General features: G+C 52.5%; 4 protein-coding genes and 1 long non-coding RNA gene across 29 annotated transcripts; 2 read left to right on the plus strand and 3 right to left on the minus strand.

The window, feature by feature from the left end:
- Positions 1–18813: 18813 nt before the first annotated feature.
- Positions 18814–140863, minus strand: LOC115638716. 7 transcript variants are annotated; one of them, XR_003997511.1, is made up of 4 exons: positions 140350–140863; positions 64187–64746; positions 22176–22337; positions 18814–19498 (listed from the first exon to the last, which is right to left on the minus strand). It is a non-coding gene; the product is annotated as an uncharacterized LOC115638716 (long non-coding RNA). The 7 variants fall into 7 exon arrangements; XR_003997508.1 differs by lacking the exon at positions 140350–140863 and adding an exon at positions 119853–119933; XR_003997507.1 differs by lacking the exon at positions 140350–140863 and adding an exon at positions 119047–119533.
- Positions 140864–147469: 6606 nt separating this feature from the next.
- Positions 147470–225576, minus strand: BORCS8 (BLOC-1 related complex subunit 8). Of its 8 annotated transcripts, none has more exons than XM_030540289.1 (9): positions 212046–212128; positions 159263–159342; positions 156583–156786; positions 155926–156054; positions 155574–155754; positions 151977–152122; positions 150838–150949; positions 150435–150543; positions 147470–148737 (listed from the first exon to the last, which is right to left on the minus strand). In XM_030540289.1, the coding sequence occupies exons 2-9, from the start codon at positions 159314–159316 to the stop codon at positions 148434–148436; spliced, it is 1239 nt and encodes a 412-aa protein (XP_030396149.1). In that variant the 5' UTR covers positions 159317–159342; positions 212046–212128; the 3' UTR covers positions 147470–148433. The 8 variants fall into 8 exon arrangements, with proteins under 8 accessions (XP_030396149.1, XP_030396147.1, XP_030396148.1 ...); XM_030540287.1 differs by having other exon boundaries at positions 150838–150952; XM_030540288.1 differs by lacking the exon at positions 212046–212128 and adding an exon at positions 181587–181648 and having other exon boundaries at positions 150838–150952.
- On the plus strand, positions 197605–211038 carry TMEM221 (transmembrane protein 221). The gene is made up of 3 exons (XM_030540296.1): positions 197605–197891; positions 206551–206636; positions 208774–211038. The coding sequence occupies exons 1-3, from the start codon at positions 197605–197607 to the stop codon at positions 209292–209294; spliced, it is 894 nt and encodes a 297-aa protein (XP_030396156.1). The 3' UTR covers positions 209295–211038.
- Positions 225577–228035: 2459 nt separating the features above from the next.
- RFXANK (regulatory factor X associated ankyrin containing protein) lies at positions 228036–242184 on the plus strand. Of its 10 annotated transcripts, none has more exons than XM_030540382.1 (10): positions 228036–228226; positions 229789–230060; positions 231043–231126; positions 233089–233169; positions 234746–234811; positions 235954–236054; positions 237709–237906; positions 238642–238708; positions 239169–239249; positions 239677–242184. In XM_030540382.1, exons 2-10 carry the CDS (start codon positions 229919–229921, stop codon positions 239733–239735), a joined length of 879 nt encoding a protein of 292 aa, XP_030396242.1. In that variant the 5' UTR covers positions 228036–228226; positions 229789–229918; the 3' UTR covers positions 239736–242184. The 10 variants fall into 10 exon arrangements, with proteins under 10 accessions (XP_030396242.1, XP_030396244.1, XP_030396245.1 ...); XM_030540384.1 differs by having other exon boundaries at positions 229813–230060; XM_030540385.1 differs by having other exon boundaries at positions 229816–230060.
- Positions 242185–242723: 539 nt separating this feature from the next.
- Positions 242724–248425, minus strand: NR2C2AP (nuclear receptor 2C2 associated protein). Of its 3 annotated transcripts, none has more exons than XM_030540391.1 (6): positions 248375–248425; positions 246428–246631; positions 245646–245736; positions 245085–245190; positions 244197–244264; positions 242724–243354 (listed from the first exon to the last, which is right to left on the minus strand). In XM_030540391.1, exons 2-6 carry the CDS (start codon positions 246466–246468, stop codon positions 243238–243240), a joined length of 423 nt encoding a protein of 140 aa, XP_030396251.1. In that variant the 5' UTR covers positions 246469–246631; positions 248375–248425; the 3' UTR covers positions 242724–243237. The 3 variants fall into 3 exon arrangements, with proteins under 3 accessions (XP_030396251.1, XP_030396253.1, XP_030396254.1); XM_030540393.1 differs by lacking the exon at positions 248375–248425 and adding an exon at positions 248202–248326; XM_030540394.1 differs by having other exon boundaries at positions 243230–243352; positions 244158–244264.
- Between the last annotated feature and the right edge of the window lie 35575 nt (positions 248426–284000).

Here is a 284000-nt window from a genome sequence, read left to right on the forward strand (position 1 = left end):
GGATCCCAACGCATCTTGGAAACATCAGTGAAGTAACTCTCCCATTCACCCTTGTGAGACAGGAATGGGTTATTTATTCTATGATGAGTTGTTAGTATTTCCATTGTACGGAGGGACAGAGAGATGGAATGACTGACTTCAGTGCCCCTTGCTCCAGCCACTAGTCAGCACGGACAAGGGATATGAACCACCGGAGGTGCAGAACATGGGATGGTAAAGCCGGGGTCAGGTGGAGGAAGAGAGGCAAACTAGCACTCCCCCCCCGTGTGCATTTTCACAAGGAAAATGGGGCATTTGGCCACCCTTGTTTCAGTGACTGGGGGATGGTCTGTCAGACGGGTGCTCCCAGCTGCTCTAGGCAGACTGCTCTCCCCAGGCAGCACAGGGATAATTGGATGTTGAGTCTTTTGCTCTTCAGCATCATAAGCCTCTTCAGGGTCATGCACTAGGGTCAGTCAGTGTATTGGCTAGTGGAGCCCCTTCCTTGTGGCCAGACTGCATCGGGGTACCCGATTAGTGCATGGGCAGCAGATCTATCAGCGGAGCCAAAAGGGAACTCCCCCAGCCCTAGGCTGAGTTGGTCAATACTGGGAATCTTCTATGCCTGGCCAGGCTGGCTGCTACTCTGTTTCTGGTATGGAATCCTCTGACCTTGGGCTGAGCTGGCAGGAGCTGTGCTGAGCTGGTCTTGCCTGCGGGGTTGCTCCCCTCCAAGGCTAAGCTTGGGGACGGCTCAGCTGGCAAGCATTTCTCCAGGCTGAGCTGGTAGTCCAGGGGTCAGCAACCTTTCGGAAGTGGTGTGCCAAGTCTTCAGTTATTCACTCTGATTTAAGGTTTTGCGTGCCAGTAGTAGATTTTAACGTTTTTAGAAGGTATCTTTCTATAAGTCTATAATATGTAACTAAACTATAGTTGTATGTAAAGTAAATAAGGTTTTTAAAATGTTTAAGAAGCTTCATTTAAAATTAAATTAAAATGCAGAGCTCCTCAGACTGGTGGCCAGGCCCCGGGTAGTGTGAGTGCCACTGAAAATCAGCTCGCCTGCCGCCTTCGGTACCCATGCCATAGGTTGCCTACCCCTGTGGTAGATGCTGCAGTGAGTCTGTGTAGCTGGAAGCAGACTGGACACGAGGCAGCATGCCTTGAGACATGCGTCTCTACCTAATTAACAGTAAAGGAATTCCGGGCCCTGGGCTATTCAGCTGGCCTAGCCTGGAGCAAATCCACCATGGGTCGTGAGAGCTCTGGGCGCAAACCAAAGAGACTCCTTACGCTTGAGACGAAATCCTGAAAATGCCTTTCATCAGCTGGGCCAGCCCACTCTGCTGATGGACTCTAAGAAGACGGTGCTAAAAAAAGAGCAGTGGGTGCATAGGGCAGACAAGTGCACATACGCACTACCTTGCCACAGACACACCCCGTGCAAAGACGCAGCCACAGCTACACTCCTGCCCATCCGCCTCTCCACTCCAGCCTTCCAGGGCACAAATGGGTGCATGTACACCCCCATAGGGCACACGCATACGCACACATACACACGGACACACACACACTCTCCCGTTATTTGCAGGCATCTGTACTTCTCACACCCCATTGTGTCCCCACCCCTGAGCATCCCAGTATAAATACTGCAGCTGGAAGCCACATTTAGGGATCAGAGAAAGCACAGAGTTCCTGGCCTTCCATAGAGACAGCAGGATGGTGACTTGGACTCTGGCCGGGGAGCAGCAGGGGATTTAGCAGAGGGATTACAAGCTATGATTCTGTCCATGTGCTTTGGAAATGGCCAAACCACCCCCGTTCCCCCACCCCCTGTAAAGGACTAGAGAGACTCAGAGATTCATGTCCCCTGCTCCCTCCAGATTCCCTTCTCACCCTCAAAATGTTACCAAAAATGCTTTAAAGACAAAGGGTTAACTGCATCTCTGTGCTGGGCGACTGAGGCCGGAGCAGGGTGCAGGGCCAGTCGCAGGGTCAATCCTAGACCAGGTGGGCAGTGCTGGCTCTTTGTGTCATGAGTTTGTTTGGTCTCAGTCCCGTTCTAGGGGCAGGTGTCCCTGAGTTGAGCTGGGGGCAGAGACTGAACTCCTCTCTCACCTCCAACCTCTCTGGTTTAGGGGTGAATCAGACTGGTAGGGCAGTGTGCAGGGTGCGGGAGCTTCTGCCTGTGCCATACCCAGAGAGGGGCTTGATTGTTCATTGCATTGCACCTTGTGGAGTCATTAACACTCGTGCACAGCGGGTGTGAAACACTTGTGGTTTACATCCCCAATGCAAAGGACTGCCAAAGGTGCGGGACAATGGAGAATCCAGTCTCTGGGGCTGCCAGGTTGGGCCCTTTCCCTGGCACTAGCAAAAATCAATTAACTCCTTGGGTGGTGGGTGCTGGATTTGCAGCCTGCTGTCCCGGCTGTCTGGGGCACTGCACTGCATAGTCCTTTCTCCCTCTGCTCAGGACTCTGGGCCATTTAATGGGGAGCGGCAGCCATATGTCATTTTTAAATATGCGAATTTCTGTAATATTTTATGCCTCCTTCTCCTGTGTTACCTTGAGATGGGAGCGACAGTGCTTCAGAACGGATGATAACAATCTCACCCGCACGCTGTGTCCTTTTGCCCAAGTCTTCCTTGTAAGATAAATGGGTTCCCTCCCTGGATTTATCCCTCCATTACAGCATGACAGCATTTATGTCTCCCAGGAAGAGCATGAAAAGGGTTGTGAGGACGATGGGGTGTGTGAAAACACATCAGAGAGCCCTTTGGGCTGTACAGAGGGCCCTCCGTGTAGTCAGACTTACCCCAGAACTGATTCCCTGACCTCCCCAGCGAAGCACCTTCTGCTGGGCAAGGGAAGAAATTGGTGTTTACAGTGCAGGACTCCGGGGTTCCATTCCCAGCTAAGGGAGACGAGTGCAGCTGGAGAGGCAAATGTGGCGTTTGGACTCCTGGACCAGGAGGGGAGTGAGGCTAGACTGTGTTAGAGCAGGGGAGGCTGGGAATCAGGACTCCTGGGTTCTATTCCCAGTTCTGGGAGGGGAGTGGGGTCCAGTAGTTAGAGCAGGGAAGGCTGGGAATCAAGGCTCCTGGGTCCCAGTTTAAAACACTTTGAAAGGGCCTGATTTTCAGAGATGCTGGGCACCTGTACAGCCCCCACTTACTTCAGCTGAGACCTTAGTCCTAGAAAGCTTGATTGAATTGGCTCTGCCATCGCACCAGCTCTCGTGAATTTGGCGCTTTCCCTAAAGCTTCAGATTCTGGAGTCAGGGGGTGAGGGGAAACTCTGGGCTTTCGTTAAAAAGAAGGAAGTGTCTTGCCTGCCTGACTGCAGAGGCAGGCTTGCTAACGTGACTCCGAAGAACCGCAATGTTGTTGTTTTCCCCCAGAATCTTGTGATTTTTAAGCCAATCTCATGATTGTCTTGAGGCCTGACTCAGGGTTCCCGGCTGAACGGGGCTGGCAATATTACTCTGGGATGCTGGGGCTCCTTGTGTCATCAGGCTACAGCCACTGGGCACAGGGGGTCTGGCCGGGGCTGCTGCTTGCCTGGCCTGTGCCATGAGTATTGTCATGAGGCAGGGGAGCGGAGTCGTCCTGAATACGCCTCACTCAGAGTCCTCCTTAGAGGCCGACAAGATGCTCCTTTCCCACTAGGTGTCGCTTCTAACCTTCCCTACCGCGCCTGGGCCAGGGTGGGCAGGATGCCCTTCTCCAGAGCCTGTCTGCAGCACGCAGGCCGTGAAACTGCCCCCTGGGATGGAGCTGCCCCAGGAGTGGATGTGCAGCAAGTGGGGGCTCCCGGGTTATTCCCCGGCTTCATTATTTTATTTTCCTAAATTCCATCCCAATAGACAATGGCTGCTGGGAAATGGCTCTGGATCAGCTGCCCCAGCCCCATGTGGGGGGGGGGGGGTGTTCTCAAGGAGGAGAGCACTTTCCTAAGGTGGGGAGGGGATTGGATGTGCACAGCATCATTTCATTTGTTCTGCAGTATGGAGAGGGGGTCACTTTATGGTGCACCAGGAGGCGGGGGTACCCAGTCCACCAAGTGGGAGAAAGGTGGCCAGCATGGTGGTGGTGAGAGGCAGGGTGTGAATGCACCGGGGGGTGGAGGGGTCTGAGCAAACCAGACCAATGGGGAGGATGCACAGGTCTGTGCCTGGAGCTGCTGGGAGAGCACGATACCTGCACCCTTCTCTGGGCCGGAACGGGCAGCGGGGCAGGCTCCCAGCCTTCCCTGGTCTGACATCCTGACATCTTGCTGAGCCGGCCGGCCAGGAGTCCCCCAGGGGCTCCCACGGAGTGTGCCAGGACTGAGCCCCTTCCCGTCTTGGTACTGACTAGCGAGGCCTTTGGCCCAGCAGCGTCTCCTTTGCTGCCTGCTCCTGCCACTCTGGGTGTGTTCAGAGAGCAGGCTGTGCAGCCCATGCAGGGTGACCAGATGTCCCGATTTTGTAGGGGCTGTGCTGATTTTTGGGTCTTTTTCTTATATAGACTCCTATTACCTCCCACCCCCGTCCTGGTTTTTCACATTTGCTATCTGGTCACCCTAAGCCCATGCTCCCTGAGCAGGCCGCCTGAGATCTACCCCCAGCCCTGGAAGGGATTGGAGCAGGGGAACAGGCCTGGGAGCCAGGATGCCTGGTTCTATTCCTTTCTTTCCAGTTTGGGACAATTGTTCTTACAGCATTTAATCTCTTTAGGTATTTCAATGGCGCCGATCACGGTGGTATCGAGGTGCTGCCCGTAAATGTGCCATTAGCTGCCTGGGAGGCGTTCTGCAGAGGAGCTCTGACATCGCTCCTCCATGTGCTGTCTCTGGGAAGGGAGGGGCCCCGGGGGAGGGGCCCCGGAGCAGGGGGTGTTCCTGCAGAGCCCGCTGAAGTTGGCTGTGCTGGGTATAGCCCAATAGTGAATTCTTGGTGGGTGTGAGAGAGGAAGTTAGATCAAAAGCAGTTAAGCAATTTTTGAGTGACGTGAAAGTGGGAAATCCTACACTGCTGCATGCGTCCCAGTCCGAATGGTTGTGCTTGAATCACTCCAAGAAAACTGTGGACATGTCAGCCTTGGCTTGTTGGCATCATGCGCTTCGGGGGGGAATCAAGCCATGTTTGAAGGCAATCAGTTCAGCTGCTGCACTGTACGTGTTAAGCAGACAAACCAGCTCTTCTGTGCACACCCCTACAGACGTTTCAATAGGGATTTTTTTTTTACCCATGTGTTTTAAAGGATGACAATCGTAAGGTAAGGACATATCTGTCAGCCTCTCCAGCCCCAGTCCCGTGGAGAATCTGAGTGCTGCAGGCTGGGTTCATTGGTGACATTGTCACCCACACTGTCTCACATCCACCAGATTCCTTCATGTCTTAAATACCCCCACACACACACAGACCCCGGAAATGTAATGCAAAACCACAGCCTGAATGTAACAGTGGCGCTGACAAATCAAGCAATCGAACACCAAGACAGTTAAAATGTCTCCTGCAACATCAACCTGCCCTGTAGCATGGTCTGCCTCCTTGTTAAATATAATCCTTAATATACAGCTGGGAACTGAAGCACAGAGGTTACGTGATTTGCCCAAGGTTACACAGGGAGTCTGTGGCAGAGTAGAGAACAGGACCTGAGCTGGGTGCCTAACACCCTTTAAACTCCTTTCACACACACCCCACCCCACCCAGCCTTTGCCATTAGTTCTTGCAAATCGTAAAGTCCAGACTGGCTAAGTGACAGGGCTGGGTTAACCTGATGGGAGAGGCAGCCTGTCCAGAACCACTCGACTTTCAGACAGGCTATTCCTCCACCTTAGCGTTGCCTTGACACTAGTTTTTGTAGTCCAGCTATGATCCCGGGCAGACGGAAGCTAAAGGCAGAGGGACTCTAAGCCCTGGATAACTGACGCCTGCAAATCACTAAATAAGTCGACCTAGTGACTAATATCTTAACGGTAGCTTTGGCATGCAAATGACTGTCACGGGCAGAGCTTAAGCTGCCTTTAATTATTTCATTTTGTAAGTGAGCTGCTGCGGGAAAAACTTCAAAGGTGGGTTTTGAAGTTTTTGATGCAAAAGAAAGTGATCCTAGCCAGCTACCTGGCTGTCACTCCCCTCTCCCATACAGCCTTTGTGCAGAGCTGGGCTTAGCGAGAGACGAACACTCTCCCTTGCTACCTGGCTGTTTGCCATCAGAGTTCTCACCTGGGCTGCTCCAGGTTCCCCCCGGCGCCTCAGTCTATAAACAAGCTGTTCCCCTCCAGCCCCGCCACCTAGGCCCTTCCTGTGTCTGCTCTTGGGGGCGGAGGGACGCTCATCCTAGGCAGCAGGATGGATACAGAAGGGCCTGGAATTCCCTCCTTCCTGCGCATAGGTGCCTTTTACCTCTAACTTCTTTTAGGGGCTTTAGCGCCAGGGAAAGATGGTGACAGCTCCTCCTTTGGCCTGCAAAGCAGGCAGTGGCAAGGTGAGTATCCCACCCCCCATGCTGCCCTCCTGCCAAAGGAGGGGCCTAGCCGAGGCATGAGAGGGGCCCTCACTCTCAGTGTGCTGGGAATGTGATGCTGGTTTTGTGATGTGGCCCCACTAGGATTGGGACTGGGACCCAGGCTGCCCTTTTCCTAGAGGGGGCTGGGGCGAGGGGGTGCAGGCAAAGTGGCTGCAGGGAGAGGGCATGCGTTCAGCCATCCCTGGCAGCCTGCTAGGGCTGCTTTGAGTTGCATCCTGTGAATTTCAGTCTAGGAAGCACAAATGCTGAGGCCTGAGCTGCTTATGTGCTCTGGGAAAAGGAACTAACCAGAATGAAGAGGGAGGTAGAGCTGCAGCCATGACCGAACGAGAAGAACCACTTGCCAAAGCATGACGTAGTCTGTTCGTCACCTCCTGTGCTTTGCCAGACCTTTCTAGACCCCTATTCTGACCTCGCTGGGTATTTATCTGGTGCTTAGAATCAGAGTAGCTGAGCACCTCTCTATAGCCACTTGAGCAGGGGATATGTACTCCCAGCAAGCAGCCAAGGGGGTGGAGTCCATGGCGTGAGCATGGTGGCATGTTGAATTCAGAGCGTAGCTGCCAGGGGCTGTCTCTGGAGTAAAGGAGAGCAGTCCCCTGGGCAGTATTTTGCCATTGGGAGTTTCTGATGCTTCTCTATCGAGCTCTGCTTCTTATTCTTATTTTCCAGTTCAGGTGCTGCAGAACATTCCAGGTGGAAACCCATCGCGTGACCAGATGCATGGGGTACATCAAGGCAGAACCCACCTTCCTGCTATGCTGCTAAGGTAGAAGGCACCTGCTGTATGTACCAGGTACATCGAGGCAGAGCCCCTGCCAAGCTGCTGGCTATCCCAGGGGCATCTGGTGGAACACACCTGCTGTGCTGCTAAATGAAATAGGTACGTCCAGCTAGAAGGTGCCGGGGCTGATGCTGAGTGTGCCAGAGTGTGTCCCGCTTATGAACCCTTACCTTGGGGCGGGGAGCCCTACACACAGGAACCTTAACCCTAGCTCCAATTGCCCTACCCATAGGAACACTAACCCTAGGGCAGGGTGCCCTACCCATAGGAACCCTAACCCTAGCTCCACGTTCCCTACCCTTAGGAACCCTAATCCTAGGGTGGGTCGTCCTACCCATAGGATACCTAACCATAGCTCCAAGTGCCCTATCCATAGGAACCCTAAACCTGGGGCTCGAAGTCCTACCCATAGGAACCCTAAAGCTAGCTCCAAGTGCCCTACCCATAGGAAACCTAACCCTAGCTCCAGGTGCCCTACCCTTAGGAACCCTAACCCTAGGGCGGGAAGCTCTACCCATGGGAACCTTAACCCTAGCTCCAAGTGCCCTACCCTTACAGCAATGGAATATTAACATCTGATGATTGCACAGCTGGTCTTCGGAGGACCAGCGGAGGAAGGGTTAACCTCCATACCTCTCTAAAAGCACTTGGTGCTGACAGAGGAGAGGAGCGACTGACAATGCAGCCCTCTGTTGCCAGGGAAATCAGTTCCTTGGCATCCACATGTTCCGCACATCTGTCTCCCTTTGTCTCTTCTCCTTGCAGGGGCTGCAGCCCTGTGGAGTGCAGATGAGGAGGGCGGGAATCCTGTTTAGAGCACTTATGGAAGAGGAAGTGCCTGGAGAGAGGGACATTTGGAAGCCTGCCCTTGCCCTAGGATCACATCTGGGGTCTGTGCTAACCCAGCACTCTGAGCCCAGGGACTCGCACATTGTCAAGTTGCCCGGAGGGGTGAGTCAGCTAGTCCCTGTCCCTCTCTCTGGATAAAGTTGGGTCAGTGAAGAATATTAGTTATTTCTTTCTGTGTAAATAATCCCGAGCAGATGCCTAGCTGAAGTGCTCAGTGCCTGAATACACTATGAACAGTGCAGCTGAATCTCAGCAGCATCCACACAACCAATCACCAGTAACTCAGCCAGCCAGTCACCTACAAGAATTCCCCTCTGCCTCTTCCTCGCTCCCCCACAGCATTCTGGCAGCCTGCCTGGAAGGTCACCACATGTGGATTGCCTCTTCTGGACCCCGGGGTAAAGCCCAGGCCAGATCCTCAGCTGATGTGACTCGGTGGCGCACCTTTCAGCCAGCTAAAGGACTAGCCCATAAATTTAACTTTAACAACTGCACCTGTGCAACCAGTAGCACTGCCCCCCAGGCCCCGATCCAGCATGCACATACTTTACTCCTGTAGGAATGACTTTCAGTGGGATTGCTCACATGATATAGCTTTCCACAGGCTCGTGTGTTTGCAGGCTTGGGCGCTGCAGGGCTATGCTTTGCTGGGAGCCTTGAACAGTAGCTGCTGATGGTAAAGAGTTATTTACACTAATGTTAATCTGCAGAATAGTGCAGGCCATGAAGCAAAGCCAATTCCTGAGCAGGAGAGATGAGCTGAGACGCGGTCTCACTACCCAGCTCACATGCCGCACTCCAAAGCGAGGAAAAGGCCCAGGGTGGATTGAACTGATTCCTTTCTTGCAGCAATGTATCCAGTCTTGAGACAAATTCAAGCAGCTACAGATGAGTATCCTCGTCAACCAGCAGCGCAGCTCCTTGGGTAGCGCTTGATATTCCCAGACCTGGCCCAACCCAGAATCTCTGCTGCCCGAGATAGGGAAAAGTTCCCAGACCTTTCCTCTATGCACTTGGCCAGAGTTTGGGGGTCTGTAGCAACAGTCAAGGGTAACATCTCAATGTCACATTTCGGCTCAGCTCCCTTTGCCAGCAAATTCCCCTGCAGCTCTGGTGCCATTAACACGTTCAGCCTCATGTCTGGCTTGTGAGCTCGGGAAGTGTCCCCAGTACCCCCGGGTTCCAGCCCCCTGCAGCTGCTCCTGGAAGCAGGAGCTCGCCAAGTTCGTGGTCCTCTGGCTACATCATGCAGCTGTCACAGTGAGCACTCGGGGCCAGGCTTGCCAAGGCATTGACATTTGTAATCGGTTCAGCAGCTTTGGAAAACCCCTCTTAGGCACCTACTTGCATTTTTAGACACCTAAATACCTTTGAAAAATCTGTCCCCAAATATCCTTCCTACCATTGCAAAGGTTGTCCCTAGCAGACCTGGGCCTCAAACCCAGCCCTCCTGACCTCTGACAGGAATGATGGGTTTGTGGTTAAGGCACTGGACTTTGAAGAAGGAAAAAGTTACATCTCCAGCCAGGGAACACAGTGTAAATTATGGTCTAGTGGCCTGAATTAGAGGCTGCCCTTCATAAAACCAACCTTATAGTAACAGCAACCGCTAACAGCCAGACACTCGTGTTTTGAGTGATTACAGTACAATACAGCAGTATATTTGTCTTGGGGGTCAGGACTCTCGGGTTCCATCCTTGACTGTGGCACATCATCTTGGGCAGCTCCCATCCCCATTGTGTGCCTCGGTTTCCTCATCTGTGAAATGGGATGGCATGATACTGGCACACGGTTTGAAAGCACTTTGGGACCCTGAGAGGCACAATGTGTTTGTGTTGTTATTGGAGGGGGAGCATGGGCTGGGACTCAGGAGAGCCGGCATCAATTCCCAGCTCAGCCACAGCCTCCCTGTGTGACCTTCATTTATAGCTTCCCAGGTGAGAAGGGACTGCTGTGACCATCTAGTCTGACCTGTGGTATAACACAGGCCAGAGACCTGCCCCTGATTCCTAGTGCAGATCTGTTAGGAAAACAGCCCTTCTTGATTTAAACATGGTCAGTGATGGAGAAGCCATCACGTGCCTGGGGAAATTGTTCCAAGGTTTAATTATTCACACCGGGCCTTAGTTCCATTTGTTCCCCACATAGCTACTTACAGCCTGTGATCAAGCCGCCCCTTTAATCTTCTCTTTGTTAAACTATTAGATTGAGCTCCTTGAGTCTCTATATTTTCTAACCAGTCCTGTGGTTCTGCTCTGACCCTGGCCATCGTACCAACAACCTTCAGACCCAGACACAGGATTCCAGCAGCGGCCACACATACAGAGGTCAAAGAAATGCTCCATGCCTACGCGAGATTCCCGTTTGTCCAGCCCGGGATCTCACTGCCTCTTTTGGCCCCTGTGTTGCCCCGGGAGCTCGTGTGGGCTGAATGTGTTCAGTGGGGAACATTGCGTGGTCTCTGTGCCTCGGGCCTCCAGCTGTAAAATGGGGATAAGAATTGAGCTGTGTCTCTGGGGCATGTTAATGCACCAGGCCAGGAGCGGGCACAATGACCAGCACAGCAGGGCCCAGTCTAACGAGAGCATCACCCAGAGTCGGGCCACCGCCCAGCTGTGAGTGCTCCTGTGCCCAAGCCCCTCCCCTCAGGGTCTGCAGCGCACGGCAGCTCTAAGTACACAATATACACAAAAGGTTAGTTGTGTGTCCCTGGAACTAATTCAAGGGCCTTGAGAACCCAGCGGCTCCTAGACGGTGTCGAATTTCATTTCATATGAGATACAAGAAATAAGAAAAAGAAAAGAAAAAGATGGATGCTTAGGCTCACCCTCCTCCCTGGTCGTCCCCCCCATGACACAAAAACCCCTTTTAGAATTGATTTTACAGCCCCCCCACCCTCCTCCCACCATAAATTAGCATCAGCAAATGGAAGGTCCACAATGGCCCGTTGTTGGCGCCCTCATACATTACTAGCTTAATGAGGGATCCCCCCACCCCGCCATGGCCCTCCCGGCACGGCCCTCTGAGAAGGTGTTTAAGGGCTGGAGCACCCTGGAAAGCAAGGTGTCCATGTGGGTGTGGGGAGGATGGAGGGTGGGGGGGGTTGCAGTCTCTGTTCCAGGGAGCTCCGAGCTCTGTTTCAGCATGGAGCAGAGATTGTCCAAGTTCCCTTCCAGCACCCAGGCACTGTGTTATCGCGGGTTTCATCTGGTGGCAATAAAGACAGTACGGAAAGCTCCCTGCGTGAAAGGAACATGCAGGGGCATTTCCCCCAATGGCCTGCATGGGAGGTGCCCCCCTAAGAAATCTCGAGCCCTCTCTGTGTTCAGACATTCCTCTGCGTGCTTAGGAGAGAGGGGTTAGCGACTGGGTAGCCCTGGTGCTCCCACTGCACTCATGGCTCGGTGGCTGGCTGGAATGGGCTATGGCTGGCCCCGGGAGGGAGCCAGATGATGAGCTGAGCTGAGCTGAGCTGTGCTTAGCATGGTGTGCAGCCTGGCCCGGGGCAGCAGTGACTGAGCGTCACTGGCACCTGACCCACTTGGTGGCCTACGTGACATGAGTTTGGTGAGTCCAATCCAGTTCCTGGGGGACATTGTTCACCGTCCCAACTGATCCCCTGCGGGCAGCTGTATCAGAGAACAAGAACTGAATGGGTCACAAAGCCTGAACTCCCTCTTACCTCGTAGCCAGGTGGTCCCTGCCAGGGATGCCATGGGTACAGGGCAGGGGTGTAGCTTGCTTGGCCACTGCCCGTTCTGTCCCTGCCCTGCAGAGAAGCAGAGTCCTCCCCACCTCTCCCCCGGACTGTCCCACGATGGAATAAGAGCCCCTATCCCTGGAGAGGAGACAAGCCTGATGCACGGGAGCTTTGGACACTTAGCTGAACAAAAAGTGCCAGGAATCCTCCCTGACTTCCAGGGCTTTACATAAGCTCACACCTGGGCCCGTGTTCTTCAGCTGCCTAGCCCGCCCCCACCCATCCCAGCAGACTTTTCCCAGCTCCTTCTCCACCCCAGCTCTCGCTTTGCCCCTGCACCTGGCAGGCTGAGAGCCGGCCTGGCCCACAAGCCCATTCACCCAAATAAGTTTTCCATTTTGCACAAAGGCTTGGTTGGGGCGGCGCCTGGCATTGTCTGGCCTTGCATTACATTACCCAAGGCTCCCTCAGAAATCACTTGGCGTTCATGCTCCATTGAGCAGCTGGCTGTATATATTTTCTGGGTTGCACTTTTAGCATGACAAAGGGAGAGGGCCTGTGAACTCCTTGCTCTTCAGACCTCTCCGCCATGTCCCCTGGATGGACCCCCCTCCCTTGGTTAGCATAACAAATTGACACACTCCGTCAAAGCCAGTGTGGACTCCCTCCCAACCCGTCAGCAGGCTAATTTAATAGCTAGCTCAATATTTGGGCGTCTGGGCTGCTTTCCCCTCCCACCCATGGGGGCTTTTCAGAATTCTCAGACAGGGCCTTGTGTGGGAGGAGTGGGGTGTGGTGGAGGGGACACCAGCAGCCATGAACTGGGCTCTGACTCAGTGATGTTCTGCTGCTGTCTGGAACGAGTCCCTCCCCCCAACCCCCCTGGGCTGGACCCCCTGTCCCAGGGGCACATGCGTCCTGTCTGTCCCTGGCTTTGCTGGCTCCCTGCACTGAACACTCGCCCTCATCACTGTCTGTAGCCTCATGAGCACCCTGGGAGGTGGGCAGTGCTGGCACGTCATTGTACAGGCGAGACCCAGAGGGACAGCAGGGAGCAGGGGCTAGCTCCCACGCGAGCCCTCTGGCCAGCGGGCAACCTGCCCTCGGCTTGCAGACACAGGGCATCAGGGTGTGTGAGTGTGTGTGGAAGGAGGCCCTCGCCCTTCATTTTATCATCAGCATAATGCAGGGAGGGTGCAGCAGCCACACTGGGCCAGTGATCTCCTGGGCCGAACTAGCACTCAGCGCCGGGTGCTGGGACCGTTCGGCTCACATAGTCACACAGAGGAGGAGACCACCCAGGGAGCCTGGCTGTAGCCTCCCAAGGGCCCGCTGGGAACACCCCTGCCATGTGGGGCTTTCCAGTCCATTCCAAGCACAGAGCACCTGCCCCATGGGATCAATTTACCCCCACTGTAGGGGCTGGTTTATCAGGAGTCAGAAGGGAGCAGGGGGTTAACTATCAGACACGGGGGAAAACACAGCAAACTGCCCTGCTGTTTGGTGGCTGGATCTTAGCACGGGGTTCTTGGGCTGGCGTGCCAATGGAGCCTGCTGCAGCCCTTGGCGTTCATAAGGAACTGGGCACTGGAGGCACCAGGGGAGGAGTCTGTCCTCCCTCACCCTTTCCCCATCTAGAGAGGCCAGTGTCAGAATTTCTGGTGTCCCAAATGAGATGACCTTGTCCAGTGGCATGTCAGTCCTGGGGTGTGTTAATAGCAGCGTCTGTAAGACACAGGAGGTCATTATCTCGCTGCATTGAGCACCGGTGAGTAGCAGGCTGTTCATCTTCTTTTAAACCGGGCAGTCCTGCTTTTCTAACATTTGCCCCCCATCCGGTACTGAGACGGACCCCGTATCAGATGGGGGACACGTAGGCCCCCACCGGCGTCACCTCACACAATGCTGGCAGGGGCAGGATGGCATGCTCCTCAGAACGGTGCCTCCCCGTGAGGCGACCTCGCACGGACTGTGCACGTGAAGCCACACTGAGGCGGACAGAGTCACACCAATGGTCCCAGAATGTCCAGTAATCCAGGAAGGTGTGAATGACCACCCTGAAGGTGAGGCCTCAGCCTGTCCTTTGTCCACTTCCGGGTGATACATTCTCGGAAAGATGTGGACGAACTGGAAAGAGTCCAGAGGAGAGCAACCAAAATGATCCAAGGGTTAGAAAGCTGCGCTCCCCCGCCCACCATCACGAAGAAAGGCTAAAAATGGGGCTGTTTAGTCTGGAGAAAAGAAGCCTGAGCAGAGAGCTGAGAACAGGCATCAAATCTGTTAAGGGCTGTTCTACAATTGTTCTCCACAGCCGCTGAAGATACGCCGGTTACTGCTTGGCCTAATCTGCAGCAAGGGAGAGTCAGGTTAGATGGTAGGGAAAATATTCTAACGCTCACATTAGCTAAGCTCTGGAACAGGCGTCCCAGGGTGGTTGTGTTAGTCTTTGAGAACAGGCTTTTCCCCCCATGCCCCCGAGTGACATAAATTATAACGACAAAAGTGCTCGTGTAGAGGGAGCCTTTGAGAAGAGGCTGGACAGCTGCCTGTCTGGGATGGCTGATGTTACTTGGTCCTGTCTCAGCGCAGGGGTCGGACTAGCTGACCTCCTGAGGTCCCTTCCAGCCCTACATTGCTGTGATGGGGAGGACACCTTTATCCCTCCCTGCTGCATTTCTAGCAGTATAAAACCAATCCCGTGGCCTGGCACACTCTGGCTATGAGCCAGTGACAGACAACTACAAGAGAGGACTGGGCATTGGGACTCCTCCACTCAATGTCTGAAAATCAGGCCCTAAATTAAGAGACTTAATTCATGCAAATTTGCAAATCTGTCATCCCACCTCCTCGGTTTCTCTCAAAAGTTGCTAGCTGCTCAGCAGGAGTGACTGATTTGTCTTTCAGCTAGAGGTGCCGAATTTTCACCTGTACATCCCCAAATGGCTCAGGGGCTGCCTTCTCCTCACCCCGGACCATAGTGCCAGAGCGGTGAGCAGCAGCTGGTGCCCGGCTGATATAAGGTGGAGGTGGCTGCTGACTGGGCATTCTCAGGAGGAGGCCTCACTGCTTTTGAATTCACTCTCTCTTTGTCTGAACTAGCCGGGATCCAGCGATGACACTTGGCATGGTTTATGTCCCAGCCCACCCCTCGAGGATTTGACAACGGGGGGTGGGGAGAGAGATTGAAACTGTGTGTGTGTGTGTGTGTGTGTGTGTGTGTAATAGCTTCAATTGCTGCACTTCAGATGTATTTTTAAGTGACGTGACCAGGCCTGTTTTATGGTATTCCTGGAAATCACAATAAGAAAAATAGTCACAAATGACACATTGCAGAATTAGTGCAGGTGGGGCAAGAGTACATCCGCAAAGAGAGAAACCAAAATCCAGGGAGTTTTCCAAGGGAGGGGCGTCAGGTCTTTCATCCCAGCACCCTCAGAGCAGCTGCTGCATTCCCAGCTCCAGCCCTGCTGAGATTTCAGGCAGGGGAATGGATCTCAAAGGCTGACAGGCAAAGGAAAAGAAACCCCTCAGCTTCTGGCTTTCAAAATGCCCCTCACCTGAGCGCAGCCGAGCTCTGGAGCAGGAGGCCTGGCCACAGCACAGGTGAGCCACAGGTGTTGTGCTGGAGCAGATGGAACCATATGGCTTCAGGCTTCACTTCCTGGGTTATAAAGGGGAAAGGCGGGGGAAGGCCAATTTCATCCCCTCATTCCACGGTGGCCTTGGCTTCATTCATTGCCAGCTGGGGACTTAACATGTTTCTGAACACTCCCACAATGAACAAACTTTTGTAGTACAAAGTTGTGTGGTGTGGCCCCACTAGCCTTCACAACCGTGTTAAGTACCTAATGAACAACATTTAACTCAAGGTATGAAGTCTTCTCAACCCTGAGTGTTCAAAATCATGAAGCCTAAAAGAATCACAAGCTTAGTTTAAAAAAAAGGTATGATTTTTTTTTAAATATACCATTTGGGGTTCTTTATATTGTGCCAAGCCTTTAGGGGGTCACATTTTCCAGCTTTTCTCTGCAACCACAAGGGATGGAAACTTTCCTCTTTTTCAAAAAACCAAAAGCTGATATTCTCACATAAACCCATGACTCCAGGAGCTGGGCTTTAAGAAAAAACACCAAGTAGTCTCCTGATTAAATTGTGAGCATTGGCTACATGGCTGAATACTGGCTATGCCAATTTCTTTCCTTTTAAAAAGCTTTCTTGGGATGCAGGGCAAGGGTTCTAAATATGGTTCCCTTCTCAATCACTTGGATCCATTCTCTTGTGATGTCATAATCCCCCAAGTTCTCCTGTTGCCATAGAGTCTTTCAGGGTAGACACGGACAGGGATTGATTTTTCTAACACAAAACACAAGCAAGATTTTCTTTTTTTAAAAACCAAACCTCCAGGCGCCTTTATCCTGCATAAACAAACAAAGACGACATGAGTTGTAGACCACTGGCTTCTCCATCTTTGCAGGTGGTCATTTGGGCACAGGGCTTATTTGGAATGGCTCCATCCTGCCCTACGTAATAGGACATATCATAAAGCTTTCAAAGGGGGACAGAATTTGATGTTGATTGAAACACAGCAGCCTGGGGTGTCTGTAAAGTTCACAGCAGCTCCTCTCTGTGAATTAGTATGTCTTGATTGATGTTATGGCACTCACCTTACCAAAGCCCAAACATGGAGAGGGAAGCTGGCATCTCCATAGTTCAGATAGCAGCTGAGGTTCCATTGTAGGGCTGATTTCAATGATTCCCAGCACACTTCTAAAAGCTACTAAAAAAAAAGTCAGGTCAGCCCCAATGTTGGTAGGTTAGGTGTGAGGCCAAGTTAGAATTTGTCATGATTGGGGAAAGAGGTTCCCGACCTGGCATGCTAAGAATAGCGAGTCTTTTGTGTGTATGTTTGAAAGCCTGGTTCTCCTCCCAGGTTCAACAGTGTAAATCTGGAGTGACTCCAACCACAGCAATAGCGTTAGTCTGGCTGTGCACTGGGGTAACACAGCAGAATCTGGCCCTATGTATCTTTTCATTCCTGGATTATTATTGGTGCCTTTCAGTGGCAAGTCAGGCCCTTGCTGAGGGCAGGTCCTTTGGGAGGTGGGTGCTGCTCTAGCTGCTGGGAAAGTCTGGCTGCTGGAATTCAGTGGATCTGCTCAAGCAAAATGGAAACAAATCTAATCTCCAAGGTTGGGGAAGGGTGGGGGGATGGAAGAGACTTTTTGTCCCCCTGCCTCCCAGCCGAAGTCTGGCTAAGCCCTAAGTCTCTTGTAAACTCTCTATGTGTTTTATACTATATCAAGGATATATTATGGCTGAGTGCTCCCTCAGTGGGTGGTCTGTGGCCTAAAGCTGGATTAACATGAGGAATGGTCAGACCTTTCATGCCTCCACACAGCCAAAAAAAAAAAAAAAAAGGTATTTTCTTCCTGGGCTGGAACATTTCCCTTCCTGGACACTGTCTCCTAAAATATTTTTTGTAACCACTTCGTCTATTATTGTAGTTTAAAAAGCTTGTTTCCTTGAGCATGGGAAAAACTATCCATTCTACAGGGACCTCTTCTGGGGCAGAGACGGGCTGTCATGAAAATACCAGAGCCAGGCGGCACAGCGAGACGCAGGAGAAAAGAATATGTACAGCTGGCCCAAAGCTCCCCAGCCCTTCCCTCAGAGATCCTGCTGCATCTTCTTTAGAGGGAACAAAACTCTTAAGGCAGCAAAGGTACGAAGGGCTTGTCAGGTTGGGAAGGCTGGAGTTTGCTACTGCTTAAGGGCTGGATGCCCTCGGAATCGCTGACATGGGAAAGTGACTCTGTCAGAAGACCAGGCGACCAGTTTCTCAAAACAGCTTGGGCACAAATTTCACAGGCTGAGCAGCCAGCTTCTCCAGGGCTCAGCACCCCATATGCAGCTGAGGTGCTGAGCTTTTTATTTTGCTGCCTAGATGGGAACTGTGCTCCTTGGAAAGCCTGAACCCAGTTGAGGGCATTGATCACTTTTCAAAGTCTGGCCCGTGGTGGGGCAAGTTCATGCTCTCTCAGCAGCTTCTAGAACAAAGTATCTGAACTGTACAAGTCAAGGGAAGGTGTTTCTAACAGCTGGCACCTTGAACTCCACTTGCTAAGCAGAGCTGGGGTCTGTCTGCCTCTCCCTTCATTAATAAAGATCCTCCGTGGGAATCTGGCCAGTGCTCAGATATTACAGTGCCATAGAAGAGCCTAGAAAAGTGGATTCTGGGGCTGGTGCAGGAGGCAGAATGGACTACGTTTCACACTCCCATAGCTGTGTTGTCTCTGCAGGGGTGAAAACGCGTCTGTGTCAGTGCACGTGGCTAGCACTCACACTGCTGGTCCATCGGGATTCTTAGCAGCGCCCCAGCACACTAACAACAAGAGTAATTCATCACAACGTAAAGAGGGGCTGAAACAACAAAAGCCAAAATCTGAATTTTGAACACTCGGAAGGCTGGGAGCAGGGGTTGGCTGGGTGGCTTCCTAAAGGGAGGGGCCATTTGCAACTTTTATGTTCGGTTGGGACTGTGAATGCCCCAAAGTCTGTGTGTGTAACAAGCCCATCTCCCCACCCCGTTACAATTAAATCTCAGACTTTTGTTACAAAAGAAACCCTCCCCCCCACTTTTACTCCAGTGGAACATTCCTCCTTAATCAGCCAATCAGAATTTCACCTGCGAGATCAGCCACTGAGCAAGGTGAGCACCCCTTGGAACCTTGGGGAATCCTGGCTGCCCATTGGCTGGTGAGGTAATCCCCTGGCTTATAATGAGAGGACTATTTGCAAAGACCCATCCAATCTGAGAAGGCAAAGGCACGCTTAATATGGCGCATGTGATGGAGGATGTGTGTGAGCTGTAGCTCCGGCTGGGAGCTCGGAGGCATTCTTGGTTATCTCAGCAAGAAAATGGGAACATGGATGCTACAAGCTTCAGCAAAGTAAATCAATAAAGAGAAGTCCAGACTATGAGTCAAATTCATATTTTTAATACACATCTCACCCAGCAGCAGCCAGGACAGTAAGAACTTACTCAGCCAATAGAGTCTTTCATTCCATAGGGTCCCAGGACACATGGCAAACGGATACACAAATTAGACACAGGCTCTGTGTAGCAGCATGCCGCAATGCTACGTAACCCATGCTTGTAGGCTGCGGGGCTTTTGTCACCCTCCAGTGACTAGTCCACATAAAAGACTCAGTCTGCCCCAGCTTCCAGCTGTTGGATTTAGTATTTGCACTTAAGCATTAATGCTGTTTATGGTTTGAAATCCCACCAGTGACCCAAGTGGGATTCATGACAACTATACAACCCCAGAGAACAGGAAGGGAAAACTAATCCTATAGCCAGTGGAAATCACAGGGGGGATTTTAAGAGGCAGAATGCAACCCCCCCCCAATGGATTTGGCTCTGTTTACCTTGGTGCTTTCTGCTCAGAGGGGAGATGCACAGCTTGTCTTACTACTGGCCAAGCGTTTGTTTGGTTTTGGGCCATTTACCAAAAAATGACCCTCCCCTCCCATCAACGCTCTCCACACGCTAGTCACTGTTTTTATTTTGGAAAGGAAACAAATCTTCAAATGGAACCTCTTGCAAATACTGGGCCCTTCTTGTGGCTTTTGTGCTCATCCAACATCACATCTTCTGATCACGCCACCTGTCAGTCAGAGAGAGCTGTTTCAGTGATAGGACATCACATACATTTCCCGCCTCCCTGCCTGGCTAGGAGTAAGGACTCCCCAAGGGCCTGATTTGCAGACACGACTGGCACCCACAACTCCAGCGTTAGTCAGTGCGGGAAAACTTGCCTCACTGATGTCAGTGGGCATTTTGCTACTGATGTCATTTGGGCCAGGATTCCCCCAATGGGAACTGCAGGTGCTCAGCACCTCTGAGAATCCAGCCCGAAGAGGCATGTACTTGTTGGCCAGAATGTTTCAATCAGGGTGAAACTTAGACTCTTACATGTAAAATAATAATAATAATAATAAAAAAATCCGCAGATTCAGAGTGATCAAACTGTGTATGAATTTGGGTAGATTTTTCAGTTAAAACAAACTAATAAATAAATAAATAAAAAAGAATTAGAAATTCAGAAATAGTTTGGCCTTTTCATTTTGGAAAGCTGTTTCATTTCAGAATTTCCCTAAAAGTTATTTAAAAAAATATATCAAAAAAAGATCATAGAACCCCGTGCAATGAAACAAAATGTTTAGTTAGATTTCATGTGATTTTTTTTTTACTTTCTTTCTTCACTGAGAAATTAAAAAAAAAGTTTCAGTTCTATCCAAAACAATTTTTTCACCCCCAATTTTTGTATTCAGCCATTGAACCAAAACTTCAATTATTCACCCAGCTCAACTCTTCAATCCATATTTAGCTATTTAAAAAAAAGGTGCTATGGAGCTGCAGATCCCATAGAAGTCCCTGGGAGAGAGAAGTTCTCAGCGCCTATGGAAATCAGACCTCTTTTCCTTGGGGATCTCAAGGCAGGTTTAGGAACCTCACCCTAAGCCCCCAGGTTTGACAATTATAGCCTTTATTTTGATAATACAGCAGTGCCCTCCATCGCGTGATTATTGACATTTAACCATTTATCTAGCTTAGTGGGGAAGGAAGGTCCTGTGGTTAAAGCACTGGACTGTGACTTATGAGACTGCCGTTCTATCCCTGGCTCTGCCCCTGGCTCCCTGTGTGAAACAGCCCAGTCACGTCAGCCCTCTGTTCCCCATCTGTGAAATGGGGATAAGGGTCTTTCCTTTCTCTGACCTTTTGACTGGTTGGTCTCTGGTGTCTGTAGTAGCTTTGGGCCACAGACTCTCTCTCACTACATGCCTGTGCAGTGACTGGAGTCTAGGGTGACCAGATGTTCCAATTTTATAGGGACAGTCCTGATTTTGGGGTCTTTTTCTTATATAGGCTCCTATTCCCCCCCACCCCTGTCCTGATTTTTCACATTTGCTGTCTGGTCACCCTAGTATCACTGTGACACACACGCCAACAGGCGAACCTAGATGTTCAGAAAGCAGCGAGAGAATCTAATGAGAGTGAATAGAAGAGGGAAGAAAGTTTACTGGTTATTCTCCACTGCACACATTCTACTGCAGGGAGCAGTCTGGCCCTGGCTGTGCGCGGTGTGCATGAGATAACCTAACAGAGGTTTTTCCCCATCTCGGATTTCAACTACTCTCTGATTCACACTGTGGGCCTGGCCTGCCTATTCTGCTCTCTTTGCTCACAGACAGGAGATAAACCAGTGTATCGGGGAACTTCCATGAAATGTTCTGTGCAGCTCGTCCCCTGGATCCTGTTTCTTTTTAATTATCAGGAAGTTTGGTAGATCCTTTTGTTCTCCTCCTGTTAACCTTCATCCCCATGACCTAAATTACACAGTAATAAACACAACATCCTCTGCCCCTGCGGAAAGCAGCTACTGCAATCACAGGTTCCTCCAAGCCATCGGAAGAGAAGGAGATGATAATGAGAGGTTTTATGCTTTATCTTGAACTTGTGGGCCAGTTATGGAAATCCCCCTTATTAATTTGACTGATGGGAAGTCGTCATTTACAAATGCCCCGTTCATCGGACACAGGTGGCCGCCGGTCAGGTGTCAACAGGGAGTGGGAAGAGAAGATGCACTAAGAGGGATTCTGCTGAGACTGTATTAACTGCTTGGCTGCTGGGAGACAGAGCTGTGTAAGGCACCGGAGGAGCGAGACTACCTTGCACATGCAACGTGGCTCGGACATTGCATCGACTTCGATGGCCGCCAGTGGCCACAAGCCCTGCAGCTTGCAGGAGAGTCCCTGCAGTATCAAGGACCCAATCTAGAGCCTAGTGCCCTTGCAATGGGATTTGAACCTGGCCCTTTATTGTTTTTAGAAGGGGTATTACTGGGCTAGCAGATGTCATGGATATCTGGCTGGGGTGAGGGGCCATGTGTTTGGGGGACAGGGCGCACCCCAGGTCTCTCCAGGGAATCTTGAAAGAACAGAAAACAAATGATAACAGGGGCCTCAAGTCATGGCTGTGTCAATGCTTAACAGGGAGAAGAGGAGCGACCTTGTGGGTAAAGCACAGGCCTGGTACCCAGGAGCCCTGGACTCAGGACTCACAGACTCTCTGGGTGACCCTGGGCAAGTCACTCAGGGCAAGATTTTAAAAAGCAACTAGCAATTTTGAGTGTCCTAATTTTGGGGGGCCCCACTTGAAGGGGTCTCATTTTCAGGAAACATGGAGCCCCTGCATGCTTCCCCCCCTCCCAGTTGGGTGCCTAACTCCCATAAGCTGCTCTGGAAATCCCACCCCAGAGCAGTTCTTTTCCATGGCCTTACTTCGCCCCTGGAGAAGCACAGTTGTGGTGGCGTGAGATGCGTAGCATGAATCTCTGTTGTTTAGTGAGTCGCCTTCCAGGGCTGCCTGACCCCCAGAAGTGGATGGAATCAGTTGGTGGAGCCCTCTGGGATGGGGTCAGGCCAGCGGAATGGCACAATTTCCTGAAAATGAATGCGTACATCATATTAGCATCTGGGCAGGATGATTCCTTCGTACTTTCTCTCTTGTTCTTAGTTAATAACTTCTTCGTAGAACGTTGATTTCTGCCTGGATTCCCCCCTTGTCCCCAATAGTATGCAGTGTGACCCTCCCCCCCACTACGGACACTGTCCCCTCCTCTATAAGGCACTACATGCAGCTTCCCAGGGCTAAGGCCACATTGATTAATTGGCAGATTGGCAGAGGCCCTGGAGGTTTTTCGCCTTCCTCTGCAGCATGGGGCATTGATCACTTGCTGGTGGATTCTCTGCAGCTTGAAGTCTTCAAACCACAATTTGAAGACTTTAATAACTCGGACATAGGTTAGGGGTTTGTTATAGAAGTGGATGGGTAGGGTTCTGTGGCCTGCTTTGTGCAGGAGGTCAGACTAGATGATCATATTGGTCCCTTCTGACCCTAAAGTCTATGAATCTATGAATCTATGAAATGAACTGTCTTCAAATCGAGACTGGCTGCCTTTCTGGGAGATCTGCTTTAGTCAAACACAAGTTATTGGGCTCGGTGCAGGGATAACTGGGGAGTGTCTCTGACCTGTGCTATGATCTAATGGCATCTTCTGGCCTGAAAATCTATGAACCTATGAAAAGTTTAGATCAACATTTTAACAAAATATTTCAATATCAAAATTCAACACCTGCACCCCCCAAACCCAACCATTTTGAACCTTGCAAATAAAAACAAATTTGAAATTTCAAAACTTTTCACCAATTTAAAAAAATTTCAGCCAGCTCTACTGCTTAAGTGGTTTACCATATCCCTCTCTGAGCCCTTTCCCTGCCTCTATTCTATAATCCTCTGTACATCGCATCACATCCACAGGTCTTCCTGCTGAGGAGGACAGGCTGGGCTCTACCTTGGTTGTTCGTTAGAGCCACTTTCCTTACGCAGCCAGAATCTGGGCTCATTGTCTCGTCTGCATGCCCAGCCCTGGGGTAGGAACCCAACACTCCTGTCCTGCAGTGCAGAGCTGGCCCAGAGCAAGAATCACACGCTCACTCACTCGTCCTCAGAAGCCAAACCATTGCTAACACTCTGTACTGTCTATAGTCCTGGCTGGCTTGTCTTCTGAAGCTTCCAGTCTTTCATTTCCCCACTGGACAACAACACAACTGTGACCAATATTAAAAGGGGCCTAGTCTGGAGCTGACGGTAATTGAGTCTATGCAGGTTCCGGCAGAGGATTTGCCTTGTGAAGGGTGATGTGCACTGGGCCAATGATTATTTATATTGTGGCAGTACCCAGTGGCCCCAAGGACCAGGATCGGGCCACATGCGCTTGGTGATGTACAGACTTTCAGGAAGTCCCATTTGCTGAAGAGCTCCCAGCCTATACAGCAGGGCATGGGCACCATGGCTGCTATATCCATGAACAAAGCCGCTCAGCCCAATGAGCTTCTGGCCTGACCATGAGATTCCCAAGCGTGTCCACTCAGCCCAGCAGGCCAGCTTCCTGCAAATCTCCCCAAGCAGTATGCCTCACGATCTCCTTGGACTTCCCACCGTCATCTCTTAAAGCGGGCAGGACACAAAGGAGGATGATTAGCGCTGGTGGGAAATCCTGGCACTCCCATCCCCGGGCAAAGTTTCGTGATTTCAGGAATTCTTCCTGTCACGAATGGGGACGAAAAGTCGAAATGCTAAACACAGCTGAGAACTGAAAAGCCCGAGAAACCTTTTGACTTGGGTTAGTCAGAACATGGAGTTTATATCATTTCAAAGATGTTTCATTTACACTTTGAACGTTGTTATTTGAAATGATTTTTACCATAACGCGATTATATTTCTAAACAGAAAAGTTCTTTGAACCGGAAACGCAGAATTTTCATTTGGAAAATGTCACAGTGAAGAGGGTTGACAATCTCTAATCTTCTTTTTTCTCTCTCTAAAATTATTCAAGTCAAGAACTTTGTCAGACCCAACCTGTCCCCGCGAGAAGGTTTGATTTTGACAAGTGGATATTTTCCACTCCCCTGCACCCCCCATCAGATCTCATCAAAAAATGCCCAACTGTCTCTGGTGACGATCAGTTAATGGACACGTTTATTTGGCATGGCAGCTAAAGCTCCAGAACCTGCCAGCAGCTGCTCTACACTAGGGCTCCCAGTGGGAATTGCTGGCTAGCAGAGCTGAGGCCTGGCTGGGTAGCTGAATGCAGACCGGAGCTCCCGAGGAGGGTGCTGGCGGAGGCTGGCTCTTCCCACTCACATGGCTCAGCATGTGTGGGGGTGGCAGAGAAAGCACCTTGGGGCATTAGCCCCCCAAGAGTGGCCGGTGGAGCTGGATGAAGGGGACGGGGATGTTGGCATTTCAGGCTGGGATTCAGGAACGTTGAGGCATCTGGAGATGAAGGGAATAGGGGAGTTAACTCTCCACTTCCTCCATGCCCCCATGTCTCCTTCCTTCTTCTGCTCACCCCCTGCCCCTCCCCTCGCAGCTCCCCCTGCCATTGCCTCCCACCCCCCGGCACGCAGGGAAAAGCTGTATCAGGGAACCAGCTGGTGATTCCAGTCACGGAACTGATTTACATACATTTCCATATGGATTAATTTCTTCCCCCTCCCCATCCTGGCAGTGGGAATTGGAGTCTGCTACCAAGGTGTGTTGGGGGGAGTCTCCTGTGGGCCTGGGCGGGCATTACGGCTGGGTCTGGTGCTTTGCATGAAAAAGGCTGAGAGGGTTTTGCTGGGGACACAGGTGGGCCCCCCGCTTCCACCCTCCCACTTTATTAATCTCGTGCTCCCAAGGGAATAGATTTGCTGAGTGAACTGTCCTCCCCCCGCCCCATGCATCGCAGTAAAACCCCCAACAATAAAAGGGAATTTGTACCCAGAATCTTTAGCAAGCGAGAAGGATTTCAGGCACCCTTTATACACAGCGGTTTGTGGGTAGGGGGCAATTGAGGGAAACTAGGAGTGGGATTGGGGCCGTTCATCTCTAGGTTGCTGCTAGCCCTGGTCAGGAGGGTGCTGGATGGCTGGGTGGGGGAGGGGGATGGAGTGTTTAACCCTTTACCTCCTGGCAGTTGGCTCCCGCCTGCAGTGAGTTTGCCTGTTGTAAAAGCCTTTAAAATGAAACCCCACAAAATTTTGCTGGGTTTGAGTTCAAGTCAGGTAACAAAACGTAATGAGTTCCAATCAGGCTCTGGACTGAATCCATCTGGGCCATCGCTGGGGAGTCTTGGGTCCCCTTGGACAGAGATGGTTTTGTAACAGGGCTCCAAAACCTCATGACTACACTGAGAGACATGGCTATGGGTTGGAGCCTCAGCTTTACTGTATGGAAACAAACGGCACAGGACCCAGTGGGTGCAAAACTGTCTGAAGAGACACCAATGAGAAAGAACCAACCTTTGCTCTTTTCTGGCACCTCCTATGCCAGGACCCCTCAAAACGCGTCATGGACTTAAAGGTATTTAGCCTCACAGGTAGGTCGGTTTTATTGTCTTCATTTTACAGATGGAGAAACTGAGGCACAAGGAGGGAAGTGACTTGCCCAAAGTAACATACCTGGAGGCTAAGGCAGAACCCAGGCTGGAACCCAGGTGTTCTGGCCCCTGTACATATTCTTTAACCATCCACACTCTTCAGCCCATATTCTCAAAAAAAAAGACTAGTGATTTTGGGTTGCCTTAAAGGGGCCAGATGGTCAGAAAGTGCTGGACATGCACCCTTTGAAAATGAGTATGGGGAGGCAGTATGGCCTAGATCAGTGTTTCCCAAACTTGAGACAGCCGCGATCGGCCGGACCTGCGGACATGGCAGGTAAACAAACCGGCCTGGCCCACCACGGGCTTTCCCTAAACAAGCAACGCGCCAAGTTTGGGAAACACTGGCCTAAAGATAGAGCACTAGACTAGGACTCAGGAGACCTGGCTTCTATTCCTGAGTGACCATGAGCAAGTTACTTCATGGCTCCATGCCTCAGTTTCCCCATCTATACATTGGGGATAATGTACTCTGACCTCCTTTGTAAAGCATTTTGCGATTAACTGATGAAAAGTACTATATAAGCCCTGGGTATTTAGATTATTATTGGGTCTGCAAGCATGGAAGCCGCCAACATTACTGGCCCCTTTGAAAGTCTGGCACTTCCCTTCCTCTCCGGGCTATGGGGTGGGGAGGATAAAACCTCACCCACTGTGAAGGGCTCAGATACTACAACAATGGGGCCCAGAGACAGAAAGATTCACCCTATGCTGGCCTCTGCACAGGGAGAAATGTGCCCTACATGAGTAAAACAGCCACCAGGGCCGGGTAGATGGTCACTATGATGCCATGGGGTTCTTTAAACCTGCTTTGGTTTTACCCAGGCGTCTCTGTCAGGAGGCAGTGGTGAAGACTGAGTGGGCCCTTCAAGGAGAAGAGGGATGAGGGGAATGCCAGAAGGAGAACCACCCATGGTAAAATACCCCGGGGAGCCCCACTGTGCACGGCCCCTGTTGTTATTTAGGCAGTTTCAGTGAAGTCCGCCTGGGCCAGGCAGCTAGCAAAGTGCTGCTGGACTCCGATGTCATTGGTTCTGTGGACTAACCCTCAACCCAAGAACAACATGTGTTACAGGGGATGCTCACTGAGGTAAACACATGGAAGTGCAGTCTGGTCATCAGCATGGGGGCTGGGGGAAGTGAGAGCCCGGACTCCTGGGTTCTAGCCCCAACGGGATCTACAGCAAGGAGAGAGGCAGAGCATCAGGAAGCCTGGGCTCTAATTCGCATCTCTGCCACTGGTTCACTCTGTGACCTTGGGGCAGTTGCTTCACCTCTGAATTGAGCAAGGACCTTTTAAAATCTTGCCTTTAGTGACTTGCCTGGTCTGTGGTGGAGACACGAACTGAGTCCCAGGTCAATACCCGCTGGCAGAAGGTTATTATCACTCCTTTTCTCTGCTCTTACTTTGGGGACTGATTTAATTTCAAACAGCTAGAGTTTATTGCCAGGCTCAAGAGGGTCAGGTGGGTGCTTCCCCTCCCTGCCAGTCCTGGAGGGCTCTGCACCCAGCCCTATCCTACAGTTTCCTCTCACTGCCATTCTCTCATTTACCTGGGAACGTTGCTGGCTGGAGGCTGCTTTCCTTTGTCAGTGGGAACACGGGGGTCTAGGCCTCTCTCCTCTGTCGCTGCCAGACTCTGTGCTCAAGGCCCTTTTGGCTCCTCCAGCCCAAGCTCGCCGCGGGGGCTAAGGACGCACTAGAGCTGTCGTGAGTAGGTGACAGCAGAACAGGCCCCGTCTGAGGCCTGCTGTGAGGTGACAAAGTAGCTCAAGGCTTACGAACGAGTGAGCCCAAACCGCCAGCCTGCTGGGAGCAGGTGCGTCTGCAAAGGAACAGTCAAGCCAGGTCCACCCTGACGAGACCAATCAGTATAAGCGAGGCAGGGTAATGCCCGTGCGCTGAGCTGATCTGTGCAAGTGTCCGGTGAGGGTGGGCATGGCAGAGGGAAGATGCACATAAAATTAACTCTTTGCACCACCCCCCTCCACCTTTGGAACGATTTCGGGGATGAGGCGGGACCCTCTGATGGAAGAAACTCCAGTGAGAAGAATTAAATAGCAAAGGATCTCATAGAATCCTACTGAAAAGATCCCAGGGGTCCTTTCTAGCCCAGTCTCACTGGCCAGGAGGGCTTTGCTCCCTCCAGGGCTTTGTCCAGCCTTGTTTGTGCATGCAGACTCCCTACGTAATGGGACGGGCCTGATCTCGATGCGTCCTTTCACCAGGCTGGCCCTTGGGATGTGGCATCAGGATACGGGGTCAGGGCTCAGCGAGGACCAGCAAGCATTGAGGGGCCAGAGAGGTGGAGATTTTAACCACCAAACTTTCTTTCAAGGCCTTAATTCCAGGCTCAGGAAAAGATCTGGGGGTCAGCCTTATCCTCAAGCAAGCTGGTCAGTAGCAACAGGTTTGCTCGATGCAGAGAGGGCTGTACCAGCTCCAAAGAGGGAGAGGGAGGGGGAAGAGAGGGGGGTTGTTTCTTGGCACACACACCCCCACCCCCGAAAATTTGTGACGTGTTTCAGTTTGAAATTAAATCTCCTTTGAGCTTGTTTCCTTGTGCACTAAGGAACAGAGATCTCCTGAGCCCCAGGCCACCTCCTTTGTGACGGGCCCATCCAAACGCTCTTTGGTCTTTATTTCATGTTCCCGCCGCGCTTGCTTGAGGGAATTTTCCTTCCTTTTTCTGCAGTGATTCTCCAGGAAGAGTTACATGGTGACCAGAAACTGCTCCAAGCCAATCGTGTGTGTGTATGCGGGGGGGGAGGGGGGGGGGAGGTATTTTGTTGGCATCGAGAAGGGATTCTCCCCCCCGCCCCACACATTCAGTGATGTTCCTAAGCTACAATTCACCACAGTCCAAGCAACACATTGGGCCCCAACCAACCAAACCTCAGAGGGTCTTGACCTGAATTCACATTAGGGGGAACACGAGGGGACCTTTTCCCCTTGAGCCAAGGAAGCTCAAGAGCAGAGGAATAAGGCCACGCAGCAGAGGTAAGAACCTGATGCCCACTGGGCTATAATCAGGACCTTTCTCTGCTAAATGCTCCACGGCTGCTGAGTAATTTAGTCCAGCGAGGGGGAGGAGAACCACCTCGTACAGCACCACTCCTGCTAACTGTCTATTCCACCCTCACGACGCCTCAGTGTGGCAAGCAAAGGGTGGTTTTGCTATTGGGCTGGGGAGCGTCAGGTCTGCCCCATAACTCTGGAGCTGCAGACCCAGAGAATGCCGTTCCTCAGGTCTGCCCCATAACTCTGGAGCTGCAGACCCAGAGAATGCCGTTCCTCAGGTCTTTCCCTTGGAAATCTCATAGGCTGATGCTTTAAGACTGGGAGCTCCCAGGGCTTTCTCTTCCCTTTATCCCCCGTGTGCTGGGTGAGCCTGCTCTTGTCATCTTTCACTCCTCCGACTAGGACGGTCATGAGCTACAGCAGAGTGGAATGTTAATTCTTATTTAGTATCTGTATTGCAGTAGCATCTACAAGGCTCAGACATGGACCGGTACCTCATCGTGCTAGGCTCTGTGCAAACACACTGACCCAGCACCGCCCTGCAGGACGCAGGGAGCAGGCTGCTCCTGGGTTGGGAGCGAAGGGAGTGGCGTGCTCCTGTGTTGTTCACCTTGGGAGCAGGGTTTGGAGTGCAGCAGGAGAGCACATGCTGTGTCAACATCATGCAGCATCTGACTGGTGCGCAAGACGGGATAAAGCCCTGAAAATACTATAAATGCCATTTGGGGCAAGTTCGAGAGGCTGAAGCCTGTTCTGAAGCAAAATACTCTAATGCCATCGAAATTTAAGACCATAAGAATGGCCAGACTGGGTCAAACTAAAGGTCCATCTATCCCAGTATCCTATCTGCTGACAGTGGCCAATGCCAGGTGCCCCAGAGGGCATGAACAGAACAGGTAATCATCAAGTGATCCATCCTCTGTCGCCTATTCCCAGCCTCTGGCAAACAGAGGCTCGGGACATCATCCCTGCCCAGCCTGGCTAATAGACATTGATGGACCTGTCCCCCATGAATTTATCTAGTTCTTTTTTTTATCCATGTCTATAGTTCTCCTCTCAAGGGAGTTTTGCCCTAGACACGTACACCGGGGGGGGGGGGTGTGTGGAGCAGATACCCCAGGCTGGCTAAGGAGACTTGAGAAATGGAATGGGGGGCTCAGGAGCACTAGAATACTAGTTCCAATCCAGGATTTGCCCCGATTCCGGCCCCTGGTGACCAGCTATCAATGTAGCTGCACCAGTACAAATGCCTCCATGTAAACCATGATTTGCACTGGTGCAGCTGTGGTTCATGCAGGAGTGAGCTGGTGCAAATCACAGCTTTGCTTGTCTATGCTAGGGCTTTGCCCTAGTGCCTGGTTGCCAAGGACTAGAATGGGGGCAGATCCCCAAGGCAGAGAGGGCTGAGATGAAGGGACAGGGAGAGGTGGCAACTGCTAGATGCACATGGCCTAGTAGACAGGGCACTGGCCTAGAACTCAGGAGACCTGGGCTCTATTCCTGACTTTGCCACAGTCACAGGTGTCTCTGTTTCTCCTCCCAGCCTGTGCCTGTCCTGTGAGAGGTGGAGGCAGGGACTGTTTCTCCGCCTGTGAGCTGCTTAGCACGTGGGGGCTGGATTTCAGCTGAGGTTACTATAACACAACCAAACAATATCACCACAGATAAAGGGAGGCAGCAGGGAGAGGAGGATAGATAAGAAGTCGGGTCACCTTAAAGTCAGTGGGAGCCGAGGATGCTTATTGGCATTAGTTTTATCAGCTGGACCTAGCCCAGGATGGATTTTAAAAACAAAAACAAAGCTGGGAAAAAATAAAAGCTCTTTTTCTAAATTAAAAATGAAGGCATTGTCCAATCTACTCAAGATTTTGGACTCAAAGCCCACAGTGCTCCCTCAAACCAATGCAAAGAGATTTTTCAAAAAAAAAGATTTAGTGAAAAATTGAAGCTGCAAAGCAAGGGAAACACCCCCCTCCCCTCATTGTTAGCTTTAAAGAGTGTGTGTGTGTGTGTGTGTGTGTGTGTGTGTGTGAGAGTGAAGGTTCCTTCAGAGTCACCATCGCTGTAGGAATTAGTTAGATTCATAGATTCCCAGGCCAGAAGGGATCCCTGTGACCAACCAATCTGCCTCCTACCTCCCCCGTATAACACAGGACAGAGAATTCCCCCAGAGTAAGCCCTAGAGCAGATCTTTTAGCAAAACATTCCAGCTTGATTTCAAAATAGTCAGTGACGGAGAATCCCCCACGACTGTTGGTCAGTCCATTATTCTCACTGTTAAAAACATGCACCTTATTTCCAGTCTGAATGTGTTTAGCTTCAGCTTCCAGCCTTGAATTGTGTCCAACCTTTCATTAGTATGAATTCAATAAACGTTGTACTGGGAGGAAGGAGGTCTCAGTTTTTCTACTACGTGAGATTAAATAGGATAAATAAAGATTCCTTTGCAGCCCCGAACCTGACCAGTTGCCCCTGGGGGCTGGGATCTAACGGGCTTCCCGTAAACAGCAGTAGGAGGCCGAGGGGAGGGAGATTTATTTCGCATTCTTGCTCTCGGAAGAAGAAAAGCGAGAGGCTGCAATAACACCCTTCAGTTCAGTGCTGCCAGTGCTTCATTATGAAACCTGTGACCAGAGACATCTATTCAACTCCCCGATGAAGGACAAGGCTCCTTTTAGAGTCGCTTAGGCTCCTTTTCTATGTGCTGTGAAGGCAAATTGCTCAGGATGGCAAATATTTTGATTATGAACTGAAAGAAAGAGCCATTCTCCCCCCGTCGCTTTAAACCAAGTACAAAAGTTTGGAGAGGAGGGGGACTCAAACTGGAATCACATTGAATTCTGCTTGTCCTTGAACTGTTGGAAAGGGACAAAGGTTTCATTCTCTGTCTCTTTCTTCGAATTGCATTTGTGGCTCAGGTGTGTTGAGAACAGAGTGCTGAAGTAGCACCCAGACCCTGAATGCAGCTCATGGAGGCAGAATCCCATCAGAGATGCCATTGGGTTTATCTGCAAATGGGGACCCACCGGTTTATAATAAATACTGGGGCTGGTTGGCAAATGGAATTTTGTCTGGCAGGAAACGTCATCATGTCAGAATTAGTTCCCTGTGCTGAGTCAGAATGGAGAGTCAAAATATGAAAAATTTCCCAAAGCGTTTGAACTGGAAATCACCCAAAACAAATGGTTGGGCTTTTTTGACACTTTTGATCAAAAGGAAAAAGCTATTTTAAGGTGGCGTTTTTAATTTAGAATCAGTGTTTCACAATGAAAAAACGAGGATTGTTTCAGAATGTCTACAAGAAAGAAAAAATATCACCTGGATCTTCTCAAATTGGAAATGTGTTAAAATGTTAAAACTGACATTTTCTTGCAGAAAGTTTCAGTTCTGATTAAATTACATTTTCCGACAGGAAAGCTGCTTCTATGAAAAATATTGACCAGCTCCATAAAACACAAGACTGCTGGAAAGATGCTGGTTTGAAGGGCTGTGACCAGGCCAAAAATCATACATGTGTTTGTAGTAAAATTTCCTGCCACCTTTCTCTATGTTTGTATGACGTCTAGCAGAATGGGGTCCCAGCCTGGTTGTGGCCCTTAGGAACACCACAGGATAAAGCTTAAATAACAACACAATCATTCAAACTAGGATCCTGATCCTGCAAAGACTTATGTACATGAGTTGGCTTGTTGATTCACACAGCACTGGATGGGACCTCCTGGATCATTCAGTCCAATCCCTGCTAGTACAGATAACCTTGTCACATAATTCTGTTCAGAAATTTATCAAGCTCCATCTTCAGACTAGTGAGGCTGACTCACATGCTTAAAGTTAAGCGTATGTCCAGCCTTTGTGAGATCAAGGGGCATAGAAGCTTCTCAATATTGGGGTGTGGGCGCGGGGGGGGGACAGATGACATAGTTTCATCATATGGTGATGATAATACCTTTTCCATATCACTAGTATCTTTGGAGACGGTTAAACAGAGGCTACTAAAGTTGGACATTTTAAAATCAGCAGGTCCAGATAACTTGCATGCAAGAGTTTTAAAAGAGCTGGCTGAGGAGCTCGCTGGACTGTTAATGTTGATTTTCAGTAGATTGTGGAGCATGCGGTAAGTTCCAGAGGACTGGAAGAAAACTAAGGTTGTACCAATTTTTAAAGAGGGTAAACAGGATGATCCAAGTAATTATAGGCCTGTTGGCCTGACATCAATCCTGGGCAAGATAACGGAGTGGCTGATACGGCCCTCGATTAATAAAAAATTAAAGGAGGGCAACGTAATTAATGCTATTGAACATGGATTTATGGATCCTATCAAACTAACTTGATATCTTTTTTTGATGAGATTACAAGTCTGGTTGATAAAGGTAATGGTGTTGGCATAATATACTTAGACATCTATAAAGTGTTTGACTTGGTACTGCAAGGCATTTTGATCCGAAACTAGAACAATATAAAATGAATGTGGCACACATTAAATGGATTAAAAACTGGCTAACTGATAGGTCTCAAAATGTAACTGTAAACAGGGAACCATCATATAGCGGGTGCGTTTCCAGTGGGATTTTGCAGGGATAAGTACTTGAACCTATAATATTTGATGTTTTTATCAATGACCTAGAAGAAAACTGTTAAAGTTGGCAGATGACAATAACATTGGAGGAGTGTTAAATAGTGAAGAGGGCTGGTCACCAATTCAGAGTGCTCGGGATTGTTTGGTAACCTGGGCACAAGCAAACAGAATACCTTTTAATATGGCTAAATGAACATGTCTGCATCTAGGACCAAAAACCGTGGGCCTCACTTACAGGGTGGGGGACTCTATTTGGGGACGCAGGGAATCTGTAAAAGACTTGGGGGTTTTGGTGGCTAATCAGCTGGATACGAGCTCCCAGTGTGACACTGAAGGCAAAAGAGCAAATGTGATACTGGGAGGTATAAACAGGGGCATCTTGAGTAGGAGCAGAGAGGTTGCTTTGCCTCTGTATTTGGCATTGGTGCGACTGGCTGGAATCCTGTGTCCAGTTCTGGTGCCCACAATTCACGAAGGATGTTGATAAATTGGAGGCGGCTCAGAGAAGAACCATGAGAATAATTAGAAAACCTGCCTTATAGTGATCGATTCAAAAAGGTCAATTTATTTAGCTTAACAAAGAGAAGGTTCAGGGGTGACTTGGTTACAGTCTGTAAGTATCTACACAGGGAACAAATATTTAATAGTGGGCTTTACAATCTGCCAGAGACAGGTCTAACAGAATCCAATGACTGAAAGTTGATGCCAGACAAATTTAGACTTGAAATAAGGTATACATTTTTGACAGGGAGGGTAATTAACCACTAGAACAATTTACCAAGGGTCGAGGTGAATTCTCCATCACTGACAATTTTAAAATCACGATTGGAGGTTTTTCTAAAATATCTGTTTCTCAGAATTACTTGGGGGGAATTCTCTGGCCTGGGTTATACAGGGGAGGGGTCAGACTAGGTGGTCCTTTCTATCCCTGGAATCTAGGAGTTTCTTAGCCTGATCCTTCAGTCCTGCGGGTTGTCCTTATTATTCCTGTGGATATTCCCATTGAAGTCAAGGGGAGTAAGGAGTTTGTGGGATCATGGCCAAATGAAATGCCGGTTGAATATTTGATACATCGGTGGCTAGATACCAAGATGACTGGTGCTCTGTCAATAGACAGGCTAAACATCCTCCTTTGGGAGACCATGGACCTCACCCCGTGCTACTGAAGTCAGTGTGAGCCTGGCTGCTAAGATCAGCAGAATGAGAACGGAGCCCTGTCTCCCTGCAATTGTGGCAGGATGTGGGTAGATGCTCAGCTGTTGTCAATTTCACTGAGCTTTGCTGATTCCCACCAGAAGAGGATCTGGCCTCTGAATTTCTACCACTCAGGGGAAAGCTGAAATGAAAGGATTCACTCAGCCTGGACAGCAGCTTGTCAATTGCAATTCTGCTCCTTGTCATTCTCTAAGCAATTTCAGTTGCTGGGTCTGCTGCATTAAGACCCCAATTCAGGGAAACACTTAAGCATTTGTTTAACTTGAAGGATGTGCTTTTGTCCCATTGACTTAAGTACATGCTTAAAATTAAAGCACTCACTTAAGAGCTTTCCTGAACTTAGCCTAACACAGAGCTGTTGTGTTTCAGGGCCAGATCCTCAGCTGGTGGAAATCAGCATGGTTCACTGACTCTGATGATACTAGAGCGATTTAGATCAGCTGAGAATCTGGCCCTGGGATTCCCAGAATGAGGAAAGTTGAAATTAAGAGATACAAACAGAAATAATTTCCACTGTAGTTTTTTAAACAATGCATTTCCTAATATCAATTATTATTATTATTGATGTGTATTGCGGTTTTGCCTAGAAACCCCAAGCAGAGAGCAGGACCCCATTGTGTTAGGTGCTGTACAAATACAGAATAAAAAGACAGCCCTTAGCCCCAAGGAGCTTACAGTTGCAGAATGTAAGCCTGAAACCTAGGCACCTGATTCCCTTAGACGCCTGTGCAAACCCCACCACCCTAAATCGTCCCACCACCACACTTACTTTTCAAAGTGAACATGAGCTGCCGTGTTGTGGCCAAAGCAAAATGGCCAGATTCCCTTTAAGGGGCAGCTTTTATCTACTTTATTTTGGTATTTAGGGGATGATGATGATGATGCCTGGGAAGAAAAGATCATTATCTGAGTTGGTTGGGTTTCCTATATTTTTTTGTCTTTCCACCCCTCACCACTTTGATCTTTATTATTAATTAGTAGCACTAGTAGTACTAGTAAGCACCAGTTAACGCTATGCCTGCAAGAGCCGTTTCTCCTGGGAATTAGCTCACACTGCAAACCTTGGCGATGCTTAAAGACACAAATAATCTTTGCTTCTTTTCTCCTCCCCGGGGACTCAAGCCAGCCGCCTAACTCTCCTCTTCATGCACTGCTGGTGAGCGGGCACTCAATGGCTCACTGCGCGGGGACGGCTGATAGAACCCCCACATTGTCCTGTTAAGGATACTCCTCCCTCACCTAAATGACCCTGTTTTCTTTTAATAAACTAATCAATAAGTGTCACCAGCGTAGTGCTCCCAAGGCACCTTCTACTAATATGATGCACCCCCCCGTATTCCTAAGCAATGCTACAGTAATAATGCAATATAATGTGGGATACATAAGCAACCTTACCATAACAAACGGGTGGGTACAGTCCCAACCTCACGAACATCCTTATATTTAAAAACAAAACCCAACCACCTGCTAAAGGAGGGAGGAAAGAATACTTTCCACTTTGCGTTTTAGCTGAAGCGCTCAAAATATTTTAAAATCAGTCTTCACCATCCTTCCTGTAGGCAGTGTTATGTCCATTGTACAGACGGGTCAACCAAAAAAGAAGTGAGGTCATTTAATGAACCTGTGCCCAGAGGGCTGCGAAGAGCACGCAGGAGTCCTGACTACCAGCCCTCTGCTACTAGACCACAGTTTCTTCCACACAGTAACAGTTTTCAAACTGGATAAGGAATACATTGATGGTGTTCCCTGGCTCTAGCTGGACCCTATAGGGAGCTGGACCAAAGATCCCACCTACTATCTTTTGGTGGCCCGATGGACAGAAGAGAAAGACCTCATAGACCAGACAGCCCTGTGAGAGCAGGTCTTCCCTCGGCCCTCCTCACCACAGATACGTTGCAAGAAGTGGATCTGCTGATCAGAGCAGGACAGACTGGTAGGCCGCATTCCTGGGCTCTAATCCGAGTTTCGGGAGAGGAGTGTGTGGAACAGGAGAGTAGGAGTCAGGACTCCTGGGTTCAAAGATGAGCTCTGCCACTGACTTTCTGTATGTCCTTAGGGCATTTCACCCTCGGTGCCTCGGGCTTCCCAATGCAAAATGGGGCTACCCCCAGGTACCTAACTCACAGGGAACCCTGAGTCTGAATTCCTTTCTGATTGAGAGCTTGGGCTGACCGGTGCATTGCAAGAGCTGAGCATCACCGCTTCTTTACCCAGCCCTGCTTGCCATCCTGAGTCACAAGGCTCATTTCAGACCTGCTGCAGTCGCTTGTCCATGGCTTGCCAGGAGCTGTTACATTAAACTAAAACTGGACACAGCCCTGGCTCTAAATCCTGTGAACTACACAGTAATGCCAAGGTTGTGAATGAGCCAGGTTGGTCCCAGAAGAGACCCTGACTGGCTTAAAGGCTGAAGCGGGACAGCAACCTTGAGAGAGAAAACAAACTTTCTACTTGTCTGGGAAGGAGGAACCTCACGTTAGGGATTTCTTTAGAAATATGGAGGGAAATCTCCCCTTCCCTTCTCTCTCCTGGTGCCTCTGGGACACCTGGGGTATTTCCCCAGATCTGTGTTTTAAAACCCCAACCAAGGGCAAATTCTACAAGACAGACTAGATTTTAACCCCCCTGATTACTGCCTGCTGGCATTTCAAGGCTGGATTCTGGAGCAGAATGGAGCTAGGGCAGCGCTGATACTGACAATGAAATTAACAGAATTACAGTTTAAAGCTAAGCTCAGCATCAGCACAAAGGTTCTTTGCCATGGAAACAAGGGTTGCTAAGAGATTGACTAATATGTAGTAAAATATTCTAAAAGACAAGTTCTCGTGGTGCTGTGATTACAATCTGTGAGCTCAGGGGCTAGGGAATAGGGAGGGCGGTGGTGGTAGGCGTACCTGCACCTTTGGCTGGGCATTTCCAATCACATGTGTGTGAGTGCTGCATCATCCAGGTACACGCTTTTTCACTAACTGTCTTATTGCTTGACTTCCTGCAAGTGTCCAGTCACTTACACACACGCACAACACGCTGGATACCAATGATCTGGAAAGCTGTCCATACACTCCTGAGGGCATCATTTTGGCAAGCGTGGCACGTAGGCAAAGAAAAGCAATAACCCCATCACACAGCAAAACAGAAGCTGGCTGCCCCTGCTGGGTATGCTCTCTGCAGATAGGAGCCAGAAGGGAATGCAGGGTCCAACTGTTTATACCCATAGGGAGAAAATCACCACAGTGCAGAGAGGGCCAGCAGCACACAGCCTGTGAGCCATTAAATCCTAAAAATAAGGCTGAAGTAGGTCAGAAGAGGTGCACAGGCAGTGGATATCGGCTGGTCACCCCCAGACCAGGTCGCAGCCCCACGCACAGCCCTGGGAGCAGACTGGACAGACTCTAGGCAGAAATAACGTGTGCCTGGGCAGCTGCGCACGAGGCTTGCTCCAGGCACCCCGATGGAGCTTCTGAAGCATTGGTACCCCCAGTCCGTGGCCCACTGCACTGTGCCTAGAATTCCATCGCTTTCAAATGCAGCGATAGACACGCATGCACAAAGCATTTATGTAGATTTAAAATACTAAAAAGAAGCCTATCCAAAGCTCTAGGTTCCCTTCTGTCATGAACACAGGCACATCTCAGAAGCAGTAAGTACCCACTGCAATAGGAACTCAGACAGAAAGACACCAACAGAGACTCCCTTCCACTGCCCCATGGGAAGGAAACCCACAGTCCACTCCAAACCCCTTGCAAACAAGTGTCTTTTGCTTATATGCTTCCCTATTATATCATCTGGGGCTTCGGTGACACCAATCACACCCACTTCCCCCTCCCCTTGGTGGGCTTTGCTAGCCCTGACGTTCAGAGACGCTGGACACTGGAAGGTCCCATTGGCATTAGCTGGGTTTGCGTGTGCTCAGTGGCTTTGAATCCCAGGCCCCCACGTTGAGATCAGTTTGAATAACCTCCCAGGCACTTCTTTTCGACTCCAGACCCCTGAATCTTAGAGCCAGCTGCAGAACGGAGCCATGCAGGGCCTGGCCAGAGCATTGGAGCCTGTTCCTGCCGTTTTCCCCTAGTTTTCTGGGTGCAGAAGATATAAAAAATCTAAAACTTTTCCTATTTTTTTCCATAAGCAAAAATTTTCCAACTAAAGTCGCAGGTTTCAGGGCAGTGTGTGTAGAATCACAGCGACCCTAAAGTCCCACTTCTGAGCAGCATGAGATGGCTCCAGGCCCAGAGGAGCTAGGCCAGAGCTCGGCTAAAGCAATTCAGATCTGCCTGTCAATTGCCCATTCTACACCCCGCCATGATGAGCACAGCGTGAACATGTGGACAGACAGAAAGACCTAACCTGGGAGGTTGGAATCAGAGCAGTTTGCATAGAGAAGTCCTGCTAAGACCAGTCCTGCCCATCTCCCAGTGACAGGACAGGATCAGCTCCCTAGCTACATTCTCTGTTGTTTTGCCCAGTCTGGTCCCAAGCTTCCCTGGGAAGATGATTCCCCAGGTAGATCCTTTTCATGGCAGGGAGCGATGGGGCTGTCTCCCCTCCCCTTGGGGAGCTGATGCCTCAGCCAGATCCATCTCACCAGCAGGAAGTTTTATGTCTATTCAGCCTACAGGACAGATTCTCAGCTTGGTGTGATTTCCATGGAGCAGTGCCAAGGATCGGGCCCTAAGCGTCTCTTTTCTTAACACAGCCTCGTTCCTTCTAGTTGTACACTTGTGCACAACACTCGAGCAATCAGGGAGACTTGGGCGCTGAACCCCAGTCTAAAGAACTGTGCTCCCTCTTTGGCATCGACCTCCTTGATACACCCAAAGAGCATCATCCCTCCCCTCTGCCCCCTCGCATCTTTCATTAACCTCCCAGCAAAGGCACGGGGGGGGGGGTGGTTCTGAGCCACCAGCACATGCACGTGTGTTCACGTGGACACATGCGTTGGGGGGGTGAGGTGGGAGCTATGTCTTTGTCAGCCCCTGAGCAGGTCGCTCTCAGGGCCCCCGGATCAGGGGTGCTGGAACAATGTGTATAGTTAGGGTGACCAGACAGCAACTGTGAAAAAACGGGACAGAGGGTGGTGGGTATAAGAAAAAGTCCCAAAAAATGGAACTGTCCTTATAAAAATGGGACATCTGCTCACCCTACACATAGTGGGGGTGCTGAGAGTCACTGAACCAAATTGCAAACCCTGCATATGATGGACACCACTTTGAGCCAGGGGGTGCGGCAGCCCCCCTAGTTCCAGCCCCTATTCTCCCGACTGGCACTGGCAGCCAGTTGGTATGTTCGGCATGTAACGGCCAGTTAATTTTATTAGTTTTATGGACAAAAATAAAGGGGCTTGGCTGAATAATACACATGGGGCTACCTCTGACCTTGAACCCCTGGGTCCTTTTTCACCCGCTGCGCAGCCCGTTCACAACAGCTGGGCTGTCTAGCCAGTGCCTGACACTTCAATGCAGGCATTGTCTGGCCCAACTATCACCCAGCCCAGTCGAAAATGCAAAGGAGTTCCAATATAATATTTATGGAGCACACAGTCACCTTCTCTGCCCCACTCCCCTTTCTACTTCTCTTCTCCCCCTGCTGCCGCCTGGCACAGAATAAAAGAAGAATTCACCCGACACCCCCAGCAAGACTGGGAGAATTCATTAATTTATTGCCAGGAGAGTTGCTGGTATTTAGCCAGTTGACCTGCAATGTTTGGGAGTAGCTAATTCTAGTTTAAATCCTCTCCAGCATCATTCATGTGTGTGAGTAACGTGCCTGCCTCCGTTAAATTCTTCCCCTCTTCACAGCTCTCTAAGTTTTCTCCATAAAGAGAGGATTTTTAATGTGCCTATGCACACATATGCACCCACACATGGACTCATCTCCTCCCCTCCAGCAGACAGACAGACAAACAGACATATATTTTCCTTGCTTTTCCCAAATACTGCAAGCCTCTTCTAATAAACTTTGGAACAATGAGATTATATTCACAAGAATACCTTTGGGAAAAGATTCTCCTGCTTTATCTCACTGCATTTCTGTTCACTGCATAACTCCTCCATCAATTAAAACAAAAAATAAAGGCAAGAAAAACTTTTCTCAAAAGGAAAATGCCAACAAGGAATATTTTGGATTATTCTGCACAAGCTAATGGGGACATGCTAGGTTTGCTGGCGTGGTTCTCTTTCAGACATGTGAGAATTTCAGATCCAATCCAAAGCCTGTTGAAGAATCAATGGAAAGACTCCCGTTGACTTCAGTGGGCCTTGGATCAGCCTCTTCACACTGGAAATGAGATCAACTAGGAGTGTCTGGCACTAAAGAAAACATGAGGGGGAGATTTTTAAAGGCACAAAAGACAAAGACCCTCAATTTCCACAGGTCTTTGAAAATGTTCCCCTTAAAGTCTGTGCAAAATTACTAGATGAAATTCTCCCCGGTGATACAACTGGATACATGGAAATTTTATCCATGTAAGGAAGAGGAGGATTTAGCCCCAAATTATAATTTTGGGCAATTTATAGAAATGGAATTGACACAATTCCATGTTGCCTCTAAGTTGTTTCCACTTCTGAAGAAAACGGCTGAACTTCTGAATCTCTGCAGTGTTTGTAATTGGGCCGAGGGGCTGGAATGATTGTATCCTCTATGCATATCACAGCGCTACCTTTCATTGAATGTACAGGAACATACAGAGCCACACAATCAACTATAACTCGGGTGAGTGGCCTTTAGGTTAAACGCAATAAAAACCCAACTGGAGCCAAGTTCTGAGGCTAGAGTTGTTATAAATATACACAGAAAACACCGTGAATTGACAATTTCTGCAGAGTTGAAAATTGTGGCAGGGGCTGTTCATCACTAAAGATTCCCCCCAGCTGCACGGGCACACTGGGAGAAAGAGGCAATTTTTGATATAATTTAAGTTAAACCATTTTCTTTTAAGCACCAATAAAATTCGAGTTTTACTCCTACCAGAGAGCCACAATCTGTCAAAAAATTAATTTTATCAGAAAAATTGCCACCACAAACCAGAAACTGAATCTGCATCATCACATAGCAGAACCTGGGAATGGGAACAGTTTTTAAATGGTTCCTCCTATCTGAAGTGGCTTCCAACTGCTATGTAGGTTTGACTTACTTTCTGTTGTCTCTGTCTAGGACTGTCTCAGTGACCAGTCGCTTTCTGTCTTAGCTCCCATTGATACTTGTGGTTGTCGAATATGTATTTTCACTAGTGTGATATTTACAATTCTAGAGAATCTCTCAGTTAAAACATTCTGTTAAAAAGACATATACTCGCGACACCAGAAATGACGATTGGTACGTGAGTCAACTTAAATTTTGAGGGCTGATTGTGCTCTCACTAATGCTGGTGTAAATGGGGAGTAACATCTTTGACATTTTAAGTGGGAGAAGAATCAGGCCTTTTAGCATCTCCTTAAAATGAGAGCAGCAGATGCTCAGTCTGCCGTTGTCAGCTTTGGTGCATGAAAGCTAGAATTCATTACCAGGTTACAGCCATCGAGTAACCTCGATTATTATTTCCACTGAAGAGCATTTGTGCTTTATTTTACAAAACAGAAGGCCTCAAATGTTTTCTTCACAGGAATAACGGAAGTGGTGCATGCCGATGCCAAGCAGAGACATCCAGACTCTTTAAGAAATAGAAGATCCATTTTTAACACACAAATGCTCCCAGTGCTGCAAAACCCCGTAAATGTACAACACTGCTCCAAACACAGGGGTCGTTAGACATGAAGTGAAGTCACTCTACAAATGCCGCCTGTGAGTACCAGTGAGAGCCACCCCAGTGAATTCAATACGGCTGCAGCACATGGTGGTTCGCACGTGCCCCGTTCAGTGGTGCGCATTTGACGGATCAGGCCCGCAGGGAAGTCAGTTCTCCCCATGATTCCACTGCTAGCAGGATGGGCACATTTGTTCAGTATGTAGTAACGAGGATGACCCTCCACATAACAGCTCGTGTCACTCTAGCCGAATTTACCACATGCGAGTTCCGGCTGAGCAACTGACTTTGGGCAGATCTCCAGCTCGTGTGCATCATCACAGCTCCATTGACTTCAGCACAGATACGACAGTTTGTACCAGCTGAGGACCTGGTTTGAGACGGCACTGAAATGAAAAATCACAGCTCACCCTGATACTTCATGTTCACAATGAGGAAGAAGGCACCAGTGGACTGCCAGAGAAATCCACCAGAGCCTCAAAGATGCCTGCTCCCAAGCAAAGCAGGCACAGTGGTAGTGAAAATACAGCCCCCAAAGCAACTCCTTATACATTCTGCTAACTACTATGGCATCATAATCCATAGAGGAAAGCAACACAGACATCCAGAAAAATATATTTCCAATGTCTGTTCCCTGTCCTTTTTTTAAAATGACATGGGGTCTGCTGCAAAGCCAAGGGAAAGATTCCCACCAACTTGAAGGGGATTTGGCTGGATAATTCGGTTCTTTGTCAATGTTATTCAAGTGCAGAGAAAATCTTGCAGTGGATAGTTCATTTACAATTCTAGCCTGTTTTCCTGTTTCCATCCCTCCCAGCTATTTCCTCACCTCTATTTACTGGATTTTGTTTAAAAGGAAGAATTGGTGGTAAATAGTCAGCCTTCAGACTAAGGACTGGTCAGTTGAGTCAGATGATATTTGGCTCTGTTCTCCAGCAGTTCAAGTGAATACTTGTACCTGCGAATTAGACATTCAGGTTTTGGGAATGTGGCATTGATGTTCACTTCCTGCCAAACTTCCTTTTTGTTTGTTTTTTGGCCAGCAAACACTGGTGCTGGTGGAAAGCAAACATGCCCAGATAGAATCCATTACAAAACTCAAAGAGATCTTAGTTCTGGTCCTTCTCTGACTTCCATTTGTTCTTATAAGGAGGCAAGTATGTAGACAAATAGACATCAGCTGATATACATCCCTGAACTGGATAATGGACTGAAAACGCAAGCAGGTATTTTTGCATCTATAGAACATTCCTTTGTGCTAAGCTAGACATCAGAAGTGGACAGAGACATTTCTGTAACGCTGGGTATTGAAGTGCTACTCGTGCAGTGCTACAAAGAAAAAAAGGTCCATTTGACCCACTTCATACCCTTGCTAAGGGCATCTCTGTCCTAGGGCCAGGATTTTAGGGAAGAGGCTGCACCTTGGCTTCTGGAGGTGGAATTATTTCCCTGAAAGGATCATAACAGTTGCCTTTTCAGATTACTGCTTAGTTGCAAAACACAGCGGGGGTTGGCAGGCAGGCGGGCGGTAGGCAGGGGGTGGATGCAGAACCTAGCTGTGACTTTTGCATAGGTGCAAAGCTCCTCTTAGCTGACTTGCCTCTGTGGCTGCCATGCAGTGTGGCGGGATCTGCAGGCTAATGACACAGCACAAAGGCTAATCAAATAATCAACTGCTAGCCGGAGAGCTGACTGCCTCCTGGATTGCACAGGGCAACCTACCGGATCGGCGGCCAAGCAGGAGTGAAACAAGTGAGGGGGGCCAATTAACCCCTTTGCCATATGTAGCAAGGCAAAGAGATTGTTTTAAAATCAGAGGTGCAGTTTGACCAAAGATGCTGTTTCGGGGGATCATGTTGTTCCCTAAAGGAATCAGGACTTGGAACCAGTGAACCCAAACTAACCGGGCGTGACTCTTCGATGAAGACCAGAGGAAAGGAGAACTTTGGTACTTCCTCTCCTGTTACTGGTCCCTCCCTCACCACGGTACCTGGGCACCTCGGAAACAGAGCAAAAATGTACCCTCACAGCAGCACCAAGCACAAAGGGGTCCTGGTTTCAGACTAGGGGTCTTAGGCCCCATAGTAACACAAATAAATAACAACAATAACAACTAAGATGCTAACCCTGATGGGTCTGAATGTCGGTGGGAATGTTTCAGTACTCCAAGCATGTCGGAAAAGCAGCAGGGAAAGTTATTTGAAAAGAGAGAAACAAATCTGTTACCATCCTCTTCAGGTGCGCGCATTGTGAAACACACAGAATAGCTTCCTGCGTACATGTTTGCTTGGCACTAGGCTGCATTTGCACAACAAACTGTAAACCCCCATGGCAAGAGGCAGTGAACACTAGTGACAAAACTAGCGAACACTAATGCTTCCCTCCAAAACACATGGCCAGTGAGCACACCTTTTTCTCCCTTATTTCGCCAGTGCAGTGTTCTCATATAGATGCACACGTGTATTTGGACGTTACTGTGGAGACATGTGCCGAAGACAGTGCTCTATTAGCATTCCCGTTCCCGCAGGGCTCATTCAGAGAAATGCTGCGTGACATTAGCCCCCGAGCATCGGAGTCCGCAGATGAATTTAAACTGTCAGCTCCATTCCCACCCCCCCATAACAGGAGACAGGCACAACAACCCTTGCTGCATTGAGAGGGAGTGGACACCCCCCACACACACACATGCTCTTGAAGAGACCCATGGAAATAATACAATCTCACAAGAAGTGGGGAAGATAGGCAAGATGCGGGGAGTGGGTGGGAAAGACATGATCCTGGAGGGGGATATCTGAAGCTGGGTGTGTGTATCCAGAGTCACAGTACGAATCCCTCCTGTAAAAGCTTCAGTCCACAATCCATGCTGGGGTAAAGGCAGGGCATTGTTAACTCGGATTGTGGGGTGACATTTCATTGAGATGGCTCTTATTCTCTGGGGTTTTGAAGGGGGAGGTCTTACTCCTCCCCCTTCTTCCGGTTATCTCACACCGAGTGTGCACGAGTTATTGGTGGAGTTCCTAGAGAGGAGGGAACCACCTAAAAGAAGCCAAAGCTGCCAGGAAATAACATGGCGTAATAATACTTAGCAAACACTAATGCAAACCACAGTAACCGTGCTTAGGGGCACGGGGTGGGTGGGCATATGGTAAGGCTATGAAGTTATCAGTGAATGCTTAAAGCTGGGGAACAGAGAGTTTGTGGGCAGCCAAGCCAGCCTCTGCCACCCAGTGATCATTTGCTGTTTGCAGAACACCCGGAAGCTGGGACGTTCTTTGGGGTCAGAAAAGCATTGGGACCCTGCGGACCAGCCATGCTCCCTCCTTGGGAGCCTGCTTGCTCTCTTTAAGAAGGGAACTTCATGGAGGAAACACGATGGCACCTTGCATCTAGCACATCCCTCTGGGGAACAAACTCCCGTGTGTGGGTGGGAGGAGGGAGGGGAGATTGAGGATTGTTGTAACAAGCATCATTCCCAACTTGCTGAGCAAGGCATAATTGTTGCAAAACCACTGTGCACATGCTCGGTTTCATAATTATCCAGCTCGTTCACCAGCCCTTCCGTTCCCCCAGCATAAATGCACATTTGATTATGATTATAGAGGCTAATTTTGTCTGGTGCATTTTAGACATTTGGGCCTCCACCTGCTCTGAATATGCAAACGCCGGCTGATTGCTTCCCCCCTCCTTCTCCGGCCTGTCTGAGGCAGGTCTGTGCCCTATGGATGGGCCAGGGTGAACCTGGCTGCCATTCCACCAACAAAGAAATTCTGAACAGCAGGGTGGGCACAAAAAGGGGCCAGTAATTGTCACCTGCATCTGTAAGTGCACAAACGCCCCCAGCGTGCCAGTGAGTTCGAGCCCTGAGCTGCAGGCAGCCCCCACCCCCTTGAACCCAAACTCCACTTGACACAGATGCATGAAAGGGACTGTGGACACAGCACATCTACCCATTGTAACACACACACACACACACACACACACACACACACACACACACACACACACACACACACACACACACACACACAAAGCCATAGGAGAGTACAGCACATGGAGATATTGATAGATGCCTGCAGTACATCTATCTGCACACCGTACCCAGAAGCCGTTACATCAACAGACCCACACAGCATTGTACATTATATGTATCTCACGCTCCCGCTACAGCTGGGCTTCTCTATATCTTTCTGCCCTGCAAAATTCCACTTGTCTGCTGTCTATTTTTTGGGAAAGTATGAATCTAGTTTTGTTAGTAAATGAATGACACTTGTCAAAATGAACGGGGGAAGGGCTGGGAGACACGGAGTGGCAAAACATCTGTCATTGGTCATTTTTTTCTTCTTCATGTTGTGGTGCCCATTTGCGGGTGTGCCAGGGGTGGTCAGGCTGGGGCAGTGAGGTTCAGTTGGGGCCCCCACCCCGGGAACAGCATTAACAATTATTTGTATATTTATGGCACTGCCCACATCATAGTGGGCTCCTTCCAAACACGCAAGGAGGGCAGGCCCTGCTCCCAGGAGCTAACAATGTTAGGGCAAGCAGACAACATTTAGTCATCAGTTTTAAGGCCAGAAGGATGGTGATCATCTCGTCTGGTCACAGGCCAGAGACCCCACCTAGGGACCCCCGGGGGACTGGGGATAGGAAAGACACCACCTCTGGATGCCTTGCACCTCTAACTATGTCCGTCCCTGCATGAGGGCGAATCCTCACCTGTTCTAGTTTGGGCTACACCACTGCACCACTGGGATCAATGAGAGACGTGGCATAGATGACCTGGGGTGCTAGGCTGGGCTCCTTTGTTTAGTGGTCCACAGCGACGGGAGGGGGCAGCAGCCACAACCCCCGTCACATTTATGTTAAAGTTGAAATTGCTTTTTACAGTTTTTTATCCCTCATCTTCCACCGTCAGGAGGAGAAGAAAATTATGAATGGGGTTGGCGGGAGGTGGGGGGGCAAGATGGATCAGGGAGGAGAGAGACGCAAACAGGCCGACAACAGAGACAAAGGAGAGTGTTTCTTCCTGCGGGAGACATGGGGAATTCACATGGCGTATAAAGTCGGGAGGAGAAAGCGTGGTGAAGGCCATGACAAAAAATAATCTCACTGTTGGTTTATTATGTCTCCCTCCTTCTTTGCTGGATTTACAGCCCTGTAATTCCAGCGCCCAAGCGCACATCGGTATTGCTGCACTGCCTCACAGGGGTGCTGGGTGGATTAATTAGCTAGTGGGCCTGATTAATGAGCTAATCTATTCCTGCAGTGGGAACATAAGAACGCTCATGCTGGATCAGACCAGTGGGTCCATCCAGCCCAGTATACCGTCTCCACTGCTGCCCAATACTAAATGGTTCAGGAGAAGGTGCAAGAGAACTTGCAGTAAACTGTTGTGGAATAATCTGCCCACATTCTTGGTCCCTTAATCCTGCATTTCCAACCACCTGATCCCTTTTTTTTTTTTTAATAAAGTCCAGGACAGTTTTGGCCAGGCAGGATCGGGGTCTGGTGCTTTTAGTACCAGTGCTGAAAGCCCTGGTGTCAGTTCCAAGCATTGTTATTGTGTCTCTCTACGCTGCATAGTGATATATATGCTCACGTTCGCAAAGTACATACTCTCCCTAGACTGTATATACATGTGTGTGCCAGGGAAATTGCATATGAAATTACAGACGGAGACTATGAGAAACACTTAATTAGCATCATTCACAGACAAGATAATAACAGTGCTCGAGAATGATCTGCTAGCGTTTCATATCATAGAAGCATTTGTTGGCTGGAGCTCTGTGCCTGCGACTAAACTCCCACGCTTCAGCTCCTTTGAACCGGAGCTCACAAGACTCTCCTGCGTACCCCACCCAGTCCCGAGACGTCAGCAGTGGTCAATCTCTCAAACTGCTACCCATTCCATTTCATTTCATGTAAGTTCTTAGACCGTGCTCATCACCCTAGTGTCTGAGCACCTGTCAGTCGTCCATTAACCAACAGGACACATCTGACACTGTTCTTTGTCTTGGTGCTCTCTGTCCATCACCAGAGTCTGGGTGCCTTGCACAAAGGAATAGTGAAGTCACTAGTGAACTCCACAGTCTCTGGCTCTTCTGTCTTTTTGGGGTGAAAATACTACGTGGGGGGGATTTGGAGTTCTCTACATTTTATTCATTGACATTTTTAGGTTGATTTGACTCCAAGACAAGCCAAGGGAAGCTAATGCACAGAACCCGGGCACCCGGTGGGAATCGCTCCATCTCGGACCAAGTGCCGCTCAGGTCCATGCACAGCACTATAGGCTCCTGCTAATACCTGCCCCCTCCCTAGCTACAGCGTTTATCTCCCCATCTCTCTCTCTAGCATCTCTCTTCCCCTCTCTTTGTCGATCACTCAACCAACCTCTCGATTATCTTCACTCTCGCTTGCTCTGTCTCTTTTTATCTCCCCTGCCCGTGTTCTCTATTATCTTTCCCAGAGATATCGCTCTCTCATCTTGCCTTCTCTAGAACTTCCCTCCCTCCCGCTTTGTGTATCTATCAGCTACAGTATTTGAGCTCTCTGTTTCCTTTCCCCAGAGCTCTCTCTCTAATTCATTTCCTCTCTTCCTTCACCTGACTGGGGACGGGGCTTGGAGGGAAGCTGCTAGGGCTTGCACTTCTACAGAGCAGATACCAGGCCAGGAACAGAAAATCTGTTCCCTGTATAAGCATACAAGGCCAGATTTTCCAGGGAAGCCAGGGTCAGATTTTCAGATGCTCAGCTCCTACCAGGCTGATGATGATGGGCCTGTTTTTCAAAATAGATTCATAGGGTTAAAGGCCAGATGGGCCCATGATGATCCTATAGCACGTCACCCTGCAATCCCTGCTTCAGGCACAGATCTTGTGGCTGAGCTTGCCTTTTAGAAAGCAATGCCCAGTCTTGCTCAGTACCCCAGGTGCCAACTTCTTTGGAAAACCTAGTCTGTGCCGCCCGTAAAGTCCTACTGCTTTCAGGCCCTCCTGTGGCTCCTCTTGCTCGCACACAGCTGGGGCTTTGGTATGAAACCCAGCCAGCCTCTTCATTATTCCCGCAAGAGTCCCTCCAGGGCATCACCATTAACTTCAGGACAGAACATTTCAGGTCCACTTCTCCATCACCCTGTACGTGCTGCAGTCGTTCACACCAGCACCACGTGAGCGCACACCAGGAATCAGGGCTGTTTGTTTTAACTAGAACCCACAATAATATTTACATTTTTTAAAGATGCAATTTTCTCAAAACATTCAAGTTTGGGGGGAAAAACAACCCCGATTTGCCCCAAATCATCATCACCCCAAAGGCAAGAGCTTCTCTAAATGCCAGTGAGCCTGGACTTTATTCTGCACTTTATTCTGTTCATTTGGATTTACTCCCGCAAGTGGTGGCTTGTCCTGAAATTCAATGTGCTCCCTCCTTCCAGGAACCACAAAACAAAGCCCCCCTCCCGTGCACGGACCTGCAGTAATCTCTGCTGCCCAGTGAAAGTGACCCCATGCAGGGGCCAGCGCAGACCCATAGGGTGATGTATAGGCCTCTGCAGGATGCAAATTCCACCCCCACCCCTCCACTGGGCCCGTCTGCAGTCACAGAATAGCTCCACCCACTCCCCTCGTGGAACTCAGCACCTGGCAAAGCACATCATCGAATTGAACAATTTGCATAAAATGTCACACATGGAGCAGAAGAGAACTCAGCAGATCAGTGCATGCTGTAACCCAGAAGATTCTCGGGGCCCATCACAGGTTATTGGCTGGATCCCTCTGCTCAGTGCAAACACATGCTGCTAATGCTGCTCTGAAGGCCTGGGGGAAGGTGGGCAGAGGTTGGGGAGGGGATGCAGGGCAAGGCAGGGCTCAAAGGGAGCAGGACTCATTGGGCCTTTCCCCCCTTTCCCAGCAGCAGGAGCTGAGCTCCAGCCCTTCCCTGGAATTAAAGGAAAAAGAAAAACATTTCTTGCTTATTTCACTTGAGCAGGAAAATACAATGTGGTGATTGAGAGAGAGAAGGGGATATCGGAGGGGGAGAGCGGCTCAGGTCAGGGACAGATTAGCTGAGCTCTGCAGGGCTGAGTTCATTCCAGCTGGGATCTGCTCCCCGACTTGGCTCTGTGCTGATGCCATGCAGCATCCCGCCCCCAAGTCCTGATTCCTAGGCTCCCCTTTGCCCTGCAGCATTATGGGGTTCCCTCATCTCTGCTGCCGCTTGCTCCCCATCTCCAACCTGCCCTGCAGCATCACAGGAACCCTGTTCTCCGACATCTCCACGGCTTTACTTCTGGGGTTCCTCTACTCAGCCCTACCCAGTAAGAGCCACCCTGTTCTTTGGTGGCCCCCCCTTCCCTGCTTAACTCTTGGAGCCCAGGTCTGAGGTGCCATTTGGGACTAACACCTAATTCGTTAATCTCCTAATGAAGTGGGCAAACTAAAGAGCAGCTGGATCTCACTGGCTCGTCACCACGGAGAAGCTTTCCCTTCCTCGTTCCCTGATGGGTTTTGGCTCTGTGGGGCGGGGGATGGAATTCCAAGGCCCTTTCTAAATTCCCAATTTCCAGGAGGTTCCCATTGGTATCCACCAGGCCCCTACCCGATGACTGACATCCCTGCATGTCTGCCCAGGGTCCCCCCCAGCTCCTGTGAGCAGGGATTCCAACTGGTCCCTGGCCTCTCCCAGCACACGCTGGCAAACCAGGCCTCGCAGACGGCAGCGTGTTGTCTCTTTAAGTGGGTGTCGGAGGCAGCTCAGGCAGTCTTATCTGGAGCCCAGCTATGTAGGTCACATCCATCGCTCGGAGGGAATGTCGGGGCTTTCGTCCCTGGAGATTAGTCAGAAGATAACCCCCTCCCTTGGGTGCAGATGCCAGTTTGTATTAAATTGCTGGATGCCTTTTACAGAGGCTGCCACGTGTGTCCCTCTGCAGCAGTATGCACGGTGGAGCAGGGGCTGCAGACATCCAGAGGCAGAAGGGGCATTCTGGGGAAGGATCAGCTGGTTGCATCCCAGTCTATTCCTCACTTGATTTTTAAGGATCCGTAATGTGGTGGGGAAGTCTTTAACGATCCTGGTTGCTAAACACCATGAAAAACACCCAGGTTTCATTCTGTCAATGTGGTGACGCAAACCAACCCCTTTGGCAGACTGTTTTACTGCAACATGAGAGTTCCTGGTGGAGCAGCCTCATGGGAATAAGAACAGTTCCTCCCTCCCCCTCCACACACACCAAGAGATTTCCATCAGAGCCTGTCTGTCTCAGTGGGTTTTTCTCCCTGGGGTTTTGGGCAAATGTAGAAACAAGCTGCCATCAGCTCCATGTTGGCAGTTGTCACTGTGGTGTTACTGTGGCCTTCAGAGCCCCATTCCTACCATTAGAGATCGTACTCCATCGTTCGGTTACAGATAAGATCGTTACTGCAGTCCTCTATCTAGCACAATAATTCTTTTGCTACAAACTCGACTGATATTTATACTTACGCCTTTCCTTATATCCTTCTGGAAAAAACCTAGGTAATCTGTTTATGTTTTCCATTCCATAACAACTGTGCAGGTCATAAACTTTGTTGTAATGGGCGATATTCTACAATTTAATAATGTCAAATATAAATCAGTAGTCGTTTCTTCAGGTTTTGTTAGAAACCTTTTCATTATTTTAACACCATTTGCAGCAGATTGTGAATAACCTGGACTAGGTGTGATGTGCCTGAAAACACGTGCTATGGTTAACTATGTATCTAATAGTATGTTGTTAAATTACTAGCCATGAATTATTATTAAGTCTAGCAGATTACTTGAATATAAGACAACAGAGTCTGCTGCACACAAAGAACACTCAGAGCTGCAAAATGACACCAGGCTAACCTCAGAGCTCCAAAAGCATGGACCTCTGTTACTTGAAGAAAAGGAGAATCCCCATCAGATGTTAGCACTATAGGGCCTATGACACACACATATCCAGATCTGATTCCATCCAGGCAGCGGGGTTCACTTGCACGTGCGCATGCGCACACACATATACATGGCTCATTGCATTATTTTCTTTAGTTCCAAAGGTGAACTATCCCCATTTCTCGAGTCTGATTTCAACTAGACTTCTGCATCCAACCCCCCCTGAACTTTGGGATCTTCACTTTGCAGATTGGGCCCATTGCACAGACAGGGGAAATGAAGCGGAAAGGGAGAGAGATGTACAATGATCTGGGCTGGAACTGGGGACCCTCAATCTGGGCTGTAAGCTCGACCTGTCATTGCTTAACCGAATTGCTCCTAAGGAATAGTAGTAATGGGCACAACCCACCTTGCCAGGTCCTGGGGAAGTATCGCGGCAGCAGATCACAATGGTGGAGATGAATAACTAGACGGTCAAGTTGTCAGACCAGCTCCTGTTTTTAGTAACCCGCCAGGCCCCTTAACTGGCCTCCCTGCAGCCAGGGGGACTCACAGGACCAGCAGGTTCAAGGCCCAAGTGGGAACACAGGATCCACTCTGAATACATCCCATTCAGCTGGCAGACCTCAGCCAACCCCCCGCCCTGACACCTAAACTACAACAACTCATCCCATCTCCCTCCGGGGAGCACAGTCCCATCAGTCTGTCTTTGGGCAGAGGCCTCAAGCTTTTTCCATAGCAAGGGAGATCTTACCGGAGAGCTCATCTGCAGAGACATCCCCTCCTGTTTGCAATGATGTGGATCCCAGCTCCCCTGCCAGTGCCTGGAAACGGACCCCACCCCCAAGCACTAAGCCAGAGTGAGAAGGGACAAAGTGCCATGGCCGTTGCAGTTTAAAGGCATTAGGCTGGTCTGTCCTGGGCTGCGGACAGCTTGTTAGTAACGTATTGCACTCCGGCTCTTTCCCTAGTGTTCTTCCACCTTTCCGCTCCCTATAACAAACCATGGCAGATCTTTCCCTAACATATCCCCAGTGCCTGTTTGCATCTCTCTCCCTCTTTACCCACATTGTGGCTACCTCCTCTATGGCACAGTATTGTAGGTTCCTGACATATCTGAGTGCTTCTGAAAAACAGTAGGAGCATTTTCTCTCTGGTTGCACCTAGAGGCCGCACCCAAGGTCAGGGCTCCATTGTGCCAGGGCCTCTACAGACATAGTAAGAGACAATCCCTGCACCAAGAGTCTCATAGTCTAAATAGACAAAATGAACAAATAGTGGAAGGGGAAACTGAGGCACAGAGAAGGGAAGTGACCAGGGAGAGAGATGATGACAGAGCTAAGAATAGAACCCACATATTCCAGGCTAGTGGCCTAGTCATCAGGCCACTCTCTGTTCTCCTCTTCCACCCTATAGCCTGCTGGTTTTGAGATGGGCCATCTCCTCCCCTTTAAGCTCTATTCTGACCTATCCTTCACAGGAAAAGCATCAGTGCTTGCCTTGTCAGTTTTGCTGCAGTGCACAGGTTCCTAAACAGCAGCAGTGAAAACTGATGAGCTCCTAGCCAGGTTTCACTCCACTGCAGCTCAGCAAAGCTTTGAGCAGCCGTGGAGGTGCTGGAACAAACTTTCTGCAGATTCAGGAAAACTGCACTGCACTTCTTGCACTTGGTTCATGTTTAGAAGGTTTCCTCCCCAAGAATAATGGCTAAGAGCCTACATTTTGGGGGTTTCTGCAGAAGTTGCTTGCACTCACCCAGGCAAGATTCTCCTTCACCACAGGTGAGCGCATGAGTGGATTTTTCAAGCCCTATCCCTCTCATTCACAATCACATAACATCCCCTGTGGCAGAGACAACAACTGCATACATGGCGCAGTAACATTAGGAAAAGCATTTCGTGGACTCTTTGCTTCCTTTAATACAATCTGCCAGGCGGGAACAAGGAAAAGGATCCATCACCATGTCACTAGCCAGCAATCTGCAGAGCACCATTGACCCACAGAGTGTGCTGGGGAGCTGGGAACATCCCAGGGGATTTAGGGCACTGCAGACCTTTCCCAAACCTCAATGGGGGGGTGGGGCGGAAACTGTGGGGAAAGCTCCTGGGTCTTTGTAGGGCAGGTCAGAGCAGGGGCCCATTGTGCAGCTGGACAGCTCCTGACACTGCAGGCAGGGCTTTGCCAGGGTATCAGGAGACGCAGGAGTGGGACAGCCCCTGTATGTTACAGGGCAGGGCTGAGATGGGGAGCAGAGCCCAGGCGAGATGGGGAGCAAGGGGCCCCCCATGACACTGCAGGGCAGGGCAGGGCTGTGCTCCCAAACATTTTGCCCTGGGCATCTCCACCCTTCCAAGTCCATCTGGTGACCAGAGCTTCGCTTGGGCCTTCCATCACCAGCCCTGCATCAGCTGGGCTCTGACAAACAAGTTCATCAGTGCAACCGCTCAGCCTGGCACTGCTGAATGGATGCTTCCACGTTAATTGGTGAGAAATATATGACTCAACCTCCCTTCCTCCTCCAAGCAGCTGCAGCTAAGGGGGTGGGAGAGGAGGGTGAGCAAGACGGAGCCTCACCCCAGCGCTTCCCAAAATAACACTTGAACCCAGGCTGCCTGCGACACTCAGTCCCTTCGTTAACATCGGACAATGCTCACCTATGCCAGTCGCTTTAAGATGGGGCTGAAGGCAGGAGGGGTTCACCGGGTCTCCCACTGCTTCCCACAATCGCAGAGGATCCACAATGAGAGGATTTGCAAACCGCTGGGGGTGAATCCACATGGGGCGGATTCACCCTCGCGCACAGGTGCCCATTGAGGGCGTCAAAGGTGCCTTGGCTTTGCACTTGCCCCCAGTCACACCCCAACAGAAAAAAGCAATGCTGCCAAGATTGTTGAACGAAGTGATTTGCTCAGCGGCATCCCCAGGCGAGCCTCATTCCTCAGCAATAAGGCCCGTCCCGCGGGCAGAAAGCTGTCATTTCACCACAGTGAAGCCCTTTACCTCCGCAGTTAATTATAAATGTCAGTTTGTCTTCCCTCACTTCCCTCCACACTGAGATGATAAAAGTTGCAGCACTGACAGCCCTGGGAGCTGGCACCGTCTCTCTCAGAGCGAAATCCTCCAGCCCTGTACAGAGGACACAGCACAAGGCCCATGCACGACTTAACCCTGGATTGAGGCCTAAGACTCATTGAGGATAACACAACTTTATCCTCAGACCAGGCAGTGGCACGGCAACTCCTCCTCCATCACCTGCTGTTCACCAGTGTGTCTCAGCCCCAACCCAGAGCAAGGGGAGCTGAGCCTCCCTGCTGAGTCTGGCCTGGTGCGATTCACCAACAGGACTCCATACGGGGAAAATTGGGCCAGGTTCTCTGGTCTAGTGTGCAGTAGGCCAGAGACTTGATAATCTGATGGTCTCTTCTGAGTTTTAAAAAACCAGACTACTCTCTGTGACCTGCATAGAGAGAGTCAAAACATTTGATGTCTAAACGGTTGGGTTTTTTTTAAATGGAAAACGGCTTGTTGAGAAAAACGGGAATTTTCTCAAAAATAAATACACAAAAAGCCTGTTTTGTTAAAAAAAATCAAGCCCTTTGTTCAACAACTGAAGGTTATTCGGGTTTTCAGCAACTGAACCCCCAAGTTATCAATTTTAGGGTTTTCAGTGAAAATCTGAAAAATGCCAAACCCCATTTTTTTCCAGCAAAATGAAAAAGAAAACTTTAGATGAAAACAAAATTTTCATGTGGAAAAAAGATTCCCTGCAGGCTGCTGATTTGTAAAGGTGTATTAAAGTGTCCGGCCACGTGCTCTTTCTGGTACATACCCAAAACATACAGCAACCAGGCAGACTACAGGGTCAGAGCAGCTGAATCAATCAAATATAAGCAGTTAGAAAATTTAGGAAAAGGAAAAAAACAGAATTCCTGGTTAAAATCTTTCCCTGGGGGGGACGGAGGGAGGAAAGTGCAATCAAACACCATTCTTTTCTTTTGAAATTATAAGCTATCCAAGAGAAATTCAAAAGAAACTCAACCTTGTTGTGTGCAACAGACAAGATAGTAATAGTAGGTAACAGTAAGAGACTATACTCCACTAAGCTACACTGGGGCTTTCAGTATTAGGTGTGGTCTTCTGACAAATACAAAATAAAGCTTTGCATTTCTATAGGTGGCTCCTTCCATCTGTGGATCTCAAAGCACCTCCCAAATATTTACTCTTCAACTCTCAGACCCCTGGGAGGCAAGTGTCTTTCTCACCATGATATAATGTGGAATTTGAGGCACAGAGTCATGATGTTACTTGTTCAAGGAAACACAGCAAAATCAATGGGAAAGCCAGAAATAGAACCCGGGGTGAAATTCTGGCCCATTGAAATCAATGGGAAAATTCCACCTGCCTCAGTAGGGCCAGGATTTCGCCCCAGGAACCCCAATTCCTAATCTCCTGCTCCAGCTGCTAAACCCCTCTGCCCACTCAGAGCTGCAGATATAACCGGAGAGTCCTGATTGCCAGTCTGCTGCTCTAATCACTAGACAATTTTTCTTGCCATGTCAGCAGCACTGAAACAAACAGTCGCAGGTGAACACAATTTGTGTGTGCAAGGGAAAGAAAATGGAGATGTCAGTGATGCAAGGACTTAGGAGAGATGTTTAAAATAGCACCTGAGTTTGTTTTAAATGTGGCGAAATAGTTTAGAAACCCCTTTTCCCACTCGACTGGTATCATACTGAACATCCCAGTCAATGTTATTTAAATCAGAGCCATTACAGCACATAATTTATATCACTATGTATATAAATATAGCTCTCCACGTACATTGGGCTAATACTAATACATTAACCAGGTTCAATGCAGAAAGATACTGAAGATAGAAAAGTCTTTGTATTATTCGAAATGGAGGCTGAGGGTCAGATTCTCGGTTGGTGTAAATTGACATAGTTCCACTGAAGTCAATAGATCTTTGCAGAATTACACCAGCTGAATACTTGGCCCTGCCCTTTTGAAGATGGGATTTGTGATACAAATATATCGCTTTAAAAAAAGGGCTTTTAAAATGAATCCACTGGAAATTCTCCCCCGGCGTGTTTGTTGCGTATTGTGTAGCTACGTTTCAGGGGAAGGGGAGATGCAGGCTTGGTAAGGAAGGCTAGAGATGAAGGGGTATTTGCCAAAGAGAACTGAACAGGGGTCCCCAAGACAAAACAGAGCCTGGTGAAGTCAAGGGGAAGGGAAAGCGGTGGCATTTCCTACATGAAACATTTAATTAGGATGCAGGAAGGGTACGCTGGGCGCGAAGGCGGGTGGGGGACAGTGGGGGAGGAGAGCACGAAAAGAAAGGAACAAAACTACTAGTACTGGAGGGCTTGATGGCTTAATTACCATATTCAAATCTAATTAATTCCGTTTTGCATAAAAAGGCCAAGCTGGGCGTGGGACCAGCTTTGCAGATGGCGTCTCGTGCTCAGCACCATTTTGGGATGGGCGGCCATTTTAGAGCCAGGCACGGAGGCACAAGATGGCTTCGCCCATCACATTCAGCCAAAGAGCATCTGCTCTGGGTGCCCTACTTTTGTCGGGCAGTGAGAAGCATGCTCAGCTGGCTGCCCCCTCCCACCCCAGGTCTCTGCAGGATAATAAAGAAAAGGAGCCAGCCCCTATTTACCATGTTGGCGAGGGAGGAGAGGGGCGGGGAGGGGGCATGTTTAAAAGGGACACAAATGATGCAGGCGGCAAAGTGGGAAGAGAAGGATTGGGGGGGAAGGAACAAAGCTAACGGGGCTACGTATTTAATTAGTTGCCACTGGAGCTCCTGACGCCATCTCCTGAACCCAGCCCTGTCCTCCGGGCAGCTGGAGAGCCAAGATGGGGGGCACTGCCCCCCTCCCGCAATTCTGGTGCAGTTGGCGTCCATGGATTCAGATGGAAAGATGTCCGGGGGAGTCAGGGGTTAGTGTCGACGCGAGGATTAATCTCGCTAAAGCTAGTTACTGTAAACAGAGGGGCAGGCGGACATAGCTGCTCTCAGGACTTCGGAGTAATCACAGCTGCCATAGGACAGGTCCTAATGAGAGCGGCCTGAGTGGCACCTCTTGGACTGGTCGGTTACCCACATGGGAACCGTCTGGGCCTGTGAGTACCTGGGCACTGGGTGTGGTAGCATGGCACCTCAGCGAGACGCCACTTCTCAGTCTCAAGGGAGTGACGCTCCTTTCCCAAATAACTGATGCTCTTGAGAGGACTCCTCCCTAAGGGCCAGCCTCCAGGAGCAGCAGGTGACCAGCGGTGTCCTAGAGCTGGAGACACGGACACTCCCTCTCGACAGGCCGCATCCTGCTTCCCCTGATGCTGAGCGGAGTTCTGTTGTTCATTTCCCTGGGAGCAGCTCCGGGCTCCAGAATTAGTGGAGGTTGGGGGGAGTTATTTCATCTTTTTGTAGGAGCTGCGGGAGCACATCATGACTGACTAGAAGCACACTCGGAGATCTCGAGCCAGCCTCCAGCCACTGTGAACCAACGCCTCTCCGCTGACTGCCACTGACTTCAGGGCAGTGACACTGACTTATGCCAGCCGGGGGTCAGCTCTGTGTGTTCAGAATTTCCTCTCTGACATTACTGGCATAGAGAAAATTCAAGGCAAGCTGAGCCAATACTGTTTGCAGCCTCTGATGCAAGCGAAGTTTTGCCTGATATCCCAGAAACTGATCTTCAGCTGAACCAAATGGCAACCATTAACTGCAAAATCAGTACTGGGAAACAACCAAACGTCCTGGCTTTAAGTGAAAACTTGCACAATCTCTCAGGTTTCCCAGAAGCTCAGACCAGTGCCATGAAATGTGAAAAATGTCCAACTTCTTGGTGAATATTTTGCGTAACATTAGGGTCACCTTCCATCAGGGCCCAGGCACTTCCGGCCAGTAGGATCCAATGGCTCATGATGGTCTAGTTCATTTGTCCTCCACTTCAGAACAGGTATTAACTGCGCAAAATAGCTTGAGTTTTACTGGGGTCAAACTGGATTATCACAATGGTCCCTCTTCCAGCTTTAAAATCTGCAGCTTTAAAAGTGCAGATACCATCACAGACAATAGCCTCTTTTTGTTCCCACTAGGCACTGAACTCATCCCTACCCCACAAATGCTTGTGGGTACAGATACATGTGCATGAAGGGTCTCCTGGAACAGACTCTGTTCTTGTCAAAGAGATGGTCAAGGCAGGTTCCAAGGAAGAATTCATTTCCTTCTCCCATGAAGGCTTGGGGCAGGATGTTCCAAAGAGCACAGTTTGCTGGGTATCAGGATGACCTATTCTGACAATCTAGACCCTAGGACCTCATCTAAAGTCTACTGAAGTCAATAGAAAGACTCCTATTGGCCTCACTACCTTTAGCTTCAACTCTTAATATCCACCACTTAAAATCTTAATGGCGGAGGAAGCTCTCTTCTCTGGCTGGAATGATGATTAGGAAGGACCTTTCCACTAAACAGGGCAGAAGCCTTTTGTCTAGGAGGAGATTTCCCCCTCCCCATCACTCTCATTTTGAGGGCAGGGGCTCGGTACCTCCTCCATCCCTTCCACACACACCCCTAATGGGCATCCCACTCACAGCTCTGCACTGGCAGGGCTCAGCTGAGATCTTCAAACAGAATCCCTCAGGAATCTGTCTCTGGGGGCTCAGACAAGAACTGAGAACGCTTTGCCATCTTTTGGAAGCAGACGCTGGGACACTGAGTAATCTGAAAAGGAAAGGAAAGCTGGGACGGAGCAGGCAGTAATTTCAAAGAGAATCGTTAACGCAGGGCCTATGGTCAGGCTTGTTAGCCTTTCTTACATAGAAAAGGAAGAAGTCTTTTGTTCCCGAAAGTGGCTGCCAGTGCTCCAGAAGGGAGAGGCAAGCTGGCAGCCTCCCGCCCCCACCGCCTCCCAAAGAAACGTCACAGGAGACGATTCAACAAGACAAAATGGCCACCCCATTAGAAAACACTCAGCTCAGAGCCTGCAGCTCCTGTGAGACTGGCAGCAATCAGGAGCCAAGCGAAAGGCTAATAAATAAAGATGTCAAAGACTAGGACGGGTGCCAGTCCTTCGCCCTTGTCTAGAACCCGGTCAGCCAAGAACACCAAACCACTTCACGGTTAGTTGAACAAGCCACACAGGTAGGACAGCATTAGCCTCAATCCACAGCTGGTTTGGCCGAGGCACAAGGCAGTGAAGTCATTAATCCACACTGACCAAACACCTTCAGAGTAGAAATCAGGCCATGCAGCAGCCATGTTTAAAGATGGCGGCTAACAATAGAGAGTGGGTCTCAGGGATGCACTCCTCTGCTTCATAAGATTCAGATTTCTACTCTAGGGGCCTGATTTTCAGAGAAGACAAGCACCTACAGATATCATGGCCTTCAGCTGGAGCTGTGGATGCTCAGCTGCTTCAGAAAATCAGGTCCCAGGTCAATGAGGCTTGAAAATAGCCATTGCTAGCTGGTGGCAGCTGAGACACCTCCATAACAGAAGTCGATGGTTCTACGCCCAGGTCAAAATGGACAAATAGGTTAGGGGGTTGTTATAGAAGTGGATGGGTGAGATTCTGTGGCCTGCATTGTGCAGGAGGTCAGACTAGATGATCATAATGGTCCCTTCTGACCTTAAAATCTATGAGGCTATAAAAATCCATCTCACACAAACCACCATTCTCTTAGCAGAAGCCTCAGCAGAGCGGCCAAGGATTGACTGGGCAACAGAGACCAAAGTGGGGCAGAGGTGAGCTCCAAGATGAGGGAAAAGCACATTGGTGTGAGGTTAGGTACCGGGAAAGCTTGCCATATTGCCCATGCTCTGTGGAATGGGAGACGGCATGCTGTACATGGACCTTCAGCCTCTCTGGCTCTCCAGTCAGCACAGAGCTCACATGCAGATGCACAGCGGGAGAAGAAAAAAAATATCCTTGTTACCCTGTGGTTGATGAAGGGTGACATAACAGAGCCTGTGAATCCTGCAAATGGGGGTTCTGTGTTTAGAAACACACAAGGAAAGGTGAAACTTCTTTTTCTAATGCTTTGGACAGCTCCACTGTAATGTGAAAAGTCGGAGCTTTTAAGACCCCAGGGTGTGTAGTTTTTCTCTTGACTAACTCGCAGGGATCTGTTGTTCAAAGAACATGTTCCATTCCCCCCTCGCCAGTGTGAAGCAAACAGCTAGGAAATTAAATACACCAAGCCAAAACCCAAGACCAACCTGGGGTGTGGGATGGAATCGGATGTCACTCAGCTGGTAAACTTGAGTGCCCCCTCCATGGAAAACAAATGAAAGGAGGTTTGTGCAGCATAGAAAGGAGGGGTCTGTGCATTCAGATGGAGAGCACTGGCAGCCTCTGTGGTAGTAAAGGATTGGGAGCTAAATGCCTCAAGGAGCTCAGCTTTGCAAAAAGCGCTCAGAGACATTTGCAGCTAGATTTTTGGAAGAGTTCAGGACCACTGCTTGGTAACGTCCCACTAAGAAGTTTTTCCCTGGGAAAGGGGCATTAAGACTCAATGGAAATGTCTGTTTTTATTTAAAATTTCTGTTTTCTCATTAAAAAACAAAAAAACTCAAAGCTGAAAATTTCCCAGTCACCAAAAACTGCCTTGTAGAGTTGGTTTGTTTTGTTATGAAAACCTGCAAAAAGAAAAAAATCAAAGAAAATTTTTGACAAAAATGAAAAAAGAAATTGTCATCAAAATTTGTCCATGGTAAAAACTAAATAAAATCATGTCCTGGCCAGCTTGAGAGCTCAACACCCAGTCTGTGAGAAAATATGTCCACTTAGCCGCTCACACTGAGCAATGTTACGTGGCAAGCGATCTCCCTGAGATTCAACGGGTATTTGAGAAGAGCAGTGCTATTCGATGAGAGCATGGCTGGCATGGTCTGATCTCTAAACAGAGGCTGAATGCATCTGAAAATTTTGGCCTTCATTTGCGCCCAATGGGAGGGCTAGGGGGTTCAGCAGGCATCCCTTAAACCCAGGAGGATGGGGAGGACCACCCCCTTGTTATTATTTCAGGCTGGGATTTCTGAAGGATCCTAAGCAATAGAGGGACCCAACTTCCTTTGAAATTCAACAGGATCAGACACCTAATTCCCCTGGACTCCTTGGAAAGTCCCAAACTCAGATTAAAAGAGACCAAGGCTTCAAGTGATGCCTGAACCAATTCAGATGGAATGAGAACCAAACCCGAGACCTGGGTCTCAAACCCAGACTGGACCTTAATCCCTGGAGAAAACTGGCTGCATTGATTTTAAATCATTATTGTCCTTCCTTTCCCTCTTTAATTCCTGCTTCGGGGAGAGGCATTCAAATATCCAGAGGGGCCATTTCCTGTGGAATCTCTGGCCCTTTTGATTCTGAGATTTCAAGCCCAGTTTTGCAGATTCTATACAGTTCAAATGGGTACTTTCCAACAAACACCTTCATGCTTACTTGCATGCTGCCCCTCCCACTTGGGATGGGCTCCTTGTACATAAAATCAGCTCATTACCAGAGCTGGTCAGGATTTTTTTGACACATTTTTTTTTCCATCAGAAAATGCCGATTTGTCAAAACCAAAACTTTTTGCAGAAATGTATTGGTTTTGATGCAAATTTTGTTGGGTCCAGGATGGAATTTCTCTCTCTTGCTCTCTGGCCCAAAGAATCTTTAACTATTTGTATAAAATGAAAACAGGAGAGACTGAGTCTATAGCCTGGGACACTCATCTGGGATGTGGGAGTCAGGACTTGAATCTGAGTCTCCCATGTCCCCAATGAGATGACTGCTCTGACCATCAAGCGATTGGCTGGCGTGGGGTGGGAGATGCTCTGTCTCTGAAAGGGCTAGTTTTTGTTCCAATCACAAAAAGAAGGAATCTCAAAATCTTGACGTTTTTCACAAATTGGAATTCTTGTTTCCAGCCAGCCCTACTCATCCTCCTCCTCCTTTGTCATGATGCCGAAAAAAACTTGTCAAGGGTCAGGCCGCAGACAAAGATGTCTGCCTGTCACCCTGACCAACACACTCTCATTGTTTCCTTGTACTCCCCCGTCAGTCTGTCTCCGACTGTTGTTGCTTGGTTCATATTTAGATTGCACGTTTTGGGAGGCTGGGATGGTCTTTTTGTTCAGGTATTCGTACAGCGCCCGGCACAACGGGATGCTGGTCCAGGACTAGGGCTTGCAGGCACCATGATAACACAAATAATGATGATGATGATGATGAGTTCTCCCAGGTGACATTCACCCCAGACAGAAGGCTGGCACAAGGCCTAGATCCTTTAATTCCCATTGAAACTCATGGCTGGGACTCCCAGAATCCCGCTCCCCCATCCAGGTCCAGCTCCAGTCTCCACAGGCTAAAATCCTGCCCCTACTGCTAATTGGCTGTCATACTGTGGCAGAGAGGGGCCCGAAAGCCAAGATCCCAGAGCCAAATGCCCCCCGATGCAAGAGAAATTGAGCCACTGGACAGAGTCCCCAGAGAGTCGCAGGTGTTTGATGGGAGTTCCTCACTTCTATCACCCATCCAAGGGTTTCCTCTGATTATCATCCATTGCTCTGCACTCCCATCCCCCTCCCAGGTCTTCTCCTGCTCTCCTCAGCCCTTCATCCCAGGAGACTGCTGATGCAACCTGAAGCTCAGGGCTCTGTCTTGTCTGCCCTTTTCCCGCTGCAGAAACCCACCTTCCTTAAGATCACCAGGAACCACGAGGTGTTTGGGCTGCAGCCACTGGCTCTATGTGTCTGGGCAATTCTTGGCGGCTTAGGGATCAGCGGAAGGGACTCATCTAGTGGTAGGTGTGAGTATGTGCGTGGGGTAGGTCAGTAACAATGCAAGAAAAGCTGAGGCTTACCTTCTGCAAGACAGCTGGGGCCTCTAGCGTCCATGTGTGCAGTAGGGTAGCTCCTTCCCTCCCTGGATCCCCCAGACTTTCATCCTTGCCTTGGAGTTATACAGCCAAGCCAGCCAGTCATCAAAAGCCACTCAAAGCATTGCAGGCAGAAGACAATGACATTAATTTCTTCCTGACCAGGCAATTCCTCATAGGTGGGAAAAGTCTAGCCCATCCTAGGCCTGGGGAGGTGTAACCTGTCTCTGTCGAGCCCTCACTGTCTCTACGCAGATCCTGGGTCAGATTGTGTTTGTTTTCTCAAGTTTGCATCGTGACCGTGCGTTGCAGGCACACGCGCATCTAGGCAGTTCTTACGCGCCGTGGTGTAGGTCACATTCCAGCTTAGAGAACAGAACCCTCTCAGCTATGCTAACTTCAAAGCCTGCATGTTCCAATGTTCTTTATTTCCCCTTCTGAACGAGGGATGCTTCTTTCTATCCCTCTTCCCTGGCCGGGATTGGTGCAGAACTGCATCCATCGGAGGTGGCCGTGGTTTGGGTTTCTTCCTCTTCAACAAAAGGCTAAAGAAAAACAAACAAACAAATAAAGAGATGGTTAAACGATGTCCTCGTAGAAGGTGAGAAGTATGCTAGGTCTCTGGACATTATCCAGATAACAGCCCCATTGTGCTGGGCTCTGTACAAACAAAGTCCCTGCCCTGAAGAATTTACAATGTAAAGAGAGTCCTGACCTCCTGAGGCACAGACCCAGTAAGTGACTCACCCCTGGTCACACAAGGAGTCTGCGGCACAGCCAAACACTGAAGCAGGTCTCCCCAGTCCAGCATCTTACCCACAAGCCCATCTCCAAACAACATAATAAATCTGACCTGAAGCTCTGTGTAGCTCCAAGGCTTGTACCTTCCCCCGACAGACGTTGGTCCAACAAAAGATATTAACTGACCCACCTTGTCTCTCACAATGAATATTTGGCATTTACCTAGCACCTCCTCTCCAAAAAGATCCCAAAGGGCTTGTCAGTCCTAGCAAAAGGTATACGTGCCTCAGTTCGCCCACCCCAAAAAACAGTCATTGCCAAGAGACGTGTTTAACAACCTGTGGCAATCCTAGATAATACCTTAGGTCAGGAAGTAAAGAATACTGTATCCAGTTGAAACTACATGTAAATCGGAATTTGGTCAGGACACTGGGATTGACATATGCTCCTGGTCTTGGGGGTGGGGGAGGGGGAAGGTGAAGTAACTTGCCTCAGGTTGCAAGCAGGCCAGTGGCAGAGTCAAGAAGAGAACCCAGGTGTCCTGACTCCTAGGCCAGTGTCTGATCCACTAGATAACCGCTCTGCCTCTCACCTAGTCTTGTATTCCTACTACTGAACTGACATCACACTTTACAGCACCAGGATGCTTCCTTGCAAGGTCTCCTACCCCCACGGGGGGCAGCTGAGCTACAGAAGTGCCATCTTGATACTGCGGACCCTGATTTTGCCCATCAGATCACGATGTCATGCAGATTTTCCCCTGCTCCCACAAGCCTCAGGCAGCCAACCTCCAACCCTGGTCTCCAGTTCCAGAAAAATTAAGAGAGTCACCAAAGCTTTGCAATGAACCCCATCAGGTTCTCTGGGTTAGGCCTTGGGAGAATCAAAAAAAATGCCTGCAGCGTACATTGCCACCTAAAAGTTATACAACAAGCAGCCAAGTGCGTGGGATATGGGGAAATCATGGCAATAGGGAATTATTGGACAAGCATAGACCCTTTCTTGCAAAATCAAAATGGATGGGGAGTCAGATACCTGATGTTCCTTTTCTCAGATCAATGGATCATACTTTGGTTACCCACCCTATTAAATATGTGGCTTTAATTGTTTTGCTAAATCCCATTTGCGTCCGAGGAGGTCTCTAGAATTCCCTTATTTACTCTGCAGCACAATCGGCCAGTGAACGGGGAGAATGCACCCCAAAGTTCTGTGTCTACCGGCCTGTGGTGGACTCTCCTCCCTCCTCCCCAATTCACTCCTTTTATGTAAATAGAAGACTTGAGAGAATAAAACATGAGCTCCCCTGATATCAAAGAGCCTGAGCAGACGTTCTCTGCTCCTGAGCCCGCAGCAAAAGTAGGGGCTGGAATGGAGCAGAAAGGAGCTGATGGGCCTGATTCTGATCTCATTTACACTGGCTCAAATCAAGGGTATAACTCCAATGACACCAAGGGACTTCCACCAGCCTAAGAGTTGAACATGGGAACTGCGCAGCGCAATGCCGAAGTACTGGTAAAATGCTGGGCTGAGGCACTTTTTAAGATCTGGGCCAAATGATTTGCTTTTCTCTAAGTCAGGGGTTCTCAAACTGGGGGGTTGGGACCTGTCAGGGGGTCACGAGGTTCTTACATGGGGGGTCGTGAGCTGTGAGCCTCCACCCCAAACCCCACTTTGCTTCCAGCATTTATAATAGTGTTAAATATATTAAAAAGTATTTTTCATGTATTAGGGGGGACACACTCAGAGGCTTGTTGTGTGAAAGGGGTCACCAGTATAAAAGTTTGAGAACCACTGATCTAGCTCTTTTCCCCTGAGGATCTCAAAGCACTTTACGAAGTCAGTCGCTAAGCCTGACACCCTCCCCAGGTCAGTATAACCATCCTCATTTGATAGAGGGAGAAGCTGAGACACACAGAGGGGAAGTGACTGCGCTAGTTCAGTGCCAGGCCTAGAACCCATGAGTCAGAGAGGCCCAATCCCCCTGCTTAGCTCCTAGAGTATATCGCAGACTCACAGGATGGGAAGAGACCTCAAGAGGTCTGCTAGTCAGCCCTCTGCACTCAAGGCAGGGCTAAATATTATCTACACCATCCGTGACAGGTGTTTGTCCAACCTGCTCTTAAATATCTCCAGAGATGGAGATTCCACAACCTCCCTTGGCAATTTATTCCAGTATTTAACCACCCTGACAGAATTTTTTTCCTAATGTCCAACCTAAACCACCGTTGCTGCAATTTGAGCCCATTGCTTCTTGTCCTGTCCTCAGAGATTAAAGAGAACAATTTCTCTCCCTCCTCCTCATAACAACCTTTTATGTACACCTCTACCCCGATATAACGCAACCCGGTATAACACGAATTCAGACAGAATGTGGTAAAGCAGCGCTCCGGGGGGGCGGGGCTGCGCATTCCAGCGGATCAAAGCAAGTTCAATATAACGCAGTTTCACCTACAGCACGGTAAGATTTTTTGGCTCTCGAGGACAGTGTTATATCGGGGTAGAGGTGTACTTGAAAACTGTTATCTTGTCCCCCCTCAATCTTCCCTTTTTCGGACTAAACAAACTCAGTTTTTTCAATCTGCCCTCACAGGTCATGTTTTCTAGACCTTTAATCGTTTTTGTTGCTCTTCTCTGGACTCTCCAATTTGTCCACATCCTTCTCAAAGCGTGGTGCCCAGAACTGGACAAAATACTCCAGTTGAGGCCTAACCAGCACGGAGTAGAGCAGAATTACTACTTGTGTCTTGCTTACAACACTCCTGCTAATATCATCCCTCTTGGTTTAATCAATATCCTAACTCATCCCCTCCTGCTTCCCCTGGCCAATAGCATCTGCCACAGGTACCAAGAAGGCCGGCCTGTCTGATGGTGATGAGTTTAGAATAACACATGTTGGGACTGCCATGGCCCTTCAGCACGTTCCCTCTAACAGGAAAGGTTTTGCACCTTCCTCTTGCTAGAAGGCTGGAAAAACCAGGCTGCAATGGAATCATATGGGCCTGAAGAAGGCAATTTTTGCTGCCATGTGTTGGTACCGACATGGACAGGTTGCCGAGGGTGGCCAGCGCAGGCTGGAGCAGAGTGGGAGGAGGGAAGGTGGGTGCCGAGAAGATGGAGGACTCAGACACAATGGTCCCATTCACTGAGGCCTAGACATGGACTTCAGCCCTTCCTGATCAGACATAATAGGGGCTTCTCCGCTCGCCACTTGTGTGCATTGTCAGCAGGCAGCCGGTCCACACCCCTCCTTTCCGTCCCCCATTGCATAATGGCACTGCATTGTGTGCTTGGCTGGCCAAGGACTTTGTTTAGGAGAAAAACTGTGTTTGTCTGTCAGGAGAGATCAGGCAAGAAAGAGAGAGGGAGGGGCTGGGTCCCCACGCTACCCCCCTCAGCTCTGGCCTTCTAAGGCTCCAAACCCGGCTATAAATATTCAAAGTGCTGCAGAGGGAAACTCCTCTTTGGGAACGCTCCCCTCCCCGCTGTAAATTACAAGGAGCCAGACAGACAGACCCATCTGAATTCCCGTTCCCCTCTGTCCACATTCCCCAGCAGCCATTGCCAGCCCCCCTGCCAACCTTGGGCAAATGTTACGGCCAGAAGAGACCATCCTGCATAGAAAACAGACGTGCTGAGGGCAGGAGTGTCCACTGCCCTGCTCCTCGCCTAGTCGGCTGCAGCCAGCACAAAGGTGGTGGTGCAGATGGGCAGCGCTCGCGTTCTGATTTCACTGCCCTTCTCACACACTCTGCACTGGCGTGAACGGTGCAGGGCCCTGGACACGGCTACCGGCAGAGTGTCTGTCCTGGAGGCAAATGGCCCTCGGTGTGTATTTACCTCTGTTTCCAGGAAACGCTGAAACAAGCTAAAATGAACTGCCCATGGCACCAAAGCGTGCAGAGAGCCGCTGCCCACCTCAGCGTGATGAGCTGAGAGGATGGGTCGTTAGCGTGTCTGCTCCTACCTGCTTTCTCTCTTCCAGGGGCTGCTGCTGCCTTGCCTTGAGAACCTCATCTGATCCGAGAGACTGACAGGGGATTAAGTCTCCCTGCAACATTGCTCTGATTGTAACAACATCCAGCCTGTGGGGAAAGGCGGGTAAAAAATCCCTCCCTGATAGTCCTAGCAAGAGCCACAAACAGCAGGATTAATGGGAAACAGGCATTAATTTAGATATCCGTAGCTGGGTTCCTTTTATTCCCCCTTCCCCAGCACTTCTCTGAAAGCCTCAACCCGTTAAAAGAAGCAGGAGCCTGGCTTGCTGCCTCCATGCTCCCTTTGCCAGGGCCTGGGGCTTGCCAGCGAGACGCGGCTCCCAGAGCCAGCTGTGGCGTCGCTTAGCCAGGGAAATTCCTGAGCTGGGTGTCTCAGCAGTGGCTGTAGCTGCTCCTGAAGTGGACACGGGCATTGCCTCGGTCTACTCACCTCCCAGGCCCACAGACTTCTCTTGCTGGACCTTCACTCATAGTGAGAACTACTGTACGCCCTTTGCTGTGCTTGTACCAGGCCTGGCACACCAGGGACGTGGCTGGCAAGAGTTCCCGGCACGGCCACCTCTGCAATTCCTCATGCAGAATTGCCAACCTCTTGCCAGGAAGCTACTGGCCCCCATTTCCCATGGCCCCCATTGCCTCTCCCCAGTGGAGTCACTTACATCAGTGCAACGCGGGCGTGAAATGTTCCTGTTGTGATTGGGGCAGTGTGTTACACACACCTTGCACTAGCCTGAATGACTCCATGAGGTGCAGGGCAGAGGGGAGCTGGGCCTTTTGTGCCATCACTTACCCCCCTGTGTGAAGTGCACATAAATGCTACCAAAATTCTCCACTCCCCTGGTACCTCTCTGTGCCCACTCTGCACAGGCGTCACAGATTAGCACAGCAACAAGGCAGGGAAGAATCAGGCCCCAAAGGATCCAGATAAGCAGCCAAGCTTTAGGATGCCTTTCCAAGCTAGACTTTGAGGTGACTCTCTCCTGAAGGGATGTTTCGTCTTTGGAGCCGAGGTTTCACAGCTGGAGCAGGTCAGGAGACAGGCCAGACCCGAACATTGGAGACCAAAGGCCTGCCTAGCGCTCAGCTCCTCCTGCAGTTCAGGTGGCAGCCAGCTGTGCCGTGAATCTGCAGGCCCACAACCTGCTGATGGCCCATGTGACCATGTTCTTAAATTAGTGCGAAGACTCTACTAATTATAGTGGTAGTTGGCTGCTAAGGATGTGGTGGATTCTCTATCACTGGGAGCTTTAAATCTAGCGTGGCTGCTTCATTCTAACAGACGTGCTGGACTCAGCTCCTAGTTAGTGGGTTCCTCACAGGGATCTCAGGACCTGTGTCTGCAGGAGCTAAACTAGATGGTCTTATGGTCTGTCCTGGCCCCCCAGTCTATGAACCAGTGTGCCAGTCAGGACTCTCCTGACAGCACCAGTCAGTGGCATCTGAGAGCAGATTCCCCGGGTTTCTTGTGGCCTTGGGAGTGGCAGGATCAGGGCTTTGCCAACATTGTATGTTTTCCCAGCTGAGCACACAGCCTGTTGGATCCAGTTTGGGCAGTGTGTGTGTGTGTGTCTATCCTTTGGCTCGTAGCATGTAAGGTGTGACTGGAGATGAGCCCTGATCTCCTGGCAAATAGGAAGTGATTAGCTCGTCGGTCAGAAAGGGATGGAGATATTTCTGCAGGGCCCACACTTCTTGGCCAAGAAGCCCCATCTCACTCACTGCTCACACAGCAGCCTGGTAGTCCTGAGGCTCTCTCTGATTTAAGGGCCCAATCTGGTGCCACATCCACTCCTGTCTGATTCAGATCCTTCTGGCGTCAGGCCCAACAGAAGGACAAACTGAACCAGCCTCCTCCTTCCCCACGAACACACTTGCTCCTGCTCAGGGCATGGACTGATGACAACAGCTACCCTGACTCTTGCTCAGAGAACATCTGGAGTATCAGGAGACCCAGAATCCTTCACTCTGGGCCCAACTGGCACTTGTGCAAAGTTAGCGAGGGGGGATTCCAGTTCACACTCCCTTTGCACGAAGTGCCCAGCAGTGAGCAATGGGCCTCAGCCTCCCAGCAAGAGCTGACCTGGGGCAGAACACCTTGTGCCTGCAGAATCCCAGGCTGCGAGGACACACTGCCGTTGGCTGGCTTGCTGCTTTCTCGGAAATGAACAGGGCACAAACAGTACCTGCCCGGAGAAGCGCTGCTTTGTAGGGATGATGCAGACCAAGCTGGGGTCGGGAAAGCTGGGAACTCTGACTGTGCAGCAGTGCTTGGCTGTCTGCTGCTTCTGCTGGGGAGGAGCAAAGCTGTTTCATTATCAGAGACTGGTAGTGCCAATGCTGATGGGGGAGGCTGGGGTGTTACCGCCATGTGCAAACTGGCTCTCACACTTTACACACACAAGGATCCTGCCAGTGCACAGCTAAACTCCAGCTCCTCCAAATTAACCATTGGCAGCTGAGCCCAGCCGGTCACGTCACGTGCATCTCAGTAGCAGAGGGATGCTGTTCCTCCGAGCTGCACACAAACGCAGTGCCTGCCCTTTCCCCCTAGGATTTGATGATGGTGCATTGCCCTCCACTGGGAGCAGCGGCAGCAGCTATGCCAGGGCTGCGTGTAGCTATTCCAGGAGGTGGATATCACACACACAGACAGGAAAACTTCTTCTTCTGCCGCCCCTTCAGAGGTCTAATGGGCCCTGCCTCTTTCTGGATGGACATCTACATTCCCACACACCTGTTCCTGAAATATCAGCGCTCCCTACGGAACCAAGCAGCACGTCCTAGAGCCGGTTCGGAGCAGGATTTCAGACGCTGTTTCATAAGAGGGGGAAAAAAATAGTTAGAGCTGGTCAAAAGACTGTGGTTTCCCATCTGTGAACCATTTCAGAGGAAAATGAAAACTACCAAAAATTGCCGTCGGCAGTTGCTGGTAGGCGGATTAGGTACAAAGGGAACATTTGTTAATTTTTGTAATCTCAGTTGTCAAAACAAGCCAAGCCACCACCATCCCCCAATAAACCTCAGAAAGATGTTCAGTTTTTATGAAAACCTGTTTGTTTGTTTGTTTGTTTGTTTGTTTGTTTGTTTTTAAGAAAAAAATGGAAATTTTCTCCCCAGAATTTCAATGTAGCCTAAAAGCCAATTTTCAACCACCAAAAGGTGACAACATTTTTCTGACCAGCACAGACGCTTCCCCAAACCATACTTGGTCTCCGGAAAAGCCAGCATCAGAGACTGGAAAACATCCCCCATCTCTCTGCCGAACCCAGGAGAATGAGCCTGCTACCAGCTGCTCCAGCTAAGTTTCCCTTCCAGGGGGAGATTTCCCCATTGAAAGTTTGTTAGATTTGTAGCTTTTTATAATGTAGCAAAGGAAGATCTGAGACAGGCGGAGAAAATAACAAGTGATAGGCTTTGCTTGCTCCAAGTGGCAGGGGAAGTGTCTCTGTCAGACACAGGTCTGCATCACATTCCCTAAATCCCAGGACCCCAAAACTTCATGGCATGTTGGAGTCCAGATCTGGATACCCCAAATGCTGGGTAAGTTTGGAATCCATGTTGTGGGCTTTACTGTTATTGGTTATTTGAATTAGCGCCCAGAGGTCCTAGTCACTTTTACGGCCCCATTGCATTAGGTGTTGGACAAACATAATGATAGACGGTTCCTTCCCCTGAGACCACCCAATCTCCAGTCTCCACTTTTTATCTCAAAGCAGAGTCCTCGGGAGTCTATTGACTCCTGCATTTTCTGCGTGTTTCTGACCCCTTTAAAACCCACTCTCTGAAAAAGAGGAAACAGCTTTGTGAAATAGTCAGGACCACAGTGAAAACGACTTTGGCCCAAAACAGGAAACCTGGAAGCTCCCAGCAGAGCGCCACCCCACCCACTAATCTTTGGTGAAGTTGAGAAAAGTTTGGGTAGCTACTTGCACCCCCACATTGTTTTTCATTGCAGGACTTGGCTGCACCTAGGGGCACGTCTACACACATAGGTGCTGGAACTAGGAGTGCTGCAAAACCCCCTGGCTTGAAGTGGTTTCCATTGTACACAGGGTTTACAGTTTGGTTTAATGATTCTCAGCACCCCCACTATACATATTGTTCCAGCCCCCCCGTCTACACAGCTACAAAGGTGCAGCCTGAACTCAGGTTCACAGAACAGCGAAGACGTGGGTGCTCTTTCACTTGGGAAAGCCGCTTGAATTTAACCCCAGACTTTAACTTGAGCTGCTAACCCAAGAGAACAGCCAAGTTGCCATGTCTTTGCTGCTCTTTAACCCAAGTTAAGGACACTCCTTCTCTGCCGTGTCGATGGACCCAGGAGCTCCCAGCTGAGACAGAAGCAGAAGCTCCATAAGGGCCAGGCCTGACCTGGGCAAACTTGTTAGATGATTGGCAAGTGAAAGCACCAAAACCCCTTGGGAAAGGACTGGGGGGGAGGTTTCCATTCACAGCATGCTGAGTGCAGAGCTGCCTGGCATCAATGGTAACTCTTTGGTTGGGATTTCGCTGAAGAAATGAAACTTGGGTATGGACCATTGTGGGTCCGCACAGCCAGGCTTTACTGGAGCCGATGAGCTCCCTGCCGCTCCAACCCAAGCTGCCCCAGGAATGCGCAGATTCCTTGCGCCTGACCTTTCCCCTGGAGCTCTGGACTAGTCAAAGCCACGGAGAGAAATGGCTGCTCTCTGACCAAGCAGCGCGGTGGCTGGGAAGAGACTCTCCTTTGGTAACTGGGACTGTGGACTGACAATTGCAATGCACATGCGGGGAAGGGATGTGAGCTGGGACACAAAGGGGAATTGTAGGAAGGGTTGAGACTGAAGTCCTGAGCCAGGCCAAGGGGCAAAATCCCCCCCCCTTTCTCCTAGTGCATTCTGCACCTCTGTCCTGACCTGTAGCCCTCGGCAGTTCCAGTGCTGGTCTTTCTGCATACGGCTCTGCTGTCAGCCCTCAGTCTCCATCTCTTCCCGCTCGGGGCTGCACACCCCCAGCTCCGTTGATGCCTTTCAATCCTGACCTGCAGCCCCCTAGCCGCTATCCCAGTCCTCGGGCGCAATTCCCCAGGCCTTACACCTTGTTCACACCTGTGCAGAGTGGGTGTGTGAAGCACTATGGTCCTGCTCCCTGCTGTCATTTGCACCAGTGTAAATCCGGGGCATTCCGCCTGGGGTAACACTGGTGTCAGTGAGAGCAGGATCAGCCCCTACGCTCGAGATCTGGCTGTGCTTCACGCCCCCTCCACCAAGCGTCACGGGGAGGGTCCAACCTCTTGTAGTCGCCCAGGTGATAAGGGAGCAAGAGGCAGCAGGGATGGAGCTGAGCAGTTGCAGAGTCCGAACTGTCCCTGGCAGATGCGGAGCAGCAGGGCTGGCTGGGCTCCGAGAGGAGGAGGCCTGTTCCCAGCCAGCACAAAGTAGATCCACACACTGGACTGGAAGGTGATTAGGGCGGGCAGCAGATTAATTATCTCATTGGGCGGCTAATGCCCTTTCACTGGGAGCGGGGTGGGGAAGTATTGTTCAGGCTCTGGGATTACATCAACCAGGCTGGAGCAGACAATGTGCTCCCTGGGGGAAGTGCCAGGGGGAGATGTGGGAGGCAGGGGCTGAGTCTGTCTCAGTTAGAACAAGTTCAAGGCAAGGCAGAGGGGGGAGAGGGGAGGATGAGGTGGGGGCAGAGGGCTTCCAATGGGCTCCAGGAGGAATGTGAGGTTTGGGGGAAGAAATGTATCATTACTCTTTGGGGTCTTTCATTTGAAAACTCATTGTCCTCTTCATGTTAATTAAACCATGCAGGTGAAACACCAGGGAGGCAAAATGCAACCTTGCCTGCAGGCTCCCTCCCGCTCCCCCAGAGCAATCCCCATTTAAAGCTGGGGGAACTGAGGCACAGAAGTGACAGGCTACATTCTCAGCAGCAGTTGGAAGACTTTTTTTGGGGGGGGGGACCTCCAAACTCAAGCACCCCCAACTCAAGAGTCACTTGGGGATAAGCAAGGACTCATTTGCTCTTGAATCTGAGGTCCAGGGACCTTGGGGTCTGGCAGCCAGAAGCTGGGGTGCCCACAGTCAGTGGCCACTTTGGAAAGTTTAAGCCTCAGTGATTTTCCCCCCACATTTCTGGCAGAGGCTCCGGGGTGTTTGTAGCCCAGGCTGATTGTACATGTTACACAACTTCCCTTCTCAGGTCCACCCTCCCACAGCTGACCACGGGGGTGGGATCCTGGCCCCCAGAACTCTTTCCAGGTGATATGAATGCCTAGTGCATGTGCAGATCTAAGTGCCATGTTACAAAGAGAGTGAACGTCACTGCCCATCTTTCACAGATAGGGAAACTGAGGCACGGAACAGGGTTGTACAGATGGAGGGCAAGGTCAAGGGATAAAACAGACAATGAAGGCTGGTTTTTTTTAGTTAAAAAAGTATCCACTTTCTCCCTTGTCACCACCTGTATTTATTTTTATGCTGTGATGGCAGCTAGAGACCCCACTCAAGAGTGGCTGGTTGTGCTAGGAGCTGCACGTACAGCCAGACAAAGGAAGCATTTCACAGATGAGGAAGGGAGGCCCGGAAAGATTAAATACCTCGCACGAGGTCACCCAGTGGGGTCTGTGGCAGAGCTGGAAGCTGAGCCCAGGTCTCCCTCCTGCCTGAACCACCGGTCGATCCTTCCCTTGCCACTTGGTCATCGTTAGCTGACGAATGTCTTGTAGCCATCGCAGTAGAAGTGAGCAGGGATGTGAAGGAGGAGGGGTTAGTGAACCCAAGAGTCCTAGCCAGAGGCAATATTCATTTCTCTGTCCGAGGGGGCTGTATAGCCCCAATTACCAGAGTGTCCAAGTGCCTCCCAGCACCCCTTGAGCCGTTCCCCTCCCTTGTACAGACGGGAAGTGAGGCTCAGAGCCCAAGAGACTTGCCCAAGCTCATGCAGAGCCCCCAGGTCTGAGTCTAGTGCCCTGAGCACCTCACCCTCCTTCCTCCTTAACATCAGCCTGAGATGGACTCTCCAGGGGCCCCGCCCTGCGGCCAGACCCAGGGCCAACCCCCCTCTTCCAGCCACTTCCTCTACTTCCTGGGCTTCAGGGGGGTTCCGGGGCTGACAGTGGGGGTGGGGTGGGGCTATTTATTTATTTATTTTTGCACGTTCATGCGAAATCTCCAGCAAGCGCCAGGCCCCCGGTAGCACGTAATGGTGCCAGGTTATCAGCCACTGTCTCTGCCTGTCCCTCTCTCCCCAAACTGGTGATTAAGCAGCAGGCACGCAGCTGCCATCCATTTTTAAATAAATGAATAATACATAATGGGATGATAAATAAATAACTTCCATACGTTTGAACTTAGCCTCTGAGAAAATCCTTTTAGTTCAAAAGGGCTGGGTGCTGGGAAGGAGGCTGACGTGCATTTCCAATGGGCCGCCATTCAGAGTCTGGATTTGGGGAGAGACAAGAGCGGGAGGGTTAAGGACAATTCAAATGCAAAGGCGGGGGGCAGGTTAGATAGTCGCACATGATGGAGAGGCTGCTGCACATTCGGAGCAGAGATGGGGCTACTGCAATGGAAGGGCCAGAATAACCTGAATGTCTAGAGCGTCTCTCCCCAAAGGATCCCATAGCACTTTACAGAATGTCCACACGTGACAGTCAATCCAGAATAAGGCAGGGTTTGAGTTTGAGGTGCATTAACGATCCCTGATTAACTCCATGTGTGGCAACTGTTGTGACAATGAGGCCTATAAACTTCTTGCCTGCTTGGGAATCCACCAGGAAAAGCAGGTCACGTTACTGTTAGTGAAGAACATTATAAACAGGTGCAAGTAAACCAGGCTGAAAAACTGAATGAGTCCAGACCAAACAGCTGCTGATAGAACTCCAGGACTGGGTTGAGATCCTGCTTAGTAAAGAAGAATACGTGGGTCTGGAAATTAATGAACCAAAATTGGTCTCTCGGAAACGAGACCTTATTGATGGACAAAATAATGAGGGGAGGGGCTATTCCACCCATCACTCCCTCTTTGGGTCCTTAAAGAAAGAGACTTTGGAGGGGATATAAGAACTGATGGAAGCTACCATCCTGTGTGCCAACCCCACTGTCTTTGGAGACCCTTGGCCTTCATCATCCTAATCCTGAGAGATGTCCTGACCAGACCAGGCCAGAGAGATGGACCCAGATGGCATTGGCACTTCCACCAACTCCAGCTGAATCCCAACCACCACCTAGGAGGAAATAGGATCAGACTTCAACAAGCTCCAACCCAGTTCAACTAACTTCTCTTTTGCCCAAAGGGTCAGTTATCACCATCTGCGCGACCATCCAGCAAGGAGGTTTGCCTCGGAAAGCAAAGGGGATGGGCACACGGCATGGTGTTAAAGTGAAAGCCGGATTGACGCCTTTACATTTCAATGTTGAACTGTTTCGCCTTCTTTTTTTGTAATGAAAGGAGAAAAGAAGATGTAATGATGCCTTTGCCAAGCAACCAAGCAAACCAGGGTTCTGCAGAAACCCCCAATCTCTATAATATTGTTTCATTGTTAGACAGTGAAAGAGTTTAAACCCTTTAACCCTTTTTTGGCCCTTGACATCCACACAACACCACTCTTATTCCAGAATAAGTTTTATTCCAAATTAGTTAAGAGCACTGAGGGCTTGTCTTCATGTACAGTGCTGCAGCTGTAGCGCTTTAATGTAGACACTGCTCCGCAGATAGGAGAGCTTCTCCCTTGGCTCCCCTAATCCACCTCCCTGAGCACAGGAGCTATGTCAGCCGAAGAAGCCCTAGTGCTGTCTACACAGGGGGCTAGGTCGGGAGACCTGTGTCGCTCAGGGAAGTGGACTTAGCGTAGGCCTGGCCTTCGGACATAATCTCTTACCGGGGTGATGAGTTATAACTGCACCTCACCCCATAAATCCCCTTCCCATCCCATTCCACCCCCAAACCACATTGTACATCAGGAGACAGAATTAATTGGAGGAAGGAGACAAATTTCTGTGCCAAGAGGCAAATGGCAACCTGAAGTGAAGAAGTGAGTCCAGGGCAGCACCACCCTAGTGAGGACACCTCAGTAGGCAGCCAGGGGTTGAACCTTGCCTAAGGAGGAATTCCTGTTTAGCATGGCCAAGGAAGTATTTGCCAACAGTTAGCCCGGACGGCATTGGGTAGCCTCTAAAGGAGGTCCAGTCGACATGGATCAGTAATTAGCTAAGGCCAGGTCTACACAACGCACGTACTTCAGTATTTCTCCGCGCTCAGCAGGGTGAAATAGCCACACCCCTGAGCGATGCAGTTATTTCAGCCCTAGCCGCCTGTGTAGACAGGGGAACTTCTCCTGCTGACATTGCTACTGCCTCTCGCCAAGGTGGGTTTTATGCCGACTAGAGAGCGCTCTCCTGTTGGCTTAGAGTGCCTTCCGCAGACGCGCTACAGTGGTGCAGCTGCACCAATGCACATCTGTAGTGCAGACCTGTCTTCAGCCACCACAGCTGGGAGTGGAAAGGCAGCGGCTGGCAGATGACAGAAAGGCTCCAGGTTGCTGGAGCAGGCATGTGGTGCTGGGGAGGAGAGATTTATGGAGAGACTAGTCCTGGCCGTCTTCCTTCAGAAAACAACGCAAACGAGGAGGACCACTGCCTGCCTGTGCACTGCCTTACTCCAATGTGCCCTGCCCACACACCAGGGTGGGGTGCGGTGGGAGGGGAAGATGGAGGCTGCTGGCAGGTTGTGTGCCATGGATCTGCTGCCTGGTGCTCTGTGGGGACTGAGAGCCACTGAGCCAACTTTAATTCTTTGAGCAAACTGTTCTCATTTGCCTGTATCGCTAAGTGGATATTGATTTATTAGGTTGTAATTTAAGGCAGAACGCTTTTAAATGAACTCACACAACAAGCCCAGCACCAGAATAAACAAAGCCTGATTCATTTGTTGCTGGTTCCTTAGCAGCCCTATGGTCCGGCTGCTGCTGGGTCGCCCAGACAGTGTGGGCTTTCCCCACCAGGGTTCAAGTCCAGGCACCAAATCATTGCATGGGGTGGGGAGGTGGGGGAGATTACTCATGGCAATTTGGCAGCCTGATCCTCCCTGGCCTTGCACCTCATGTCCCTACCTACACCAAAGCACGAAGGGCGACCTGGTCAGAATGGCAGTGTTCTGCATCGCTTTTCACCATGTGAAATCCGCACGTGGTGGAGGACGGGAGAATCAGGCCCTGTATCTATGGAGTGAGATTGGGCCAGCTCCTTGCACATCTTTTTACACCCAGACTCCAGTGTTACCTCTGTACAGATGCTTTTCCATGGAGTTGGGTCAGGGAGAGATAGAGCCAGTGGGGATTGGTTTCAGAAGAGCTTTTGCAGGCTAAGTACTTGACTTCAGTTCAGTGCAGCCAGGAGCACAGTCCCCTTGGGCAAACCTGTGAGTTTCAAGCCAGCTCGGAGCCCAGCTCACCTGATCAGGATTCAGCACCATGGGGTGCACACTGGAGTTCCCCACGCCCTGCCTGACTCCTCCTATCTGGAGCAAGCAGCCTACAGCGGAGCAGGCGAGCTGAGCAGCTGCAAAGATTTGCTCTTCTATAGCTCTCACACCCGAGGACCTCAAAGCACTTCACAAGCATAAGTTAGCTCCCTCCGCAGCCCACCAGGAGGTAGGGGCGTGATCAGAGGGGCGCTTGGCAGAATGCCAGTTTTATTTGTGATCATCCCAATGTTTATTTTAAAGCATTTTATAATATTGATTGATTTTAATTTTCACACTTGTGGTAAATGAGCAGACAGTAATTACTGAACACCAGTGACAGTTAAAGCTTTATAAGTGTTAAAACACAAACTCTCAACATGGCATGCCGAGAGATACAAGGTGTGTAGCCTTAAATCAGACCCTAAGGCGTTCTCGAGCAACATTTCTCCTGCTTTGCCTATCCGTAAACTTTGATTATTACCAATGGAAATATTTTTTGTCAGTTTGTGGTGTGCACTACTGACATTTACTGATAAAAATTGGCTCCTTCCAGCCTAGTTGTAGGCATATAGAGCAGCTTGGCTGATCTGGGCTCTGAAAGGACTTGTGGGGACCCCTCCCTCTCTCTGCCCACCCTCCTCTTCCATCACAGGGGCTCTTTCTCTAAGCAGCCCTTCACCCCATGCCCCCTGTGACCCAAAACCCACAGGAGCCTGTGGAATACTTCCCTTTGATTTCAGTGGGCTGTGGATCAGGTCCCAAGACAGCAACGTGGAGCCCCTGGTTTGAATTTGAATGTACTTAGTTGTGGTTTCCCAGGGTGTTATCAAAGGAGTCCAAGTACAGGAGGAACATCCCGCCACAGAGGGAAAGTCAGGCATCCTGCTTGCTAGGGAACAGGGCTCTGGAGGAGGAAAGCAAGGCACGTGGGGCCCACTGTTGTCATACTGAGACAGCAGCTACCTCCCTCAGCCTTTGTTCTCATCTACCCTGGCACTGCCTGACCTGTGCGAGTTTTCCCAGGAGGGTGGGCAGCTGTGGCCAGGGGCGTCCCAACATGGGAAGGGGTATTGCCTGAGGAGAGAGAGAGGAACTAGCCTGTTGAAGAGAAGGATCGGAGGGGCAGGGGGAAGAATCACCCTTAATTAACAGCAAATAAAAAAAACCCTTTTAATTAAAGGGCTAATGACCTTGACCAGGGAAGGGGAGATGAAGGTGCCAGAAATTCTGCTGTTTTGGAAAGCGCTGGGAGAACTGCATGGCCTGTGACCAGCATGGCCCAGGGACTAACCTTGCTAGCAGCTGTAAGATGGAAAATAAAGGCCTGAGCCTGGGAGGTTCTGAGTGCCCTGGAAGGGGACAACATGAGTGGCGAGGGCCTTTAACAGACCTGGGGGCTGTACAGACAAAGTGTCGTAGCCCATCACCACCCAACAGATTGTCCTTTCTCTCCTAGATGTGCACAACGCACCTGGGAGAATTGGGCTGGCTGCTCCAGTGGATACAGGGCTGGGACTCAGGAAAGTGACATTCTATTCCTGGCTGTGCTGCTTGGGACCATGAGTAAATCACTTCCCTGTTCTGTGCCTCAGTTTCCCCAGGCACAAAATTTGGTGTAATTTTTTTCTTCTTGTTTATAAATCAGTTTGAGATCTACATTACTGCTCAGTAAGAAAAATACTGTGCTGGTGCACAGGCTGGGCCCCGGTTCGACACTTGCCATGAAATCGGAAGGACTTAGGACATTTTCACAATATTTTTATTTTTTTTTAAATTTAAAAACCTTGTGGTGAGACATTGAGACAACCTAACCCAGGTCCCATTTCTCCACTGGCTGCTTGTCTCCTTTCCTGCTAATCTCTGAGCAATGGTACGTGCTTGAATTCATCATTTTCTCCCATGTGTAATTATTGGCTGAAGCCCAGCAAATGATGCAAAAGGGCCAAGGTTAACATTGTTAACTCAACACACATGCATAGGAAACCGCCAGCCAAACTGCATTATTTTGCAACCACATTCCAGGGACAAAACAACAGCCATACAACAGCAGAGGTTTTAAGCTGTGGAGAGTGGCATGTGAATATCCATACCCCTTTAGAATGACCTCAAGATCCACCATCAAACTCAGGACGACTGAGCTATGCCTGGATCAAAACACCAGAGCGAAGCAAACCGGCAGGCTCCTCCTGGCTTTGACGCCTGAGCCAGCCCCAAATCGGCTTGAATTGTTGGTAGCACTCGGGCACGGACCAGAACTCCCTTGTGCCAGGTGCTCTACAAAGCAGAACAAAGAGACGGAGCTGGCTCCAAAGGGTGTCAATCTAGGCTCAGGTTCCGGTGAAGGGTTAAAGAACCTTCCAATAAATCCCAGGCCAAGTTTGTAGGGACACTGGGTGGGTCTCAGGAGACTGGAGGGGCTGTTGCAAATGCTCCACCCGGCTCCAGTGATATCCGCAGTTCATGGAAATCCAAGACTTAGAATCAATGAATTGCAGAACTGGAAGGGCCCTCAAGAGACCATCTAGCCCAGCCCCCTGCACTCAAGGCAGGACTGAGTATTATCTCGACCAGCCCCGACAGGTGTTTGTCCAACCTGCTCTTAAAAATCCCCAATGACGGAGATTCCACAACTTCCTCAGGTGGGAGGCAGGGAGCAGGGCTGAGGGGTCCTGGAGCAGGTTTCAGAAGGAGTCAGGATGAATGGCCTGTGGCAGCCAATCCCCCACCCAGCATACAGGCAGCGTCCAGCCCTTCTGCACATCAGCCTCCTGCAGCAAAGCCTTTTCGCACTCTGGGACCTCCCCTTTGTGCACGTGCCGTGCCCCGTGGGCAGCAAACTACCTGCCAGGGGATAGCAGAGAGGGGAGGTCAAGGGGAGTGGGCAGCCTCTGTGCCAGAGCCATGCCACAGCCTCCAGGTCCCCTGAGCCAAGCAGTGACAAACGTATCTGTCTTTTGGGGAGGGAGGTGGCTCCTGAAAAGGGACATTTGGATCTGAGTCGGCCTCACTAGGGCAGGCGTCCGTCTGTGCTGTCTAACTCTCTTCAGAGCAGGTCTACAGGCACAGCCGTGAAAGCACCAGCATCTTATCTACACTATGGCTCCGGCTGATGGAGTTCAGCTGGAGGCAGCAAGGACATAGGGCAAGCCTGGGCCCAGCTTCTCTAGCTAAGGGGCCAACCCCACTGACGTCAAGGAGAGCCTGTGGGGTCCTAACAAATAGCTTTCACCTCTCCCTCCTTGTCTCTCCAGGTCATTAAGATCACTCGATTACTAGCCACCCTCAAGGGCAGGCCCCAGTGATGCACCCAGGGGCAGCCCCTGCCCCCCAAAGCTTTAGAGCTGAGACCAGCCAGACAGGGGCAGGAGGGGACGCAGGCACAGGGAGGAAGGGATTTCCAAAGGCTGCCCAGCAGGGATAGTGCCAGAGTTGGGAACAGAACCCAGGTCGCTCTCCTGGAGTCATCGGGGCCAGGTCCTGAGCTGGTGTAAATTGGTGTCACTCCATTAGAGTCAATGGTGCTCCTTTGATTTACACCAGCTGAGGATCTGGTCCATGTTTCAAAGACCTCCTAGCTCCTGCCTGCAGAACCAAAATAAACCTTACCCATTAACCTGCCCAGCCCCTGCCGGCCCCGCAATGGATGACACGCCAGCCCCGGGATGGTGCGGGCAGGCCAGCCAGCCACAGAGCCGCACTCAGCTTCCTCTTAACCTTGCCGGTCAGGTGCTGGGGGGAAATGGGGGGGAGGTTCCCTGTGGGCCTTGCTGCCGCCTTGTCCAGGGGCCTTCACATGGTTTTATGCAGCATGGGCCAGCAGAGGGGAGGGCCCAAATGGAAGGAGAAAGGAGTGTCTGTGCCTGTGCATTAAACAGCCCTGCGCCGGACAACGTGAATGAAGCCACAGCCTGTGTATATATTAGTGACGGGGGCTGACCCCGCTGGGAGGGCTCCTCCACTTGCTCCGCTCTCCGGGCGTGGGAAAAAGGCCTGGGCTCTTTTCACAGCTGTTCTAGCTGTTGCACTGAACTAATGGAGGGGCTGCCCAGGCTCCCTTGCCCCCCTTTCCTTCTTTTCAGTTATTCAGCAACTCCCCTTTCACAGTCCCTTCCAAACACACCTCATTGTTCCAGGCTGGCTTGTATTGAAATGCCACTAGCCCCGGTCTCCTAGAGAAGCCGGCAGCTCACTCTCTGCCTGGGACGTTGCCCCAATCAATCTAGAGACAGAGAAGACGGTGCAGGGGTCTGCTCCAGCCCATTGCAAGGAGCAGGACGGTGGGGTGGAGGGAGGCGGGGGATTACACTGAGTGCAGTTACCCTGGTGTGAATTCTGAGTGGCTACTCAGCTGGCGTTACTCTGGATTTATACTGGCGCAACTGAGATCAGAATCTGGCCAGAAGGATTTAGTCTACTAGTAACTTTGCCGCTTGCTGCTGGGTCCTACCCGAAAGGTGGTCACGTCGCTGGGGGGGTGTTGGGAACTCTACATACAAAGCCAGGTCCCCCCTGAGCTGGAGTAGATTGGCCTAGCTTCGTAGAAGTCAAGGGACCACCACCAGACGGGGCCACGTCCCCAGCTGGAGGGTTAGCTATCCAGCATGGAGAGTACTACTGAAACAGGACAGACTGGTATGAGATACCAAGAAAGGATACAGCCATCTCTGCACCATTGAAACAGACCCTAATTATTTCAAAGTATTTTTAATCAGTTATTAGCACCTGGGAATGCCCTGGCCCCACAGAGCTGACAAGCTAACAGGCAAAGGCAGAGAGGGGAAGAGACCTGCCCATGGCTGCACAGCAGGTCAGTGACAGAGCTGGAATCATGTTTCCCCACTCTCAGGCTGTCTACTCAGCTGTTTCTGAGCTAAAGCATCCACATCAAATATTCCTCCCCTCATTAGTGATCCTTTGCAGGAGAGATCACTGGGTAGATATGTTCCATCCAACACAGCTCCAGGGGTCAGAGATGCAGATTTTTTTTTTTAAATTGCCTCTTTTTAAAAAAAAACCACAAACCTTTAACAGTTCATCACTCTGGACTGTGACAGCCATAAAACTGAACTCCTGTGTATTCGCATTCAGTGATGCTTAATGGCCTATGGCAAAGATTAACTACCAATACTTGACACTCCTAGTTGTGGAATTGACTAAGATCAAATCTGTATTGGAGAAGAGCTGGGGGCAAGCCCCTTCTCCAGTGCTCTCTCTTTCTAACCTCATGGTAGGAGCCTGCACAACCTACTTGGGGTTGAGGGCTTCCACAAAAACTCTACAGCTGTTGTGGGTCTCACATCATTTGTTTTTCCCTAACTTTGAACCAATGGCTTTAAAGGGAAGTTGTGCTTCTACCTGCAGGGATAGCTAAGATATCTGGAAAACAACAAACAGCCTTGTTAAAGGATAATTTTTGCCCTGTTCCCAGGAGACCTAGGGTGACCCAATATAACCAACACGTAGCAGATCTATGCTTGGATACAGATCCTGCATCTTGACAGTCCCAAGTTCTGCTCCAAGCTAGAACCTTTGACTTCTGAGTGGGTTCTAAATCTGGTGGGAGGAAGGTGGTTTCCAGTGTGCATTACACCAGCCCATTGACACACAGTGCTGCTCACAATTTTATTAGGAGCCTTCTGAGATTTGATGCTTTTCTTAAAGACCCAGCTCTGAGGCTGGCAGGATTCCATGAGGATTCCCACTTTCACTGAACACAAAGTACATTTCCAGCTCTCCCGGCTGTGAAGAAAAGCTTGGAAACGTGAACCCTAAAGGGTCAAGAGACAGAAGGCAAATGAACAGAAACCACACAGGTTTTTAAGCCAATTTCATGACTTTTGAGGGCCTGACTCAGCGTTGGAGTGCTTGGATTAGCAATACTGAAAACTTCCTGCCTCCCCATTCCCTGCTGTCAGTTGTGGATTCAGGGGAACTAGTCTCAAAACAAGTCCTGGCTCAAACCTTAGAATCAACCTTCAGACGTTGGGGGCAGGGGCATCATTTAAAGAAAATGGTTATTTTCATGGTCAAGCACCTCTGTGCTGCCTGGGACAGGAGGGAACGCATCAAAGCCCCGCAAAAGGGGAGAGTGTCTCATGGGGCCCATGTCACCAGTGCCGTCATTTACCCCAGTGCCATTTCATGCCCATTTTGCACTAATGCAAATGACATCACCAGTGCAGGGCCCTGGTGAACAGGCCCACGGGATTTTGGACCTGGCTGATGTTTTGGCAGGGTTTCACTCACTGCAGGAATACCCAGCAGCTCTCCCCTGCAGCTCACCCCTGCCAACACTTGCTCTGTCTCTGCAGTACTCTTCTCCTGTCACTCAGCCAGACCACCAGTTAGTCCACCCCTTCCAGGGTAACAAAGCCCAACTTCAAACAGTCCCATAGCCCCACCAGGGTGCCTATGGCTCTGGCTCCAGACCCCTGCACTTCACAGCTTTCCAAAGGCTTTGTCCCCTTCTGCCAGGGGAGCCCAGGTCCACCCACTACCCCAGGTTTCAGCCCAGGGACACTATGACACCCAGACCCGGTCAACAGAGTCCCCACCTTGCTGCTATTTCCCCAAGCTTCTCCCTACAGCTGCTCTCTGGCTTGCCCTGTTTAGGCCTCTTGAACTCCCCTGACTCTGTCTCCTCACAGAACACCCCTGACAGCCCAAATCCTGACCTTCATTTGGTGTGCACCCCCAGGGCCCGCTTGCCAGCCTCCTTTAGTCAGGTGAGGGTCCCAGACCTGCTTCCCCTCAGCACCCCCCCTTTCCCAGAGAGAAACTCACAACCCCTCCCTGCTGCAAACCTCCTCTCTTGATACTAACCAGCCTGACCCAACCCAGCTGCTCCTCAGGCTGGGTTAAGCCTGATTCCCCCTCCAGGTGCAACTGGGTTTGTTTATTGGCCATTCAGGGCCTGGGTGGGGCTCCAGCCCTGGGCTCTGAGCCTTGCAGGAGCCATGTGTCAGTTCTCTGCAGACAGAGAGTGATGTGCAGGGCTAGTCTGAGATCTTAGCAGCCCTTTGGTCCCCCTGGAGTCTTGTTTAAGAGCAGAATAGGGGCCAGGCCTTTGTGCTGGTCTCTGCAAGGGGGCAGTCCAGCCGGGATGGACACAGTTTTAACCTGGGATTAGGTTTTGTCCCCCTGTCAGTGCAAATCAGCCTAGCTCAATAGAAACCAATAGAGCTTCTGTGCCAGCTCACGCTGGCAAAGGAAGGCTTTGGCCTGCTGTTTGTGTCCAGCTCTACAGAGGTGCAGTGAATAAACGGGGAGGAGAAGGTAAGATGTGCAGTGGGGCGGAGAGGCCAATCCAGATGGCAGGAGCTGCAGAGGAGAAGGTTCTCTGCCCATCGCTCAGTGGGGAGGGACCGAGACAGGGCTGGGAGCAGGTGAGTAGAGGATGGTCATTTCGCCATAACCAAATGAAGTCAGCTCCCCCAACAGAGAGGAGATTAAAGCGCCAGGAGGGATCCCCAGCTGCCCAACCAGGAACACACACTCCTAGGTGCTGGAACTAAGGGTGCAGAGGGGCTGCTGCACCCCCTGGCTGGAGGTAATAATAACAACCCAAATACATGTTTTCCTCCCCCATGATAACAGTGTTCCAGCCCTACTGCACCCACTTCCCCAGCGCTCTGCCCGAATCCTTCCTGTCTGGGGCTCCACAAAGCCAGGGTCTCTGCAGCGACTGGACTCGGAGGCTGAGCTAGGAAAGGACGTGCTCTTTGCTAGGATCTTGTTCTGTCTGACAAAAGAGGGATGTTGCATCCCTTTAATCCCCCGGTCTGTGCCTAATGCAGGGCCGAACCCGCTAGCAAGAGGCTGTCACCGGCTATTAGGGGGAGAAGGCCTTCGCCACCGGGAGGCTCTTTCTGCATGAGCACTTTCAGCAAGAGAACATGCCCGCTCCCCAATCCATCCACAGCCATCAGGGCCTCCTACGGGGATCCAGGCATGACACACAACTCCCTCCCGCTCCAGCTCCCTCATATCCAATCCTAGCACAGTGGATCAACAAAACCGCCCCCTCGCTCACACACACAGCTCAGTGCTCTTTGCAGCCCCCTGCCCCAGATAATTACCTCCTCCCTACCCCACATGGCCCGGCCTTTCCCCACTACCCCTCATGCTTTCTAGCCAGGGATGGATTCCAACCCCCATGCCCTGACTACAATCCGAGGGGGAGCTAGTCTGTATTTCCTGGAGGAAAAATAAAGAGATAAACCAAAAAGGGAGAACAAATTCGGGAGGGGGAGAAATTGGGTTCTTCATTTCCTCTATCATTTTAATAAATGCCAATGTATTTGTAATTTATACATGTATAGATGTTAATACACACACATCCCCCTGTTCTCTCTGGGGCTGATCCAAAATGAGCTGAAGTCAATGGAAGTCTTTCCTTTGGATCGAGAAGCTTTGGATGGAGCCATGTGCATGCGTGCATGGGCGTGTACATGCCCTCTGGTTCCACGTCTCTTTTAAAAGGTGTAGACATATAAGCGTGTACCTTCACCCACACAGACAACTATCAGCACGGCCAGTAGCACAGCTTATCATTTAAAGTGGCCCAACACTTTCCATTATAAGACCCTCTTTTCATTTGCTTATAACTTTGCCAAACTTTAACTATTCGGAATGAAATTTTCCACGCTGGGCATCTGAATTTGGGGCAGGGGAGAAGTTTCAGAAAAAAATGATTCAGTTGTTTTTGAGGATAAGACTGGGAAAAAATACATTGTTTTGCCATTTGCCCATGTTAAAGCAATCCTTACAATTGAATCATTGAAAAGCTCTAGCACTTCCATGTTCTGGAGCAGGGGCTTGAAATTCGGCAGGAGATTTGTCCTGGTGTCAGGATGTGGGTTTTGCCATCCCCATGAAAATCTGTCTTCATTTAGCCAAGTTATAAAGCCTCTAAAAATATCCCAGTTCACGCATGCTCAGTAGAGACTTGTTAGAGTTTGGCCCCTCCGTTCTCCAAAGGTTGCAGCCGTACTGGGCATTCTCTGTCCCCTCACAGCTCCTACCTGTAACCAGACTACGCATGTGCCATCCCCACAGAGTGACAGAGCATGCTCTGTCTCAGGCTCATTCACGGCACAGCTTCCAACCAGGGGCGGCTCAAGGAACCAGCACACCAAGCGTGTGCCTGGGGCGGCAAGTCACGGGGGGTGCTCTGCCGGTCGCCAGGAGAGCAGCAGGCAGGTTGCCTTCAGCAACATGCCTGCAGAGGGTCCGCTAGTCCCACAGCTTCGATGGACCTCCCACAGGCGTGCCGCTGGATCCGCAGGACCGGGGACCTCCCGCAAGCAAGCCGCCGAAGGCAGCCTGCCTGCCGTGCTTGGGGCGGCAAAATGCCTAGAGCCGCCCCTGCTTCCAACATCTACAACAAAATGAGGCAGGGCTCCTCCAGACAGCCTGCTTCACGGCACAGCCCTGATCCACTCCCAGCGCACGGAATGAGGCAGGAAAAAATCATCTGTGATCACGGCTTGGAGACTGTATTGTACAGTGGGGGGCCCAGGCCCAGGTAACCTCAGCGCTGGCATTTCCTAACATTTGAGTGCTTGGCTTTGCAACCTTAATGGTCTTTGGACATTGATTTTTGTATGTAATTTAACACACTTCTGTGTTATCTCTGGGCCTGACCCACAGCTTCTTGAAAATAATGAGAGTCTCTCCAAAGACTTGAAAGGCCGTTGGATGAAGCTATGTGTGTGTATGTGGCTATTTTTATTTTTAAAAGAAAGATAGTTATATGTGTGCACACACGCGCGTGCACACACACACACCTACCTTGAAACATTTGTCAGGCAAGGTTCCCGGACACAACGCCTATTAACCCATCCTGTGCCAACAGGAATAACAACCAAGGCCTCAGGCTAGAAAACTACGTACTGACACAACGCCAGCGAATTTACTCATGCCAGTGACGGGGGGGATTTTTGCCAGGCTCCAGATTTCTAGGCTCTCTCTCACACATACCTACAGCTCTCTCTCTCTCTCTTGCTCAAATATCACCTTTTCCCCAGCCGGTTTTGACTTTCCCACCCAGCGCAGCCATGGAGTTTCCATAGAAACACGAAGATATTAAACTGTAAATAATAATTTCTCCACAAAAAAGGCTCCAGCTCACCATGTTTCAGTGTCAGCCTTTCAAGTAATCGTCCCTGTCGTTCGCCGAGATCCCTCCCCACTTGCCGCCTCCTCTCCAGGCTGTTCGTGCTGCCTGGGGCTCCCCACGTGCCCATCCCTCACTGCCCCCAGGCAAGGATTGGTTTGGGGTCCCACCCCACTCATCCCATGTTGTGTGAGCGTTTCATGGCCCAGGCACGCAGAGCTGGGGGGAGGCCAACTCATGGTACCAGCCAAGGTCGCTGATTGTACCAGAGCAATGATGCAGCGACTGAGATGCATCAGGCCCTCTGATCCACACACCAGCTGTCCCAGCTCACCAGTCCTTGCATCAACACACCAGTAACAGCTCTGAGCCCAGCAGGGATGCTCTACTGGGAGCATACAAGTGACACAAGGACTGCTGGTCACTGCAGTATGTTAGAAGTAATGATAACTCTCTGCTCTAGCATTGCTTACCTGGGCTTCTCCAGGCCCTTTATAAGCACCAATGGATTCATTAAGCTTGAACTCATATGCCCCAGGCTCCTGCACAACCCAGGCCAGACGGCATCACTCTGCCAATCCCATTGTACCCAGGTGCAGTGGGCCCCTGAACGCCAGGCTGAGCCAGACTGGCGCGTGGCTAAACACGAAAAGACCAAATTCACCTCCTCTATTTTCCAATTAGCACAAAACCCTTGTGCAAATACCCATGTGTTTACATGCCTGTGAACCTTTGTCTGCATGTGGGAGTGTGCACGGGAATGAGTGTGGATGTCGGTGTGCTGTGGTGTGAATGCACCCATGAGCTGGCTTGGACACATGGGCTAGCAGCAAGAAGTGTGCATGCTCGTGAATCCATGGGCAGCCCTGGCCTAGGGTGACCAGATGTCCTGATTTTATAGGGACAGTCTCGATTTTGGGGTCTTTTTCTTACATAGGCTATTACCCTCCACCCCTGTCCTGATTCTTCACACTTGCTGTCTGGTCACCCTAGCCCTGGCCACACAGTTGTGAAGGGAGAGTGAAGGACCCTTGAGCAATGCCCATATCGCTTCCTCCACCCCCAGCTGCTGATTTGCAGCCTTCAGCCTGACATCTATCAAAATTAGCAGCTAAACAGCTCCCTGGGCCAGCCTCCTCCAGCTGTGGAGCAATGGACAGAGGTTTCGCAGCTGCCATGACACACCTGATTGGAAGGAATGCTTCCTTACTGTTGCCTGTTCAATGGTTACTTATAAACGGCCTAAAGTCAAACACAGCCGTGTTTTTCGTTGTCTCCAGCCCAGGGACTTGGCTTTGTCCAGGGCTTTTACCCTTTCTGTCTTTTTAAGTGATGCTTTTTTTTTTTTTTCATAAATGACTTTTCCCCCTGCTATCAAGTACATGGTGGAGTCTGACAATCATCTACTTTCGTTCTCCAGCTCGGAAGCAAGTGGAGGGATGAAGTGCTCATGTCAGAAGTTCCTGCCTCCAATGATAGCAAAGAAAAATCCTCCCCCAAGGAGTCGATTCAATTTGATTTAATGGAGGGGTAATGTCCCCCCACCCCTGCCCCCTCATTAGGGAACTTTTCATACAACAGATGGCAAAGCCATGAGTCTGTGGGCCCTGGGGGTGGTGGGGGACCCCTCAGATCACAAAGAGAATCTCAACTTGAGCAGGCCACAAATTATTTGTACTGAATATTATCATCATTGTTTTGGACAAAAAGGCTTTTTTTCTTTTTTCTTTTTTTTGAACAATAGACATTTTCACAAAAAATGTCAGCTTTTGTCAAAAACTACAGACTTCTTGTTCAAAAAATGATTTCCCCCAAACGCCGTTTTTTGACAAAAACTTGAACAAAAAACAGAAGAAAAACACTGACAAAATGGCAGGGGGAATAGTTTTCATTTATATTTTGTGTGAAGAAGAAAAGAAGAGTCATTTCCCAGCCAGCCCGAGTGTGAGTGTACGATACCGTAGAAGAAAAAACGTGGGTCATGTTAGCCCAAGTCGCCAGAGGTTCAGACCTGCTCCTCCAGCTTTAAAAGGGTTCAATCCCCTCAGGTGCTCAGCTCCCTGTTCCCAAAGCCGCAAGCAGAGAGTTGGCTCCTGTGTCATTCTCAATGGGAACTGTTGGCTGATGAGATCAGAACTGATCCTGCTGAGGGGGCCTGAGCCCAGCTGGAAAGTGCCTCCTAAGAGACCCACCCAATGCCTTGACAGGAGCTTTCCAACCACTTTACAAGGCACGAGGTCACATTGCAGGTGACAGATCCCATGTTCTTCCTTGCCGGGTGTGGATTTCCCCACCCAACCCCTCTCCTTAGACACCCGGTAGCAGTAAGAGAACTTGCATTAATGAACTGGTCACCGGCCCTGGCCCGCATCCAGGTACCTGGCTTGCACCCGCACACCCACGCCCACCATCCCCAGTGCTGTGGACTCCAGTTTCAATTCAGGACCATTACAGAGGCAGGCTGGGCCTCAGAAATGCAGCACATGTTGGTCGCCATCTTTCCTCTCCCTCCCCCTTTCCCCACCAATGGCCAATTAAAAATGCTCAGCCGCTGAATACTGTAAACATGCGCAGGCGAGAGGCAGCCTCTCTGTGGAGCTATTTTTAGCGCTCTGGGAGGCTGGGTGCCATGTCGCATTTACCCGCTGAGTTTCACCATGCTCCAGTTGAGCTGCCCGTCAGTTCTGAGCTCAGGGCCGGAGGCGAAGTCTCCATAGCCCCGGCCTGTCTGCTGCCCTTCCGCCCCAGCCCCGCCATGCAGCCTCAGCAGCTCAGCCATGCTGCTGTAAGTATACAGCACCAAGGGCTACATCCTGCCCTGTGCACCTCTTGGGCCTAAGGGGGTGGGACCCCAAGCGGAATCTGGCCCTAAACCAAAGAGGCTCCTGAATAGTTACCCTTTGTCTCTTGGTTAGCACCCTTTATCTCAGCATCTCGAGGGCCTTTCTCTGCATTAATGAATTAAGCCTCCCAGCTGCCCCCGCCCAGGGATTAACTCCATTTTACAGAAGGGGAAACTGAGTCATGGAGCGGCAACAGGGCCTAATTTCACAGATCTTCCTCACGTGAGCAGTCATTGACTGTGACCCTCAGTAGCTCACCCAAGGGTCCAGCTAGTCAGAGGAAGAGCCATGAAGTGAACCCAGAAGTCCTGGCTATCCTCTAGCCACCAGGCCACAAGATGCTTGTTTCAAGTGAAGGGAGAAATGTCCCCATCAGGTGATAGGTGCTGAAGCAGAGAGAACTGTTCTCTTGCAGAAGAGTGAGAGATTTCAAGGAGCCGGGTGTCTTCCCAGTGAGGTGGGGCTGATGCAGGCAGCAGACCCCTGACACATCCCTCATCCCCGGAGCACCATGGAAATGCCATGTGGAATACAAGATCACCAGGCGCTGGGGCGGGGGCAAGGATTAGCCAGATCCAGGGAAGTGGGCTGGGATGCCTTTGACCTCTAGGCCATGTCTAGCCCAGGTGCAGACTAGCTGCGAATTGCTACCATCCGATGCCTGGTTTGTGGGGCTGGTCCTGGGTCCCAGCAGGCAGGGATTCACCAGGACAGCAGACACTAAACAAGGCCTCCCGCCCTTGTGCCCGTCTCCCCACAGGGACCCAGAACTGAGTCTGACTGGATCAGGAAGCCACCGGCTGCTCTCTCCAGGGGAAGGGCCAGGCAGTGGGAGAACATATCTTGCATTCCCTAAGGGCTAACAGCTTACAGGGTAAGGGACTCCAATGCTGACATCAGGTGGGTCCCTCTAGACAAGGGACCTCCGGGAAGGAGAATGAATGAGGCTGGGATTTTTTAAAGCAACAAACGACGCTGGGCGTCCATCTGAGCTGTGCCAAAGGAGGCCTGGTGTTTGGACAGTGCCCCATGCCCACCAAGGAAAACCAAGCACTCTGAAGGCATCTCGAGTTGGGCACCCAAAAATCAATAGGCCCCTGCGAAAATTTTGGCCCAGGCACCCTCAACTCAGACTTGCCCTGAAGTGTGAGAACAACTGGGTGATTCAAGGTCTCCCCTTGGAAGTTCCTCTCAAATCCACACCACTGAAATCCAGAGTATCCTGCCCTCACACCCTGACTCCTCTCAGAAGATCCAAAGAGCCCCCATACCCCCACAAAGATCCAGAGTGAACCCAATCCTGCTCCCCACAGCAAAGGAGTTGATTTATGGGGCTGATTTATTGAAACCAGGCAAAAAACCCGTGGCATCTTGGGCCACTCTTTGTGGTGAGTTTCTGGGCCTGATACTGCTCAGGTTGTCCCACCGTAAGTCAAGAGTGCCTGTACTAAAGCCAACGGGGCTGCAGCAGAATCAGAATGAGCATCCTCGGGGTTCAACTGAACCTGAAACTCTGGGAAATTCAAGCCCCACGTGAACCAAGACGGGATGCAGCAGCTCCATATGATCCCCTGAGAAGCAAATCTGCCCCACTGCCCGAGGACTTAGCCCCAATCCCAGGGGAAACAACCAGCAGTCAGCAAAGACACACAGTTAACAGGGGATCCGTCCTTCTGCCAGGAGCATCAAGAGAGCAGGTCGGCTGATTCAGAGGCAGTTTAGCCAGGGAGGCATCTGGACACCAGCCTAACGGCCCCCACCAGCCCTAGGTACGTGACAAAGGCCTCTTTCTAGTGCTGACAGGGCCTGGTAGCCAAGCCTTGGGCCCCAGATCCTGGCAGCTCCCAATGAAAACCGACTATTTAAGGGGATGGCAATTGGCAGCCCTGCTGCATCTTCCTGACGGCACAGAGCGGGGCAGAAAGAGCCTGGCTGGGCGTGCAGGGAGCTGCCTGTTCCCATTCACTCTCCCCCTATCCCCAAGCCAGCTCCTTAATGGCCTGGCCAAGCCTTTTGATGAGCTGCTGGCATAGTCCCTTTCCCAGTTTCCTTCCTCCCAGTGAGTGCCAGGATCCCTGCACAAAAGCCTGCAAAGCGAGGGTACAGGAAGGCCCTTTCAGGCTCTCTCTTATTGCCAGGGGGCAGTGGGGGGTGGGATAGCAGCAGCTGCCTCCTCCCCACCCCCGCAGTTACTTTAACAGGATTAGTCAGAACCTGCTTTGATGGCGCTCGGGGACAAACGGCAAAGATGGCGTGAAAATCACCAGTCACTTTCAGAGAACTGGGTGGACGTTCCCACCCCAGCTGCTGCTGCTCAGGGTGCCAGCTAGTTTCACGCCTCCCCTGGGAGGTGAGAATGTCTGCTCCAATTTATGGAGGGGGAAACTGAGGCAGGGAGAGGGGAAGTGACATGCCCCAAGTTCACATAGTGAGGGGCTGAGAGGAGGACCCAGGAGTCGTGACAACGCAGGGTCGGCATCTGTGCAACATGCCCAATCAACCAAAACAGAAGCTGTGGGTAGAAGCTGGAGGGAAAAGTGTAAAGAGAAGGGATGAGCCAGTCCCTCTCCTAGGACAGTGAGGGAAGGGAAGAAAAGGGTTAAAAAACCTCTTTACCATTAGGCCCTGATCCTTCAAAGACATGGGGGAGGGCCAACCCTTGTGCCCAAATGGGGCCACAATGACTTCACAGGCAGATGGGCTGCCACTGTTATCAACTCTTGTCATTATATTCTTGGGCTATCTGGTGTTTTTCTTAAAGCCCCAGCTCCTGGAGTCAGGTGACTGCCTGAGAACCTCAGCTTTCATTTTAAAAGAAACAAAAAGGTAAGTTTCTAGCTCTCGTGGTTGCAGAGGAAAGCTAGAAAGCCAGATCCCCCGAAGCCAGACTCCCAAAGCTCCCCCTAGACCAGAAGGTGAATACAAAGCCAATGAAAATCCCCAGAAAGAGACTGCTCTTCAAGGTCTAGCTTCTTCTATCACTGTCTCGGATCAGTGCAGGCACAGAGGGCTTCACTCTCCCAGCCTGGCAACATGCCCTGTGCCAAGCTTGCAGGAGATATGTCTCAACCCAATGCACACACAGAGTTTTACTTCCCAGGGCTAGTGGGGAAAAACTAAATATATCAGCAGGCCGAAGACCATCTCTGGAGCTAGTTCTATCCCTATGCTATCCGAGTGCCTGTAGCACTGGCCTGGGTTACACCTGGGCAGTCCCCATTGACTTCAGCCTGGGCGTAAGAGAGCAGAGTTTAGCTGTCTATGTCAGGGACACTGAACTGGGGTGACTGCTAGAGAGAAGCTGCCCTTCAGTTGACCCGCCGCACCCCTCAACTAGCCTCCCTCGAACTGCTGGGGGTTAGTGGAAACATTTATTCCTTTGCTGCAGGGTTTCCCCCTCTGACACAGCCGGTGCCAGTCCCCATCAGAGATAGGATACTGGGTTAGAGGGACCCAGTGGTTTGATTCAATCTGGCGATTCCCATGCCCCCCTCTTTACCGGTAGACAATAAAATGGCCTATCCATTCAGCTCCTGTTATTTATGTGCAGATCCTGAGCATCCGATAGACTAAGAACCCGTGTTACAGCCCAGAGGCCTTAGCAAGGGCCCGGGGGTTGCTCTGTGATGAGGTTTTCTGTTTGTTTGGGTGGGAGGGAAGGGAGTTAGTTGGTAAAATGAGACAGTCTTAAATATTTTTGGCTTGTGGGAAATTTCTCTCTTTCTCTCACCTCTTCATTAAAATAATAATAATTAAATTAAACGGGGAGTGACCTCCTGAAAATTAAAACTTCACTTGCTGAGACTTGTGCCCAGGAACTAACCTGAGCGGCTCCTTTCTCCTGCCTTCGGTTGTACACAAAGTGCTTTCCGATTGGCTGATTCCCTGGAATAGATTCAGTTGCTATGATACCAAGTTTGCTTTTAACGAACCCCAGAAAATTAATGGCATTCAGCAGATATGTCCTTAAAGTGGAACCTATTTTAAGAAATTCTTCCTGACTGGTTTACAAGGAGTCGGCAGGAAAAAGAAAGCTTCCAGAAACCAACATACCCTGAGAGCTTCCTCAGGTCCTCCTCTCCATAAAAAGCCATTAATATAGATGTCACCGAGCAAATATTTCCTGCAAAGAATCCCTTTCAATCTGGGCACCCATGGCAGAGGGAGCCAGGATTCAGAAGATAAGGCATCAACCATGTTGCATTATTCCTTTGGATTATGCTGCGGCATAAATACTGTCTGACAGGTTAATATGACAATATGAGTATTGCACAGACACTGCAAATGTTTTCCACCATCATTAGCTTCCATTTCTTTCCACTGAGTTGACCCCGCCCTGCCTGGGGTGCATGAGTGTACAATTTAACCAGTGATGTGCAGGAAGACAGCGTGAAACATACTAAATGTGTCAATTTTATAGGCCTGCACCCTGCTAGTAGAAGGCTCCAGCATTATCGGAACTAGGCAAAAACAGGCCCTGATCTTATAGTGGCAAAAAAGCTGGGATTTTCAAAGGGATCTACCAGGATTAGGCTCCTAAATCCCACTGGAATTCAATAGGAGCCAGACACCGAACCCTTTTGAAAACCATCTTTGAAAAATCTCAGGCCAGACTCGCATGGGAGTCAATGGAAGTCTTGCCTCAGTCAGGGACCCCAAGGTCCAACCCATTGAAATAAATGCATGCCGCTACCGGGAAGGTTTCACATCAGCCCCAGACAATAGCCCAGTGCAACAGAAGTGAAAATCACCCTAAACAAAACATTTCCCGGAGAAGGCATGATTGGAAATGGACCCAGCCTGACCTACCCACAGCAAATCCAAAGGTATATTCTATTCCCTATACAAAGGCACTGCAATGGGTTATTTTCCTAGTGGAGAACAGCCCTTCCCCACCCTCTCTCCTTCGGGGTCCTCAGAGCCCTTGTCTAATTCATCGGGCCGGCAAAGAAGAGTGCGAGGCGAAGGCCATGCACTCCTGCTGGCTCCATAGCGCACTTTTCTGTCCCGAGTACCTGTGGTAAGACCAGCTAATGACATGGCTTGCCTGCCTTCCTTCCACTCAAACCTCGGCTGGACAAAGGGCCTCGAGACGCAACAGAGTGGCAGCCAGGGCTTTCAACTCAGAATTGAAGAATTTCCCCCAGAATCCTACGCTCCGGCCCCCCTCCCCACAGCCCCCGCCCACCAAGGAATGTGGAGGTGGGTGCTCCATCCAACACACCCCTTCTCTGCCATTCTGCCCCTGCAGCGCTGTGGGGGGCTGTCGGTGTAGGGGCTGCATTGCAACAACAAAACCCTCAGGATGGGGCTGGACTGGCCAAAACATCCTGCAGGGCCTTTGTGAAGGGCTCACCTGGTGGCCAGGGCCACCTGTGCTAATGACGATTGAAATCCCAGACCAAGGTGCACAGCCCTCAGGCAGCCCTCGGTGCTATGCTGGCCAGGGTAACAGGAGAGTCTTTGGTGGCTGTTTATTAATAGACCCCTCTGCTAAGTAACCAGCACAGAAACGGCAGTCAGCTGAAAACAATCCTTGTTTGTCTGAGATCGCTCTGCTGTTCCCCCTTCCTGCCGCTCCCGTCACAGTTCTGCTGCAGCCTTCAAACCAAGGGGCTGTCTGATGTTTTTCTCTTTCCGTTCTCTCTTTGTTGGCTTAACCGTGGACATCAGGCGAAGCTGAACTTGGTATAATCTGAAACAAGCCACAGGCAAGATCTTCTCTCTCTCTGGCTGATGGCTCCCGACACCCCCAGTCCAGTGCGTGGGCCAGCTTTGATGTCACAGCCCAGACCAGTTATATTCCCAGCAAGGCAGAAGGAAGAAAACGCTTTAGATAAATTTTTGTCCTCCAGTCCACAGAAAAGCAATGTGAGATGGACACAAGGTGGCAAGAAGGACCCTCCTTTAGGGACATTAAAATGGCCTGAACCTTCTTCATGGAAACCTAGTGTGAGATTTACAAGGCGGAAACCCAAGTGAGGGGAGGAAAGAGAGGCAAGATTACACCAGCACAAACCCAGAGGGCTCCTTGGCTGTCAGTGCAGATACTCCAGGGCTTCACTTGTAACGAAAGAGGTGCTGGGGCTCAAGCAATTTTTTTATTTTCATAACTGATGCAGCAAGCCCAGAGGTGCCGGGGCCACGAACTGCCAGGCCCAGAGGTGCCGGGGCCAGGAACTGCCAGGCCCAGAGGTGCCAGGGCCAGGAACTGCCAGGCCCAGAGGTGCCAGGGCCAGGAACTGCTGAGCCCAGAGGTGCCAGGGCCATGAACTGCCAGGCCCAGAGGTGCCAGGGCCATGAACTGCCAGGCCCAGAGGTACCGGGGCCATGAACTGCCAGGCCCAGAGGTGCCAGAGCCATGAACAGCCGAGCCCAGAGGTGCCAGGGCCAGGAACTGCCGAGCCCAGAGGTGCCAGGGCCAGGAACTGCCAGGCCCAGAGGTGCCAGGGCCAGGAACTGCCAGGCCCAGAGGTGCTGGGACTCAGCCCTGGCAAGCCCTTCTGGACAAATTAAGTGCTGAGTTACTCTGGTGTAAATGGGATGAGAATTTGGCCCTTGGTGCAAGATAAAGAGAGATCCTTATCACAGCACCTTGGAGAGAGAGCGTGAGCTGGAGAGGAAAAGGGGAAGTGCCCATACTGAAGCAGAGAATTCCACGTAGACAGACTGACAAGCCTGTGGCCGACTGTCCAAAAGGGGGCAGAGATGGGGACAAAGATGAGGTCAAGAGTAGAGACCTGGGCATGGGTGACGGGGCTTGGCCACAATCCCCTCCCTGCCGCAGGGAGCACGCTGGTGGTGGACACTGCTACCTTGATGGGAACAGGGTGGTGGGTGACAACCCATGATGGTGGCTTGGCAAGGCCAACACACTATGCGGTGCGCAGGCCCCGGCCAGAGAGAGGGTGCAGCAATACCTGTGCCACAGGCCCCCTCAGAGAGGAGAAATACCCACTTTTCCCTCCCACTCTGGGGCCCCGGGAACTGGTGATCCATGGTCCCTCCCTGCAAGTCTTACTCATGGGAGTAGCACTTACTCTTGCAGATAGTCCTCTTGGCTTCAGTGGGGCCAATTGCCCAGGCAAGGCCTGGGCCCTGGGTCCCTTAACGGCAGTAAGACCCACCCCTGCATGGAGAAGGTTCACACCCAGAGATGGGGACAAAGCGAGTTCATTACTCCGGGGGTGGGGCTAGTGTTTTAAATGGACAAGACCCCGTCCTTCCTCCCGTGAGAACACTGTTTTGCTCTATACATTACATACGATCTGCAGGGCCTAGGAGACCCAACCCTATGGGCAGTGATGCCCAAATCGTGTGATGACATTTTGAAAACGCCCCTTCCTGGCAGCTCGCTCACCTGTGCACTGAATATCGAGCCAACCTCTGATGCTCCCCAGCCGGAGGCCAAGAACCAGGGCTGCTTTAGCTGGAACATGCAGGGACTTCCCAAGCTTCCTCTGATACTGGCTACCCACGGAGCTGGTCCCTGCTCACAACCAGACCCCACCCAGGATACGCCACCATAATCGACCCACGTGGATCAGCTGCATTGATCATCACATTACAGATAAACCGGGACAACGGCGACACTAGCAGGGAAGGTTTTAAGAGGGTAGTCATCCTGTTCCCTCCTGCACTGTGTCAGGACATCAGCTTCATGCATTATCTGCTTAACTTAACAGCCAGTACATGCAACCCTGTACGGTCAATGCAGCTATAGATGTGAGTAACAGCCAGCTTGAGGAGTAACGATGCCAGAATCTTCAGCATTACAACTGTTCCATATGTGCAGGCTCCAGCGGGCTGGGTTTCAGTAGGGGGAGAGAAGAGAGGCCTAGTTATAACAAAACAAGCGTGCTGTAAATAGCAGGTGGGTTCTGCAGAATGGGAACAGGTTTAAAGGGGCTGCAAATTGCTAAGGGGGCATTTGATGTTTTTTAATAAATGATTTTTCCCCTCTTCTGCTCAGGGGGGAGAAAATAGGTGCATTAAACAGGAGCACATCCCTTGGCCAAAGGGCATCAGTGAACGCAGGCAAGGTTTTTATCTGAGGCCCATCACCATAATATTCATGAACTGTATCATCCCCACTCTGGCATCACAAGGACATTGCTTAAGCTGCATAATTAGGCCCCAATCCTGTAAACACTTTAAGCATGTGCTTAACTTTACCCCTGTAACCTGTCCTGTTGGAAGGAAACAGGAGAGCTCCCGGGCTGAGGCTGTGTTCGCACAGTGCCCAGTGCTGGGTCATCACGGGGGCTTCGAGGCACTACTGCAATACAAAGAACAAATCACACGTGATTGTGGAACTGGGCCTTAAAATGCAAAGGGGCCAGTGCCGCTGCCTTCACTCGCCACTTACCACGCCCTACTGCAAGTGCAGACCCAAAAGGCAGTTGTGGCTGTAACTGTATCAGGCTGCAGACTATCCAAACATACCCAGATATTGCCCAACCCTGCAGCATTTGGACAGGCCAAGCTCCCAGAGATGTCAGTGCTCCAGGGACTACAGAGTCAGTCTCATCAATAGTGACAGTAAAATAATTATAATGCCACCACAGTGTCTGCTGTATGGACAGTCACCAAGATATTTTGAAATATTAACAACAGTGAAGCAAGACAAATAGACGGACCGGAAATGACAGTAAGAGTTTAGAATGGAACGTGCTTCTCAGACTTAAGTCGAGCATTGCTATGAACAACACTGTAATATCTATATAGACACAGACAAACAATGGGACCTTCTATGAAATTGACTTATTTTTCCTCCCAATGAGACAGATCGTCCAGTCCACATGGACTTCACCCATTAACTCTGATACAATTTGCTTGTTGCGACACATTTAAGCAACTTTCCTTCTACATCACCATAAATGGTGTTTTGCTCAAGGTTCCTTTGAAGCCATCTCTATTCTATTTATCTCTGTACGTGCACAATGACAATATTTAATTGTCAATGTGAAAATTAAAACCATTGTGGGAAAATAAGAAGTTGCTGGAGTTTATAGTTGGCCCAGGGACCATTAGACTGGAATGGAAATAATCACCAGAAAACCAGATGTTATCCCTGGGCCTCAAGAAATGATTAAAGACAAAAACCCATGGAAATTTCAACCAAATAGACACAGCACATTTCACTTTAAATCTCTCTCCCTTTGCAAAAGGTGCATGCGCTTCCTTTAGAAAGCTGCCAATAATTCAGAGGCTGGTGGCGTGTGGAAATTCACTCCCCAGTTTAACTACAGGGAGAGCTCTCAGATGGTAGGAAGTCCTGGAGAATAGTGAATCAGTTTTTACATTCGGTTCTCTAGCTTTATGATATCACATACACTCATACAGCTAGATAACCAAAGACAAAAACCAACCCAGTCCTTTCAATATAGGCCTCGGTCATTCCATGCACACAACATATACACACACACCTTGCTTGGATCCTGCTGCCACTTCCTGCTTCATGCACCCAGCACAGTACAAAATAAAAACCAAATCCTTTTAGATCTACAGATCGGATTCCTGCCTTTCAAGATCCTTCCCATTTCATATTTTTCTTAACTAGGAAGCCTCTCTCTTGCAATCCAGGCTGATTCCATGCATCTTAATCCCTGTGTATATTGCAACACACACACATCCTAATGCAACACACAAATCCACGCACTCTTTATGCAATAGTCACAGCTAACTCACACAGGCAACCAGGAAAAATTAAGCATTTATCTAGAATAATGTCACCCAAATTGTCCCTTCTCCCTAGAGATCTGCTTCCTTCTCACACCCAAATTTACCTTCAACCCCTCTCACTGTGCTGGGCTCTGACTTTGTAATTACTGTAAATTACTGGCGTGAGAAATGCTGAGTCATGAGGACTCAGATGATGAAACAGAAATATTCATCTTAAAGGGACCTCCCAGGATTTTCGAGGTGCCTCCTGCCCCCGTTCTCCCCATCTTTGCTCTTATTTGGCATCTCTGGGCTCCGTTGAAGCTCTTTCTGCTCCCCTTGCCCCACTCCTAGCCCCAGGCTGGGCCTTGAGGGGAGCCCCTGGAGTTTTTCAGACAGTCTTAAACCAGGAGTGTTAAAAAAAGGCCCCGTTTCTGGGTCTGTCACAAGCAGAAGAATCAGCCCAAAGCAAAGGCTGCAACCCAACGGGCCTAACAAACGGGCAGAGAAACTCTCACCCACCCGTCCTGCACAAGCTACTCCCAGTCAGGGCCCGGATTTCGGAGGTAAAATCAGCAAATAGGCCAGAGGCCTAACCTGGGGGGGGGGGAATGGAGAGCAGCTTCATTTGCCCTTTGTATAGGGGGAAATGGGTTATTTGGCGGGGTGTGGGGGTGTCCGTGTCCGTCCTTTGCAACCAGCCAGTGAGAAGGGAGAGAAACAACTTCTCCTCTTTGCTCGCCGGAGTAACACACAACCGGACACCGGCGCAAAGAATCACACGCGGGGAACGGAACGGAACGGAACGGAAAGTACCTTCGCCTTGTGCTGCTCCTCCTGCGGTCAGCGGGTCTCGGCCTGCCCCTGGGAACGGCTGCCAGCTCCCGGCTCCGCTTCTCCTTCCACGCCTCGGAGAGTGGAGGAAGGAAGGTGGGAAAAGCTTGCTGGACTCTAGGCAAAAAGCCCCCTCCCCAAATAATCCCTCCCCGCCCGCCAGCGGCTCCAGCACAACGTGCTCCCGGGCCGGCGCTTGGCGCTTTCCTGGTCTCCCCCTAAAGTTGATCCAAAGCCTCCTTTGGGCAGCGGGGAAAGTGCACATGGGGGGGGAGGGGGGGAGAGAAGTGGTCTGAGAAAGTCTGGGGGGGGGGAGATAAAGAGAGGCGACCGCAGGGGACAAAGCCAGACTCTCTGGGCTGGGCCAGCCTGCGAGAAAGGCCAGCTCGGGGGGGCGCAGCCAGACAGGGCGGAGGTCAGGCACCCGGGCTCGGGGGAGGTCAGCACCATCGGACATGCTTATTGCTACATGGCTGAGCAACTGGAAGTCTGCAGGGTACCAGGGAGGGGCTCCGTGTCCCCCCCCGCCCCTTTTCCGAGCCCCCTTTCTGTCCCAGACACACCAGCTCCACCGCCGAGCGGCTGCGGGGCCAGAGAGTGCCCCCACCGCACCCACACCCACACCCACTGACTCGGAGCATCCCGTGAGCTCTCTGAGCTCCGCTCCCCTCCGCACCGCACCGCACCCGAGCGAGCCCAGGACGGACGGAGCCTGCACAAGGACTCGTGCAAATAGAGCCACTTCGCCGCCTCCGTTTTACCGAGATTTTAAAGATTCAAAATTGGACTTTTGTGTCGGGCCCTGGAGAGGAGGGGGAAGACCCTTCCCCCCCCCCCGCGCCCCAACACCCTTTGGCTTCTCTGCCTGAACCAGGACTGCGAGATTTTGGGACCTAAGTCGTTTATTAAAATTAAACCGATTGCAACAGCAACAATTTACACACACGCACACACACACACTAGGACATGAGATCCCTGCCCTTGCAAGGGGCAGTAATTGAGCTGCTCACAACAATGTTTAGAGGAGCGATCTGTTTATCCAGCCCCCCCACCCCTTTTGCTCAGGGAAATAGTCTCCCCCGCGCCGCCCCGATCTCCCTGGCAATTGTACTCTGAGTCGAAATGGGAAAGGTCCCATTAGCCATTGGCACAAGGTGCTGCCCGTCTCAAAGGCCCTCCATGGCTAAGAAATGGTTGGGGCCCAGATTCTGTTCTCTGTGCCCTGGGGTATCCCCGTGCAATTGCACTGCGGTGTGTGAGCAGAATTCAGGCTGCTATGGGGGGTATCTGACTGGGGGGGGTATCACAAGAGATCGTTTCTCTCTTACCCCGTATGACGGCAAGACAGGACCCTTCTCTTGGGGGGGAATAGGACCCCCCCAACCAAACAGCTCAGCGATTTCTAATCCAAGGACTGGGATCAGTTTTCGTGATAGGAAACCGCTTGACAACTATCCTGCAGAAAATGCACCCGCCTCAGGTCCGGGCGTTCGCAGCGTTACAGGTTTCTGGGAGGTTGAAACTCTTTTTAGATACAGTTTGCAGCGAGGCAAGGGGGCGAGGGAAGTTCTGGAGAGGAGGACGGGGCAGGGTTTGAAGTTGCTGAAGGATGAAGATTGTCCGTCCAGTCATCTGGAGCCAGGGGGATCAATGTTAAGGTCGCCTCTTTGTTTGCTAAAACAGCAAATTAGTGATGCAAACACCAACAACCACCAGGGGAATGTGTCGAATCTACGGCAGTGAGACCCCGGAAACAGGCCTAAATCTCTCACACACACACACACACACACACACACACACACACACACATACATACACTTTACGAGTCCTCCTAACACCGCTCCGGGATCGAGCCCCTTCGCTCCCACTTCGGCATATAACGGGACAGGGTTTTTGGGGCGCTATCGCCCATGACCCACTCCCAAAAAACGACCCCGCCTTTTAAAACAAACCTGGCCGCGGCTCAGGCATTTGCCCCCTGGCTCTGGGGCAATGGGCGCCCTGGTTCCCAGATCCGGGCAGGGTCCCACTCGGTTTTCTGCCCCTCTGCTGCACGTTTTTTCTCATCCCCCAATGTTTCCGCCCTGTGTCCCGGGACACGGGGACCTGGAGTCCGGCGCGCGGCCCAGGACGCCAGACCCGCTGCTGAGCACCAAGCCCGAGGACTTTACAGGGAGGTAGATTGAGACATTTTTACTCTTTTTTGACGTTTTAAACCCCGCTCACTGGATCTCCCTCCTCCCCGGACTGCAGATCCCCGCCTCGCACAGTTCAGCCCCCAAACCCGCGTGTCCGCTATTCTCTGTCTCTTACACGGAGCATTTCAAAAGCAAACGACCCAGCCCTGCCCGCCGCCGCCTCCTCCAGCGCCTGGCTCCCCGTGTCTCCGCTCATCTCACCAGCTATAGCTCCGGAGACTCCGTCGCTCGCTGCCGAGACGATTCGTGTTTATCACGAAGTTGCTCCTTCCCCAAAGTCACAGGCCCGCGCTTCAGCCGATGACATGCCCGGCACATTTCACTTGCGAGGCGCGAGCTTTTTGCGCTCCCCGAGGTTGACAGAAACGTCCTTCTTGTGCTCGGTTAAGCCCCGCGATGTGGGTTATAAACACACGTGCCGCTTCTCCGGCAGAATTCGCCGGTAATTTGCATCTGCAGAAACCTGGCAGCCGCGCTCGGCTGAAGAGCCATTCGCCAGACAGGAGGGTTGGAAAGTTGATTCCAGCCGCCCCAGCAGATTCCCCTCGCTGGAAGGTAACCCAGCCCCCTTTGTTCCGAGCGAGCTGGGATTCCAGCGTCCTTCCCGTTAAAAGTCACTTTATTCCGAGGGCGAACGCGCGTGGGTTTTACTGATAACAAACCTTGACCAGCGAGAGCGATTCCCAAGCCTGGCCGGGCGCTTCCCCTCCCCGGCCCGCGTCTGTTCGCGTTTGTGCAAACCTCCAAATGCCTCCCATGCTCATGCTCATGTCCCTGTTTGACGGAATAGCACCCCGGGCCTTCCTTAACCAGATTCACGGATTTGGGATTCTTCAGCAAACTGGGGAGGAGGGGAAGAGACGCGATGCTGGGGGGTGGGGGGTTAGCAGATTCTATTCCCGATCATAGGCCGATAGAGATAATGCTGTTTCTATGGGGCCACATTATTTTCAAAGGAGGAGACAGAGAAGTGGCATTCAACGTAATCGTCCCCGGGTCACCCACGGATCTGTCTATAATGTCCTTTTCGGTTCCGGTTCCCCCTCGCTCCTACAGGTGAGAAGAATCCGGTCAGGATCAGAAACGCGTTTGGTGAGAACCAGAAGAAATCGGGCTGGTTTTTTCCCCCTCGAAGTAACCAGGGGGGGCTTTTCTAATTGATGTGTTGGATGGAAAGTTCTCCTGCAAGGGAAAAGAAACACCTTGGGCCCGAGCTGTGATCCACCCCCGGGGGATGCTGGCTGTAGAACGGGGGCAGACCCGCCGCAGGTGGGGGGCACAGGCCGGAAGCCCTGTAGGTCTGGGTAAAGGGGACCCTGAGCAGCTGCCAGTAGGACCCAGTGTTAACCCAGTTGCTTGACGGACCCCGCCCCGATGATGCCTGGACAGATGCCCTGGGGCTGGAGGAGCGACACCAACGCCGGGGGAAGGAGAGAGGAGCGTGGGCTGGTCCGGGAGGCCCAGGGGTGGGAGTCCAGGCTGCGGGGGCAGCTCTTGTGCCGGCTGGGGAGGTGGGAAGTTTCTCCCTCTCTCGCCTGGCTCTTCCCCGCGAGCCTCCCAGGGGGAGTCAGGGGCAGGGCCTGGGCCGGGCCATGGCAGGACAGATCTTCCAGGCTGGGCCCCTAAGACCAGATCCTGGGCACGGGCCGGAAGCCCTGTAGGTCTGGGTAAAGGGGACCCTGAGCAGCTGCCAGTAGGACCCAGTGTTAACCCAGTTGCTTGAGGGCCCCCGCCCCGGTGATGCCTGGACAGATGCCCTGGGGCTGGAGGAGCGACACCAACGCCGGGGGAAGGAGAGAGGAGCGTGGGCTGGTCCGGGAGGTCCAGGGGTGGGAGGCCAGGCTGCGGGGGCAGCTCTTGTGCCCGCTGGGGATGTGGGAAGTTTCTCCCTCCCTCACCTGGCTCTTCCCCGCGAGCCTCCCAGGGGGAGTCAGGGGCAGGGCCTGGGCCGGGCCATGGCAAGACAGATCTTCCAGGCTGGGCCCCTAAGACCAGATCCTGGGCACGGGGGTCCTGCGCCCCAAAGGTAGGCGCAGCCGAATCTGCACCCTCACCCCCGGCCGGCTCACCCGCAGGGGGAGGGGCGCTCAGCGCCAGCCCCCGCCTTCCCTTCGCTGGGACTGAAGCACCTCTGGAGCCTGGCTTCGCAGCAGCTCCCCTCGGGCCGAGACATTCGCAGCCCGATTCACCCGGCAGCCTCTTTCCGCCCCGGCCTCGGCAGATCAACCAGGCTCGGGGCTTCCGCCAGCAGCGAAGAGAACACGGGGGTTTGCAGGCGTGGGAAGGAACCCCCCCCCCCAGTTCTAGCTAAAGGTGCCCTTGAGTCTCTCCAGTTTGAAAGTTGGGGCCCCAACATTGGCACGCGCAACACGGAAAGCTGGGGGGCCGGGGTCGAGCCTGGAGCTGTCGGCTTGCTCGGATTTTAATCTGCACTCCCCGGAAAGGCACCCCACCTGCGGCGCCCCCCCCCCACTCCGTTTTGGACCCAGCGCGGCTCAGCCCTGCGTTCTAAGATCTCCCCAGTATACAATGGAAGGCACAAGACAAACCGAATGGACTAGACAGCCCCCCCCCCGCCAATCTCCACGTTCAGCAGGACTAGAAGCGCCCAAACCCACTGGGTGGTGTTGGGTCAGCGCCCACAGCAGTCAGCGCCGGCCCTAAATCCGCATCTCCAGTAAAACCAACAACAGCCTCCAGCCCCCCACCCCTTCCCACGTCCTGGCGTCTCTGCAAAGCTCGCAAGCAACGGGCCAGAGCCCGGGCTCGCGTGTGAATGGGAGCAGCCACCAGGCGCTGGTCCACTGAAGGGCCGTTGGTATCTCTGTCTCCTCAGCACAGATCGCCACCTCCGTGCAGAGAGCAGCGCCGAGCACCCCCGGCTCCACCCAGCCAAGGGCAGCGCCCAGAGCTGCAAACCGACCCCTGGGGAGCGCAGCCCAAGGTGACAACCCGGATATTCCCGGAGGCTTAACCAGCCTGGGAGGTGGGCCCTGCGCAAGGAACCGCCTGACGATGCGCCAGTCACATGCTGGAAGGGGCAGAGAGCCACGCACAGTCCTGGGTATTTCCACAGCAACTGGGACAACCTAATTCCCCCAGAGAGTTTTAAAAAAAAACTCCACGAGGAAATAAACTCCCGAAACCTCGGGACAAGGAGCCTTTGGCTCCCATTGCGGCTTGGCCCCATTAACACCGCGCAAGGAGAACAGTCACCTCCCCTCTGGGCCAGTTACTTTTATTAACTGGGCTGATACGGCTGCCTCTGTTCCGTGCCCCAATTCGGGATATTTTAAAGAGCGCACGCAGGCAACTCCACCTCTGGCGCAGAGGCTTGGATATGATTGATGGTCTCATGTACGTGTATATGCGTGCACACCTATGTAACACACACACACATCCCTACACCTGTGTAACACACACACACACACATCCCTACACCTGTGTAACACACACACACACCCCTACACCTGTGTAACACACACACACTTTGACATGCACTGATGGAAGAAACAGCATAAGCAAAGCACGCGGCCATAAAGATCTTGTCAAAATCTTTATGCTCATGGGTGCTCAGGACAGAGACATTCGGTCTTACCTGCCCGCAGGGCTGGGGAAGGCTCCCTTCGGCCTGCTGACGTGTGTTATTCAACTCTTTTGATGTATTGTTAATAAAAAAATAAATAAATTCAACGGCTCTGATAAAAAAAATCCACGTTCCTATTTTTAAAAGACATTTTCCTTTATCCTCAGTTCTTGGTACTCGAATATTCCAGGTTTAATTTAATCCATGTGGTTTAGGACCCTGCAGGAGCCAGAAAGCCTGCGACTGCTTCCTGAAAAGTAGCAAGTTGTCCACTTCAGCCTCGGCTTTGCCAAACTTCCCAGGGGAGGACAGCTGTAGCGAGTGTAACCATCAAGGTCCTGGCTGGCTTTAAATGCCAGTAATCCCAGGCTCTCCCGAAGAGCTGGTATTTCAGGCACAGTTCTGACCAGAGGCAAACTTTTTTTTCTCAAATGGAACTGCCATAAGGGGAAGAAATGTTCTCCCTGCCATCCCAGGTGGTGCGAGAGGGAGAGAGACCCACAAGCCCATCTCCAAGCCATTGGAACAAATCTGCCCACTTGGGCTTTTATATTAAACTGAGATCTTGTCTCTTTAAACAGAAAGCACCCTTCCTGTTGTGAGAGCGCCCCCTAGAGCAGGGGTTCTCTGCATTACCCCCACCAAAGCCCCAAGTTACAAGGTACTACGTCAGTGTCCCCATCCCATCTAGCCATACGGGGGGGGGGTGGCTTTGCCCCCCTGAAACCTGCTCATGCCCATCATGGTGCAACCCCGTGCCCTGCCCCAGCAGCTGCTGCAATCCACATGGGAGCAGATTCTTAGAATTCATTCTTCCAAGGTGCTCAGGCCCAGATCCAGCAAAGCACTTGAGCAGGTGCTAAACCTTAAGAATGGAAATAAGAAGTTAAAGCTTTTCTTAAACATGATCTGACTCCCTCCCCCTAGTCCTCAGGCTTCATCACCGTCCAGCTGCCTAGGGAGGAAACTGACAGCAGCAAAGAGGCTACACCCAATGAGATCCTAGCAAGTCTCCAAACCCGCACCCAGTGTGGAATAATTGCAAGATAAAAACAAAAATTAGGGGGGGGGATATTACATGAAATCAAATATGATCAGCAAATTGGTGGAAAGATTTTACTGTTTATTCTAACCTATTTGTTCAGGGCACCATGAGTGCAGTGGTAAAGCCAAGGGCACATGGCTAAGCAGGTCTTAACTAACCCATGTCCTCTCGGTCTTTCAGTGTATTCCATATTGTACATAGTAGAACACAGAGAATTTGGACTTGGAGACTCCTGGTGCCAGCTGAGACACAAAACCCAGGCACTGCCCCAAAGGGCTGCAATACAGAGAGACAAGGGGTGGGGAGGCAAAGGCCTAGAGAGGGGAAGTGAGTTGCCCAAGTCACACAGCAGAGGTAGGAATAGAACCCAGGCAGGTGCCCCAGCCATGGAGCTGCACCGTTCTGGTACAGGCAGGCTTTCAACAATGGGCTTAATGGCTCTGTGAGGGAAAGTGATTCCGGGCCTATTCCAGCCCTGAATGGACAGGGAAGGGAGCAGTGGCTCCCCAGCTCTCCAGTCTAGGGGGACACATCCTGCTGGCTGGAGAAGTGCTGCAGGCCTAAGCCCAGGAAGCACATTTTGCGGAGGGGGGGGTTGTCTCCTTTGGGGCGGAGGAAGGGAAATAATAGAAACATCTTCTGGACACACAGCCCGGAGGACCAGCCAGATTCAGAGGCAGCACTTCCTCCTACTGCAGAAAGGGTGCAGAGCCGGCTGCAGCCTTTAGGCCCAACAGGAGGCGATCACACTGCAGCTTTGAATCCGCAGGCCTTTGCTAGGATTTAAATGTCCCTTTGGCTTATCCATCCTTGGTGGCCTGCGTGTGCAATCAGCGAGTGGGTTCCAGGCCATTCCCTAACAGGCGAGTGTCCCCAGTACAAGAGGCAGCTGCCCCCTTGCCAGCAGGCTCTCCAGGCAGGCCCAGGGCTGAAAGAGCCCTGAGACCTGAGCGGCCCTCTGTCTCCTAGAGGGTGTCAGAACCGGGCCACACAAGGAGGGGGCTGTACTGGGGGAAGCCTGTTCTGTCACTGTCCATGACATGTCTAGCCTAGACATAAAGAGCCTGGATTCCAGAGCTGGGGACCCAGCTCCTTTCACCTGCACTACATTAAGGGAGAAAAAGACATTTCAAAAAACCAAAATGAAACAATCATAAAATGATACTTAAGCAAGCAAAGAATCCCTCTCATGCAGACATCCACATGCAAAGACTTGTGTGCACACCTATGCAATCACCCATGTGAGCACACCCATACGATCACCCATGTGCGCACACCCATGCGAGCACACCATGCAATCACCCATGTGCACACACCATGTGAGCACACCATGCAAACACCCATGTGCGCACACCCATACCAGCACACCATGCAATCACCCATGTGCGCACACCCATGTGTGCACACCCATGCAATCACCCATGTGTGCACACCCATGCAACCACCCATGTGTGCACACCCATGTGAGCACACCATGCAAACACCTATGTGTGCACACCCATGCAATCACCCATGTGTGCACACCCATGTGAGCACACCATGCAAACACCCATGTGTGCACACCCATGCAATCACCCATGTGTGCACACCCATACCAGCACACCATGCAATCACCCATGTGCGCACACTCATGCGAGCACACCATGCAATCACCCATGTGCACACACCCATACCAGCACACCATGCAATCACCCATGTGCGCACACCAATGTGAGCACACCATGCAATCACCCATGTGAGCACACCCATGCAAGCACACAGACTGCTGTGATCACTTATCCATCTCCCAGCCTCCTAAATTTTCCTCTGGCCTGACTGTATTGCTATTTTTGCCAACCCCTCCATCTGCCATTGGGCTGCTGGTGTCAGCTGACACAGGCAGCTCCAAACCCTTCCCGGTGGAAACGCCTGATCTTTCCACCTATTTCTAAAGAAACCCCGAACGCGTTATTTGTATCCGATTGAAATAAACCCAACACGGAGTCCATCAATTAACCCCCCCCCCCCCGAACTTCCTCACTCCGACCGACAGTAATAAAGGCCTGGCGACATCCGCCAACCGACCCAGCGCTACTTTCCCGAGGCGGGCCCTCCCTAATGAGCTGAGCAGCAGGAAGCGGCCCCCCCCCGCCATTCCCATGCACACCATGCAGATGAGTCACTGCGGGGGGAGGTGGCGGAACACGCCATTTCTAAGGGCTCCTCTAGACACTTCATGCGCCAAAAGCCGTTCCCGAGACCTGCTCCTTGCCGCCTCCGCCGGTTTTATTTCTGCCTGTAACGACTCCAGCGGCGGCGGGGCTTAGCAGGCCGGGATTCCGCAGGTTTGGGGGTGGGGGTGGGGGTTTGTTTAGTCAGATCTTACGGCTCTTTTCAGAAAGATGTTCTCAGGGCCCGTTCGTTTCAGGCCTTTCCTCGGAGTCCAGAATTAAAGCGGCTTTTCCGTGGGGCCAGCGCAGCCCCAACCCAGACAAAGCACCGGCAGCCTGTTGGCTTCCCCTGCGTTTTCCAAAGATTGAAGAGGGTTGTTCAAACAGGGCTGGAGCCCTTCCCAGGTCCAGCTTTAGCCAAGAGCACAACTGTAGCCTAGATGATGAACACAGGTCTGTGAGTGACTGGGGAAGACATTCATCCTGTCACCCGGGGGCGACTGATTCCTTAGGAGTCACGGGGCGGCTTCATTCTGCGTTTCATAATTCGGACCAGGTTAGAGCAGTCCACTCGACTTCTCTCCAAAGTGCATCCCACCAACGATGGCCCCGATCCTCATCTCGGGGACCTCAATGGCCTGTATAAGCTTTCGGTACCGAGGCCTCTCCTACATTGTTGGCTCTGTAGCGTTCCAAGGATGGGACAGCGGCAAATTGTAGGGGGATGAGCAACTCTCCCCGAGTAGGAGACCCTGGCGGATTTCTTAGAACCAAGATTTTGTGGGTACATAAGAAAATCTGGGGTTCGTAGTGTGCCCCCTTTTACTGTTGCAGACAATCGGCGGAGTTCTTTCCCACGTGGAAATCACATTTAAAAAATAAATCCTAATGAGCAACGTCATTAAACCCCCCGAAGTTAAATCAACCCCCAGACTTATTTATTAATTTAAAAAAACACAGAACGAGGCACAAACAATAAACTGAAGACCTGGGAGATTCCTGGCCGCCTCGTCTGGCTGCAGAATGTTAGAATTCGGTGTCCCATCCTCTCTGCGCCCACCCCACACGGCTGGGGAATGGGAACTGGGAGAGTGCTGTCTCTGGTGCTGAAATGCAAGCCCCTGCCTGCACACTTCCTTAGTGCCTGACAGATACAGCAAGGCTGGTCTGAATTTTGCATGGACAATGAAGACTGCACCTGAAACGTCGTTTGGCACGTACACAGACCTTTCTTGCAAACTATTCCCCCCCCAATCCCACACTCCACGGAGGTACATACTGCAGTTCTAAATATAAGAAAATGAGCGCGGCGTGTTCGTTTTTAGTTGATACCTTCCTATTTTCAAAGGCTTGAAGTGAAAGCAGAAGTTTCTGCTTTTTTTTTTTAAGTGAGGGGATATTTCTTTTTTCCTGCATACCGAACAGTGCTTATTAATTAATTCATTATTACTGTCAAGATTGATTTTTAAAAGACAAACAGAACTGAATGGAGAGATTGTTGTTGCCCAGGTAACTGTTTAGTTAGCTCATTATTCCGCCCTCCCCTCCCCATGCATGTGTAGAATTTAAATATTCCTGAGTAGATCATTATATGTCTCAGAGACACGTGGGTGTCTTGTGTATACGCACATATTAGGCGTGTTCCATTACACTGACAATAAACAAAATGCTTCGAAATGACAATTTTTGAAAATGTGAAATATTATCTGAGTGTGTGTGATACGCATCATCTCTCATCGTCTCAGTCATTTCTTTTGTTAGGTGTTATATTTTTAATTGTATATGCCAGCTCTCCTCCCCAACGTTACATGTTACGCACATATTATACAATTTGTGTATAATGTGGATTATTTAGAATAGTTCCCACTATGTGCCATATTTTGACTCCGTGTTCGGTGTGACTATATATAATTTGCAAACAGTGTAAAACATTATACATAGTGTATGTTTATACATGTATGTGTGATATTACACACACGCACGTGTATTTAAACAGCCCACAGGAATAGTGTAAATCGCCACACATTTCTATCATTCCCCCATAGCAAATATTTCAAACGATTCCCTAGAAACGGCATTACCACGTTTGGGCCTGAGCCTGCTGTCCTCGCTCAGACAAAACTCCCAGTAACTTCACCTGCAGCTTTGCCTCCGCCAAGGCCCATTTTACATTATATTTTGTCTGATACAAGTGTCTTCAGCCTGACCTGAGAACCGTGTTGGCGCGGGTTAGAATGTGGGGCAGGGGTGGAGTTTTTAGCCCATGCACCAGACTGTGCGAGTCTAAACAGAAAACAATTCCATCAAATGTGTTTGAATCGATTGTGGATAAGAAATGAGCTCAATCTTCTTCCCACAGGCCCCGAGAAGCTCCCAGTCGAGACGTTCACACATAGAATAACGTCAGAAAAATCTCATTCATAATGTACATCTTCAATATACCCATTCCAGGGACTGAAACCCTACAGCCGCACTATGGCCGTACCCGCTATAATATGGATGTGTGTTACACGCACGCTAACACGGATACTGAAGTACGTGTACACGCTAATTTGTACACACGCTTATGGGTACATGTGCGTGTAGGTATTTTTATAACAATTTTTCGGTGTGCTCATTAAACACACAAAATGTTATAAAAGCCTACACCTACATTATAACACCATTGCTGAGGTGTTTGTTATGGGAGTGTCTAATTAGTACACCAACAATATTGTTATAAAATATGTACAAGCGCTTTTATACCAATATTTCGTGTGTGTATTACATCTGTGTCTATCACACTAATGACACACTATGGATATGATACACATCTAGTATCTAGTCTTACAGATACACGTATAACACAAATATTGTGATAAAAGTGGATACAAAACGACATACACACGTGAATAAAAACGTGTGTCAGATCTGCAGAGTAAAGTGTTTCATGTGTGATTTGTTGCGAACACCTTGCTAGGTATCTTTTCCGAGACTCGGCTTAACCCACAAATACATAAAACATTACGGGGAAATCTTAATGAGCAGAGGGAGTTTTAATATATTTGTTCCAAATCAGTACAACTGCTTCCACCAGGCAACCTGCTTTCTCGTCAATCCGCACTGCAAAGCAGAGGCTTAAAATGCCTCTTTCTATATTGTCGGGCCTTTTTTTGAGAAAGAAAAAATATATAACGAATGGTTCTTCTCATTCTCATCTCTCTGTCTATAGCTACACACACACACGGGCTGGACGGTCCGTAAAGCAGCTAAGATCTGTTTGGCATTTACCATCCAATTCCAGATGGAAACAGGCCACATTCATAACGGTATTTTTTCTCCTTTTTACCCTCCCCTGCCCCCGTTTTAAATCGCAACGCACCGATTTTCGCAGCCTACCTGCAAAGCGAAGGGCTCACGCTTAGCCTCCTAGATACACACAAACCCGCGTCAAAGCTGCCTCTACAGCCTGAACCTGGCGTGCCAGAGTTTCATGGGGTAAGATAAAATAGGCATCTCGCTCCCTGTATCTCCCCCCACACACACACTTGATACACGCCCGTCTTGCCTAGATCTGAATTTATTTGACAGGGAGAGAGAAAAACAGGGGACCTCCACGAAAAAAACCCAGAGTGATTATTTTTAAAGATCTTTGTCTCACAAAGAGACACCCGCCGCACACACGTGGCATCCTGCCTCCTCTCCTGCCAGTTCCCTTCCAGGTCTGTCTCGGACACGGCCCCAAAACATCCCCCCGAAAAGCTTAAGGGTCTGGGGACAGCTTGGGGATTCCGTGAGAGGCCCGATCCCCGCTTAAACGAGGCCCGGCCCGGCAAAGAGCCACGTGCGGGGAGCGCCGAAAACTTCTCAACAATGAGGAAGTGTGAGGGGGCGGGGGGGGGCTACATTCAAAACAAATCCCAGCCCTTTGTTTTGCACTGACGGAACCGCCTGATGGGCTGCTCTGCCCATGTATTACCCGTGGGCTGCGGCAGGAAGTCCCCATTGTACAGCCCCGATCAGATTTCCCGTCTGCACAGCATGTCGGGGCTGCCACACGTGACTGGAGCCCGAGAACAGTCTGTAGGGAACCCTTGGGGGGACCCCCAATTGTTCCCCCTCAAATCCTTTCGCCAGGACTTTAAACACCCTAAACGCGGGGCGAGCTCTGCAGCCGAGCTCCCCACCGCTTGTCCCAGCATCCCACTGGGAGTCCCAGCCTGTCCTCAGCTCTGTCTTCACACGGACCTGCAGAAACAACCCCGCCTGGATGGCAATCTTTGCTCTGAACCATTGGGACGGGTCAGGATGGGGAGGACCACGGAAAGATTGAAAACCCCCAAACCCAAACCTGTCTGCGTCAGGTTCCTTTCCTTCTCTCCCCGATGGAGCTGCCTGACAGCCAGTCGTGTCCTCTCTACCCCTTGGCTCACTCGTCTGAGTTTTAAGTCAGCTTTTAGGCAGTTGTAAAAATGATTAACAATGAAGCAAATGTTTATCCAGACAAGCACAAGCTTCGGGCCAAGAGGTGACCTTTCCTCTTTGACACTTACCTGCATAATTTCTCCTGCATCCATATCTATTTCATTGAAATGAGCAGGTTGGTGTGTGTGTGTCTATATACTTCATAAGATAGATAGATAGATAGATAGATAGATAGATAGATAGATAGATAGATAGATAGATAGATAGATAGATAGATAGATAGATAGATAGATAGATAGATAGATAGATAGGGGGTGTTATATGGGAATAGATAGATAGATAGATAGATAGATAGATAGATAGATAGATAGATAGATAGATAGATAGATAGATAGATAGATAGATAGATAGAGAAAATGCACCATCTTCTGAAGCAGAATACCTTCATCCAGCAGCCATATTGGACTGTGGTGTAAACACAGCACACACACAAAAAGTAACGTATCCAATCAGCTAATAAATTAGAGCCAACATCAACCGAATAAAAGAGGGAGACAAGACTTTTTTATAAAAACTGGGACTGCAGTTTAGTCTAACGGATATTTAGAAAAATGCAATAGCCCGGTGTGTTTGAATCAAATAGCAAACAAAAAAAAAAGACATTTCTGTAACCAAATACTAGGGCTGCCTACGGGTAATTTGAATCAGTGAACTGCTGTAGTTTTAAAATCCTCGAAACCTTTAAATCATTTTCAGTTGCTTCAATAATGATACCACTTTGGGCAGGGGTCTCACCCTTCCCACACAGCGAGTTGTACAGTGGGCTGCTGTGCACGTGTTATTACTGATACGCATAAGACACACAGTCACCCAGCCTGGATGCACCTGGGAGGAGACCCGCCATTCCAAAATTACCTTTGGATCAGATCTGCAAATGTAAGGGCGAGGTCCCTCTTTCTGAGCTGACCTAAAAGGAGCTAGAGAGATGGGGGTGGGGGGTGGGGGGTGGGGAGAGGGAGCTGCTATAACACCAGAGAAGCAAAGCATTTGTTTAAATACTGGGGTTGTTTTTTAAAAAAAAAAGAAAACCAAAAACCAGCCAAAAACCCAACCATTAGCTCTGGGGTAACTCACGGTGGTTACAGCAGCAGATCGGCAACTGTCAACGGAAATAAATGTGCCATTTACCAAACGTATCAAAATCCCACTAGCGGTAAAACACTCCAGAGCCCCCTTTGCCCGGATGAAAGATTCTTTCGTAATTGCACCAGGAAAGCCCCAGAACTTGGTTCAGAACCAGCACAGCAGCAGAAGAGTCACTCACCAGATCAGGTCCGTTTCACCAGGCCGGCTAGAATCTCATTCAGTGCCGCCAAGGAGTTTCCTGATCCGAAATCTCGCCACTTTCCGGGAGGTAAAGCCGGGGAAATGATATTTAAAAAGCAGAAATAAAACGAGCCCTGAGATTCCATGTATAGAACTTGCCCCAGCATCACCGCCAGGTGAAATGACAATCGTGGGAAAATAACTAAATAAACCAGGAATATGCTGGGGCCTGCGAGCCAGTGAGGAGGCAGGTGGGGGATAGAGCCATGTGTCGCGGTATTTCCTTTCCCTGTTATATGACACATCTCTGTATAACCCTCCTAGACAGAAATACAGACTGAAAACCACTGAGGTGTAATTTTCTCCTCCGTCTCCCTGCAGAATTCCAGGGTCAGTAGTGAGTGAATGGATTCGGGGCGGCATACAGGATCCACTGTACATAACACAGATAACCCAGACACCCAGGATGAACATTGTTTTCCTTGTCAGGCTCCCAAAAACCTAGCAGATCTCACAGCATCTCTCTCCTCAGAGGCAGCTAATACTTCTGCTAAGCTGCGGGCAGGTTTACATAACACGTCCTATCAGTTCATTTGAAGCTAAAATGTGGTACCTCTCCAGAGAGATTTTAGCACGTTTCTCTTGGTATATTATTAATTATCATTATTGCTGATTAGCATTTGCATTTTTTAAAAATATCACTCTCCGCGAATGGCTCTGTGCAGATCAACTTATTCAGAAACAGCGTATAAAAAAAGGTTTAAAAGGTTTTCAGTCAGAGCCTAAGCCAATATGTCCCCAAAATGCAAATATAGATCTCGCCATAAACTATATATCTAGCAGGAGGAGTGGGCTGGTTCCTCTCCACCCCCCAGCTGATCAGCCAAAAGGTCCTTTAGCAACAAAGACTAGGAGGGTATTTTGGCCTCTTCTGTGCAGAAATATTCTCCCGGTGCCTGCATGCTTTGCAAAAGATCGACTTCCCCCAAAAGCAATAGGCTCCCGCTCCAGCAAGTGCGTTCAGATAGCGGTATTTCACACGCGGGACACACAGTCCAACTGGTCCTAAAAGATTCAGTGCACCTAATCCTTCAGACAATCAGAAACCCAAACAACCAAATCCAGCTTGTGGCGGGATATTTCCCTCTGCTGCAGGACAGCTATTTTTCTGATCAGTAAATACTGCTGAGAAAATCAAAGCCTTAGACATCTAGGAGATGTACAGCGGCAGAGTGTTTCTATGCGAAGATGACCCGGGATACTCCAGCCTGGCCCCCTGGGGTTTCTAAACCAACCCAAAGCTTCTCCCTCTCTGTATTAAAAACCAAGTTTCTTGGGCTAGGAGTGTTAACAATATTGGCGCGGAGGACAGGAGGCTTTTCACTGAGAATTAGAACGGACCGAAGGATGCGCGCAAACACACACACACACACACACACACAAAATACGCCCGCAGCCAAATCCAGCCCATCCCAAATCCAGTTTACTAACCTCATCCCCATCAGCCTCTGAATTCCGAAATCCGACCTCCAACGCTCCTCTCTCCGCACACACTTACATTCCGCTGCCCCCACCCCGCAGCACGTAGAATTCAATCTCTCTCTCTCCCCACCTTCCCTACTGTAACCACGCTGAGATGGGGGCTCCTTCCCTGGGAACTCATCAAGGTTATAAAAACTGGGTCGCTTTTGTAAGTTTGCCGGAGTGCCCGTCTCTCCCCTTTTGTGTCTCCTTCTCAGAGAAAGGCCTCGATTAATTAATTTCACACTGTAGCCCCAGAGAAAATTTTCCCACAAACAAGTGGCCGGGAAGACGCGGAGCCCCGAAGAAAAGAAGTCAAAATCAAGTTCAACAGCATGCGGGACGGTTATTAGCATAACAATCGAGTCTGAGCGAACAGAAGTCTTCTCAACAAGAGCGACTGGCGTCATGGCAGTCCCCTATTCACACCGCCAGGCACATTTTCCCAGGCTCCTTAACAATCACACAACTGTTCGTCTTGCACACGCCAACGTTTGGGCACGGAGTTTGCCTTCTGATAGCAAGGAATAATGAAGGCTTTGGAGAAGGGCGGGTCGTTCAAAAACAAAAAAAAAGAAGGAGGGGGGAGGAGAGAGAAAAGTACCAGCCCTTGAAAGAAGCAGAAGAGGAGGACAGAGCTTTTTAAGAAAAATACAGATAACCCCCCAGCGGTTAGCTCCTCCCACCACCCCCTGCACCCCGTGTAGAAGCCTCCAGAGACAAGGGGGAGTTGGCCAGGATCCCGAAAATGCAAAAGGTGAAACATTGTTACTTACTTGTTGATTCAAAATACTAATACAAGCCAGAGAGGGGGAGGGGAGGGATCCTCCTCCTCCCCGCAAATTGCAATTGCTCGAACAAGGTTTCCAAAGGAAAAATCTTGGGGAAAAGCCCCTGAAGCTCGTAGCGAAATGCTCCGGCGGGTCGGGCAGGAGAACACGCGGCGGGTTATAAGGTCCGGGCCCGGCCAGTCATTCAGCTCCCAGGGCTGTTTGTCGCGTTTGCTTGGATGAGGAGCCATGGGGGGTGGGGAAGAGGGAAGCGATCGGTGGGGGGGAAGACACTTCCCTAAACTTTGCGGCCATGTCCCCACGCCCCTCCCCCACAGGCACATTTTCTCACAGCTCCAGCGCCAGGCGAGGAGGGAGCGTCTCTGCCCGGACTCCGCTGCGGTCGGTCCCCCCAAGCGGCCCGAGCTGCGGTGAACGTGTCCAGCACTCCAATCAGCAGACCCCGCGCTCATTGTCCACCGTGAGTTGGGGTCCATTGTTCCGAGCTCGGCCTGAGCTGCGGGGAGGTTTTGTTTTCAAGCCTTTGGTGCCGCCCCCGCCCCTAACACTGAGTTCCATGGGGGGGGGGAGAGGAAATCACATAGGAGGCCCCAGTTTAATCTGAAAAAAATCCCCCAGCCGCGCAGGCAGAGAATCTGCGGCGTCCCTTTAATTTAGGAGACAACTTGCTAAGCGGAGATGAGCAGCTCTGAAAGCTGCCTGGGCTTGGGTGGCTCTTCCGGCTCGCTCTCTCTTTTATTCCAAGTTCAAAACTTGGGCTGTGCCGCTAAATGAGGAAGGGGTCCCTGGGAGCAGTGCTCGGTTCCCCTGCCTCCCCCTCCAGGAGTGTCTGTAACTTTCAGGCTGCCCGCAAAGGCAGACGGTGCAGCAGTTCTCACGGTGCATCAGCCAGCGAGTGGATTGATGAGCAGGAGACGAGGAGAGAGAAAAAAGCGACCCAGAAGGACAAGCTGAAAGGGGTGGGAGGGGGGTATTTACCCCCTACACGCCCCAGATCTGCATCCTCAGTGACTTAAGTACCACACACATCAGCTGCCGTCAAAGCTATGACAGCTTCAGCCGAGAGCAAGGGAAAAACCAGCCTCCCGGGGTCTAGGTTAGAAAAAGGAAGCTCAGGCCGATGCCTTGGAAGGAAGAAAAACCAAATCAATCCACCCGGGGAACACAGATCCAGCCGCAGCTCTCGCCTCGGGAGTGGGCTGCCAAGAGGCATTGGAAGCTGTCTTGCTGGTCACGTTGTCGTTACGTGGGGTTAAACAGAGACGTCTGCTTGCCCCCCCCCCGCCCCAATACCTCTGGCAGGGAAATGGGGACCTTGGGGTGAGTCTCGCAGCGGCCTAGATTGACCTGGGGGAGGCAAAGGACAGCTCCGCGCACAGGCACCGTTACAAGAATGTTACCAAACATCCATTTTCTCCATTTTGGAAATGGAGATGGGAGGCAAAGGCAGGAGAGAAAATGCCCCCACCTCTTCTCCATATTTTACTACGTAAAGCCTGACGTCGTGACGTTGCGGAGCAGGATAGGTTAGCTGCATCCATATTTTAATAATTTTTTTGCGGGGGGGGGGTGAGTCAAGCCAAGGAGATGCTGCGTGTCTGATCTTCTAGAGGAAAAATTCTAAAAAGTGGAGACTTCAGATACTAGTGCGTGGTAAATCAGTAACCCCCGACGGTCAATGTAAAACCAACCAACCAACCAATAAATAAATACACCCCCCCAAAACGGGGTCTAAGCCCGGCTGTCTCCTAAGAATGGCTCAGCCTTGGGTTAGTCGCAGCTCCTGATCGATAGGGGCTGATCAGGTTCCCAGGGCAGCTTTAAAGCCAGGTTCAGAAATCAAAACAGCTAGAACGGGGGGGGGCTGCCTTTCAGCCCGCCACGGGGCCGGAGCTGTTCTGAACTCAGGTGCGGCGTAGCGCTGGGCTGGGCTACCACCGGCATTTCAGTGGCTTCGTGCCATGCTAAGAAGTCCCTGGTTATGGTACCAGGTATATCGGGCGCTTTTTAGAGGGACGTGGCTGTTGCGGTGCGATGGTTACTGGTGTGTCGACTTCGGAGCCTGTGGGGAACAGTCACCTTGTCCCCTGGAAATTAAGCTGGGGGATGTTTTCCTTTGACGGGTGCTGGTTCATATTTCTGAACTCCAGCGAGACAGAAAATCAATCACGTGGAGAAGGGAGTACGCCCACCGCTCATTTCCGTGTGTTTTTGTAGAGTGTGAATGCATCCACCTACAGCCTGGGTTTTACAGGAAGATAAGATTTGCAAAACAATCTCCATGTCCTCTCCCGCTGTTACACATTTACTCTTTTCTTTTAGCAGCCCCCCCCCCCCAAAAAACAGCAATTTTTGAACCGGTGACGATTTTTTGTTACCGGATTGAAGTTTAGAACCTGACTTCGGGCTGTAAAATCACAGCTGGAGCCCGAGACCACTCGCAACAGTTTGCTGGAGGCGGATTGTGCCTGCAAATCTCGCTGTGCCAGAGCCCGTGAACCTGGCGAGCCGAAGAGTGAAACTGACACGCCCCTCCCCCCATAACGAAGCATTGTCTCTCTTTGCAACTCAGCTGAAGTCTGGGGCCACCAGATTAAACAACGCTTCGTTTGCTTGTTTTAATCTGGGCATCAACATCGCTCCTGCCGGGTTTTAAGCACTTTCCATCCAAGGCAGCTCTCAGGCATCTACACAAGTGTGCGCAGGGATTGTAAATCCATAGTGAAAAATAGCTGGTTCTTCCCCAAAGCCCCGGCAGCGGGGGCAGCTCTCCGGCCAGCGTTAACAAAGCAAAACAGATTGAAAGCGGCGTGAAAATAGAAACCTCTTTGCAAACGTTAATGTCTGTAAACACGCCAGGGACGAGATTTCAAAGCAGCTACTCCCAGCGGAGAGATCCCCACATGCCCTAGCCTTCATGCTGGGGGGGCGGGGGGTGTCATGTCAAAGGCAGAGAGAGTTTCAGGTTGAAAAGTGGATACGCCACGTTCGCCTTGTGCTGACTCTGGCTGCAGGCTGCTGGCCCCAGGCCGGGGTAAGGTGCTCGCTGGAAGTAGAGGCGGGTGCACTGCACAAGGTGCCTGGCTGGTGAGCGGTGGTTAAGGCATCTGTGGATATGCACGGACTTCTGGCCAGCTTGACGTCCGCTTGTGCCTGGTTCTGCCTGGCTGAGTAACTCCTCACCAGCAGAGCAGGGGAATGTGGGGCTGGTTTGCAAAGGGTTGAGTTAGAAACTGGGGCAGCCCAGTGAGACAGTGTTAAAAACCACCGGGCTCGTCCTGCGCAGGGAGAGGGACTTGATTTGCGCACTGGAGTTCAGGGGACGGAAACACGGGGCTTGCTGAACTAGAAGAACCGAAATCGCTTTTCTTCTGCAGGCAGCAGAAACACCCAGACCGCCCTGCAGTATTTACTGGGGCAGGCTCCATCACGCGCGGGAGATTTTCTTTGCTCTAAATCAGCTACAATGTTGGGACACCCGCGTGTGGAGGGAGGCTCCCCGGCTTTCACGTTGCTGTATTATTGAAAGGTTGGTTTGTAACAGTGCAAGGGGACCTGGGGCTGTTTTCCACACACCCAGCAGTGCCCGAACTGGCTCCAGAGCCCCCTGTAAGGAGAAGAGCCTTGCGCGGGGAGGGAGGCCAGAGCACAGCTGGTGTGAATAGCCCGCTAGCGAGGGTGCGGGGTTGCGCTGTGAGCCAGAAATGCAGAGCATACTGGGGGCGGGGGGTTCATGGGAATTTGTGTCATACTCATCGCTGGGGCAGACAATTGGGTGCTAAGGACCTGGTGGGCGGGTTTCATTCGGCGATCTGGTGTGTTTCTGTTTGATTTTGAACTTAGCTCAGCACGATGCTAGGCAATTAGCGGAGACAAGAAAGGGCAGTTTTAGAGATGAATGGAAGGAAAATGGCCAAATAGATGCAACATCCCCGCTCATCCCCCATTTGTTAAACCCGCTCTGATCCCCCCCCCCGCAGGAGATTTGCAGGGCCCATAGTGGAGACTGTAAGGGAGCGGAGACAGGAGAGGCAAATCCGAGTGTAAATCGAGACAGGAGAAATGTCGATCTTACACACACCTTCCTCTTTGCTGGATCCAACTTTCCCGGCCCGGGAAGGCAGCTGGCCATGAAACGCCTCGAGGAAGCCGGTTCAGATGTGAACTCGGAGAAATTTCGGAGGGAGCCCGAGTCGGTTTTGTGGCTACGCGAGGGATGCGGACTCCAGGCGCTGCCCACAGAGATCACACGCCCAGATGTTCCCAGCATCCCGCTACATACAGTAACAGATCAGCACCAGGACACGGCCCTGCTCGTTAAACACCAGCGAGAACGTGTTAAGAAAAACGGTATTTCTATAAGCAGACAGTAGGTGCAGCTCCAACCCCAGCCCCCCTCCCTTGGAGCCCGGACGCTAACCTGCCCGCCCCCTCCCGCAGATACCGCTAAACATTAACCTTGCGCCTGTCAGCGAACCCTTCCCCCACCCCGCCCCCAACCACGTATCCTGGGTTAAACATTGGCCGGGCCGGTTTGGCTCTACACGGCCCACAGATTAGTAGCTGCTAACAGTAATTCCTAGTGTCAGAAATTAGCCACGACGTAATTTGGGTCGCGGTGCCTTTTCGCTGTTTAGGACCAAAATCGCGTTTAGGATTTATTTGGGGGGGGCTGTCCCACAAAATCCAAGGAGGTTGCTCGCTCTGCCCCTCGGATGTTTGATTAACCCAAAGAAAGAGCAGATGAGCTGAAGGTTCCCTGCCTGGCTCGGCTTTCCCCCAACATAAAATGCGAAGGTCCTTCGACCCTCACCGTTCACACGGGAGAGATTCTTAAGGGTTAACTAGCGTAGTTAAAAATCCGCTGAATTTACCTCACAGTCCTAAGAGAAAAGCATCAGGCTTTAGGGACAAAATAAAACCCAGCCCAAGCTGGGAAATCCACTGCGAATTCTTGCAGGGGCTGGAGGCATTTACAAGACAAGAGAACCCAGTCTGCTACCTGCGGGGGGGAGGGTGCCAGGCGCAGGTAGTGGGGTGTTTCCTAGAGGTTTGTAACGTTTGCAAAAGAAAGATACATAGACTCGGAATTCAGGGGCCTTAAAATGTTACACTCCAACCGCCCTCCCGTCGTCCAGACACACACAATTCAGGCCGATCTTTCGGGTACAGGCGCACGCACAACGTATTTGAATGAAGGAGAGATTTCTCTTTTGGAAAGGAAATGGCCTGGTCTCTGCTTGAATTCACTCTGGTTTATGTTCTCCACACGTTGTACTGCATTGGGTGGCACCTACATCCCCTCGCGTTAGCATACACCCGTGATATGGATTTTACAGACACCCGCGTGTATCTGTTTAGTGGCGTGTACCTATGGGTACACACACATACAAAGATACACAAGCGATCCAGTACATGTACACACATATGTTTGTGGTGGCAGGTCTATCGGTAAGTGTGCACCACACACAATCCAGGCATTGTAACACACCCGACGCTCTATCGTTTCAGAAAGTTCGGAGCGCGCGTCTCAACAAATCACGTTTGGATCCTGCCCAAGGCAGCCGAACCTCTAACTCGGGGGGGGGCTGGTCCAATTTCTGTGGGGCACAGACCTCCTGCCCGGGGGCTGAGTTTTGATTCGGAGTGTGCAGCTTTTCGGCGAGGAGCTGCCCTGTGACGCCGGGAGAGGGTGACCAGGAGCCGGGTTCCGCGGAGAAAGCCCCTTGGGGAACGCAGCGCGGAGTTCCCAGAGTGAAAATCCGCCCCCCACCACCGGCCAAGTTCAACCGAGAGCTGCCCCCGCAGGTCGTTCCCCAAAAGACTCCTCTGGTCCCACCCGTGCAGGCTGAAGGTTTTGCTTCCCTGATGAGTTCTGCTTTTGCGGGCGTTGGCTAACGAATATTGGCCCGGCGTGTGAGCGAGGTGGACGCTCGGGGCTATTCAGGACCCGCAAAGTCAGTGCAGGTTCAACAACAGGCTTGGGCAGAAGGGTTTGTCCTTGGAACAGGCCCCGCGAGGCCACCGGCTCCCCGACCCCCGGTATGAGCAGGGGGAATTAATATAACAGACAAGAAAGCACCCCCCCCCCGGGATTCGGTCGGGAACAGGTTCGCAGCTGCACCCAAAGTAACCCGGGTCTGTTCTACAGCGCTGTCGAAAACAGCCACGCCGGCAGGCGGCACAGATAATCCCCCGCCCCTGCAGTAGTAAGGACAATACCACAGCTGTGAAAAGCAAAGCAACCCCCAAAGACTGATTTCTACAGCCCCTGAGGTTTGGGCTTGGGGGACTGGGCAGAGGTAGAATCCCCCCCCCCGTGGGTGCTGTAGTTAAATCATGCTCCCCTCCCCCACATTTAGCAGAACGCTCGGATGATATGTTGAAAGGCAAAGGAGTAAAATCGTTCCCCACCCCCAGGGGTAAACTCCCCCTAGTCTGTGCATCATTCAGGAGAATCTGCTAGCCTGGCTCCCCTCACCTCTCTATCCGAGGCTGCATGCTCACATCCTTCCCTGAAACAAAGATAGGGGCTGTTGTGTGATGCTCTAAGATTATTATGCATAGTTAATATTCGAGCGCCCCCCCTTCCAGGCATGGTAAGGTTGGTTTAGTAGCTGAGAAGAAGCAGTGAACGGTCCCTCGCACTGTTTATGTTAAGTGCATGGCACTTTCTAAAAACACAAGCGAAGACCCCCCTACACACACACCCCGCCCCAACATGATCTCACTCTTCCGCAGAGCGATCTTCGGGGGTGAAATCCCTTTTTGCAGCCAAACTAGGTTTAGCCCCGGGAGCTACTTACTGCACAGCGGAGCTGCACTGGGGGAGATTTGGGACCCGGGACTCTCAACCTGCAGCCGATAAACAGCACCGCCTCTCTGGCTAGTGTAGCAGGGGGTTGGAATTCATCAGGCGAGCAAAACCTTGCTGATCTTTGAAAGGACAAGCTCCAGGGTGAGGTCTGGGCTTCCTGTAAACACAGATAGTGCAGGGCTCGGGACCAGGGAGGATAGATCCCCCCGCCCCCCTTTTGAAAAGCTTATTTTTTTGGCTTCTTGCCTCCCACCTAGGCCTGGCCAGGGGAAGGTGGGTGCTGGAGTGAGTCATTGGCCTGTGCTCCCTTCCCAAAGAAAAGCCACTTCCCCGCCGCTTCGGCTCTGCTTTCTACCCAACAAAGGGCTCTCCTCACCGCGCCCTCCTCCCCGATCCAGTATTAAGGATTTGAAATATTGATGAATTAGGCAGGGGACAGGCAAAGTGGGTTCTGACATCTGTCTCAGAGCCACGGAAACCAGCAAGCATCTCCCTGACACGAAATCCCTCCTTTCCCTCCACTTAAGGAGGATGGGGGGGTGACAAATGCCCTCCCCCCCCTCTTTAAACCCACCTCTTCCACTGAATTCCCTCCTAGGATGAGGGGCGGGGGCGGGTGGAAATGGCTTGTGTATTTTGACTCCCTGTTAATGTTTTGATGAAAAATTCATTAAAAAGAAATCTCCATTGCAACTAGTTATGAATATTTCAGTGCTTTTGCAAAACAACAAAGAGAGGAGGGAAGGGGGGGGTCGAGGCATAAATCTGAATAAAGAGGAGGAGAGTGTATGTGTGTAAGAGCCCAGCATACCAGCTGCATTGCCAATGGAGGGGTTCCCAATGTCCGGCAAACCTACAGGAGGAAAAGACCCCGCTGACCGCTGGGAGAACAGCTGGAGGGTCTGTCAGCTACCGGGCTGGGCCCTGCCTTCCGCCCGGCCCCGGGATGTAGGGACCTCCAGGTATTGACAGGCTCGGGGCGGGGGGGGAGGCAGAATCCCCTTCACTCCAGCACTACACTAAGGCCTCGCCGGTTGTGTTTTTTATTGGGGATTGACTTCCTGGAGTCACTCCGCTGCTTGGGATTCTGCTCATTCTTGGGTGGAACAAACCAACACCAGGTGGAATCCTGACCCCGCAGAGCTCAACGGGGGATGGCCAGTGACTTCCGCGGGGCCGGATTTCACTCGCGGGGGGGGGGAGCGGGGCGGGTCACAGATAGCAGCCAGCCAGCAGCCTTCTCACTGGTATACCACCCCAGACCAAGTGACCAGAGACCAAGGCGGAGCAGGGAAGCCCCCCACGCTAAGCGTCCCCAGCTCTGGGAGAACAAGGCTCCTGACCCACCGTGCCAAAGGCTCAGCTGACGCCCAGTGGGGCACAGAGTGCACAGGCGCTGGAACTAGGGGTGCCGGGGGGCCGCCGCACTCCCGGCTTGAAGGGGATCCCATCATACCCAGGGGGTACAGTTTGGTTCAATGGCTCCCAGTCCCTGCACTGTACAATGTTCCCAGCCCCCACCCACCCTGAGCACAGCCAAAGGCCTTGAGGAGTCAGCCAGGAGCTAGTATTTCTTAACGTAGAAAACCCCCGCCCCAGCTGGAATGAAAAGCGCTGGGATCGCTCCTCCCATGGGAAGGAATCGGGCTGGTGAGGGGAAGGGCCTGGACCATGCGCGGCGCGAGGGTCAGAGACACGTGTGTGTGTGTACGTACACACACTTACAAGCTGCTTGGAGCAGGACCCAGAGGAGGGGGCTTGGCTCTCGCGGGCCAGCTCCGTTTATTCAGAGCTGGAGAGTTTGGAGCCAGATCCCCTCGGTCCGCACGTGACCCTGGTGGATCCCTGTGCCTCGCGCATCGGTACTTGAAACCGGCAGCCTCGCCTCGACCCCTCCTCCCCGTAATCAACTGGGCTGCTTCAGCAATCAGCCCCCCTCCGCCTGGTTCTGCGGACATTACACCCGACAGGCCTGGGGAGCGGGCCCAGGACCCGAGTCTTTCCCTGCTGCCCCGGCCTGAAGCGAAACACTTGGAAACTTGGGGCGAGCCCGTCACATCTGTCAGAATCAGCTGGTTTGTTTTTTAAATGAGCCACGTGTTCTCCCCAAAACATTGAAACCTCCTCTCAGACGGTCACTGGCCTGTTGAAAGACTTGAGCTCGGAGGACAGGACGGTGGAAAGGACAGATCAGGGCATTTCACTCAGGGAAATAGCGTCATTTGATCCCTCCCTCACTTCCCCGCCCCTATTCCTCGAAATGTCCATTTTAAATCGTTTTCCTCCTCCGCAATTTGCAGGTGGGACATAGGATCCAGGCGCCGTATGCCCGAAATTAACCAGTTTTAGGAAGATCCGCTTCTCTAGCGGAAGTTCCTTGACGCCCCAAATCTGCGAGAGCAGAAACGCGCCCTAAAGGAAACCAGACCGAAATCGTTCCCAGCTGGTGTCTGCGGCTCTTGGCTGGGGATAATGCCTCGTGTTTGCTTCCTATTCCGGGCCAGGCTCGGAGTGGAGTCACCCGCCACCTCCCTGCAGCCAAACCAGGGCTCGGTTCCACTGTCCGAACCGATTCCTACAGCGAACAGCAAATCAAAAAGGGACCCGATTCCCTGCGAGGAACAATCGCAAATCATCCCTCTCCGAAGCTGCCCACAGCAGCTACACCCACAAGCTTGCAGAGAAGCCAGAACTAAGGAAACCCGCAATATCTCTAGCCTAATGTCATCGAAGCCCTGGCGGGGTTCTCCAGGTTAACGTCAGGACTTGGAAACACACATATTCAGTCATTAAAAAGGGGCCCTGTCATTATTTCTCGTTTTATGAACTTTAGGCGAGATCCTGGGACAAAGGTTTATTCCAAATAACACATTGGGGGGAGCAGGGCTGTGTCATGGCAGAGATCGGAGCTGCGGGGCTTTAGAGCTTAAATACACTCAGTTGCTGCTCACCAAAAAATCATCCCCACGTCTGCAAAACACCCAATTTCGTGGCGGAGTTTGGGATATTACTGATTGCCTGGCCTAGCAAAGGGGCACCAGCCATTCCCTCCTGCCAAGCCAGAATGAGTTACCCAGTGCAGGGCGATGCCCTCTCCTTAGCCAGCCCCCCCTTGGGAGCCGCTCCCCCCAGCCTCTGCATTCAGCAGGCGCCTCCACACACCCGATGCCCGTTGGTCTGTAGGAGTCTCTTAAACTGATATCTCCGCAGGTCCCTTCTAGCGGCCTGGGACCATGGGATCAAAGGACGGAGCAGGCGGGCGCTTTGCTGGCTCAGGGGGCTTCGCCGACGCCTTTGCTCTTTCCCTTTTTCCTCCAAGAAAGATTCGCATTGGGGGCTGGGTTTTTTTTTTCACTCTACGGAAACCAGTGAATAGGCCCCCTCGCCGCCGGGACCGACCACCGCTTACTCCACGCTCCCTGCGCGGCGTGGCCCAGCAAGGAAACTCAGCTGCCCCAAACCTGGAGAAGACTCGTAACCCGACCTCCGTGTCTCGGCCGCGCAGAGCCAGGCTCCCTTCCCCCAGAGGGGCGCCGCGGCCCAAACCCGCCTGGGCCTTCGCCCCATCGTGCCATCCCAGACCTGGGGCGGCAGATGGTTTTGGAGGAAGAGCCCAAGCCGCAAGCTGCTCCTCGCCCTTCCCCTAGTTCCTGGGCCCACCAGCTCCTCACGCTCGACTGAGAACCTCCCCCACCCCACTCGGACACTCCCTCTCCTTCAGCTGCTCCATCCCCCTCTTCTAGCTCGCCACGGGGAGGCTCTGCTCCCTCCGACCCCACGCTCTGGAGGTCGTCACTGGAGCTAACGGGGGTTAGCGAACAGCTTTGCAAACACTGAGCGGACACCCCACAGGCCTGGGCTCCGGAACAATGGATACAGTGGGGGTGCTGAGGGCCCTTGAACCGAACTGTGAACCCTGCATATGGTGGAAACCGCTTCGCACCAGCCCCCCTAGCTCCAGCCCTTATGCACGGGGCTGCACATTCTCGTCTACCTGCAGGCTGTTTTCCACCCCTTTAAACCCCTTATAGTCTGCAGCCCGAGACACCGTCGGCAGCCAGCTCCCTCCTCCTGCCGAGAGCTCCCACCTCCTGCTCTAAGCACAGTTAACACTTGCCCCAGACCTGGTTGCCGCCATAAGCTGCTGAGCCGCATTTTAGCCCCCCTTCCCCCGCCTGTTCTGTGCAGATCGGGGTGGAGTCACGTGCCCAATTACACGCGCGTTACACGGAGCTGGTCAGCGGCGGGCACGGCCGCCTCTTATGCCAGTTTCGTGTGCGAGAACGGCCCAAGCCCCCGCAGTGGAGCCCCCAGGAGGACTTTGTACTTTGGGTTGTTTTAATATTTTAAAACCGATTTAATAGGCCCGCAGGTCCTGGCGCTCCGCATATCAACTCTCAGCCCCGCTTCCCTTTTCAGACTGGATCTGGGAGTCAGTTCGGAGTATCAATGGACAGCAGCCAGACCCTTAGGAAGTCAGTGTCCTTATGTCCACAAACGTCCTCGTGGTGTAAATACACTTCGTTTAGAAGTGATCTTGCTATCAGCTAAACCCGCTGCCTGCGGGTTTTCACGGTGATCTTTACGTTGGTCCTGAGTTTGGAAGAAAGAACCAAAGGGAAATAAAATCATTATCAATCCCCGCTCCCAAGAACCAGGCTGTGCCAGCACTTCCTATGCGTCATGCGAAGCACATTGATCTTTGGGGTGAAAACTCTGCCCCCGAAGGTCCCCGGGACAGGGTGGGGCCCCTGCCTGGATGCCGAGACTTGAAAACCAGTTGTGGGCTCCCACAGAGGGTCGGGCACCCACTAGTTTGTTCTCACCAAGGGACTAGAGAAGGAAAAACACCTTGCCCAGGACAGAGGCGGCTGGTAGGTCCGATCCACCCCGAGGAACCAGATAGATCCCCGGGTCTCCCCTCCGAGTCCTGTTCTAATATAAAATAAACCGACGCCCGCCTGCGGCCAGATCCCGGCCCGGCAAAGGCAGCTGGAGAACGTACCCTGGACACGATCTACCCGCAGGAGAAGGGCTCGGGAGTCAAGAGAGCGAGCTCCGGAGGGGGGGGGGGGCGAGAGGTTCCAGGCAGTCCCGCTGCAAGTCACCGTTAGCGACTTTGCCTCCCCGCCCCCATCCCACTAGCGATCGATGGAAGAACCTCTGGGATCTCCCACTACCCAACCTCGCCCCGTTTTACTCGCCCAGGAGCCTTCACTCCCCACCTGGCCTGACATTCGGGTTGAGTCCCGGGGGCCTAATTACCACAAACCGGGGCGCAGCTCAACACACTTCCCAGATTGGGCAGGAGCCAAGGGGGTCCAGCGGGCTTCGGGCTGACCCCTGCCATAGATACACGGCGTGCAAAAACCAACGCACCCCTCTCAGGACCCTCCCTGAAGGGGGGTGTTACCTGGGGTCATCACCCCCCCCCCCCAGCCTTTCCACTGAACTCCCCTCAGACCCCGGGCCTCCTGTGGCGGGAGTGAGGAATGGTTCTACACCGGGTCATTTCAGTCTCCCTTCTTTCCCCAGATCACATTGCAAGGATCCGCCGCAAGCCTTCCCCACGCTGGTCTCCGCCCCTCGTGTGCACCAGCTGTCCCCGGGGAGGCATTTCCACATCCAGGAAACGACTGAGACCTTTCTTTCTTTTCAACCACTAAAGCCAGTCCGACACCTGTTCTATGGCGGAAACTGAGCGGCTTATCCCCTCAGCTACATAGATTAAGAAGGTCAGAGCTGGGCAGATCAGAGCAGTTTCTGAATTGCTTCAGAGAATATTTTTTCCCAATCAAATGACCTACTCGGCTCCCTCAGTTTAGCCTGGTCTACACACGCAGCCATCCAGATCAGCGTTCCCTGACTTTCCTCACCAGCGATCTCGAATAAGGCTGAGAGAGGGATTACATGGAAGCGTAGATCTACTGAGCAATTCGCGTTAAGCTGCGGGGCATTACAACCTGCGGATCCCGGGCACGCTGGGGAACATTAGACACCTGGTCTGCACAGATCAAAGAGGGCAAAGGTATTGTGTCCCCCAAATCCTCACAACAATGGGTCCACCTGGCTTCAGGATCTGTCATATTCCAGGGAGCTGGTCATTGTCACACAAATCCACACGCCTTGCAGCTATGAAACCGTTCCGAGCGCAAGACAAAGTACCAGCTGTTAGATCTAGTCCAGGGCCGCCTTACCACCATGCAAAGATTGAAATGATACAGTTCAAACACGTCTTCCAATGCAGGAGGCTCCTCTGGAATTGCACCCAGACCGAAAGAGAAGAAAGGAGCCAGAGAGAAAAAGAAACAGATGGCACTCGGCAAAGATCATATTTTAGAGTACGCTTAATCTCGCAGGCCGAAGTCTTTCCTGGGAGGAGCCCAAACAGCGCGTCCCAGTTGGCTGGCAATTTGCTAAAAGATATTGCTGTCTCCAAGCGATCCGCAGGCCCGATGCAAGCCGTGCGCTTTACACCTGCCCCTGCTAGGCGGGGATGGATGTTACACTCGACAACCAGCTAAAGCCGCACGATACCGGAGAAAAACCAGCAAGCGAAACTGCAGCTGCCCAGGCAACTCAAAACCCGGCTCCATGCATGCCCTGAGTTTGGACTAACAGGAGGAATAGTGGGAAACATTTTCATTCCCCCCTCCCCCGCGCATCATGTGCTGGGGTTAGTTTCAAGTTAATATAAAGGTCGTTTTTACTCATGTTACCACCTTGATTAGCTAGACAGACAGACAGAGTGGCTGCATGGGGCTAGAGAGAGGGCTGGATGGATGGGGTGTGTAGGGACAGACAGACAGAGGGGCTGCATGGGGCTAGAGAGAGGGCTGGATGGATGGGGTGTCTAGGGACAGACAGACAGAGGGGCTGCATGGGGCTAGAGAGAGAGATGGATGGGTGGGGTGTGTAGGGACAGACAGACAGAGGGGCTGCATGGGGACAGAGGGATAGATGGAGGGTGTATGGGGATAGACAGAGGGGCTGCATGGGGATAGAGAGATGGATGGGTGGGGTGTGTAGGGACAGACAGACAGAGGGGCTGCATGGGGACAGAGGGATAGATAGATGGAGGGTGTATGGGGATAGACAGAGGGGCTGCATGGGGATAGAGAGATGGATGGGTGGGGTGTGTAGGGACAGACAGACAGAGGGGCTGCATGGGGACAGAGGGATAGATAGATGGAGGGTGTATGGGGATAGACAGAGGGGCTGCATGGGGCTAGAGAGAAGGCTGGTTGGGGTGTGCAGGGACGGACAGACAGACAGAGTAGATAAAAGGCTGGGGGATAGCTAGCTAGTATAAACGAACACGCAGTAAGCAAAGTAACGCCAAGTTTTGTGGGTAGCAAGTAGCCGAAGAAAATGGCTTTACAGGCGATGCACCGCTCATTGCGTTAGCAAGTTTGACTTTGTTGCTCCATCCCACTCTGAAGCAGCAAGTCACAAGATCCTTTTTTAAAAGAAAATACTCACAAACCCCGGGCGGTGAAGCGACGTGTTCCCCGAGCCTGGAGCTTCCCAAGCTCTTCTGAGCACCAGGGAGAAGACGAGGTTTATTTGTTCTGGAGTAAACCTTGGCCGTGCACGTCCCTTCTTTAAATCACAAGCGAGTTTTCCTCCTGGTTATTAATTATTATTTCCGTAACCCCCCAGAGGCAGCCGCCGCAGAACTGTCCTTACCCAGCGCTGCTGGCAGGGCCCCGCCCGCAGATTGTGTCTGGCTTCACAAGGGCCCTCGCTCCGTGTCCGCTACAGCCACAGTGAAGTTGATGCTGACTAGGGGGGCCCCTTCCCAGGGATGTACAGTAAAAGGCTCCGATCGCAGCCCAGCTCCCAGCCCTCGTAGGAGAGGGAGCTCGACCCACCAGAGCAGTCAACTTGGCCAGTCGCACGTTTAAGGACCGGCCTCATTTCCCCCCGGGCTCCCAGCTTGGCTTGGCTGGATTTTCAAACCCTCCCACATGCTGGGTCCGAGGCAGGATCCTTTATTTCCGCTACAAACTGAAAGATACAAAATTCACCCCCTGCCTTCCCTTCCTGAGGCTCGGGGTCAGGGCCCCAAGCTCAGAGGGCCGCAGGATGCAGCTCCCCGTTAAAACAGCCTCAGTTTAAACACGATCACGTCCATTTCTCTGCACCCACCGCCTGGCTTGTGCGGTTTGTATTTGTTTATTGGGAGAGAATAAAAACCAACCCGTTTGTACATTTCATCTCCTAGGACGCTGGAGAAAACCCCACCTGAACATTGCTCTGCGGAATATTTCCCGTTATCTCCGAATGCAGGTGTCTGCCAGCAAACCCAGCTTGTTTCTTAAACGAAACTGCTGCATCCCAGTTGTCGCTGAAATACCAGGCGGAGGGGAGCGGTGTCTGTTCAGATACCAGGCAAAGTTCCTGGGAAATGGCTAAGTTGGAACATTCTTTATTTATTTCAGATGATTCACGTTTGTTTTATTAAGGAAAAGATTGTTGGCACAGAGACCAAGATTTTTTTAAATCAAAATGCCAATAGCATCTTTCATATCCATCTCGACAGCAACCATCAGAAACAGGCAAAGGGGTTCCGTGATACCAACCAGTGCGGCCGCACACCCGCTCTGCGCTCCGTTTCCATGTCAGCGCTGGGTGTAAGTCAAAGCCCTCGTGTGGGACTTCAACCCGCGGCTCCCTGGCCCAGGGACCAAAGTGCTGCACGTTACCAGAACAGGACAAAGTGTCTAAAGGAGGCGAGCAGAGGAAAAGCACGTTCTGAATATAAACATTATAGAAACGTCTCAGTCATGGAACTTAGGAAAGATTAAATCCCTCTCTTTCCAGGGGAAATTGACTCGTTTACGGTATTTGCTTCAGAAAATAAAACAAAAAAAAAGGGGGAAAGATTTTGGAAATGGTTTTACTGGGCAGCTAAAACTTGTCGTTTTGGAATGAAACTTTTTAAAGGGGGGGGATCTTTACTTATTCTTTTAAAATATTTCCATGGGAAATTCTAAGTCATTTCTAAAGCTGCATTTAGAAAGACCAGGGCCTGGACAGCTCAAGGCAGCCAGCGCTGACAATCAGATGAGTCTGCTGTCCAACTTAATCCTGAAATTAACAAGAGACACAGAAAATGAAACAATTCCTTTAAATCCCCACATCTCCCTGACCCACTATCCCCACCTGCACTTAGCATTTTCCCAGAGATAGATATTGACGTGGAAGGCTCTGCAGGAATCACTTGACCTTTCTATGTCTTCCCAAACAAACACCAAATTTAGTTGCATAACGACAACCAGAAGTTCATTCCCTGGCCGATCCAGGTGCCCCCCATTCAGTAGAATCAGGGTTTGCAAGGGAGCCAGGACAATTCACACCAGCTGAATCTGTCCCCTCCCTCCTCCCACAGGTGTACGACTCTTTGGAACAGGTGCCAGCCAGGTCCAAATCTATCCCCCCAAGGCTTGGCAAGGGCAAACCCCACTAACATGACAATAGGTCTGCAGGGGGAGGGGAAGAAGAAGGGATTGTTAATAATTTTGAACAATTCCATCAGCTCCTGGTTATTTTGTAAAGAGGGGGCAGTTGTGTCTGTGGCTGGGCCCTTTTTCAGACTCAGAAAGCCATGCCCCAGAATTTTAACATTTTGCTTCCTTGAGAATATTTTTCTGTGGTTGATTTTCTGTATTTTATTTTTTTCTTCTCTAGAAAATCCCTGCTCTGTAGTGTCAGAGAAAGGGGGTTTCTCCTGATATTAGCTGATGCATTTCCGATTGCTGAATGGCTGGCTGATTTGTCTCCACTTCTTACCCTTCTTCTGCAGCCATGGCTGGATTGTTTTTGGGGCAGAAGAAAGTGTAGCTGTAACACCCCGCCCCCATGTGCTAACATTTCCTATGGCTTTTCTCTGAGAAAAGTCCACCAGTGATGCCTTTAATGTATCATTCACCCCCACAAAGCTGCTACCTATTTTGAGAACTGATGGTTCCCACCCCCACACACTCCCCAACCAACTGTGCGGGGAGATGCTACTGAGGCAGGATTTATATTGGACACACAAACACACTATTGTGTGACTTTGGCAGCAGGAAGTGTGAGGGTGTGCATCTGTTCTGTGTGTCAGTCCCAGGTGTGTGTCCATCCATCCCGCGTCCTAGCACAAAACCCGATGAGAAATAGCTTGGTGCAGATGGACAGCCCCGCTGCAGCCTCACTATCTGGCCATCTATATGGGGTGGTTAATGGGAGAAGCAGTCATGGGAGGCAGGGAAGGTGGGGGTCCTGGAGAGGGATTTGTGCATGAGTTGATTACACCGACAGCACAGTTTCCACCATGGGATGCAAGACCCTTTTGCCCCTCCTTAGGCACAGCAGACGGACAGGGCTTTGCTCAGGGAACACAGACCCTCGCTCTATTGCCTCACCCCCTTTCGCTGCCCCCATCTCCCTGTAGCAGCTTCCCTGTTGCACAGCAGCCAGAGCACTTGGTCACCGCCATAATCAGAGGCTGCCTCCTGCAAACCAGCTTCCCAGGCCAACACCAAGGCCCAGGAGCATGGGCCTGCTGGCACCTGTCCCAGGAGGCAGCACCTTTTAGCTGGAAGTGACGGGACAATGTGAGGAGGGTGCTCAACCCACGACCTCTATCTTAGTCAATCCGGCCACTGGGTCCAATTCCCCTCACATGCCTCTTTAAACCCCCATCACTCCATTGACTTCCACAGGCCCACAGATTTCCTAGCTACTTCACTAGGGGCCTAATGGGCCCCACAGCCTGAGCCCATAAGAGGCAATAGTAGCACAGGGGCTGGAAGTAGGGGTGCTGGGGGTGCTGCCTAGAAGTGGGTTCCATCATATGCAAGGTTTACAGGTTCCCAGCACCCCCACTGTACACCTTGTTCCAGTGCCTCTGAATGGCAGCGTTGGGGTAGATGTCAAGCAGGAAGCGGATCGGGGCCCTTCCTGAGCCTGCGTGGAGACAAGCCCCTGCCACTGAGAAAACAACTGTCTTTGGTTTCCCAGCATTTGGGCAAACCCAGCCTGGAAGGGAGGTGGCCTGAAATTCAGTTCAAACATGGTGGGAGCCAGCTGCCAATGAACGTCCTGGGGAACCGTGCAAATTGCAGGATCCAGATGCTGCCAACAGTCTCCGATCATCATCACGTGGACCCGGAATGGGAAGTTTTCCTGGGTTTAGCAGCACAGCAGCCCCCAGTGATTACACATCATTGTAGAGTTAGGGTCTGTTTCACACAGCTGAATGTTAATTTACCTAAAGAAAGCCAGGAGGATCCATGCCCCTTGCATTGCTTTCTGGGTAGATGCTGCTGCTGGCAGGAACACCCAACACTTTGTGTGCTGTTGCGTTTTATTTTCCTGCCCCTCGTCTGGGCTGGAAGGATATCCCCCATCACACACACGCCGCTCCCGCTCCAGCGCCATCTCTGCCTTAACCTCATTCTGACATTTCCTGGCATTCATTCCATGCCAGTAGGTTGCCATAGCAAATTTAAATCTTACAAACAAAATGAGGAGAAAAGCCCGATTAGCATATATTCAAATGAACCATGCAATAATACAAACCATAAATCATGCAGTCATTGCTATTCAATCAGTGTCTCACAATTCACCCCGTCTCCTGCCTTATTCTTCCCCTGTTCCCTGGGTTTCTCAGCTTGCTGCTACCATTCGTACATCCCTTGCTGCCTAGGGAGGAGCTTTCCCAAGGGCAGCCCTGACACTTTGCTGGGGCCGTCGCTGCACCTTATTTTTAAAAAACTCTGTGATTAGAACTACATTAGCAATGGGCCAGGACCCTCGGCCCCAGCCCTTCCCCTCCCCTCAGACGACTGCCTTTGATTACAGGATATAAAAAGCAGAATCTGTCTCATCTCAAGCCATGAAGGCCCCTTCACACAGGGACATATTACAGCACTGGATCGTGCTAATCTCGTGTTCGGCACGTTACAGAGCAAGGCTGCCAGGGCCTGGTTGACACATGGTGAAGGAATGCACAGGAAGCCTCTGGTGGCCAACCTCTCAGGTCCTTGTCTGGCCCCCAATCACCATAACATCTGAGCCCCTCACCAGCTTACTTGCTTTTCTCCGGGGGCGTAGGGCCGCACTGTTATCCCCGTTCCAGGTGGGAAGAAAGGTCTGTCTCCTCCAAGGGGGTAGGATTGTAATGAATCAAGATGCTGCCCTTTCTCCTGGGGGGCTGGGGCTCCTGTCACATGTGCCCTCTCCCCAACCTCAGTGCCCTCACTCCCACTCGGGCTGGCTGGGACTCCCGTCTGGAGACATCCGAGCAAGTTGCCATGGAGATGGTGGCTTGGTTGCCAGCTGCACTTTAGCTGTGTTTATTCTCTCCCAAAGCTGGGGCCTGCCATGGCTACTGCTCTGGCTCCCCGTTTCCTCATCTCACTCCCCCCAGCCCATCCAAAACGAGCATGCCTTGCCCATGTGCCCCCCACGCCACATCCCCTGGCATCAGGTGTGAGAGCCTTCCCAGCTCCCCTATTCCACCTCCAGCTCCGTTCGCAGGCCTAAGCCCCAGCCCTCCATCGTCTCCTGCAGGTCACCCCATGATCTCTCCAGCCCAGTGCACCAGGCGGCTGTGTCTCCTTCATTTACAGCTCCCCAGCCGCTCAGCGCTCCCAGGCACATGCTCCAAGTTATCTGGGACAGGGCATAAACGGAGCTACTTCCCTCCCCCCAAGCCGAGCCCTCGGCTGACCAATGCAGGGTTGAAAAGCATAGGGGAAGATGCTGCCTCAGTGAGACGGGGGTGCCTTTTCCCCACCCAGCTTCCTGGAAAGGCCTCTGCCGCTTGGTACCAAGGGTTTGGCATGGCTTTGTGTTGATAGAGTCGGCCCTGAGTGAAGGGACTTGAACTGAACTAGAGTTTGTGGCTCTTTCTTGCCTGCCTGCCCTGGCTGGAGTCTCTGCATTCTATCCTCCCAATGTACCCTTGGGGCAGGGGCTGCATCTCTGGGCCTGGTACAGCACTGATCATTAATACACAATTAATATTATGAGTGCAGTTTGCAAATCAACAGAGCCCATCTCCCCTGCCAGCAGCTGGCTGTGAAAATCCAGCCAGATTTGCTGGGCCCCTTCCAGCCTCACTGGGAATAAAGATTTTGCATTAAGAACTTAGCCAATGACACATAAGGAGGAGTAGACGCTGCACTGGTCTCCCTTAGCTGGCGAAGGGGACAGGGGAGTTGGCTGATGGGACACACACTTTCTCTCTAGGCAAATTCACATTCAGAGGGAGGTTAGCCCTGTGACATGCATGCACAGCCTTGCCTGAGTGTAACAGAAGCCATGCCATCTTCCTGGGACTCCCGCTTCCCCCATCCAAACTTGCGAGCCAAGATATATTCCAAGCAAGGACCAATACTGAAACATGCAGCTAGTGATTCATTCTAGCTAGGCTGCCACTGGTTACCGCTAACTAATTGATTTAAAGCGGCATTACAAGTTTAGCCAGCCCCTCTCGCTCTCTCTACATACACTGCACTGTTTCTAACACTGTTATTCTGGTGCTAGCATTAAAGCAGTGTCCCAGACACACTGCATTCAAAGTCCCGCTGTGCCTTCCACCCTGTCTGCACCTCTGTCTGTCCGGCTGCATCAGTGGTGCAGCCAAAAGCAGGAACCCGTCATTGTCCTCACCTGGAGCCCTGCCTTGGCGCCGTCCGGAAGGAACAGAGTGAGGTGCATGCAGCATCAGAGGTACTAGAGTTTGCTGTGATGGCAGGCTAAGAGCCCTTCAGCACCAGAGCTCGGTTTGAACAGACAAGTCCTCCCACGATACGCTGCAAAACAGCTCCTAGAATGGCTTGACTTAGCGAGGGCCTAAGTGTTATGGAGTGGGACATGGACAGTCTGGCCTCGTGGGCAGAGCAGGTGTCCAGGTTGGTGAACAAAGGCCAAGGGTCGGCACCAGAGTCAACAGCCAGTTACCAGAGCCAGGGGTCAAGCCAGAGTCAGAATCAGGAATCAAAGCTGAGGGTCAGCGCTGAGGTCAGATACCAAACGCCAGAGCCAGGGGTCGAGCCAGCATCAGGGTCAGAGCCAGGACTGGTCACAGGTTTGGAGGTGAGACGAGGATTGAGAACGGATCAGGAACAAGGTGGGAACTGGGCTGGAGGCAGATGTAAGCAGGGCGCACTGCAGTCCCAAGGGAACCCACCTTGCTGCTTGGACTAGCTTCCTGTTCTGCCTCCTGGCTTAAATAGCGTAACTGGACCAATCAGCAGAGCCGGGTGATCCTCCAATCAGAGCTCCCGTGGGGGGTGCCTTGGCACACTAAGAACCGTGGGATATGCCCCCAGAAATCCTGGCGCATGACCAGGGAGGTCAGACTAGCCCATCACAATGGCCTTGGAATCTATGAAGGTTCCTGCCGGGCCAGCGTGGGCATGGTTACTTGGGTGTGAGCGGCATGCAGCTCTGCCTGTGGCTGCTCATAGCCAGCCCGGTTAACCTGGGCATCCAGCCAGTGCCCGAAGCCAGGTAAACTCTGCAGTGAAAAACTACCCAGACAAACCTGAGCGGGGGCAGGGACAATGCACCATGTCTGGGGTTTGATACCCATCACCCATGGACCAGCAGCATCCGGTCCTGATGCGCCAGCCGTTTGCTACATCTTGTGCCAGTTAGTTACACCAGAGCCACTGATTAGAGCCCATCAAAACGTGGCATTGACTTGTTGTAATGAAAGATGACAACTTTGGAACAAAATGGGTTTGTTCTTCCAACCTCCCCAATCCAATACCGCCCCCGCCCCCATGACTATGCAGTTGTCACAAACTAAGTCTGCAGGGGGAGGGTGTTTTTCAATGAAAATCCACATTTTGCAAAAACTAAGTACACCTCTACCCCGATATAACGCTGTCCTTGGGAGCCAAAAAATCGTACCACGTTATAGGTGAAACCGCGTTATATCGAACTTGCTTTGATCCATCGGAGTGCGCAGCCCCGCCTCCCCCACAGTGCTGCTTTACCACATTATATCCAAATTCGTGTTATATTGGGTCACATTATATCAGGGTAGAGGTGTAATAATTTTTTGCCTTTTCAATTTTAATTAATTCCCCCCCCAAAAAAAAACCCCAAAAAACCAAAATAGGTTTCCAGTCAACGATCACCACAAACCAAGTCATCTCGATCGGAATCTGCTGGACATCTTGGAGGTCTTTCTCCCAAAGACCAAAATTAAGATAACTGATAAAATCTGAGTCTCCCAGGGATTTGTCTGGCAATTCTGCAGTTTTAACACTCCCCCCTGCTCAGGATAAGCTCTTGGCTACTGTGCACTCCCCTGCCTGTGTGCGGCATCCTCCTGTTGTCTGCAGATTTATGGAGATTTTGGAGTAGGGCCTGTTTCTGCTCTATAGCGCTGCAGGGCTGTGGCCTCCAGGTGCTACCACAATATCAAGATTAGGCTCAAGGGTCACCACCTGGAGTTCTCTGGCCTGCGGTGTGCAATGGGTCAGACTAGTTGCTCTGGAAATCATTGGAATATTGTCATTCTGCTGGCTCCGGATGCCCTGGCTAATGAGTGAGGTGATGCACTGGGCTCAGCTTTGGGTTCTCTCTAGCCACAGGATGCAAATTCTGTGGGTCACCTGATGTCAACGAGGATAGCTCGGTGTGATGCTGATTGACACCAGCTGAGGATCTGGCCCTTGCTTGCTGCGTTTCAATTGCCCTGGGCTCCCAACCATCGGAGATGTCAGCAGACCTCTGCAGCTTCTGCCAAATCGGGTCTAAGGATTTATGTCAATCTCTGGGTTTGTATTAAATGCCACAAATTCTTCCCAGGATTAATCCTCCTTCTGTGTTTTAATCTCAAGGTACCATTACCAATAATCTATTCATGCGTCACCTGGCAGACTGCAGGAGAGAAATGGCCGAATTCACATTTTAAAGTAGCCAGCCCTGAGCTGACAGCCCAGTCAGCCCTGATGTGAGCTACTGCCACATGCGATGGGTTGTCATAATTAAAATTGAATCAGTGCAGGGAGGGGCCCAGTGTATGTGTATAAAGAGAGACATGCTATCCACCCCTCCAGGGGCTCAGCATATAAAGGCTGCCAATGAACAGGTGCCAGCGTGGTCTAGTAGATAAGGCATTGGACTGGGAGTCAGGAGATTTTCATTCTAATCTCAGCTCTGCCTCTGACCTGCTGAGAGGCCTTGGACAGATCACTTTGCCCTCCCAGCCTCATGTCTGTTTAGAACCTAAGCTCTCTACCATCATACAAATAAAACCTGGGCCTCTCAAACTTTGCTGTCTTTGTCTAGCAGGGCTGCTGGAATCCCAGCACTGCATTTGAAGCACGGGTGCCATCAAAAATCACTGATGCCCAAACTGTTGTGCAGTGTTGCTGTATGCGGTTGCTGCACTCCCCAGAGTTGGTTGCAATTTAGTGTCAAATCAATGTGTCAGGGGACGTGTCTTCTGCCCGACTAGACCAGATTCAGCAGGTGCAAGGGAATAGATGAAATTATCTCAGAAGCCTGTTCCAATTATCATTTCAATGATCCACTAAATAATATTAACTCTTTCTGTTCATGTAGCATTTTCCATCTGAGAAGCCTGTAGCACTTTCCAAGCACTAACATCATGGCCGTCTGCCAGGGTCAGTATTATCAGCCCTCAGCCACGGATGGGGAAACTGAAGCACAGAGCAGTGAGGTGACTTGCCCAAAGTCAGGGACTTGCCCATCTCAGCAGGCTAAGGAAGAAAACCCAGGTATGATTCCTTGGCCTGTGCTCTGACCACACAAGCATCCTGCAGGCGCTAGAGCTGTGGAGATATTCATACTAAGCAATCCTTCCTCCGTGGCTTTTTTCACCTGCTCTGTACACCAATGATCCTTGGAGGGAAGCCAGGATCTTTAACTCCCAAACTCAACCCAGAACCTTCCGGCTAGGATGGGAGGTGGAAGAGCAGCTGTGGGATCAACTGAACACCCCCTTCCAGCAGCAAGGCTCCAGCTGTTCTGCCAATAACCACCCCAATCCGGGCTGGCTGCACACTAGGCATCGCTTCAAAGGACATGGGGGGGGTGGTTAAAATCTATTTTGCAGGAGGCTGCGGCTGTTCTGGATGGCCTGCGCAGCTCCCTCTAGCAGAGCACTAACAAGGAATTCTGCCAAATCAACCACCACCTTCCAGATCTTTGACTTGTGGGCAGACCTTAAAGCCTGTGAATTAACCCGACGATCTGCCGATCCTCCTTAATTTATGGACACAGGAGATAGGGCACCAGGCTATGAGGATAAGCTCTGTCCTAAGCCTTCACCCAACATGTTACCAAACTCGAGCCAAATGTTTACTGTAGTTTGGCAAAGTTTGGTTCAAACTTTCTTCCATTGTTTATTTGTGCTCCAGGCCATTGATGGGAAGCTGAGGGGGCCGGTCGATGTCCCATGGAGGCAGGGTGGTATTTCCAGCTCCGTTTTACAGAGCTGTGAAGTTTGGAGAAGCAGCCAAACTTCTAAATGCTGATCAGAAACAAGCCACGGAGGCCCAGGGTGGTGCATATTAGTGAACACGGCAGGGTTGAGTTTGACCAAGGTAGAAATGCACCATTTTCACAGAGAAATTGCCATATTTTTAGTGGCCAAAGATCAAATGCCTGTTTTATGAAGTTGATTTCATGTTAAAGAAAAGAAAAGAAGGCCAAACGGAGAAGGATCCAGGTCTGGCCTGTCAGGGGGCTGGAGTTCAGGCCTGCAGGGCATTGCCAGATCTGAGTGGGGGAGGGGGCTCATGCCAGGCCTAGCAGGGGGTGCTGCAGGTCAGGACTGAAGTGCATTGACAGAGGTGGGGGGAGGGAGCTGCATAGCTGGTCAGCATGGTGGGGCATCACAGAGCTGGGTGGGGTAGGCTTGAGGGGCACCAGCAGAGCTTGGGCAGAACCCAGAACTGGAATAGCAGCACGACTGCAGGTGAAGGGCATTGATAGAGCTGGGGGAACACAGGAGGGACCCCAGGGCTGGGACAGTAGGGAGCTGCAGGGCCGGACAGAGGGACACTGGGGGGTGAGGGGAGCCCAGGGCTGGAATAGCAGGGGGGCCGCGGGGCCGGATGGAGGGGCACTGGGGGGCGAGGGGAGCCCGGGGCTGAAATAGCAGGGGGGCTGCGGGGCCAGACAGAGGGGCACGGGGGGCGAGGGGAGCCCGGGGCTGGAATAGCAGGGGGGCTGCAGGGCCGGACAGAGGGGCACTGGGGGGGCAGTGGGGGGCGAGGGGAGCCCAGGGCTGGACTAGCAGGGGGGCCGCAGGGCCTGACAGAGGAGCACTGGGGGGCAAGGGGAGCCCAAGGCTGGAATAGCAGGGGGGCTGTGGGGCCAGACAGAGGGGTGCTGGGGGGCAAGGGGAGCCCAGGGCTGGAATAGCACGGGGGGGCCGTGGGGCCAGATGGAGGAGCACTGGGGGGCGAGAGGAGCCCAGGGCTGGAATAGCGGGGGGGGGGCCGTGGGGCCAGACGGAGGGGTGCTGGGGGGCGAGAGGAGACAGGGCTGGAATAGCGGGGGGGCCGTGGGGCCAGACAAAGGGGTGCTGGGGGGTGAGGGGAGCCCAGGGCTGGAATAGCGGGGGGGGGCCATGGGGCCTGACAGAGGAGCACTGGGGGGCAAGGGGAGCCCAGGGCTGGAATAGCGGGGGGGCCGCGGGGCCTGACAGAGAAGCACTGGGGGGCAAGGGGAGCCCAGGGCTGGAATAGCAGGGGGGCTGCGGGGCCAGACGGAGGGGTGCTGGGGGGCGAGAGAGCCCAGGGCTGGAATAGCAGGGGGGCCATGGGGCCAGACGGAGGGGTGCTGGGGAGCGAGGGGATCCCAGGGCTGGAATAGCGGGGGGGCCGTGGGCCAGACAGAGGGGTGCTGGGGGGCGAGGGGATCCCAGGGCTGGAATAGCGGGGGGGCCGTGGGGCCAGATGGAGGGGTGCTGGGGGGCGAGAGAGCCCAGGGCTGGAATAGCAGGGGGGCCGCGGGGCCTGACAGAGGAGCACTGGGGGGCGAGGGGAGCCCAGGGCTGGAATAGCAGGGGGGCCGTGGGGCCAGATGGAGGGGTGCTGGGGGGCGAGAGGAGCCAGGGCTGGAATAGCAGGGGGGCCGTGGGGCCAGATGGAGGGGTGCTGGGGGGCGAGAGAGCCCAGGGCTGGAATAGCGGGGGGACCGCGGGGCCAGACGGAGGGGTGCAGGGGGGTGAGAGAGCCCAGGGCTGGAATAGCGGGGGGGCCGTGGGGCCAGACAGAGGGGTGCTGGGGGGCGAGAGAGCCCAGGGCTGGAATACCGGGGGTCCGCGGGGCCAGATGGAGGGGTGCAGGGGGGCGAGAGAGCCCAGGGCTGGAATAGCGGGGGGACCGCGGGGCCAGATGGAGGGGTGCTGGGGGGCGAGAGAGCCCAGGGCTGGAATAGCGGGGGGGCCGTGGGGCCAGACAGAGGGGTGCTGGGGGGCGAGAGAGCCCAGGGCTGGAATAGCAGGGCACTGTGTGTCAGGAGTGAAGAGCAGCAGCAGGATGGCGGGTGCAGCTCAGCACTACAATAGCAGCCTCGCCCCAGGTCAGGGATGGAGGGCAGGTGGCTTGTGCTGGGCTCACCCCAGGGCGACAGAGCGAGACCCTGCAGAGCCTGTGCAATGGGCGCCCGGCTCCATCCTTTCCCAGGGGCGGCTGCATGGCTGGGACCAGGCCTCACTGGGGTCACACCCGAGGCCAGACACTGAACGTAGCCTGGAGAAACCCCACCCTGAGGAGCTCCAGCTCCCTGACGCTTCCCTGCCCCCTAAAGCCACCTGGGGCCTAGGAAGGAATTGGGGTGTCAGGGCACCAAAGCTCAGCAGACAGCGACATCTTGTGAGCAAAGTGAAGAACTGCAGCCCAGCCCAGAACACCCCCCATTGAGTCCTTGAGGTCACCACTCCAGACGCCCCATTCAGCTCCAGACGCCCAGCTGGATAATGGCAGCCAGACCCGGGCCAGGGTGCATCACATGGCGAGTGATGGGCCTGCTCCCCGCCAGTGCTGGCCATCACTGAACTGCTCGGGTGCCAGGCCCCTCTGCACCCCAGGGCTCCACGCTCAGCCCTCTAGGCTGACGCTGAACCTGGGCAGCGCCAGGCCTTGGCCTCTGCCCGGGGAGTGGGGTCTGTGCCGGGCCTGAGTGCGCTGGCTCTTTGAGTGGCGTGGCGACCTGCTGCCTGGGGCCCCAACCCCTCAGAGCAGGTTTCAGTGACACGATGCCCATGGCTTGCACTGGGCTCTCACGCCTCTGTGGATGGCGTGACGCACACTGGCCGTGACACCAGTTTCACCAGCAGGGTGCGCTGTAACACAGAGCACGCCCATCCTTGGGGACTACTGGCTCCCAGAGTGGCCCCATCTGTCCAGCATGAGAAAGAGAAGCAAACGGGGGTGCTGGGCCATGGCAAGCCCAGACCACGAGGGTCTTGCTCCCATCCTCCCCCTCCCTCCCAGTGCCCTCAGCCAATAGCTGGACGCTCCACACTGTGTCCCCGCTGGCGTATGTGTGGGAAGTGGGGTTCAGTACCTGGGAGATGCAGAGATGCCAGGTTACATCCCTGGGGCTGTCCAGGGCTCTGTGTGACAGTCAAACACCCCCCAGAGCTGTCGGTGACCCGTGCCCCCCTCAACCCCCACATTCAGGTGCTGCCACCCCACACACACCTCACATGCCGTTCTTCCAGCCGGCGTGATCTCAGCCACTCAGGGGCACCGACCACTTGGGCGATAAGATCACACCATGGGGCCGGAAAACCCAAATCTTTATTGGTCAAACCCGCGGCTGGACATAACATAATAAATAGAAAATAATCCCGAGCGGCACCTGAACACTGCGAATGCCACAGGCTGGCCTGGCTGAGGCTGGCTCTGTGCCGAATGCCCCCCACACGGGGCAGCTCAGCCCTTCCCAGCCTGCCCTGTCCGTGCTGGCGTGCCCCACGGCTGTGCCCCGGTGGTGCTGCACTGGTGCTAGTGGAAGGGTGGGAGGCGTTGATGTGGGCAGCAGGAGCAGACCTGCAGCTCAGCCACAGCCTGGAGCTTCCGAGGCACCTGCAGCTGGTCTGGGGCATTAGGAGTGGGGTGGGGGGCAAGTGAGGGCTTAGAGGGGGGCCTTGCCCACGAGGGCCCCAGCCCAGCTCAGAGGAACAGACCTTCCACCCAAACATGCATTTAACATGAAATCAGAGAGTTGGAGGGAAAGAGGATAGGGATGTATTTCAAACCGAGAGCGGGCTCCCCATGGGCATGCTGAGCTCATGGGGCTCTGGGGCAGGGCACCGAGGGAGGCTCCCCACAGGCATCATGGCCTATGGGGTTCGGGGGCAGAGCCCTGAGGGGGGCTCCCCACAGGCACTCTCAGCCCATGGGGTTCTGGGGCAAGGCACCGAGGGGGGCTCCCCCCAGGGACTTACAACCCATGGGGTTCTAGGGCAGGACACTGAGGGGGGCTCCCCACAGGCACTCTCAGCCCATGGGGTTCTGGGGCAGGGCACCGAGGGGGGCTCCTCCCAGAAACTCTCAACCCAAGGGGTTCTGGGACTTCCTCCCCACCCAAGCACTCAGCCACGCCCTGTGGGTAGCCGTGGCTGCAGGGGAGCCCAGGAGAAAGGTAAAAGTGCTTCTGAGCAGAAGAGGAGGCTGTGACACACTGGGCCTGCCATTGCCGGTACGTACACGCAAACAGCGTGGGCGTCCCCCCACCCCGGACAGCTGGCCCCACTATCTCTGCCAAACGTCCGTCACTTGCAGGCGCCGCATGGGGACACCCCCCTGCTGCTCCTCTGTCAGCGGCCGGGACAGGACCAGCGGGTAGTGATAGGCCTTGGCATACTCGTCTCGCTGGGGCGGGTCCTCGGGGCCTCTGGGGACATCGCTGAGGGAGGACAGGGAGTGCTGGGGGGTGGCCGAGCTGCAGCTGACCACCGGGGAGACCCGCTCAGATTTGATGCTGACGGCCTGGTGCTGGGGTGAGCTGCTGGGGGCCCGGGCTGCCTCGTCGGTGGGGAGCACTCTGCCGCCTGCCCTGGGGAAGGAAAGAGGAGGGCCTGAGCCAGGCTGGGAGCCAGAGGGAGACTCCGAAGGAGGAAGCCACCAGGGGATCTCTTGGCCCCAAGCAGCTGGGCTGTGGATGCTCTCGGAGTCCTGCCTCCATCTCAAGGCAACCAGAACTGACCCTCGGCAAACTCCCTGATTGGCTGGGGTTGGAGAGCAGGTGAAACGTTTGCTGACCTTTAGAAAAATGGCCCCTTATTCCTGGCTGCATTTCCCACCCCTGCATCCCAGGCAGGAAGTTGGACTGTAAGTATCCAGCCCCCCAGCTCGTGGGGACAGGGAGCATTTCCCACCTTTAACCTCCTGGCTCAGGAATGGGGGCTGCTGACATGCTCCCACTCGGGCTTTGCACAGGGGAGCGGCTCCTCTTCTAACCAGCTACGTGTGTGTGTGTGTATGGGGGGGTCCAGTTCCCTCCCTACCAGAGCCACCAGCAGGGTGACCCCCCCCCCCAAGCCAGATTAGTGGGAGATCCGCTTTCGTTCCCACCCACTTTGAAATGTCTCCCATGGCCAGCATGCTGGCAGTGCCTGCTATTCCCCCTGGGCTGAGGTTACCACACGCTGCCCCCCGCCAGTGTTCCCAGGCCACTAGCAGGAAGTTGCTGCCCACGGCAGCTCTTGTCAATAGGGGTGGCCGGTTTGTGCCAGTTGTCTGGGCGGCGCTGGTGCCAGGGAGACGCTGAGCTCCACCAAACACGTCTCACCCAGCAGCCACCAGACCCTAACAACTTCCTCACTCCTGGCCGGAGCTAGATTAGAACTGGCAGCCCACAAGGTGCAACCCCCTGGGGCACCAGGTTCTCAAGCGCTTCCCCACCCACGCTCCTGGGAGAGCAGCTGGGAGCCTGGCTCGGGAGGGTGGGGGGCACTGTCCCCTGGGCAGAGCCAGTGTTAAATAGGCTTTGCAAACATCCTGGCCCTGCTGGGAAGGGGGTGGGGGGTGTTCCCAGGAGCAGGGCTCGCCTGGAAGCTGGGGGATCCGGAAACAAACCCACCCCTGAACAGGGCCATCCGTGCCTAGCTGCGATCACAACTGTGTGTTGGGCCTTGCCAGAGTCGCTGCTCCCGGGGCCTGGGGCAGACACGGGTCCAATTACCCCCCGGGACGTTCTGGCCGAGGAGCTGGGAGCTGCCCAGGCTGGGGTGCTGCACTGTCCTCTGCGTTCAGGGAGAGGGCTCCTGCATCTGCCAGTCCAAGCGTTCGCACAGCAGCCAGGGCCACTGGAAGCTGCAGCCAGCCACTGGCGGAGCTGCCCCCTGCCACGCTGCCAGCTCCCCCGGTTTGGCTGCCAGCGTCTGGAACGTGGATGGTAACAAACTCCCGGTGGGGAGCAGGCAGAAGGCCCCAATCTCTTCGCCAGCCCGTGCTGAGCTCCTGCCACCAGGTGGCACCAGAACCTGAGGAGACGGTACCTGCCCGGCCTATCTGGGTTTTACCCTCAGCGCCAGCGGGGCTAAGGGCCCAGTGATGGGCAGGGAAGGGAGATGGAGGGAGAGCAATGGGGAAAGGGAAAGGGGGGATGCAGACGTGAAGATCTCACCCCTGCACCCAGTCCTGCTGGCTTGTGGGGAGAGAGGCTGGGGAAGGGATGGGAGCTTGGGCTCCTGCCCCCAAGAGAGAAGTCTCGCTTAGCTTCCAAGGCTGGGAGTTGGGCGTGGTTCTTACCCTAGCGGCAGGTGTGTGGAGGCTGCCATGTCTCGGTGGTGCTGCCAGGAGGCGATGGCGTTGGGCTGGAGGTAGCCAGGATGTGAGGAGGCCTCACCGGGCCCGTACTCTGCCAATGACAAAGCAGACGGGACATCAGGAGGAGAAGGGCTAATGGGTGAAAGTGAAGGGAGCTCCTTGTCTACTGCCAGTTTACACCAGGGCTGAGCCCAAGGGAGGGATTCCAGGGGCACGGGGCTCCCATCTGGCCATTTGGGGTGCCTGGCTCCCTTCTCCATGGCCATGCAGTGAGTGAGGAGCACTGCTCTGGGACGGGGATTCGAGCTGAGCCCCTGGCCAGGTGTGGGCTCTAGGCACTGGGTGAGTGGGAGTGTTGGGCTAGGAGCTACCCACCAGGGCTTACCTGCTTGGCTTGAGGAGAGGAAGGGGAAGCCCCCTAGGCCATGGGCTGGCATGCTGCCACTGCCAGCGGGCAGCACGGGGCTCATGGTCTGCAGGCCAGGGTAGAGCGATCGCTGCTGAGACAAACAAGCATCCTTCGTTCAGGCTTCCAATAAATATCCTGCTCAGGTCCTTTCCCCGCTCCCCTCCACGCCACTCTGACCCTTGGCCCACAATCGTCCCCTCCTGAATGGCCGTGTGTTTTCCCCCTCCTCCTCCCATCTCACCCCCCGGAAATGTCCAGTGTGCATAGGTGTGCAAGGCCGTGGGTGTGCCTGCCCGGTATGAGAGTGCCTGAGCGATAGGGTGTGTGTGTGACCATGTGCATGTGAGTTTGTGTGAGCATGTCTGGGAACATGTAGCTGGCTGTGCAGACAGGACTATCTGCATGCATGCGGCTGGGTGAGTGTGCAACTGGCATGCGTGTGCCAGACTGTGCGTGTGCCTGCTCGTTGTGCATGCAAATGAGTGAGTGTGAACTACGTCCCCCAACTCTGGGCTCTTTCAAAGCCACGGTTTCATCCCTGACCCTCTTCATCCCAGACTCCAAGCTCCCCAGAGAAGGGGCTGCCGGGCAAAGATCTGGTTTTTTTTCCCCAGGGAGCCTTGCTCCATCCCCCCTCTCCCAGTACAAACCAAGAAACTGGGGATCCCTAAAGTACCTGCAAAGGGAATGCTCAGCCCCCCTATGCCCCATGGCTCTGACTCCTCTGCACGCAGTGGGGCAGGTTCTCCTCTCACTCACCCGCCCAGTGCTGGTGCAATCCACCCACGCCCATGGAGTGACTCCTGATCTGCCCCCTCACAGAGCCGCAGCCTGGCTGGAGCCTCCTGAGATCTCAGAACAGTGTCCTCCTTCTGTTAACCCTTCCCTCTCTGCCACCCCCATGACAACCTGGTGCTGCTCCTCCTAAAACAAACCCCAGAGCCTCCTGCAGTGCCCACCGGGGGCCCTGTGGAATGGATGGTGGAGGCAGCTGCAGCCCAGCAGGCAGTTCTCAAGAGTTTTCATTAATTAAACACAGGCTCTCACAGGGGTCTGTATTTCAGAGGGACCCTTCCTAGACCTTTGTCAGCAGATGCACTGAGACTGGCACTTACTGCTGATGTCAGATTGCTCCTGGCGCTGGACAAACTGCTGTGGACATCCACCCTGCGGCCTTCTGCCCCTAGGTAGAGCGGGGGAGGGGTCTTGGTAGCCAGGGCTCGGTTCAGGTTGCCATGGGAGAAGAGAGGGTAGCCAAGGCCTGGGCAGGGAGAAGCAGGCAAAGGTTAGTGCATCTGGGAAGCACCGGGGTGAAAGCCCAGCTCAGGGAATGGCGGGTGATTGCACAGGAGTCTGAGATAAGGCACAGCATAGCTGCGTCCCCCCTCTGGGTATGTACAGCACCTGGCACAGCGCGCTTCCTATGTGCAGTCATAACGATAACAAGCCTTGAGGCAAATTCACCCTGTCAGAAGTGGGCTCAAGTGCACTAGAGGCAACGACCTTGTACGTGGGGCGTGGCCGGAGAGATCTCCTTCGGAGCAGGGTCATGTTTAATTCATAGCTACGTTTCTATGTCCCCAGCTGTCATCACACCCAGCCTCCATCAGAGAAGAGATGCCACCTGAGCAGGAGGATTGGTTACAAAACAACCTAGGAAGGCGGAGGAGCTGCCAACTGTGGAGTCTCATAAGACAAGGTGGTTTTCTTAAAGCCCCAGCTCCTGGAGTCAGGGGATTAGGTGAGGCTCTCAGCTTTCCTCAAAAAATACAAATGTCTAGTACTGCTGCCTGTGGAGAGAAGCTGGGAATTGTGAGCCAAATGCAGCCCAAGGGCTCAGAGAGAGAACTCCTCTTACCCCCACAAATCACAGGTTGAAAAGTCTCATGATTTTTAAGCCAATCTCATGATTCATCATTGTTGAATGCTTGAGGTTAGTGATACTGGGGCTGGCACAAGGCGCACAGGCAGGACTTCAATAGTGCCCAAGCCCTGTGCCAGCCTCTGCACAGAGGTGAATGCCATCATTGGGAAGCAAAGGATTCTGGGAGTCCCAGTCCAGATAGCAGAAGTGGCCCTTTGGGAGGAAGGGGATGCCGTCTCTTGGCCAAGCCAGGTCGGAAAGCCCTGGGTTCCCGGAGCGGCGCCTGAAAGCAGGGCCACTCATCTAAGAAGTGTGTGTGAGGGGAGGGAGTGGGGAGCTTGGCGGAAACCTCCTCTGCTTCTGTGACTGCAAACCCACTTCCTGTGAGAGGCCAGGCCCTGGGGCTCCTCCGAGCAGCACTGCACCTGGGCTGTGGCCGGGACGCCAGGGTCAGGTGTGGGGGACATGACGCCACCAGAAAGGAACGGAAACGATTTGCTAATGTGGGCTCTGAGCCTGGGACTCGCAGCCCTGCTCAGTGGCAGCACTCACAGCAGGCTGGCGCTACATCCCGAGGGCAGCAATTCCCAGGATCTCTGGCTTCCCACGGGTGGCAACCCCCCTGCCCATGGGCAACACTGTCCGCTCTCCGTCGCCCATTCCTCCTTATCCCTCCTGAGCCCCGCATCCAGGCCTGCTTTGGGAGCTGCTACCCCCTCTTCACCCGCCATGGGGCGATGGGGCCCTGCAGTGACAGAGGGCATCACTCCCCACGCATCTCCCACAAGCACCCAGACTGCCCGCTGGCCCCAGGGCAGACGAACACACGGGAAGATGGAGAAAGCCGCTCTTGGGAACACAGGGCAGCAGGACCCGGGGTGAACCCCCCATCAGCTGCCCCCATGACCCAGGCAGAGGAGAGGATCTGGGGTGACGCAGGGCCCTGCTCTCACGGCTGGTTGACAGGCTCTGGGGGAGTCTCAGTCCAGCACCCAGGGACAAGAATCCACATCATGACTGTCCTCTTGGCTGGCAGCCCCAGCACAGAGGGGTGGCTGGCTGGGACCCTCCAGACCAGGGCCGAGGGCGGCATGGGGAAAGCACATGGCAATCCGGCCTGATCAGCTCCCCCACCACAGGCTGGGTGGTTTGAAACCTCCTCCTCGGCGCACATTCCATCAGGCCTCCCCCGTGAGGAAGGGCCGCGCGCAGCGAGGACCCTACACAGATCACACAAGCCCCGCCCACGGAGTTCGGGCTCCAGCTTTACGCGGCCGCAGCAAAGCCACATGTTACCCACCAACACCTTCGTCACCCACCCCCCTTTCCCCTCAGCCCCATGCCTGGGGAGTTTCCACTGGTCAGCCTCAGTCACTTTTTCCAGCTGACAGTCACTTCTGAGCCCGACTGCATCGAGAGCAGCTGAGGTTTCCACATCCCCCACCCAGCCCTGCTTACCCCTCTGAGCTGGAGACAGGGGCCAGTGGGAACCGAAGATCCTGATCACAGCGCAGATTTCAAACCCTACCCAAAATGGAGGGGAGCTGGGAAATGCCCATCACTAGCAGAAATGTGTGTGCCTGGGCATGTGCACATGTGTGTGCGCACTTGCACGTGTGTGTGCACGTGTGCGCATGCAAGTGCATGTTTGTGAGTGTGCAGGTGGGTGCCTGTGCATGCCTGTGAGTGTGAGTGTGAGTGTGCAGGTGCATGCCTGTGAGTGTGCATAAAATCAGCACTCATGACTCGGCAAAACACAGGAAGCAGCTGTATGGAGTGAGATGGGGCCATTTTCACAGTCACTTTGCAGACTCTGACTGCACCTTAGCCCATCCACGCTGTCCACTCTTTGAGTTTGTTAATGACCCAGGAGAAATTACAGTAATACACACTCTGCACGTCCCTAGCGCCGGCCAGCTCGGGCTCCCCCAGCGCACTGCACAGGTCAGGATTACAGCCGGTCGGAAAAGTTCCGACAAGACACTTTGTCCTTGGAACCTGCCGGTTTGTCACAATCAAAACGGTTAATGGATCCGGTTGAATTTCAGCACCGTTCTAATGGAAACCGGCCAGGCTCCTGCCAGCTCACCTGCCTGGTTTCTCAGCAGTGCTCCTGCCAGGCTGACAGTGAGCAGACACTGGTAGGCCTGGACGCCTGATTCTCATGCTCATGGCTTCTCAGCAGCCTGGGCTCCCAGGCCTCCCAGGGTCCGTGACTCCGGGGTAGCCAGCCAGGCAGACTGCCCCGCAGCCAGGGCTCCACTCCCTTTCACAGAGAATTCCAACATTTTTGGCTTTTGTTCCAAAATGGAATGAAACCAGACTCCAAGATATTGAAATCCTCCACGCGGCGGAATGACTGCTCTCCACCCGAGGCAGGGTCGTGATCCGCCAAGGTACAGATGGGGAAACCGAGGTGCAGAGGGAGACGAGATTCGCCTACGATTGCATAGCGAGTCAGTGGCAGAACTGGGAATAGAACCCAAGAGTCCTGACTACAGGGCCCCAGCTCCTCTAACCACTAGACCACAGCTTCTTTAACCAGGGCAGATCCAGGCCCTGGGCACTCGCCTGTTACCACAGGCCACTGCAGAAGGCCAAAGCTTGGGTAACACTCGTTGGGTGCTGGCTCCTTCGTCAACCTGAAGGGGGCACTGCTGAGCAACACAACGCACAAGTGCTGCCTCTAGAAGCCAAACCGCGCCCCCCACAGCCCCCAGATTCCGTGGCCGAGCCCCCCCCAACACCCCCAGATTCCAGGGCCAACCCCCCCCCATACACACACCCTGGATTCCGTGGCTTAGCCCCACTTCCTCTGCCCATGCCTGGCCACCTGAGGAGACCTCACCTGGTGGCATTGGCCCCGGGGAGCGCCCCGAAGGCTGGCCGTGCTTGGGGATCGCTGACTTGAACGCAGGCAGGCGGCTCTGGTGCTGCGGGGACCCGCTGGCACTGCTGAGCCCTCCGTCGCTCCCAGAGGGCGGAGTGCCCGCGTAGGCCGCTTCGTGGCTGGGCAGAGAGGCTGAGGACTGTAGAGGGAGAGCAGGGATGTGGGGGTCACAGTGGGGCCCATGGGGGAGGGGATCGCCTTGCCAGGCCGCCCCTGTGGGTGGGGGAAGGGCACGGGGTGGATCTTGGCCATGCCAAGGCATTGCCATGGTCTCAACCCCTGGGTGGGAAACAGGGATCCAGCCACTCACATAGAGCCTAGGCCGCGCCACCGTCAGGTCCATCCCCTCGTTCAGCTTCCGGATCTTCTCCATGGGGTCCAGCCCTTCGTCCAGCTCCAGCTCCTGGCTCTCCAGCCCCAGGCCCTTCCGCTTCAGTGTCTGGCAGGGAGGGAGCCCGGAGTGAGGAGGCCCAGCCGGGATTCCCTTGGCAGGCATTGAGGGGGGAAGGGCCCAGGGTCTCCTCGCCCTGCCCCTCCAGCTACTGCCTCCTCGCCCCATCCCACCCCTCACATCCCACGTTCCTCACAGCTTCCTTCCCCGCAGACCCTGGCACAGATACAGCAGCTGCTCCCCCCCGGGCTCCCTGCACGCTCAGACTTTGCCTTGGGACAAGAGGGGCATGTGGGGTGCAACTGTGTCCTTCCCTGCCTGCCCCCTTGCAGTTCGGTCTCCAAGACCCTCTCCCCCCTCGGCCCCTCTGCTGGGGCTGCCAGCAAGGGGTGAGTCAGTTACTGCCAGTGGTCACCTGTCTGCTAGGATCTGGGCTGAGACACTGCAAAACTTGTTTCGTGCAGAGGCTGCTCAGCAGCTGCCTGCCGGGCCAGCTTTGCTGCTTCGCCTTTCTCATTGCCCTGGAAGCAGCGTCAGCTCTGCCCTGCAGCTCCCCCCGCGCCTGGGTGGTGTTACCTCCAGGATGTCGGAGTTGGTGCGGCTCTCGTGCGGCTCGCTGTACTCCGTGTACTTGAGCAGCACCTTGTCCATGTCGGTGCTGGCGTACTGGAAGAGGCGATTAGTGCTGTTGAAGATGATGAGGGCGATCTCGCAGTCGCACAGCACGCTCAGCTCATAGGCCTTCTTCATCAGCCCAAACTTGCGCTTGGTGAAGGTCACCTGAGGGGAGGGCACAGAGCTCAGGGCAAGCGCCAGGCGCCGGAGCGCCGGAGCTGCCGACTGCTGGGCCCGACTCGCCTCCAGATTGACGCCAGCGTAACTCCCCTGACCGGAGAGGGGTCACACCAATGCCACCCTGCCGGGATGCAGTGCCAGGACATAGCCAGGCCAGATCCGCAGGTGCTGGGCACCCACAGCCCTGGCACACCTTCCACAGACCTCAACTGCCAGTAGGCATCTCGGCACCCGGCTGCTCCCGTTGGGACGCAGGCACTCAGCGGCCTGACGCCCAGCGTGAGAAGCACGTCTGAAAATCTGGCCCTGTGCGTGTGTGGGCGATAACACAGGGCCTGCCGTCAGCTGGGAGTATAATTAGCACCGACCTCAGAGCACTGAACTAAATTCGGCGCTCGGCACTTAGCCTGAGCCCTCCCTTGGTGAATGCGTCACACATCCTCGCGGCGTGTCCAGTTTGCACAACAGCTGTGACCACACGTGCACACGCGGCACTGCCACACATGGGTTATTTTTAGCAAACCGGTGGTAAGATCCTAGTGTAGATGAGGCAGTTTGCAGCGCTAGCAAGGTGAGGCAAACCCTAGGGGGAAGGTGGCTTTACCCCATGCAGCAATGGGTGCAGGACCTGCAGACTTCTCCACATGAGGGTCTCCCTGGGGATCACACGGCTAGAACACACCCTTTCTCCTAGTGCAGCCAAGGCCCCGCAGTCCCCGTATGATCTCGGCCTGGCTGCAACACGTCCCTCTGTGCACGGATGCACTGAAGGGGCAGCTTTTCTGCAGCCCATTCTAAGAGCTGACATGCACTGCGTCCAGTGGAGCGATGCTCTCAGCGGATCAGAGCTCTAGGGCACATGGGCGTTTGGTGCTCCGTGCCAGTGGGCACAGCTTGCACCAGCTGGGAGCCTGGACCTATTAGATCTGAACCTCGGCTGCCTACTGCCCTCCCCCAGCAGCCCACCAGGATCCTGCAGACCCATCTCCTCCTGACTGCCCTTCTCTCCTAACATCCCCTTCCCCGATCCTTGGCCAATGCCAGCGCGGGCAGCAGCTCAGAGGCCTTCCTGCACCTGGAATTTCCCCCCCCCACCCTCCGCCAGCAAGGTCTCGGTTTCGGTCACTGTGCAGACTTCACGCTGGACATGGGCAGAGGGGCGGGTTACAGGAGGGTGTTGTGACTCTTCTCCAAGCTCGCAGAACATCTCCCAGAAGGAGACCCTGGGCAGAGCAGGTGGGGCGACCCTAGCCGCTCGGAGTCTGCAAATCCGCATTTTCCAACAAAAACTCATTTCACTGAAAAATTCCCAACCAGCTCGAACCTCGGGTGCGGTTCTCCACCGTCCTGCTCCTCGTGCAGTCACTTCTACCAGCCACAGGGGGAGCCTTTCACACCCACCTGGCGCTGGGGTACATGACCGTGGAGGACTGGGGCCGCTGAGGCAGGCCGACCCGGAGGTGCAGCTATTTCAGGTAAGCAGATTAACTTCTGGGTGCCTCTCGGCACCAGCCCTTGCCCAGAACGGACAATGTCCTCTGAGAGAATGCAGCCTGGCAGAACCTGGAGCAGCCATGCCCAACGAACGGGCTAAATTGTTGCCTCTCCTGCTAGCTGGCTGCTGCTGGTGGCTTCTCAGCTTCACTATAAATATCATCTCTCATTAGGCACATAACTGAGCTCTCTGGGAGGCATTCTCCAGACGCCGCCCTGGAATAGCATTGGTGGCACGGTGCCCACTGCCTTTGAACTGCCAGGCAAACCTCTGCCCCCCGGCATCACTGGCTGTCATGCTGCCTGCAGCTTCTATGGACCTCAGGTCAGGCGAGCAGGAGTGACGCAGCATCAGCTGCGGCTGTGCACGCTGCATGCTCCTTACAGCGCTCGAGGAGGTGCATCGTGACACTGGCTGTTATAACAACCCGGGTCTCATCCTGGGCCAACCCTGCGTAACACGCGCCAGGCGAGAGGCTGCAGTGCGTTGGGAATAGCCTATGGAGGCTGCTACCGCTAGGTTGCTGGGCCAAGCCCAGGCCCAGGTTGAGAAACTGGATGGCTCAGGGCACTGTGGTTGGCTGCACAGCGCATCTCCCTCTGCTTCCTGACTCCAATCCTGCTCTCGGCTTGTAGGGATTGGACATTGCCCCGCCTGATGGTCTTGGGTCTAGCTGCCAAAGGAGCATGCAGAGTCCATGCTGGTGCGCTCCGGGCAGCTCAGGCCTTGGAGTGACAGAGACTGAGCATCTCACTGGAGGTCCTGCTGGGCAGGGCTGGAGGCCTGGTGCCTGAGGGACGGGGTGCAGGAGCAGTTTGCTCTGACTCTGTGCGTGGGACATTTCCAGAGCCAACGATCCTGCCCCTTTCCCCACCGTTGAATCCAAACCCCTTTGCTCAGCCTCGATATTGACTCTCCAGTGTTTCCCCAGACCAGTGTCTGGATGGACCTGGGGCTGGGCCTTACCTGACGGTTGCGCTGGTCCAAAATTCGACTGATCTGTATTTTTTTCCGGCCCATTTTTCACAGCTTGTTTCAAGGGGATGCTGGAATAGAGAAAGAAATGGTTACTGAAGCATCTGCATTGACAGCAGCCCACTGAGCGTCAGCCGGGCTTTGCAAACAGGGCTAAGAACCACAGGATCCAGGTTTCTGAGCCTACTATCCTTGGGCCACAAGGTGGGGGCTTGGATCTGAATCCAAACCTGACCTGGGGACAGAAGGTGATTCCGGGGTTAACGCAGCTCTCCAAGAGCACCAGCTCCTAGGCCAAGACGCTTTGGATGCATCCACTTCTGGGTTGGAGGCCCAGAACGCTCTGCCCACTGCTGGCAACGGATTTCACAAAAGAGGACATTTCGGGGGGAGGGGGAGGAGTGTCACTTTTGATTACATTTTTCAATGAAAAAATAGAAACCAAAAATTTTAACCAAAAACGATTTTCAGTTAATCAAAAAATGGAAAACGTTTCTTGGGGAATTTTGACAAAAAACTATTTCATTTTTCAAATTCCCATAAAAATAATTGGCAATGTACAACCAGCTGTGTCGATCCCGCTACCCCTCAGGGTGAGGGTCTCCAAGGGGGTCTTGCTGAACTCCACCCAATGTCTGTTACATTCAATGGGGCTTGGGCACCTAAATCCCTTTAGCAGTTGACAATGCCTCTGCCCTATTAATCCAGAGTCCCCCATTCAGACTGAAGAGGGAATCTTTGCATTTCAAAACTCCAGCCCCAGTATAAAATAGCCTTGTGCTTCTTCAAGAGTGACACTAACTGATCTCTTGCAGATTTTTATTCCTGACTCCCAGGTCTAGGTTACTTGGAGAGCAGTTACACAGGAACACCGACCTCGCTGGGGGGGTTTCTCTATAGGACAATGGGGATGTTTTTAGGTTGTGGGAGTGGGGGGTTACAATTTTTTTTTAAGCAACTTCTTTTTTTTTCCACATACAGACTAAATTTGACCTCAGACATGTTTGGGTCAGGAAGTGGTTGCATGAGAAGTTGTAAAATGCAAACCGCCCACTTCTTTCATAGTGTCTGTTTGTGAGAGATGGGGCGAGGGGACAGGAAGGGCAGGAGAGAGAGACCCCAAATCTCCTTGCTGCCCCAAAGAACAGGGAACTTTTCTTCTTTCATATCCCCCCTAGGATATGACTAACTCCTGCAGGACTCCTGGGTCCTGATATCTTGTTAGCTCCATTAAGTAGGTCCCTGGTAGTGAGCCTGGTGTGAACTGGTTCCAGTGAAGGTCCTGGCCCACACTAAGAAATCGACTTGTTGCAATGATGAATCCCATGAAATTGTGCTGAAAGTGGCCAAAGCGCTACACACACAGGACCAAACTGGGTTCAGCTCTGGCTCCACGGGCCCAGTGACGGACAGTTGGCTAGAGCTGGAGCAGAAGAGGCATTGCAGGTACCCCAACAAGTCCCTGGCCTCCACATGCAGCAGCTGCCAGGAGCGCTGGTTGTAGCAGCTGGTCATGAGGCTAGGGGGAAAGGGATAGCGCAGGTCATGACAGTCTCACTGCAAACTAGGGAAATGAGGTGTACATCAGCGGCTCCCAACCTTTCCAGACTGTCCCCCTTGCAGGAGTCTGATTTGTCTCGCGTGCCCCCAAGTTTCACCTCATTTAAAAACTACTTGCTTATAAAATCGGACATAAAAATACAAAAGTGTCACAGCCACACTAGTACTGACCAATTGCTTCCTTTCTCGTTTTAATCATATAATTATAAAAGAAATCAATTGGAATATAAACGCTGTACTTATATTTCAGTGCATCGTATACAGAGCAGTATAAACAAGTCAGCGTCTGTCTGACAGTTTAGTTTGTACTGACTTCTCTAGTGCTTTTTTCTAGCCTGTTGTAAAACTAGCCAAGTATCTAGATGCGTTGATGTACCTCTGTGTACCCCCAGGTACAGGTACCCCTGGCGGAGAACCACTGGTCTAGAGGAAATTACTACAAGGTGCGAGCAGAAGTGGTTGAAAGGCACTCAAAGCGTAGTTATTCACGGTTCACTGTCAGTCGGGGAGGTGTATCTCGTGGGGTGCTGCAGGGGTCGGGCCTGGCGTTGGTACTACTCCAACTTTCGTTAACGACTTGCGTAATGAAGTGGAGATCATATTTATAAAATCTGCAGCTGACACCAAATCGGGAGGGGTGCAAGTAGTTCGGAGAACAGGATTAGAATTCAAAATGATCTTGACAAATTCGAGAACTGTCTGAAATCAACAAGATAAATTCACTTCACTCAGGAAGGGAAAATCAAAGGCACAACTCCAGAATGGCTGGGTTGTCACGCTGCTGAAAAGGAGCTGGGGGTTACAGTGGATCACAGACTGAATATGAGTTGCCAATGCGATGCACTAGGATAACGGCTGATGTTCTGGGGTGTAGTCACAGAAGTGTCAGATGTAAGCCACGGGAGGTCATTGTCCCACTCTGCTCGGCACTGCTGGAGACCTGTGTCTAGCTCTGGGCATCGCACTTTAGGGAAGATGGGGATAAACTGGAGAGAGTCCAGAGGAAAGCAACAAAACTGGTAACAGGGTTAGAAACCTGCCTTCTGAGGAAAGGCTAAAACCCTGGGCATGTTTAGTCTCAAGAAAAGAAATCTGATGAGGGGACCAGAGAATAGTCATCAAATCTGTTAAGGGCTGTTATACGGACAGTGATCAATCATTCACCATGTCCACTGCAGGAGGGACAAGAAGCAATATGCTAATCTGCAGCAGAGGAGATTTAGGTTAGATATTAGGAAAATGTTCTAACTCTATGGGTCACCAACCTCTGGACCAGGCTCCCCAGAAGGTGGTGGAAGCCCCCTCACTGGAGATGTTTTAGAACAGGTTGGACAAACCCCTATCAGGGCTGGTCTCGGGTTACTTGGTCCTGCCTCAGCGCAAGGGGCTGGGCTCGGTGACTTCTCGAGGTCCCCTCCAGCCCAACTTTTCTAGGATTCTAGATCCGGCTGAATCGGTGCCACTTGTGGGGGTTTTCAGCCTGGCCAGGAAGCCACGAGCTTTCCAACTCCTCTAGTTCAGCTGTTTCTTCCTTCCCACGAGGCAATTACCCCAGACCCCCTGGGCACTCCGGGAGAGGAGCTGCAGGAGTCCCAGAATACTATACAGCTATACAACAGTCCCAGCAAATCCCCCAGCATTGGGACCTGCTATACCATGGGGCAAGCAAACTAGCCAGAGTGGACCAGCTGTCCCCAAGTGGGGGAAGGAGTCTGTGCATGCTGACCTGCTGCTAACCCCAGGGGATGGGGTGGAGGGATGCAAGAAAGAAACCGACAGAAAAAGGACCAGGGTGCAGCTGACAGGAAGATACTTGGAAGCAGGGATTATTGTATCCAGTTTTTCCAGGCATCTCCAAACCTTCCTTCCTATTTCAGATTTAGACCTGGGTCAATTTGGGCTTAAGAGCCATGTACAGAAGCTCCCCAAACCTTCTCAGTCTGACCCTCGATCTGGGAACCTCTGCAGATGGGGGATCTCTCATGATCCTCCCAGGCCAGAACTCCCAGGGGAATGGTCCTTTGCTGAAGCATCCCCAGCTCTGCTCCCAGCCCCTCAGAGGCACTGTGCAGAAAATTCACCCATGCCCCCTTCCCCTGAATGCACAGTGACTGGGACTTTTTCCAAAGTTCTGGGTGGGGTTGAAATGCTGGGGCTGGTTCATCCCACACGGCCCTTCATTCACTCAAATGCCATTTCTCATCCCGCTTCCTTCTCACAAGCCCTGGCCATTTACCCTCTTCCTCAGCTGCTATATTTAGCTGATCAAAACTAATTTTAATTTATGGAAGGAAATTATGCTGGAGTTCCCACGACCCGCCTGCCACTCTATGTCCTCAGCCCACGCATGACACGAAGGTATGCCCAGCGTGACGAGAATACCCCAGCGCTAGGGACCTCCGGCCCCGGTGGGAAGGGACTTACTGGAAAGAGTCAGATATTCCCTGGTGAAAACTTCAGGTTTCCCAACTTACTTCTCCTGCTCGCGAAGGGCGAAGGGGCCCAGCTCTCAGTCACCCTGCCTAGGTGCAATCGTGTGCACTTGTGCAAAGCAAGGGTGCCGGGTCAGGAATGGTGGCATTTTACACCCAGGCTGCACAGGATGCAAGGCCGTGGGGAGTCCGGCCCTCAGAGCGGGTCTAGGCTAGTGACATTTGCAGCCGCGGCGCAAACACTTAATGCAGGTGCAGCTCACTCCAATGCTACATGTCCTCTTCTGAGCCAAGTCATAGAGGTGGAGGTCTGTTGCAGCCTCCTGTGGCTAAGCTTAAGGCTGATTGGCCAAACTGGTGGCCATTCCATAAGCACGTTATATTTGTTTCCAGTGGGGCTTGCACAAGCACGACTCATGGTGTCCTCGCTTACACTACTGCAGTGCGTTTGCACCAGGATAATGGCATTGGCATAGCCACACCAAGACACTCAGCTCCACCATAAACGAGGGACTCGGGTCCTGCCAGACCCAGTAGCTTTGTGCCTCTTTATTCTCGTGCCATTGCTGGGGGTCACCTCTTCACATTCATTTTCAAAGGGAACCTGAAGAGTTAAAACATCACAGAAGAGCCCACTCACCAGCGGGGAACCAGCAGGGGGAGAACACAAGAGGAGACAAAGCCACCAGGTTATAAGCTCCACAAGCCAGGTGCTTGTAAACTCCTTAAGCCCCATCCCCAGCCAAACAACCCTCCTCTCCTGCAGAGTTGGTCAGCTCCGGATTCTCGGCATGCTCCTGGCTCCCCATTCCTATCACTGTCAGGGTCTAAATACGCTTATGGGTCAAAGGCATAGGGTAAAAACCCCTCCACAGTGAGTCCCAGGCCCGTTCCTGCCAGCACCTACACACCCTCTGGTGGCATCTGCAGAGCGATGGCAAAGGGCCCCTCTGACATCAGGGAGCACCTGGCCTGGAGATCTAAAGTAACAGCAGCTAATTAATTCTCTTCCCCCCCACACTCCCAAGGGCTTCCTCTCTCCCCCCACTTAACCCTGTGCATGCTGGTCCCTCCTTCCTCCCCTATCAAACTGCATCTCCCCCTCCACCCTTAGAGCCAGTAGGTCACTTACCACAGGCTCAGGCAGGCCATAAGCTATAAAGACAAAGGGGATGGCTTGGGAGGAGTGGGATATTGAAGCATCAAGGGGCAGAGCCATTGCTGAGCCAGTACAGGGTAGAGGGGATGTAGTTTGTGACGCCAGACTCAGCGGCTGGCAGCAGACTAAAGCAGAGCTGAGGCTGCCCTAAGTTGCCCCCCGATGCACTGGCTCCTGTGGGGCTTTGCAGGACTGCACCAGCCCCAGCATGGAGGTCCACCCCACTCCTGCCTCCTCCAGCTTCTCCTCTACATGCCCACTCTCCACCTCAGCATGCCCACTGCACCCTGGGCTGCTTGCCTCAAGCCCCATGCCTAGCGGTATAAAGGGACCAGAAGACAACCAGACATCAGGCCCCAGGCTTGAGCAGCCCAGGCTCCCTGGACCCAGTGATCTATTCCAAGTAGGGCCAGCTCAGAGGAAGGCCCATGGACTCTAGTGCAGCTAACTGACCTCCCCAGCACAGCGCTGCCCTGCACAGACATCCCAACCCCCCGGGGGGCTGGGCCTTTGCCTCTCGGTCCTTGGCCAAACATTTCCCTTCGCCTCTCTGCTGCTCCCCAGAGGTGGTTGCATCTCCCTGCTACTCTTGCAAAGTGCCTTGGCATCCTTTGAGATAAAGGCTCTGGATAAATATTTCTATTCAATCACACAAATAGTGTCTGGTTTTCAGTGGATTCAGGAAGGACCAATCCCTCCATCTCGAGGGCCAGCAGAGCAAGTTAAAGGTCATGAAGCTATGGAACCCAGAGGTTTTCCTGTGCCCACCCTGTTCTGGGGCAGGGCAGGGCTTTCCTCTCCTCCCCCACCCACCCCGAGCAAGAGAACCCAGTGAAGGAAGGGATTCGAATAACCCCATGCCCCGCGAGTGACAGGTCATGTCCCCTGGTCCCCCACCCACCAGCAACTGCAGAGCCTGCTGGCGTCACAACAAGAGCGCTGCGGTCACTAGCACGAGGCTGAGAATAGAAGGGGGGGAGGAGACGTGGAGTCTAAAGTGAGAAAAGGGGAAGTTACAGCAGTCGCCACGCAGGGATGGGATGTCTCTGGAGAGCAGGAGCGGTGCAGGCCTGGGGCCACGCCAGCCACACTGGGATCTCCAGTGCAACGTGCCCTGGACTTCAGCAGAGCCACACTGGGCCTGGCCTAGGGTATTTAGCGACGAGGCAAATTAAAGCCAAGAGCAGCTGAGCTCCAACTCAGGGCAGCTAAAGGGGCACAAGGAAGAAGAGCGGAGAGGGTAGATCTTAATCCCAGTCCTGTCCCTGATCCCTGGGCGCTGCATCTCTCTCACCACCCCCCCAGCTCCCATCGCCTACAGGGTATTCACTGAATAACGCAGGTGGGGAGGACTCATGCAACAAGCAGGCTGGTTTCATCAGCTGCCTCCCTGAGCAGCTCATTACAGGGCAGAGGGAGCCGCTTTGCTGCAGCTTCGCTGGTGCTCGGGCAGCAATGGGCAGCGGGGGTGGGGCCTGGCCGCCTGGGGGGTGTCTCTGATCTAGACCAACAGGCCAGATGGGGCTGAGGTTTGTGAAATCAGATGGGTCCTGCATGTGCACCAGGAAAACACACGGCAGCCTGGGAAAAGGGCGATTTCCCACCAGAAGCAAAGTCCCCACTTGGCTCCCAGAGGCGGAGTGAAGTGGGGCGGGGGGGTGCTAGCTGGTCCGGAGGCAGGGGAGTGGGGCAGGGAAGGGTTGCCTGATGGAGAGGGCACTGCACTGGGGGTCTGGAGAGCCGGTTTCAATGCCTGCCTCTCACAGAGATGTTCTGTGTGACCGTGCGCACCCTGGGTCTCAGAGCAGGTGTTTGCGCTCCAGGATTTGTCCACATGGCATTCGGGAGTGAGCGGAAGCGGGAGCAGCCACCGGGCTGACAGACTTGGGCTAGAAGGGCTCGTGCTAGTGCTCTGAACCCAGCCGTGGAGACAGCGCTTGGAAGGGGGTGGGTCCCAGGCCCACAACATCCCTCCGCTTCAGAGCCCACAGTCCAGCACCAGCCGCAGCTTCCAGAGCCCTAGCGGGGCCCCGTGCCTGTCAGCTCAGGCTGGGAGGCTCGCTCCAAACTGCTGTGCAGACCTGGCCCCTCCTGGCAGAGGCCCCGAGAACCTCCCAATGCATAAGTAGTGCCCCCACCAGGCCCGCGGCCTGCTCTCACCCCCACCACACAGGCGGGGCCCAGGGACTGGGAGCAGTCCCACAAGGAGCCTGGGGCAGAGCTGGGGGCTGAACATGGCTCTCAGCTCCCAAGCCAGTGCCCTGGTTGCCATTCCCTGGGGAAGAGAAAAATCCATGCATGAGCACGAGCAGCCCCAGCTGCATAGTGCAGAGCATTTGCTGCAACCCCCTGCGTGAGCTGGTGGGAGAGGCGGGGGCCGCGCTGGACGCTCGGGAAGCACCAGTCAGCAGAGGTGCATGCACCTTCTTGTGCCATGACAACACCCTGCAGCCTGCCCTGCCCTGCCCTTTACACCCCATCCCCTGGCAGACTGCAGCTCCCACGCTGTGCTAAAATCAGAGGTGAGCGTCTCGTCCTCTGCTGGGGAACAGCATCCCCCTCTGCTCTCCCTTCCATCTTCAGTCTGCCTGGTGTGGTAAGTGCACCCCCTCCTGTTTCCATTCACTGTAGCTCCTGCACAGCAGCCTTGTAACTGCTTGTAACTGGGACCTGCATTCACTGGCACAGCTGGGCAAATCAGTGACAGGAGGGCCAGGACTCTGCACACAATCTGCGGCTCAGCTCTCAGGTCTCACCGCCCTGGGATCAAACCTCTGGCCTTTCCACCCATCCTACCTTCCTGCCATACCAGGCGGCTGGTGGGGCTGGGCTGGTTCCCTGGCACTGGGCGAAGGGTACCAGACCAGAGTGGCCTTTCTTGAGTGTTGGAGGGAGTGGGTATCCCCTGAAGATCATTCCTTGTTCCATTGTCCTCTTCCTCTTGTGGTCTGGAGCAGGCCTGAGGTTTTGCTGTTTTAATATTGTGGCGAGCTCAGGTCACTGTGGTGATGTTTCTGGTTCACTTTACCAATGGGCCCTGGGGAGGAGGCTGGATTCCTGTTGGCTTCGCTCCATTAGGTATTAAGGCGGGAGATGTTTTCACTCCAGATTTTAATTGCTTCACCCGCTTGGCTGGCTGATAAGCAGATAAGCAGCATTAGTGCTGCAGGCAATTATCCCATCCTGCGCGCAAAGGGCAGAGGCCCGGGCTGCATTTCTCATCTCCAGGCAGTGGGGTGTGACAGATTCTTAGGAGCAGCTGCCCTCTGAGCTCAATCGCCACCCGCAGGAGCCTCGCCTTGCAGCTCCGTGGCTTTCAGGCTGCAGGGTCAACCAATTTGTAGACATGCCAAGGACTCCAGACTTGCTCCTGCTGGGCAGCCTGCAGCTCTGAGGGCTGCAGATACTTGCACCAGGCGTCCAGGGAGTGGCTGGGCTTAGAGCTTTTCACCTCCAGGCTGCCACTTCCAGTCCAGCCCCAGCTCAGGGACAACTCGCGCCGTTCAGATGCTGTTCTGTGGGCTGGTGGATCCCATTGGACAGGGGCTAGCTAGGCCCCTCGCTGTGGTCTAGGAGCGCCTTCATCACCCAGACTGCCATTGGTCGAATCGAGCAGTCTCAATAGAGAGGCCATGGACTGAACGGACCATGAGTCCTCCCAAGTGAATGCTAAGAACCTCCCTGATTGAGTTCCCCCAGTGCATCCTGGGAGCCCCACTGCCACTCCCCCTAGACTTCTGCTTATCCCAGTGCACACTGGGAGCCTCTCAGCAGCCCCCCACCTCCAACTCTTGCTCACTGATGCCCAGTAGCAGGGGGCATGATTGTTTGGGAGCCATGGGCAAAGAAGGGGTGCTGTGGCTGGGATGGGGTAGGGAGGGGATTGAAGACGTAAGAAGGTGGGTGTGAAAAAAGCAGCAGAGTGCGATGTTCTGCCCCAGGCGTGCCTGGAATGTCCCCCAGCCTCGGGGACCCCAGCTCCATAAACCCCTTCGGCAGCCAGATGGAGTGAGGGGAGCGGGTAGGGGATAGGCCCCGGGGGAAACCCTGCTGCTTCTAATTGCATTCTTCTCCCCTGCTGCAAAGCAAACAGCTTCCTCGTTAGAGAGGCTGACACTGGGGACTTGTGAGGAAGGGGCTACCCAGCTGCCAATCAAAGAGCGACTCACGTCAGAGGAGAGCTCCCTGCTCGCCCCAATGCACCCCAGCTTTGAAAGTTACGGCCCCTGGGCCACTGCCATTCGAACAGGGCCTGGGCAGGCAGTGGGGAGCAGAGAGAGAGAGTGCAAAAGGGACAGGCTGAGTGCGAATGGGGTGGGGGGTGGACTCCCTGTGAAATGTACTGTACCAAGGAGCAAGGACAGAAGGGACGGGGCTGGTTCTAATCCAGCCATATGGCTAAAGGCACTGAGGTACTGCTCTGCTCAGCACTGCAAGGCCTACGTGAAGGAGGTGGCTAATGCCCAGAGCGCCGGAGAAGCCTGCGATCGGAGGTGTGGTTGCAGCTCGGGTTAGCACACCTGCGCGAGCAGGGCTAAGATCAGCAGCGTGCATGCTGGAACCACGTGTACATCCTCAGTGCCTAGCCCGCACCGGCCATGTCTTTCCGGCTACTGGTAGCCACACTAGCTAGCTTAAAGCTGGCTGGCCCGAGCTGCCGTCCCACCTCCTGCTGCAGTGCTGGCAGGCCCTAAGACCTGCTGACTTTCAATGAGAATTAGGCTCCTAAGTCACTTTTATCACCTTCAGACTCGGGGTCTTAGAGATCCAGCATCATTCCCTGCTGATGGGAGGCCCCTGCCTGGAACGAGCTCGGGGTGGGGGGGGGTCTCAGCCCATCGCCATTACAGCAGCCACCCTCCGGGCGAATGGTAAATGGCACAGGGTTCTGGGGACCAGCTCTCTTTCCGCACCAGGAGGTGGCGGCTGTGGCTTGGAGGTATGTGGAGAGGGGAATCCTGTTTCCTGCTCCCTGGGATGTAGCTGTTCTGGGGTCAATATTATTCCTGAGCCCTAATCCTGCCCTCCCTCCCGCAACTCCCGAGGTGTGATGGGGTCACGCCAAGGCTGGCCTCAGCTCTCCTTGTTAGCAGCACTTTACAAGGTCATAGGACCTTCATGGTGCCCTTGTGCATGACACAAAACCTTCACCCTTGTGCACTTGGTTCACCGAGGCCCACAGAGGGGGAAGCACCTTGCCTAGTGCACGATGAGTCGGTGCTGGAGTTGGGACAAGAGCTGCCATCCACCGCGGTTCAGGCCAACCTCTCGAGCCAGTCACACTCCAGAGCTCCCAGCCCAGCCCTGTGCAGCAGACATAGGCCTGGTCCGCATGAGGGCAGCAGGCACCAACTGGTGTAAACTGATTTACACCACTTGAGCATTGGGCCCTGGGGCTTGAGCTGCTGATACAAAACTCTAATGCAAGCCCCTTGTGCAGACACGATTCCCACCAAGGCAGTGCCACTTGCCCCTCGTGCAGACACGATTCCCACCAAGGCAGTGCCACTTGCCCCTGTGCAGCTTATTGAGTTTCACCCGTGTAAATCACGTTGACGCTAGGGGCTTGCAGCTAACCCCAGCCCCGTGCCTGGAGCAGATGAGGCTTTCCACTTTACCAGACGAACAGCTGCAGGGCCTGCTGCTGACTTGATTTTGCCCAGCTGCGGTTCCGGTCGAGCTCAGAGGCCGTAAATCCCTCGGTGGGTTTGGCCAAAATGGAGCCCGGACATGAGCTGAATCGCTTCTGCTCTGGAGACTCAGAATATGCCAGAGCATCTTCTTTTAGCTGCTCTGTCCACTTCCCCCTTCCCCGGATGGAGCCGTCCCGCGGGCTCTGGTTTGAGCAGCCCTTCGGAAGCCTATTTTCAAAAGGCATTGTCTGGGCTCTGCGGCCGCGCCTTTCACAGCCACATACAGTCCTCCAGGGCGTTGGCTGCAGGGCTACTGCTCCGAGGAGCCAGGGACCGGCCCCATCCAAGAATAACAATAGTGCTCTGCAGTCACACGTGCTCGCTCACCGCAGCCTCCCCGGCTCTGTGCGTAAAGCCAGGCCTATCGATGACGGTGACCGTGGCCTTGAAACACAGCCGGGTAAAAGGACAAAGCGGGGTGTGAGCAGAGAGGTGGGCTGGGTTTGGCAGACAATGCACGTCTCCATGCAATTCAGCGCCAGGAGATGGGCTTGTGCGGAGGGCTGCGGGTGTCTCACAGGGGGCATGGGTGAGGGCGGCTTTCATGCTATCCTGTGGCCTCACCCATCATTTAATTCCCTCCAGAAAGGCCCATCCGTGGTGCCTTTGGAGGAGCAGGAGTTCTGAGCGAGTTGGCGTAAAAAGTTGAAATGGGGAGGCGGTTCCTAACAGCTCCATTCAACCACACAAACCAGTGCCTGCTGTGAGCTCGACCTAATCCCTTTCCAGATTGGCTCCAGAGGAGCTCCTCCCGCCCAGCTCTCATTGAATGACATCACACTCAGCCAGCAGAGCGGAAAATGGAAGCATTACCTCCTGAGAACTTCCTCTGAGTGGCTGAACACAACCTGAAGGCAAGATGCTGACTCAGCAAACTGCAAAGAGCTGATTCACTTTTTCCTCAGTGTCCCATCCAACAGGAGCCCCAGGGACCATTCGCTCCACCTCGCTGCCCCACAGAGCTCGGTGCAAATCCAGGAAGCTTGAAAAGGCTGGGCATGGCTCTCTACAGCCTCATGGGTCACGGAGATCCAGGACTGAATGCCACCCCAGCCCCCATGGTCCCCCGGCTTCTAGTCTACCTGAGCCCCTGCTGGAACCCATCTCCAGCCTGGGTTCAAACCAGCTGATGTTAAATGCAGATGTGATTCTGATCGACGTGCCCCCACAACCCCCCACGTGCTGACAGGTGCATTGACCAGAGCTAACTCTCATGTGCTCTGTATTTTTTGCGTGCTCTCTCACACACCCCTTGGCTCCTCATAAACAGTCGTACCCCATCTCCAAGGCCTTCTGCCCCTCATTCTGCACGTTGCTCTACCGGGCAGGGGAAACATCGTAGGAGTCCCGAAACTCGCAACCCCTCGCTCTATGGCCTTGCTGCTGCCACGAGGATTAATATTAACTCTGAAGTTGTACTGCACATTTATGGGTCATTTGCATCGCAGCAGAGTGTATAAACTTCCTATCTGAAGCCCTAATTAGTGCTATAAGATGCACCTGAGCCCCCTGAGGAGAGCAATGTTTTTCATGCATTGCAGCAAAGTCCTAATGTCACATGTAGGAAGGAGCAAAGCCAGGGACTCTCTGTGGATGTAAACCCTGCTCAGGTTTCGGTGGCCACAATGGGCAAAGCTCCACAGGTTTGATCCACAGGAATTTATGGGCACTGTGGTGCCGGCTCTGGTTCTTGGGGCATTCCCACCCTCTGCGTCAAGTTTGAGTGAATCCAGCAAGGCAGTCCAAGCTGTCCAGTTCAACAGCTTTCACTAAGATCCAGAACTCCGATCCAATCTCCCCCAGATCTCAGCCTCCTCAACTCAGATAGGATCCTGTGAAGAGTTTAGCAAAGAGATCAGGTCCTGGGCAGCCCCTGCACACTGCTGCATAGTTTGGTGACACAAAAGGTGGCCAAAATGTGTACAGAGGACTCATCAATTTGGGGGCACCTTGATGTTTTAATGCCAAGCTTGTCCCACCTGAGTTTTGAGGAGCAGGTGCTCAGCATTGAACACCTGGTCCCTTTCAGCTGTCCCATCTGGGGTGTCCAAAAACATAGGCAGACAAAATCCCCACTCACCTTTAAAAACAAAAGTCAGAGCCGATATTTTCAGGGGATTTGGGGGCCCCAATTCATCCTTGATTTACCCACGATTTACACCAGTGCAAAGTGGGGGAAACCGGTTTTCAGATTAGACTGGAAGAATTTTGCACTGGAGTGAATGATTGTGCAAGGTGAAGGCAACAATGAATTGGACTGTACATCCCCACAGGAGCTGGGGTCCCTGTCTGGACCTGGGGAGGTTTTTATTTATCTTTAATCCCAATCCCTTAGTGGGTGGCAGGTTTTTTCCTCTGCTGATCATGGAGCTTTAGCAGAATCACCCAGGAAAAGCAGGAAATTGAAACAAAGCCACCTCTTGTGTGAAAACAAACAAAACAACAAAGAGAAAACCAGCAGCTCCTCTGCAGGAAACCACTAGAGAAAAACTGCAAACCACAAGAATAGAAAGGAAGGGAGCCCCGTCTCTAGGAATGGATGCGAGACACCAAGCCCCTCTCCATCCCCTGCGGTAACCAACTAACTGCAGCGAAAACAGCCAGGAGGGTAATTCAAGGCCTGCGGAATCCCACAGCTCCTATCAAAATAACACGGCACCATCCTCGGCAGAAAACTCTCAGCCATTTGGTTGTCCATTGAAATGCTCCCCACCTACTGAGGAGACCAGGACGTGACAGACATGAGTCTGGTGTCTAGCCAAGGGTGGCTTTACTTTTGCAAGTGTGTCACCTGGTGACCAACTGTCACAATCAGCAGTTCTGGCTTTCAAACCACTTGCCTAGTAAACCCTGCATTGTGCCTGCGTTTCTCCAGCAAAGCCAGGGAGAGCACCAAGTGGGATTCCGCCAGGGGAGTTTTCTCTTAGCTCATTTCTCTCCCTTATGGGTGGAAAGAGATGAAATTGCATGTTTCTCCCTGTTTTTAGATCCCAGGATTACAACTCTGACATCGAGAGCTGAGTAGGGAGAAAGGTACAACAAGAAGAGACACACACACAGGATATTCTCTAACACACCTGAGGCTGAAATACCAAAAATGGGCATTTCTGTGCCATCTGCAAAAAAACAACTTGTTGGCAAAGTCAGACCAGTGTCTCTTTTAGAGCTAGGACAACATTCTTCCAGCAAAATATTGTTTCTATGAAAAACAGCATTTTTGAAAAAAAAAAGAAATTTTCAGTAAAAATGTAATTTTTTGCCACAGATGTTCAGGTTTTTGTCAAAACCCCCAAACCTGAAGATTTTTTTGGTTTTAAACTCATTCTGAGATGGAAGGGGGCCTGGAGTTTTGGTTGTTTCTGTTTGTTTTTTTTTACAACCCCCCCCCTCAAAATGGCAAAGAAAAATATTGACAAAAATGAGAAAAAAATCATTTTCATCAAAATATTTTGCTGGGAAAAACCAGTGATTTCCCAAGCAGCTCTAGTCTCCTGCACCAGCCTGGACAGACGACTCCCAGCTAAAACCGGTAAATCCCTGGTGATCATGCCAACAGATCTTCTGCTTCATTTAGGGGCTGACTAGTTGAATTGGGCCTGAATCAAACCCAGATCTGAACCCCCTGGGAAAGTTCTTCTCCTGATCTGCTTCTCTGTGCTTGGGGCTTCACCTCCTCATGCAAGTTTCACACTGAATTCTGCTTAAAGCAGCATTTTACCCCTGCCTAGCTCCTATCCCCAGCACAGTCACTCTGCTGAACTGTCCCTTCATACCCCAGAGATGCTATAACCCAGCAGAGCTTCTTTCTCTTGACAGTCCCAAAGGGACCGTTGCTCTCGGTTTCTGGGGCCTCATAATGCAAACAGCATCCCAAGTCCAGCTCAGGAAAAGTCAAAGTTTACCAGCATTTTTGCTAGAGTTTGACAGGGCTTCCTGCTTTTTATAGCTTGTTTAAACAACAAACCAGGATCAACCAGAGAGTCTGAAATGCAGCACAGAACCGTGCAGATAGAGAGAGGGAGAAACCAGTGCCACTGAGATTCCAGCCTAAGAAAAAAAAACTGAAGAGACTTCTGCGGAGAAGAAAACATTTGAATCTAATAGATTTACTACACAGATGGGGCTTAGACTGCATAGATCAGATCCTGGGAGTTTGACTAGTGTTAAAAGCAATGACAGCACATATTCGGTCTTCCAGCAAGGACTCTCTCTCACTCTCAACACACAGGTTCAAAGCAGCACCAGAAATTTTCACAAGAGCCAGGGCATTAATTGTGGGGTCCTGAGCAAATTCCAACAGGCTAATTACTTCTGCCTCCTTAAGAATCCCACCCACTTCAGTCTGGATACAGGCACACCCTTCACTGCCTCCTTGAGGCTGCTGTGTAGCACTGCTGTGCGCTCTTACAGAGAAGCTGGGTAACACCCCTGAAGTGGCTGCATTTCAGCAGTGGGCAAAGCAATCACCTCTTCTAGTTTGTAGGCTCTTTGGGTGATAGGCCCTAGATGCACATCTATCCTTTTATTCCATTTCTTTTAAAGAAACTGGAGCCTATTTTGCACTTGACAGAACCCCCAAATATTTCAGCCTGAGGAAACAAAGTGGGAACATTTAATAATAAAAGAGCCAAATATCAGAGAAGGTCAGGGTATTGCATGAGACACCTGCTTCTACCCACAGCCCAGTTTGTGAGCCAGACTGGCTAACAGGGCACATGCGATTTGCATTCACAATTCCTTTTCTTCTTTTGCAGCATCCTTCAAATCAGGTCCAAAAAGCCTTTTGAAAATCCATCATCCCCCACACAGGAGACCTCTATAGACTGAGCAGTCTTGGTTCTTTCTCCACTCCAGTCTCTCTCAAAATCCTGATCCATCTTATGGATCAACAGCCAGCAAAATGGAATCCCATCTCCTACCACCACCACCACCTCCTCTGCAGGGGCTGCTGGCTGACTGTACTGCACACATTCAGAAGTGCAGTGAAGTGTTGCACTGGCCACACCGGCTGCCTGCACAGAAGGAACCCAGCTATGCTGACATGATGCAGAATGAAAGTCCCACATTGTTTCGATGCATCACAGTTGCCTCGTTGGAAATCCACTTACAGTGAAACTTCTGCAGAGGGTGGAGTATTTTCTGTTACAAAAATAACTGGGATGGAATCAGAGCAGATCAGGGTTGGAAGAGACCTGAGGAAGTCATTTAGTCCAACTCCCTGCTCAAAGCAGGAGGAAGAGGATTCTATTGTACCAGAAGGAGAAGGCTTGGTCTTTTTAGAAATAGATGAAACACAAACGCACACACACACACTTCGGCTGCCTTCACATGACGAGCTAGGGGTGCGATTCCCCGGCCTGAGAACACATACTTGAGCTAGCGTGAGTAAGAACAGCCAGGCAGCCATGATCGCAGGAGTAGCGGCAGCAGAGGCAAGGCTGAGCCAGGTCAAGTATGTACCCCCTGGTTTTAGGCGGGTGTGTACTTGGCACAGCGCAGCCACGCCTCAACTGCTGCTCCCCTGCGAGCACGGCTACCCCATTTACACTCACACAGTGCGAGGAGCACTAGTGCAACCATATGTGCACGAGCAGACGAATCACTCCCCTAGCGCGTAGTGTAGACACAACCGTAGAGTATTAGAGCTTTGGGACGCGACTGTCTTTTGTTCTGTGTTTGTACAGGACCTAACACAATGGGGTCCTGGGTCCTGATGGCGCTCCCAGACTGTACCGCAATAGCAGTGATAAATAAACACTCACAGACAAACCCAAACACCCTCCCTTTCCTTCTGGCCTGAGACCTTCTGTGGTTCAGCTGGGAGTTTTGTTTTGTTTGTTACATTGGAAAGTCCATGGGTTTGTTGCTGTAGAGTTCTGGCCAGGGCCTGAGCACATCAATGTGTTATAGGTGTATGGATCATCACACGGGTTTGTTGTGGTAGGATTATGGGTGCTGGGCTGTGAGGGCCGGTTTGTTATGGTAGGGTTACGGCTGCAGGGCCACGCGTATGGGTTTGTTATGGTAGGGTTACGGCTGCAGGGCCACGCATGTGGGTTTATTATTGTAGGGTTACGGGTACTGGGCCACGCATGTGGATTAGTTATTGTAGGGTTACGGGTATTGGGCCACGCGTGTGGCTTTGTTATGGTAGGGTTATGGGTTCAGGGCCATGCGTGTGGGTTTGTTATTGTAGGGTTACGGGTGCGGGGCCACAGGTGTGGGTTTGTTATTGTAGGGTTATGGGTACTGAGTCCTGCATGCTGGTTTGCTATTGTAGGGTTACTGGGGTGAAGCCACGCATGGTAGTTTGTTATTGCAGGATTACGGGCACTGGGCCGTGGGGCGCTAGGTTGTTATTGTAGGATTACGGGCACTGGGCCGTGGGGCGCTAGGTTGTTATTGTAGGATTACGGGCACTGGGCCGTGGGGCGCTAGGTTGTTATTGTAAGATTACGGGCAGTGGGCCGTGGGGCGCTAGGTTGTTATTGTAGGATTACGGGCACTGGGCCGTGGGGAACTAGGTTGTTATTGTAGGATTACGGGCACTGGGCCGTGGGGCGCTAGGTTGTTATTGTAGGATTACGGGCACTGGGCCGTGGGGCACTAGGTTGTTATTGTAGGATTACGGGCACTGGGCCATGGGGCGCTAGGTTGTTATTGCAGGATTACGGGCACTGGGCCGTGGGGCGCTAGGTTGTTATTGCAGGGTTACAGGTGCTGGGCCATGCACACTGGTTTGTTATTGTAGGGTCACAGGTGCTGAGCTGTGCACTGGTTTGTTATTGTAGGGTCATGGGCACTGGGCTGCACATGCCGGTTTGTTATCGTAGGGTCACGGGTGCCGAGCCACGCGTTCTGGGCCACGCGTTACTTGGGAGCCATTAACTATTTTTGTTCAGACAAGTGCTGACAATTCCACCTGCCCCCACTCGACAAGGCTCACAAGGAAAAGCTCAGGTTTACCTTCATGCTGTTTCTTCGTGAGCTGGATTTAAATCATGTTCAACCCCACTGTGCCAATGATTCCCTAGCCCTTGATCCCATGCAAACTCCACCCGCCCTGCCCCCATTTCACCACCAGGGTTACAAATTATAATCCCTGACCCCTCTGCACCCCTCACTGCTCTGACTGTCCCAGGGCCATGACCCATCCTCAGCCTGGGCGTTCTACAGGAAGGAGAGCTAGGGTGCGAATGAGCACGCTGGTCACCAGTCACGGGGGGGGGGGGGTGGAAAGAGACCCTTACAAATTTGGTGATGAAGCTTTTCCAACCCCCAAACTCTGGACCTCTCCTTCCACCTTTCCCATTTCCCCTGCACCCCCACTTCCTCTGCACAGCCCTGACATCACCTTCACTTCCCTCTCTCCTGTGGCTTCAGCCATACAACCCACCTGCCAGCCAGCTTACAACTGAGATCTCTGCCTACTCCTGCTCCCAGCACCCCCTGGCTGCCTGTTTCTAATGCGCCCGGCACCTTGGTGCCCAGCCTCATTCTCTGTCCCTGCCCCCACACACACCAGCACCGGCTGATCAGGCTTCCAGCCTCCCTCAGCAGCGCCCCAGAGGGAATCCTCCTGGGTTCTCCTGATCACTGCAAACTCGCCTTGAGCTTGGGGCAACTCTGCACAGCTCCAAGGGTGAGATCCTTGGCCGCTTTGACACCAATGGCAGTTTGGCCCTGGACTTTAACGGCGCCAGGATTTCACCCCATGTCTTTACATGCAGGCCCCTGTTGACGGCTGCATGTTTCTCCACTTCACCTTGGGGGCCTGTTCAAGACACAGAACCTGAGTCTCATGGTCCCTATGGGGCTATAGGGACAGCTCCTTGTTCCAGCCTGGTCTCCAGCAGAAGCTGCTCCCTGTTCACTCCAGGTTGTCATGCTGGGCAAGGCGCTGTGTGTCACACGATGAGCTGCCACAGACACTGGCTGGGCCAGCATCCTGGGAGAGGTGGAAAGGTGGCACTCAGCTGAGGAACCAACAGACTTTTCAAAGTGGGGAGGGGGAGGAAAGATCATTTTCCTCAAACACTATTTTAAATATATGTCAAATTTGGGGCCTGCCAGCCTTGACTGCCTTCCTTTGCCCCAGGGCGCCTAGAATTTCCCAGGACAGTCCCAGAGTCATCCACTCTCTCCCACCCCGTTTCAGTCCCCAAGTCAGCTGCTCTGATCCTGAAAGCACAAGAGTAAAATGTAAGTCTCCCTGGTACACAGAGTGCAGCTGAACTGCATGTGATTTGTAACCGGCTGGATTAGCTGGTAGGAACACAGGGATCGCTGGCCTGGGTCAGCCCAGTGCCCCATCTAGTTGTCTGTCCTGTTTCTGACAGCAGCCAGCATCAGATGCTTTAGGGGTAGGTATAAGAACCCTGCAGTAGCAGATGAGGGATAATGGGACCTACGAGGTGTCATCCTGGTGTCTAATAGCTAGGACTTGGTTTAAGCTCTGAAGCAGGAGGTTCTTGCCTTCCAGAAGCTGCACAGATCTCACCAGCAAGCTGCAAAATTAATTGCTTACCCGTGAAAACCCCTCTCTAAAGTTAGCAGCCCTAGGAAACTTTCCATCACTGTAAGAGTAAAGCTCTCAGGGACAGGTTCTTGCCGGAAATCAATTGCAGGTGGGCAGCAGAATACAGCAGAAGATTCGCTGGACCTGTCCCCAGAGAGGAAGTTTAAGGTAATAAGAAGCACTTGTACCAGACAGGTGGGGGCTTCTACTGTAAACTGCATATGTTTATTATAAACAGAGGAGCGTGGATCAGATTCAGGGCCCACCTAATACAGACTCTCGGTAAACATTTGCTCTGGGGAGCTAGTTTGCAAAGCTGGTCCCACCAGTAACTTAACAGATCCTGTAAGAAGATTCTTGGGCATGTGCAGCACGACCCATGATGTTAAATTAAAGCAGAATGAAACCTTGATCCTGCAGCCCCCTGCAGTCGATGGGACTTGGCACAGGCTCCCGGGGTAGTTCTAGGTGATCGTGAGACAGGAGCAGGGCCTTAGGTATCCGACTTATCCACACTTCCCTCCCTTTGGCCTGCCAGAGGCCAGACTGCCTGCAAAGCCACCCTTCTTCCTTGGAGTTCAGGACAGAGCTGCGTGGCAGGACGTCTGGAGTCAGTATTGCTATGGAGGTGAGGTGCGGACCATGGTTTTCTGCTGTGCATTTTAATTACCGCTGGAAGTGCCCAGTGCAGCAGATGGCATTTGAAATCAAGTAAAAAAAAAAACAAAAAGAAATCAGTCAATCAGTATAAAGAACCTTTGCCCTCAATGTGTTCCAGTGATACCTGTAAGTCATCTGGGGCCAAACATATACCTGGAGGAAGCAGATGCAACTCAGCCCTTACTCATACAACTTGCTACACGCTGTGCGTTTAGATAACACCGAGAAAGTCAAGGGACATGAAGGTTATTTTTTGAAGAGCGAGTGCTCTGTGAATCTGAGCTCCACTGTAGCAGTGATGCGTAGTGTATAGTAGGAGACAGACAGTCTTGTTTAGTGGTCAGAGCAGGCGTCTGGGAGCCAGAGCCATTACTGCCTTAGCATATCTGTGATTTTGAGCTAACACCGTCAACCTTTTGTACTTCAGTTTACCCTGCTGTACAATGGGCGTGGCAGAGCTGACGAGGGGGGTCGAGAGGCCTAGCTGATTAGTTATGGTCTGTAAGGTGCTTGAAGACCCACTGCAAATGGCACTAACAGAGGGGCACTGTGTTTTTTACGACAATCTGCAATTTTGGGTTAAACTCAGACGTTCCTCTCTGAGCAGACACAAAAGTAAAAATAACTGTCAAGCGCAAAGCTAACCACAGGCTTTTTTTAGAACATGATCCCTAAAACAACAGGCCACTTAGGCAAAACTTTAAGCAGTGCCCAAACACACAGCTACAAGGCCTTGGTATGGCTACAGACGCTCTGTCTGTCCCCTTGACTCTCAGCACTTAGCAGGAAAACTGGTAGCCTCAGAAATGCCTCCAGCTTCAAACAGTACCACCGAGAGGTCCCGACTGAGACTGGAGCCCCATTGCACTAGACACTGTGTAAACAGGTGAACCCCCCCAGCCCTATTACAACCAATGACAAAACTCCCACTGATTTTAATAGCCAGGATTTCAACCTAAGTCAGAGAAAGCCCCTGCCCCAAAGAGTTTACAGTCTAAATAGACATGATGGGCAGAGGCCAGGAGGAGGAATAGAGAGGGGAAGTGACTTGACTAAGGTCACACAGCAGGTCAGTGGCAGAACCAGGGTCTCAGGAGTACCCAGCCAGGCCCTTTTCTATTGGACCACTTCCTGCTCAGTCTAGCCTTCACATAGCTTAAATACTGCAGCCTCTTTCGTAGCACTAGCTTTGGATGCGCAACTAGAGACCCTTGTCCTGGATTTCCAGAACCGCGGAGCATCCAAACTCCAGCCAAAGTCGACGAGAGCTGCCTACCTAAACAGCCTGATTTCCAGCGACACCCAGCAGCTCCCAGTCAGTCCCACTGGCAAGACTCGGTGTTCAGCACTTCTGATGATCCGGCTGCTCCCTTTGGTGCCTGCTTACGACGTAGGAGGCTAACCATGGGCCCCACTTAGTGAAAATCTTGGCTTAGGTGTCTCATTACAGGGCCCCCCCAAAAGGGAGGCACGGAAAATCCGGGTCACTATTGGGAATGTTGGTGTAGGACTCCAAAGCCCAGCCATAGCTGGGAAATGTGTGATTAACGCGCAGGGCAGCCGCAGGAGATGAGATGAGACATGGTATTTTCAAAGGCTCCCCTCGGCCCTTTGGGGTATCTCGGTGATGCTGGAGCGGGCAGGCTGCCCTGTGCCATCACTGTCCCTCGGATAGTTTCAGCGACAGTGCCTGGCCACCAAGCTCTCAGACTTTCTGTGCCATCGCATTTTGGCAGTTTCCTCAAAGGGAACATAGATTGGCTCTTAGCAACGCCCCAGCCCCGACCAGTCCCTCTGCCCTCCCATCACGCTGAACCTTGAGGCACAAATCACATCACAGACCTCCTGGGCACAGGGAAGCGAGCTCTGCAAAGGAGAATCAGCATCAACCCCACCCTCCCCCATCTGCGTGGCAAAAGCACACAGGGTGTGAATGCCCCCCTGGCGCAGCGCCTGGCTAGGTATCCGAACCTGTGCGTGCGCCTCCTGGGATGCCAGGATCGGACCCTCCCCAGCCCGGCCCCAGAGGGAGCCGCGCACCCCGGGGAGGGGCAGAAAAGACCCGGGAAGATGCTGCGTCCTGCAGACAGGGGGAGGAGGTGAAGGGCTCCCGGGGGGGCAGGTGGTCTGCAGCTGACCCCGGCGGAGGCAGGTACACCCGACCTAACTTCCGCGGGACTGGATGTGGTAGGCGGGGACACGCCGCTGCCCCGTGTCTCTGGCTATCAGCTCCCCGCCTCCAGGCGCCCCTCCCCGGGCACCCTGCCCAAGATGCCCCCATTCACCCACACACCTGGTCAGTGGCTTTGCCCAGAAACTTCCCGGCTGCTCCGCTCCGGCAGGGCGGCGGCCCCGGCTGGGTGGCGAGGAGGCGAAGCGCTGCCCCCTGCCCTGCCCTGCCCGGCCCGGCTCGGCTCGGCTCGGCCTGGCGCTGTCACTGGCTCGGTGAGAGCCGAACTGCAAAAGTGGCTTGAAAAGTCACGGCGGCTCCAGCTGCCCGGCTCGCAGCTGGCTCTGGCTCCCGGGCTGCAGGGACGGTCCTTTGCATAGCCACGCCCCTCCCGCCGCGCTGATTGGAGACGATCCGGCATCTATTTGCATAGAATTGCCGGGTCGTGTTTCAATTGACGGCTGGCTGGAAACGGGTCTCTCATAGCTCCGCCCCTCAGCGTGGCGGGGCTGTGGCAAGGCAGCTGGAGCCGCACATGAGTTACTCCTGCGGCTGGGGCGGGTTGTGTGCAGGGGGAGGGCTGGATCCAGGGGGCTGGAGGCTCTGGACTTTGGGGCCTGGATCCCGAGGGGTGTTTCTGGCTCTGGGGGGGGTCCTGGATCTGGGCTCCAGCCAAAGCAGGGATCTCTGCTCTGGTCATTTCAGAGAACTTCCCACAGCAAGTCACACTGGACTTTCCCTTGCAGCTCACTGGCTGTTTGCTCCAACCCTTCCCCTCCCACGCAAGCCTAGTCACTTGAGCTTCACTCCACACCTGCCCCATCCCACTCCTTCCCCTTCCCTTCCATTTAACTTACACCCCCCACCCCCCAAGTAACAACCTCCCCTCTCCCTGGCCAAAAAAATAGTGTTGAACAAACATGCCAGTTGTTCCCTCTGCTTGTGTGTATATTCCTTCCCCCAGCCTGGGAGCTAGGAGAATGCGGCTCTATTCCCCCTCTGACCTTGGGTGAATCCCTCTCTCTCTGTCCCTCTGTTTCCACTCCTGCCCTGTGGCTGTCTTGGTTATTTAGATACAAGCTCTCTGGGGCAGGGATCAGCTGCGATGCCATGGTTGTACAGCACCTAGCCCAATGGGGCTTCATTCTTCAGTACCACCATAATAAACATGATTGATAACAACAATGATCAGGGGTAGGAGGAAACCTGAGTGGGGGCAGACGTGCCGTGCTGACATCATGTGAGGGAGCATAAGAGGAAGTTTGAAGGATGAGCAGGGGAACTACTGGCTACAAAGCACAGTTGCCAATTTTTATGTGGTGAATAAGCACCCCGACTTTCACAGTAAGCCAAAAATTGAGCTAATCCCATTTCAAAATGGCCAAAAGAAGCCAGTCCCTAAGAACCCCAACACTCTATGTGACTAGATTCCCGTGGCCTGCAGTCTGGGATTGTCGTGGGCCCGCTGCACCTCTGACTCTCTCCCCCGCTTACCCCTGTTTGCCCACCCCTTGACTCTGCTTACCGGGAGCAGATCAAAAAAAAAGAAGCACCAAGCAACAAGCTATAAGCCAAACAAGCTCCAAGTCAAAAACTAGCCAACAAACAACTCACAAGTCGTTGAGCCAAAAACAAGCCCAACTTCTGCAGTTTTTTCGCAGGTTTGGCATGTCTGCTACAAAGTGCCCAGGCTGCTAAAGTGTGTCTGTTTCCAGGAAGGCGTTATTAAAACGAGCCTTGGATCCATGCATCTCAGGCCCCAAAACAGAGAGAACACTGAAAACCTGGGCCAGGGACAATGGACTCTTGCTGCGATTATCTCAGCACTTTTACCCGACGTCTCAGTGAATCAATGCATCATCCTTGCAGCTGGAAGCCCCTCTTACATACATCACAAATGCCACAGAGCCACTGTCAAGCAGCTGGCCAGGAATCTGAACTCTGCCAGAGTCCACAGCTTTACACATGGGGGGTCAAACCTAAGGCTGACTGACCCCCTGTGAAATGTCTTTGGCATCACAAGTTGCAAGTCCATGCAGAATCTGGCCCTTGCGCTTCACTTGATTAGGTTTACTGGGCAGCTCGTGGAACTGGAAAAGGGTGGGACACTGGTTTTATTGGTTAGAGCAGAGGACTGGGACTCAGGACTCTGGGTGCTTTCCTCTGAGTGGGAGAGAGTGTAGTCTGGTAGTTAGAGCAGAGAGGTTGGAACTCAGGACACCTGGGTTCTATTGTCAGCTCTGGAATCAAATAGAAGTCAAGACCTAGCAAGTCTCTCTCTCTGCCTTAGTTTCTCCATCTCTTCAGCGGGTGTAATGCAGCTTCCCTACACAGCAAGGGAGGGCTCTGAGGTGTAATCCAGGTTTGCAAACACCCTGGGGAGTGTGACATAACCCCCTGGGGCCTTATTGTTCTTTTACTTTGTTACATTTTAAATGACCTCCCTTCTCCCAGAAAATGCTTGAAACAATCAGAAAAGCTTATCAGCACCTGGGATTTCCCCTCCTTTCTGACTTCCCTTCCCCTCCCAGCAGGGTCCACTCCAAAACACCTGGCAGCCAGTCTCCTCCCTTCTACCCTGGCACTCTTCGCTGTGTGACATGGGGTGAACCACCAAGCAAAGGGATGACAGGGCCCTGCCCTTCCCCCAAACAATGTGGTCTTTGTGTGTGCCACGACAGAGCCTCCAATTCAGGAATGGGAAGTGGAGCCTTTCACCTCTCGGCCACGCATTCAAATTCTGTCAGACACTCTGCAATGAGTTGGTGGGGTCTCAGCTCAGGACAAGGACCAACCTCACAACAGGAACTCTAGTATAATTGTCTCCTTGGTAGCAGTCTGAGCTGATATCCAGGCCTGAGCTGCCCTCGGGCCTGAAGTCCCCGTTCCTTCCTAAAGGACTCACAAGCTGAGGCAGTGCGGGGATGGGAGGTTGTGGAAGAGGAGGGCAGTTTGCCCTGACACCGTCTGTGCTGTGCCATGGTGGCGCAGACGGGGCTCTGTGCTCCAGAGCTGTCAGTCTGACCCCTTTCACAGCGCTAAGGGCCATACGATTCTTTGAACTAAATCCCAGACAGACACAAGCACACAGGCCTACTGAAACTGGAAGCTCTTTGGGGCACAGACTCTCTTTCAGGTCTATGTTTGCACAATGCCTAGCACACTGGAGTCCTGGAGCATAACTGCGGGTCCTAGGTGCTACCATAAAACATGTAAATAATACACACGCAGACACAAACACCGACACTTCCTTATTCCCTTCAGCCACAGCCATTTCCCACCCAGACCCTTCCGCTTTGGTTTCAGGCCCAGGCCCAGACACACCCTGGCCCAGAAAGTAATGCAACACGGACAGGGTTTTTTAAAAACTACATTGTGCGAGGGTGCCAGAGATGGGCTGAGCGAACAAACGGGAAGCTGCTGCTCTCCAGTGAAGGAAGATCCAGCCGGCTTCCCAGGGATATGCCCAGAGCGAAGGCAAAGCCTGAGCTAATTATTGCCACAAACAATTTTTAGTGGCTTATTGCTCTAAACTGCAATCAAGGCCTCACAATAGTGAGATCTAAATAATCCAGGGCAAAGTCACAGTGGAATAGCTGAGGCTGAAACTGCTGAAATCTTCCTTCTTCTAAACACATCCCAGGGTGTTAGGGGCTGGAATGTTACAAGGTATTATCAGAGCACCTGTCTCTGGGGCCCGAGACATTTCAAACTCAGCTAGGTAAAGCACCACATCTAAAGGGCCAGATTCTCTTTTGCCCTCAGCTTGTGCAGACACTTACAATAGTGCAAAGTGTTGTTAGATCAGAATAGCTGTGTTTTACACTCAGACTGCACTGGGGTAAACGACTGGAAATGGTGCTGGGCTATGGGAAAATCAGGCCCAGTGTAAGAAACAAGCCTGGACTGGCCAGATTTACTAGGGCCTAGCACAACTGTTTCATGATTATTAATTATTTGTATTATTGCACCATTCGTCTCTGACCCTTACACTTTACACAGCATTACTAGCGGACTGACTGAGCCTTTCTAATGACAACGAATCCTAATAGGTCACACGTCTAGGGGCTCAAAGCATGTTAGACATGAGTAGAAGGTGCTATAGATGGTTATAACTGTGGTTGTAAGTAACCTAGTGACCTGTGGTAATTGATCAGCCATTTATCGAAACATCTACTAATCCTTTATTAACCCTTTATAAACAGAAGCTGAGCACAAGGTGCGTCCCATTTATTTTTAGCTCTTAGCCAGTGTTTTTCATCCCTGGATCCCCACAACGCATCATGAAGGAAGGTCAGTCTCATTATCTTCATGTTACGAGAGGGGAAGCTGTTGCAGGCCTGTTGGACTCCTGCTAGGACCTAATCTGGAGCTGATCAAGAATGAGCCCTGAGCATCTCTCGTGATGGGACATCAAACAAAAGCAATCTCCATGAAAGGTCCATGACTCAAACTCCTCTCTGAGTTCTGCTAGTGATCTTGCCCTAGGGTAGGTTTGGAGGGGTCACCATGGGGCAAGATTTTTGGAGGGAACAAAGTAGGGCAGACGAATCCTGCCCCAAATGGGATGGATGCTACAGTCCATGATTGCTTTTCCCAGGCAGCATCTTTCTGATGCTGCTTTTAATTAGGTTAAAAGCAGATAAAATCTGTGTGAAACCTCACCAAGATCATGCCCACCATAAGCTGCGAATCTCTCACCCTCCGCCCGAGGACCGGTGCTTAGACTGGAGCGAGGCAAAAAAATTGTCAGTTCTGGAAAGCAAAACATTCCTCCACCACAAATGCACAGAAATGGCAAAATTCCACCCTGGCGCCAGTCTAGATTCATGGGAGAAGAGTCACAGCAAGAAACTTTATCACCAGCAAAATTTACTCTGCCAGTCTCTGTGACACATGGGGATGTGAGAGCCCCAAGGCACCATTTTCAATGCACACAGAGTGACCTCACAGCACAGCTCCTGACCAGACAGGCTTGGGCCCTGGAATCATTTCCCCTTTGGCTTTTCTGGTGCAATCACTTCCCCAATAAGCCCTTGTTCATTTCAGCCCTGAAGGTCCAGACTGGGGCCAAGGGGTTTCCACCTCTCTGGCTTCTGGCCACTAGCTGGATGGCAATCGGCATGTGACTGTTAAGCACATGTGGAACAAAAAGTCTGCACCAAACAGCAAGTCCAAGGGTCTATCAGTACTGTGGATATTTGCTCTGGGGTAGCTACACCCCCCAGGGCAGATGTGCTGCACCAGGATGACCCAAGACTTGCTCCCAGGCTGAAAGCAATCAAGTGCTGGGGGTTTGCATCAGCACAGTGACAGCAGTGCAAAGATCCTCACTGCCGACAGGCCCCAAAGGCAGCCAGGGCTGGGCAAGGGGGAACTTCACAGTGGATTTGAGAGTCAAGAGAAGTTTGGAATTCCCAGGGCAGTATGTTGCTGGTGAATGGAATAATACCTCATCTGCGTGGAAGCAAAGCTAGACCCAATTCTTGGCTTCTGCTCCAGACAAGGCTTCTTACAAGACCCGAGAAGTCACCCAGGTGATGCCCGAGAGCAACTGAAATGGACCTTCATTCCTGGACAAGGATGTAGGAGACTTGGGTTCTAATCCCAGATCTGCCACTGACCTGCTGGGTGACCTTGGGTAAGTCACTTCCCTTCTCTCTGCCTCAGTTTCCCCTCTTACCCCTTGTCTACGTAGACTGTGAGCTCTTTGGGACAGGACTGGGTTGTCTTTTGTGTCTGTGCAGCACCTACCCAGTGGCGTTCTGATGGCTGTTGCGCCTCTGGGTGTGACTGTAATAAAAGCGCTCACTCTTGGTTCACATGTGGTTACAACTCTGAAATTTGGGCTGAGGATGGTGAAGTTCAGGGTGGGGCTGGCTGGGGGGAAGGAACTGGGGCTTTTGGCGGAGTTTCACTTTGAGTCCTCGGGCGTTTTCAGACCTGCAGTCTGGGGGAGGTGCAATCCCATGAGGCAGAAGCGAGAATAGGTTTGTCCCAGGCCAACTGGGCTTGCTGGCCATCGTCCGGCAGACCCTGCTTACCCCCCCCCCCCCGGGAAGGGAATGTGTGTCTGCACTGGCCTCACCAGCTACACTGCGTGCTACTGGACGCTGAATGGTTTGACCAGAAAGGTACTTCCCATTCCCCTGCTCGGGGCGTTCAGCATGGCTCCAGCTCTGCTCCAGACAGCGGTAAGGAACTGTCCTGGCAGCTGGATTCAGAAGCCTTGGGGGAACACTTGGGACCCTGGAGAACACCACTGTTTACAGCAGCTAAATGGAACTGATGCAACTTCTAGGCTCTAGTTACGTGATAGGAGCTGCCTAGCTACCAGGTGGGATGCTGGATTAGAAAGGGCTTGTCAGGAAATAAACTCTCTCCCCGGCCCCATGCAGGGTCACACTGGGCTGACATGGCTCCTGCCTCCAGGGAAACTGTGCATAATGAACGCCCCCACCCATGAACCCGAAGTTCCCAGCCCTGAAAGTAAAACTCTAAAGGACACGGGCACATTACCACAATGGCTTTGAGACTCATCTAATTTCCACAGGTAGCAAATAAACTTGGGTGGATAAACAACAGGGCAAAATTCCTATGGGACGTCCCAAACCAACCTTTCCAAAGGCCAAAATAGGGTCTGTTGCTTCCTTAGAATGGTTAGTGCTGGGGAGACTGGCTGGCCCAGGATTTAGGGGGATGGGACACCTCTAAGTCACGAGTCCAAATCCAGCTGGTGTGCTGGTAGTGACCAAAAGCCAATCAACTGAAAGGTCTTGGGTGGCCTGTGTGACGTCAGGATGTCACGGCAGAGAGGCCAAAGACTGAACGAGCCCGGGGGCTGCACAAGTATCACCGTGTTGAGCGGAGGGAAGTCTGGCTGCCACTCAGAGCTCTGGCAGGGATCTGCCGGGATGTGGGCCCTCCTCTGCCTGCTGCCCTCAGATGCTATCAATGGGGACAGCATACTAGATTGCTGGGTCCATCCCTCCTGCCATGCTGGCGTGTTCAGGATGTCTAGCGACAGTCAGCTTTCCTGGTAGGCTTTGGTCCTAGCCACTAATGGCCACGTCCTGAATACAGGCACTGGGTGAACGCTGTGGGCTCCGTGAGCTGCCCCAGGATGAAGGATCAGTCCTGGGAGAAGCAAGGCGTGAGAGGGGAAGCAGAGCGAGGTGGAAGGTCTCTCCATCCTGACATGGGAGAGGTTCCAGGTACACAAGAGCAGCATCTTTCTTAGGCCTGTGGCTGCTGTCTGCTTATAAATCTTGTGATTTATAGAGGACTGCAGAGTGCAATTAGCAGGGTGTTAATTAGCCTCGCTCATAATCTTAATTGATCCTGGAAGGGGAGGGAGTGCAGAGGACATGTCAGCATGTGTGGAATGCCACCTTGTATCCTAGGGTCTCCTAAGAGCTCCCTGGAGCACAGAATAAGCCTCTGGCCTGGAGAGAGCCCCACTGCCTCCGACCTGCACTGAGACACCCCTGCCCTTGTAGGCCTGAGACTCAGGAGTTCAATCCCTATGGCCCACAATAGGCAGTCTGATCTCTCCTTAGCCTGCCAGCAAAGGGGGCCCAGCAATGTGGACACGTGGGGTGGCCCAGAGGTGTGTCCTGAGGGTCAGGGCTGGTTGCCAACTGCAACATTTGTGCCCTCACCCTGAGGCTGTGGATGGGCTGGTGAAAGTTCCTTCTGCTTTGTGGATCTAGTGGCCTGGGCATGCTGCTTTTTCAGAAAGCTCTGGCTGGTCATTTCACTGCAAGTCCCAGTCTCGGCTCTTCCTGCCTTTGGTGCTTGGAGCTTGCGCTCAAAAGCTTTTGGCTCCCTCTTGAGGTCTTTCCTGTCTCTAGATCGAGAGCCAGCAGATCACGGAGATAAATCAACAAGATGAAGACAGCCAAGATGCCTGGTAGGGGCCCCTCACTGCTGGGCGTTGTCCCCCGAGAAGTGAGCTAACCAAATGTTTGGCCTTAACCCACCTCGAAAGAGGCACGGACTCAGAATAGGGAAGCAGGTTTTCATGCACCATAGAGGGCAGGGGGGTAGAAAAGGGGCTGATCCAGAAAGGAGGGGAGAGTCAATAGCAGACTGTGGTGCTTATAGTTAGTAAGACAAACTCATCTCTGCCGTTCAATCAGGTGCAGCTCCACTGACTCCGATGGAGTTGCACTTGTTTACTTCAGGCGCCTATCGGGACCGGCTATGGAGTAGCCCAGCTACACACTAGCTGGTCCGTCCCCCTGGATTGTTCTACACACAGTGTTCTCAGCCTTGGCCAAACCCAGAAGAACTCAGACAACATCTCATTTACACGCTCCCTTTGGGGGGCGCTCTCTGTGCCGAAATGACCCGGAGCCTCTCGGTCGTCGCCTTTCTTTGCCAGAGGGGTCTGTGACCTGTGTCTGAACTGTGCAAGAGAAGCAGCACAGCTAAAGTCAGAAAGGAGTGAATCTGATTGACTACTGGTCACTTTGTTAAACCCTCCCTCCCATGGGCTGCTGGACGATGGGCTGTTAACTGGGACAGTGATGGAGTAAATCTCAGCGCAGCCCAGGGGCACCAGAGTCTCTGTGTTCCAAAAAATATTCCCAAATCTGCCAGGCTTCTCCAGACAGACTCAGAGGCTCTGCTCACATCTTGCCACTGACTGTCCTCTGCCTGGTGCAAGAGGCAGATGGCAGTGAAGGGGATGGGAAATAAATGGCACAGGCTTATCGGTCCATGACCCTGGGCCACGTTACAATAACACAGGCCAAGGAGCTGAAATCCCCCAGGGCAAAAATGTTGGGTGGTCTGGAAATTAACAGGAGCTAAAACAGACTTCCTGCCAAAGCCAGCAGGCTGGCTTCCAGCACAGCCTATGTACCTTATTTTTGCTGGGCAGAGGTGGAAAGAGGCAGGCTGGTACCATACTACCCACCCAGGTGAGACCAATTCCACAGTGATACCATTAGTAGCATTGTTGCCTCTCTACTAGGTCATCACGGGTTCAAATCTCTCACAAAGACTGAGGCTCAGACCCAAAAACTGATGGCACAATGCAAGCCGTGGCTTTGTGCAGGCACAGACACACAGGGCTGGAAGTGGCCTTGAGAGGCCATCAATGTCTATATCGCCTGAAATGAACAGTGTGACCAGCTTGTCTGACTGCCTGCAGAACCTGGGCCTTCCCTGGATTAATCCCTGTTTGAACCAGAGCAGATTGTTTAGAAAAACATCCCAACCAGATTTAAAAAGTATCAGTGATGGAGAATCCACCACAGCTCTTGGTAAGTTGTTCCAATGATTCATTACCCTCACTGTTGAAAATTACTAGCTTCAACTTCCAGCTACTGGAGCTCGTTAGACCTTTGTCTGCAGAACCGAAGAGCCCATTGTCAAATTGTGTTCCTCCTGCAGGTACTTACAGACTTTGATCAAGTCACCCCTTGGCCTTCTCTTTATGAAACTAAATAGATCTAGCTCCCTGAATTTATCACTATACTGCATTACACTGAGTTCTCTCCCTGTCTCTGGTGGGTTACCTGCATGGACAGAGTGATTCTGTGGTACATTTAGAAAAGAGTCAGGGACAAGCCCAGAGTCCCAGCCAATGTTCCCCCTCTCAGTAAAGCATGATCCAATGTTGTGTGTGAGATGTCGCTGGGCCCACAATGGTTGCTGCCTTTGGCCGCAGCCACTCGCCTACTCCTTGCACAGGCAGTACATAGAATCTGAAAGGCACTAGGCCTGATTCTGCCCTATACCACGAGTAGTCACTTGCACCAGTGTAACATGTGGCCACCCTGATTCACTAGCGTTTTGCTCTTGTGTAAGTGACTACACCAGAAACAGGCCTCCCCCGCACACACTCTCATATACAATCCTATTCTTTCAGCAGGTGAACAGGGTACTGACACATCAGATGTTACTGCAGCATAGTTCCATCCTGGCATACGAGCCAGATCACTGCAGCTTCAAGGGGAGAGGTTTCAAATGGAGGCAGCTTGGACAGGCCCTGTGTAAGTCAGATGATGGATGATGCTAGGAAACTAGGCTGCCTACAGACCTACAGACCCAGAGTCAGGCCGCCTAAAAGGTGGAGGGTTCGTGACAAGTATCTAAGCAGCAAGTGTCTTCCTTGGCATGTCTTCAACCCGTGGGCATAACATGATGCCAGGACAATAACAATGATTGAACCCCCAGCCTTAGAACAACACGTCCTCTGCAGATTGATTCGGAGACCAACACGGCCTAGTGGTGCAAAGAAAGGAGTGGGTGCATACCACACTCCAGCACACCCGCTCCCCACACTGACTCCGTCAGTGGCCTTGGACTCATCTCATAACGTCTCTGCCTCAGTTTCCCTATTTTATAAAACGGCCCATCCCCCAGCAATGCTAATATTTGTTACACACGCTGAAGAAGTCAAGTGGGAAGTATTTATGCTAGTTATTTCCTGAGCTAGGATTTACAGAGGATCCTTTTATGAATGAAAGAACTTTGGCCAGGGCAGATGTCTCCCTGTAACCAGCATTTTGGGTATCCCCGCTCTATGTCCAGGTACTTCTCTGGCCCCCATCACCAGAGTAGGTGAGCCCCTTGCAATCTTTAAGGTATTGATCCTCCCAACAGCTTTTGATATCCCCGTTGTACAGATGGGACCTGGGACACCATGAGACTTGCCCAAGATCACACAAGAAGTCTGGGGCAGAGCAGGGAATCTGAACACCCAGGCTAAGCATCCCACCATCCTTCCTGCTTATTCAGCATTCCAGTGGTTCATGACTCAGATCACGTGGATTCTGCTCAGTCTGAGTCACTGGAATATGTTTGCATGTGTTTTTAGGGATCACACAACAGGAAGACGAGCTTCACCCCCCCATGAGACACAACCCCGCAGAACCAGGACCATGGATCTGTTTCTGGGACCAGCCAAAACTCCTGGTGAGCTATGGTCAATAAAAACATCCCCCTCTCCGCTGAAGGGTCAGCCTTGCTAGGAGGAGCGATGCTTTCATACTGAAGAATGTGATTCCCTGGGAGCGTCAGCCAGGAGGGCTATCCCAAGGGGAAAGGCACTGCTGCTTCTCAGAGATATTTATATGAGATGGCAAACCCCTGTCAGCTCTAGTGGGCCTTTTGTTGAGTGAACACCAACATCCAGACTTGTCGTTTCTTAGCCTTGCTGCTCAGTGATGTATCTTGAGGGCTCTCTTCCCTTGTTTGCTCCTGATATTTTTAATAGACTAGGAATAATACCCCAGGCTGCATGCAGCAGCAAGAAGAGATGCCTGTCTAGGATCTGATTTTCAAAAGAACCTAAGCATGAGTCCCACTGAGAGTCACCATACTCCTAAACCTCCTGGGCACATTGGAAAATCCCCCTGCTGTCGAGTGCAAAGTGGCCACAAACAGGTGCGAGAGTAGGCAGCAAAGCACTGGATGTGGTACTGCAAAGAAGTCCAAATTAAATGCACCAGACTCTTGGAGAGTCATAGAATTGTAGGACTGGAATGGACCTCGACAGGCTATCTAGTCCAGTCCCCTGCACTCAAGGCAGGACTAAGGATTATCTAGACCAGCGGTTCCCAAACTGTGTTCCACGGAACACTGGTGTTCTGCACGATGTGAATAGGTGTCCCGTGAAAGACTCTTGCACTTGATTTTTGTACTACTTTATACACGCTTTCCAGTTAGAAATTGTTAGTTCAAGTTATTTTAAATTTGTATTGTTGCTTTGTTTTATAAAATCAAATATATTTGAGCATAAATAACACAATTTTTTACTTGAAAACCAAACGACTACAAAGTAATATTATAAGTGTTCAGTAATAGGCTAAAAAGTGTTCCATGGTCAAAAAAGTTTGGGAAACGCTGATCTAGACCATCCCTGACAGCTGTTTGTCTAACCTGCTCTTAAAAATCTCCAACCATGGAGATTCTACAACCTCCCTAGGCAATTTATTCCAGTGCTGAACGAGGTGGAAATCGCTGTGGGCACAGCAGAAAAAGCAAGTAGGAGGAGAGCATGGGGAAAATCAGAAGTCACAAATATACAGAGAGTCAGTCTTCATTATACACATCCAAGGGCTAACACAACAGGCATCCACACAGCAAGAGTCAGGCTCTGTCACACCCTGTGTCACAACAGCTGGTCACAGCCACATCTCATGGGACAGGAGTCGCAATTGCTGCCTCAATGATTTCCCCTGTGCAAAGGGTTGCTGTTCCTTATGGCGATCCAGACTGCCAGGTAAATGACAGAGCTTGGATACTGTGGTGATTCTGGCTATATAAATATCTAGGTCAGTTCATGCTTAGGAGAACGCGTGTGTCCATTGCTGCAGCATCCAAAGGGCAACTCCCATCTTTTCAGGTGCTGTGTATTTATACCCGCTCCTGTATTTTCCACTCCAGGCATCTGATGAAGTGGGTTTTAGCCTACAAAAGCTTATGCCCAAATAAATTTGTTAGTCTCTAAGGTGCTACAAGGACTCCTCGTTGTTTTTGCTGATACAGACTAACATGGCTACCACTCTGAAACAAGCAAAGGGTTACTGGCATTTCTATTAAAGGGGAGGGATAGGGGCAGTCAGCATCCCTGATTTGTATGTCCTCCCAAAGAGCTGTGTGCACAGATGCCTCTGTGCGGTGCTGCGCAACTTTCAGCCATTTCACCTGCCCGGCTGGGAGCACGTGAGACCCTTTGGGGCTATGGCCACTGGCGTATCATAGGTGACCCTGCTCTTCACATGTGCACTCTTGACTGGGCAGCTAATGGCTGAACCCACCTCTGTTTCTACACCTGCACCAACAGCTTCCAGTTAATCTGTAACAGGAATGCAGCACCAGAGCGCTGAACATGGCTCACCTCGTGTTCTTCATGTTCATTTGCAATTAACACCTTGTACAAAGGGGACTAGGTGGGAAGGGAGAAAAAGATTGAGAAAAACAGACACAAACCAAAGCAGTCTAGAGTCCCCTTCCCTTGCATTAGGGCGCAGTCTAATCTGCAGGCATCTCATCTGCATGGAGTAGGAAGGGATGGGGGACTGACAAGAGTATTTACTCAGTTGCTATGGGGACCTGCAAAAAATGCCCCCCTTGGAGTGAAATCCTCACATGTAGTGGGGACAGAGGGCAGGCGGAAAGGTCTCGGCGCTGCTGAGCAAGGCAAATAGACCATCGTAATGTATTAAGCACAAGATCATGCAAACCATGGGAAAAGAGAGAGGAGGGAACCCATTTCCAGAATCCCTCTATGCTTTCATTCCGCATTCTAACAGAGCAGCTTGAAGTGCTGGGGGATTTGGTGAACGACAGGGCAGGCAAATCCGTTTAGATCAAATAACCAGCACCCCAAAGCTGCCGTTGAAACTCACAGGAAGCATGAGACCTTTGATTGCTGCTATTGCTCCTGTCTCTGTGTTTCCAGGTTCTGAGCAGGCCCACAAACAGTGGAACCTCATGAGACCGGCCCAGCCAAAAGCCCTGGGAATCTCCCCACAGCCTCTCTCCTTGTCACATGTCTAGCCTGGCTTTTGCAGTGCCAGGCGGCTTGAAGGGGTCAGTAAAACAGTGGAATTCCTGAATCCAAACACCCAATCCCCCCAGTCTTTATCGATTGACCCACTCTGCCTGCTCCCTTCTGCACCCTTCCCCATGTCTGGTGCTGCTTCTACACCCGTGCGGCTGCTGCTGTGGGGCAGGAAGGCCATGCAGGAACATACACAGTACAGGCAAGGGCCACTGCTAAAAATACAACGAGCAAAGGAAAATGGTATTTATAGAGCCACTGACTCTGGAGAAGTCCCTGCTACCTCGATAGCCTCAGTTCCTTCCAGTTGCCCCCTACTGAACATAATGGGCTGTGGCTTTCTTAATGCTTCATTTGGACACATGGAAGAACAATACATACACCTGCAGGGAAGCAGACATGGAAATAGTGGCTTAACCCTCAGTTCCTCCTGAAGTAGCTGTTAATATCTGCAGGAACTGGATATCCTTTGTCCCAAGTATTACCTACAGAACCACCCACCCAGGCATGGAACATCCCTGACCAAGTTCCCATTTGAATAACCCAGATCTGTTTCTAATTTCCCTCTGGAGCTTGACATATATGTTGTATTAATCCTTTCCGTTTCTAAATGACACTGAAGTGTCACTGCGAGCTATTAGGCAGCTGCCATGTTCCTCCCCAGAGATGGCTGCATTTTAGCCCTTAACCAACCAAAACATGTTCAAGATCATAGAAGCTTTGCCTGATTGTGGACTGCAGAATGGAGCCCATAGCTTGCAAAGTGCTTTGAGATCTTCCTGATAAATTCAGGAGCCCAGGGTGACTGACTACCAACGGAAGGCGGATTAGGCTATTGTGTTGTTATTAGGCTGCCTATAATGTAGGCAGGACAGATTTCCCATTCCTCCTCCCCAGGACTAGATATCACCCCGTGCCCACTGGGGCTGTTTACTCACAGGCACTTAGCTATACAGAAGTGCTGAGCCTCGACCTGCGAGTTATGTTAATGGGGCTGATCCAAGTCCTTGATGAACTTGAGCATTTTCTCACCGTACAGGAAGTCAGGGTTAGCTGAGTCGCCATGGGAACAGTAGGGGAAAAGTGTGGACAAGATGAGACTTCGGAGAGAAGCTTAAGGGCTGCGCAAAGAGCCACACGAGAAGAACATGAGAGGAAGAGAGGAGCTGGAGATGCCACTGTGCAGGCAGCACAGGTCCAAGTGGCAGCCTGGACAGCCGAATATCATCTCTCTCCTCCCACTTCAACACAGAAAGGCACATGGGTCCTCAGCTGATGCAAATCCACATTGCTCTCGTGAAGCCAACAGATCTTTCCCGATTTATCCTCCTAAGGATCCGGCCCATTATAGATCAAACAAACCAACCAAAGGTAACACTGACCTCAATTCCTACAGGCCAAAGGTTCTTGATGCTGCCTTCTGGCTAAATTACATGAAAGGCTCTGGGCCTGAGTCTGACCTTAGACCAATGGGACTCCACTGACTTTAATGGAGTTACTCCTGGTGAACCAGGTCCGAATTCTTCTTCACTAGTCAGGAACAAACCATAGGGCTCCGTTGAAGACTCTGCTCCTCCAAGGCCAGGTTTTCAAGAGCTCCGCACTCAGCAGCTCCCACTGAGCCACCAAGAGCCGGATTTGTGGAAGAGCCCAGTGCACGGGCTAAATAGGTGCCAAATCCTAATCTACGAGACCTGATCCAAAGCCTGTTGAAATCAATGGGAAACTTTTCCTGGACTTCAATGAGTTTTGGATCAAGAGCCTGTAGGAGTTTGGCACAAGATTCGTAGTTGGTGTAAATCAACATACCTCTTTCCAGAGTTATGCTGATTTACATCAGCTCTGAATCTGGCCCTTGCTTTTTACAAACGAAGGGCTCTGTTCTGCTGTCTGTGACGCTGCTGTCAAACAGAAGTGACTCGGCTAAACTGGACAGGACTACAGCACTGTAAAAGTGGGGTAACTGAGAGCAGATACTGGGTCCCAAAATGAAAGGGCCCATCAAGAACATTCCAGCCTTATTCCTTTTTTTAAGGAAACAAACAAACCTTTCTGCAAAACAGATTTTCACCAACAGCTGTATCCTGGCTGGATTGAAACAAAATTAAAAGGCAGAGAGGGGAAGTGCAGAGCTAGCTGGATCTTTCAACACAGATTCTGTCCAGGTCCCCCTTGAAAACACCAGCTTTTCTTTCCAGGCAGCTAGCTGTGCTGGGCAGACTTGGAGTGAAATTGAGCAGACGCAAACTGCCCACAAGGAGGGGCAGGCAGCCCTCGCTCCCGGGCTGGAGAAAACGCCTCCTTTGCGCAGGGCGCTTAGCTCCATCGCCAGGAAAGTTTGAAATCCCTAATTAATAGAAACATCACGTGGGCAGAGGTGTGCGCCGGCGAGAGACAAGCTCCAGTGTGCGATTAGCACCATCGGGCTCCTCTGGCGGGTGAGACCCAGCTCAGCCCAGCTCCTCCCGGGACAGCTCCGGGCTCTGCAGCCGGCGCTCTCCGGTCCCCGCGGCTCGGCTCGGGGAGAGGCAGGGGGCTAGCAGGGAGCAGAAAGTTTAGCACAACTTTTTGGGAGCCTCTTTTATCCGCCCCCCCGAACCCCCAGCTCTGCTCCCCGCGATGCCCTCCCCCTACACCCAGCGCTCCCTGGCCATGCTGCTGCTCTTCGGCACGCTGGCGGCCCTCATGGCGGTGCTCGCCTCCATCCTCATCTTCCAGCTCCAGGCAGGCCGGGCCCAGGCCGGCCCCCCCAGCGCCGTCTCGGAGCGGGTGGCGGGTGTGCTGCTGCCGGTCTCGGCCGTGCTGGCCGCCCTGTGCCTGGTGCTCAACATCAGCTGCCTCCTGCTCTGCCTGCTGCACAGCTACTTCAGCGCCGAGGCGTGCCGGGGAGCCGCGGAGCCGGACAGGTGAGCAGGGGAGGATGGCCCTGGCTGGGGCGCATCGCAGGATCCAGGGGGGCGGGGAGCATCTTGGGTCCAGGCCCCAGGGCTCTGTCCCCTGCCGGGGGAACCCTGTGCACAGAGCCTGTGGCTCCCGGAGGAATTGAACCCCTGGCGCTCGAGGGTCTGGGGTCTGCATGGTCACTCTCCCCGTGCCAGCCCCCTGCCCCCGGGGAACTCTGCATGTGGAACCCCTGGAGGAGCTGACCTGCTGAGGACTGTTTAAAGGCTCCCAGATTGCCCGGGATAAGTGTGCAGAGAGGAGGGGCAGGAGGACTCAAATAAGTTCCAGACCTCCCTTGGCAAGGATTAATGGGAGATCTGCCCCCTCCAGCCATTGCACCAACCTCCTCTGCAGTTCATGCAACTCCTGCATGGTGCAAAGTCCCACCAAGAGCCCTTTCAGCTGAGCACTGCCAGGCCTGGGACCCTGCTGTCTCCCACTCGCCCACAATCCACCCATGCAGTTCCCATTCCCTGGCCCAGGGCTCAGGAGACCTGGGTTCCAACTCCCTGTTCTGACACTGACACCCTGGGCAAATCACTGGAGCTCTGCCTCGGTTTCCCCATTTTATAATGGGGATCCCAGCTCTGCTCTGCCTTATAGGCATGCATAGAGATGGGGGCCAGAAAAGCTCCTGGATGAACTACATTGCTTAGCATCATTATTAGCTACCTGACTATGCCAACATTCATCTTCTGAGTGTCTGGCTGTGGACTCTAACTGATTTAATTTCATGTGTGTGTATTTGTGCTTAGCCACTTTTATTGACTACCAGAGCAAATGTACAGCTGCCTTTACATCTGGTTACATTAACACAGTATTTAACTCCCCCAACACTTGCATAAATACCCAGGGCCAGATGCTCAGCTGGTGCACATTAGTGTCACTCCGTTGACTTCAGTGGAGGGATGCCAACTGAAACCAGCTGAGGATCTAGCTCGAAATATGTAATCCAGTCTTTAGCCAGCAATGCTTGCCTGAGAGATACAGCACTGGAGCATCAGCAGGAAGCTAGAGGAGACATTAGCACACACAGTCCATCCCTGGTAGACTGCGGGAGGGGGGCAATACATTAGCTGAGCACTGGCTATTTTAACCTTCTATAGTGCTTTTCACTGGAGGAGCTCACAGCACTTTTAGCACATCCGTGAACCGAGGCATCCAAGACCTTAAATGCTATTAGATTTGTTTTGCAGGGAAACGGAGGCACCAAGATTAACTGGCATGGCCTGAGGTCACAGAGTGAGCCAGTGGCAGAGAACCCAGGAGTCCTGGCTGGTCGTCCCAGGCCCACTGACTGCTAGCAGTGGCTCACTTTTGCTCCTCTTCTGTGTTTCTAGCTGCTGTGGCTGGCTCACTCGCAGTCAAGAGCCTAGGCACCTGTAGAAGCAGCTGGACAATGAGGGAGCCCAGCCAGCTCTCCGGGCACCACAGCTTCAAAACCACTGACACAGAAGATATTTTAGGGTGAATATCCCTCCTCCTCCCCACACCTCACACCCACAACTAACGCTGCAATTCATTAGCATCCCAGATACTTAGCAGATTCTATAATAGGAAGTGCAAAGTCAGAAAAGAAGGCCAGCTGGCCAGATCCTGCATCTGTTTACCCCAGCTAGAGATCTGGCCCAAAATTCTGTTCTTCTTTGCAGTGCTTACAAGTCGTCCCCCTGCCCCTCCTACTTTTAGGAATTGGCAAGCTGGATTCTCTTGATTGGTGTCTGGGTGTTTTTAAAGGTGACCTGCACAGGAATACGACGCAAGACCCCAAATCATTAACCCAGAGACACATGTTGACTTAATAACTGCCAGCACATTTACACCTGCAAAACCATGTCTGAACACTGCCTGCCTGGGTTCACTGCGTCCCCTGCATGGCTGATGCAGGGCTGGTTAGGGCCAAACACACGCACCTCACCTTGGGTGGGAAGTGAAAAGGGAAAGCGATTTGCAAATATTTGGTTTGAAAATTTATCAAGGTCAGATGACGTCCGCACGTACAGGCCTCTCGGTGTAACTAACACCACGGACTTCAGTGGATTCACACTAGGGATCAATTGGACTAGAGCTGAGTGAAATTAAGAATTTCCATCCTGCGGGAAATTCCAATATTTCAACATTTTGTTTTCATCCTACAGCGACACAAAATGTTAAATATCTACATTTTTCATGGAATGAAGAATTTCAAAAAAGGTCAATTTGAAAATGACAAAATATTTTGTTTTGGCCTTTCCGATCAAAATGAAACACTGACATTTCTCGAATCAAAATGTTTTGTTGTGGATTGTTACACCTGGAGTCTGTTGAATGTTAAACTTCATTTCCTTGTGGGGGCACATTGCCTCATGGGAGTTGTAGTTCAGAAGCCACATGGCTCCACTCTGCCCTGTGGGCCAGGCTCCCTTGCTAGATTACATCTCCCAGCCTGCGCCTGCAGCCACATGACTTGTGCTGGATCATACTGATGAGTTGGAGGGAAACCTGCATCGCATTGTGGAATATGTAGTTGGACCAGGGAGTCCAGCCCATAGCAAACAATGGGACCCAAATTACAACTTGTATATGGCAAAATGCACAACAGGGAAGTAGAGTTTAATGTTGAACTGATGAAAAACTAAACATTTTGGGTGAGTTCAACAATCCAAACATATTTCAGTTTGGGTCCAACCAACCCAAACCAAAACTTAATTTGACTTTCCCAACAGAAAACTGAATAACTTCTGCAAAACCAAAATTTTCCTGTTGAAAAGTCTGATTTTACATCAACCACTTTTCCACTGGAAAAATCACTGATGGCAAAATTCCCGACCAACTGTAAATTTGACCCAGCACCTAATACTGAGTTCAGATCTTAAAAGTTTTATTTATTTTCGAAGCTCTGCAATTCACCTTTGAAATCCCCCATTAAAACTGGAACAGGTCAATCAGCTAATTAGATAGCTAAATGCAAGGGCATGCATCTAGGTGTGGAGAATGCAGGTCACACTTCCAGGATTGGCGGCTGTATTTTGAAAAGCGGTGATTCGTTAATGGATTCAGAGGTCGGGGCAAATAACCAGCTGAACATGAGCTTGCAATGCAATGTGGTGGCTAGGAGAGCAAGTACAGTCCTAGAATGGAAACGCACGACAATGTTGAGTGGATGTAGGCAGATGTTCTTACCCTTGGGTACGGCATTGACAAGAGCGGTTCTGATGTCCACTCTTTAGGGAGAAAGTTGGAAAGGGTTCAGAAAAGAGCTACAAGAACAATACGAGGTCTAGAAAACCTGCCTCACAGAGAGAGACAAAAGAAGTCCAGTTTACCAAAGAGGAGGTTGAGGTGACTTGATCAGAATCTATAATGGGAAGATTTCTGATAGCAGAAGGGTCTTGACTCTAGCAAAGGCAGAACAAGATCCAATGGCTGGAAGCTGAAGCTAGATAACTTCAGACTAGGAATAAGGTGCCCAATTTGTACAGTGTGGGTAATCTTAGAAACATACAAATGTCGGCCTGGAAGGGGCCTCGAGAGATCATCACGTCCAACCCCCTGCACTGAGGCAGAACCAAGTAACCCGAGACCATCCAGTGACAAGTGTTTGTCCAACCTATTCTAAAAAATCTCCAATGACAGAGATTCCACAATCTCCCTCGGAAGCCTGTTTCAGAGTTTAACTACCTTCATAGCTAGAAAGTTTGTCCTATTATCTAACCCAAATCTCCCTTGCTGCAGATGAAGCCCCTTATTTCTTATCTGACCTTCACTGAACCATTGAAACAGCTTCCCTACACCTCCAGATGTGGTGGAGTCTCCATGACTTGGGGATTGGCTGCCTTTCTAAAACAGATGCTCTAGCTCAACCAGCAGTTATAGGCCTGATGCAAAAAAAAGTGTGATGAGTGAAATTCTCTGGCCTGTGCTGTCAGGAGGCCAGACTCAATGATCCTAGCAGTCCCTTCTGGCTTTAAAATCTATTAATCACACTAAAATGTTCCTGAAGCAATTTGATCCTTGCTTATAGGGATCGAATGTCACTAGTGGGTAGAGGAGATGGAGACTCAGGACTCCTGGGTTCTACTCCCAGCTCTGCCACTGACTGACTGCGCGACCCTGGGCAAGTTACGTCCCCTTTCTGGGCCTCATCTCAGAAAGCTAAAGAACCCTATCAGCTTCCTCCCACACATGTGGCAAGGTTCAGTTAATTCCTGTTTGTGAAGATCTCTGGATGCTCCAGAAGAATCACGTCTTTATTGTAGGGCTACCAGTAAAGTGTACAGCCTAGTGCAAACAGCTCCCATTAAAGTGAGAGAGAGATGGTTGCAGGGTCATCGGAACCCAGCACCGGCTACCAGGATGAGTCTGTATCTAGTGTGCTGGTGGGAGAAGGAAGCAGGACTACACACAGCTGCTCATGTCTTGGGCACAGTAGGCAAGAGCTTTTGGGTCTGAGCAGAGCTGGTACCTCACCACCCCATTTGGTTGGTTTGCTGCAGTCACAGGCCATTCTGGTGACACAGACTGCCTGTTGTCCCACTGTTGCCGTCTGAACCCTGCTGGAGCAACGGGGGGAAGGGGGAGTTCTCCTACCCCTCACCAGCTCCAGTCCCAATTGCTCCAGTTGCTGTTCCTTGTTAAGCTCTGAGCTTGCCAGCCATAGCTCTCTGCCTTGTTTCTGCATAGGGGAGACCGAGTGCAACTGCTCAGGAAGAGCTGTGAGGGGAGGGCAGCCCTAGCTAACTGCAGGTGCATCTTGCACAGGGTTAAGCATCTAAAGGCAGGACCTCAGACAATGGAATCAGGGCACTCACCTGATCCCATGTCCCCCCGGGGCAGAATAATTCTCTTCAGCTGCAGACTGTGGTCTTGCTGTGAGGGGAAATGAAACAGATCCAAGCTGCACAGACCCATCCGAGCTCAGCAAACTGGGAATCAGGACTCCTGGGTTCTATTTTTAGCCCTGCCACTGAATCACCCTGTGGCCCTGGAGCAAGATTCTTCACCTCTTTGTGCCTCAGTTTCCCCGTTTGTGGAACAGGGACAGTAACTCTCTGTCTCACAAGTGGGATGAGAGACTTAATTAACTGATATTACTAAAGAGCTCTGAAATTCAAAGGGCTGAGGAAATTCAGAGGATGTTTCTGTGACCCTTCTAGCTGGACCCAGCCTGCTCCTAACACCAGATTACAGAAAGGTTCTGGATTTCCCTCTGTAAAAGTTGAGAATGTCCCAGGTTGTTTTCATTGTCAGTAATTTATTCTGAGCCCATGAGGGCAAAAGAACGGGGGGGGGGGAGGCTGGGCTATGATGATGCCATTCAGCAAAGGGCTTCCCACCTATGAGACAGCTGAAGCCAATGCACCAGAGGTGGTGACCTGGGATTTAGATCCATCCTCCAATCCAATCCCAGTGCTTGGGCCATGCACCTTGCTGACGCTGGGCCAGGCTCCAGGAAAGCCCCCCACAACCAATTTGACTTAAATAGTTTGTCCTAAATTAGCTTTCCCCCGCAACCCCGCACTTCTTAAGCAAGGTGAGAGTCTGTTATTGCTTCACCCTTCTGCTGCTGAGGGCATGGGCGTCCCTTGAGAGCTGAGTGGACTGGAGGACTGATGGGAGGCAGTGTGGTTAGAGCAGGGGTCTTGGAATCAGGACTCCTGGGTCCTGTTCTCTCTGCCACTCTTGCTGGGTGATCCTGAGCAAGTCACGTCACTTCTCTGTGCTTCAGTCTCCCCATCTCTAATGCGGGGGTTATACCCCTATGGGGGGGGGGCAGGGTTATGACACTCAAATAACGTTTGTTTACAAATTGCTTTGAGATCCTAAAGTGGAAAGTGCTGTTATGGTCTAAAAATTCCAGCCCATGAAGGGTTAATTCTCTCAGCCCCTCCACCCCCATTGACATGCGATTTGCTATTGTCTCCCCATGTTGAAGCTTGTGTTTTCATCCTGCCCATCCCCATCTCTGGGGGACAGCCCTATCCCCCAAGAGGAGCCGGGGCTCTGGTTTCATTAGGGGATCTGCTCACGTAGCAGGAGGCTTTCCCACATTGGGCCTGTCACGCTGTATTACTGCTCCGCGCTCAATAGCCCCAGCCTGCTCTAAACAAAGGCTGTTCCCCCTCCCCCACTGCTAATCCCCCAAATCATGTAATTAATAAAACAAAGTGGCTTCTCTTGCCCGATAATGAATGAGGAGCAGGAGCCTTTCCAAGTTCTATTAACAGCTCCTGACTGCAAACTCCCAGCACTAGGCAGGCCCAGACATCCCAGGAATTTGGCATAGAAAAGATCATGTGGCCTCCATCTCATTCACCTTGTAACCTCTCAGCCACGGGAAGGGCTGTTCCCTACAGGGGCCGTTCTAGGGACAGCGTTTGGAGGCTTTCCCCCCATTGCCTTTTTCATGCCCGCAAACCATAGGTAGCCAGATTCCGCAGAAAAGTATAGTGCAATTTTGGTCATGCTGGCCAGAGCCCTGGTGATGTTGCCTATCAGGTGGCTGGTCCTCAGGTGGACTTATCACTGCTTTCATCAGCTGCTGGCTAGAGGGCAGAGTTAAAGTCCCTTCCCTCTCGCTTGTTCCTTATGCAGTTACTCCAGATGCAAGCAGAGCTGTTACTCTTCTGCTTTCTCAGACTGGGGAGGAGGGGGAGGGGTACAGGGAGGAGGGGTGCACACCATAGGCTGACCAGCTCTTCCATGTCACGAGTTGTTAGGTCTCAAGTCAATTCCCAATGGACAGAGGTCCACATTACAAAAAGAACTGCCGCCATCAGCACTAACTGGCCCCTTTGCCACCAGTTTTTGAGGCAGGAGACTGAACTGCCCTTCAACTCCTGGGGCAGTTCCTCAGTGTCCAGGCCACCACACGCATTGCCAAGAAGGATGTGTGTGCGTGTACTGCTCAGAACAGAGTGCCGCTCCCCAGGGGTTGCCAACCCCTCCCTGTGTCAATCATTCCAAGAGCACAATCCGCCGCCTCTCTCTCCTGGATGAACTACACAATCCTTTCCTTGTCTCCTACAGAGACGGTTGTGCTGCAGCATCTTTCAACCACAACCTTTAACCACACTTACTCCTACAGCACTTTGTGCCCTTTTCCCACTGTGTCACCTCCTTTCATGACTACGTTCTGCTCTCACAATTAACAAGAGGCTGGCGTGCCAGCTTCCTTCGGTGATAATGGCCCATGAAGTCCCATAAGTGGAGCGCTGAGGTTCTGTAGGTCACCTCAGCTGTAATGAAGGGAACAAAATCTCTCAAGCAGCTTTCGCAGGGTGGACAAGAACAGCTACTGAATTCCTGCTCACTCGCATCTAGTGGCAGGGCTGCTGGCCAGTCTCAAGGGAGTCTTGCACTCGCAGAAACCATCCAGTGTCACAACTGGAACAAGCTGAATCTGTCAAGCGGAAGGGCTCAGACACTACCGGGAGGAGCATGGAATACATGCCTAGATAGGAGCTGACCTTTGATGTTTTATGTGCTGTTCAAAAAGAAGGCCAACCCCTTCCAAAATGTGCATCTAAATGAACACGGCTAGGATCTGAGCTAAGCAAAGCAATTCAGCACCGAGGATGAAAATGCAACCTGGCTTTGCTTAGTTCACTGCAGCAGCACGTCACCCTTTCATGCTTTTAAAGGGCGATGGACTTATGGACTAACATGCATCATCTTTGCTCTTTGTTTCTTGCAATAGTCTTTAAAATCGTTGAAATATTTCTCTCTCCCACCAGCCTTTTCCCTCTTTTCCAGCTTGCAGCCTCCTTAGGTTTATCTCCCTCCTTGCCGAACTACAGAGCTGAGAAAAACAAGCTCCTGCTTTGTTCACTTCTTTTATGTAGCTGCATCATCAGTGTTCGGAAAAGTGGTGGTGAATTTTGGCTCCCCCTGCCGGCTGGCTGAACCTCAAAAAGAGCGAACGCAGCATAGGCTCGTTTGTCAACTGGGGATTGTCTCTCTTTGGTTTTCATTTCTCAGCCAACAAAACAGTGAGTGGGGGAACAGGAAGGAAAGATATTGAAATGGAGACAACCTTGCCCCACCACAGTAGAACAACGGCCCAGGCAATCTTCTCCTCTTAGAGCTGCACAGCAGATCTGGGATTAGGGACTTGGCTCCCCCTGCACACGTAACGCTTCCAGCGACATCCGCATTCTGCGCCTGAAGAGACCGGAGTAGACAGCCCCAGGCACATTGCTGAGGGTAGAATTCGGCTCCCTAGGAGGCAAGGTTAGGGCTTAAAACGCACCTCGGCATCTCTGAGACACTCTAGAACTTGTAGCGAATGCACTTTTCACCCCAAGTCCCGATTTTGGACTGAGGAGCTTTACTGTGTGTAGAAACCCCGAGCCTGGGTCATCAAACTAGACCCAAACCCCAGTCTCTTAGATCGATTTGAATACTGGGGCCTTGGCATAGCAGCTCTGCGCTGCTTTACGGAGACTCAGCGAATATAAGATCTTAGGGTCACTAGGTGACAGTCAATCCCCTTGCAGGTCCAGGAAAGGCCTCTGCCATGGATCTCTCTGATCAGATTAAAACGATACTGCACTGGGATCAAGGCAGTGGGCATCACTAGATATTGCTCTATTTTACCACTGAAAACCTCCCACTGACGTGTTTCTCTCTCTTGTTTTGCAGAGCTGACTGGTTCCTGTTGGACAGCCGCATGATTCGGCATGTTGCCATTGGCTTGTTCTGCTGCGGTGTTTCCATCTATTTAGCAGGCAAGGATTTTCATTTCTCTGCAAGCACCGGGATCCCATTCCGCCGGGGGGTGGGCTAGACCCCATGCACTTCATCTAGGGTGTTCAGGCCCCTGCCTCCCCTGGTGCTTTGTAGGTTGCCTAACATCTATTTATAGGTCAGGCTGCAATGATCGCTTGTTTCCAAGCCGATGTCACCAGGTTCCTGAGTCCAGGTTTATTCCTGCAGTGGTGGGACTGGAATCCTGTTTGCAGCCTGGCTGCAGTGTATCTTCTAGCGAGCCCTTCAGCCAGCCACCCCTGAGCAGGACACCAGCCAGGGCTGTGCCGGGACTAGGGCCAGCTGGCTTCAATTCCCTGCTGTGCCGGAGGCTCCCTGCGTGACCCTGGGCTAGTCACTTAGGCCAGATCAAGGGGGATTAGATGCCTAACTACCTTTGAGGAACTGGGTTTTCATCTCTCTGGGCCCCACTTCCTATCTGTAGAGAAGGGATAAGAGTCTTGTTCTGGCTCATGGGAGGTTGTGAGGCGCTCAGATCCGGCACTAACAGGGGCCACAGCCGGACCTGCTGTGCAATCTTGGCCAAGACACTTAGCTTCTCTCTGCCTCAGTTTCTCCCTTTGATGAGGCCATAGCACTGAGAAAGGCGCAGAAGGTGGCTGTGATGTTTTGGGATTCGGGGGTGGGGGGAGAGGGACAATAGCAAGTAGCTTTAAAAGACTTTATTGTGACCTGGTTTTTATTAAAGTATCTCAAAAACTTGTTTTATGCAGGAGAAGCTGCAGCACAAGCCCTGGTAGGGAGGGATTCAAAGGCACAAGAAACAGAGCCCCCACCCCCCCCACATGCCTCTCCGCTGCGCTGGCTTTCTCCCGGAGATTGGTGGGGACAGCACACCTCCGTTCTCCCTGGAGTCTCTCATAGGGTGGCAGGGAAGATCAGCTGTAACGGGCAAGTCCCAAAACCCAGCCCTTGGCTTGACACAAACAGGGCGACTAGTCAATGAGCTAGGGGGATCTAGGGCCCTAGCTAGGGCCATGACATCTGCCCACGGAGATCACAGCCCTTCACTGGGCCTTTATACACCATGCGTGGCTAGTCACTTGTGGCTTTGGCTTCAGAAGCTTTTAAAAGAAGTCAGCAGCTCTCATCCCTGCATGTTCCCCGAGACAAGGCGTGTGGGCAGCGTCCTCTCTTGACACCCAGGCCATCCAATGCTGCAAGAAAATAGCAGAGAGCTCACTAGCAAGTGTCATCACTGATGGGCACCTTGGAGGCTCAATGTGGCACAGCCAGGACTCCCTCCAGGCGCCAGCACTGCGGAGAATCCCCCTCGCGCTGCCTCTAAGGGCAAAGGAATTGCCAGGCTGGATCAGGCAAGGTCCAGCTAATCTAGGTTCCCGTCTCCAACTGTGGCCGCTGCCAGCTGCTTCAAGGAAAGGTGTAAGAGTGCTGTGGGGGTGGGATAACCCAGACCCAGGGAAAGTCCCCTCCTGGATCTCTGATGAGCTGGATGCCAGGTTCCAGGGGCCAGGCTGTGGCTCTGTTAATGGAGCCCTTTCAGGAGTGGGGCACTCAGACACCTTTAAGATTTCAAAATAAAAAATTAAATCCAACTATTTAACAGGCAGCGTGGCCACAGCCAGACACCAGCTGCTGGTAAAGAATGAGCAGAGCAGCACAGAGGAAAAGCAAACACCAAGACCAGGAGAGCGGAGCACACAGGGATTAGTCACCGGTTAAGCCTCAGGAACGGGTACTGTGCATGCCTCAGTGAGTGGGGTTTTCCAAAGCACCCAGGTAAACAGGACTCATGTTCCTAACTCACTTAGGCCCAGATCCAAAAGGGAGATAGGCACCTAAATACCTTTGAGGACTGGAAACTTGGGCGCTTTTGAAAACACTCTCTCCCCACCCAGAAATGGGCCCTGTGGGTAAGTGAAGTCTGGAATCAAGGTTGTGAGGCAGTTGCAGTGTTGCAGAGCCAAGGAAACGGCTTTTGCTCAAATTGAGATGGGATGTTCAATCCAAACTGGACGTCCCTCCCTAACAGCTCGGCCCTTGCTCAGCCGCAAGAGGTGGGCTTGGCCCAGGACCCATTTTCCTTGTGTGTCAGGCGACTGGCCTTATCTCTGCCTTGCTCTCCTTCTCCTCCAGCTCTCTCCATCTACATGCTGCTGCTGTTTGGAATTGAGACTGGAATAACCAGCGCCTGCATCCTGTCCTCCGGGATCATCGTCCTGCTGATCATGGTGATGCACGCCTTCATCAGGGCCTCCCAAGCCTCCCGGCGCAGCCAGTCCGAGCTCTGCCGTACCCTCTACGAGAACGACTCCGCCCGGCACAGCGACACCCCGGCTAGTGATCTCAACAACAGCAAGAACGTGGCTGCAGCCCGCCCGCGGCCAGAGATCCACCGAGAGTTCTCCTACCCACCATACATAGAGCAGAAGCCCCACCTTACCTCACCAGCCAGAGGCAGCTTCACCTTGCCAGGACGCCATAGGCCACTGGCTGAGAAGGACAGCTGCAACCTGCCCCGGACACACAGGACGCTGTCGGCAGAGCCAGGCCTGCTGCAGGTAGAGGGCAAGCCCTGGAACAGCGTCACCCAGGAGATGAGGAATATTTTGTCACGGAAGCCAGCAGCCTCTGGGAAGGATTCAACTTTGGTGTGAAGGCTGGAGTGGGGACGTTTCATCCCAACACTGCCAAGATCTGCATTTCCCTTTAGCCCTTAACATGGGCCACTCTCTGCTCCGTCCCCAACTGAACAGCTGAGATACCTGCCCAGGAGCTCGACCAGATATTGGGCGAGGGGAAATCTACTGTCCCACCCAAATAAAAGGGACTTGGTGTCCCTCCTGCCCCGACTGCACTGAGATGGAGGGGCTTGAGAAGGGTGCAGAGTTTTATAATTGTATCTTACTCCTCCTGAAGCCTGGAGGATTATATCAGACCTCCCTCCTAGCTGGGCTGGGGCTGCCGTTAACCAGTTTAATGATCGTAGCAGGCAATTAGAGCTGGAAAGGTGGCTCTGGAAAAACTACAGCCTGCTGCATTCTGCCTCTTGCATCGCCCTCCTGTGAGTAAAGATCCTACCCTGGAAACTCAGGTGATGCAGGAGACAGAACTGGGGCCATGACAGCTCTGCAGGACGGAGAGTCATCAAACTGCAGGAAAGAGGGTGGGGTGAGTGGTAGAGTCACTTGTCTGATTAGAGCTGCACTTCAAAGTCCCCATCACCCCTTCCCTGCCGGGTCGGCGTGAGCTGGGAGGAGCAGACGGGAACTGGCTCCGCACGGCAAAATGCCATTAGTTGCGTGTCAGAAGAGGGCAAAAAAACAACAGCCAGTATCAGCCATAGGAGAGCGGCCATCCTGTGTGCTGCCTTCTCCCGCAGCCCAGTTCCCCTCTGCACTCCAAGGGTTTGTCCTTGCTGGTCCCTCTCCAGCCTGCTCCCGTTATTCCTTAGCTAGCGCTATGGCGGTTTAGACAGTTCACATGGAAGACTCGCTCCTCAACACAGCTGCTGTATGTTATGGTGAAGCAGAGATTGCTTCCACTCGGAGAGGAAAAACTAGGCACTGCTGGGAGGGGTAAAAGAAGATGCAGCTGGAGAGTTAGATTGAGAGAGAGGAGGTTGGAAGGTGGGGGTGGGGGGGCTGCTGCTCACTGACCTTACCTTGCCCAACGTTCCTTATCTCCAGGACTGGGCACAGACACAACTCAGTCAACAAGATCACTTCCTGTGGCAAAACCTTTGCTCCAGCATGAACCGCTGTGCCTGAACACTGGCAGCTGCTTCCTGCCAGAAACACGGCCCTGCATGTAAACACCAGCCTTTGTATTCACTTTTCCTTGGTCTTTAATTGCCTACAAAGGGCATTTGCAAGGAAACAAGATCTTTGTTCACCTGGCCCTACTGCTGGTTTCCCCACTGAAAAGGATAATCCTGGTGACAGTGCAGTGGGGGCTGCCAGGAGATTGGTGGTTATACAGCCTGGGCTAGGATTGACGGGGCTGGAGCAGGTGAAACAAGAGCCCTGTTTGGTGCAACTGCGCGGTTAGTACGAGAGAGAGAAATGCACAATAGGAAATAAAAATACAACAGATGGTGCTGGTTACTTTGAGACACACCCAGTTCTTTAAACGAAGTCTGATTCACCATTGTGTGACTTTCCCTGTTAGAACTCCACTGATTTCCAAACCCAACGAGGAGTCCCTGTGGCACCTTCGAGACTAACAAATTTATTTGGGCATAAGCTTTCGTAGGCTAGAACTCACTTCATCAGTTGCATGAAGTGGGACATACAGGAGCAGGTATAAATACATGAAAAGATGTGAGTTGCCTTCCCAAGTGTGAGGTCACTCTAACGAGACAATTCAATTGACAGCAGGAGACCAAGGGAGGAAAAATAACTTTTGAAGTGGTAATGAGAGTGGCCCATTTCAGACAGTTGACAAGAAGATGTGAGTAACAGTAGAGGGAAATTAGTATTGGAGAAATTAGGTTTAGGTTTTGTAATGACCCAACCACTCCCAGTCTTTATTCAGGACTCCTCGTTGTTTTTGCTGCTACAGACTAACAGTTGCCGCTCTGAAACCTGTCTCCAAGCAAGGCATTGATTTCCATGTGTTTTATACCAGGAGTCCGAGCACAGTGAACTGGCAATAAGTAAAATCAGGGTTTTTTAAAACCATGTTTCCTGCCCTGCCATCTGCAAGGTTTCTTCCAGGCTCCCCAAAGCAGCAGTGTGATTGATGTATTCTGACTCTTGGCTGTGTTACTCGTGTGCTAGCTTTAGGACAGCAATGGGTGCGGCATTGCAGAGAGCGAGTGAAGATGGAGACCACATTGCTGGATTAACAAACCTTGAGCATCACGCTATTAAAACACGGCTGTGTTCCTGAGCACACAGCAATGGCTAAAATACAGAGATTCTCTCTTTAAAGTGGGGTGTCATTGTGCGGGGTTATTCACCACTCTCGGGAAATGCCAGGCTAACAACCTGTTTTCTGATCTCAAACCCCCTTAGGCCCCTTTCTTCCCAGCCCTGGGAAAACCACCTGCTTGTTAAATTCCTTTCTAATGGAAAGAAACATGAAGTTGTCGCTCCAATGAAAAAACAAAACATAAGCGACACCCCTTTCCAACTGCCAAGCTGCGTGCAGGCCTTTTCCCATCCCACTTCTTTATGTGTCTAAAGAAGGTCTCTGGGGCACCCAACTACCTTTGAGGATCTGGGACATGTGCATTCCAAAATTAACCACCACTTCCCACCGAGATAGTCAACATCACTGCACTTTGCTGCAGTGTCTTTCCGTTTAAAGGGCAATATTCTTCTAAGCTACCTCACACAGACTGACCAGAAAGTTTAAGGGTGGAAGATTTCTCGCCCTTCCATCTGGCCAAAGAGATCACTGACCTGGGCAGGATGAAAAAGGCAGAGGAAGGCCAGTCTGGTCTGAAATCAGGAACTGGCTGGTGGATTCGGGGCTTGCAGGGCAGCGGTGCTGTAAGAAAACAATCACATCCACCAGGAGATAAGGACAACAGTATCCATGGGAGTGTGAAGCACCAGGGCTTCCCCACCTACAGCCTCTAAGCCTGGAGCCCTCCATGTGCAGCATAGGGGCAAGTGTGGCCATTGGACACGTCCATCTTTAATACGAAGGGGGTAGCCAATGGAGGCTATATGGCCCCTATACCTGCCTCCTGGGATGTCAAGACCCACAGTCTCTGTGGCCTCACTTCCAAGAGCTGTTGGAATTTGTTCCACTGTGTGCAAATTAGACATAGCCTCAGGCAAGTCAGCAACATGGCAAAATAGGAGAGCTCATAGCCAAAAACACCAAGTACAGAAAGTCACTTGGCTAAAGTAGGCAGAATGCCCAGTTCTGTGCCATGTGCTCACAACAGGAAATTCAAGGCTGTTGGGTTTATGGAACAGCATTTGTGAGTTTCATTCCCACAACACCCCTGACATTCATGCCATTAAGGCTCTTGGGGCGATGGATTGAATATATTAGACTCAGCTCATCTATTGGCAGATGCTGGAGTTGCTTTCCTTGTGCTACACAGCAAAATGCACCCTCCAGCTACACTGACCAGTGTAAAATCCCATCCACAGACAGAGCCCCGCAAATGACCTAGTGAACAGTCTCCCATCCAGGCGGGGACCCTGCTTAGTCAGACACTCCTGTCCTCAGCACTAAAACATTCTTTTATTATTGTGGTCCTCGCCATGCTACAAATATATTTAACACTGCACAAAAATGCTACATATTAGCCAAAAAGTACCCTCCTCCCTTCTTTAAACATAGGGAAATAAGTTATTTTGCAGGAAACATTGTAAACAAGAGGCTTTTCTTCCCAAAGTAAAGTGAACCAGAGTTTCACCGCAAGGCAAGGAGCTTATTCTTTTAAATAATAGCCCAGAGTCACATTACGAGTGTAACTGCTTGGCTTGTCTGTGGTTTGCAGAATAACAGCCAGTGAAGCCTTCAGCAGTCACAGAACAATCATTCCTATAAAGCGGTAGGGCAGTTATCAGAATTCAGGGGGTCAGACTCCCGAGCTACCTGCGGCCCTGAGCGGAATTCAGCCGGTCCTTCACAGCGATGGCATGCTTGAGCAGCCTGTCGATGCTCTCAAAATACACACTGCTGTCCAGCATGTTCTTTATGGCGCTGAAACAGACCAGGTGGAACAGGGGATGCAGTTAATACCTTTGAGGGCTTCACTGGTTTAGAATATATATGCACGCCAGGGAGGGGATGGCTAAGGAGGATTTACAGCTACATTTGCCATTTTGCATCTTCAAACACTAGCTAAAGGGTGGATTTCTTGGGAGAGACTGGCAGGTCTGTATTGCCCTCAACGGCCGAGGAAGAATGGCTGCATCAGACTCAATGAAAAGAACTAGACCTGACAGTAACATTTCAGAGAGCCGTGCCAGCTGTCAGCGTGCCTCAGGTCTGACTCTCTGCTGAGATGGGGCCAGTCAGTGCCAGTTGTGGCTCAGTTCATCACTGCCCTGAACCCACACCAGTGCCAAGCGAGTGCAAACTGCTTCCACTCTGATTTCTGCTCCAGGACACTTACTTTGCAGTGGTGCAAATGGCTCCCCTGGGCACCTGGGATGGGAAGGATGAACTGGGCCTTGTGCTGGTGGGGTAGGGGGCAGGAAGCTCTTACACAATCTTGTGTGTGAGAGCATCCAAGCAACGTCCATAAATGGAAGCGTTTGGCGTTGACTGGATTTTAAATCAGAGGCCAAAATGTCCAAGTCGAGGTGCCTAAAGTGAATCCATAATTAGGCTCCTAAATACTAGTGGCTGGATTTGGAAAGGTGCTGAGCAACCACAGCTCCCATTAATGCCAGGAAGAGTTGAGGGTGCTCACCCTCTCTGGAAGGCAGGCCCCCTTTATCGAAGGAACCATGTGTGCAGGTGCCTGGCTTTGACCTGCCAGGTTTGAAAACAGGAGCTACATTTAGTTCTTAAAATACTACCCCTCCCCTCAAAGGCTCAATCATTGAGCCAAGCAACTGACCCCCAAAATAATGAACCCAGCTTCTCGTCACTGACCAGCAGGAGCATGGAATACCTTGGGCACCACAGTGAGCTGAAACGGGGGTGAAAACACACCTCTACTGTGAAATCACCGGGGGAGGGGGAGAGAGAACAAACTGAGCCTCCTTGCTAGCTCCTTTGATTTACCACGGTTTTAAAAAGGGAAGGTGGTTGTCCCAGAGAAATGCAAACTTCAGCGCTCTCCCAGCACCCTGCCGTACCTGCAGGCGTACTCCACGGTATAGATGGCTCCTTGACTCTGCTCCTCCCAGCTCTGCATATCAGCCTGAAAGCAGACCAGGGGGAACACAGAATGAAACTTCTTGTCATGAAAAGTGAAGGCACCCCTATGTACTAGACAGACATACCACCCACATCACACACACAACTAGCACCAAATGCAGCCCATTCACTGACATGCTACGTAAGCATATGGAACACCTGAAGAAATGGCCACCTGTGGTCTAGCAAGGAGACAGTGCAGTTCAGTGGTTAGAGTAGCAGTTTGGCAGTTCTGCTCCCAGCTGTGTTACTGACATGCTGAGTGATCTTGGGCAAGTCATGTTTCCTCTCTAGGCGTCAGTTTCCCTATACGTAAAATGCTCTTTTCCTTCCTTGTAAAGTGCTACAGAGCAGGTAAGAGCATATCATTAGTGAGGCTCGACTGGAAACACACTGCTCAGCCAATGATACATACCACACATAGGTCTTTAATTCAGTGTAGCATTTAATTCGCTGCCATCCCCTGCAACATCCAACAGCCAGATGTTGCCTTCCTTGTAGGCTTCCCTGTCCCCGTCTCTCACAGCCTCAAGTTCTCATTGATTCTAGCTGGGAACTGACAGCAGGTAGGCCGAATTCAAAGCTGAGGTTACAGTAAATGTTGTGCACATTAAGAACATGAATCCCACATCACTTCAACCTTTGGGTTCTGCTGCTTTTTGCTGGGCATTGCATTATGAGTCCCTCTCCCATTTTAAAGGCTAGCGTCACCTCTGGGGCTTTTTCTGAGAGCCATTCTCAGATTAAGAGTGCACTGGTTTTGTTTTAAAAAGCCGCTTCTGCCTGGAGCTAAATACTTTGCACAATCTGGCAAAATTTCTCTTGGCCGTGAATGCATCCATGACACAACTGAGAGCCAAGGTGAGGCAGGGTCATACCAATGAGCTGCTAAAGCGAATGCTACTGATTGTCTAGAAGTTCCAAAGCATTCCACACAGGTGGTACGTCCATTCCAGCTGGTGCAGCTACCATTAGAGCTGACTCGGTTCCCATCAACTCCAATCCAGAGCCCCAAGAGAAAAACAGACAATCAGCTTCTTTCACAATTCAGGAATCTCATAGGAATTGTTCTGGTGAACATTTTTACAACCTGCTTGCAAACAGACTTTTCCATCCTCCAGTCTGTTAAGAAATCCCAGTGCACTCAGAGCCAGAGCATAAATAATGACTAATACTATTAATAATAATAATGCACGTTCCTATAGTGCATTTCATCTCAAGGGCTAAGTAAGTGCTACACAAACCATGCATAGGATCACTTCATGCAAATCTGATAAGCTGCAACTCTGGTGTGGGACATAACAGCACACAGCAACATTATGGAACAGACAAGAACCGAAAGTGAAAAAAGCAGATCACAATGAAAAGGCAGATGAATTTAGTGAAAGGGGGAAGATGGAAATGATCCATACTTAAATTTGGCCAGAATTTGTAGGCTTAATTTGTAAAAATTACAGACGTGCCTAAGTCATTTAGACACCATTGAAAATGTTACCCAACAAACTCTTGTCTCTGCAAAAAGTGCCAGGGGATCGTGAATGATCACTAGTAATCACAATGGCTCTCACTCCAAACTGGCAGCACCGTGCTGCTTAGCACCACTCTGGGACACAGGCTCACTACTGACTCGAAGGGAAGAGTACCCCAGTAAAAAAATCCCCAACACTGTTTCTGCAGCAGGTAGTTGCTCCTTGAAGATGGTCAGTTCAAGTACTAACCCGGCTCCACACTGCTCTCAGCTCTGTTCTAGTTACTTGTGAGAGCCAACAGAGTAAGAGTAAAAGGTGACAGAGCTGGGCTGGGCTGAAACAGTGGCTGAGGTAGAGGCTGGGAGACGGATGGAGGAAATTACAAAGTTCCAGAGACTTTGGCCCCAGTGTTCCCTAGCACTAGTAGATTTCCAACCTTGTCTTGTATCTGAGGCCAGGCCACGATGTCCATTCCCAGCATTCTCGCCACTTCCTGGGGCTTTCATGTTCTTAATTAGGAAAAAGCCTTTCCGCTGTGCGCCTGTCTTTTTAATCTTTTCAGGACATCCTCTCTCAGAATTCCCAGGGCACCCATCACATGGGGTTTAATAGCTAAAGCTAATGATATGCAATAGCACTAATGATGAATTGTGGTCGCTCAGCAGTAAATTAACAAGGAGTTCTACACCCCTGAAAGATCAGGGGAAATCCCAAAAGGCGGCTTTGTGCAGCGCAGGAGCAGAGCTTAGCAATGCAGCTCAGACACAGCAAGGCACCCTGGGCCCTGCATCTCGCTGTATCTTATCACTGAAGTGTTAAGTCTGCCTGGAGAGCTTTAGATGGATGAAGGTTTAAGATTATTTTTAATCAAATCAATGAAAGTCACAGCGGTGACCTTCTTCCTGCACCACCCTTTCCTCCCAAATCACCCCCAACAGTTTATTCCTATTTAAACCCACTGGGAATCTCTAAGGCCGTATCTCCAGAGAACCATATGACCTGGAACAGACGAGGCCTATTAAGTCTCATCTAACCCACTTCCGAACCTGTGCAAAATTTTCCCTTACAGTTGATTTTCTAGCATTTTGTCCATCAGTTCTAAAGGATTCAAGTGATGGGGCTTCCACTGCTTCCTTTGGGAGCTAATTCCTCAGTCTACTTCATGGGAGACGCAAAGACAACCTAGAGAGAGTTGAGAGCTTCAGAAGTGGGGGGTAAGGATCTGGACTACAGTCAACGTCACTTATGCTGCTCAAAGCCTGCTCTGTAACAGGATATTTTGCTACATGGCACGGAACTGAGAAGGAAGCAGGACTTTTCAGTCTGCTATTCAGTCAGTTCTCTGTACCAGAGAGGATCCTTCACAAACACAAACCACTGCAGTAGCAGAGATCTCACTCAAAGTCACCCAGAAGACACGCTCAAGACACAAACCATGCTTTACCAAATTTCTATATGCTGGTCGCTGAGAACATGCTTCGCTAGATGAAGACAAATAGTTTTTAAAGGTCTAATTTCCTTTCTACCATTTCTGTTGCATTTACTTTTTTCATGTCAATTTGGAAAGTAAAATCAGCCTGGTCAGTTTCGCTTTTGTCTCTAGCGAATTTCACTGTCTGGTTTTTGTGTGTAGATTTCTAACATCACAGGGCAATGCCAAAAGAAAAAACTTTTCATAGAAGTAATTAAAGCAATCAATCAATCAATATATTTCTTGAGAGAGAGCACGGTGCAGCAGTTAGACCACTGGACAGGGACTCAGAACACCTGGGTTCTATTCCCAGCTCTGCCAATGACCTGCTGTGTGACCTTGGTCAAGTCAACTCCCTGCTCTGTGCCTCAGTTTCCCACCATTTTTTGCCTCATCTCTCCATAACAGAAGATAACTCCTTTGTAAAGGGCATTGTGATCTACCAATAAAAAGTGCTACATAATAGCTAGGCATTATTTAAGATCTGCAGGATGGGGGCTGTCTCATACTCATAATACAGTATGGACAGTATTTAACACAACAGGTTCCGACCTCAGTCAGGGCCTCTGGGTGCTACTGTGCAAACAATAATATTCGTACATACTCTCCCCAACCCCTTTTTCCTTTCATAGAACCTAATTTTGGGGGCCTAAATTAACTTGAAATGGACCCTTTCAACAATGGATTTTAAAAACCAATTTGGAAGAATTAAAACCAAGTCAATAAGCCATCATGGTTTGGAGCGAGATAAAACCGGCCAGCTCTTCCCTGAAGCACGGCCTGCCTGACGCCCTCAGCAAGTGCAAATTATTCTGTCCTGCCACAAAGTCAACAGGCCCTAGCAAAGACACTGAAAGAATCCACCCTACCCCAACTGAAAGTTTTCCCAACGATGATAGCCAAGCCCCTTTCCCGTTTGAAACTGCGCCACAGGAAGCTGAATAATAAAACAAGTACAAGCTCAAGAACAGAAGAAACAACCTGACCACAGATTTGTAGTTCTGAGTAGCATGAAGAATGCTCAGGACACAGTGTCCTTTAGTGAGCTCGGTAAGAGGCGGGGTTACACAGAACTACACGGGAATGGAGCCCAGCAAGTAGGACTGTGCGTTAGCGAACACAATGTTGCGTTGTTTATCATAAACCATTCCTTCTTAGTTCTCGAGGGACAGGGAGGAGGCAAGCAATGCTGAAGATGCAGAGAGAACACTCACTGTCCTCTGTAGCCAGCATAGTCCCAGCTGCAATGAATAATTCTCTTTCCATCTTTCTCCTCCTCACGCCGCCATTAACAACCAGGCAGAAACCCAGGAACTATTTTAAACACCTGAAGAAGCACAAAACCAAGACAATAGGCCCCATCCTGCCCCCTGAAGTCAGTGGTATGATCCTGGTGCAAGGAAAATCAGAATCAGGCCCATTTAGTGGGGGAACTATATTATTCAAGTGACATCAAGACGCAAACAATGCAGAGAAGTGGAAATAACAGAGTGTGCAGACATCACATGATTACTAGAGATTCATGCCTCATCTGGGAAGGAATCTCATGTACAGGATTCTGGAGCTACTGACACTAATCTTCAATACAGAATGAAGACTACAGAAGATTTAGGAGGTATCTGGGGGAGGGTGGAACTGAAGTGGATTCTCTCAAGCCCCACAGGTCACCCCAGATACTCTAAGGATCCTCACTATTATCCTTTGTGGGTATGTCTACACTGCAAAGGGAGGTGTGACTGCAACACACCAAGGCATATCAAGCCGAGCTTTAATCTAGCCAGTCTGGGTACCAACAGCAATGAAGCTGTAGCAGCATGGGCTAGCGTCCTGAGTACAAGCCCACCAGGGGCCTGGAGACATCCTCCCTGGCTAACCCGTGATGCTGTTGCTTCACTGTTATTGGTACCCAAGCTAGCTAGACTGGAGCTCACTGCAAGCACACCTCCGACTGCAGTGTAGACATACCCTATGAGACATGTAAGGATGGCCAGACTGGGTCAGACCAATGGTCCATCTAGTCCAGTATCCAGTCCTCTGACAGTGGCCGGTTTCAGATGCTTAAGAGGGAATGAACAGAACAGGGCAATTATCGAGTGATCCATCCCACCATCCAGTCCCAGCTCCTGGCAACTGGAGGTTTAGGGACACTGGGAGCATGGGGTTGTGTCAGTGACCATCTTGGCTAATAGCCATTGATGGGACCTATCCTCCTTGAACTTCTCCAGTTCTTTTCTGAACCCAGTCATACTTTTGGCTTTCACAACATCCCCTAGCAATGAATTCCACTGGCTGACTGTGTGTTTGTGTGAAGAAGTGCTTCCTTTTGTTTTACACCTACAACCAATTAATTTCATCAGGTGACTCTTAGTTCTCATGTTACAAGAAGAGGTAAATAACATTTCCCTATTCACTTTCTCCCCACTACTCATGATTTTATAGACCTCTATCATCTCCCCCCTCAGTCATCTCTTTTCTAAGCAGAACGGGCCCAGCCTTTTTAAATTCTTCTCATGTGGAAGGTGTTCCATACCCCTAACCATCATCACACTCCACATCTAGTCCATGAAGACCCCCTTTGACCATGCTGATTCTACACTGGCCAGCAGAGGACAAAGCAGCGCAATCTGACATTCATCTGCTTCCTTCGCAGAGGTACTAGGTAAATTATTTTCCTCTCTTTTCAGGCAAAAGTCACTCCTGAGTCAGGACTGGTGGCCAACGCAGGAGAGGGATCAAGCAGGGCATCGAGCCCTCAAAGCCTGCATGTGAATGCGTTTAGCTGTGACACGAGCATGGGCAGAAATAGGGACAAGGCCCTCTGGGTCACTGAAATCTGACTAGATGACAGTCTTCTTTTTGTGGGAGGAAACTGAAAAATGACAGCTATCTTGGCTAAAAATAGGAGGGATGGCAAGTAGCTACCAATGAGAACTCAAGCAGCCTCCAGAGAGGTTAGTGAGTTTTGAGGATACTCATGAAGACGACCCTGCCGAGCTGAGAAAGTCAGTAAATAAAAGATTTAGAAAGCTCCCCCTCAACAACCCACCCCTCACACACTGGCTAACAACATGCTGTGTGTCTCATGCATTCACCCCGCTGTCTTTTCCAGTAGGGTTTCAGTGTCCCCCTACCTTCCTTGGCACAAACTGTTCAATGCTGGCACCCAGCTCTTCCCTTCGCATGGCTTGGCATACAATCTGCTCAGTTTTCTTTTGCTCAGGACACACTCCCTGAAATTGGGCCTATTCTGATTAAATCAAGGTGAGTGACCGCTTGGGAATTGTATTACAAACCTGTCCCCCATGTCCTGGTGATGTGACCAGATTAATGTTGCACTGCACATACATATACAGCTCTTTATACCTCCGCTCACACACAGAAACATACATAAATAGTTAATAAATAAGTGAATAATAAAGTGCCACAATCTGGGTTAATTTGGAAACTAAGGCTGTAAAGCAAAGGTGAGAAATGAGGACTGACAGTGTATTAGCATAGACACGGAGCAGTAATCTATTCATGAGGCATCACTCCTAATGAATCATGACTGGCAGGAAAGGGAGAAGGACACCAGGGCTAGCATTAAAGTGTCAGCACTCCAGGTTTCCGAGGAAAGGGGAAACACAGCTGTGGGCTGCGATTCATTAGTGTCCTTTGCCTCTGGTGGGCTCTTTTTACTTGTTTCTCTCCCCATATTTTATGCAGGAAATAAAAACACCTTGCAGCACAGCCAGGGGAAATGAGATTTAACATCTCCCCTCTCCCCAGACAAGGCAGGTAGCTCATCTTCCTTTGTCTCCACGTATGGGCTGTCACCCAGTGGTTAGAGCCAAGGGATGGCAGTCAGATTCCTGGGTTCTTCTCTTGGTTCTGCTACTGTCTCAGGGCATGAACTTGGAAAGGCATTTCACTTCTCCTAGATTCAAGCTGACGTGAGGGGAAACACGTCACTCATAGACAACCCCCAGCCTTCACTGGTCCAGGGAGCAGGGAATCGAAACCCAACACAGTCCTCTAGGCTCCCCCCGGCAGTGCAAAGTGCAGCCACTAGAGGGCCCTGGCCAGCTGCAAAGTCCTTTTCATTCTGTTTTAGTCCAAAGTGAACCCAGCAGCAACTTGGAGCTTTAAGGTCAACCAAAACTGAGAGATCTTCCAAGGGTTCTGGACACTTTGGGTCTACTCCTGCCAGCAACTATCTGAAGCAGCTTATTATGTTACAGTACTTTGCCCTTCTGAGGATCCTTTCATCTGAAGTTCTCAAAGTGCTTTACAAACATTAATTAGATAAGTTTCATAGCAGCCCTGGAAGGCCAGTCGTACCATCTCAATTTTACAGATGGAGAAACTGAGGCACAGAGCAGCAAAGCAACTCTCCCAAGCCACAGAACAATTCAGTAGCGGACCCGATAGAACCCAGGAGCTCTGGGTCCCAACCCCTTTCCTCTAACCATTAAACCGTTCTCCCACCTGGACTTGATTATCCTGTTCTCTCCCGTCTCACAGAGTCAGGAAAAAATGGCCTGGGGTGCTAGTGTCATGGGGAGCAAGGCAGCTTGCATCCTGTTCCTGCCAGCGCTGAACTCCTGACCCAGACTGGCTCTCACCTTGTGCTGGGCTAGCTCCGGAAGGGAGCGCCTGACATGCTCCTGCAGTCGGTACAGTGCCACGGACGGCTCGTTGGCCAGGATGTACATGCTCTCCGTGAATTTGTCTGTAACTAAAATAATCAAACAGCAGCATTATTTAAAATGGGACTAAACGGGGAGAAGGCAAAGCTCCAAACCCCTTTGACATGTTTAGCCTATCAGCAGGTACGTTAAAGCAAAATCAAGCTAAGCACTGATTTCTGTTTAGAATCTTTCCCCCCAGACTCACAGCACAGCAGCAGGGTTTACTGTACCCTCTGAGGTGCTGGAATCTGCTGGCCCTTTTGGGTTTGCTAGCCACAGATCATTCAGGGAGGTCACCTGCAGTCCTGTAAGACCACTGCCTTTTCTGGGATCAGTAACATCTTTGAATAGATTCTGGGCATCTTAGCCAACCCAGCAGATTGGCAGAGTCTAAAATTAATCTTGAAGGGGAAAGTTAGCTCTTGTTCCAGTACGGAGTGCCTGAGCAGCCTGGGAGCTAATGGCAGAAAGGGAGTACTGACAACACAGAAATCTAGACTGACCTCGGATTTGAGGTTCCCTTTCCAGCTGCTCACCCAGTTCCATGCATCATGCTCCTTACATCTCAACAGCCCCCATGGGGATCCTAACAGAGTATGCCAGGAACACACAGTAGCATGCAGTCAGTGTGACAAACCCACCACATGGACATGACTCTGGGCCACAGAGTGCCTTGCCAGAAAAAAACCCTAGAGAGCTACAGCACAATGGTTTAAAAACCCAGTAAACTGCTTTGAGGCAGGAGGTAAACGAATTCCCTTCCAGCCCTGCTGATGTCTCCATGACCAGCTTTTAAAGCCACTATATGCTGTTTCTTGAACATGCTATAACACCTTCAAGCTCTCAGTTCTGAAGGCTGTGTATCACACTGTCCCACCACCTCTGTGATCTCCCCCATCCATCTCCCAATCTTCCTCTCCTTCCATTCCTAACATTGCACTGTCTTTCTCACAACCTACTGTGCCTGGAGCAAATCAACTCCTCTCTCTTCCTCTCAATAGCACAATTCCTTTAGGAAACCTTTCCCCATGGATATCCCCACAATGTTCTTTAGAGAGGCAGTATGGTCTAGTGAGTAGGCACTGGACCAGGGCTCAGGAGACCTGAAATCTATTCCCAGCTCTGCCACTGATCCACTGTGGGACTCTGGGCAAATCACTCCCCCACTCCAGGCCCCCCGCACCCTCCCCTTCTCATCCTGAATCTCTCTTTCTGGAGCACTCTCTCACTATGTGTTTGTACAGCATCTGGCACAAAGTGGCCTTGGTCTTGCCGCTAAACATGACCACAATACAAATAACTGACAACATCTTTCTTGTGATTTAAAATGTTTTATTTATTGAGCACAGACAGCGTGCCTAACCCCATACACAAAGAGGAGACGTGAGCCCTGCCTTCTGGCTCATAAGCTCCATATACTGTGAATTAGACTGCAAGCTTTTGGGGGGAAGAGGGTGCCTCCTCTTTGTGGGTTTGCAATGCCCCATGTACACCTACAGCTATCTGAAACACAAAGATCAGAGAGGGTTTTCAGAAGTAACCTTTCAATAGTGGATGTAGATTTTTTTTTTTTTTAATCACAGCAAAAGTAGCGGGTATTTTTTGCCATATTTAAATACACTGGTTTATGCCTCAGTTAGTCCTGAGCCCATGCATAGCGTGAGCTGGCTGATCTTTTAGAACTAAATACATTTTTTTTAAACAAGTTCCTTTTAAGCCAAATAGTTTAGCTTCCCCAGCTCTCAGCTTTTGTTTCATTTATGAGTGTTCAGTTACTGTACTGTTTGCTGTTAGCCAACTTTCCAAACGGCTTGAATATAGATGTAGATTAATGCTGAGCTTTGCAAAACAAGTTGTAGCCATGTGCCAACTACATGTTCCAAAAAAGATACAGACACCCACTACTCATCTGACTTGCAGATGTGAGGCCATTTTGTGTTGGGGCTCACACAATGTGCTGTGGCAAGGAGGGGAGAGAAAGAGGAAGTAGCAACTATGTGACTGTTATTAAGCACAGATGAACAGACCCTTGGATGGTAGGGCACTGGAATGTGAGATTCAAAAGGGGATTGGACAGTTATCTGGACAGCAAGGATATCCACGGTTATAATAGTTAATGCTAATAAAAAAATTGGAAGAGATATTAAACCGCATGCCTCAGATTTAAGCCAATCTCTAATGATTAGAGATCAAGATGAGGTGTAAGGCAGGCCTGCAGCTGCTACTGGGAAGTTCTTACATCTTTCTCTGAAGCATCAGATATTGGCCACTGTCACAGACAGGATACTGAATGAGATGGATGCTGGGGTTGATCCAGTCTGGGATTTCATAGGAAATCCCTTTTACTTCCTGACTCACACCTTTGAGGATCTCTGTGGCAAGATACTTTTACAGACACCTTCAATCTCTGGCCTTGAGTCTTTCTTGCACATCCTGCCGCTTCATATCAGCTGCCTTTGTATATTTCCAAATGCCCACAAAGCACCAAAGCCCAGAAGTGTTATTTTTTTAGGCCTTGTCAACACTGGGGCTGTAGTCACCAGTGTAAACCACCTAGCATAGCCATAGTTTACACCAGTGCAACAAAACTTGCACTAGTGCATCTTACTCCAGTTTCCAGGTACCTGCTTCAAACTGGGCTGCAACAACATAAAGTCATATTTGCACTGGTGAATCTAAACCAGTAGCATAAAACCCAGGTGAGATTCTTTTGACCAAATCCTTCCTCTCATTTTAATTCACATGTGAAGGCTCTGCCTGCTAACCCCAGACCTGCAGCAAGCCAGACAGCAATGGATTTAATACACTGCAAGAAGACAAGGCAGTCCACTGAAATAAAAAGTCAAACATTCTAAAATGCATCTATCTTTTTAAACTGCTCTTTAAATGAACCACAGGAGCAGTCTGCGGATCTCCTTGCTGCCGGCAGCTCAGCTTAGGAAGAATAAAAAAAATAAATCAGGATTTATCTGAAGAAGAGACACAAACTAGCAGTGGCCAGGGGACTCCTTAGGCTACAATTGTCAGGCCCCCGGCCCCCACAGGAACCTACAATTGCACGACCCACGGAGCTGGCCTGGGGCTCCACAACTGCCCAGCCCCAATACGGAGAAGGCCCTGTGACCAGCAGGAGGGCGGGCTGGGGCCCTGCACCCACCCAGGAGGCTGCCCTGAGGCTCTGTAAATGCCCCGCCCCCACCCCGGGGAGGCCACACAAAGGCCTTATAACCCCCCCACCCCTGTCCTGAGGCGCTCTCACCCCGCCCCCCCGGGCATTTCCTGGGCCCCTCTGACCCCCCCCAACCATGCCCCGCCCATCGCGGCCCCGGGGCTGCTCCGCCCCGCCCCCACCGGAAGCCCTGGCGCCGCCATTTACCTTTTTTCACCTTGAGCTGCATCTCGGTCTCCTCCATCGCGGGCGGGGGGTGTAGCGGATGCCGAAACTGGACCGGAATCCCAGCCCGCCGGAAACTTCCGGCTCCGCGGTGCAGTGCTCGAAACGGCCCCTCTGGAAACTGCGCGACGCCGCAGAGGTTCCGCCTCTTCTCTTGCTCCGTCGCCGGCCCCTGTTACTGAACATGCCCTAGGCCGCTGCCATCTGGGGCCAGTGAGCGACCCCTCCCCGGGGGACCCTCACCTCCCCGCTGTGTGGCCCCATAGGATGTGGCTTCCCCACCCCAGCAAACCCAGCTCCCAGCCCTAAGAGGCAGGGACTTTGTGCGGAAGACATAATGGGACGTTGTCTCTGCCCCGAATGCACTAGAATTAAATGGGAAGGGTTATCAGGACAGCTGTTGTAAACTCTACCCATGCTTAGCCCTTAGGGGCCTCCGCCTGGAAGGGACGCAGTTGCTGGGGCAAGCCCCCAGTATTTTCAGGTCCCCTGAGTTCATCCCAGTGCTGCTCATTGCAAGTGGTCAGAACTCATGAGTCAGGTTCCAAAAAATCATGAGATTGGTGCATCGGTGCCCTCCGAGTGTGAACCCCTCCCCCATTGCCATGTATCAGGGCCAAGTGGAACTTCCCAAGGGAGCTACCCCTGGTGATTATAGTATGGGGGTAGGGAGGCTCTGCCCATCACGCCTGCCCCTCTCCACAAGGTAGCTCCATCACTGGTCAGTGAGCCTCATCCGCCTCTTACCTACCGCTGCCCTCTTGTGTGGGGAGTCTCTCCTTTGCACTGAGGCAGGAGAGGGGCAGCTGGCATCACTGGCCAGTGCTGGTGGCTGTCACCAGCAGTGTACAGAGGGGCAAGCAGACACCAGCGCTGCACACGATCTTGCTTGTTTGACGGCACTTTACGCTGCTGTGACCTGGCTGGCCTGACAAGGTCAAGATTCTTTCTAAGATTCTAAGGAGAGCAGCTGACACGTCTTGCCTCAAAGTGGCTCAATGGCAGACATAGGCCCAGGGGCACCATAGGTCACCCTCTGTATATGCACTAAGCAATTCTGCATGGCCCCGGCCTCTAGGGAGCATTGCATTGTGATCCTGCCCCTTGTACAGAGTGCGCCAAACTCTCTGAGCCTCATAACTGATTTCTTTGGTCTCTGTCTTTTGGTCAGTTGGCTGTACATATGCTCCACGGGTGAGAATCCGGCCCAGATGGTGTCTTTAGAGAGGGGGAAATTGCTCACGAGTAGTTCTGTTTCTCTGGAGATATTGTCTGGCAGGATTTTCATCCCACCCAGCATTCCCCTTCCCCCCGCACCATTTGGATTTTATTTGAGGAGGGGGTGATGTGTGTGGGGTTCACAGTCTAGGCAATCACGTACTAGGTACTCAAGGCCCATTCCTGATCTGCAGTGCTCGTCGCTAGAGCGAGAAAGGGGGTTGTTTATATTCTTGTGGACTGAGATGCCTGCATGTCTCACACTGGAGACATGAGACCCAGCAGTGAGAATCCAGTGAGATGATCCAAGAAGCAGAATGACAGAGAAGTAATTTTCCGTTACCCACCTTCATTCAATAGGTACATAAAGCTCTGGGATCCCAGGACAGAAAGAAGGGCAACACACCATTACTCCGATTCCCCAGAAAGAACACACATGGATTATGATGTGGGGGAGAGGAGGGATTTTCACTGGCGATTTTAATTAGCAATTAGTAAAGAGATTTGTAACTCAAATGTAGTTTCAGTGCTAACATACAGCTGCAAGAGTAGAAGATCTACCAAAACGTTAGACACCTTTGAAAAGAAGTGCCTATGAAATATCCTGGGAACTGGATGGAAAGATTTCATCAGCAACAAAGAGATCCAAGAAATCACCAACCAGTAGCTCATCTCCACTAGAATCAGAAGGAAGTGCTGGACATATGTAAGGCATGTACTCTGGAGACCAACATGACAGAGCAGCTGGAAGCAGCAACAAATGACAGAGAGGAATGGCCGGGAGTTGGACTAGTCTCCACCCTGTGCAGGATGCAATAACAATAAATGAGATCTGGAATCCAGGCACCTTGGTATCTAAACTAGTACCACACCCGCTCTGTCTCCTACCCATGCTGCCCTCCCATGCTAGCTGAAGGCCTGGCTTCCTCCAGCACCTGGTGCAAGGGAAGCCAACAACTGGCACCTCTGGGCAAGGGTGTGTTACAAACAGCAATAATCCAGGTGATAGATTCTAGGTTCTGGGTTTGTATCAATCTGGTTTGAGCTCTCCGGGTGGTTTGCACAGACCGCACCAGTTCAAGCATTAATAGGGGCCCATCATCAGTCCAGATTTGGTCCTATTTGCACCCCCAGAAAGTTCACAGACCTACCCTGCAATAAGGGGGAAGGCGAGTCTGGCCACTGCCCGTATAAACTCCACCCACACCCCCCTTGACATCTATGCATCTCCAGCCGGATGGTTTGGCAACCCCCCTGTCACCCCTCACTGCGGGGCTGCATAGCCCGGTCCGAAAGGGAGGGACTGTCCCTTTAAAGCCAGACTGTGTGCGAAGCCCTTCCCACAGCCGGTCAGCTGATAGGGGCTCCAAGCCGGTGCAGAGTAGCCTTCTCTCCGGGCCCCCCGCCCCCAGCTTTGCAATGCACGCGCCCCGCACAGAGCTGCTCCCCCCATTGCAGCCCCATCGGGACTCTTAAAGGGCCAGGCGGGCTCCGGCTCTGCACCAGCAGCCGCTGCTGCGGGGCTCAGGTGCATTGTGGGACAACAAAAGTTACTTTCAGTTTGGAGTGCGGAAGGGGAGGGGGGGCCCAGGGGAGCTGCGCTGGGGCCCCCCAGCCGCGGGGGCACCGCGGGGCTCTATCTGGGCACGAGGAGCGGGTGGACAGCGCAGCAGGTGGGGAAGGGTAGCGGATGCAAAGGGAGAAGTTGGTGCCGCTCGCCAGGCTGTGGCTCGGGGGGAGGAGGGAGCAATGCCCACGTTGCCCATGCTGCCTTCAGCCCCGCTAAGGCCCTGCCTTGCCCCCTTGCAGTGGGATGTGCCGCCAGGTGCCCACATGCCCAAGGGGACCATACCCATTAGCGGAGTCTTTGCCCTCTGGCAGATGGATTGGCTGCGTGACCAGGCTTTGCAAGTTACTGCAAGGGGGGGGGAGGGTCTGGAGCCAACAGCTCCCCATGAATCCAGCCAGCAAGAGAGGCACTGAGCCAATCTGGGCTGGGAGTCGCCTCCCTAGGGGCTGGGACCCACTGACTGGGGTCCTCTGCACGCCTGATGTGGGCCTAAGATGCAGGCTGGGGCTGGCCCAGGGGAGGGGTTAGGATTGGGATCCAGGCTTTGCACAACTTGAGTGCTTTGCTTGCAAAAAGCCCTTAAACACAACTGTTACCGTTGGAAGGTTTTTCCTCCCCTTGGTGATTTCTTGCGTTGACCTAGAAGCATTTCTGCAGGGGCCTGGGGCAACGAACACAAACTCTTCAGCACAAGATGCCAAAGTGTCTCTGATGGTTGGAGCAGGAAATGCTGAGAGTCTGATTTTTGGGTACTGACTTCTCAGACTTGGGAGCCCCAGGTTCAATTCCTAGTTCTGTCAAAGACTTCCTGCGTGGCGTAGGGCAAGTCGCTTAGCTTCTCTGTGCCTCAGTTTCCCCATCTGTATAATGGGATGAATTGAATATCTTTTCAGCATGGGGGGGGCAAAGTGCATTTAAAGATAGTGAGGTGCTCACTGTAGGAATGGGAGCCATATAAGTATCTTAGAGAGTAATTAGAGAGCCAGGGTGGGTGAGGCCATACCTTTAACTGGACCAACTATAATATAGGATATGGCCTCTTCCACCTTGTCTCTCTAATATCCTGGGAGCCACCTAGCTACCACTACACATAGCTAGTAATCAGTGTAATGGGACTTCACAAATGAACTCTGAGTTTCTGATCGACACTGACTTGCTCAAGACTCGGTGCCGAGAGCAAGTGATTTGGCATGGAGAAGTGCCCTAGCGGGTGTGCAGACACAAATCTGATATATCCCAACCCTAATCCCATTTAAACCAGTGCCAGAACTCCTCTGGATTTCAGTTGGCGCCAGATTATGCCCACAGAGAGGCTCTGCAGAACAGATCCACTTTTAATCATAATTGCAGCATATACCCTGCAATCCCCAGCTGTGTTCCTGCCTTATTGAATAAGTTATTAGTTCCACTGGGAGTTTCACTCTGGTCAAGCTCTTTGGAAGCCCATTCCCTGGTAGGAGTGTGCATACATAGGTCTATGTCCATCTCTGTAAAAGATATTTTGTCTGTTACTTTCCCAGCCTTAATATTTCCTTGTGTAACAGCAGCTGTATCCAGGGAAGGTGAAAAACCAGTCACCGACCCCTCTGCAGAGGGCTCGGTAAGCAGCAGAAGCACCATTCAGCACGTGAAGGAGCGTAACACTGAACGATGGAAGATATCCCACCAGGAGATCTGGACACGGCTGCTGGTGGGGATCAGAACAGCTCAGCGACAGTGTGTCTGCATTTGTATCCAGGCATGCAGGACGATGCCAATCCAGATCTTGACCAAGGCCTTGCTGCACAAACCGGTTAGTTGCCTGGGGTTGGTGGGGTGGGGAGTGGCTGGGAGGAATGGATCCAGAAGCTGGTAGTCACTGGGCACCATGAGTGGGAGATAAACCCAGCAGCAGAGGAATATCCCTCGCTGTTCTCTTAGGAGAGAAGAAGAGGGAGTGTAGGAAGAGTTGTCTGGAATGGCTGATTATCTCCATGCCACTATATTAACCCATTCCTTTACATACTTGCTGGGCTTATAAAGCCCACCCCAGGGGGACTCTGGCCAGCCGCTATGAACTAAACCCACTTCTATCATTCAAATAACCAAGGAACACATGGATAGTAAGTGGTGCCTTCGTACAAGCAGTGCACAGATAGCACCTGAAGGATCCTCAGCCTCTGGGACAGCTGTTCCACAAAGGTATGAGTGAGAAGTAGCAGCAAAGTCTACTGTGGTTGGAGCAGGAGCGTGGGGGTCAGGACATGTGGGTTGTGTTATTAGAGGACTGAACATAGGACTGGGAACTCGAAGCTCCTGAAGTCTAATCCTAGCTCTGTGCAGCCTTGATCAAGTCACTCAGGTCAAAGATAGCAAAAGTGGTCACGGGTTTGTGAATGTCAGTTTGTGGGTGTCCTGTTTGAGACCCCACAAGCCTGGCATTTACCGATGCTGAACACTGCAGCCTTCCTCAACTTTTAATGGAGTGTCACGGGCCCTGGTATCTCAAGTTGGGCATCCAAAAGTCGACAGCTACTTTTGAAGATTTGGGCCTTAAACTCCAGTCTGGTTCCTCTCTGTAAAAGAGGGAGGAAGATTGATTGATTCCCTAAGGATTAGCTAGTAAACATATAGCGCTTGGAAGATGGGTGCTGTGTAACTTGTTCGTTGCATTATGTTATATAGTATCAGTCTCTTTTTGGGAAACATCACTAGCCCAGATTCTGCTCTTCAGCAAGAAACAACTCACATTCTCAACCAGTTTAACTTTTTTTTTTTTTTTTTTTTAAACAAAGCAGGTGCTTCCCTGAAGCACTCGACCACCCTGATAGACAGACAGAGAGGCATCGAGGTTTCTGCCCTCCCAGCAACCCTCGACAGTGAGTATCACAGGTCTTCAAGATCACATTCTCAGAGGCACAACTTCTGCTGTGAAACACTCCTGGGAAAGGCTGTGATCCAAGACTCCAGAGTCTTGGCATTTCTTTGGTGTTCAGCAAATAACTGTGAATCCCACTACCAAAGTGTGTGTCTTGTCCCCCTCTAGGGGCAGGGCCACATAGAAGATAATAGCTTCTACTGCTGCCAGTTACTCCATTAGTTCACATAGTAGAGGACCATGCTGTGAATCCAAAGATCATGGATTTTTTGGGTGGCTTTTTTTTTTTTTTGAATTTTTCCCAAGTTTTCCTTCTTTAAAGACCTTAGGAAATTGCATTAAAATATGGTAAATAAACATTCAGGTTAGAAAGACAAGCTTTCAGAAGGTAGGAAATGCCAGAATTAAGGTTGTCTGTGCAACCTAACTTGGCCTGCTATGTGCGTGTGCATTATGACACAGTATTTAATTACGTGATCACATGCTATTTTGAACACCAAAACCCTGCCTCATGCAGTGCCCAGGATGGCTGGTGCTATGCGAATGAGCAGCTTGTCAATATTCTATTTTCTGCTCACCGCTTGGTGTGTCCCCAGGCCTTATTTACTGCGCACTATTCTAACCCTGCTCTGAATACAGAATTAGAATTTCCTCATGGGCTTTTCTGCAATATTCTTCACTGTGGCATCGGAGTGTTTTACAAACATGAATGAATTTGGCTTCATAACACCCCTGTGAGCTGAGAGGATTATTGTTACCATAGTACAGGTGGGGAACTGAAGCACAGAGAGAATAGGATAAAAGTGTCCAGTAATTGTGGGTGCCCAATCTGAAAGGGAGAGGGCTGATTTTTCAGAGTCCTTAGCATTAAAGAACATTTCAGACGTTCAAAGAACAGCTCCCATTGACTTCAGCTCTTCTGTATGTCAGACCCCAGGGGGTCAGGTGGGCCCCCAGAAAATGAGGCATGCACAATTAGTGGCCACCCGCGTAAAGTCTGATGTAAGTGACTTGTCCAGCATCACACAGGAACTCTGGCAGAGGCAAGGGTAGAATCCAGTTCTCCAGGGCTGCATTCAACCACCTTAACCATGAGACCCTGCGTGCTCTTCCTGCAGTCCCCTGCCTCCTTCACTGCACACCTGTCAGCTTCTGCAACAAATGAGACAGGGGCCTTACAGACAACAGCCTCCTCTGCACAACCCGAGTACATTCAGCCTGTGCAGTGAATAAGGATGGGGCCTGTGGGAAAAATGCCCCAGGTTTCACAGCTGTTTGCTAACAGCAAAGGAACATTTAGAGTCAGGGAACTTCCACGGTCTCGAAGGGAATGTGCTGCAGTGGACACAAAGTCTTCTGCCTCGGTCCCGTCCATCTTGTCCCTGCCCCCTCTTCACCCTACCCTGCACTCCAGCCTCCTTGCCTAGCCAGTCTAGTCTTCCCCCTTGGACTCATGCCTCCCTGCCCCTCCACGCCTGCATCCATCTCTCTGGGTCAGGCCAGGTGGAAACTCAGCCTGGAGTGGCCTGGCCGATGTCACACCTCTGCGGGGTTGAGGGGGGCTGCCTCACAACATGGCTACCTCTGGTATCACAATGGTCTAGGACTCCTGCTTTGGCACAGATACACGCTTTACTGTGGCTGAACGTCCGTGCTGTCCCCTGGTGTCCTCTGTAAAGTCAGAATGGCTGAGCCCTTCCTGGGTGATGATAAACCATGAGCCCCATGGATGACTGACCCTGGCGATATTCCAAACACAGAGTCGTCAGCAACGCTTGTAGCTGCTCCCCTTGCTTCACGTTGACTCGGCTGTTCTAGGCTTCCCAGTGACCGTCCCAGAATCCTGCGGGACAGAGTTCTGTGCTATCTGCCCCTTGTTGGAGGAACCTCCCCCAGGTGGAACTACCCTGGTTCTGCTCTGCAACAGGTCACCACTTCAACTCTTTTTGTTTAAACGAGGCAGGTACATCCCTGAAGCATTCGACCACCCTGACAAACAGACAGAGAGGCAACGAGGTCTCTGCCCTCCCAGCAACCCTCGACAGTGAGTATCACAGGGCTGTGAGATCACATGCTCAGAGGTGCCACTTGCGATGGGAAAGATGCTTGTGTGCTAGGGCCAGTGTCCCTCAACCTTTTTGATCCCAGGGACCAGCTTGCTGCCTTCCTAAACTGTGTCTGGGAGATCTCTGGACTGGTCATTGAGACACACTGCACTAGGCTGTGTCCTTGGCCCTGTGGGCCAGGGAGAGGAGAGAGCAGCTTTTGCAGCTAAGACACCAGTAGATGTCCACTCTTCCTCCTTTTCTCCTGCAAGTCACATGGGGCACTCCCACTGTTTCCACAGTGGGGTGCTAATCAGGGCATCCAGCGAGACATTGTCCTTGCATCTCCCTCCTACAGTGAAATTGTTCCCAGAGCATTTTTACTGCATCCCATTTGTTTTAATGATACGTCCCTCCTCCCCGGCACTAGTTAACCAATAGCAGGGTAGTTTTAAAACAATTAGCCTGGTAAGTGATGGTACGAAAAAAGTGTCATTTCCCCATGTTTTTATAGCTCCCCAGTCGCTGAGAACTTTGTTGTAAATCTTTCAAACAAGATCAGTCGGATATTTTATTGTATTTGTATTGTTTGTATTTGCCTCGTATGAATGGGACACTCAGCTAGTTAAAGATTAGGTTGAACAGATAATTTTTTTAAAAACAAAATGTTTATCAAACCGAAATGTCAACGGAGAAATGTTTGTATGAAACTAAAAAACAAAAATCTGTGATGTATCAGAGGGTAGCCGTGTTAGTCTGGATCTGTAAAAGCAGCAAAGAATCCTGTGGCACCTTATAGACTAACAGACGTTTTGGAGCATGAGCTTTCGTGGGTGAATACCCACTTCCTCAGATGCATGCATCTGAGGAAGTGGGTATTCACCCACGAAAGCTCATGCTCCAAAACGTCTGTTAGTCTATAAGGTGCCACAGGATTCTTTGCTGCTTTTAAAAATCTGTGATAGTTTTTGTTTAGATGTAAACATCCCTGCAGCTCCTGCACCCCAAACCTTGCAAGGCAGTGCTAGGGCACGGGAACTTGAATGCAGAACTAGCCAAAGACAGCCAGTTTGTGGCTAACTGGGCAAACGGATGCCAAGCAGCAGCGCTGGTAGTAAAAGGCAAGGCCTCAGTCTGGCAGACATCTAAACACGTGTGTAACTAATATGCATGAAGAGTTGCAGTGACTCCATGCATTGGCATCTGCAGATGAGGTCCTCCAATGGGATCTCAGAATTATTTTTGGTGGGAGGCTGGGAGTAGAGCTAATAGGTAGGCAAGGGTTTTTTTGTTTTTTTACAGATCTGATCTTTATCCCAATAATGCTTCTTATTTTATCCCGTTTCAGTGAGAGCAAGTTTTCTGAGCAGGATTAGTGAGGAGGAAAAAACCCAACTCCTAATTCACCCATTTTGGCTCAGTTGACTCTACCCCACACTCCCACCAGAGCACAGAATGGGAAGCCATAATGCAGCTGCCTGATCTTGCCTAGGCTGTACACGTACTTGCCTGTATCTCCAGACAGCAAATACTAAAGGACGTAATTCTAACATTTTGTTTCCTTTCCAACACCAGCTTTGTCCATCCACCAGTTGGCTGCTCAGGGTGAACTCAGTCAGCTGAAAGAGTATCTCCGAAAAGGTGTGTGCATCGAACTTCACGTCTCTCTCCCCTTCTCCTTCGCCCACTTTATCCTGGTTTTTAGGGACAATTTAAGTTTTTGATGTAGAACTTTAATGGCTGCACAGAGTCCTAAGCACGTATCTGGCTGGTCTCCCCCTTTGCTTCAAGAGGCCTCTCCTGGAGCAGGAAGCGTGTGACACGCGATAGCACTTTGATCACAGGGGAGCTGCCTGGTGATGTTTGGCTCTGCGTGATAGGCTAGAGACATGGCAAACGCTCAGACAGCCAAGGGAGGCCACAGCGGGGGCTGCAAGGGCTGAGCCTCTCCTCAGCTCCAGCCTTCCCTTTGCATTTATTGCACTGAATAGCTGGCGTCCGGGTGTGAGGAGTCAGCAGGAAGAAACCCCAGGTGCCATCACAGAAGCTTTTCCTCAAGGGAGGCTAGTTCTACCTGGAAGCCAAGCCCAGTTCACACAACCCCCGACTGCTCTGGTTGGAGCACCAGCAGGGTAGTCGTCCCCCTGAGAACGGGCCAATCTCTGTCTCACAAGCAGCCAGTAGATAGCCTGCCTCTGTGCAAGGCTAAGGGGAGGCTGAGAGTAACCCCTTCTTCCCCAGGGATCAGGTAGTGCTCCCATACGTCGTAGCACCAATTCTTCTCCAAAATTCATTTTGTATTTTCCCTCCATTTTCTTCTTGATTTGTTTTCCTTCCCCCATATCCCTCCTGGAGCCTTGCTGTTCCCTTCCTTCCTGGGGCCAGGCTCTGAGCCAGTGTTCCAGGCCCAAGAGAGCAACAGATAGAGTGGTACACGAGCAAACTGGGAAATGCCTGTCTCTTTGAGAGCACTGAATTTTTTTTAAGGACACAAATGCTTCCCTGGGAGCAGTGGGAGACAGGTGACATGCGGCCTGAGCATAGGAGTGGTAGCCAGGAACCTCTCTGACCTCTTCTTCTGCTCTGTGACCTTGGGAAAGTCACGCCACTAGTCTGTGCCTCAGTTTCCCCATGTGCAAAATGCAGCTAATGCTACTGAACCAGGGGGTGGAGAGGAATATTCTTCTGACTGCAAAGCCCTCTGGAGCCTGAGTTCTTGTAACCACGGGAGCAAATGGTGGATGGTCTTTATGTACCAGGCGCTTTTTCTCTTGTCTGCTCAGGGGAGAACTTGGTGAACAAGCCCGACGAGAGAGGCTTCACTCCTCTGATCTGGGCCTCTGCCTTTGGGGAGATTGAAACAGTCCGTCATCTGCTAGACTGGGTAAGAGCCCAGCGCCAGCCCGGGTTTTATATTGGCTAGCGGTTGGGCGAAGATGCCCCTCTGGATTTCTCCCAAAATTGAGTGCCCTGCGCTGACCTCTCCTGGCCATACAGCACAGAGCGGAGCTGAGCCTGGCAACCGCTCAGCTTAGTCAGCCATGTTTTGATGGAACAAAACAAAGCGCTTTCCCCAGCCCCTCTGGGATGAAGGGGCCACGTCCGTTGTACTTAACCCTGGAAATCCAGTCACTTTGAGCACCCATCTCTCTTCCCCTGCCACCCCTTCCCATTGTGCTAGTTACGGTATCAATCTGACGACAAGATCAGTGTCACTGCAAAGTCTCTGCTGACCCCATGGCAAGTTGGATTTCCACCCAGCCATGCTATCTCCATCTCAGGTCTTCACAGCAGGGTGGCTTTTACTGGTGGATTTATCAGCGGATTTTTTTCCAGGGGAACAAAACAGATGCATTAACCTTGCAAAACTGTTTTGCCAACATCTATTATCAGACAGTTCTGATTGAGCCATCTGTAGGCTAAGTTAGGAGCTTAAAGAGCCTTATCTTGCGACTCGCAATAGCTGTTTGTAATTAAAGATCTGCATATTGGTAATTTGAGATCCGCCTTATCGCTGAGCTGCATAATCCACCGGTATTTTTGCTCAAGAATTTTTACGTTTAATAAACTCTGTGCTGCATTGTCCTCGGGCTGCATCGTTTGATTGGGGCCTTTAGAAATGTGTCAGTTACAGTCCTGAAGCAGTGGAGGGTTTATTGTTAGCTTTTGGACAAAGCAAAATTCCTTGTTGTATGGGGTGTTTAATCCAGGGGAAGCTGCTACCCCCAGAGGGTTCAGAGAAGAGCCACAAGAATGATTAAAGGGTTAGAAAATCTGCCTGATAGTGATACACTGAGCTCCTGGAGTCTATTTATTTTAACAAAAAGAAGGTTAAGAAGTGACTTGATCACAATCTAAGTATCTACCCAGGAAACAAATACAGTAAAAGCTGTTTTGTCTGGCACGCTGGGGGAATGGGGGGTGCTGGTAAGTGAAAAGTGCTGGTTAATTAAGAGTGAGGGAGTTGGGTGTGGGAGGGGGCTCAGGGTGTGGGAGGGAGTGCGGGCACAGGCTCCGAGAGGGAGTTTGGGTGCGGGAGGGAGCTCAGGGTGCTGGATCCGAGGGGCGCTCACCTTCAGCGGCTCCCTGCAAGCGGTGACCCGTCCCAACTGTTCCTAGGCGGAGGTGCGGCAGGCTGGTCTGCGCGCTGCCTCCACCCACAGGGGCTGTCCCCACATCTCCCATGGGCCCTGGTTCCTGGCAATGAGAGCTGCCAAGCCAGCACTTAGGGTGGAGCAGGGGCAGTGGGCAGAGCTGTCTGCCGCGAGCATCCGGGACAGGTCACAGCTTGCGGGGAGCCGCCCAAGGTGAGCACCCCCCCGGATCCATCAGCCCCACCCCGCACCCCCTCCTGTACTCTGAACCCCTCATGGCCGTTCCTCTGGGAATTGGAGCCACTCAGGTGAGCGGATAAGCCTGGGCATGCGTGTGCCGGCGAAGTGGCACGTCACGCAGTGGTAACCATGAGCAAACAGAGCTTTGACCATCCCAGTGCATTCGTGTGTGACCTGTTTTCTTCTGCATTGTCCTGTGCCCAGGGTGCGGACCCCCACGTACTGGCTAAGGAGCGGGAGAGCGCGTTGTCGCTGGCCAGCACCGGAGGATACACTGACATAGTGACCATGCTGCTGGAGAGAGATGTGGATATCAATATATACGACTGGGTAAATGCACTGGTGCTTGTTGCCAGTATCACTCCCTGGAACAGCCATCCTGGGCTTTTGCTGTTGCTAAAGGTTGGCTTTAAAAAAATATCCTGCTTATGGCGGGGGTTAAAGAAATTAATTTGAAAAAGAAACGCCAGTGCCAAGCTGGGGAGAAATTCATTGCCCCCCCATCGAGCCCAATGGTCTGTTTTCAGTTAAGATTCCACATAGGACCAGTAGTGTCTTGAATACCCCCTTCAAGGACCAGGCAAAATCATTTCTTTAATGAACTGCCCATCCTGGGGAACTTAGGAGACTTTAAAGTGGCCCCTTCAGAGAGGCAATTTCTCATTCCCCATGGTGGTTTACAAACTACAGGCCAACACAGTTAGAAATAAAATGACTTTGAAAGTGAACTTCTAACCCACCTAAAGCTCCAGAGAATGCAGAGCCTTGAAAAATCAAACCCAAAGCTCCAGCCAGCCCAGAGAGACACAAACCACGAGACGTGGCACAAGGGCAGGCCTGGTATGCCGCTGAGATCTCACCCCCTCAGACAGAGCTCCCAGCTCAGCCTGAAGAGCAGCAGAATCGAGTCCTTAATTTACACAGTTCTTCCGTCGCGACTTGCTCGGGGCACTGCTATGGCGGGTGGGTGGTGGGAGCCGGGTGGCCAGCTGAGCTCACCCCACAGCTGCTGATTCTGTTTAGCTGCCGCATGACACCCTGTGAAATTTCTTTGAGTTCTGATGGTACCTGAGCGTTTGGCGTCCAGGTGACATTCAGGGCGCGCTCTCAGGGCTGCTGTCTCCTGTCTCCCTGCAGAACGGAGGCACCCCATTGCTGTATGCTGTGCGTGGCAACCACGTGAAGTGTGTCGAGGCTTTACTAGGTAACAACAGATTTTCACATGCTGGTTTGTAAGTTGACTGTTTACTGCTAACGCTGCCTGGAAGTGCTGACGTGGGGAGAGGCATGGAGTTATTTGGGTATCAGAAGGTGACGTGCGTCCCTGGACAAATAGTAGCACGTAACAGATGGGCCAGAGCCAGGGCTCCCAAGACCCAAAGCTGCAGCGAGTTTCCAGTGCTTGCACCTTGTCCTGGGTCTCTGCATGGAATGGCCAAGATAGGCAAAGCCTGTGTGTCACGCGCCAGGTCATTCAGCTCCGGCATCTCAGCTCCGAGCATTTACAGTGGTCCTTCTGCTATTTCCCAGAGTGGGCGCCCAGCCTGAGCCGGGGAAGATCAAAGTCCCCAGGCTGGCCCTAGAGCCCACTGCTCCGTAGAGGGAGATGAGCTGTCTGTGTAGAGAGGGATCCCCCCTGAGCACATGCTCCTGTCTGCTTTCAGCTCGCGGTGCTGATCTGACGACGGAAGCAGACTCCGGCTACACCCCCATGGATCTGGCTGTGGCATTGGGACACAAGAAAGGCAAGTGTCCTGCCCTTTGGACTATCTAGAATGGGGGGGTTTGGACCCAAACCCTGCCCCACTCCAGTACGGTTCCTCAGTGCCGAGTGCCACCTGTGGTATTCCCTAATCTGCACGCCCACGGGATCGTCCCACTTTCCTGCTTCCTGAATTTGGCTCAGAAAATCAGATTCTCTAGAGAGGCATTAACACAGCAGAGCTCACACCCAGCTGCTCACAGAGGCCAAGCCAGGGAGGGGTTGGGTGCGGTACGTGGTCAGCCAAACAGAAACACGTCTAAATTGCCAACGTCCAAGGGGATGCTGGAAGCAGAACGACTAAGAAACCCCAGTGGTTGCTGCCACGTGGGGAGTGCACAGAGACTGGCCACACTCCAGCTGTGCCTGTTTTAAACTTTACTGGTCTCTCTTCTCTTTGTGCCCGTTAGTTCAGCAGGTTATTGAGACCCACATCCTCAAGCTGTTTCAGACCAAGAAACTGGAGTGATGCTGGCTCGTGCTCCCTGGCTGAGAGAACCAGGGCTCTGCTGTCTCCGGAGCCTGCATGGGAACAAGGTGGCCAGAGGCGCTCTCTCTTTCCAAGGGCTGACGCTCCTGCAGGAGATCTGCGCTGCCACGGCCAAGCGAGCAGGTGTGGAGGGAGCTTTAGAAGCTGGGCTGGCAGGAAATCCCTGATGGAGGAGGAGCTGTTTACTCTCCAAGCAGGTGGCAAAGGAGAAGCCTCCCACACACAGCGAGACACTGAATTGTCCAGGTAGCTGCATTTCTGCTGCGAACAAGACTGCAAGCCGCCTCCCTCTGCCCCCTGTGTATTAAATATTGCCTAAAGCACCCTGCCTGAGTGCAGTAGCCGCGGAGTGGGGGCTGTGTTGGGAAGTGGGGCTTGCTCAGAGAAATGCTCTTTGGGATGCTGCCTGTTCTTCAAATGGGGTGAGGATGAACCCTGCTGGCTTCCAAAGGGAGGCCAGCGGGGGATTGAAAGTCTGCCCTGTTGGGGCAACCCTCTTCCCCAGCCCACGCCACGGCCATTGACCGTGCTTGTCGCAATGGCTTAGGGAGGGTTCAGGTCAATGCACAGCATGCTGAATCGAGCTCTGGGGGAAGCAGGGTAAGTGGGGAGACCCTCTGCTCAACAATTCCCTACCTCCTCAGGCTAAACTCCCTAACCCTAACCAGAGCCCCCCTCACCTTGCTATTCAGACCAGCCACGTAGGGCTTGAAAAATGCCACCCTGCTGCACTTACCCTCGCTCCCAGGGCAGACAGAACAGGCAGCAGCGCTGGGAGTCCTGTCCCACAACCAGTCTCGTTGGTCATAGGGCTTCCCTCCACCATGGTGCTTGGTGAGAAATAGTCACACTCAGCAACTGTTATTCACACAGGTTCCGCCCTGGCAGCTGTTGTGTCTTTGGAGGGGAGAAATCTGCTGCTTGTATCTTCAGACCTTGCAGCATCATCTGGGCAGCAGCAGATTAGTTACAGGTGGGCCTGCAAATCCCCTTAAAGGGCCAGTCCCCCTGTGACACTCATTGAGGTTTATGCCCTTCACATGTTAGTAGATGGTTAAATCACTCTCCCATCAGCACTGCATGTGCTTCAAATCTCACCTCTTTAAAGGGCCAGTTACCGACTGTAGTTCAACCGTGATTAAAACAAGGTGTCCCTCAGTGATCCCAGGGAAGCCCTGAGCCGCTGTGCTGCCCTGGCCTGCAGAGCAGCCCCAATGAGCGAGCCACCATCTCTCCGTCCAGAACGGGCTGCTGCGTCGGACGGATGGGACTAACACACGTGCTGGTGGACCCACTGGGGTCAATCCCATGGCCACCAATTGCACGTTGCAGGGAGCATTAGCAGCAGTCTCTGCCTGGTCCCTTCCAGTGACCATGGTGCATCTTTGCAGCATTGTTCCAAGCTGCTGCATGGGTGGACTTCCTTCCCCCCCGCAGTTTCTTCTCCCCAGCACTGAGGGGCCTTTCCTGTTCATCACCTGCAACACCCCCCACTTCCACTCCTTTCCACATGTCTATTTTAGCCTCCCGCATCAAACACCGCCCTTGACTCTCCCCGCCAGCTGTCGCCTGTTCCCATTTGTCCCTTTCAGTGCTGGGGTCAGAGGTACCGCCCCTCGTTAGTTCTCTGCGCAGGCCCCTGGGGCGCCCTCTGGAGACAGCTCCACGCCATCTCCGTCCGTCCAGTCAGCTCATCTGCGCACGGCCCCGTCCGCTCATCGATAGAATCCAGCCACCAACGTTAAAGTCCACATGGTCCAGGCTGAGCTCCCACATTTTCTCCTTAAGTGTCCATTGCTGCATGGAAACCTCCGCTAGCCCAGCTGCCTTCTCCCAGGCCCAGAACCTGGGCATCATCTGCACCAGCCCGTGTCACATGGGCAGCATGAGACTGTTTAAGGTGCTCTAGCCATGGCCTGGTCCATGCTTGTGTGCACCACTACCCTCTGCCAGCTGCAGTCAAAGCTGGGACTTCAGTTAAAAGAGAAACCAGCTGAATTACATGCAAAGCCATTAGCTTTGAACCCAAAGAAACCTCATTTGTATCAGACTGGAGAGCTTCTGGCACATAACTAGCACACTGCGTTGCTTAACCGAGGGACTGCAGTGATTAATTAATGACGGTGAAACCAAAACAGCCAGAAACCCGGCTGTTCTACGTGATGGGGGTGGCTAGTTTACGGCTTTTCCTTTGAATGCTGAAGTCACACAATGATGCTTTCGGGAGGGCGTATCTAGAGAAATAGGATTGTCGTCTTATTTAAAAAAGAAATCACAGAAACGACCCATTTGAGAGAGAGAAACGCAGAGTGTGCAAAGTGGAAAAGGGTTGGCACAGGGTGATTGGTATTAGAAATGAGCTCAAATGGAATCTGGGCTACGTGATGGGGGCTGGGCTCGGTACCAGAATCAGACACCCCCCTCCCCCAAATCAACGGGGGGAATCGTCTGCTCCTTACTTACAGTTGCTTGGGCACTTCCCTGAACAGCACAGACGCTGCATGCAGATGGACCGAGCTCCCCCAGGCACTGCCCCACTGCTGCCTGGGTATGGCAGGGTGCTTTGGGGCACACAGCCTTGATCATTGGGCGCAGTGGGATTGTCTCCCCCATAAGTAAAAGGTCTGGAGCGAGTGGACTGGTCGGCTGATTGTTTTTATGTAGGCGTTAATGATACTTTGGACAACTGGTCACAGGCCCTCTGGTCCTATCTCGTCCCCTGCAGAGACGAGGGCAGCTAGCCCCATTCTCCATCACAGCTGAGTTGTAGGAGCTTGAAACTCACCAGGCTTCATGGGCTGCAGCCCTGAGAGCGGGAGCCCTAAGGAAGCAGGTGTTCCTGGGGGAACAGACACTTCCCAGCTCTTCAACACCACTTTCTGAGCAAAGCCTGGAGCTGCCACCTCTGTGACCCCACTGGATGGGCAGAGTGGGCCCGAGCTGGGGGGAAAGGAGGCAGCTTCCAAATTCAGTATGTGATTTGTTTAATCTCTACAGAACCACTCGCTTGCCCAAATCCAGTGTGGTCCGGGAGGCAGGACGCATTTATTCAGCCATTAAACATGAGCTTCACCGCGTGACGAGCCACTAGAATACAGCGTGTGGATTGTCATGCACTGTGCAGACAGCCCATGAACGCCACGGTGCACTTCCAGGGGCTTTAGATCCTGCTGTGAGGCCATAGCTGGGTGGGGAGGGGGCCAGGATCCCAGCCTTGTTCTGTTAATGCCCACGGCTGTTTTCTGTCTGAGCGTTTCCTGGTTTACTTCCAAATGGCTACATTTCAATTGCAGAACAAGTCTGGCATCTCTTCTCTCTCGTAAGAGGTGCTGTCTGCTAAGGCAAATATGCCACTTCATGCCAGTTCATGTCACTGGGCCCCACTGGACAGGGTGGGAAGGCAGAGTGCCAGCTGATCAAACAGCAGGGGAACAAACCCACTGGGGGTGATGGGCTGCTGTTCTGCCATTTCTGTCCCAGGTTAGAGCTTTTCCCCGAGGACACTGAGGCGATACACAATGATTCTCCCGAAGAAATCCGTGCTGTTCTCAAAGGTGATTTTCAGTTTATCCAGCATGGTTTCTTCTGTCCTGAAGCTGTGGACGGAGCAGTAAAGGAAGAAACAAGGGCAGAGGGGTCCATGACACACGCACAACTTCCAATACAGCAGGAGAGTCACTCACCCAGCACAACCCAATCACAGCAGGTAGTGAGCTAGGGAATGTGCTATATTCTCACCAAAAGAAGTTCATCTCATGCCCCCACCTTCCCTGGTACCCTCTGCAAACTGCACAGAGTGCAAGGATTCCATCCAGCACCTGCACCAACAGATTTAAGGCCACCTGCCTTTTGATATGCCTGCGTTAGACAGACCCTGCCCTGTTGATGTTGTGCAGCATTGAAACAACTTATGCAGGGCTGCGGTCGATTCTCCATCACTGGCAGGTTTAATACCAAAATGGCTTGGTTTTCTAGAAGATAATATGGAGCTATACCTATCTCATAGAACTGGAAGGGACCCTGAAAGGTCATCGAGTCCAGCCCCCTGCCTTCACTAGCAGGACCAAGTACTGATTTTGCCCCAGATCCCTAAATAGCCCCCTCAAGGATTGAACTCACAACCCCGGGTTTAGCAGGCCAATGCTCAAACCACTGAACAATCCCTCCCCCCGCAATCTGCCTGACTTCAAACCGGCATTAATTCAAGGAAGTCTTATGGCCTGTCCCACACAGGAGGTCAGACCAGGTGATCACAGCAGTGCCTTCTGGGCGTATACTCCATGGAAGAGCCATTCTAACCTAGCCCGCGGAACTCATGGATCAGCATTCACACTGCACTTCCCGTCCGCACCCAGCCCTAGCCGTGGTGGTCACGTGCCACCTGCAGCATGTTGCACATACACTCAGCAGACCGAGCCCCCAGTGAGAAGGGAAGGATATCTGCAGGGCATTGATGTCCTCAGGGTAGAAGTCTGATATCTTGACAAGTTCTTCACCTTTCCTGCCACCTAAGAAGCAAGAGGAGCGGATGGAAATGTCTGCACTGGCTGCTGAGTTAGATTAGCATCATCACTGGATCTATGCTGGGAACTGGACATCCAACTGTCTTTGGCACTTTTGAAAATTCTCACTCCTATGGCTTTAGTACAGGACTGGGGGTCAGGCCAAGAACTGGGTTTCAGTCCTAGTTCTGACACTTAGCACTGTAGAGATTATCTGTCCAGGTACCTGTTTAGCCCTCACTGCTCTAGCCTAGACAAATCACTTCGTCTTTCTGGGCTTCAGTTTTTTTGGTTATAAAATGGGATCCGTCTCTAGGCCCTGTGAACTCAAACTGGACCAAAGTTCTCCCACACACCAGCACTGGGGAAAGACATTCCACTACAGAGATTTATGCTGAATTAAATACAGTTGATACTGTAACGTCTAGTTCAGTGCAATCCTCTGCATCTGGACATACTGCCAGGCATGGCACAAGGCCACCCATTGAGCTGCAGAAGTGAACACAACGGGCTGTGGATTTGCCATCCAGTGTGTCGCAAGCTCCTTGGCAAGGTGCTTTCACATGAAAGGCACCGGAGAACTGCAGAGTGCTCTTATGCATAACTGAAGATAATTACAGTGCATCGGCCACAGATCTTTCTCTGGATTAGTTCTTGTCTCAGTTCATCTGGTGTGGCCACAGCATCAGCAGAACATCCTCTGAGCCCCAGTCTGCCTCTATCCTGTAATTAGAGCCCTTCCCATTCCTGAAAGAGACCCTGCAATTGACATGAATGAACGGCATAGAATGCCGCGGGTTGTTCCCCTGCTGGGGAGGCACTTTACCTTCCAGTGTACACAGCTGGCTCGCAAATCCACCCTGGAACTGAATCTGGAGTTGGGAAACCTTGACAGGCTGTGGAAATTCCAGCATCACCCACTGGGAGGAGCCCTAAGCCAGGAATGAAACGGGAGCGCAGGTTACAGTCAGCTTTCCACAGGGGCCACTTGGCCAGTTACACCCAGCGAGAGCAGAGTCTGCAGGGAGCCTGCAAGGCCCGTAAAGGTGGGAGTGAGCACTGGTTAAAGCGCCCCTCCCCCTTCCTCCATGGTTAGCCAAGGCCAGCGCTGTGTGGCTGGAGCTAGGGCACAGCAGAGCCCTGGGGCAGGGCACAGCGCCTGGCACATGCAGTACTGCGGAGCGATGGCACAGCGGCCGGGCACGAGGAGGCAAGCATGGCAGCCATTCTGTGCTCAGCAATAGCCCTCACATAAGCTGGGCCAGCCAGTAGAACCCAATTCCCTGATTCTCAGATGGGATGTTTGCTCCAGCGGGTGGACGTGCATCGTTCCATTTTCCATGGTTGCTGCGACAGAACAAGCACAGGGGGCGTCTGTGCAGCTCACCTGGTCCGAGTTCCAGCACGTCTCCTCACTCCCGTCGAACATGTGCTTCTTCCCGAACTGCTTGGCGTCCCGGTTGAGCACAGAGCTCACTCTGCAGAGACAGAAACCAGAGTCATGAGGGGACAGGGTTCTGATGCCTAGTACTCCCGCGGTGTCCACAGCCACAAGGCCAGACTTCTCAGGAGACCGTCTCTAACAGTGGTGCTGCACCCAGACCAGGCTGGGATGGAGCCGGGTGTTTGGGAAAGGTGCCAACTATGCAGCCCCGGAGCCTGAAGTCCCACAGAGCAGGTGCAACTCTGACAGCAGAACAAGCTGCCCCCAACCCCCATCCCCCACAACACTGACCCTTCAGAGCCCCTCTGAGGGCGGGGAGGGGAGGTCAGGAGCCACCTGTCTCTGCTGACTCCGATAACAAGTGGCTTCAGGAGCGTTCACTGAGCAGGAACGAGGCTCAGAGCCATCAAACTTGTTGCACTCAGGGCAGCAGAGAGCCGCCAGGTGGTGACAACATGAGCCTCAGCCAGTCCTAGCTCCTTGGGGCTTCAGCCCTGTGTGTGGAGAGCCTAGCACGCTGCTGGCATTAGCAAATAAACCATAATCCATGACTGTTCTGACCCAGGGCAGGTACACCGGGGAAACCAACCCACCGAGAGCTCATTTTCTCAGGGCGTGGCGGGATTTTCTTTCCCGCCGTGACTCATTCGCCAAGGACAAGTTCACTACAGCATGGAAAAACTCAGGGCAGTGATGTTCTTCAGGACACGGAAAGGAAAACTCACCTGCTCACAGTCTTGTTGCAGATCAAGGGTGCCGTGGGCATGTCGCTGCTGAAAGTATCGCTCCTCTCCAGCCAGGGCAATCTCCAGCACACTCCACTGATGAGATTCAGTGCCAAAGCACCTAGGGGCAGCCTGCGATGGAGGGGCGCCTGGTAATGGGGCCGCAGCAGAGTTGCAGGGTTCAGAGGATCTATTCTCTGTTTGCTGCAGAAAAATTAACGTCACAGAACACGGGTCCCGAAATGAAGGAAACGCTCCCCAGAATCAGTTGCAGACTCCAGGAGACAAGTAGCACTATTCACAGAGCAGCCTTAGCCAGCCAGCCATGCCTTGGCTGGGGGGGGTCAGGAATGATGTGCGGTACCGTATGGGTGGCTGCAGATGCTGCCACACCTGGGTCAGTACCACAGCCTCTGTCCTGCAAAGGGCAGAACCTGAAGTCAGTGAGGCTGCAAGCAGCACAGGGGCCCACCTGCAGAGACTGGGGCCCACTAGATCCTATTTTGATCCAACCCACCATCTGCAACCCCCAAACAGAAACAAGATTAAAACATCCCCCCAAACAAACCAGTTAATCACAGACTGCGTGAAAACAAGAGGAGGCAGAATGAAAACAAACAGAGGCTGAAAACCTGGCCCCTCTTGCAGTGTGTCCCCCCCAGAGCAAAGAAAGCACCCCAAGATTGTTAACAATCCACACACAAACACCGCCCCGCTACTTCCTCCAAGCAGAGAACTGGAGCGTTTCCATCCCGGTGTTCATTTAACTCAAAAAAGGCTGGAAAGATCTTGCCCACACTTAACTCCCCCCACCCCCACGCCCGCTCTCAGCTGGCACCTGTGAACACCAATGTAATGTACACTAATAATGCCCCCTTCCTCTCCCCCCCCCCCCGCATCCACTTTTAGGCTCAGACCAAAACTGGAAAATACCAGCTCCTAGCACAGTTATTCTGAGTCCCCAGGGGTTTAGCATCAAGGACTTGGGTTTTATCCTGCTGCCCATCACCGCAGCCTCAGAGCCTTTCTATATAAAATCAATAGCAAACCTAAGGAGGGGGATTCTATCCAGAGAAGGACTCTGAAAAAGATCTGAGGGTCATGGTGAATAATCAGCTGAACCTGGATTATTCCCGCTCTGACACTGTGGGTGTAGAGCGCAGGGGCAGCTCTAGACATTTTGTCGCCCCAAGCACGGAGGGTCCGCTGGTCCCGCGGCTTCGGCGGACTTGCGGGAGGTCTGCTGAAGCCACGGGACCAGCAGACCCTCCGCAGGCTTGCCGCCGAAGGCACCCTGCCTGCCGCCCTAGCGGCGACCGGCAGAGTGCCCCCCGCGGCTTGCCACCCCAGGCATGGGCTTGGAGCGCTGGTGCCTGGAGCAGCCCCTGTAACAGACCCCTCAGTCTAGCAGGAAAAGATCTAACACGCGAACCAAGGGCTGGAAGTTGAAGCAAGATACGTCTCCACTAGGGACCTTACAGCCGCACTGCTGCAGCTCTGTTGCTGTGAGGTCTCCCCGCAGAGCCCAGCTCTGTTTAAATTAAACCACCACCAAGGAGCAGCTGGAGCTCCGTCCACAGGAGAGTCTCCTGCCGACCTTGCGCTGTCCACACCGGTGAAACTTGTGTCGGGGGCGGGGAGGGGACCGACAGAAGTGCTAGTGTAGACAAAGCCTCAGATCGAATCCGGGGCAGACTGATGGGGCGGGCGGTAATTAACCAGTGGAATTTCCCACGCGTGGGGGGCTGGATGCTCCATCACGGCCAATGCTTACATGGCTCCGGATGTTTTCCTAAAAGATCTGCCAGGGGGAAGTTCCAGGGCCCCAGGAGGGGCTGACCCCCGAGGGCTCCTCTGGCCGGAGACTCTGCGCGCCCCCGGCCCAGGGTGTCTCCACGGCCCAGCGCTGGGTGCCCCAGCAGCGCCCCCAGCCTCCCGCGGACCTACCCCGGCTCCCGAGCGCGCCCCGGGGACTGGCGGCTGCCGGAGAGAGGCGCACGCCGGCCGGCCGGGGCGGAGCTGGGCTCCGGGCGGGGCTGCCCAGGAAGCCCTGAACTGCTTCCTGCGGCTGCCGAGGCCTCTTAAAGAGACACCGTTCCGTGTCAGGGCCCCTCTGCCCCCGAGCCCGGGTGCGGGGCTCCAGCCCTGCCTTCCCGGTGGCTCCCCCAGGGTCCCACAGCTAGTCTGGAGAACACAGGGGTCCCGACTCCTAGCCCCTGCCGGGGGGTCCCAGTGCCCACTCCCCTGCTCTAACCACTAGGCAGCACTCCACTGGCAAAGCTAGCAAAGGAACCCAGGCGTCCTGGTTCTCAGTCCTTCTACCCCTGCCAAAAGGGCCGTGGCTCTGAACTGCCAGGCCTAGAGGTGCTGGGGCTCAGCCCTGGCAGGTCCTGGCACTAATTACGCCCTGCATGGGACCCTCAAGATAATACATGACTCCTCCAGCATCATTTTATTGCCTCTAGCACTCCCCTGTAAGAAAGCTATTAAAGGGCGTGTTGTCTGGTGGAGGAGGGGAGGGGCTTGGTGCCAGGACTCCTGGGTTCTGTGCCTGCCTTTGGGATGGAGTGTGGACTGGGCTTCAGCAGTGCTGACTTCCCACTCCTGGCTTGACCCAGCCTGTGTCCCTGACTAAAATGGGGACAATGCTGCTACCCTGACATGCAGAAGAAGGTGACAAGACCCTGCCAAATAGGGCCACGCCTGTAAATCTTACAGAACTGGAGTGGGGCCAGAGCGGACTGGATACAATAGGAGGACGGGAGTGTAGTAACAAAGTGCCCCAGTGGTCTCTGTGTAAAGGCTGCAGATGTCGCCCTGGAAGTTTTAACTATTAACCTCAATGTGTGCAACCACCCGTCCAGCAGAAAGCAGCTTTTAAAATGCAGATACCAAAAGCGTCTGTGTGTGTGAGTGGAGGGATGTGTCACGACTGTACGGCCATTGGTGCATGTGTGTGCAGCTAACTGTGAGCATGCATGTGTACACAAATGTATGTATATGCACATCACATGTTAGTATGTGTCTGAGCACATACCGCCGCATGTGCATGAATGGGTGACTCCACACGTGCATGAATGTGAGGATGATTGCGACCCTACAGAAGGCAAACAGGAAAGGAGAAATCCCGGGGAAGCTAGTGCATTTATTCCTGTGCCCCATCCTCGCCCTGAGCAGCTAATCCCACCCTGGCTAGTGGCTGAACAGACACATGGGACATTTTGGAGGAACAAAATGGGGAAAAATTGAAAATTTTTGCTCTGAATTAAACAGGCACCGGGGCTGTTTTTCCTACACCGCATTTGTGATAATGACGGCAGGTGTCAGACAGAATGAGGGTGGGTGGTACATTAGCAGCTAGATTGTCTTTCCAGTGCTTTGGCTGATCACTTTAAACAGAAGTCAATTTTTTCTCTACAACTCCCTAACAGTCTCTAGTGCTTCCAGCTGCAAAGAAAAGGCTCCAAAGGTGGCTCATTGCATTGCCCCCTTCCTCTGTCTGCAGAGAGCAGTAATATTTATTATTACTGTTGAATGAATGTTCGTATGCAGCACTTTAGGGGTGCCCAGTGCTGCACCAGGTGAGAATACACGCATGGCTCCTCCCACTGGGTGCTCTCTGACTGCTGGGGCCTGCTCTAGGACTGTAATCCTGTCCCACGCAGCTGCCAAATGGTTCTGGAAATGCATGCCAACTTCCTGGGGAAGGCTCTGTAATGGCGCAGAGACGGGGCCCATTACATGCAGCGCGATGGCAGGGGAATTACTCAGAGCAGAACAATCAGGGAAGGAATTAAACAAATTGAAATGATGATCTGGAAATTGCTTGAACGTAACGACCCCGGCCAATCAAGGAATGGCCCAGTTCCTTTGGTTCCCAGGTTAGATGTTTGTCGGATGTTGCTTAATGTTGCAGACACAATCTCCTATTTTGCAGAATCCCTCATCCTGCCACTCTAAGCGCTGTCACTGTCTCTCCGCCCTCCCGCCCTCCACACCAGGGCCCCCCTCACCAGGACAGTTAGAGTGAGGAGAACAGGAGGAGAGGAGAGGAAATATCCTTCCTAGAGCTGATCAAAAGGGCTCTGTGCAGCCAGCATTCCCCAGCAGATCCCTCTGGCACTAAGGACTTGGTTGCCCGGGACTGAATGAATGAGCCAACGATAGAAGCAGAAATGAGAGGCAGAGATTGATCCTGCAGGACAGATTTAATTTATGCCATGGATAAAGAGTTCCCTTCCCCACTCACACACCCCTCCTCCCTGTGGGGATTCCAGCAGAGACACTTCTACCAGAATTGCCCCAATGCAAGGGGAGTGCTCCAGCGGGAACTGCCAGCCAGTGCAGGTTCGCTCGGCAGACTGGGGAACCCAGCCCCTGGTGTGTGGGACAAAGGAAGGATTATTACCCCATTTCACACCCAGAGCAAGGCCCAGTGACTTGACCAAGGTGTCTGCGGCAGAGCCAGGAACTGACCCCAGCTCTCCTGATTCCCAGCCCAGCCACAGGGGAATTCCTCTTCCTCCGCAGAAAGTTTCCAAGTGGTGCTGCCAGTGAGGGACAATGTGGGGTTCTACCAACACCTGCCACTTGCATGCGAGGGCTGGCCAACGAGAAGAGGCCAGAGTGATCCCCACTAGGGGAGGCACTGCCAGGGCTTGGGCCAGCTGGTCAAATTGGCCGTTAACCAATGGGAAATCCAAGCTGGAGGCACAGGTTGGGTTAGCACCGGGGAAGCTGAGCATCAACAATCCAGGATGTGGAGCTGCGTCCCGCCATGCAAACGGGAGCACTGGATTTCTGTGAGCGGAGCGGGGAAGCCCAGGGGACAACGGCACCCATTGAACTTTTATTACACTGGGAATTACAGGCCAAGACCCCGCAAAGCTCTCTCTGCAACCCAGCCACCAGAGAGTGAGACTGGCTCAGAACCGACCCACGGCAGTTGTGCCTGGCTGGTGCGGTAGGTGCCGCAGGCCTTGGAAAGAGGTGGCCACATTTCACTTCCTTGAACCCACGTGGCAGTGCCAGTGACGTGACAGTGGCCTGAGGAGTGTGGGCCAGGGATAAGTGTGTATGCCTGGGTCCCCCTGCATACACTTGCTAAAGGGAGAGCTTATGTGTTAGGGCCTGATCCAACGCCCACCGAAACCAGCTGGGATCCCCACTGGCTCCAAAGGGCGCTGAGTGGAGCCCTTAGAGAGCACTTGTGCCTGTGTGTGTACGGGCGTGCAAGTGTGTGCGTGTGCGTGTGTGTGAGCTGCCTTCAGCACCAGTACATAGATCTCAGCGTACGGCCCTACAGCGCTCAGCCAGCCAGCTCCAGCTTGCAAAACTGCCAGGTCAGGGACAGTGAGAATGGAAATAATTGGATTCAAATGTCAGGGCTGAATGTAGGGAGGGGTCCCCACTACCTTGCCACGGGGAGGGGTCAGGCTCAATGTCAGGTCCCCCAGGAACCCAGCAAAGAGCCCCCAGCACCTCCCAAAGAGCAATCAGACCCCACCTCACGCCAGCCCTTATGCAGAGAAAGGCAAAGCCAGTGTAACCCACTGGTTCTATGCTCACTGCAGGTCACGCCTGAATGGCTGGTCTTCCTGTGAGAATTGCAGCCTACTGCTGGGAGCAGCTAATAGGGTCTCCCGTTGTGCTGGAGGCCTCTGTTCTTAGAACCGCTTCAATCCCTGCCAAGGACTCGTGGGGCATTGCATGGGACCCCTCCCCTTTATTCAAGTAACTTCTCGAGAGCCCTCGGGACCGACACCCGCCTCCCCTCACTCTCAAGCAGAAGCACTGCAGGCTATCATGGGGCTCAAAGTATTCACCAGCCAGAGGGACCATGCCTCTCCTATTCCCCCTGCCTTCAGTGGGATCATATCAGGCACAGATCTGAACCTGTGAGGGCAGGAATTTGGCCTTTGAACCGCAGGGCCTGCTAGGGAGGGGTTGGCTACAGGCTGGGCCTGGGCAGTAGGTGGCACTGGTGGCCCACGGTGGAGAAAAGCCAGCAGGCCAGGTAATTGCCCGGCGCCTTTTCTTCCTCTGTCTGGCTGCATCTCAGCCAAGAAAAGCGCAGCAGCCTCTGGAGGCAACACCTGGATTCGCCCTAGTTCCTCGCTGCACATTATTAAACTGGGACCTGCCGGGGCAGAGCAGCCAGCGGTGGTGGGGCAGCAGGGAACAACTGCGAAAGAGAAATAATCACACACACGCCCCACGCGCCCACACACAGGCACCGGCAGCAGCCGTCTAAAATTAACCTTCCCCAGCATATGGTGCATTCTCACTTCTCCAATTTATCTGCAGCTTTGCAGGGCGCCCTTGTAATACAATGAGTCAGCTCCAGGCGCTCGATCGCCAGTCCCCAGAACCCCCCTGCCTTAGTCACTCTCCCCAGCCAACGCTCTGGGCGAGGAAGTCAAACCCAAACCCAAACACGTTATCCGCCGCACTCCCAAGCCGCCAGATTTTTTCCCCGTCACTGTGTCTGGCTGAGTCACGCTTCAAGCGCACACAGCCTGCCTGGGTATGCTGAAAAGCAAAAAGCAAATCGCCCCTAGCCCAAAGCCTTCCTCCTCACGTGATCAGCACTAATTCACCCAGGCCAAGGTTGAGACCAGGGCTTGGGGACTGCTGCAATCACCCTTGGGTCCCCAGTGACCCCAGTTGGAGTTCCCCCCCACATACACGTGTGTGTATGCACACACACACACAAACACACACACACATGCACATACACACACACACACACCCCATCTCAAGAAAAATCAGGCGTCTCATGCTGGGCTCTGAGAAACTGGAGGCCTCCCTGCTCAGAGGACACTCTTGAAAATCGCAAGTGCTTGATCTTTGCTCGATCCCCTGATTCTCTCCACCCTCCCCATTCCACAGTCCAGGCTGCAACAGAGCCTAGTGGCTGGGTGAGAGGGAGCCGGGTGTGGTCCATGGTATGTCACACGTGGCGTAGGGCCTGCGGGGCTGTAATGGGGAGCCAGGGGGCAAGTGGGCTCCTAGCAGACTCAGCCTTCTCCCTGCCCTCAGCTCCCAGCCACCTCTGACTCCCCGTGACTGACTCCTGCAGCTCGCTTCCCTCGTGTCCCGTCTCAGGGCTCCAGCACTGTCAGAGGCTGCGCATCTCCAGCGTTGGCGGCGCGCGGTGGGAACACCAGTGGTCATGCCCCCTTGGCGTTCGGAGAGCTGGCCTGTGCCCTCCCCAGCCAGCGCTGAGGCACTGCAGGGAGATTGCTCTAGCTCGCTGAGCCCAGAAGCAGGGACACTAGGCAGTGCTCTGCATGGGGGGAGGGAGGGGACGACGACAACACAGCATGGGGGCACCATCCGGGGGCCAATGTGCCATGCACCTAGTCACTAGCAGTAAGCAAATTAACAAAGCAAGAAAGCCGCACAGTTAATGAGCAGTGGAATAATTAACTGCAGCCTGCAAAAGCAGCACCAGTCCATGAGGATCACAAACCCTTGGCCATAGACTTGCTGCTAATTGCAGAGGATAAAACCCCCCAGCAACCTCACAGCCCTATGGTGGGGAGGGGATCTCTTATAGGCCTCGCTGGGATTTTCTGCTCTGCTCAGCACTGACCATGACCTGGTAAAAGCAGCTGGCCTGACCCAAGACGTCACAACTGCCCTGGCAGCGCCTGCTGAGCTTTGATCCTGAGGTGCTGCCCCCCCCCCCCAGCCAGCGAGAGCTACTGCCACATGTATTACAGTAGCACCAAGAGGCCTTGCTGTGCCCGGCACTGCTCGGACACAGAACTGACATCTTAAATACACAGACGGGCGACAGACTTGCCCCAGGTCCTCCTGCAGCAGAGAGGGGATTAGAACACAGAAGCCCCCAGCCCACGCCCTGCCCATTGAGCTATGCTGCCTCTCAGCTAGAGCCAGGGGAATGCAACCGTGGAGACATCCTTCCCCGGAGCGTAGCACAGACAGACACACAGACAGTCTTACACTTACACAGCACCGCTCAGGGGGCCAAGCCCACAGCAATGCTGAGCCTTCGGTGTCAGTGACGGATACTACTGCCCAGTTCAAGAGATGCACAGGGCACGTCTGTGTCCGGGAGCCCCCTGGCTGCCCCCAGCGCTTAGCTCACCCTTCCCCGGCAGCCCTGTTCTGCCTGCTCCTTTCTTCCAGGTCACTGCAGCATGCAATGAGCTAAATCAGACCCCAGCCCGACCCCTGAGGAACTGTCCCCTGCCTGCCATGGCCAGGCCAGGCACATCCCTGCTAGAGCCGCTCACCCGTGACTGACCTCCCGGATTAGCCTCGTGTGCAGCACTGCGTCGAACGCCACAGTAACCGATACCCCAGATCCCCTGTCAGCCCCTGGGGCTGCAGCCGCGCTTGATTTATTAGGCATCATCTTCCCACTGCTTGCAGGAGCCAGACGAGCCACCCGGGGGACCATCAGACAAATGCAGCCAGGCATGGATAGTGCAGGCTCGTACACACGCACACGCATGCACGCACAGACACACACAAACGTACACAGGTGCACACACACGTATGAACATGCACATGTACCCACACATGCATGCACACTCCCAATAGCATGTACGTACACCACTGCTCAACCAACGGACTTCAAGCCTCTAGTCCATGGCCTCTGGCTGAGGCTGCTAACGAGGGTGGTCACAGCCAATTTGCAAGGGGAGTTGGAAACTGAAGTGGGCTCAGCCCCCCTCCCCCAACCCTGTTCACGAAGGCCACTCAACAGCACCAGCTGATAATGGTGCCAGTCCCCAGTCACCTGCGCTGGAGGTGGTGTGAACAGTTTCACATCCCCCCAAAGTCAGTACTGAATATCTCTGCCCACTCAGGGTGCTCTGATGGCCCCTCCCCCGTGGGAGCAGAGCTCTCAGCTGTAGACGGCTGGTCTGGAGAGCGGAGGCCCCAGATGCTGGACTGGGGGTGTCTTCAGGAGGAAGCAGAGCTCGCAGTGCAGGGTGACGGCAAAGTGCATCAGTCAAGCCAGGCCTGTGGCATCGATTCAAGCAGCTGTGGGTGTGCTGCAGCGCAGGGTAGCTGCAAGATGCCAGCTGGGATGCCTGGGAGAGTCCAGTGTGCCCCTGTCCATGAGGAGAGAGGCACTGCTGGGTTACAGGGTTATAATGGCTTTCATCCCCGAAGATCCCAAAGTGGTTATCGGTTGCATATACCTGTATGCAAGGTACCCATAGCCCACCACTGACGTGCAGCCACCTCAGGGTGCTGCCTGCCTGGGCTTACCAAAACAGCAGCTTAGGACTGAAAAAGAGGAGAATTGTTTCAGCTTGACACTGCAGCAGGGAGCTGTGGAGAGAGGGAAAGGACGCCAAGGTTAAACACCCAGACTGCCAGTCCTTGGGCCTCAGTTCCTTTCCCCTCCCTGAGCCAGGCTGCGGAGGAGTGGCCAGCAGTGGAGAATGGACAGAGCATCTGGAGGAATTTTGAAGGTGGCCCCAGCAGGGGAGAGCTGTGGGCTGGGAGTGAGGTTCATGTCAGATCAAGGAGAAAAAAGAAAAAAACGTGTTTGATGAGAGGGAAGCAGCAATCAAGTTTATTAGGCTTAACGATCTCTGAGCTAGCAAAGTTCGGCAGCCAGGCCAAGGGCTTGTCAAACAATGTGCAGCCCCGCCGACATCTGAGACAAGCAGGGCTGGGCGCTCTGCACCGGCCGGCCGGCTAGGGGTCTTATTGGGATGGACAGGAGCATGGCCCAAGGGGTTAACCCAGCAGGTGTCGGGGTGGGGGGATGGGTTTCTCTGCTAGGTGAATTATTAACCCTGGAATGTGCCACTTTGTTCCAATCTGGGAAGCACAATTTTAAATTCAGATGAATTTAATGAACAAACAGCAATACTGAGGCCTGGCTGAGCAGCCCCTGACTCGGCCCCCGCCTTGCCAAGCAGGAGGAAAGCTGCTCCCTGTTTTGCAGATGGGGATCTGACACTCTGTGGACCCTGTTCTCCCATGGTCCACAGCTTTACCACCGCTCTGTTGCTGTGCTGCCAGCAGGGATGGCTCCAGGCACCAGCGCAGCAAGTGCGTGCCTGGGGCGGCAAGCCACGGGGGGCAGCAGTCAGGCAGCCTTTGGTGGCGTTTCTGCAGGAGGTCTGCCGGTCTCGTGGCTTCAGCAGAAGGCGCGGGATCGGTGGATCACCCACAGAACCGCCGCCAAATCCACGTGACCGGCAGACCTCCCGTAGAACCGCCGCCAAAGGCTGCCTGACTGCCGTGCTTGGGGTGAAACATAGAGCCACCCCTGGCTGCCAGCCAGCTCCAAGCTTGCAAATATCAGAAGTCCCCCCAAAATCACATCACAAGACTTTAACCACACTAAATCCGGGTCTTTTGTTTGCCTTTGGGGTGTAGAGAATTTAGGGATCCCATTTTCAAGCTTTTCTCCATGATTACGAGAACTTGAAACCCACTGGCTCTCTGGTGTACATGGGAGGCAAATGCAAGCAGCCTGCAGTGCCTGGGGAGGTGTCCAGGCCAAGGGAAAGAGCTCTTCCCAAGGAGGCCTGGCCAAGCAGGAAGGCAACCCAGGCATACTCCGAGCCACAGTGGGAGTCTGTGGCAGAGCCAGGCTCCGGAACTCCCAGTCCTTCGATGGGGCCCCCAGCCCAGGCATCACCCCTCTGCCAGAGCGCACGTGCCTCCCAGACACTCTGCTGCCAGAGGGGGGGATCCATCCTTCCAGCCCAGCTCTCCCCGTGCCCGCCTAAAGCTGGGGGAGTAACCCACCACCACCACCACCACACACACACAAACAACAGAGCCAGGGCTCCTTCCCGGGAGCTTACGGGAAACCGCCACAGAGTGCCATTCCCGGGCCCCAGCCCATGTTCCTCAGCGGAGGCTAATGGGGAGAGATGGTTGCTCGGGGCAGCGTCTGTCAGCTCAGATTAGAGAGCACTCGCTGGCTGTGGGATTCCTGCCCCCTGAGCCACAAGGGGGAAGATGAGGAATCCACTGCCTGAGCCATGGGCAGCCAGTCCCTTGCCCAGCCTGGTGGGCCAGGGCCAAGTCACAGCTTCCACAGGGCCTCGCTGGGGAGACACACATGCAGTGGCAGGAGAGGAGGCTTCATGGGGCCACGGATCAAATTCCTGCTGTGGTGGGGTGGGGGTGCTGATTCTCTGTTCCCTAGTCCCTGGGCTTGGAGTGGGGCTTTGTGCTGCCCACGTTCTGGGGCACTGCAGGGCCCCGCCTGGCTTCTGGTATTAGTTAGAGCCACCTCAGGGCTGCTCTGCCTTACACTCTGCTCCCCATGGGTGCTGAGAGGCAGAGAATAGCCACAGAGCAGTGCCCTCTGGCCATGCCTTGGGGCCATGCTAGGCCAGGGACTGGGAGCAGAGCACTGCACAGGGGGGATTCTCTGCTTTATGCTGCCAGAGTGTAGTAAAGGGGCTTTAGCCAGGTGCTGGAGTGATTTCCTTAGCTTCCCAGGACCTGTTATAAACCTTCCCCCTAATTTTACCACCTTCTTTCCTGTCTCCCATCCCCCACTGCGAGACATTGTCCCTTCTCCCTCGTGATTCACACCCCCTCCAAATCCCCAGAGCCAAGCGAGCAGAATTTGCATGGTAATGAAGGCCTGGGAGTTGCAAAATATCTGGCAATCATGTTTGAAATCTGTTCAATTAGCAACTTTTCAGGACTATTTATCCATCATGTCAGCAGCCTGGAGTGCGGAGGGGAAAAAAACCCACCCAGCTCCTAGAGATTGCTAATTGAGCCACTTCTGATGTGCGTCTTGTCCTCGTTTTTTCTATAACTGTGCAGAATGGAAGGTTGCCTTTTTTTCTCCTCTTCCTTTGGGAGGCAGCTTTTAATATGTTGGTAATTAAGGGCTCGTTTGGCTCAGGTTCCTTTTAAAAAAAAAATTCTTGCAGAAGCAAAAAAAAGTCATTAACAATAACAGCGCCTTTTATTGCAAACGTACTGACACCAAACAGTGGTCAGTTCTTCCGACTGGTAAGCTCACTTGCTGTTAGCCAGGAAGAATCCAAACTGCCCAAGGACTCCTCTTATCACTGTGGTAAAGTAGCACCCCAGACCCTGACCGAGATCAGAGCCCCACTGTGCCAGGCACTGTGGATACACAGCAAGTGACAGGCCTGCCCTCCAACAGCTCACAATCAAAATAGACAAAAAGCTATTGAGGCTCGGAGAAATTAGCGGACAGTGAGTCTGGGCAGCACCAGGAATCCAGCCCAGGGCTCCAAAGTCCCAGACCATCTTTCCTGCCTGTCAAGTGGTGGCTGAACAGCTCCAGATTCATAGGTTTAAGTTTAGACCTGAGCCTTTATCTGTTCCAATTCAGCTAGGGTCAGTAATGGCTGGAAATTGCTCACTGCCATTTGATGGCCGATTTGAACTGGGTTTCAGGCCAGTTTCTGGTGTGCCGGGGTTCACGTGACAGACCCACCAAGGTCTGAATGGACCCTCACAGGTGGTCCGTCCAATCCATTGTGTCTTTGCTGCAGCCTCGGCATTTTAACTTCTGCTCTGGGTTTTCTGGAGGCTCCCTGTCTTTTTTCTAATCCAGCCTGAGCTTCATTTAAACACTGAGGCACAAGAGGAAGAAAAAAAGAACCAAACTCTGCCATCTCCCCAGCGCCTCCCACCTGATAGTAATTTCCTCTCCAAAGCCTTTTCAGCAAATTGTCTGGTATTCTTCATGGTTTAGAGAGTGCTCATGATAAATAGACATCTCCCAACCTGGCACCTGGGAACTGGGGATGGTCAGTCCCTGCAATGGCAAATTCAGAGCTGTGGACAAAAAAAATCACATCCGATGCTTATTATCTGGAGCTGCCAAGCCAGAGACAAACAATCCAGTGACGAGCGGCTGCCACATCGTTCAGACACCCACCGTTTACTTTTATTTTTTGACAATGCTTTGCTGGCACAAGAAGCAAAGACATTGTGGAAAACCCATAACCAGGGTCTGGATCCTAGAGCCTTCCTCAAAGTCACTTGAAACTGACACAGGACTTTTCCTTGCCTTCTGTGGGTGCTGGGTTGGGCTGTTTATAAAAGGAGGGCAAAGTTCCTAGTCAATTCCAAGCCTACATCCCATGTCACGTTTCCCCCACTATAAACTCAGAAGGATAACGGAACCCAACGCCCTGCGTCCAATAAAAGCCAGAGAGAGCAGCCAGAAAACAGCCCTGCTTCCCAGGGACTATTTTTTATGGACAACACAGTATTTTATGATGGACATTTACAGGCAGCTGGCTATTCCCCCTGTGTTTTACGGGCTGTCTGTACGCAGATGCAGAGCTGTCAGCCCCAGGATTGCCATGCAGATCAAACCCTTCTTGCTATTTTTTGCCTGCAGGATAAAATTACCGCTCTGATGCTGATTGCAGGGAAAGTGATGCCCCATCATGACTGCTGCAAGGCCCTGTAGTTGTGGGTGGGGGTGCACCTTCTTTTGCAGGGAGAAAACTATCCCCACGTGGGGAGCAGTGGATCATGTGGATGAAAGTTGTTACTGTCAGAGTCTGAGTTTAAGGGCAGAAGGGACCAGCAGATCATCTCACCTGTGTGTCATCAGCCACCGCCCCACCCAGCATCCCTGCCCCAAGCCAACAACCAGAACCAGGCAAAGTATTACAGCCCTCAGGAGACCCATGACACAGGCAAAGAACTGGAGGGACCAAGGTGCTGCCTATGCCCTAGGCCCTGCCACAGCATATGGCAGGGAACTGCTTAGGTGAGATATGTATTAACAGGCAATACCCACCCCATGCTAAAGAGAAAGGTGAAAACATCCCAGGGTTCCTGCCAACCTGACCTGGGGCAAATTCCTTCCTGGCCCTGCATCTGATGATCAGTTAGCCCCTGAGCAAGCAAGCAGCAGCCAGTCAAACAGCTGAGAGAGAGACTTCTTAGTCCTGCCAGCGGCTGTATCAGCGGCCCGGGTGAGATGAATTTGCTGGGTCTCAGTGCTGCCACTGTTCAAGTTGGGACTGACTGACAGATTTGGTGTGTCCACCCTGCACACTAAGCCCAGACTCTAACTCTGGTTTGAGCCCGAGCCCCACTTCCACCCACACACAGATCAGTCTGACTTGAGTCACCAAGCGGGCAGCACCCAGGTCCTAGACCCCAGCTAGATGGACGGGTCAGAGCCCAAGTCCTGCTGTGACTCGGGTCCACGCCCTGTCATCTTGCAATGTGGACGCAGGTCAAGCCGCAGGCCCAAGCAAGGTCTGCCTAATGCAGTGCGGATGCGTTAGCACGGCTCTGAGACCCGGGTCCAGCACTGTAAACGCAGGACGCTTGATTGTGGGCTTGGAAACACTGAGCCCAGAAGCCTGGGTCTTAGTGGGAAATGTAGACGCACCCAGAGAGACCAAGGACTGAATTCCATGTAGCAAGTTCCCTGCCACCAGACAGCCCAGGGCACCATCACCCTGCACCAGATTGGAATGGTGAAAACTGGCACCCACGTTACTGTGGGCTGCATCATTTTACAAGGTGCAGGGCACTCGTGAATTAGATCTTTGCTCTCTTTGTGCTCTGGGCAGGCGTGGAGCCAAGAACTCTGCAGCTCCCACCCCAGCCCCGCCCTGGAGTCCCCTTGTGACTTTGGCCAAGCCACTTCCCCACTCCAGACCTTCCTGTCCCCATCTGTAAAATCAGGAAGACAGGCTTGCCAACCCTCCAGGGTTGGCCTGGAGTCTCCCAGAATTGACATCCATCTCCATCAGTTTTGGGGGAAAAATCTCCCGGAATAGCTTCAGTCAGAATTGGCAACCCTAAAAGACGATACTGAGCCCCCCCGATTCAGAGCGGCTGGGGAGGGCTCAGTCATGTCTGCAAACAGCTGTTCTTTCTCTCTGATAATAATCCCCATTTCCAGGAAGTCTCGCTCCGGCTCGGCGCTCTCTAGGAACGATGCAGACAGTAAATGCGGCTGTTTAGTTTTCTCCTCCAGTGAGAGCTGCTCAAAAGGCAGTTGCGAGTGAACAGAGAGGCCCCTGTGGCTGGGATTCCAGGCTGCCTTCCAGCCCAGCACTTAGCAGCCCATTGGGGGGTAGTTTGCATTCTATAAAATAGCTAATAGAAAACCTGGTGTTTAACAAGGAGCTGGCTGGTGCTCAGGCCCCAGTCCTGCTGCCAGGTCCATGGGGCCCGCGTGCACCTGCAAGATCGGGGCTTAACAAATCCATCCTGGTGAGGAAAGCAGAACCGTTTTGGAAGGACCTACTCCTTCAGGGCCGCAAGAGCTCTCAGCCCCCAGTGAAGTCAATGGGAGCGTGCCCAGCACCTGGCAGGATCCAGCCCCTATATGAGGAACAAAAGTGCCGGTGACACAAAAAGCCCACACACAGCCCCAGGAATCTGCGTGGTCAGCAGCTGGAGAGGCAGGGAGCTACTGACCGGGAACCCTAGTGCACAGGAAGCCAGCGCCAGGGTCTTTTGTGTGCCAGGGGTCTCAGTGTGTGAGTTTTGCTGGGCCCCCCCGGCTGGCGCAGTGACTTGTTTCCGAACCAGAAGTGGGTGCTGTGCCCTTTTGAGTTAATTAGCTGCAGTAATTGGTTTCCACTTCCATGTAAACGCTGGAGGTGAGAACTGAACGCAGCACAGAGGCTGTTCAGAACTTCCTCCCGCACACGGACAGGGCCTCTGCAAACCGGGCCCTGCACTTTGATTGATCGCTGACCTATCGCCGCGGCTGCAGTGCGTTGTGCGGGACGTGGTCAAACCGTGCCAATGGCTGTGATACATGACGGAAATAGGCAGTACGTGCCCTGGGGGAGGGAGGCGGGAAGTGATGCTCTGTCAGGGGAGAGGTGGCCAGATGCTGGACTGGACTTGCTCAGTTAAGCCAGTCGCCAGCCCCAAGAAAACGAGCCTTCGGCTTCACTGCTGGGATTTCAGGGAGGGTTAAACTGGAGTCTCCCCAGCCCAGCAAACTCAGACCTGGGCCAGACCTGGAGCTTCCTCTCCGGAGGTCCAGCACTTGCTCCCTTCAGCTCTATTCCACAGCGTCACTGTCGGCGTCATGGAGTGGATGGGACCGCGGGGGAGGCCACATGCCGGGTGCTGCCCTGAGCCAGTGACAGCACCCCCCCGCCATTGCTGGTGTTCACGCCCCCTGACACAAGGGGGCTCCTGGCTCCCACCAAAGCAGACACGGCTCAGCCACCCCGAGGGGATCGGGGGAATCCTGTAGCTCATTCCAATGGCCAGAGCACAGGGCTGGGAGCATTAAGATGCATGTTGCCTTAGATTGAGCTGGAAAACTTCAATGCTTCAGCTGCAGCGTGTGTGTGTGTTATCCTGGGATCCAGCCTCTGCCCCATGCCAGGGAGCCATTTGGTACCATGCAGCACCACTGCTTATGTCCCTGCCTGAGTCTAGCACGACCCGCAGCCTGCTGGCAACTGCCCACTCGGCTCCATTCCGGGGCGTATTTTGCCGTCTGCTGCAGATTTCCAGACATCATTAAAAATCCCCATTCCAGCTCCCGAGGAGCTGCTCCCCATTTAAATCCCTGCCCTGCCTCCTTCCTTTGCAGCCGCAGCCTACAACTGCTGCGTGAGGGAGCGGGGATTTCCCTGGTATCGCCATGGAAATGGAGTAGAGAGCGACCCAAGCTGGGGTCCGTGGTGCTCCCTGGGCAGCCCAGTCCCAGCCCAGAAGCCCCTCACACACTGGGCTGGGCTCCGCCACAGCGGCTTCATCATTGTGATGACATCTGAACCCCAGCAAGAGCCCTGACTGAAGCTGCAAACCCTGGACACACGGCTCTGCCCCGGCTGCTCTACAGACACCAAGCTGCGCGGAACCATGCGCCGGCCACATTCTCTCTGCCGCAGCCCCTCGCAGTCCCCGAGGAATCCTGCAAGGAACAAGGCAAGCGCCTCGTCCCACATGATTCCCCTTCTACTGCAACCAGCAGCCTAGGACTGGAGCCAAACTTCCTCCGCGCTGCGATGCCTGCTGGAGACAGGCAAAGGGCTCCAGGGACACATGTGAAGAACACAGGGCACGCTGTGCCATCTCCGGCTGGCACGGACCTGGCCCCCCGGCAAACCACACACCACCCTCTGTGGGGCCACAACTCAGACCCTTCTGCTTCTGAAAGCCTGGACCCTGCCACCTGGGCTAAAGGAGAACCCACGCTAGCCATGGCACCGCTGAGCCGCTCGGGCTCTATCCAGAAGGGGCACTGGTGGCACCTACACACTAGCCAGGCTGTTACCATATTTAGGGCGGAGGCGGGTGAATAAAAGACACTGGCAAGGGCCCTAAGCTACTGCCTGAGCCCTGACTGCGATGCACACGGCTCCTGGCGAGGAAGGCCCAGCTGGCACCCTGCAGACCTGCTGCGCATGTTGCTCTTCCCAGGAAGCTGCACAGAATCAGTCTGACCTGCTGGCGAAGCGGGGGTGGGGTGGGGGTTACCATGGAGATTTTTTTAAAAATCGATCAAATCTTTCCCTGGTTTTGGTGCAAGGTCCCGTCCGGGCGAGAGCGACCCGGAGCGCCCTGGTTCCTGCTAACACAGCATCCCCGTCGGACGGGCTGGTGACAGGCCACATCACTGGCCAGGGGCTTGTCCTTGTCCGTTACCCTCTGCTCACTCCCTGGCAGCACAAAGGAAGGGAGCAGGGCAGGGAGGCTCAACCCCAGCACACTGGAAAAGGGCTTGGACAGAGCCCCTGAGGGGAGGACCAAAGAGAAGGTCCCTCAGCCAGGGCCGGTTCTATGGTCCCATCACTGGGGGCAAGGGGTTATTTGGGGGCCCCAGGGATTGCTATTTCAAACACAACCAACCTGCCAGGAGGCCAGGCTACCTCATGGCCAGGGTAGAGCAAGGGGTAGGGGGCCAGGGTGAGGAGAGGGAGCCAGGGCAGAGCAAAGTGAGGAGGCTGGGGGCCACTGAGGCAGAGCAGGTTGATGACAAGGTGCGGGGGGAGTCAAGCTGAGGATCCCCCAGCAGAGGGGGAATCCCTGACTAGCCATTCCAAGGCCTGTCCCTTTCCAGCTCTCTCAGCCTCGCCAGGATCTTTGCCCCTCCTACCCCCCCAGGTCCTGGCTCTGACCCAGAGGCTGTCCCATGCTCTTGCATCTCCTTTATGATGAGGCAGCGGCGCCCCCGTGGGCTGGAGCCCCCCACTTCCCCAGCACCCACCCCCTGGGAATGTAATTCTGACTGCAAATGAAACAAGTGCCGGGCACTTCATTTTTCATGTAGGATCTCACTGCCAGGAGCAAAATGAGACTCAGGGACTTAGCAAAGCAAAACAAATAGACAGCTAATGGCATTTCAGCTGGCAGCAGAGAACGACTGGCGGCAGCCCAGCAAGATCCCCCCACGCCACCCCACTCTCAGTGGGGAGAACTTTGACAGACGTTGGCCCTGCTTATTTCCTCAGTCGTGAGGAACGGGTTGGTTTTCCCATCTGATCCCAGTTAAGAGCAATGAGAGTCACAGCAGGGACTGGAATGCAGCCAGTCCTGCAGGGACCAGCGCTGGCCTGGGTGCCCTGTGCTCGGGTCAGTTGCCCTCCGCAGTTTCATTACCAGCACCGTGGGGATGGTGACCTGGGTCCAATTGATCCCCGGCACGAGGCTTAAACCAGCAGGAGCTGCACTGAGGATTCATCTCCTGGCAGATGAGCTGGTGGCAGCTGCACGGAGCTGGGTAGTGCCCCCAGTGTAGACACTGTGGGAGTCACGCTGGGCCAGTCTCGATGCTGCCACGCCCTTGGCCAAGCCGCAGGATTGCCAACCCCAAATCAAAAATCAGGAGTCAGACTCACCTGAAATCGTGAGATTATGGAAAGACAATAAACCTGTATTTGTTTTCTGTTTTTTGAGCCTGCCAGAGGCACGGAGGTCGCATTTGGAAGCTTTCACCACAGCCACGAGGGTTAGAAACTTTCTTGACAAATGAAGGCTGAAGTCATCACAACGCCACATGACTCCAGGAGCTGGGGCTTCAGTTATCGTGAGACTTATGACAAAACCAAGAGAGTTGGCAAGCCTGGAGCCAGTCGGAGCTGTGCCGAGCTCGCTCCCTCTGGAAGCTTTTGCTGACTTGCTGTGCAAGGCAGAACTTGCCCAGCGTGGCCAGAGAGGTTTGGCCAGAGCCTTTGCCAGCCCCACTGCGGCTCTGGGCAAAGCCAGCAGGGAACTTGCAGCAAAGCAGAGGCCAGAGACCCCTGGCTGGATAAGCCCCTGCTTAGCCACCAGCCCAGAGAGGGGTGGAGCAGAAGCCTAGCGGGAGAGAGACGAAAATCTTCTCCTTGTTCCAAAGGTCCCAGACCTCCAGGCTGCTCCTGCAGATGGTTCTGCAGGGGCTCACCCTCCGCAGACAGACAGGAAGGCAGGACAGACAGACAGCACCACATTCCCTTGGCCACTGGGCAGACTGCCCAGGTCAGGGCTCGGGGGAAGGAGAGATGCCCCAGAAACTCCTTCCAGCCTGGGACAGGGGAATGGCTGGAGGGACAGGAGAGAAATGATCTGTTTGCTCCCAGTGAATCAAGAGGGATGGACAAACAGACCCAGTCCCTTAGGCCTCCATCCCCGTGGCCCCAATCCTCCATCCCCGCCATGGAGTTCACTGATTTCCAAAGGCTGAAGAAAATCTGTCCTTAATCTCTCTGGGCCTCAGTTTCCCCATCTAGGAAAGTGGGGTAAAGAGCCTTCTTTGCACCCACCCCATGTTTGTCTTGTCTATTTATATTACAGGATCTTTGGGCGGGGCGGGGCGGGGGTGTCACTGTGTCTGTACAGCACCTGGCACGATACAGCCCTGGTCTCGATCGGGGTCTCTAGGCACTACTGTAATACACATAAGAATAATCATCTCAGCTCCCAGCAGGGTTTGGAGGGGAGCGGGAGCAGCCCCAAAGGGATGAGGTGGGTCCATTTATCTGACCAGCTGCTGTCATGTATCACCAAACAACAGGAGCCAGAATTAATCCAGGGCTCCCATCCCGAACTCTAGATCAGGGGCTGCTCTGCACACACCAATGCCTCCGTGCTGACGCAGGGACCAAGGGATGATGGAGTAGTTGAAAAGCAAGGGTCAGGCCGGGAAGCAGGCTGGTCTATCACCCTGGGTAAGCATCACCTTGGATGTAATTTATCGGCCACTGGGGCTGCATTCATGTGGCAGGTGCGAGGCATTGCCAGCTCCTTAATTAGCTCTGGCAGCTATGTGGGAGCAGGCGGAGAGAGAATCAGATGCAATTAGTTTGAAGTCGCCCAGTCCCCGCTGAAAGGGGAGCTGGGACCTGGGCTGGGGCTGGTTAAATTATTGCTCTTATTATATCATAATGGAGCATGAGATGCACAGGGCTGTGCTCTGAAATGCCACCTAAACATCAAAGCATTATGCAAAGGGGGGGAGGACATGCATTGGCCTCCTTTTTTACCAGCTGGGGAAGCAGGGCATGCGGGGGGGGGTGGTTTGCCCAAGCTTGAGGAGTGAACAGGCAGCTTTGGCCACCTCTGAGAAATTTGCCACTGAAGGACATGGGGAGACAGATGCCCTGTCCCTTTGGAGTCATGAGTGACCATGCTAAGCTGGGACCCAGACAAACTGCACCGGAGAAGTCCAGCCTGCCTCCCTGATCCCTAGCTGCATCCAACTGGCTGGGATAGTCCTCTTTGCTGCTGTGCACTGTCAGCTCCACCCCAGAGGCAGCTGCACTTTAGGGCTGTATGAAGCGATTCCTCGTGGTGTTTGTCGGTCTTGGATGTAAAGCAGGACCACTTGGGCTCTTACTGTCTGAGTCCCTGGATCAGGGTCAAAGGGGAACGAGGGGATGTGGTGTCCCCAAGACTATCTCGGGCCCCGATCCTGCAATACATGGATGGATCCTTAGTTGTCTGCCCTTGTGCCCTGAAGTGGGGTGTGAGGCAATGCCATGGGACACAGGGAGGATGGAGATCCTAGTCAGAGGGTCTCTGAACGGGACAACAGGACACTCCATCTCGCTGACTTGTTGTCTTGTCTTGGTTTTGTAAAATGGCTGATCTGGAAAACTTTAATGGAGACAAGAGCCAGGGCCTGGGCCACGGGCCATGGTGCGAAGATGGGCCACAGGCAGCAGCCACAGCAGGATGGGGGGAAATGACCAACGCCCTGTGCCGCATGGGAGTCTCCACAAGCTGGAGCCACGAGCGGTGCAGCACACGGATTATCGCCTTGCCAGGCTGCCTGAACGCGTTATTAGCATCTTCCAGCCTCTTGGGTGAGGGATGCTGCTGAGCAGGATTAGAGTGATGACAGCCCCTGGGCCCTTCTCCATCATCTTCCAGCAGAGATCTCAAACCCATCACGCACATCAGCGCATGACTCACGCTTCAGATCCCATTAGGGGCTTATTGCCTCCATGCCGCAGATGTGGAAACTGAGGCACCAGGAGGGGAAGCATCTCGCATAAGGTCACACAGATGAGTCAGTGGTAGAATCAGGAATAGAACCCAGGAGTCCTGGCTCCCGTCCCCTGCCTTTGCCACTAGCCAAAGCTCCAGTACACAGGGTGAATGGTCCTGGCAGAGTCTAATGGAGGGGATGCTGTGCCCGCATGCCATGTAAGTGGGCGTTGGGAGGAAAATGAGGGCCAGTTTTCCACAAGGAAATAATTATACAAAGGAGGAAGCCTTTGAAGGGATGGGACTGGGAGGGGGCTCTAGGGGGGTTGAGCGGACTCCCAGGTTCTAGGCCCAGCTCTGGGAGGAGGCCATGGCCCCGGTTTCAGGGTGTCATTGGTTGGTCCAGGTGTCAGCACCGCAGCTGGCACAGTTACTCCAAGCCAGGGTGGTGTTGCAGCAGTTCAGAGCAGAGGGAAGCTCCCTCCAAGAAGAACCCTCCTATTCCGGAGCAGGGAACTCGTGAGTAACTGAATGAGCTACACTAGGTGCAAGGGGCTGTGTGCATGCACGTCTGCATATGGGGGAGGGCGCGCCTACCGACTGCACTGCTACAGGCTGGGGACCGAGCGGCTGGGCAGTAGTTCTGCAGAAAAGGACCTGGGGATTACAGTGGACTAGAAGCTAGATATGAGTCAGCAGTGTGCCCTTGTTGCCAAGAAGGCTAATGGCATTTTGGGCTTTATAAGTAGGGGCATTGCCAGTAGATCGAGGGACGTGATCATTCCCCTCTGTTTGGCATTGGTGAGGCCTCATCTGGAGTACTGTGTCTGGTTTTGGGCCCCACACTACAAGAAGGATGTGGAAAAATTGGAAAGAGTCCTGTGGAGGGCAACAAAAATGATTAGGGGTCTGGAGCACATGACTTTTGAGGAGAGGCTGAGGGAACTGGGATTCTTCAGTCTGCAGAAGAGAAGAATGAGGGGGGATTTGATAACTGCTTTCAACTACCTGAAAGGGGGTTCCAAAGAGGATGGAGCTCGGCTGTTCTCAGTGGTGGCAGATGACAGAACAAGGAGCAACGGTCTCAAGTTGCAGTGGGAGAGGCCTAGGTTGGATATTAGGAAACTATTTCACTAGGAGGATGGTGAAGCACAGGAATGGGTTCCCTAGGGAGATGGTGGAATCTCCTTCCTTAGAGGTTTTTAAGGTCAGGCTTGACAAAGCCCTGGCTGGGATGATTTAGTTGGGGTTGGTCCTGCTTTGAGCAGGGGGTTGGACTAGATGACCTCCTGAGATCCCTTCCAACTCCGAGATTCTATGATTCTATGCTTGCTGGGTGACCTCAGCCAAGTCCTTCCCCTACATGTGCCTCAGTTTCTCCATCTGTCCAACAGGGGCTCCGTGCCTTTGCAAAAAGTTTGGCGCTCCCCAGCCTGAACAATGAGAGTCAGCCCCAAGCAGGAGGATAACCCACCTGCCAGTTGGGCGAAGGGGTGCAAGGTTGGGGCTTCCAGCCCCATTTCTCAATAGCTTGATAAAAAGTCTGACACACAAGATGGGGCAGGGAATCTCTTTGATGAGAGACAAGCTATCAAGCCCCTGAGCTCTCCTGGCATCCTGTCTGGGTAGGACCGCCCAGGGGATGCTCAGCTGCCAGCCCTGCTATCTGAGGGGTAAGCTGGGAGGTGAGTGGCTCATTCTGTGCTGGGGCCATCTCAGGGGAGAGCCTGGGAGCCTTGGGGATGGACCATGGCTTCTGTAGACCCCCATCTGCCCCTCCCTGTGCACCGGCCAGACGGACGTTCCCCACCATGGGCAGAATCAGGCCCAAATAGCATTCTGTCCTCCCCATCTCTGGGGCCGGTCTTCCTGGTGCAGTGTGGTACCAGGGGGAGGCATCCATCCATCCATCCTGGAGGAGCCTCTCTTCCCTTTTGCTCACACCCCGGGCACTGGCCCCAGCTGCAGCGGCCTCATTAATAAGCCAGTCTCCGAATGAATGTGGCCGTTCTCCTGGAACAGGCTTCATTAGCAGCCGGGGAACACGAGCAGAATAACAAGCATTTCCACGGGATGGGGGGGAAGAGGCTAGGGAGCCCCATGTTCAGCATGCCAGGGGGCTCGGCACACAGCTAGGGGGCTCAGCACACAGCCAGGGGGTGCAGGCATGAGCAAGGCACCCTGACCTGGCAAGCGTGGCCCAGGCAGCCATCTGGGACACTGCTCAGGAGGCTTTCTGTATCCATTCCACTCCTTCCCATCCCTGCCACCCCCCAAGACTCCCCCACGTCTCAGAAAACAGGGTGACTTTTAAGGATGAATTGGCACAATGGCCCCTGCCAATTGCCCCTGCCCTGTTCTCACACACCAAATCCCCCAGCCCCAAGTTCTCATCATCTTCATTTTACAGGGGTGGGGACTGAGGCAGAGAGGGGGCAGAGCCTTCCCATGGCCACAGAGGGGGCTGGGAATAGACCCAGGAGTCCTGGCTCTTTGGCCTCGTCCATGCAGGTCTCTGCTTTGGCACTGGTGTAGCCACTTCAGTGCAAACTCTTAGCGTAGATACCCGTCCTCCGTGCCCTGCTCCCACCACCAGGCCCATTCCCTCCCAGAGGCAAGCTCAGCTGGGCTGGCTGCTTTCCAGGGAATGGGATTGCACTCCAGGCAACACTGAATTAAACATTAAAGCCTGGCACTGGCTCAGTCTGTAACAGAGTCTAATTGCGGCTGGTGTTGTGAGAGCAGCCCGGCTGCCGAGTTCCTCCCGCTGGACCCCGGGGGCGGGAACACAACTGCCCCCGAAGCCGGCCAGCCAGCGCCAGCGAGCCCCCGCCACCCCCACTAGCCACTGAGGCACTGGGCTGCTGGGAAAGGCCATCCTGTGGGGGGTTTCCCCCTCTTTCCGTGCGTCCTGGCACACGGGCCCTACCTCACACCGCGGGGGTCCCTGCAGAGCACGGTGCTTTGCTCATGCTGCCAAATCAGGCTCCTGGCTTATCTATAGTGCGTTAGAGTCCAGTCCCAGCAGCCCCTGGGGTAGGACAGGCCGATCCCTGCCAGGGCAGCCTTTTCCCCTGCAGCATCCCCGCTCTGAGCACGGCTGAGGAGTCTGCTTCACGGACCCAGTGGGGATGCTGGACCAGAGGTCTTATCCCCTAAGGGCGTCACAGCGTGGGAAAGACACTGCCAGCATGGGGGAGATGAGTTTGGTGGGTCACAGCGGTTCCAAAGGGGCAGCATATCCACAGCACAAAACTCCACCAAAGCTGAGGGCACTAACCAGCCTCTTTGCTGGCCAAGGACTGAATGGGCCACGGAGACCAAACTCCCCTCCTGGCGTCTCCCCGTGATGGGGCGGGGGGCTGGGAGATGTGGGGGAAGCTGCCTTGCTGCTGGGCTGTGGCTAGCAGCCTGTAGCCTCGGGTCTCACCAGCAGGACTCAGTCTTGCCTCCCTCTAGCTCCGCCAGGTCACTTCCCCCTCTTCCTTGTTGCTGACCCTAATGCACTAAGACGGGGGGGCTGGAATCGTGCTCCCCAGCGTCCTTGGTGAGGCCATCCTGAGTCACAGTGGGTGACATCACCTCCATTGCCATGACAATAGACCAAGGATGTCACAGGCACAGGGCCTCTCTGTGGGGATCCAGCCGATGGAGGAAACAGGGACGAGACACACAAACATCATCCGTGCAAGCAAGGGCACACGGGAAACGGCGGTGGGGAGAACGGGAGCAGGTACCGATCTGCCCCCATAGGAGCCTGGCTGCCTCCACCCTCCCACAGAGCAAGCGCATGTGTCAGTCGACTGACACGGGCCATGCAAACTGCACTATCTGTCTAGATCCTAGTGTGTCCATTTATCCACCTACCCCCAGATCCCAGCCCATCCAACCATCCCCTCACAGTCCCCTTCATCTATTTCCCTCCCTTCCAGTGTCTGTCCACTCATCCCTCCATCCCCATACACACCCTTCTGGCTAGCTAGGACTCCAGGGTCCTGCAGCCTTGCTCCTGAGGGCAATTTGCCCCAGGTCACAAACTACTGCAAGCAACCAGCTCTGCCCTTGGAAGTGCAGGGAATGGGGAGGGGAAGGGGGCTGTGGCTTGGGATCAAGGGCCACAGGGACAGCTGAAGGGCATTGGCTGTGCTGTGAGCGGTGGGCCCTGGCATGGGGGTTGAGGGCTGAGGTGCCTTGGCAGGGCCGGATAAAGGGCTCAGGCCAAATCCCTAAAGAGCCGCCCTCATGCCCTCGCTCCCTGCTCTGTTCAGAGGGCAGCCCTGGGAACACTGATGTGGCCACACCAAGCTCTTCCCATCCCCTCCCTAGAGGCAGCTGAGTGAGAGGCACAGATTCTGACAGCTGGTCTTGGGTGCTCGAACTGCTCCATGTCGGGGAGAAGCCCCTTGGTCCTTGGCAGTCAGTTCCCCAATACTTCTCTGGAGCCAGCTCCCTGCCTGCCATTCACAAAGGTGCCTGCCTTGCCCTGGCGCAGGGATCAGGGTTCCCATGGGAGATGTCAGCAGCATCCGCAAATCGCTTCTCTAGAAATCTTACAAGATTGGGACAGGTTCCCTTGGTGTTTGTTGTATAAAATGAATTGATTGCTGGTGGACCGGGCCGCATGCACCCAGCCCCAGTGGACAGGCCGTCCACCTAGCCAGAGAGCAGCTGCTGTCCGGACAACGGCTGCCTGGGCCCCTCCACCCTGCCCCAAACCCACTAGCTCATCTACCTAACCGGTCCTGATTTCCATAGAATGCTTCACACGCTTCAACTTATTTAGCCTCACAACCCCCCGCAGTGCTATTGTCCCCACTTTACAGATGGGGAACTGAGGCACTGAGTGATGTGCCCAAGGTCACACAGGGAATCTGTGGCACAGTCAGGACATGGACCCAGCTTTCCAAGTCCTAGATCAGCACCCTAGCCACTAGACCATCCTTCCTTCTCTCAGCAGTGAGGATGGGAGGTGAATTCCAGTGCCAGGATCCATTCAGCCCTTAAGCATCCCTGCTGAGTCAGCTACCAGGGGCAGTGGTAGTGTTTATGACTCGACCACGTGCCCAGCAGGAACGAGTCTGAGACCCACCAAACTCATTGCACACCTGGCTGTGAGATGGCGCTGACTCCTGGCAACTCTGCATTTCTCTAGCCCCTTTTTGTCTGAGGATCTTAATCACTGTTCCCCTGTGTTGCTACCCCGGGTCCTAGGACTCTCCTCTGAGCTGTCACGGCATGGCCGACATAGGATAGCTGGGCCCTGATGGTTCGAAACTCATGTGGGACCAGGGAGGGTGCTAGCCCCAGGGCGAGGAATCTCTCATTAAAGGTCCCAGCCTTGAGGGGCTAATTGTCTTCCCCCAAATGCCCAGCCCTCTTCTCTCTCTGTCACAGCAAACGGAAATTGTCTGTACGGGGAGCTGCAGGAGGGTCACCAAGGCAACGCTGCGGCTGGTTTCCAGAGCAAGATGGATTGTCTCCAGCTTTAAGAGACTGTCCGATGCCCATTCTCCTCTCCTGCAAACTAGTGCAACACCAGCCACTGCTCCGCGGGAGTTCCCCTTGATTCACACGATGGAAGTGGGATCTGAATGTGGCTTCTTGTGCCCCAAGAAGATTGCTGGTTCCTCATGCTCCTGGCTGGGCTGCAGCACCAGGCCATCTGGCTGCCTAGCAGAATGGCTGGGGCTGGGCCCTGCTGGAAGTGCGGAGATGTTGAAAAACCAGGGGCCAAGTTATCTAAACTTATCAGATCCTGCAGGGAAATAGGAGACGGAGGCTGGGTTTGTGGTTTGGGGAGAGGTGAGAGCTGGTTCCAGCAGCTGGAACGTCTCATCCCTCAGTACCATGATGCAGGTGTCAGTTACCCGGAACTCCCCGGGGCAGAGCCAGATCTGCAGCACCACTCCTACCTCATTGATTTCAAATGGGGAGACTGAAGCTTAATGAGCCGTGCCTCAGAGGAGCAGGGCTGTTCCTGAGTAGTCTGGCCTGGGAGTTTCTGCTCGGGGGTGAATGGTTTCAAGGATCTGCCTGGCCACATCCCAGCCTCCCATGTAGGGCTTTAGGAGCAGCGACAGGGGCAGAGCTCACAGCCTGGCGGTGAGTTTGCCGGTGCTCCTGGTTTGACCCTGGGGAATGTGAGGGATGTTTTGTGAAATGCCCCCGGCCTTGTTCTGAAACGGCAGGATTCCCCGTGGGAGGGAATTCCCCAGCACTGGTAGAAACGTTCTGAGCTGGGTCGTGTTGCAGCTGAACATCACTTGACAGCCTGTTCCAGCTGCAAAGGGAAGGGTGAATCTCAGGCTCCCAGGACTGATCACAGCAGGGCTCAGGATTATTCGGCTCCCCCGGCACAGCGTACAGCATTGCTAGCAGAGCACTGCCGGGGGTGGCCCAGCGCGCTGTGCCTGGGAGCCGCTCAAGCTACAGGCAAACTAGCTGCCTCGGGCGACAGATCCTGCCTAGAGCGGCCGGGGCAGCTGCTGGGCCAAACCTGAGTGAGGGGTGCTGCCAGCTGCCATTTGCCCCCTTCCTTCTACCAGAACCACTGACCCACTCAAAGGCTGGCTGCACCCACCCAGAGAGCTGACACCCCCCCAAGGGTCATGCCCCCCAGCCGAGAACCTGTCATGGGAAGGAGGGGCCACACACTGAAGTGTTGCCTCTGGCTGCAGCAGGGGCTGGGCAGAGCGAGAGCTCGGAGTGTGAGGGGGGAGCAGGGGACTCCTGTGCCCATTGTGGTAGTTTTGTGTTGGTTAACAACACAGGCGTGTCTTCCGAGAACTGTGGGTAGCACCCAGGTTTGCGTTGTCAGCCCCAGCTCAGGGCTTTGCCACCTGTGGGAGAGGTGCCTGCTAACCGGCTGTGAGGAGCCGTCCGGGGGAAAGAGGGGAAGGAGAGCGGGGAAGGAACAGAGTGGTGTTCGGCGGCCTGTTGTCCATCCTTCACACCCTCCTGCCTCCATGGCCTGCCCTCATTCAGAGCCAGCTCCCATCTTCCTGTTCCATGTGAGGGCCACTGGCCGTTTCCCTTAGCATGGGGGAGCCTGGCACGGTGCAGCACTCTACCCAGGGCAGTAAAGTTATGTGGGGAGCACTGGAGGCAGCAAAGAGAAATGTGCCCCTTTACCCAGAGCGCAGCCCCCCAGCAGAACTCCCTGCTGCAGGAGACAAACACCCTGGCTGGATGTAATAGCAAACCCGACCGTTTGGAGCTACACTGGCTAATCCACCAGCAATCAGCACTCATGCTTCAGGGCCACAGCTAGTGACCCAGGTGGGGCAGGGTTGGAAAAGGAGCTGCACCCCGTCCCCATGGGTTGCATTTTCTGATTACTGACGTACGAGTGCCAAGCCTGGCCCGTGATTGTCACCTTGAGTTCATTAGCAGCTGCTGGTTTCCCCTTCCGTCCCGGGCACGTTAGCTGAAGCTGCTCCGTGGGGAAGAGCCGTGAGAGAGGGGCCAGGGTGTCTATTATATCCTCATCCATAAGCCCGAACGGCTGGTGTCTGTTATGACATTTATCATCACCCGAGAGAACAGCACAGATAACTCACTGCCGGCGCCCTCTCTCATGAAGACAAATGGCCACGGGCAGATTAGCCATGGAGGGTTTGTTCCTAATACAGCAGGGGCGGGGGACCGGCGGGGGCGCTGATAAATCCCCGTGCAGGCGCTGGAGCAACGGGCAAGAGGAGAACACAGCAGTGGGGGCAGGGCATGGCAGAGGACAAGCTGTAAGGGAGCGTGCGAGCCAGGCCCAGGGAGCAGAGGTCCTAGAGACAGGGCTCCGTTTCTGCAGCGATCACCCACATCACCAGGGTTTGCAAGGGGGAGCCCCGGGAGCAGGTCGAGGCCACAGTGCAGATGCCGAGCTGGATGCCTGGCTGCTGCGATTCCAGCCAAGGGGGTTGCTCCAGGCTGGCGTCTGGCCCCTGGCTAACGCTTTGCACTTCTGTAGCCAGGGCAGGCTGCCGAGCCAGCTACCGCCGTGGCCCCTGGGTCTCAGCTCCAGTGGAGAAGGGCTTGAATGCTACCTTGCTGCTTTCTACTCAGTCTGGTGGGGAGCAGAACGGGAGCCCCGTGGGAGATTGAGGCATCTCCCCCCTTGGTCACCAGCACCTGTCACCCGTCTGCTTAACAGGGTCAGCACACCTGTTTAGATATTCTGGTCCCCGCATGTTTCCCCCATCCTCCCACAGGGATTCCAGGTCTCCCTGGGCCGGGGAGTTCCCTCCGCCCCCCAGGAGCCAGCGCCCCCAGGAGCAGACCCCCCACCCCGCACTCCACTGAGCAGGAACAGACTCCCCGGGCGCCAGGTCACAGCACCACTGGCCTGTCTGGATGGCGCTGAGACCCTGTTCGCCAGCTCACAGCACCACTCACTGACATGTGGCTTTGCTGCCCCTCTGCCTGACCAGCGGCAGCCAGGTCACATGTCAGTGGCGTTGGGACCATGCAGCCAGAGCGACGCTCCAGACACTGGCAGCGGCCGTCCTAGGACCACTGCTCAGAGGTGGCCAGACCCTGGCCCCCAGCTCTGCAGCCTATGGAAATTTGAGCAAGTACAAAACTGGAGGAGGAGGGGGCATTTGCTGCCACCAGACACCCCCAATTGCCACCTGCTGCTTACCAGGAACATTGTGAAGGGCTCTGGGCCAGGTGGAGGTGGCAGGGGATCCTGACCATTGCGCGCGGCGTTGCTCAGGCACCTGCCTTAGCTGGCCCTGGTCCTGAGGACAGCCTGGTGCCAGCCACACACTGACACAGCCCTGCAGCGGCTTTGCAGGGAGGGAATGTCGCACCCTGTACAGAGCGAAACGCTGGTGTCTTACCTAGCTTTCCTCTTCCAAGTCCCTTCTCCGAGGGGTGCCTTGGGGCTTTCCCCACCCACCTTTTCTTTCAAAGGTCTGGGCTGCTGTAACATCCACCCCAAGTCCCGAAACACGGGTGAGATGGGAGCTAACTGGAGCAAAGTAGCATGCCCAGTTCCTGCGCTGGGGCTCGCACACTGCCTGCCTGGGACCCTCAAGGGAGCAGCCAGCAAGCAGCAACTGTGAGGATCCAGGGGGGGTCCCCTGCCCCTGGCAGCCCCGCGTGGGCCTGGGTCCTTCTGCTGCACTGCGCTCGCCATGGGATCTCCCCCGCCCCATGCTCGCTTTGCTTTCCAGGAGGCAGCCCGAGCCGCAGAGCGAATTGATTCCAATCAATGGGGTGGCTGCCCCAGCCTTGTTCCCAGGCAAGCTCGGCCCATTACCAGTTCTGCCCTTAAGAAGCTGAGACGGGTGCTCCTGGTGGATCTCGCAGGCTGCCCCTCCTGCTGCTCCCAGCCCACCCTGCGCACACCAGTCACTGCTGGCTTTGCAGTGGAGACTGTCCCTCTTGCTGCTGAGTCTCCCCACATCTTCACTTGTGCAGCCCTTGGTTTAAATAAACAAATCCAGGGGAGGTGGAGGAGAGGTAACAGTTGGGGTTAGGTCGGAGCGGGCAGGCCCGGTTCTCTGTAGCCCCTTGTCCAGTCAGTTACATCCGGGCAAAGTGGGAGGACAACACTACCCAACCATAGAGCCAGCGGTTGCCATAATCTCCTCTAGCCTCCGGCATCACTCAGGCCCGAGGAGCTCCCCCAGCATTTCCAGCCTCCAGCCCAGAATTTGCTGCTGAGCACAAGCCTATCTTTTAGAACGGCACCCGGTCTCGATGTAAAGACCCCAAGCACTGAAGAACCCACCACATCCCTGGGTGAGCTGTTCCAATTCCCCTCCTTGTTCTAAAACACCGTGTCCTATTTCTGGTCTGAATGTATCCGTCTTCAGCACCGAGCCCTTGGAGCCCAGTCTGCCTCTGCCTGCTGGATGAAAGAGCCCCTTGCTCTCAGAAGCCATTTTTCCGTGTAGGTACCTCTAGGCTCTCGCCTCTGATCAAGTCACCTCCTCACCTCCTCTTTGATAAGCTAAATAGATTAAGCTTCCCGTACCTCTCTCTGTGCCAGGCTTTGCCAGACCCCCTGGGAGCTTTGTTCTGAACTCTTCCCAGGTCACCCACATCCTTTCTGAAGTGCGGACCCCAGAACTGGACCCTGCCTCCAGGACCGGTCTCACCAATGCCATGTGCAGAATTCATGTTCAGCTGATTATCCTCCATTACCCCTACAGTCCTTTGCAGGGCGATTGCTTTTCAGGACATGGTCCCTCATCCTGTCTGATGCCATTCTGGGGTCGGAGGGGTATGACCTTGCATTTGGCTGCGTTAAAACACGTTGTTCAAGTGAGCCAGCTCCCCAAGTGTGACGAACTGGGAATGTTCTTAATGTTTTCTCTGAATACTGTGTTGGTGCCTCAGTGTCCCCATGGCAGTTCTTAAGTATCTGGCAGAGCAATGGCCAGTGCACCTAAATGCCTGACACACTGTCTCCTAGCCACTGATGGCCTGGGCCCCTCCTCTGCAAAGGTGCCAGCTGAAGGTGTTGGAGACAAAGGGATCAGGTGACCTCCTGGCCCGGGAAAGGGGCTGAGCAGAGAGGAGGGGCTGGGAGGGGTTGTTAGTCTGGAGCTGGCTGGGGTCAAGGGTGGAGGGCAGACCTGGGGGTCTGGCTCACTGCCCCCCCAGAATGGACCCAGCCAAGGGGTCCGGTTCCTCTGTATCTACAAGCTCTGTTTTAGACCCTGTTCCTGTCATCGAATAAACTTCTGTTTTACTGGCTGGCTGAGAGTCACGTCTGACTGCAAAGTGGGGGTGCAGGACCCGGTGGCTTCCCCAGGACCCCGCTGGGGTGGACTCGCTGTGGGAAGCACACGGAGGGGCAGAGGATGCTGAATGCTCCAAGGAGAGACCCAGGAGGTGAAGACGTGTGAGCTTCTTGCCCTGAACAAGTCTGCTCCAAGGGAGAGGAGGCTCCCCAAAGTCCTGACTGGCTTGGTGGGGAGCAGTTCCAGAGCATCGCCCGGTGACTCCGTGACACCAAGCGATCCTCTTCGCCCTGCAGAACTGGCACTTATAACTGGTGTGACGAACTGGGAATGTTCTTAATGTTTTCTCTGAATACTGTGTTGGTGCCTCAGTGTCCCCATGGCAGTTCTTAAGTATCTGGCAGAGCAAAGGGCCAGTGCACCTAAATGCCTGATGCTTTGTCTCCTAGCAACTGATGGCCTGGGCCCCTCCTCTGCAAAGGTGCAAAGTGAAGGTGTTGGAGACAAAGAGATCAGGTGACCTCCTGGCCCGGGAAAGGGGCTGAGCAGAGGAGGAGGGGCTGGAGGGGGTTGTTAGTCTGGAGCTGGCTGGGGACGAGGAGTGAAGTGCAGACGTGGTGGGTCTGGCTCACTACCCCCCAGAATGGACCCAGCGGAGGGGTCTGGTTCGCTGTACCTACAAGCTCTGTTTTAGACCCTGTTCCTGTCATCGAATAAACCTCTGTTTTACTGGCTGGCTGAGAGTCACGTCTGGCTGCAAAGTGGGGGTGCAGGACCCTGTGGCTTCCCCAGGACCCTGCCTGGGGTGGGCTCACTGTGGGAAACGCACAGAGGGGCAGAGGATGCTGAATGCTCCAAGGAGAGACCCAGGAGGTGAAGCTGTGTGAGCTTCTTGCCCTGAACAAGTCTGCTCCAAGGGAGAGGAGGCTCCCCAAAGTCCTGACTGGCTTGGTGGGGAGCAGTTCCAGAGCATCGCCTGGGGACTCCGTGACAACTGGTCTTTATCATTATTAAACACATACACACTGATTTCAGTGTCCCCTGCAAACCGTACCAGCAACAATTTTACTTTTTCTTCCAGCTCGCTGGGCTCAGGGCCGGTACCCATGTGCATTCTGCACTGGCAGGACAGGCCACAGAAGGCGCATGGCCATGGAGAATTGGGCCAAGAGCATTTGGGCATGAGAGCCACAGGCTCTGATTCTGCTCCCACTTACATTGGTGCGACCCTGCTGATGTTGACGACGCTACTCCAACAAGTTTCCTGGGTCCCATTTCCTGCTCTGCCACGGTGACCTTGGGAAACTCCCTTCACCTCTTCGTGTCGCACTGATGGTCGGCAATTCGCCCCAGAGCCGAGGGATTAAGGGGCCCCAGGGCATGGTGCCATCCATCGAGGATGTTCCCCCTGAGAGGTGGGAGACTAAGGGTTAGCGCTAGTGCCTTCGACACCCAAACCAAGATTTACACTGTTCTGAGCTGGGTGAAACCTCACTGTGGGCTGCCTTGAAACCCCGTTGGTAACGGATGTGTGAACACGCCCTTCGCTTCTGAGAGCTGCACGACCATTAAGCCAGCCAGAAGGAGCAGCTCGAAACCCGATGTCTGACCCCAGAAGAACCCTGGGCAGAGGTTTGTGGGCCAGGGTGCAGGCGGAAAAGATTGCTCTGGGTGATGTGAAGAAAAGCAGCTGTTTCCTGCTGCTTGATTCCCTCTGTGTTCACAGACACAGGACTTTGTACATTCTTTCAAATGAAACCAAACTGCCTCAGAGAAACACCCGACTACCCCAATGTCCATCCCGCCTGGCACACCCACAGGGCTGCTCAGGTCGAAAAGGGGCAACATAAATATGTTTCCAGAGCCCGTTGGAAACACCCGGGAGCCTGTCATGTGCCAACGGCTCCCTAATTGTGCGCTGAGCCTGTCTATCTCCTGCTGAGAGCTACCATCTTGCCTCGGCAGCCCAGCAGGAATCCCAGCTTGCTGACAAGTTGTGACAAAGGAAGTTTCTGCTTGGCACACTAATGCACCAGGAAGGCAGGAGACAACAGCAGCTGCTCCAAGGTGCTGTCTGCTGGGGAAAGAACGGCTGCAGAAAGTCTATTTATTCCTTTGATTTCATTTAAAGCGCTCCCTCTTCCCCCGCTACACACGTCCCATCCCCCATAGCTCAAGAGGCATATTCAGCAGATCAAATAGCGATCGGTATTTGGATGACAGCAGCACCGCGGGAAATCAGGGCCCCATTGTGCTGGGAGCTGCACACACTCGGGCCCCGCCCCAAAGAGCTCTTGGTCTATGTAGACAGGAGAAAGGGCGGGACCTCATGTACGAAGGGGCGGGGCCTGGCTGTGATGCAGTAAACAGGAGATTGTAACATTTTTTAGACTAAATCATATCTTCTGGCCACAGCTCTGGGGGCTCTTTAGCTCCAGCTCCCTCTCGCTACCCGCACAGACCTGTGCCTGCCTCCTCTCACGGCCCCCTCAGGCCGCACAGGCTATTTAAACAAGGCCCCAGCTGCAAACCTCAGCCATGCCGCTCTCTTTTCCCTGGTGGGACCCCCCACCCCCTGCCCGGGATGGCCAGGCGGGGAAGAGTTTGGGTGTTGCCCCTGAATTCTACCTGCTCCATGACAGAGCTGCTCTGCGCTCACCTGCCCCAGGCTCCAGAGTGGTACAAAACCCAATAGACTGCAGCTGACTTCCCCCAAAGCCCTACGACTCAGTCCGGGCTGCTGCCCTCCAGCAGCTTGGAGCCCTGGCTCTGTATTCCAATTGCAATGTGGCAGCCAGGAGGGATGGGCCATCGTGGCATCTGGCAGCCTCCCCACCTCCCACAAATGGGCCTCTCTCCTGGGCAGCAGATGGATCTGACTCGAATTCAAGCCCAAAAAACTCCAGGGAGGTCTCAGCTAAAACCCTTCGCGTCCTGCCCCCGGGCGCAGTCAGCACCCACCTGAGCTGCAGCCTCTGGCTGGGAGAAGCAGAAATAAACCCATCTCCATTCTTCCCTCATGCAGCCTGCTCTCCTGGCTGCTCTTCTCCGGCTCCATGATCCCCTCCGCCGTATTTCCCTCTACACGGCAACTCTCCAATCTTAGCAGCTTTCCGCCTTTATTAATCACCCAGTTGTTGATTGCTTCCGATCAACTCCTCCAGCTCCGTGACGGCGACTCTATTTGGCCTGGCAATATTCCCCCCTCCCCCTGCCCCTTTCCACACAGCTTATAATCACTTTTCGAAAGTGCCCTCTCATTAAAGCTGTTCAGCCGCAGCCGCTTGCTCTCTGCAGCTGCTGACAGCGATATGGATGGAACAGGGAAGTGCAAGACACAGGCAGACGGGGAGGCAATTAGGAAGATGGGCAGGCGGAGAAGGTTGGGGTGGAGGGGGGGCAGGAGGGATGCTAGGGAGGCAGTTTTGTTAAGGCATGGAGGGGGATCCTTGGGGGACAAGTCTCACCTGGGGGAGACAGCTAGAGGGGAGGGCTGGGCCAAGCAAGCCAAAGAATCCAGTCATCACTCAGCCCCCAACCAGAATCTCTTCTGGACTGTGCTGGAGCTTGGTGACGCTTTGGGTCTGACCCCGGCACTGGGAAAAGGGGCCCCTGATGGCCATTCATGGGCAGAACATAGGCATGGGCAGGCCCCCTCTCACACACTTAACACCCATCCACTCCAACCAGGTGTCAGCCCTGAGTTGGGAGATTTCTTGGCTTCTGTGTCGCTTCTTGACCTTGCTGCTGACCATGGGGCTGTCCTGCTGGAAGATGGAGAGGGGTCAGCCAGGCCTTCCGCACGAGGGATCTGGCCACCAAGGATCCCATGTCTCCCGCCAGCCATGATGGCCTCCACCTCTTTCTTTGCAATGTCTTGTGTCTCCCCCAGCTCTGGTCTGTCCTCTCCCCTCATTGCATCCCTGTGGAATCCAGCCCTGTCCCTGCAAGCACATCCCCATGGACTCCCATGGTGTGAGTGTGATCAAATGGTCAGAGCAGGAAACTGGGCATTGGTTAGAGGTGCAGGGCTGTAGCCCAGGGAGTGGGGCCGAGTGGTTAGAGCAGGGGGACCATTCTGAGGGCTAAGGAAGTGCTTGTTTGCTGCAGCAGGTCCCTGAACTTGTCAGCTCTTCATGGCTGGAGCCAGGGCCCTGGGCTGCGCTGCAAAGCTCTGACCTAGCAGAGCCTGTGAGTGGCGAACATGAGGGGCCCCATCCTCGGGCCGAGTAAATCAGCAGCTCTCTGCTGGAGCCACGGGAGCAGGCCGCTCCATGCCAGCTGACGAGCCGGCACAACAACAGCAACAATTAATAAGACGTCTGCTAATAAAGCTAATGAGCAATAAATTCCCCTCCTGACTGAGGATTATTGGAACCCTTCAATCTGGCGAGTTTTCACCTGCTTTTCTGACAGGTTTATGGACAAAGAGGTTCAGCTGAGCTGAGGGGAGCTTGGAATGGCAAAGCCTCCAACAAACCAAACACCCAGCCCAGGGCTTTGGGGGAGGCGCTTGTGAAGATACAGGGACCTACCTGCAGCTGTTCACACCAGGGCAACGTCCCTTCTGGTTTGGGAGCGGATCACCCTTGCTCAGTTCTGGGTACGGGGCTGTACGAAGTGCAGGACAATGGAGAATCAAGTGCAGGTGTGTGTGTGCACTTTAATTCTGCTTGATGCTCTGTAAGCCCACGTGCCTGGATTGTCCAGATCAAGATGGCTGCATTTGTCCATAACCACAGTATGAACCGTGCAATGGAGAATCAGGCCCATGGTTTAGAATCGCCCACTGCCCAGTGCGCCCCCCAGTTCCTTCCAGCTGTGCTCCCAGCCGTAAATAAACATGAACACAGCTTGACATTTCACCTGATTTTTCTCAGGTCTTAGAGCAGCAGGAGCTGCCTCTGCATGTATGACACCCTCCCCTTGCCCACCCCCTTGTTAGCCCCAGCTGAGCGAGGGTTTGTCTTTTCCCAAAGCAGTATCTGCACTGGTGGAAAACCCCAGTGGAGACAGGAGAACACACGTGTGCACACGCATAGAGCAATGCACATCACGGAGATAAGGGGAAGCAGCATGTTTTAGTAAATTAACTAATACAACCCCCTCTTCCTCCCACACACACTCATGTCTGATCCACTGTGCAGATCAGAGACTGTATTGTAGCCTCTGGCTTTTCATCTGCAGCTTAGAAAAACAAAGAAAAGGGAAGGGAAAGAGTTTGAACGGAGAGCACCAAGAACAAAGGGGAAAGCAATAATACAGCTAGCGAGGAGGCAAATGTCTGGGCGCTAGTTAATTTCTGAGATCTATCGTGCATCTCTCCTTCTGTGTGTGTGTCTGTCTGACTGTCTGTCAGGGATTTATCTGGCAAGTCAGAAGTTACACTTAAAAAAATGACCTACTTTGGCTCGAACACCTTGTTATTTCCCTGTTGGAGAAAAGACAGAGCACGGCTGTCAAAGGCCATATGATTTCTGTTCCCCCAAAGTCCTTCAAAGGTTGGAAAATGCTCG

Source organism: Gopherus evgoodei, chromosome 22 (genome assembly GCF_007399415.2).
Source record: "Gopherus evgoodei ecotype Sinaloan lineage chromosome 22, rGopEvg1_v1.p, whole genome shotgun sequence".
NCBI classification, from domain to species: Eukaryota; Metazoa; Chordata; order Testudines; family Testudinidae; genus Gopherus; species Gopherus evgoodei.

What these genes read in the sequence shown, in the direction of transcription:
- BORCS8 (XM_030540287.1), bottom strand. Translation starts at nt 159,316, where the DNA reads ATGGGCCGGAAAAAAATACAGATCAGTCGAATTTTGGACCAGCGCAAC. An exon ending in TGGCGCGGCCTAGGCTCTAT is followed by an intron (nt 155,755 to 155,925) that starts GTGAGTGGCTGG and finishes CTCCCTCTACAG; the next exon opens with TCCTCAGCCTCTCTGCCCAG. An exon ending in CCTCTCCTCAAGCCAAGCAG is followed by an intron (nt 150,544 to 150,837) that starts GTAAGCCCTGGT and finishes TGTCATTGGCAG; the next exon opens with AGTACGGGCCCGGTGAGGCC.
- TMEM221 (XM_030540296.1), top strand. Translation starts at nt 197,605, where the DNA reads ATGCCCTCCCCCTACACCCAGCGCTCCCTGGCCATGCTGCTGCTCTTC. An exon ending in GGAGCCGCGGAGCCGGACAG is followed by an intron (nt 197,892 to 206,550) that starts GTGAGCAGGGGA and finishes CTTGTTTTGCAG; the next exon opens with AGCTGACTGGTTCCTGTTGG. An exon ending in TGTTTCCATCTATTTAGCAG is followed by an intron (nt 206,637 to 208,773) that starts GCAAGGATTTTC and finishes CTTCTCCTCCAG; the next exon opens with CTCTCTCCATCTACATGCTG.
- RFXANK (XM_030540382.1), top strand. Translation starts at nt 229,919, where the DNA reads ATGGAAGATATCCCACCAGGAGATCTGGACACGGCTGCTGGTGGGGAT. An exon ending in AGGCCTTGCTGCACAAACCG is followed by an intron (nt 230,061 to 231,042) that starts GTTAGTTGCCTG and finishes TTTTAAACAAAG; the next exon opens with CAGGTGCTTCCCTGAAGCAC. An exon ending in GAAAGAGTATCTCCGAAAAG is followed by an intron (nt 234,812 to 235,953) that starts GTGTGTGCATCG and finishes TTGTCTGCTCAG; the next exon opens with GGGAGAACTTGGTGAACAAG.
- NR2C2AP (XM_030540391.1), bottom strand. Translation starts at nt 246,468, where the DNA reads ATGCCCACGGCACCCTTGATCTGCAACAAGACTGTGAGCAG. An exon ending in TGCAACAAGACTGTGAGCAG is followed by an intron (nt 245,737 to 246,427) that starts GTGAGTTTTCCT and finishes CTGTCTCTGCAG; the next exon opens with AGTGAGCTCTGTGCTCAACC. An exon ending in AGGACATCAATGCCCTGCAG is followed by an intron (nt 243,355 to 244,196) that starts ATATCCTTCCCT and finishes TGCTCCGTCCAC; the next exon opens with AGCTTCAGGACAGAAGAAAC.